General features: G+C 42.1%; 1 protein-coding gene across 3 annotated transcripts; it reads left to right on the top strand.

The window, feature by feature from the left end:
- LHFP (lipoma HMGIC fusion partner) lies at positions 42,837 to 278,125 on the top strand. Of its 3 annotated transcripts, none has more exons than XM_018056682.1 (4): positions 42,837 to 43,153; positions 44,607 to 45,182; positions 251,710 to 251,808; positions 276,998 to 278,125. In XM_018056682.1, exons 2-4 carry the CDS (start codon positions 44,798 to 44,800, stop codon positions 277,114 to 277,116), a joined length of 603 nt encoding a protein of 200 aa, XP_017912171.1. In that variant the 5' UTR covers positions 42,837 to 43,153; positions 44,607 to 44,797; the 3' UTR covers positions 277,117 to 278,125. The 3 variants fall into 3 exon arrangements, with proteins under 3 accessions (XP_017912171.1, XP_017912170.1, XP_017912172.1); XM_018056683.1 differs by having other exon boundaries at positions 42,992 to 43,102; positions 276,998 to 278,123; XM_018056681.1 differs by lacking the exon at positions 276,998 to 278,125 and having other exon boundaries at positions 251,710 to 252,259.

Genomic DNA, 284,556 nt, shown 5'->3' with positions numbered 1-284,556 from the left:
ATATGGCATTTATTAAAGCCATATCCGGTGAATCATAGAATAAAATAGAATATTCAATCCTCTACATTCTTCCCTCTATTAAAAGCAACGAGTGCATTTTCAGCCGTGTCCGACTCTCTGCAACCCTAAGGACTGTAGCCTTCCAGGTCCCTCTTTCCATGGGATTTCCCAACCAAGAATACTAGAGTGGGTTGCCATTTTCTTCTCCAGGGGATCTTCCCGACCTAGGGTTCAAACCCATGTCTGTTGTGGCTTCTGCATTGGCAGGTGGGTCCTTTACCCCTGAGCCGCCTGGAAAGTCCATTAAAAAACCCACAGTTTCTATTACTTAGCATCCAGATGTATTGAGAATCAGGCTCAGTGCTAGGTCCTTTTAATGCACTGTTCTTTGTGCCTATTCTGCAGCATCAGAATCGTTACCATGTTATCATGTCATTAGTATTTTATGATGAGTAAATGAGTAAGTAATCCAAGGCTATGGAATCCTTCCCAAGGTTATAAGGCTAACCTCACACCATGTACTTACTTACTAAGTTAGCAATAGTTTTCAAATTCTATTACTGCTTCTTTGGTTTTTGTTTTGAGTTATGTACACCTCTCACTTGGAATGTGGGCAAAAACTTTAGCAGCTAAACGTTTAAGTGTGTTCTGTGTTTGCATTGTCTGTTCTTACTACTTTTGCCCTGACACCAGGATTATTTTTCTAAAGCAAATTCGGCCCTGTCACTCTGTGGCTTTAAAAACCATAGTGGCAATTACTGAATAAAGTAACTTTTTTTAGTATGGTGTACATAAGTAAGTAAGTAAGTAAGTGAAGTCGCTCAGTCGTGTCCGACTCTTTGTGACCCCATGGACTGTAGCCTACCAGGCTTCTCCATCCATGGGATTCTCCAGGCAAGAATACTGGAGTGGGTTACCATTTCCTTCTTCAGGGGATTTTCCTGACCCAGGGATCGAACTCAGGTCTCCCGCATTGGAGGCAGACGCTTTAACCTCTGAGCCACCAGGGAAGATGGTGTATATACACCTTCATAATGAGATTTCAGAGTATCCCTCTTATTTTATTTCTAGGCACTTGCTTATGGTTACCATGCTGAAACCACCTGTATTTTCTGGGCCACAAACACATTGCAAATTTCTAAGTCTCCATACCTTGGCACATACAACTCACTCTCCAAGAAATGTCTGCTCCTGTGAAACTTGTGAGATCCTATTTGTCCTTCTGACTCCTCTCAAATATCACTTCTTCTCTGTACCTTCCATAGCTCCCCATCTGTCCTTGGGCAGAGTTAATTGATGTGTCATGCAAATTCCATAGCAGATAATATCCCGCATCTCTACAACTTCTGTCATTCAATTATTTTTAAATTTAAGTGTTTATTGTTTCTCCCCTGGACTCTTAAGTACTTGGATGGGAATCTTTGCCTTCCTAGTCTTCTTCATAGTATCTTACACAGTATATGTGCTTATTAGAGGCTTATTGAGTGAAAAGTATCGAAATGAAGTTTTATGGTTTTATAAGTGATAGAGTTCTTTTTTTTAATTGAAATCCCAGGTGGTGCTGGTGTAAAGAACCCACCTGCCAAAGCAGGAGACATAGAACCAAGCATTCAGCCCCTGGATTGGGACGATCCCCTGGAGGAGGACATGGCTACTTCAGAATTCTTACCTGGAGAATCCCATGGACAGAGGAGCCTGGAGGGCTACAGTGCATAGGGTTGCAAAGAGTCAGACATGACTGAAGAACACAGCATGTGTGCACAGAGTTGATTTACAGTGTTGTGTTAGTTTCTGCTGTACAGCAGAGTATGTGTGTGTGTGTGTGTGTGTGTGTGTGTAATATAAATTTTTCTCACATTCTTTTCTATTATAGGTTATTACAAGATATTGAATATAGTTCCTTGTGTTATACAATGGTGGTGTAATCATTAAGTCATATCCAACTCTTGCAACCCCATGAACTGTAGCCCGCCAGGCTCTCTGACCATGAGATTTACCAAGCAAGAATACTGAAGTGGGTTGCCATTTCCTTCTCTGGGGTGCTATACAGTAGGACCTAGTTGTTTATCTCTTTTGCATATAGCAGTATGCACCTGTTAGTCCCAAGATACTAATTTATTCTTCCCCCTTTCCCCTTTGATAACATGGATTTTATCATGTTTTCTATGTCTTCAAGTCTGTTTCTGTTTTATAAATAAGTTAGTTTGTATCCTTTCTTAGTCTCCATATATGAGTGATATTATATGATATTTGTCTTTCTCTGGCTGACTTGCTTCACTTAGTATAATCTTCTCTAGGTCCATCCATGTTGCTGCAAATGGCATTATTTCAGTGTCTTGAATGGCTGAGTAATAGTCCGTTGTATAAATAGATCACATCTTTCTCCATTCATCTGTTGATGGACATTTAGCTTGCTTCTATGTTTTGTCTATTGCACATAGTGCTGCTGTGAATGTTGGAATACATGCATCTTTTCAAATTAGAGTTTTCGTCTTTTCTAGATATATGCCCAGGAGTGGGATTGTTGGATCATACAAAAATAAACTCACAATGACTGAAAATATAAGACATGAAACTGTAAAACTTGTAGAAGAGAATATAGGCAAAAATGCTCTGACATAAATCATAGCAATGTTTTCTTAGTCTCCCAAGACAAAAGAAATAAAAGCAAAAATAAACAAATGAGGCTTAATCAAATTTATAAACTCTGGCACAGCAAAGGAAACCATGAACAAAATGAAAAGACAACATACAGAATGGGAGAAAATATTTGCAAATGGTGCAGTCTGCAAGGGCTTAATACCCAAAGTATACCAACAACTCATACAGCCTAAAAAAATGTAAACATGAACACCCCAAGCAGAAAATCGGCAGAAGACCTAAAGAGACGTTTTTCCAAAGAAGACATACAGATGGGCAACCGGCACTTGAACAGGTGATCAGCACTAATTATTTAAAAAATGTAAATCAAAACTACCAGGAGGTATTACCTCACACAGGTCAGAATGGCCATCTCTGAAAATTCTACAGTCATTTAATGCTGGAGAGGGTGTGGAGAAAAGCGAACCTTCAGACATTACCAGTGGGACCACACGGGTGTTACTGCTGAAGCCTGGATTGACAGGTCGCTTTACCAACTGACGCTCAACTGCAGGCTGCCTCCACAGCACAGCTGTGTCTCTGGAGACTGTTGTTTAAGCTGCTGTCACCTCCTGAAGAGTTCTCCCTGTGTATACCTTTTGCGTCACTTTCTCTTGATTCCCTGAAGTGCCAGTTTCTTTGTGTCCACAGATGGTGTTTCTACATTTACGTGTCCAGTTAATTGAACCTAAAATACATGTCCACGCTCTAGTTTCCAGCAGAGCTGAGAAATGGAGTACGAATTTTAGCTTTCATTTTTAGTTATTTCAATTTCTCTGCAAAAGTCCTTGTAATGTGCTGTCTCTCCTGTGTATTTCTCTCAAGGACTTTGAAGCATCGATCCCACATTTCTTATCTGTCTGCAATTAACAGCTCTCTATGCCTTTTCTTTGGACCTTCTGTTCTTTGCTTTACTACCTAGCACTCAGTTTTTAGGCATTGAGAGTCCTCACATGGAAATAACTCCTCTTATCTCTCTTTCCTCTGAAACCTCGTGAATTTTAAAGCTGCTTCTAATTCTTCATTTTTTTTCATTTCAGACATATTTTCTGCCATCCTTCACTTCATCCTTCATTTTCTCATCCTTCACTTTGTTCTTAAAATTCTCCAACTTTAAGGTTTCATGACTGAAACCTTAGCAATCATGAATCTTTTTAGCAGTAAAATGATTTCATATCTTCTTCAAATGAAATCTGCAGAGCAAATAACAGTGTGGCTGCTCTGACTGAAGCCTGGGTAGAAAGTGAAGTCACTCAGCTGTGTCCGACTCTACATGACCCCATGGACTGTAGCACGCCAAGCTCCTCTGTCCTTGGAATTCTCTAGGCAAGAGTACTGGAGTGGTTGCCATTCCCTTCTCTAGTTTCTTTGCTAGGTACACTTCTGTGTGTGTGTATGTCATCTGTGTTGGAGAAGGCAATGGCAACTCACTCCAGTACTCTTGCCTGGAAAATCCCATGGGCGGAGGAGCCTGGTGGGCTGCCATCTATGGGATTGCACAGAGTCAGACACGACTGAGGTGACTTAGCAGCAGCAGCAGCATGTCTTCTGTGTAGCCTCCCTTGGCAGCCTGTACCAGTAGGAATTTGGGTTTGCAAAGTAACAGATAATAATTTACTGGAAGGGTGGGAGAGAGAAAGTGAAAGTCGCTCAGTGGTGTCCAATTCTTTGCAACCCCTTGGACTATACAGTCCATGGAGTTATCCAGGCCAGAATACTGGAGTGGGTAGCCGGTCCCTTCTCCAGGGGATCTTCCCAACCCAGGGATCGGACCCAGGTCTCCCACACTGCAGGCAGATTCTTTACCAGCTGAGCTGCCAGGGAAGCCCTGAAGGGTGGGAAGGCAGCTCAGAGGACTGACGGGAAGACTGAAGACCCAGCTGGGAACCAACAGCAACTCGGGATCCCAGTAGCTGGAAACACTGGCCTGTTTGTAGGGCACTGCCACTAATCCTTTTTTCTGCCTTTGCTCAACATTCAAAGTCCTGAAGCGAGTCCACTTTGACCATATGCCCATCCATTGGTCAGGACACCATGATTTATGATTCTGATGTGTTACTGATCCAGATGTGGTCTGCTTGACCAAAGAGCAGCAAAGCCAATTTACCGACCCCAGGTTGCAGTGAAAAAAAAGTGCAGCATTTACTGCAAGGGGCCAAATGTGGGGTGAAGCACGGAAAACATGCAGTGCGTGCTCAAAAGACCTGAACTCCCCCATGGTTTTCAAGGAAGGGTTTTTAAAGACTGAGGGAGAGAGTTCCAGGACATGTGTTCAGCTTGTGCAGAATTCTCTGATTGGTTGATGGTGAGGTAACAGAGTGATGTTTCAGGAAACTTAGTCATCAACCTTCCAACTGGTCTGGGGGCTATGTGCTGGTGGTCAGCACGCAATTAACATCTTCCACCTGGCAGGGGTGTTAGTATTAATATCTGTAAAACAACTCAAGGATATGGCTCAGGATGTTATCTATAGCCCTTGAGAAAGAACTGAAGGTTCTTGACTGTTTATGGCTAGACTGTTATGATTTTGTCTTATTTAACTGTTTTCCTTGGTTTTTGCCTTTTTTTTTTTTTCACTTCTCTGATTAAATTTTCTCTTTGCAACTCTGGGAAGGCCTAGGAAGCTAAAGCTTTTTACAAAGAAGAGGCAGGGGACTTGAGGGTGTCTGTCTCTGGGAAGATCCAACAGGATCTTGCTGGGTTTCAAACCCAGGAGCACACAGTATTGGAGAGGTAATTCTGGTCAATGCAATAACTAAATTTGTGGTCTGTGGGATACATTAGGAAATAGTCTATATTAAAAAGGTGCAAATTTCAACAAGATAGTAAAAAGTTTAATTACAGCCCCAGCACATGGGGTAGAAGGGGCTGTCATGCAAATTTTAATTAGCTTTGAGCAGACAGATTAGTTGTGACTCAGTGAGGTGGGTATGAGATGTTGTACACCCAAATGAGACAATTAAAGTATATTTATGATGGGGTTATAATACAAATTCTGTCAGAAATTATAGTAAAAATAAAATGGCTAATAAATAGCCAGATGAAACTTTCTGAACAGGATTGGCACATTAACAGGCAGCTTAGGTAGAATTATTCTGGGAATTGCCACTAGGTTCCAGGTCTCTGTTTAGAATCTCTAACCACAACCTGAAATTCTTTGAGTCAAGAGATGATAAATGACTTAGCAACTGTGTGAAGATATAAAAATATAGGAAAACAATGATAAAATCAAATCCTTGGAATCATTATTTTTTGTACCAATTTGGGATGTTCAGGGCAAATCTAGGTGACCCCAACTGCAGAGAATAAATGAAAAAGAAAATAGAAAATTTGAACAGTGTATAATCATCTGAAAAATACAGGCTATCTTGTTTTTAAATCTGACATCTTAAACTTGTGATTTCAACCTGAAGATTGTGTGTGTGTGATTTTAATTTTAAAAGGTATAATAGTATTTTAAAAGTTTTAACAGCATTTACAAGTTTAAATAAATCCAAAGGGTCAGATCTTTAATATTAGGCTTTTAAGTATCATTTAAGTACTTAAGAATATTTTGTGTTTTAGATTTATACTTCTACCTGCTTGTCTATTTGAAGTACACTAGAGAAACAGATATATAAACCATTTTAAGTTGAAAAGTTTTAGATAATTAAGTCAATCACAAAACTTAATTATATTTAGGAGAATATAACTAGCATGACTTTAATACAAAATATTTGAAATAATACATGAATAAAACTTATGAGTTGTACTTAAATGCTTGGAGAAATTAAATATCCTAAATTTAAAGTTGACTATTAATTAACAACCACTAGATTTGTAAGTTCAGTTCAGTTCAGTCGCGCAGTCGTGTCTGGCTCTCTGCGACCCCATGAACTACAGCATGCCAGGTCTCCCTGTCCATCACCAACTCCCAAAGTTTACTCAAACTCATGTCCATTGAGTCGGTGATGCCATCCAACCATCTCATCCTCTGTCATCCCCTTCTTCTCCCACCTTCAGTCTTTCCCAGCATCAGGGTCTTTTCCAGTGAGTCAGTTCTTCGCATCAGCATGCCAAAGTAGTGGAGTTTCAGCTTCAACATCAATCCTTTCAATGACTATTCAGAACTGATTTCCTTTAAGATTGACTGGTTGGATCTCCTTGTGGTCCAAGGGACTCTCAAGAGTCTTCCCCAACACCACAGTTCAAAAGTATCAATTCTTCAGCTCTCAGCTTTCTTTTTAGTTCAACTCTCACATCCATACATGAATACTGGAAAAACCATAGCTTTGACTAGATGGACCTTTGTTGGCCAAGTAATGTCTCTGCTTTTTAATATGCTGTCTAGGTTGGTCATAAATTTTCTTCCAAAGAGCAAGCATCTTTTAATTTCATGGCTGCAGTCACCATCTGCAGTGATTTTGGAGCCCCAAAAAATGAAGTCTGCCACTGTTTCCACTGTTCCCCATCTATTTGCCATGAAGTGATGGGACCAGATGCCATGATCTTCGTTTTCTGAATGTTGAGCTTTAAGCCAACTTTTTCATCCTCCTCTTTCACTTTCATCAAGAGGCTCTTTAGTTCTTCTTAGCTTTCTGTCATAAGGGTGGTGTCATCTGCATATCTGAGGTTATTGATATTTCTCCCGGCAATCTTGGTTCCAGCTTGTGCTTTATCTAGCCCAGCGTTTCTCACTATGTACTCTGCATAGAAGTTAAATAAGCAGGATGACAATATACAGCCTTGACGTACTCCATTTCCTATTTGGAACCAGTCTGTTGTTCCATGTCCAGTTCTAACTGTTGCTTCCTGACCTGCATATAGGTTTCTCAAGAGGCAGGTCAGGTGGTCTGGTATTCCCATCTCTTTCAGAATTTTCCACAGTTTATTGTGATCCACACAGTCAAAGACTTTAGCATAGCAGATTTACTTAATATTTAAGTTGTATCTTATAATCAAAATTGTAATGTATACACTACTGGTGAAAATGAATGCACATGTAAGAATTCCTTTCTACACATAAAAGCCATCTATACATTTGTAAAGAACCCTCAGTTATCAAATGATAATTCTCCAAAAAGCTACTGATATGTTGAAACCACTGGTATAGTGGTTGGTGCCCTGGTTTTGAAGTCAGAAAGCCTGATTTAAATCTCAACTCTACCACCATAAGACCCTGGACAACTCACATTTTGCCTGCAGTTCTTGGCCTCCTCATCTGCAAAATGCTGTAACACTAGCTGAGTTATTGAATAATGAGGACTAGATGAAATAAGGTGGATGCAAGATGTACTAAGTAATCCATCCATAACACATATTTGTCACATTTACCCAGGCTACTTCCCACACCATCAGTGGAACTATACAGTAATCCTCCGTTCCTGCCAAGTCTCATGTAACAGTTCTACATTCTCAGATAAATAAAACATACATATTTTTTCACACATTTCCTATCCCCTTTCAGCTTCAAGTTTCATCTAGCACACACATGTATGCATACACCAACTCTTTGTGACCCCTTGGACTGTAGCCCACCATGCTCTTCTGTCCGTGGGATTCTCCAGGCAAGAATACTGGAGTGGGTTGCCATTTCCTCCTCCAGAGGATCTTCCTGACCCAGGGATGGAACCTGTGTCTCCTGCATTGGCAGGCACATGCTTTACCACTGAGCTACCTAGAAGTTCCACGTGGTTTAAATACCACGTGTAAGGTGTAAACAACTGTGTACTTTCCAGAGCTCTGGCCCTTCCCTCTTTCCTTGTATGGGTGCATATAATCTCTAGAAACAAACCTCCAGTTGTGTCTTTTTCATTCTTGAGGTCCCCATCGACAAGGTTGCCCACTGGTCTCTCTTATTTAACACATGCCACATTTACTCACCAGATAGTAATGTCTCTAATTTAAATAGCCACAGTTATTGTTTTCATTGCTCAGTTTCTACACTGCAGCTTTAACATGTGAACGATCTATTTCCACTTCTTTTTTATTTGGCCTCCAGTTGTCACTGTTCTGCATGGATCTGGCAGCTTTTGGCTCTTAATTGATTGCTATTGATTTTGTTTTCAGAATAGTTGAGACCGTGGCCTCTTAGCAGAACTAAGCAGCCCTCCTGTCACAAGGAATTTGATGCCTGTTGAATTCTCTTCCTGCTTCAGTTTCCCCCTACACTATGCTTTGCCTTGGCCATCATATTCCTCCTCCTGGAACTCAATTTTCTTTCTTCTTCCCTTCAAGCACTGTTTTTAGACTCTCAGAAGACATCTTTTCCAAAACTGTCCTGAGACAGGCCAGCTGTCCCTTCCCTGTGCTCCCAAATCACTCTCCAGGTGATTCTCTCGTGGCCCCTCTCACACCCCAAGTCATCATTGACATGTTTTTATAATTCCCGCTAACCTGCGAGCTTCCTAAACCTAGAGACCATCTCATTCAGCTCTGACTACTTGATATGTCAGCAGTTTCTGAAATGTGGTTGGAATTTTTAAGTAGTTGTTGAATAAATGGAAAAATTTTATGAATAAAGGAATAGACAGATTTATTTGAATTAACGATGACCCAAATTATAGAAAATACATTCTATTCCAAGCCAAACTAAAAACACGGCATGTCTGTTATTAGTAATGTCTTCACTGTTCATTCATTTGCCCAGAAGAGAAAGTCATGGTTACCGCTGCTTTTTCTCCTCTACTCCCCTTATTTCACCTGGTAATGAATCATGTACTGAAGTCCTGTCATTCCCACCTTCACTGAGACCCCCGTATCTACCGCTTCCATCTTCCCCTTCTTAGTCCCAACCCTTCTTCCCTTATTCAAGACATGAACTATCTCAACAATTTATTAGCCCTCCTTTCCCTTCTTTCTCTTTTACAGTTCATTATAAAATAGTCTATTATAGTCCATAAAATAGTCTCTTAGGGTACCTTGTCACCAGATTTTTTTTCTTAAATATAGCTCTTTGATATATCTTGAAGTATCGATATATAACTTCCTGGCCCCAAACCTTTGCTATATCTTTATTCCAAAATGTGAAACTTCAAAATTATTACTTCCTCACGGCTAAAACATTTTGAGAGTATGAGGAGTACAGATGTACACATATTTATAGTTATATATATAAGTTATGACTGTAATAATATTAGTGATATGAACAGGCATATGCTTCATTCTTAAATAGGCACAAAGGTAAAATGTTGAGATAAACAGAAAATTAAGTACTTTGAATAATTTTTATTAATATTAAAGAACTTTTAAAATCTACATTTTTATTATTCATAGATCATACAAGATGACCTACAAAGGCAGAAAATTTAGAGGTATTTTATCTGCTTAGTTGTTTTGTATTGAAAGGTTCTATATGTATTCATATTTATGTATACATATATTTACTTAATATTTTGGTAGCTTCCCTGGTGGCTCAGATGGTAAAGAATTCACCTGCAATACAAGAGACTTGGGTTCAGTCCCTGGATTAGGAAGATCCCCTGGAGAAGGGAATGGCAACCCACTCCAATATTCTTGCTGAGAGAATTCTATGGACAGAGGAGCCTGGCAGGCTACAGTCCATAGGGTGGAAAAGAGTTACACATGACTGAGCTACTAAGACTTTCACTTTTCATATTTTTAAAAACTGTGGTTAATACTTTATGATACAACAACCAAAGTTGCTGCTCTCTTTCTAAGTTTAGTTTGTTTTAATACCCCATTCAAGGGCTATCATGCCAAAAAACTCAAGATGTCACAAAGACACAATACTGTTATGCCATTAATGAGAAGGTTCACCATAAATAGTGCTGGACCTATATTTCAAATGTCACATCTTCAGATACTATTTATCAGGTCGCATCAGATGATCCCGGTTTTGGTTCTGTAAGGTGGCCAATGAACATCTTATACTTGGAGGATAAGGAATATCAGCTCTGCACCTTTCAACCTGTCTGTGATTGTATTATTAGTATTTTCAATCTATGAGTTCTCTGAAGGCATCTTTTTAAGCTATTTGCCATTTTGTGATGATGTTTGCTTAAAGTTAGATGATATAATCTATAAATCCACCTACCTGGGCTGCCACATTTGCAAACCTACTGGAAGGTAGCCATTTGCTAAGAAAGCCTACTTCAGCGATCAAAGCAAAGAAATAGAGGAAAACAACAGAATGGGAAAGACTAGAGATCTCTTCAAGAAAATTAGAGATACCAAGGGAACATTTCATGCAAAAATGGGCTCAATAAAGGACAGAAATGGTATGGACCTAACAGAAGCAGAAGATACTAAGAAGAGGTGGCAAGAATACATGGAAGAAATGTACAAAAAAGATCTTCATGACCCGGATAATCACGATGGTGTGATCACTCATCTAGAGCCAGACATCCTGGAATGTGAAGTCAAGTGGGCCTTAGAAAGCATCACTACGAACAAAGCTAGCGGAGGTGATGGAATTCCAGTTGAGCTATTTCAAATCCTGAAAGATGATGCTGTGAAAGTGCTGCACTCAATATTCCAGCAAATTTGGAAAACTCAGCAGTGGCCACAGGACTAGAAAAGGTCAGTTTTCATTCCAATCCCAAAGAAAGGCAATGCCAAAGAATGCTCAAACTACCGCACAATTGCACGCATCTCACATGCTAGTAAAGTAATGCTCAAAATTCTCCAAGCCAGGCTTCAGCAATACGTGAACCATGAACTTCCTGATATTCAAGCTCATTTTAGAAAAGGCAGAGGAACCAGAGATCAAATTGCCAACATCTGCTGGATCATGGAAAAGGCAAGAGAGTTCCAGAAAAACATCTGTTTCTGCTTTATTGACTATGCCAAAGCCTTTGCCTGTGTGGATCACAATCAACTGTGGAAAATTCTGGAAGAGATGGGAATACCAGACCACCTAACCTGCCTCTTGAGAAATCTGTATGCAGGTCAGGAAGCAACAGTTAGAACTGGACATGGAACAACAGACCTGGTTCCAAATAGGAAAAGGAGTACGTCAAGGCTGTATATTGTCACCCTGCTTATTTAACTTCTATGCAGAGTACATCATGAGAAACGCTAGACTGGAAGAAACACAAGCTGGAATCAAGATTGCCAGGAGAAATATCAATAACCTCAGGTATGCAGATGACACCACCATTATGGCAGAAAGTGAAGAGGAACTAAAAAGCCTCTTGATGAAAGTGAAAGAGGAGAGTGAAGGAGTTGGCTTAAAGCTCAACATTCAGAAAACTAAGATCATGGCATCTGGTCCCATTGCTTCATGGGAAATAGATGGGGAAAGAGTGGAAACAGTATCAGACTTTATTTTTTGGGGCTCCAAAATCACTGCAGATGGTGACTGCACCCATGAAATTAAAAGACGCTTACTCCTTGGAAGAAAAGTTATGACCAACCTAGATGGCATATTCAAAAGCAAAGACATCACTTTGCCGACTAAGGTCCATCTAGTCAAGGGTATGGTTTTTCCAGTAGTCATGTGGATGTGAGAGTTGGACTGTGAAGAAGGCTGAGTGCCGAAGAATTGATGGTTTTGAATTGTGGTGTTGGAGAAGACTCGAGAGTCCCTTGGACTGCAAGGAGATCCAACCAGTCCATTCTGAGGGAGATCAGTCCTGGGTGTTCTTTGGAAGGAATGATACTAAAGCTGAAACTCTAGTACTCTGGCCACCTCATGCGAAGAGTTGACTCGTTGAAAAAGACTTTGATGCTGGGAGGGATTGGGGGCAGGAGGAGAAGGGGACGACAGAGAATGAGATGGCTGGATGGCATCACTGACTCGATGGACATGAGTTTGAGTGAACTCCGGGAGTTGGTGATGGACAGGGAGGCCTGGCGTGCTGTGATTCATGGGGTCGCAAAGAGTTGAACACGACTGAGCAACTGAACTGAACTGAACTGAAACGCTGGAAAATAGCAAAGGAAACATGACGCACTCCCAATCCTGGCATTCTGGAGCATGCACCCTTCATTCAGGATGCTTCCTGGAATATACAGGACGTGAGACCTATAGCCTTGCAATACGGACAGTTAGAGAAGCAGGCTCAGTCTATAAAAAGTTCAGTTCAGTTCAGTAGCTCAGTTGTGTCCAACTCTTCGTGACCCCATAGACTGCAGCATGCCAGGCCTCCCTGTCCATGACCAACTCCTGGACTCAAACTCATGTCCATAGAGTTGGTGATGCCATCCAACCATCTCATCCTCTGTCGTCCCCTTGTCCTCCTGCGTTCAATTTTCCCAGCATCAGGGTCTTTCCAAATGAGTCAGTTCTTCCCATCAGGTGGCCAAAGTATTGGAGTTTCAGCTTCAGCATCAGTCCTTCCAATGAATATTCAGGAGTGATTTCCTTTAGGATGGACTCGTTGGATCTCCTTGTGGTCAAAGGGACTCTTAAGAGTCTTCCCCAACACCGCAGTTCAGAAGTATCAATTCTTCAGCTTTCTTTATAGTCCAGCTGTCACATCCATACATGACTACTGGAAAAACCATAGCTTTGACCAAATGGACCTTTGTTGGCCAAGTTATGTCTGCGCTTTTTAATATGCTGTCTAGATTGGTCATAACTTTTCTTCTAAGGAGTAAGTGTCTTTTAATTTCATGGCTGCAGTTATCATCTGCAGTGATTTTGGAGCCCCCCAAAATAAAATCTGTCACTGTTTCTACTGTTTCCCCATCTATTTGCCATGAAGTGATGGGACCAGATGCCATGATCTTAATTTTCTGAATATTGAGTTTTAAGCCAACTTTTTCATTCTCCTCTTTCACTTTCATCAAAAGGCTCTTTAGTTCCTCTTCACTTTCTGCCATAAGGGTGGTGTCATCTGCATATCTGAGGTTATTGATATTTCTCCTGGCAGTCTTGGTTCCAGCTTGTGCTTCATCCAGCCCTGTGTTTCTCATGATGTTCTCTGCATATAAGTTAAATAAGCAGGGTGACAATATACAGGCTTGACGTACTCCTTTTCCTATTTGGAACCAGTCTGTTGTTCCATGTCCAGTTCTAACTGTTGCTTCCTGACCTGCATATAGGTTTCTCAAGAGGCAGGTCAGGTGGTCTGGTATTCCCATCTCTTGAAGAATTTTCCACAGTTTATTGTGATCCACACAGTCAAAGGCTTTGGCATAATCATAAAGCAGAAATAGATGTTTTTCTGAAACTCTATTGCTTTTTTGATAATCCAACAGATGTTGGCAATTTGATCTCTGATTCCACTACCTTGTCTAAATCCAGCTTGAACATCTGAAGTTCATGGTTCATGTACTGTTGAAGCATGGCTTGGAGAATTTTGAGCATTACTTTTTGTGAGATGAGTGCAATTGTGCGGTAGTTTGAGCATTCTTTGGCATTGCCTTTCTTTGGAATTGGAATGAAAACTGACCTTCTCCAGTCCTGTAGCCACTGCTGAGTTTTCCAAATTTGCTGGAATATTGCGTGCAGCACTTTCACAGTATCATCTTTCAGGATTTGAAATAGCTCAACTGGAATTCCACCACCTCTACTAGCTTTGTTTGGAGTGATTCTTCCTAAGGCCCACTTGACTTCACATTCTAGGATGTCTGGCTCTAGGTGAGTGATCATACCATCGTGATTATCTGGGTTGTGAAGATCTTTTTTGTATAGTTCAATGTATTCTTGCCACCTCTTCTTAATATCTTCTACTTCTGTTAGGTCCATAACACTTCTGTACTTTACTGAGCCCATCTTTGCCTGAAAAGTTCCCTTGGTATCTCTAATTTTCTTGAAGAGATCTCTAGTCTTTCCCATTCTGTTGTTTTCCTCTATTTCTTTGCATTGATCCCTGAGGAAGGCTTTCTTATCTCTCCTTGCTATTCTTTGGAACTCTGCATTCAGATGGACCAAAGTCATCATTATATTTTATTTTCATTGCTTCCCTGTACTTTGCTGCAGTGCAAGCATTTCATCCCTTGTTTCTAAACACATCCAGTGCTTTTCATTCCCACTGTGCACATACCGTCTCTTCTGCCTTCAATGCTCCCCCAACTTTTCCTCTGTGTCCCTTCTACCTTCTAGGTTTCTAAAATACCTTCTAGAATACCTTCATGAAACCTCGTTCCATTTGGGTATTGTTCTTTTTACCTCATTGGAGCAAAGGTTCATAGAACTTAAAGATTCTCTTTGACATTTCAGTTAGAAATAATTATGTGTGTTTATTATCTCTTCTATGTGCAGGTTATAAACACCTTATGAAGAGGTGCTGAGTTTCATTAATTTTTCTATTCTTAATAATTATCTTGCAAACATTTTAGCATATAATAGACATTCATTCTAAGACAATGTGGTACCATAAAACAATGTGGGCTTTTGAGTCAAAGTGACCTGATTCCGGGAAGAAGGATTAGCATTCTGGTGAAAATTTGGTGAAAACATCTATCTATTGTTTCAAACTATCCAACAAGGAAATGGTCACACATTTACTCTCCATAGGTGGGGTGAAGCAGATGCCAGCTGAGAATCCCCCAGGAGGTGCAAAAGAGACTTCTCGGTTTGGTAGGGCATCAGATTGAAGTTCCTTTCAGTAGCATGAATCCATGGTTTGGAGCAGAAACACCAAATCTCTGAAGGCCACTTCCAAGGAGAATGCTGTTATATTTGAAAGTCATCTGCCATATCTCAATTATTTTGGCCATCTCTGGTCTTATTTATTGACTGACATGTGAATAACATATACCCTGTTAAGAACAAGAAGTGATTTCAGGTTCTGATAGGTTTCCTTCTCCTTTCACAGATTAACTAGCTCAGTAATTGATGATGTCCGAGCTTCCTCTGGAGGACTAGCTGTCCTGCTGCTACCAAGAATTATGAAATCTATTAATTCAGTGTGATATCACCCAGCCGTATTCCGTAGGCACAGATAATGAAGACAGTTGAGGTGATGGCAGCTACGTAATTGATTGCAAGGTGAGTTTTGCTGTCTTCCACACCCGCTTCTGACCATTTAGCCAGCAGAAGAAATAGTTGCCAGCGTTATTTATGATTAACAGAACTGTTAATATCCTACCAGCACAAAAGTATAAAACACACACATACACGCACACATATGCGTTCACACACACACGCGTGTGGTGCTTGGAATAGCATTAGAGTCTCTCCTGGGAGATAAAGTGGCAGTTGCACTTTTTCACTGAAATTGATGCTCCTGGGTTTGGGATGACATGTCCACACTGCTATATTTAAAATGAATAACCAACGAGAGCCTTCTGGATGGTACAGGGAACTCTGCTCAATGTTATGTGGCAGCCTGGAGGGGAGGGAAGTTTGCGGGAGAATGGGTACCCGTGTATGTACCAACAAGTCCCTTCGCTGTTCACCTGAAACTGTCACAACATTGTTAATCAGCTAGACTCTGATATAAAATAAAAAGTAAAAACAGAAAAAGAAACTGATGCTCCTGGAAGGTGCCCCATACCTATCTGTGGGGTTCTCATCATCCAGTTTGAGAAACAGTAAGGTGTGTTACTAGATTAAAGACAGCGAGGGTGAAAATGACATGGGACCTTGAGGTTGCTTAAAAATATTAATAAGAGAACATGAATGATGTAGAGCAGGTGGAGGACATTGGGAGTAACTCCAAATCGTGGCTCATGACTGCCCCTCTGTGCGCCACCCTGGAAGCCTGGGAGTGCACAGCCTACCAGCAATCAGAACCCACCGTTTAGAATATTCTAAATTCTGCCCCCTTTGGATTTCTGAGGATGCCCACTGCGTGTTTGTATGAAATAAGTTTTAGTGTCTGTCAGTGAATCAACTCAGAGTGAAAATTCTCCACTTTATGTAACTTTTTTTTTTCTCTTTTGAACTTTTTATTTTGTGTTGGAGTCTAGCCTATAAACAATGCTGGGATAGTTTCAGGTGAACCGCAAAGGGACTCAGCCGTACATATACAGGTATCCATTCTCCCCTAAACGCCCCGCCCATCCAGGCTGCCACATCACATTGAGCAGGGTTCCATGTGCTAAACAGTAGGTCCTTGTTGGTTATGCATTTTAAATACAGCAGTGTGTACATGTCCCTCCCAAACTCCCAAAGTATCCCTTCCCCCAGGGAACCATGAGTTCGTTTCCTAAGTCTGTGAGTCTCTTTCTGTTTTGCACGTCAGTTCATATGTACCATTTCTTTTTAGATTCCACATATAAGGGATGTCGTATGGTATTTCTCCTTCTCTGTCTGAATTATTTCACTCGGTATGACACTCTCTATTATACTGGGTTTACTTTCCTTGTTCACTCAGTCCTCTTCCCTATTTAATTTTCCTCAGAAGAGTAGAAAGGAAAATTAACTCACTTGGAATTCAGCAAATTACAGTGTAAGCTTTTAAAAGGAGTTGACTTTTGATCCACGGCACAGACTCAGTGGATCTCTTAGGAGGGAGGAGGAGGATGATCTATGTTAAAAAAGGAAGGAAGGGAAAGATGGGGAAGGGAAGAAAGAAAAGGAAACGTTTAAAAAGGAAGACTGGAAGAAAGAAAATGTGCTGTGTTCAACTGCTCTGTGCTTTTCAGTAAAAGCACATCCAAATATTACAAAGAGAAGCTTTATCTCTACAATAATTTTGCTCCTCTCTCTTTCTGGTTCTCACAACCCCAGGGAGGTTGTAATGAAATGGATAAAAGTGGAATTTGTATTATGATTATTATATCCATGCCTCGTTAATTTTCTAGCTTGTGGTAAAATTGTTGTTGTTTAGTTGCTAAGTCATGTCTGACTCTTTTTCAATCCCGTGGACTAAAACCCACGAGCCTCCTCTGTCCATGGGATTCTCCAGGCAAGAATACTGGAGTGGGCTGCCATTTCCTTCTCCAGGACATCTCCTCAAGCCAGCCACTGAACCCGAGGGATCTCCTGCATTGGCAAGCGGGTTTTTTACGCTGAGATACCAGGGAAGCCCTATGGTAAAATACCTTGAGGCTAATACATGTAGCCATGTATATATACATGTATATGTATGTATATAAATGTCCCTGTATACCCCACAGTAAAAATTAGTATAATGCCTTAAGGTGAAAAATGAAATAAAGTGAAGTGAAGTGAAGTGAAGTGGTGTCTGACTCTTTGCGACCCCATGGACTGTAGCCTACCAGGCTCCTCCATCCATGGGATTTTCCAGGCAAGAGTACTGGAGAGGGTTGCCATTTCCTTTTCAAGCGGCTCTTCCCAACCCAGGGATCAAACTCAGGTCTCCCGCATCGCAGGCAGAGGCTTTACCGTCTGAACCACCAGGGAAACCTGTCAATAAATATTTGTTAATGAACAAACAAACTGTCCTCTTATAAAAAGCAAGTTCTCTGGAATTTACAAACAGATCCAGTTACGATTGTTGGTCTTTAATCATTATTCTGTGGGCATATGTTTATCTAATGTTGCAGACATGACGTGTGTGCTTATAGCTAAATGGAAGTTAATTGCCACAATCAAGAAAAACCATTCAAAATAAGCATCCTACTAATTTAAGATCAACAGCATCCTTTTTTCAGACTAAAGAAGATCAGAGTCTTAGTTCAGTCCCTGGTTCTTAAAATATACTCAGTTAATTAAGATTAATGTAGATAATATTAAATATAAATATCAGGGTTATTGTGCCTTCAGATACAGATCTCGTTGAGAAATTTTACATCATTCCTGGCAACCAAATTGATGCCAGTCAGAAATTGGAAAATATTTGTTAATAACCAACCTCCTAGAGAAGGTTGTTATTTCTGAAATATGATAAATTTTAGAAGTGTTAAGAAAGACCATAAAATCAAACACAGATGGTCATGAGCAATTTCTGTCATGATTATAGACTTATGGTTCAGTTCATCAATATTTGAATTACATGCATGCAGCTCAATGATTGTTAAACCATTTCTCTACAAACTACAAATTAATATTAATGAGAAACTCAACAGCATTCAGCAGCAGCATTCTGTCACTCTGCTATAGAGTCATCACTGATTTTCATTTTAAATATTAATGCAGTGCAATTTTCTTCAGATTAAAGCAATAATCACACGGAAACAGTGAGACCCAAGTCAGGTGACATTTTATCAGAGGAGGTTCGAAAGCAGAGCTGTCAACAGTGACTGGGTGGTAAACTTGGAATTGCTCTCCATTGGCATAGAATTATGAATGAGTCCATCCATCCGAATGAATAGCTGACCCCTGGGTTATTTGGTTTGCAGTTTGGGGCCATCCATTTCAAGAGCTGCCTAGTGTCAGAGATAGAGTGGTTTATTCTGAATAAGAAATTCAGTTCAGAATAAACTGAATTAAAAAAATTCAGTAAGGCCATGGAACAGAGACACCAAAGCCAACTGGAACTTTGTAGCAGAGGAAGGAAGAGCCCAGAGAAGAGCTTGGGGAGGCGCGACAATAGGTCAGTAGCAACGTTTGTGAAGAACCAGCATCTTGGTGTGAGAGGCCTGATAGAATATGGACTATGTGTTATTGAGCCAGCCCTGCTCTTTACATCTGAAGGAGCAAAAACAGTGTGCTCTCAGAGGAAAGAAAGCAATTTTTTTTTCTTTTCCAGATTTTTCTTAAGGGGAGTCTCTTTAATCAAGATGTGATTACAAAGCCTAAATAGCAGAAACCAGACCCAATCTCTCTTTGGACCTCAGACCAAAAATCATATCAGATGAATAATGATTTACAAGGAGAAATCCTCTCTTTTTCTTGCATAACTCCAGGCTGTTCCTTGAAGTCCTGTTTCTAAAGCCTACTTTCATTAGAGTAAAGGATGGGCACTGCTATTAATTTTGTGATTAACACTAAAGAGCTTATTAATCACCTGCCTCTGACAGAAACTGACATCAAAATAAAAATTACTAATGAATATTTATATACTTTGCTAGGCTTGACACAAATATATGATCATGGATTTTTAATTGAAAAATTTTTTAAGTCATTGAATTGATGTTCTTCATTCCCATGTAACTTTATAAAGCAGTGTAAAATTTTTATAAAATAATTTTTTTGTAAAAAAAATCTTTTTTTCTTAAGGAAAAAAGTGAAAGTGCCATAACATGTCGCTGAGTTTGCTTTAATTCCACATGTTAATTAACCTTGATTTCTGAAGCAATAAATGTCCACATACAGGGTGATTTTCTTAAAAAATGGAAAGCAAACAACTATTTATTGGAATTATGGTATCCTTCAAAAGGTAAGGGATAATTTAAATTAAGTATAACAAAAGAACGTCTAGTCGACCGACTATAACTCCTTATAAGCAATAACATTAATGATTTAGTAATGAAATTTTTCCTCACCAGAGACAAGAGAATAAAATACAGATATTGGATGGAAAATTTAATGCATGTTATTGACCCTGGTTTTTCCTTTGTTTCCAGTAGGTGCAAACAAAATATCCTGGTAAAGCATTATGTTAAATGCAAAGAAAGTACCATTTGCCCAAGTACATACATTGTGATGGAAAGTAAAGCCATTCATACTCTTTCTACATTAAAAATATGGTATTTACAATAGTTATGTGTACTTCTATAACATTTTAAATGAGAAGGTTTGATTATCACACAGGTGAAAGTGCTACATTAAATGTATCTGGGGAACAAGATAGGGTAGAAACATTGAATAAAATTAATAAGTATGAGAATGTTGATATGAGCCTATTTTATACATTTGTACATAAATTTTCATTTTATATGCCAAATGAGTAAATATACAAATTATTCATTTAGAAATGGTTATTTAGGGAGAAAAATACCAGATTTGTCAAGTAGAAGAGATCATGTATGGGTGGCAGAATGCATAGAAAAAAAAAGGTGTCACTAAAAATAGACAAGAGTATACATACTTATTTGTGTAAAAGTATAAACGTGTGGGTAGAAGCATTAGACATAACGGTTCTAACTATAGCTACTGATTTCTGTAAGTCCATTTACAAACTGTCGAATAAAAATATTAGAGTTGAAAGTCTATAAAGTGTATTATGCAATGGATAAAAGCAAAAAAAGAGAAAGCAGAGATATTTATGTATCTATATTTATATAGATGTGATTGTATTTGCTTGTTTAACCAGGAGACGATATATAAGGATGCGTACTGATCTAGTTAAAAATGAATACCCCTGGAGACTAGGAGGCAGGGAAAGTTATTAGCATTTCTTTTAGGTATCTTTGTGTTATTTCACTTATGCAAGCATGCACTAGCATTCTTTCCACATTTAAAACTTTTGTTGAAGTAAGACCTAGGAAACTGCACATATCTTGGATGTTCGGCTCAATAAAACACACCGCACAGCATCTGAGTCTCCCTGAAGCCCTTTCTAGTTATTGTTTCCGGACCTCCTCTCTTTTGACCTCTATCCCCATAGACTAGTTTCATCCATTTTTCAACTCTATATAAATGGAACAATACACTGTATATTTTCTGTGTCTGGATGCAGTCATTTAACCTCAGGTTTGTAAGATTCATTCATTATTTTTTTATGGACATTAGTTCCTTCCTTTTCATTCAATTAGGGATACAACCTCATTTACTTATATACTAGTGACGGACACTTAAGTTGGTCACAGTCTTGCAGTAGTAGGAATACTATGAATGCTGCCACAAATATCCTTAAGGCACACACTATTTCTTTGGGTATAGCTCAGGGTTCTGTTTGCAGTGAGCACCCTTACGGGATGAGGCAATGTTCTGGGCAAAGATTAGGCTTGCTATTTGCTATCAAGGGCTTCCCTGGTGGCTCAAATGGTAAAGAATCTGCCAGCAATGCAGGAAACCTGGTTTGATCCCTGGGTCTGGGATAGCCCCTGGAGAAGGGAATGGCTGCCCACTCCATAAAGGAGCAGGTTCCCCTAGTTCATTGTTTCTCCCTGTATTGCAACCCACTGCACGTGCAGGTGGCATCTGGGCTTTCTGTGTCACCCCTGTGGGACGTTGGGGGAAAGGTTCAGTTCAGTTCAGTCGCTCAGTCGTGTCCAACTCTCTGTGACCCCATGGACTGCAGCACACTAGGCCTCCACGTCCATCACCAGCTCCCAGCGTTCACTCAAACTCATGTCCATTGAATCAGTGGGGGAAGGGGGACAGATGCAAATGACGGTGTTCATACTGCTTACTGTACGATAAGTAACAAAACACTTTGTCCCTGATCCAGGCCTCTTATGTCTACTGCCAGCATCCTCACAATAGTAACAGGTTAATTGATCAGCTTGTAGTATGAGGTAAAAGCAAATCGCAAGTGGGCCCCCATCACATGAAATGAAAATGAAAGTGTTGGTTGCTCAGTTGTGCCCGACTCTTTGTGACCCCATGGTCTGTCCATAAAATTCTCCAGGCAAGAATGCCAGAGTGGGTTGCCATTCCCTTTTCCAGGGAATCTTCCTGACCCAGGGATTGAACCAGGGTCTCCTGCACTGCAGGCGGATTTTTTACAATCTGAGCTATCAGGGAAGATAGTAAATATTTCCCACCAGCATAACCACAATGAAGACAGCAGAATCAGGAAAATAACTTTGAAAATCTACTGGCTGTGTAAATTTTTTGACTGTGTGTCCACCATCAGTATCACCGAGACCTTTGAGGACATCCACTGTCCCTTGGACTGCAAGGAGATCAAACCAATCAATCCTAAAGGAAATCAATCCTGAATATTCATTGGAAGGACTGATGCTGAAGCTGAAGTTCCAATACTTTGGCCACATGATGTGAAGGGCTGGCTCATTAGAGAAGACCCTGATGCTGGGAAAGATTGAAGGCAGGAAGAAAAGGGGACGATAGAGGATGAGATCATTGGATGGCATCACCGACTCAATGAATATGAGTTTGAGCAAACTCCAGGAGACGGGCTTCCCTGATAGCTCAGTTGGTAAAGAATCCACCTGCAATGGAGGAGGCCCTGGTTCAGTTCCTGGATTGGGGAGATCCCCTGGAGAAGGGAACAACTACCCACTCCAGTATTCTGGATTGGAGAATTCCAGGACCGTATAGTCCACGGGGTTGCAAAGAGTCGGACACGACTGAGCGACTGAACAACAACAGGTACAGGGAGTAGAGGTGAGAATTCTCAAGTGGGTGAGAATTTAGACTTGCTCTCGGTACTGGTGGGGACAAGTGCAACCCGGATGGGTGCCCTGCGACCACGGCATCCCCTGCACTCGAGGTCGAGACCAGGAGGCGCCAGGACCGCCGCTGGGACTCTGGCTCCAAGTTCTCAACCCTCTGGAAGACACTGGGGCCCCGCAGCTCGCGGGGGTGGTGTGGAGGGCGCCCCCTATAGCCTGACGCGCCAGCCAGGGCAACACGAGGTGCGCAATGAGCCCTCTGGACCAGGCTGCTGTCCCGGCCGCCGCAGCCGCTGCGAAGGACCTGCTGGTCCCCAGTGCCCGCCTGGGCACAGACAGGATGGAGCTCCACAGCCTGGAGCAGCGGGATGCGGGGAGGAGGCGCAGACACAGGAGGGAGGCGGGGAAGGAAGGAAGGAAGGCTCGCAGGAGCCCAGCCAGCCAGCAAGGGTGCAGTCCAGGTGACCGCAGACCCTCCCACGGACTCTTTGGGCAGACTATCATGAGCTGTCCCAGACGTTTGGTGATAACGCGTGCTCACTTGTGTGGGACTCTTTGGGACTCCACGGACAACGGCAAAGACTGTACTTTCTAACTTTCTCGATTCTTTGTTTCCAGTGCGGGGCTTCCCTCTCTTCATAAAAAGTTAAATACCCGGAGGTAAGGCTGCTCCTGCCATACTCAAGACTTCTCAGGGAAGTCCAGTTCCTTCCATCCCCAAAATGGGAATTCTTTGTGACCGTGTCCCCTTCGTCCACGTTCTCTCAGCTGAAATAGTAATGAGCTGTAGCCCACCAGGCTCCTCTGTCCGTGGGATTCTCCAGGCAAGAACACTGGAGTGGGCTGCCATGCCCTTTATCCAGGGGCCCTTCCCCACCCAGGGACTGAACCCATGTTTCCTGTGTCTCCTGCGCTGGCCTGTGGATTCTTTAGCGCTGAGGCACCTGGGCCCAGACGTTTAGTGCCTTCCTAAACTTCTTCTGGTCCTTCCCAGCACAGGCTGAAGAACAAATTATCTTTGATGGTCTTAAAAAGAATCTATAGATCCCATTCAAGTTTCACCGAAGACAGTTCAGAATCACATGAGTTCGTCACCTCTCTTTATTCTCCTTCAGTTTGGGACAGTTTCTCAACCTCTCTTCACATTTATGACTCTGACACTTTTGAAGATCACTGACCGGTCATTTTGCAGAAGGGCCCCTCTATTTCACTCTCTCTGCTTTTCCTCCTAATGAGATTCAGGGTGTGTTACAGGTAGGAACATCACGGTTCTTGATGCTGTGCTGTAATTGCATCTTAACAGCTGATACAGAATTTTAATTTGTCCAGTTACTGGTGATATTCACTTTGATTATTTAAGGTGGTTCATAATATTACAGAACTCTTCACTGTAATATTATGACTTTTCCTTTCTATTTAATAAGTGTTTCATGGGAGTAATTTGAAACACGCTCAGTCGTGTCCGTGTCTGATTCTTTGCAACCCCATGGACTGTAGCCTACCAGGCTCCTCTGCCCATGGGATTTTCCAGGCAAGAGTACTGGAGTGGGTTGCCATTTCCTTCTCCAGGGGATCTTCCTGACCCAGGGATTGAACCCAGGTCTTCCACCTTGCAGGCAGACGCTTTACCGTCTGAGCCACCAGGGAAGTTCCAAAATATCTCATTTTTTATTAAACAAGTTTAAAACTTGGTTTGTTTGTTTAGGACTCATTGTTTCCTGTTTCATTCAATGAGTCATAATCTGTGGTTATTATTATTTATCTTTCTGCTCGAATTGTCTCAGACTTGCCAGAGGGAGGCTGTTCAAACTGGCTTCTGTGCCCTTTTGATACAATTCCATCATTGAGTATTTGCTTTCTTTCTGTCATAATAATATATTCCAAGCTTATCTCATACATTCCTCTGCCTACACAGATATCTACGTATTCATCTACGTATACAGAAAACCATAATCTCACATCAATCCTTCTATTTCCAATCAACAATATAGGATTCATTTTCATTTTCTTCCTTTGATTATAGCTCCCTTCCAAACAGTAAGAAACTTGGTTTCCAAGATCCCTAATATATTTACGTTTATGTTCAGTCCCCTCTAGGTAACCTAATAGAAATTAAGCAAAATATTTAGACAGAAAATTCACAACAGACACTATTTCATTGTCAAGAAGCATAGAAAAAGGCACTCAACATCACAGACATAGAATCCTACTTAAAATGCATCCAATGACAGAGAGATGAGGTTCATTCATTAGTATTTCAGCTGAGAGAACTTGGAAGAATGTTAAATGGCCACAAAGAATGAAGAGGTGGAAGGGGCTGGACTTCACTGAGAAGCCTTGACCATGGCATGAACATCCTTACCTCAGGGTGTTTAACATTTTATGAAAAGAAAGAAGCTGCAAACGGGAAATGAAGAGCAGAGGAGGTTAGAAGGTACAGCCTCTGTCGTCCTTTTGCCCAGAGTTAGCCTTGTGAGTCAATATAACTGTAGTATCTTCCCCTGGGAATTTGTCCTCTATTCTCCCACCTCCCCTTACCTTGTTACTTCTCTGCTGGACCTTTAAGTGCTAGACTGAATCTTTAATTTCTTCTATATGGTGGACTTGAGAAATAATCAAGCCAACATTTGAGTCTTTCAAAGGACCTTTCATAATTTTCAGAGCCTCTCAAGCTAATCAAGCATTGACTTTTCTGTCTGCCACAATTTCAAATCACTCTCTTGTTCCCTACAAATCCTGAGGTCAAATGTCAGTTACCGTTTATCATCAAGTACCATTTTTATTATAGCAGAAAAATATCCATTTTTGTTGGTTTTATAAACATGGGGAAATAAAAGACAGAAAGTCAGTTGACTTTTCCTTATACTTGGGTCTACTTTACTCATTTATATTTCTTTGCTGGTCCCTGTAGACATTTGAGTTTGAGATTTTTAACTTAAAGAATTTAACATGCCCATTCTTAATGAGCCATTTGGCTAGAAAAAAATCATGTTTGAGGATTACTTTTGGAGAGCAAAAGATGTAAAAAAAGGAGAGATGGGAGAATCATTTTATATACAGCAAAAATGTGAATGTATATTTCTAATATTTATCCCAAACAAGAAAAGAAACTGTGAAAAATGCTACAGAAGTATGGAGTTTGGAGAGTTCAGATGCAGCAGGGAGCCTGGAAAAAGGACATGAAAAATATCCAATAATTCTTGAGCCAAGACTTAAAGGATGAAAGGGATTTTTCTTGGCAGAGGGAACTTTATTACTTCATGATGAAGTCTGGGAGTAAATATTGGAACTTTGACTTAGTCTTTCCCACTTCAATTTTTTTTATTATAGCAGTCATTACAATTTTCCACACACAAATCCTCCCACAGAAGGGTCAGGATAACGTGGGTACATAAAATCTAGTTCTCATGTCAATCACTGCCAATGTGATTGCGGCAGTCACTCCCAATAGAATCACTGCAATTAGAATTTAAAAGTGAGAAACTTGCAAGATACGAAACGAGTCTTGGAGGTGGAGCCACCACCTGGCTCTGCTTAATCCTTGGGTGACTTTGAGGAGGACAGAACGTCTTAGTTTCTGCTTTCCATACGCTGTCAATGGAAATAATCCCAATCCTGACTGCCTTGCAGGCTGCCACGGAAGTTTAAATGAAAGTATATGAGAACACATTTTAATCCGTGACATGTCGTTCAAATATGAAGCGTCCTCAAGAACATCCAGCACACACAACAAATACTTAATGCTTTTTCAAAGATAAACTTTTCACTTTGGAATACTCAGAAATGTACAAAAAATTTGCAAAAATAAGAGCGAGTATTCCCTTATACCCCTTCACCAGTTTCAGTTTCCTCTAAGATGTGTTCATCTTACATACTGTGGTACATTGGTCAGAACTAAGAAAGCCACACTGGCATCTTACTATTGACTAAACTCCAGATTTCATCTGGGTTTCACCAGTTGTCCTATGGGTGTCCTTTTCCTGTTTCAAAATCCCGGCCAGGAGACCACATTGCATTCTGTCCTCCTGTCTCCTTAGGGTCCTCTGATATGTGATGGTGTCTCAGCCTCTCCCCTTGCTTTTCATGACCTTGACAGTTGTGAGGAGTGTTGATCTGGTATTTTGTAGAATGTCCCCCAGCACGGTTTAGTCGAATGCGATTTAACTGGAGTAATGGGTTTTGGGCAAGAATGTCGTGGAAGTGAAATGTGCTCTGGTCATCTCATATCAGGGGTCCACACATGGCCAGGGATGTTCATCTATTAACAGGTCACCTGGTTAAGATGTGTGTCTGTCAGACTTCTCCACTGGAAAGATACTAGTTTCTCCTTTCCATGGTTTATTCTTTGCGAGTCATTGAGTCCACCTGCTCTCCAGGGAGTGGAGGAGGGGATAAGTTCCACCTTCTGGGTGGGGGTGGGTGGTGTCTACATGCATTATCTAGAATCCTTTCATAAGGAAACTTCATATTTTTTAAACCATCAAATTAATAGAAACGATACCTATTGATGTGAGTTTCCTTGTTTATGCCATGGTTACTTAACTTCTGGTAAGAGTGTTAAGATTATCCTTTCAGCCAATAGCAGAGAATGGGTGTGAGAATGACGGGTCCCTAAAAACCTGAAAATCCTCAAACCAGAGAACAGTTTCATGTTAAGAGTTTATGTTTGATTGTTTGATTTCAGGCAGTTCCGTATCGAGGAGTTATTTCCTGAAGTGCAAACCATATTCCTAGGTCACCACAAGATGGCACTAGTGAGTAACAACGCCGTTGTTCTAGCTTAAGGGTCTTTGCTTAAAAAAAAGCTCGCTGTACACTGAAGTATCCTATTTTACCCATTACTGCAATTCTGCCCTGGAAGGATATCTTTAATTAGCAACCAAAATAACATTTATTTGGTTTCCGAAAACTGATCAAGATAAAGCAGTGTCTGGGGGTTTCTACATCAGTTCTAAAGTCTGAAGTGGGTTTCAGCGGGAATAACTTTTTCTTGGGTTTATACTCAGGTATCTATCTGGTGATGGACAGGGAGGCCTGGAGCGCTGTGATTCATGGGGTCGCAAAGAGTCGGACACGACTGAGCGACTGAACTGAACTGAAAATAATCTATCTTTATTTTCACAAAGGTCAGTAAGGTGAAGCATTAGAAGATTATTGATATTATTGCAAACTAGTATGCTTTGTTTTGTCCACAAAAGCCATTAATTTTTATTAGCTAGAATTGATATAAATCAGTGAGGGCCATACCACTTAGGAGCTGATGTTATTTAATAAGGACTTTGGGACTGAATGGGGCTTCCCTCATAGCTCAGCTGGTAAAGAATCCGCCTGCAATGCAGGAGACCCCAGTTTGATTCCTGGGTTGGGAAGATCCACTGGAGAAGGGATAGGCTACCCACTCCAGTATTCTTGGGCTTCCCTTGTGGCTCAGCTGGTAAAGAATCCACCTGCAATGCGGGAGACCTGGGTTCAATCTCTGGGTTGGGAAGATCCACTGGAGAAGGGAACAGCTATCTCCTCCAGTATTCTGGCCTGGAGAATTCGATGGACTGTATAGTCCAGTTCAGTTCAGTTCAGTCGCTCAGTCATGTCCAACTCTTTGCGACCCCATGAAACTCAGCACGCCAGGCCTCCCTGTCCATCACCAACTCCCAGAATTCACCCAAACCCATGTCCATTGAGTCGGTGATACCATCCAACCATCCCATCTTCTGTCATCCCCTTCTCCTCCTGCCCTCAATCTTTCCCAGCATCACGGTCTTTTCAAATGAGTCAGCTCTTTGCAGCAGGTGGCCAAAGTATTGGAGTTTCAGCTTCAGCATCAGTCCTTCCAATGAATATTCAGAACTGATTTCCTTTAGGATGGACTGGTATAGTCCATGGGGTCGAAAAGAGTAGGACTGAGTCCATGGGGTCGAAAAGAGTAGGACTGAGTAACTTTGACTTCACTTCACTCACTGGGACTGTATTAAGGTGCCTTACCTACAGACCACAACTTTTATGTATATGCCCCTGCTAACTGGATTGTGGAGATAGATTCAGAAATGCTGTGCTTAGTTGCTCAGTCGTGTCAGACTCTTTGTGATCCCAGGGACTGTGGCCTGCTAGGCTCCTCTCTCCATGGAGATTCTTCAGGTAAGAATACTGGAGAGGGTTGCCATGACCTCCTCCAGGGAGATTCAGAGATAGGAAAGGGAAAAAAAGAAAGGATGGGTTATGGTATAGACAGAGTCAGACTTGATTAGAGAAAATAAAATAGACCCACAAAATTTAGCTTTGGGGGGCTTCACCCTTGGCTTTCTTGAGCTCAGAATAATCACAAATTTCTATTACTTCCTCAAAGTTCAGTGTTCATTAATTTGATGTATAGAAGTGTCAAAGAATATTGCCACAACTTTTCTTGGTTACCACTTTGTATAACACAGCATACTGTATATTTTGATTCTTTTATTTGTATGAAAAAATTGGTCAAAATTTGTCTTCTCTCTTAAAAAGAAATCATGGGAAACACCAGATTGTATATTGTTTTTTTTAAAGATCTCTTTAATTTTATCATCTTAAGAGAATAAGTCAGAACTTTTTATAGATTTGAATGTGTGGGATTATTTGCTGCTAAATAAATTCTACGTTAGTAGAAGAGCGATCTTCCTAAAATAATAGCTATCATTTGTTGAGCAGTTTACTATGTGCCTGGCAGTGTGATAAGTACATGTGTAGAATAATGCTATGGGAAGATACATGCTCCATTTTGCAGATGAGCAAATGGAGTTTTAGAGAGGCTACATGACTGATTTATCCATGTTGAGAAAACCAGTAAGTGGTCGAGCCCAGAATCTGCTGCTTTCAACCCAAACAAGCTTTCTTTCCATCAGAAGTATTTCTATGGCTAAATCAAATTCAGATCAGCCCTATCATGGTAGCAGCAAGGCATTATGCTTCATCTTATCCTTATATTTATCTTCATTGTACATCAACACTTACTCCAAGAAACCGGAAAATACCAAGATCAAAAGAAAAAAAAAGATGGCTTTTCTCTTCAGTATTAAATAAGAGAAGTGGGACTTCCCTGGTGTCCAGTGGTTAAGAATCTGTGCTTCCACTACCAGGGGCCCAGGTTCAATCCCTGACTGGGGAACTAAGATTCCACATGCTGCATGGTGTGGCGTGCATAATAAATAAATAAATCAAGAAAAGCATTTGAATTTAGATTCAGTATACTGTTATGACCCCTAACAGGGTCTTGGTCTTTGCATGCTCTTGGCAAACTAATTGCACCCTCAAATTCATCTTAGAAGGATAGGTCAAACTTTTACTGTAGATTTGAACATGCTGGATTTTCTTATTGTTGTAACTGAATGAATCTAAGATGGCAGAGGAAAAATTCTGCAGAACCTGGCTAGGGAAAAACAAGCAATTCAACATAGATGGTTTGGATTAATTTATTACATTGGGACGCTTGATGGCAAATTGGCCTATCACTCTCCAGCACTAATTAGTATAAGAGACTTATCATTAAGCCTGTAGGGGGTTCTTTTTGTCTAAAAAGTACAAAAATAAAACATTGGGAAAAAGTTAAGTGCATGCTCAGTCATTAAGTCGTGTCCAACTCTCTTGCGACTCCATGGGATGCAGCTCACCCAGGCTTTTCTGTCCATGGGATTTCCCAGGCAAGAATACTCGAGTGGACTGCCATTTCCTACTCCAGGAGATCTTCCACACCCAGGGATTAAACCCACATCTGCTGCATTAGGAGGCAGATTCTTTACCATTGCGGCGCCTGGGAAGCCCTGAGAAAAAGTTGTTGTTGTTATTCAGGTGCTAAGTCATGTCTGACTCTTTGCAACCCCACGAACTGCGGTGTGCCCAGCTCCTCTGTCCTTCACTATCTCCTGGAGTTTACTCAAGCTCATGTCCATTGAGTTGGTGATGCCATCCAACCATCTCATCCTCTGTCACCCCTTCTCCTCCTCCTAAAAAGTTAATCCACAGCAAAATGGTGCATCTTTCCATCCTTGTTGCTGCTGGGGTCAGGTGAACCCTCAAAAAGTTCATATCATGTAGTTTTAGCATCCACAGAACAGCAGAGAATTGCCTGATCATGGCCTGATTGGTTATTGGTAATCGTACCATCTGTCTCTTCAAAGAACCAAGCAGTTTTGGGAGGAGAGAACAATCAGAGTAGGTCTATCGCTGTTCACTGTTACTTGGCCAAGGTCAAACAACAGTTTAGCAGCTAAGCCCAGCCCAGAGCCGGGTGTCCTGACTACGTTCCTGTATTTAGATCTCCTTTTTTGTGCATCTCCCGTTTCTGTCTCTTTACAGACAATAACGAAGGTTAGGAAGCGTCCAACAAAAACTGGATGTTTATTCTTTGTCTGCCCTGTTTAACAGACTTGAAGGCTCTTTTGAAACAAGGAAACCCGGTCTTTCCTCTTTCACTACACCATAATTATTTGTTTTCTAAGCAATAGCCAAGTTCAAATAAGACTTGCAATACTTTTGGATCAAAAGCAAGTCATAAATAAAACCTTAACTTTTGAAGTAAACACATTACACATAATTTCTGACAGTATCATGACCACGGAAGAAATAATAGGCATATATGCAAAAACAAAAGTAGAAGAGGAAGAAACAGAGTGTAATTGACAGGGAGTTTATAACAAGGACAGAATGTGGGTTTCTCTTGGCTAACGACATTTTTAGTATAACTGTACTAAGTCAAGTTTTGCTCCCATGTTTACATCTTAGGAGAAGAGACCCTGGGTGCGAATCAGATATTAACAGAAAAGTCACACAGGCTTAAATTTTACATTCACCCTTATACCTTGGAAAAAAAAATTATTGAAGGTCCTTATTGCTGCGTTTCTGCCACTAGGAGGCTTCTGGTATAAAGAAACAAATATATAACATTCAAAAAAAAAAAAAAAAGAACACACTCATGTTAATCCAAGTACTACCATTAATTCAAGCTCTACCACTAACTAATATAAATAAATTAATTGATTCATTTCATCTCAGGCAAGTGGTCAGATGCAATGGTGACTAGCTTTATTAGGTAAAGCCACGACCTTATGCAAATAGGTTGTAATGGAACTGATACCTGAATCATAGTATGGTCAAGACCCTGACTCTGAATTTAAACTCAGGTCCTTGACTCCCCACATAGTGTTCTTTCGACCACTAAACCCTGTGGGTTTTGATTTTGATGTCAGAAGCTGGCTCTAACTCCTTTTGGAAAACATACATTTTTTTGACAGCAGTGTATTGGTATATTGTATTTATTCTTTCTCAAACCAGTAATAATGTGGGCTTTTTCTTTCATACTTTGGCTCAAAGGGTTTCTAAGAGGCCATGGAACTTTATATTTTTAAAGAAGTGCCTTTTGAAACATCATCTAATAATATATTTTAAATAAGTTTATTTTATCCTTTTAAATAGTAGGCTGAGGTTTGAGCCCGTGAACATCTGAAGAACGTGTCACTTCCATTCCCCTTAGCAAGAGAATCTCTTTTTTAAATTGGGTTGAGGGGAGAGGGTTGTTTAGTGCCTGTGTCTGTGGTCATCCCCAGAGGATGGGCCGCATTGGCACAAAGGGGCCGAGAGGAGAGCTCAAACAACATAGAGGACAGAGGCCTGAGCTTCCAAGGCAAGACAGGTGCTAAGCAGGTCAGAAAACTTAGAAGTGTGGGAAGGAGCAATTGAAAGACGGTACAGAAAGAGGGGCCCACCTGGCCTTGAAGATGGCTGTAGGCAGAATTCTCCAAGGAGAAGCAGCTCCTGTGAGATGCCCCGTGGCAGGGGGCTCTGGCGTTCTGTTCTAGGTGGACTGTGATACAGCTCTAACCCTCCACCCTGATCTTTCTCTAAGCCTTTTAAAAATCTGCCACCTGGTGTAGTCTTACTTGGGAGATGAAAGAGGTCTTTTACCACTTGGGGTCTGATGCGAGAATCCCAGGGTAAGGCAGGGATGAGACCCACAACTTAGAGAGAAGAGACTAGAGTTTCTCCAGGCAGTTTGCAAAAATGTAGGAGACTCACTGGAAATGAATTTGAGCTATTACAGAAGTGCTAAAGAATGTTGACTCCAGGAGAATGGAAGAGGAAAAAACTCTAGACTAGAGGTCCCCAGCCTCCGGGATCTAATGCCTGACGATCTGCGGAGGCGCTGATGTAATAATGATAGAAAGAAAGTGCACAATAAATGTAATGCTCTTGAATCATCCCCAAGCCATCCCCCCACCACCCCACCATGATCTGGGGAAAAGCTGTCTTCTACTAAGCTGGTCTCTGGTGCCAAAAGTGTTGGGGATCGCCGGTTGCTCAAGAACTTCAGACCAAACCTGGGTGGCCTTCTACAACACTCCTGACACAGGCCTGCAACTTGGGTGGACACTGATGGTGTTGGAGTTCACAGGTTTTTGAGTTTACGTTCCACTGGGGACAACTCTTATCCTTCCTTACTCTGACCTGAAATTCTCTTCTTCACTGGTAGTTCTATCCAGTGCGTTAGGCTTAGTGGTTCTGTTTCTGAAAGCTCCTTCAACTGATACACGGCTTCCACTTTTTATTAAACATTTTAATTATATAAGTAATCCAGGTTATTTGAAGAAAGATTAGGGAATACAGAAAAGCCAAAAGAAAAATATATCCCTCAATCTTCCCGCATTTTGCTTTTAATAATTGCTGAGTAACGGCTTTTTTCAATTACATGGTAAAATTTTTGCACACACCAATCAAGGAGTGGCAGATTTGGTTAAGAGAGTTCTAGATAGCTAAAGACTGCACATCCTAAATTTAAACTTTTTACTACATGAAATATTTTCAAAGCAGACAATATAATTTAATGCCTTTAAGAAACACATAGAAATGTATAATATTAAATTGCTTTTTGCAATATATATATATATTTAAAAATACAGAGCACTGAGGGAGAAACTGTTGTCGTTGCTTAGGTTTCAGAGGGGTGGTGCAGATAAAAGATTAATTTTAAAAAAATATTTATTTCTGACAATAGCCCACCAGGCTCCTCCGTCCATGGGATTCTCCAGGCAAGAATGCTAGAGTGGGTAGCCATTCCCTCCTCCAGGGAATCTTCTTGACCCAGGGATCAAACCTGGGTCTCCTGCATCGCAGGCATTTTTTTTTTTTTTTTTTTTTTTTACTGGCTGAGTCACCAGAGAAGCTCTTAAAAAAAAAAAAAGAAAGAAAAGAAATATATAATATAGACTTTTTTGATGGTACGATATCAGTTTTACCAGTTGACCTAGTGAATGTCTGTCTGACTTTCTGTGGACGTGGCCTCCTTATGACACACTCACACCCTCGTGGTAGCAACTAAGTCACAGGATCCCTCACCAGACATGGCAGGTATCCCATATCTGTGCCTCCAAGGTAAAAGACATAGCATAGCTCTTACCTTTTCTCCCTGGAAATAAAGCAAAACAGAACCAAAACCCAGAAACACAACACCTGTCTTCTCTGTTTGTGGGTCTCTGTCTCTGTGTATCTCCTTCCCCTCCTTCCTCTTTCTCTCTCCTCTCCCCAGCTCTGCCATCACCACTTCGAATGTCTCTGCCTGCTGACATGGTTGCCGTTGTCCACAGCTCCAAATTCTATTCCTGTTCTTATATCTGCTGCTTCTCATCACTTTGCCCATACTCTTGCTTTTAAGAGAGACATTGATCTTTCAGAGACATAACTAGCGGAAAACCATTTTCTTTTCATCCACCCTTTCACTTTAATTGGTGACTCAATCCAGAACAGCATTTAAGATACTTTCATTGGCCTTCTGATGCAGTGGAAACTGCTGAAAACTCATTTCTCTCATTTCTCCTCGACCTCTGTTAGTAAAAACCTGGTGTTGCTGGCATGTGTTTGTGTGTGTGCTAAGTTGCTTCAGTCGTGTCCAACTCTGTGTGACCCTATGGAGTGTAACCCGCCAGGCTCCTCTGTCCATGGGATTCTCCAGGCAAGAATACTGGAGCGAGTTGCCATGCCCTCCTCCAGGGGATCTTCCCAACCCAGAGATGGAAACCACCTCTCTTACATCTCTTGCATTGGCAGGTGAGTTTTTTAACCACTAACACCCCCTGGTGGAGAAGGCAATGGCAACCCGCTCCAGTACTCTTGCCTGGAGAATCCCATGGGTGGAGGAGCCTGGTAGGCTGCAGTCCATGGGGTTGGGAAGAGTCGGACAGGACTGAGGGACTTCACTTTCACTTTTCACTTTCATGCATTGGAGAAGGAAATGGCAACACACTCCAGTGTTCTTGCCTGGAGAATCCCAGGGACGGGGAGCCTGGTGGGCTGTCATCTATGGGGTCGCACAGAGTCAGACACGACTGAAGTGACTTAGCAGCAGCAGCAGCAGCACCCCCTGGGAAGCCCAACAAAATAGTAATATTTAACTAATATTGAAACATGCATGCATACAGTTTGTGATAATTCTTTTTTAACTTCTTTCTTTATTGGAGTCTAATTGCTTTACAATGTTGGGTTAGTTTCTGCTGTACAACAAAGTGAATCAGCTATACATACACGTGTATCCCTGCCCTCTTGAGCCTTCCTCCCACCTGCCCCCCCAACCCATCCCACCCCTCTGGGTAATCTCAGAGCTCTGAACTAAGCTCCCTGTGTTTTACATTCAGTTTGTGATGGTTTCTCATGGGATCAGGAAATAACACTTCTTCCCCAACTGCAACAACAAACTGAGGGAGCGAAAAAGAAGTAGATGGAGACCAAAATATCATGATTATTACTGGTAATGGCTAAAATGGAGGATGTGGTTTAGTGAGTGGCAAGAGGCCTGCTAACGGAGCCCAGAGCTGGCAGACTCACCCACTCTCTGCGTCTTGGCCACATGGACCAGAGAGGGCAGGCCTCCCTTATGGGAGAGTCACCCATGAGAGAGGAGCAGCCCTGACCACACCCACTGGAGGGCGGGTTCCCCTCCCAGATTCCAGTTGCCCCAAGAGCTCCAATGAGTGGAGAGAGGTAGGGTGAAATTAAATTTCTCCTGGGGAAAACCAGGAAACTGGCGAAGAGGCATTTTCATGCTCCCATTTCACATGGCTGTAATATGAAATTATTTACTTTAGAAAAATCAGTGCTTGTTAATTCCTCTTAGTATTATAATACCAAATTCAGCTTTTTGGTTTGGCTTTCCTCTGTTGTTGTTTCGTTCCTAAGTCTTGTCTGACTCTTTGCGATGTCATGGACTGTAGCCTGCCAGGCTCTTCTGTTGGCGGAAATTTTCCTGTTAAGAATACAGGAACAGGTTGCAATTTCCTTCTCCAGGGGGTCCTCCGGACCCAGGGATCAAACCTGCGTCTCCTGCAGGTTCTTTACCGCGGAGCCACCTGGGAAGCCCATTTTTCTCTTAGACCATTGTGTTAGTATAGTCAGTGTGTTGGTATGCAGTGCATCTTGTTTTGGTGAAGGAGGGTGGGATTTAAGATCTTTAAATACAATAGAACAGATCTTTGTGAATTCTCTTAGAAATTATGACTGACTGGTAGATATTATTATCTACACATATACAAAATTTCTATGAGCTTCATAGAAAGAGATAAAAAATTTTGTGTATTGATGCTTTTGAACTCTTGTGTTGGAGAAGACTCTTGAGAGTCCCTTGGACTGCAAGGAGATCCAACCAGTCCATTCTAAAGGAGATCAGCCCTGGGTGTTCTTCGGAAGGACTGATGCTAAAGCTGAAACTCCAGTACTTTGGCCACCTCATGCAAAGAGTTGACTCATTGGAAAAGACTCTGATGCTGGGAGGGATTGGGGGCAGGAGGAGAAGGGGACGACAGAGGATGAGATGGCTGGATGGCATCACCGACTTGATGGACGTGAGTTTGAGTGAACTCCGGGAGTTGATGATGGACAGGGAGGCCTAGCGTGCTGCGATTCATGGGGTCGAAAAGAGTCAGACATGACTGAGTGACTGAACTGAACTGAACTGAACTGATGAAGCTTATTATATTCCTCTTTCTACATATTCTGGGAAATTTTTTTAAAAATCAGAAAACATGGTTGTAACACTGAAAAAGCCTAAGATGATTTTTTGATACTGGAAGAAAAAAGAAGCATGATTTAAAAGTAGCAAAAGTGTAACACGGTTCAGTATTAAGCATAATTATGCACTGCTTTCAAATGCATATTGGGTCATGTAGCAAAAATATATATATAATGTATTATGGACATTTCCCATTTTGATGGTTTAATGTGAAGTGTCTGCTATGTTAAATGTGATTTAACACTTCACATTTTTTCTGCTTATGAATAAGTTATTGATTTAAAATTTGTATGCTCCTTTAATTCATAAAAGAATAATCTAGAGAAATTATATGGCACTTTATATTTCCAAAGTAATTCACAAACTTTAAATGAATAATGCAGACAGCACCCCAGGGATCAGGCCACAGACTGTATGCATCTTATTTCCATGAGAGCTCCTGGGGAATATGGTCAGACAAATCGCTATGTTTAGAAATTGTACATAATGAGACATGTGCAGTTTCTACAGGGAAGAGGAGACTTGAGTCTATCAAATGCATGAAAAAAAGTTCCTAGAAAATGAAATAGGTAACCTTACTTTAATAGGATGTCGGGCCAGCTATGGTAAATGTATGGGTACAAACAGGAGCCTAAGCATCCTACAGGCAATCCATAATCTCATCCAGAGGTGACCTGAAATGGAGACCAGGAAACCTGAAAGGTCGCCTGTCCCATGAGATTTTTTTATTCCCTATCAGTAAGATGGACAGCATAGCATAGCTGCTTAAACCTGTTTTAAGAAGGCATTTATGAAGGGTAGAGATGCAGACGAAAAGAACGGGCTGTGGACATAGGGCCAGGGCAGGTGGGGAGGGGCAGGGGAGGCTGGGGTGAACCGGGAGATTGAGGATTGACGTATATACACCTCCACGCGAAAAACAGATAGCTAGTGGGAATGTGCTGCATAGCCCAGGGAGCCCAGCTCAGCGCTCTGGGATGACCTACAGGGGAGGGATGGTCTGTGTGGGAGGGAGGGGATATGTGTATACGTATAGCTGATTCACTTCGTTGTACAGCAGTAACTAACACAACATTGTAAAATTAAAAAAATAAAATAAATCAGAGATACAGCCTCCTGAAGGAAATTTTAAAAAGCACTTTCCATTCAGGCTTGGATATGTTTTATTGGAACAAAATTTCAATAAAAGGTGGGCTTAATTTATAGGAAAAAAAAAAAAAGGATGGCATTCATGAAGGGAATGGGTAGCTTAGGAAGGAAGTGTCAAAAAGGAAGAATTTACCGTGGTCTCTACTTATTTTCGGCTTCCCAGGTGGCTCAGTGGTAAAGAACCTGTCTGCCAATGCTGGAAAAACCAGAGACATAGGCTTGATCCCTGGGTTGGGAAGATGCCCTGGAGAAAGAAATGGCAACCCACGCCAGTATTCTTGCCTAGAGAATCCCATGAACAGAGGAGCCTGGCGGGATACAGTCCATCAGGTCGCAAAGAGTTGAATGTGACTGAGCACACTTTGTCAACTACCTTCAAAGCTCTTCCCATTTCTATCTCCGAGTTTTAAGGCGGGTCTACGTCTCTAATCCATGCTATAGATGACGAATGCCTGCTGCAGCCACCAACTGCTGGAGAATGAACTCCCCCTTGACACTGTTCCGCCCTCTGTCTGCTCTGCTTAGTGGCAGGCTCTAATCCACTTTACTGTGGTTTTGGCTCTTGCATGGCAAAAGAACAGTTAGTTTGAATAGTCCAGCAGGTACGTACTTATTGCTACTCCCAGATTTAAACAGCTAAGTGTTGTTGGTCTCACCCAAGGGAAGTCTGAGGATAATGCAGGAGCCTAAAAGTGATACTATGGATCCAGACTCACTATTTTGCTCCATCATTCTTAGTGCGCGGGCTTGGTCCTCACGCTTGTCACCTCGTGGTTGAAAGACGCCTGTTGCAAAGGTGTACACATCCATTTTCTAGGGCTGAGGAAGGAGGATGTGGCTGTGATGGGCCCAGCATCCCTGCCCTTGCCTCTCCTTGGGTAGCACTGTAAAATGACCCTCAAACTTGAAGAGAGGCTGGGAGATGGAGATTTTAGCTTTCATTGCTTTGATGGGAGAGAAAGATATGGAAGAAAAGGGTTGCGAACAGAAACCATATCAGCCAAAATATAGTGACTGCCACAAATGTAAACCAAAGAAGTCCCTTTACAACCTTTCCTTGATGGTCAGCAGTGATCGATTCCATGGTGTTTCCTATATTTCACCATCACATTTCTTCCCTAATTTCACATAGCACACTTTCTCTGTTTGAAAGTAAAATACCCACTCTGTAGGCCGCACTAGGAAATGAAAATCATCACAGTAATATTGATTTGTTTATGAATTCCCTCAGTTAATGTTCAAATTACCGAGTATCTATCTTCTATTGCCAAACACTGGGATACAATGTTGACTAATTTTAATCACCGAACATACGTTTTCTCTGTACAGTGCTTTATCAATTAGAAATGCTTTCAGACACTAAAAAGCAGACAATTCAAATAACTGTAACTTAAAACGATTAATAATCTATGACTCACTTCTAAAACATTCAAAAGGAGGTGTGTGGCTCCACAACTTTAGGGTGCTAGGACTGTATCTCTGTGATTCCCCTCATGGTTACAAGAAGGCTGCCATAGCTCTAAATATCTTATTCTTGAATAATGGTAGCCAAGATGGTTGATGAACTGTTTTCTCATGCCACCTTCTTTTAGCAGAATATACAGTCTTTTCTAGGGGACACCTCAGCTGATTCACTGTCTAGAATAGGGTGAGGTGATGACCAAAAGTATTGAGTGAATAAGGGAGAAAGTAAGTGAAAGTGAAAGTCGCTTAGTCATGTCCAACTTATTGCGACCCCATGGACTATACAGTCCACGGAATTCTCCAGGCCAGAGTACTGGAGTGGGTAGCCTTTGCCTTCTTCAGGGGATCTTTCCAACCCAGGGACTGAACTCAGGTCTCCTGCATTGCAGGCAGATTCTTTACCAGCTGAGCTACCAGGGAAGCCCGAATAAGGGAAAGGGGACTGGGAATTAATATTGGGCACCCAACCAAGAGTGTTGTCACAGGTGCTTAATAAGTTTTCCACATATTTTTACATTCATGATCTCATGACTCAACGGGACTACCATCTAAACATGCTAGAAACTCAAGCCTGAAATAAGAGGTATGAGCTGCATCGGCTTTGTCAGAACTTCTGGCTGGAATGTAATTTAAAGATCCTTTGAAGGTGCAAATTTAATGAAAGGGTTTTAAAGATAATGCAGTCTGCCTATAAAGTAAGTATACAAGATCTCAAGGAGTAATTCAGATGATTTTGTAGTTTGGGACGATCATTACACGGTGGAATGAAATGAGAAATCAAGATACATGGATTCAAGGTTCAGCTTTGGGTAAGACACTGGAAAAATTCAGAGGCTCTGCTTCCTCATTTGTAAAATTATATAGTTGAACAAAATTAGATAACCCTTAAACTTTTCTCAAATATAAGATTAACTATATAATCATGATGCTAGAAGTCATGAAGCAGAATCATCTATTTCTGACCTCTTTTCACAAATAAGAGAACTTAGGCTCAGAAAGGTGACTACTTGTCCAAACAGGTGGCTCAGATGGTAAGAATCTGCCTGCAATGCAGGAGACCGGGCTTTGATCCTTTGGCTGGGAAGACCCCCTGGAGAAGGCAAAGGCAACCCACTCTAGCATTCTTGCCTGGAGAATGCCATGGACAGAGGACCCTGGTGGGTTCCAGTCCATGGGGGTCCCAAAGAGTCGGACACGACTGAGCTAGTAACACAATCATTTCTAAGATAGAAATTTTTGAGTCCTAGTATATAATACACTATGCTTTCACAAGTAATTGATGCTGTATCCTGACAGACATTTTTTTAAAGCCTCCTCCTCTATCTTTATTTTCATGTTAGGCAGAATCTCTTCAACAGCATTTACTCTGTTTAATAGTTCAGATAATGAGATTTTTCGAAGTCTGCCTTTTAGCTGTAAGGTCGCAGGCAAATTACTTAACTTCTCTGTAAAATAATGATTGCACCTCCTTCATATTTTTTTTCCTTTTTATTTTGAGGATTAGATAAAATAATCTATCAAGGAGACTTAGGGGTACTTCCTTGGTGGTCTAGTGGTTAGGACTCTATCTTCCACTGCAGGGGGCCCAGGTTTGATCCTTGGTGGGGAAACTAAGATCTCACGTGCAAGGCCAACAACAAAAAAAAGGACGGTGTAGGGACTGAGACACAGCAAGCACTTAATCTCAACAAGCCATCTCGGTGCTTCAAACACCAAATAGAGAAGAGCATCCTGGACCAACATCCACAGCGGGAATGTGGAGAGTGAGTCCAAATGTCATTCTCATTATTTTGTCTTTATGGAGTCATACCTTTTACCTGCACATTATACAGATCTAAAGGCTCTGTGTTAAAAACTAGGTTAGGATACAGAACTGAAAGTCAGAGCAATCATTATCACACAGTCACTGAGCTCATTAACCAGCAACTTGTACAAAACAAACAAAAATAACTTAAATCAGGCATTTCATCAGGGACTCCAATCATGAATGGGCTGAGGGGGGAACAGGGAACAGTCTGACATTTTATTGAAACTGGCATTCTCAACCTCAGAATGTCGATATTCTGGGATGGATAATTCTGGGAGACTGTCCTGTACCTGGTAGGGTATTTAGTTGCATCCCTGGCCTTTCCGCCCACCAGATATTAGCTGGATCGCCCTGGTCATGATGATCAAAAATATCTCCACATCTTGCAGACTATTCCCTGGGAGGGGTTATAGTCTGCCTTGCCTTCTTTTCTTGCTTGAGAACCACTGTGATAAAGCTTCATATGGAAGTGCATTTTTGTCTTTTTTTTTGGCAGGGGAGTGAGAAGGTTCTCATCAGTTTCATCATATTCTTAAAAAGGTCTATGACCTCATAAAGAGTGGGAACTAATTACACAAAGCCTCTCAAATTAATAGTGTAAGCTTGCACACCCCCATCTGTAGTAGTGAAACAAAACTGCGCACCACCGTGGCTAATTAAAATGGTGTACTTGGAAAATATACTATGAAATCTATATCTATCCAGCGATTACTCTCAACTTTTGAAAAAGCACAAAAACTGTATGTGGGGAAGTAGCTACTTCACAAACTGCTATTCCCAGATGGTAGGGTTCTTAAAATACCGCCTTCAGCAAGGACTCCCACAGTCGGCTGAATGTGGCTCTCAGCTTCCAAACGGGTTAGCGCTAAGGACAAGCAAAAAAGACCTGACGTCCAGAGGGGGAATCGAAACCAGTGTTTTCTAGGTAAAGAAATTCAATGGAGGTATTGATTGCAAGAGTGATTGGACCGAAAGGTGGAAGGGAAGAGAGGGAGGGGGGAAGAGAGAGGAGAGAGACAGAAACAGAAAGGGGAGAGAGGGGACAGACAGGGGAAAACGCTTTGAAAGAGGTTCCCAAAGAGGAAGTCTCTTGGGAGAGGTTTGCTGGAATCTTCCCCTGCTTTTTTCCCTCTGGCTTGGCTGGAAAGGCGGTTGCCAGACGGAACCCCAGAGGGGGCTCTCTGCTCTCTGCCTCCCATTCCCACGCCCACACTGGCCTTGCTCACCCCGGCCTTGCTCACCCCCTTCCAAAGTGACCACATTCCAGGAAAGCTCGGAAGGAATCACTGCACCAGTCTCTAGAACCCTGCTCTCCATCTCCATCTCCTAAAGGCGGTCGGAAGCCGGAGCTTAACCCCCAAACACCAGACTCAGGAGAGCAGCCAGGGAGCCGTGTCTCAGCTCCCAGAACCCGCCTTCCCCCCGGTCCCGCCGGGGAGCACCCCGGAGGACCAGCAACTTTCTCCCCCACTTCTCAGTCTGTCTGCCTCCATCCCACTCTCGCGTTGGAGCAGTGACGGTGCGAGGAGAGCAGGAGGGGGCTTGGGGCCCGAGGGGCCGAGGAAGCCGCCCGGGTTGAGGGGGGTGAGGTGGGAGGGGACCCCGGCTCCAAGGGGCCGCGCCCCCTCCCCGCCCCGCGCGCCGGGAGAGTCCCCGCCGGCAGCGCCCGGGCCGCGTCCGCTCCGGGTCCCGGCGGCCGCGAGGGGAGGGGACAGGCGAGAGGAGGGCCGGGCGGCGGAGGGGAGGAGGCGCTGCGTGCCTCGCCTGCCAAAGGCAGATCAGATCGGCTCCTCCGCCCGTGAGCCCCGGCTCCCCGCGCGCCGCCCCAGCGCTCCGCCCGAGCCGCCGCCGGAGAGCCGGAGCCGCGCGGGCTGCCCGGGCGCGGCGCCGCGCGTCCTCCCGGAGACCTCCGCCCCCTGCCGGCCCCTGCGCGCCCCTCCCGCGGCCGGCCCCGGAGGCTCCGCGGCTGTCGGGGACCGAGGCGAAGAAGGAAGGACGGTCCTGCGCGCCGTGGATGCTCCGCCGGGGAGAGACAGCAAGTTGTGAGTGCGCCCCGGCCCCGGGAGGGAGGGCGGCCGCCGCCCGCCAGCCATGTGAGTCCAGCGCGCGGCTGCCCCGGGCGCTTTTCTCTCTCGCCCCTCGTCCCCGGACGCCGGAGTTGGGCTGCTCCCGAGGCTCCGGACTTCCTGAGCTGGGCTCCCCGCCGGCTCGCCCGGCCCGCCGCGTCCGTCTGCCTCCGGGGCGGGGTGGGGGACCCCATCCTCACCTCCTCCCTCCGAGCAGGGCCGGCTGGAAAATGTCCCTCTTCCCCTTTGGGGAGTTAAAGGATCGTTGTGTGTCTTCGGGGTGGGGGTGGGTGCGGCCGTTTCGGGGGGCTGGCTGGCTAAGGGCTTGTCTGGTCTTACCCCTCACCCCGGGGTGCCTGGCCCCAACTCGAGGTGAGAGCCCCCTCCCCACCCACTCAGTGCCCCCTCCCCGCGTCTGCCCCAGCCTTAGGGCCCAGACAGACCAACTTCAGCGACTAATGCTGATGCTGACAGCAGTTGACAAGATTAAAAAAAAAAAAGTAGCCGGAGCTCCCCTGGAGTGAGTGACACACTGGAGTGGAAAAGGGGCGGTGGGTGGAAAGCAAAGGGCAGGGGCGAGAGTTGGAAAGGAGAGGGGGAGGATTTGAGATAGACTCTGAGAGCTGGAGTCCTGGGAATGGAACTGTGGTGTGCATGGGCTCTGGGCGTCTGTGTTCTTTATGAAAAGTAGGAAAAGTGGTTCTAAGGAACTCTGAAAGGGAGGGCAGGATGCAAGTGGAACCCCTGGAATGACTGGAAGGTATGGACTCTTTTTCAGATGAGACACAGTCATTCATTCAGTGGGAAAGATGGTTCCAATAATTTAATTAGAAGCAATTAATCAGAATTGCAGATATGAAAATGAGTCGTACACAGGCTTTCTTTTGTTGACACTAGAGAAGATAGTTGAGACTGAAGGCATTCCTAAACGCTACTGAATAAGCATGGCAAGACGCCTTAGAGTCCCATCCACTCTGTATGCCTAGACAGTCTGTAATTGTGAAAATGAGCCTAATTATTTTGTTCAGGCTCATGCAGAGAGTTAATGCACCTAAAGGAACACAGAAAAGTTGCTGCAAATTATGAGCGTGAACTTGTAAGCTAACTGAACAAACATGCTATGGTTATTTTAGTATAACATTCAGAATTCTGTTTACCGCCAGCGAGAATGCTACATTCTTTTTAACGTGAGTATGTGAAATGAATTCACTGGCTTGGCAAGTAGGAATAAGTCATGCATTTCTTTAGGTAAGTAGCTGTCCGAGTTAATTAGGGAACATGTGTAGGAGATAAAGACGTGAAAAAGCTTTGAGCCAGTCTGACAAAATTTGAATTACGAAGAAGTTGATAGAAAGGGTTCTTCTCACTTTTGAACTATGGAGGTGTCTCTGAATGGGGGTTAATTGAAAGTTGCAGACCAATGAGTTGGTCTTATCTTTTCTGTAAAGACATTTAACCTTTAATGTTATGGTTTTTCCAGGGACCAGCATCCTTACTGCAGAGAATGGGAAGTTGATGTCCAGTAAGACTGAGGATCCGTTCTGTTACTAGCCACTCTCCCATCACAGAGCTGTGGATTACCCGCGGGAAGCCGGTAGTTTGACAGCCTTTACTTCTTCCTGCAGACCCGGAACAGTTACTTTGGGTCCTCCTTGCCCTGTCAGGTGAAAGATGGCATCCAGTCTGACTTGCACCGGGGTCATCTGGGCTCTGCTCTCGTTTCTTTGTGCAGCCACCTCCTGCGTGGGGTTCTTCATGCCTTACTGGCTCTGGGGATCACAGCTGGGCAAGCCCGTGTCCTTCGGCACTTTCCGGAGGTGCTCGTATCCCGTGCACGATGAGAGTCGGCAGATGATGGTGATGGTTGAGGAGTGTGGGCGCTACGCCTCTTTCCAGGGCATTCCCAGCGCCGAATGGAGGATCTGTACCATCGTGACCGGCCTAGGCTGTGGCCTGCTCCTCCTGGTGGCGCTCACCGCCCTCATGGGCTGCTGCGTGTCGGAGCTCATCTCCAGGACGGTGGGCAGAGTGGCCGGAGGAATTCAGTTTCTGGGGGGTAAGTGACTTCGGTCAACTTCACTTGTTTACTGGAATCCCAGAGCAATATTGAAAACTGTGTTCCAGCTGTCTACTGAGATTATGGTAATTGACACTTGGAACGGTAGGGAGATGTGGATATAGAGTGGCTTTGGGGACAGATTGCCAAAGTCAGAGATTCTTTACCGGAATTGCTTTATAAACATCAAGAGCTCTTAATTTCCGTATATCCCCAAACATGTACATCATTGGTCTGCTAAGTACCACCTCTGTGAGGCAGTAACGTCTCGGTTGTTTATAATGTTGGAGAGGAGACAGTTTGGATTTTATAGCTACTGGCTCTTTACGATCAACAACCAGCAATTACAGTATCCGTGTCTTTCTCGAATCCTGAGATCTTAAGAGATGAAAACTTCACAAAAAGTAGAAAAGGTTTTTGATTCAACATTGTCACCATAAGCCTTTAATGCTCTTTGTTGGATATAAAATTGAGCCTTGCCCCATCTTAAATTATATTTCTAAATAAGTGATTACAGTTTTAAATGAGAGATCAGTTTTACATGAACAATTATGAATTTCACTATGCCACAAAGATAGGCTTAATTACTTGGTTAGGACTGCTTTTACTGTGAAGGAAAAAAAAGGAATTTTTAGCAAGTGATGTGTACTTGTTTCAAATGGACTGGCTAGTCTCACTAACACCAGAAAAGGTTTGATTTTTACTTGGGTTTCCTCCAACATGTATTGCTTCAATATTTCTGGTCATATGGTTTTAATTATACTTTATTTATTTTCCGCTGTGCCTTTCACCTCCATTTTTCAACCTGACGGGCTGAACTTGTCTGATTTAGAATCCGCCTTGGTGAAATATGACAACCTCTGAAGATAGTACAGAACATGGGGAAACAGGAAGCTAGGAAAACATATAAAATATATTTGTAACTTCATTGCAAAGTAAGAGTCTGCGACCCGGCTCTTTCTTTGGGTGCTCTCTTGCAGTCTTTTGTGAAAAATCCAGAAGAGGAAAAAACACTACAGATAGAGTCCTCAGATAGAGTCTACATATTGGAGACATCCCAACAGATGATTTCAGATTATCTAATATTAAACTTTCAAGTAACATTTTGAGTATGAAAATTCTTGTGCTGAAAATGCAAGGGGCCCAGAGTTTTGTGTTTTGGAGTAAGAGATCCAGTTGTTTGCAGTTCTTTATTTCCTTACCAGATGTAACTTTGTTCTCATCTATTTGTTCCCTGTGGTTTTGTGTCTCACTCTGCCCTAGGAGGTAATTGGGGGGCTTAACTGTCCTTCCTTTACTGTTCAGCGTTGAGCGCAAGTCTTGGTGTGATGTATAGATTCCTACAGAAGGAGAGTACCGGAAAGCCATTAGGAAACGGAATGAGGTTTTTGCAGAGAGTGGAAATACAAATCCGGAGTTAAAAACTTGTTGATACCTCAGATTTGAAAAACAGAGCTAATGCCAGGAATATTTAAAAGTGTTTTTTTTTTTCTTTAAGAATAAACTTTTGACTTGCTGTTTGTGTTTCATTTGGCTCAGGAAAAATACTTGGACAGTTTCTTTTTCTCCTGGTAAACATTACTTTTCATTTCTTCCTCTTCACTTTGGGGCAGAGGCTACTATTATTTCTGGCAGAATAGGAAAGTGCTTACGAAGAGGAATCAGTTTTTATTGATTACCTTTAAATGTCTCATGCAAGATGGCAACAGGAAGTAAATCTGAGACTCATGAGATTTATGCTTCTCTCTCTAAGCTATCTATAGATTTGGAAGAATTATAAAGAGCTTAATGTTCTACTTTACAGAAAACTCAAGGGGAAAGACCATTGTAGAAGTTATATATACTTTTAAAAGGTCTGTTTTTTCCCTCGTATATGCTCTTCATGAACTCTCACTTGTTAAGAGTTACTGACATTGAGCTGAGGATATAGATTCTTATTAGCATGTCTCAAATAGATTTCTCATATCCTGCAGAAAATAATTCTAAATATGAAACCTCAGGGATTTTCTGATTCAAACCTTTTGGGACCCGAGTAAGTAAGTATATCCCCACTATCCAAGAGAGTCGTCATTTTAGAATTAAAAAATAACTTGAGCTCCAGAAAAGATTTTGAAAAGTTTGCCATTAATCACTACCACTTTAGTGATAGACCAGTTGACCAAAAAAGTGCTTCAGAAAGAATTCCTCCTGTTCATTTCATACTTGTTCAAGTTTTTATGCATAAAAACTTGAGTGATAAATGGGTTTCATAAAGACAGCACAATACCAAATCACTGAGTTCTGTGAATGTAATCAATGTCTGTGCTTTCAAAATACAGTCAACATTACAGGGCACTCTGCTATAAGGTGGATTCTCCTTCTAAAAAATGATCCACCCAGAAAGGTTATGTTTAGCTAAACTTAGGATTGCTCCAAAAACAACAGGAAGCGGGAGAATGGCTGAGTGCAGAAGCATCCTGCTTAACTCCGCCTGCTGGGTCCAGAGTGTGCACATATGGTGTAACATCAGGCAGTAAAACCCCTGCAGTACTTTGGAACTAGTTAAAGGACACAGTGTCAACTTCATTTTGAATCGTCTTGCTATGGTTGCTTAGAGGTTAAAATGTCACCTGCAAACGAATGGAACAACACAAAGGGGGCACTGTGGTCCACGGACATTTACCACCTATAAAAGAAGTCCTCCGAGGAGTCAGTGGCTTCTGCCTTTCCCGCAGTAACTTGCTCATAAACTTTAATTGCCACCATCTCCATCTTATATTTTAAGTCATGTCTTTGTCATAATTTTTAAAAACCAGCTTGGTTTGAGTTTTATCCTCAATTGAATTTTTAACAGGAAGGTAGAAAGCCTTTGAAAAGTATCATGTCTAGTAAAAATGTTCACATGCTGAAAGTGTAGTTATGGTGTTATTAGAAGATAAAGGTTGTAACGTTTTTGTTTGTGGAATGCAAAATTATGTCCTTTCCAATACATCATTAAGTACTTTAATAGACTTTTTAAAGCTTAATACCAAACTTTTGACGTATGCGTTAGAAAAATACCTTCTTTACGGGCTCTGTAAATGAAGCATGTAAGAACACTGCAGAGATATATTAAGGCTATCTTAAGTTCAAATGAGCTGACTCATTGGAAAAGGCCCTGATGCTGGGAAAGATTGAAGGCAGGAGGAGAAGGGGACAACAGAGGATGAGATGGTTGGATGGCATCAGTGACTCGATGCACATGAGTTTGAGTTAGTGATGGACAGGGAGGCCTGGCGCACTGCAGTCTGTGGAGTTGCAAAGAGTCGGACATGACTGAGCAACTGAACTGAAGTTTGCCCACTGGTGCTTGTAATTGTCAGGGTCCGAATCTGTAGATTTCATCTTTGGAAATTGCTGGTGTTATAATGAGAGGGCACGGAAGAGTCCTAAATTGGCATTATTCCATATTTCGTTTGGATGCGAGTTGCATATGTGTTTAAAATGAGTGTAGAATGCAAATCAGTAGTAAACAACTACCTTTCCAGTTGAGACACTGTTCTGTTCAGAGAAGCCAGGCGAGACCATCTCTTCAACTAATTGATGGTTAAGTGCCACTCACGACAGTAATGACGACAGAGTGCTTCTTGCCACAAACCCATCTCTGTGCTGAAAGCATGATGGCCTCTCCGGAGCCCCTCGCTGTCGGGCTCCACCTGGACTGGTCCTTCATCCTTTGGGATGAGGGCTCGTAGCATCTCTTCCCCTTGCTCCACTTTCAACCTGATCAGACATACGATTTGTCCCGTTATGCTTTCCTTCACATCCGGGTTCTCTGTCACATGACAGCTGAGAACTAAGGCAAATAAGTGTTGGTGTGTTAATGGGCACCATAGCGTTTTAGTGACAGTGTCCTCACCGTAAGAAGTTGCTCTAATTTTTAAGAAATCCAGGCATTTCCTGGGCCAGTTGGGGCAACAGGCAGAGCTCTTCTTGCTCCTCTTTAAATTACATCTTAGAGATCACGAACTACTGTTTCCTGCTTCTTCTAACCTTACCGTGTAAAGTCCAGGTGAGTTACTTTGAGCCACTTAAAAGCCACTATACCCATAATGTCCAAATCTTCACTTCCTTCTTGTGGAGTAGAGTCTTTCTAAGAGAATCATCTGATTTTTAACTTGCTTCCCTTTGTTGCCACCGGCTAACAGTCAGAGTCTGTCTGGACTGGTGAGCTTCACTAACACAGTCGCTAAGCTGTGTCCGACTCTTTGCAAACCCATGTACTCAGCACGCCAGCCTTCCCTGCCCTTCACTATCTCTCGAGGTTTGTTCAAATTCATGTCCATTGAGTCGATGATGCCATCCAACCATCTCATCCTCCGTCGCCCCCTTCTCCTGCCTCAATCTCTCCCAGCATCAGTCTTTTCTAATGAGTCACTTTTTCGCCTCAGGTAGCCAAAGTATTGGAGCTTCAGCATCAGTCCTTCCAATGACTATTCAGGGTTGATTTCCTTTAGGATTGACTGGTTTGATCTCCTTGCTGTCCAAGAGACTGAGGAGTCTTCTCCAACACCACAGTTTGAAAATCAATTGTTTGATGTTCAGCCTTCTTTATGGTTCAGTTCTTACATCCATACATGACTACTGGAAAAAACCACATAAACTAAACTAAATCAGGTCTCACTAACACACTAACTCTCAAGATTTACATCTGCATAGATTTATGAATTGTCCCATTGCCTTGTAAAACGTGTATTTTCAGTTATAAGAAAAACCAGCTGAGGCATGTGAATTCATAATCATCTCAAAAGGAAAACTTAAAACGCACACTCAAGACAGCTTTACCTCACTCTATAACACATAGGCAGCATCTCAAGATGCATCCAATTTGTGCCTCATACAGTCATCACTGTTACATTATCGGTTCTTGACCTTTGCAGCTAACTCTAGCTTGCCAAGGGTGTCCTCTTGTGTGTATTGCTTATAATCAGAAAGCATAACAGCCTCAAGTTTAAAACTTTTATTCGTGGCTATCATTAAAATTCATATTTTTGTTTTCATAAGGCATCACATTCGTGTTTGAAGGAACACAGATTCCTGGGGGATACCAGTAGCTGTAAACAGGAAAAGCAAACCATTTGGGAAACAAGTAGATTGGAGAAACAGTTGGTTATGGAAAGTTAATAAATTTTATTACAGCACAGAATCTAGAATATTTTGATGCCTATACCAATCTCTGGCAGGGCATGAGGAAGGTGTAATATTAAGTGTTTTCCTAAGTAATTTGCAATGGGGTCCCTGAAAGGACTGTTGATCCTTAGAACATATTCAGTTCTTATTTCACCCCAGTGAGGCAGATAATTTGTTGTCTCTCTCGCTCTCTCTTTTTTTCTTAACAGCTATGAACACTGAATTTTAGAGTGACACCCGAAGTTATCCTATTAGTTATTGGCTAACTTGTGAATGCTATCACCATAATATTTCAGCAATAATTGAAATTCCATTTTGTATTATATGTAGAATTCAGAATTTCTGGCCATTAGGAATAATAAGTCTCTTAACATAGGTGAATATTTACATTTCCTTCTAGCCCTATAATATTTAGGATAGTAAATAACATCTTATATATTCAGTTAATACTTGATGTATTAGTTTTAGTTATTTATTAGCAACATTTTTATCCGTAAGTGACCTTGTTCTTTACCTCATGGGAATATCTCATAGAAGAAATAAAATATCACAAATGTGAAGATAATTAAAGCAATGACTCCTTAATTGATGTCCCTGTATAGTGTTAGTCTTTTGGAAAACATGTATGTTCTGTAGTCATATATGTTGCATGATGCTACATAATTCTACATCTCTCTCTTCAAGCACATTTTGAAAGCTCCGAATGAACTGTATTATCTGCAATAAAGAAACAAGCTGCTCTGTCTGAATATTTGTGTCCTCCCACAAAATTCATTTGTTGAAATCCTCATGCCCAGTGGGATGGTATTAGAAGGTGGGGACTTTGGGAGATGATTAGGTCATGAGGGTGAACCCCTCACAGATGAGATTAGTGCCCTTATAAAGAAGTTGAAGAGAGCACCTCACCACTTCTCCCCATGTGAAGATACAAGGAGAAGAGAGCCCCTACCCAACTGTGCTGGCCCTCTGATCTTAAACTTCTAGCTTCTAGAAAATGGGAGAAATAAATTTCTGCTGTTTCTAAGCCATGTAGTCCACAGTATTTTTTTTTTTTTTAATTGCAGCTTGAATGTATGATGAGACCAGCTAAACTTTTTTTTTCCCCCCAGGTTAACTTTAACACTGTGTTTCACAAACTTACTTGGAAATTGCAGAGTCCTACTTACCTATGATAGGCAATAGCATCTTTTTGAATTAGTGGCCAGCACAACAAACTTTAGGAAGTGCTGAGTTATAACATGTTATAAATCCAGGGCGTGAGTGTTTATGGGTGGTTGGATGGCATCACCGACTCAATGGACATGAGTTTGAGGAAACTCTGGGAGTTGGTAATCAACAGGGAAGCCTGCGTACTGCAGTCCATGGGGTCGCAAAGAGCCGGACACGACTGAGCGACTGAACTGAACTGAGCAGTATTTATTGAATGCCTACCAAATGTCAAATACCACACTAGTATATAAGTTGAGATAAGGTCACTACTGTGGAGGTGCTCATGGTTTTAGGGAGGAAACCAACATGTGAGGAATAATTACAGTCCAAAGGACTCATGACATAGATGTCCATTCCATTGCATACAGTTGTTGAGAGGCTGGTGAGGTTCATTCAGCTGCCCAGTGAGGGGCTCACCAGCCTCACATGGTGCCAGTCATTTCCTGCTTCACAGGAGACTACATTTCCCAGAAGCCTTGACTCCTGGCCTCTGGATAGATTAGGCCAATGGGAGGCACTGGGAAAAACAGGAGGCAAGGAGAAGCCAGGGTATGTCTCTCTCTCTAGCTCTCCCTTTGGCAGCATCTTTGGCAGCAATTGTCTCTCCTCTGGAAAGCCCTGACCTTCACGGTCACAGCTTCCCTCGGAAGCCACTGACAACAGTGCTTCACCAGGTACCCAGCCCGGTTCCTCTAGTCATTGGTGATGCCTTCTTCTTCCAATTTCATTCCAGTCTCATGGATGGTGGTAGTTTTTTGTTGATGCCAGGTTCCAGGTCACCTCTTTAACATCTATGTGGCTTTTTAGCTCTTCCATCATCTGTGTAACCAGTTTCCTGTATTATATTGCATTCTCTGTGTTTGAAATACTTAGGCTGGTTTCTGCTTTCCTGGATCCTGGCTAAAATACAATACTTAATTCCAGTTCCTGCCTTAGCCAAATTGCAGATTATATCATACTATGAACTTTTGGGGGTTTTGGTGAATGAGCAAAAATCACCAATGTTTAAAAATGTTCAGGGTCCACTGAAATGTGAACAAAATGCTGTAGGAGCACAGGAGAGGAAGGGACCTCATGTCTGGAGGGGTCTGCAAAGGCTTTGTAACAGAGGCACTAGATGAGCAGGGTCTGAAAGATGAGCAGAAGACTCCTTGGAGTTTCGAGCAGTGGAAATGTCAGATTCTCAAAGCCAAGGAGTTATAAAAAGATCTAATGGGTGTTCAGGGAATGGCAGTATCCTATAAAGTATGGAGTAGGGGGTGATGGAATGAGATCAGGTCTGAAAGTCTGTGTTTTTGTTTCATGGTAAGAATTCTACACTTACTAAAGTCAACTTTAGATTGAAGTCTTTGAGTGGTTATGGGAGAAACTGACTTAGGAACTGTATAATCTAGTAGCAATGAGGAATAAAGGCTGATCTGGGGAAACAATAAAACCAGGAAAGGCAGCAAGAGGCTTGTTATAGCAGGCTTGGCCAGAGATGGAGAAGACCTCAGCAAAGCTGTGGGAATCAGAAAACGATTTTGAAGCCATTTCTAAGATCGAGGCAAAAGGGTTTTATGGCTCCTATTTTTAGGCAAATAAATGATTGTGGTTTGGAGACCTGATAGATTCCTTCCATAGCTTATGTCAGTCATGTTACAGGTGTGTAATATGGTAGAGCAAGACAGAAAACTAGTTATGCCTTAATGACTTAATATTATCAATGATTATTGTCTCTATGCCATAAGTCAGTTGCATTGAAGGCCATGAACGATGAAATGTCGTTGTGTTATTCCCGTGTAAGTTATAGTTCCCATATGTTTGTCGAATCAAATTTTTGAAAATATGAAATGTGCCTTTAAGTTCTAAATTGGTATGATTCTGTGATGACATCTAATTCTCATGTGACTTAGTGCTCCTTGGTGAGAGTTGCTGCATATGAGACCTGACTTTCTTAGTGTTTATCTCCACCCTTAAGCTGACCCCAATGTTATCTTATGATGAGGTTTCCCAGATGGTCCCCTCCTGCAGTCTATGAAGGTACCTTCTGTATGGGTAGCAGATTGTACCTGATGATGTTGGGAAGGGTTTGGGCACACCTGGGAAGACCTGGATTCCCTACAGGACTGTGGCATTCCAGCACATGTGTAGCTGGAAAAGGGGACATAGGTTCATGGTCAAAGTCAATATAGCCTTTTCTCACTCCTGACCACATTTGGCTCCCTGTTAATATCCAAGCTCCCCGTACTGTTTCTCCCCCCACAACTATATGCGCATCACTGTCTTGGACACAGATGTAAGATTTTCCATGTTCTCTGCCTGTCTAGGTGGGACCTACAATAGAGTCACTATATTCTGCAATTTAGTGAGTGGTAAGACATCGTTTCTGCTGCTGTTCATGTGTTTCGTATGTTTGTTTTGTTTTCAGGGGTTTCATTGGCTAATTTAAATAGAAAATTATAATCTTGAGAATCTCTGTAGTCACCTTGCCTCATAAACCACGCCTCCTGTGGGAGTCCCACACGTCATAACCACAGTCTCCTTTTAGGAGGTACAGAGACGGGACTTTCCAGGCCACGTTGATTGTATTTCCATCCTATCTTTCGTGTCTATATTTGTCTCTTATGTTTCCCAGAGTTCAGAGCCTTGCTGTGCTGATCCCTAAGGAGCAGGCAGCAAGGCCCAAACAGTTGAAGTGCAGTTCAGTGAGACTTAATCTTATTGGGGAACTTGGAGGAGAGGGAAAATAAGAACATCAAGGCAGAACCAATTCAATTGCAAGTCAGTGATCCTGTGGCTGCACTGACATCAGTCATGTGACTCCCACACATGCAAAAGCATGTCGCAAAGGAATTTAATCAGTAGCAAAAGGTCCAGAGCTCCCGTTGTCCTGTACCGGCCCCTTTTTGGCTTTTTCTTTTTTTTTAAATGAATTTTTATTTATTTATTTATTTTTGGCGCCCTGGGTCTTCATTACTGCATGGGGAGCTTTCTCTGGTTGTGGTGCGCCGTCTTCTGTCTGCAGTGGCTTCTTTTGAGGCAGAGCATGGGCTCCAGGGCACGTGGGCTTCAGTAGTTGTGGCATACGGGCTTAGTTGTCCTGTGGCAGGTGAGATCTTCCTGGACTGAGGATGGAACCCATGTCCCCTGCACAGATTCTTAACCGCTGGATCACCGGGAAGTCCCTTTTTTGGCTTTTTCCATGGGCAGTGCTGAGGAGAAAATACTCAAGGTCTGCCGCCCAGTTTGGCTAAGGCTGGCAGAAGCTGCCCTGCTTGGCAGCCTACTCAGTTTGTGCATCTCATAGGATCTGGAGGATAATGACCAAGGAACATCTCCTGAACCCACAGTTTGTGGCTCAAGGACTTCAGGTGGAAGGTTACGGGTAGTTGGCAACATGGACGAAGAGCTCATGAGAGAGATCAGGCTTAAATATATAGATCCACAGTGTCTTTGAGAACCTCCTATGAGAAGTATAACTTGGTGCGTTTGTGCTCAGTTGCCCACTCAAGTCCGACTCTTTGTGACTCCATGGAATGTAGCCTGCCTGACTCCTCTGTCCATGGGATTCTCCAGGCAAGAATACTGGCGTGGGTTGCCATTTCCTCCTCCAAGTCATCTTCCTCACCCAGGGATTGAACCTGTGTCTCCTGTACTGGCAAACGGATTTTTTTTTTTTTTAACCACTGAGCCACCTGGGAAGCCCCAGTATTACTTCACTCACTCTCAAAAAGATGTAGGTTTTCATCCTGACACTTTCTTTTACCATTTGACTGTCCTGATTGGAAGGCAGGCTCTTGGCTGTGTCTGACTCCATCATCAGTTCTAAGCTTGCCCTTGGATAGTACTAGGCACTCGACATCTGCTATGCTGGTGGACCAGGGTTATGGAGAAGTTTGTGCTGTGTAGGAATAGATTTTATTTTTCTGGAGTAGGTTGCAGGAAAACTCAAGGTAGGAACAGAAATCACACTGCATGATGTTCACTCACGTAAATGTGCCTGGAGGAAAGGAAGAGTCTAGAAATGTGAAAAGACAGAGATGTGAAGCATGAATATTTTTACTTAAAAAACATTTTTTTTGTTTGTTTTTTTGTTTCATGCATGAAGATGGCATTCCTATTTTGATTGCCTAGTGGAAGAATGTCAGTTGGTTCATTTATCTCATCCGCCCACTGGTGGCTGTCCTGATTATAGCCTCCTGGTTGGCACCATTTAAAATTCACTTTGGCTGCCCATGACCTCGGTGCCCAGCAGGTTTCATGAAATTACACAGCAGCGAGCTCTTCTTCTCTGTGTGGCACCATTTTATGTACGTTTGACTTCAAAGTAATTTCAGACAATCACGCTTTGTGTGGTGTGGTTTTTACCATAATCCTCTTGCAGTCTACTTAGAGCAGATCTGGAAATCTGACTCTGATGAGTTTTTAAGATGGTGGAAAATATTGGAGGAGGGACATGTTTTCATTTCTGTATACTTTCCCTGTTTAGCTTGTTAAGCTTGTAAGTTGTGGCAGATTGTTTTTGTAGCATTACTTGCAGCCTGGGATTAGAATAACAACAGTTTTCCCTACGTGGGATGCTTCAGAATTTTGCATGTGGTCGGATCTCAGAAGAAACTGTTTCTGTAAGACTGTAAGTAAAATAAAACGTTAGTGCCTTTTTTCCCCCTTCTATTAGCAAAGCTTCAAGTGCTGCCTTCTGTTCTTGTGTTTACATTATTCTGTGGTTGTGCCGTGTCTTGTAAAGCAGGATCTGGGCAGACAGGGTTGAATGCTGCCCCTCAACAGCTTCGTGGCCATGGGCAAGCAACTGACTCAGCCTGAGTTCTTTCGCCTATTGTTGCTGCTGTTCAGTCACTAAGTTGTGTCTGACTCCTTGCAACTTCTTCATGGACTGCAGCACACTAGGCTTCCCTGTCCTTCCCTATCTCCTAAAGTTTGCTTGAACTCATGTTCATTGAGTCGGTGATGCCATCCAACCAATTCATCCTCTGTCTCCCCCTTCTCCTCCTGCCCTCAGTCTTTCCTAGCATCAGGGTCTTTTCTAATGAGTCACTTCTTTGCATCAGGTGGCCAAAGTATTGGAGCTTCAGTGTCAGTCCTTCAATGAATAGTCAGAGTTTATTTCCTTTAGGATTGACTAGTTTGATCTCCTTGCTGTTCCAGGGACTCTTAAGAGTCTTTCCCAGCACTATAGTTCAAAAGCATCAATTCTTTGGTGCTCTGCCTTCTTTATGGTCCAACCCTCACATCTGTTCATGACCACTGGAAAAACCATAGCTTTGACTAGCTTTGACTTTGTTGGCAGAGTGATGTCTCTGCTTTTTAGTAATACTGCTGCTGCTGCTGCTAACTCATTGGGTTTCTGCTAGGTGTACCTGTAAGTCAGGTAATATCAGGCCTGAAAAGGTAGTGTCCCTATAAATGGTGGCCATTACCAATAGTATATTTGACTCAAAGTTTTACAGTTTAACCTAAACAGTTAATTAGCTTGCTTCATTACACAGATATTTACTGAATCCTGCTGTCAGGCAGAATTCTACCTATGAGGATAACATAATGAATAGAAGCAGACTGAGAAAGAACTAAAAGAAAGAACTTTGATTCCACTTTCATCCTCTTTTCGTTTGCTATTGCACTCTGCTGTATTTCCCAAAGTAATTTTTGAACTAATAATATTCTTATTGGCAGGTGACTTATTACTCGGAACCTAGTAAATACACCTTGTTACTAGCTGTACTTGACCCCCGTAGATCATCATTTGAGGTGCAATCTGAATAGGTATTCTCAGCATCTGTATAGGTGTGTTTGTTTGTTTGAGCTCATACTTCCATGTTGTGGGTTTTCTCCATCTTGGTGGTTTTTTAAAAAATATTATCCTTAGGTTCCACGAAGTATCGTCCTTTAAATCTCTATCTTTCCTCTGATACACAACTTGATTACTACCTGTCCATGTTTTTATCCTTTTTGAATAACCACAGAAACTAACTGAAAGGAAAATAAGTTCTTTAGTGTTCCAAGTCAACTAACATTTTAGAGTTCCATTCACCTAATATTAGCTACAGTTAAAAAAATTTTTTTAAATTTTTTAAATTGGAGTATAATTGCTTTATAATGTTGTGTTAGTTTCTGCTGTACAACAGAGTGAATCACTTATGAAAAGTGAAAGTGTTAGTTGCTCAGTCGTGTCCGACTCTCTGCGATTCCATGGACTGTAGCCCACCAGGCTCCTCTGTCCATGGAATTCTCCAGGCAAGAATACTGGAGTGGGTAGCCATTCCCTTCTCCAGGGGATCTTCCTGACCCAGGATCGAACCTGGGTCTCCCACATTGCAGGCAGGTTCTTTACTGTCTTAGCCACGAGGGAAACCCTGAATCAGCTATATGTGTACTTATTTCCCTCCCTTTTGAACCTCTCTCCCCTAACAACAACAACAACAAAAAACATAGGATTTTTGTGGGGTTATTTTTGGCCATACTGCTTGGCATACAGTATCTTAGTTTCCTGACCAGGCATTGAATCCATGCCCTCTGCAGTGGAAGCTCCAGGTCTTAACTACTGGACTGCCACTGAAGTCCCTAATATTAGCTACTCTGAATACATCATTTTATAATATACAAAACACTCTGGTACAGACTTTCTCATTTAATCTTAAAATCTTGCTGCAGCCTTATACTGTGGTTGCAGTGGGAAACAAAAGAAGTAAATATAGTATAGGGTTGTGACCTCAGGGAGTTTACAAATTCAGGGCTTTGGTCACTGGACTCTCCCTCAGAAAGATGTCATTGATATTCCAACAGCAGCCAGCTTCAGTATTGTGTTCTACAGCTAGATCATTTTTTTTTTTATCTTCACAAAATGAATCTTGCAGTGATATTTGCGGTTGTATGTTGCAGTGATGTTCTCTAAGATTAAAACTCATTTCAGAGCTTGTGGGGCTTTTGTTTCTGATCCTGGGGCGGGGCGGGGGGATTGAGCAAAATATAAAGAAAATATCTTTGATGCTTGTATATAATTCTTTAAAAACTGTACCAAGTGTGTTCTTAGAGAAAGATAAAATGTGTTTTGAAATTGAGGCTAGAGATGGGGCAGAAGAACATGCTGTAAAACAGTCATCTGTTTTGGTATCAGAGGCTGAATCCTGTAGAAGGCTGAGACATCTTACTGCCTTGAATGTACTATGAGTAAGTTTACATAATATGTAACTGTACTGAGACATGTTATTGAGACATGTTACTGCGATAGCCATGATCTCTGAGTGACCATGTAAAAAGCCATTAATTGTGGAAAAGCCCTTAATTAAAAAGGCGTTAAATTACATTTCATTGCGGTGTCATGGTGCCCTGTCACACTGATTTCAAATGGCTCAGAGGACCCATACTGAGTGGCTGATGTCTGTCTTTTGCCCGGGCTACTTTCCTGCTCACCTGCCTCCCTCTTGTCCATCCTTGTGGTGCCCAAGAGTCAACTTCTTGTCTGGGATCACAGCCCCTCATGCTTCCCGTGGATAAAGGCTGTTTACAAGGTGCCTCACCTGCCCCCGGAGAAGGCAGTGGCACCCCACGCCAGTCCTCTTGCCTGGGAAATCCCATGGACGGAGGAGCCTGGCAGGCTGCAGTCCATGCGGTTGCAAAGAGTCAGATATGACTGACCGACTTCACTTTCCCTTTTCACTTTCATGCATTGGAGAAGGCAATGGCAACCCACTCCAGTGTTCTTGCCTGGAGAATCCCAGGGACGGGCGAGCCTGGTGGGCTGCTGTCTGTGGGGTTGCACAGAGTCGGACACGACTGACGGGACTGAGAAGCAGCAGCAGCACCTGCCCCATTTATCATGTCACCATCCACTGGCACCCTTATGCTGGGTTGTGCTGCGCCCAGCCTGCATGTCATAGTGCTCCCTGTATATTTTTTACCCAGCTCTCACGTCTGTGCCTTGGCTGGCCATGTTCCTCCGCCCCTTGATGCAAGCCCGAAGTCCGCTTGTTTTTGAAGGTGTGCTTTGAATGTTGACTTCCCTATAAAGCCTTCTCTGATGGCACAGTTGAAGGAACCCTGCCTTTTGTGTGCTTCCTTGGAACTTGACAAACGTTGGTTATTCCTGGGCAGGCCGTGGGAGCAACACTGTCTCCCATGGGTGACTGCCATTCCCTCTGCTGCAGTCTCTCGGCTCGCCCCTGTCCTTAGCACAACATTTACATCCACTTGACAGATGATTTGCTCAAAATCATTCAGGTGTTCACGTGAGCCCGATTCTGATTTGGGGCCCATGACGTGCTTGGACTGCATTCTGTGTTACACTATTAATTACCTCTCCTCTACTTCCCAATTTTGGCTAGGTCACTTCTTGTGTCCTGTACTGTCATACATGAGAGCAAAATTTCCTTCCTCTGGAGAAGGAAATGGCAACCCGCTCTAGTATTCTTGCCTGGAGAATTCCAAGGACAGAGGAGCCTGGTGGGCTACAGTCCATAGGGTCGCAAAGAGTCAGACATGACTAAAGTGACTATCACTCACTTCCCGATTTTGGCTAGGTCACTTCTTGTGTCCAATACTATCATCAGTTCAGTTCAGTTCAGGCGCTAAGCCATGTCCAATTCTTTGCGACCCCTAGAACCGCAGCACACCAGCCCTCCCTGTCCATCACCAACTCCCAGAGTTCACTCAAACTCATGTCCATTGTGTCAGTGATGCCATCCAGTCATCTCATCCTCTTTCATCCCCTTCTCCTCCTGCCTTCAGTCTTTCCCAGCATCAGGGTCTCTTCAAATGAGTCAGCTCTTTGCATCACATGGCCAAAGTATTGGAGTTTCAGCTTTAACATCAGTCCTTCCAATGAACATTCAGGACTGATCTTTAGGATGGACTGGTTGGATCTCCTTGCAGTCCAAGGGACTCTCAAGAGTCTTCTCCAACACCACAGTTCAAAAGCATCAGTTCTTTGGCACTCAGCTTTCTTCACAGTCCAACTCTCACATCCATACATGACCACTGGAAAAACCATAGCCTTGACTAGATGGACCTTTGTTAACAAAGTAATGTCTTTGCTTTTGAATATGCTGTCTAGGTTGGTCATAACTTTCCTTCCAAGGAGTGAGCATCTTTTAATTTCATGGCTGCAATCACCATCTGCAATGATTCCCAAAATAAAGTCAGCCACTGTTTCCACTGTTTCCCCATCTATTTCCCATGAAGTGATGGGATCAGATGCCATGATCTTAGTTTTCTGAATGTTGAGTTTTAAGCCAACTTTTTCACTCTTCTCTTTCACTTTCATCAAAAGGCTCTTTAGTTCTTCTTCGCTTTCTGCCATAAGGGTGGTGTCATCTGCATATCTGAGGTTATTGATATTTCTCCCTGCAGTCTTGATTCCAGCTTGTACTTCCTCCAGCCCAGCGTTTCTCACGATGTACTCTGTATATAAATTAAATAAGCAGGGTGACAATATATAGCCTTGACGTACTCCTTTTCCTATTTGGAACCAGTCTGTTTTTCCATGTCCAGTACTAACTGTTGCTTCCTGACCTGCATACAGGTTTCTCAAGAGGCAGGTCAGGTGGTCTGGTATGCCCAGCTCTTTCAGAATTTTCCACAGTTTGTTGTGATCCACATAGTCAAATGCTTTGGCATAGTCAATAAAGCAGAAATAGATGTTTTTCTGGAACTCTCTTGCTTTTTCGATGATTCAGCGGATGTTAGCAACTTGATCTCTGGGTTCCTCTGCCTTTTCTAAAACCAGCTTGAACATCTGGAGGTTCACAATTCACATATTGCTGAAGCCTTGCTTGGAGAATTTTGAGCATTACTTTACTAGCGTGTGAAATGAGTGCAATTGTGCAGTAGTTTGAGCATTCTTTGGCATTGCCTTTCTTTGGGATTGGAATAAAAACTGACTTTTTCCAGTCCTGTGGCCACTGCTGCATATTGAGTGCAGCACTTTCACAGCATCATCTTTCAGGATTTGAAATAGCTCAACTGGAATTCCATCACCTCCACTAGCTTTGTTCGTAGTGATGCCTCCTAAGGCCCACTTGACTTCACATTCCAGGATGTCTGGCTCTAGTTGAGTGATCATATCATCGTGATTATCTGGGTCGTGATCTTTTTTGTACAGTTCTTCTGTGTATTCTTGCCACCGCTTCTTAATATCTTCTGCTTCTGTCAGGTCTATACCATTTCTGTCCTTTATTGAGCCCATCTTTGCATGAAATGTTCCCATGGTTTCTCTAATTTTCTTGAAGAGATCTCTTGTCTTTCCCATTCTGTTGTTTTCCTCTATTTCTTTGCATTGATTGCTGAGGAAGCTTTTCTTATCTCTCCTTGCTATCATACATGATAGCCAAATACAGATATGGTGTAATTTTCGGTAAGGCTTCCCTGGTGGTTCTGTGGTAAGGAATCCACCTGCCAATGCAGGAGACGTGGGTTTGATCCCTGGGTTGGGAAGATAACCCAAAGAAGGAAATGACAACCCTCTCCGATATTCTTGCCTGGGAAATCGCATGAACAGAGGAGCCTGGCAGGCTATAGCCCATTGGATCACAAAAACATCGGACTCAACTTAGCGACTAAACAACAAGCCCTATGCTTTAAAATGGAGGTCTGTTTAAGTGCAAATATTTCTGATGAAATTCATTTCCAAAGATTATCTTCCTTTACCTGTTCTCATTTTAGTTACGTTTGAACCAGCAGACAGTTGCTGACATAGCTAAGAATCATAAATGTTACTGTGAAATAGTTCGTATTGATTTAGTCATTTTTATCAGGAGTCTTACGGTGGTTCTATTTTCAAGTTTTTAAGGAACCTCTCCATACTGTTGTCCGTAGCAGCCAGTTTACACTCCTACCAGCAGTGCCTGAGGGTTCCTTTTTCTCCATACTCTCTGGCATTTATTATTTGTAGATTTTTTTTGTTAGAGAGGGATAAGCAAAATGTCACTAAAGTTACTTTGTTTGGCATATCTAAGTTTGCAGCTGTGTAAATGTTCTACATATATACTTTATGAGGTTTGAATTCCTATCCTTCCTGGTTTTGCTTGTGACTTAAACATATATTCTAATCTTCCATTTCTGGTTAATATTAATAGTATGAAAGCTTTGCTTCTTTGATTCCTAATGAAATAGTGAGAACAAGTACTTAGTACTAGTACCTGTCACACCGCAAATTTGAACTAATGGTTAATTTACCGTCTTTGAAGTCAGCCTGCACCAATTTTCTTAGCATAAAATTTAAAGCAGTAAATGCCGCAAACCTGAGCAATCTGTTCTCTTCCTCAAGCACTAGTGTGTTACAGACTGCAGCTTGTGTTGCACCAGTAAATCACGCTGACCCAAATTTAGTCAGTATGAACTCTGGTTAAATGATCTTAAAATTAGAGCAGTGACAAATGAGCTTATTTCCTCTTTGGTTTTGGAGACATAGGAACACGTTCAAAATGGAATTGCCAAGGAGTCCCTTGTCCCAAGAAGAGGTAAGAGAAACCTTTATATTTTAACAAATCCCCGGGGGTAGGTTTAGTTTACAAGCGAAATTGAATTGTAATAAAGCAGAAGGAAGAGATACGTCCTCCAGGGCCGCTCGCTCAGTACATAAACCTGAGTGGAAAGTAAATGTTGGCCCCTTTCTGGTCTCTGCAGATATAAAAGTAAATTGGTGATTTCTAATCAGACTTGTCAGCGCAGATGAGCCTTCAGTTGCTGAAAGTAAATCTGATGATGGAGCGGAGTCGGCAGCCTCCACCCCAGCTGTCCCTAGGCTGGAGAAACCAGGCACAGGAGACCCGCAGGGAAGACCCTCACTCCCTCCAGGACCCTCCCCGCATCCTCCCTGCCCTGGGGCTTTTGAACTTTGTGAAGGTCACACTGCTACCAGCATCTTTTGCAGCTTCTTACCTGATCCTTTAGTTGATACCTTCATGGCATATCACTTATTACCAAACAGTAGACCTTTTGGAGTTAAAATGATGCAAATGATAAATCTGGCCACTTGTCCCTCTCGATCCTTGGACATAAATATTCTGTAGTGCAGAGGGAAGACATTATGACTAAAGTGAAAGGACTGTCTGTGGGTTTTCATAATCATGGTTTTAAATCTAATATCGATAGAGAATGAAATGCTAGTAGCCTGGGGGAAATGTATTTTAAAAAATCATCTCTTAACTCTGCGTTAAAGTGTGAAAATGCAAGCAAATGTATTTGCAGCTTCGGAAATGAAGCTGTGGGCATTAGCTGGACCACACACCAGAGCTTCTGTTATCTTTCTGCCTCCATATCTCTGCCCTGTGCCTATCTCTACCCTCAGAAGGGGGCCGTAACTCTGGTCACCGATATATGTGGTCTTGATGGTGTTTCCATTTGATGAAGCAGAGCACAGAGGAGGAAGTAGAATGGAAATGTGTTAGACCCACTTCTTTTGCAGGTAAAGGAAGGAACCACATCCTGCCAGTACCATTTCTCCACGCTTCCAGCCTCTTTTAAGAGTCTCAACTCGCAGGAACCTCAGCATGTCATTATCCAGCTAAATCCTGATGCCAAGGCCTGCTCGGCAGTGGAGCTGGGAGTATAAGATTAAACATACAAAAATGGATGAAAAATCTAAATAACAGGAATTGTGATCTAGTATACACTCACCATCAGGTAGACACTTTGATTTGTAATTTTTGCTGCATTTTTGTAAGGGAGGGTTGGCCACATTTCACAGATTGAGAAAGCTGAGGTTTAGAGAGGCCAAGAGCATGGAGCAAGCTAGCATGGAGCCTGGCCAGCTGGGGTTCAGACATGAGTCAGGTGAGTCCCCGCCTGTCCCTCTCTCCTCTGTAACATGGTCCTTCCCTTGCTGTGACAAAGTGACATGTAAAGCTGTACATATTCTGTCAAGGTAACAAACCTCAGTTTTCTCTGCAATGAACAGAGCAGATGCCATGGACCCATGTGTAGGTTTTGAACTAAGCTTGGAAACATCTATGATTTGGATAGTTAGGAAATAGAGGGAAAATAGATAGGTTACCTTTTTAATTTTTTTTTTTTTTTTGGTTAATCATTGATTTTTTTGATTGAAGGATAATTGATACACTAATGTTGTGTTCATTTCTGTATATAGCAAAGTCATTCAGTTATATTTATATACATTATTTTTAAGATTCTTTTCTGGTATAGGTTATTGAATTGAAGTCGCTCAGTCATGTTCGACTCTTTGCGACCCCATGGACTGCAGCCCACCAGGCTGCTCCGTCCATGGAATTTTCTAGGCAATAGTCCTGGAGTGGATTGCCATTTCCTTCTGCAGGAAGGAAAATCCCAACCCAGGGATTGAACCCGGGTCTCCCGCGTTGTAGACAGACGCTTTACCGTCTGAGCCACCAGGGAAGTCCCGCTATAGGTTATTACAAGATACTGAATATAGTTCCCCATGTCATACTATAGGGCCTTGTTGTTTATCTGTTTAACATATAGCAGCGTATATCTGTTAATTCCAAACTCCCAATTTATCTTTCCCCCATTCCCTTTCCTCTTTCCTAACCAGAAGTTTGTTTTCTGTGTCTGTGAGTCTGTTTGTTTTGTAAATAAGTTCATTTGTAACATATTTCAGATTCCACATACAAGGGCTGTCAAATGATGTTTGTGTTTGTCTGGCTTAGTATGATCACCTATAGGTGTATCCATGTTGCTGCAAATGTTGTTACTTGAGTCTTTTTTATGGGGGAGTAATATTCCATTGTGAAATGGAATCTTCTCTATCCGCTCATCTGTTGATGGACCTTTAGGCTGTTTCTGTGTCTTGGCTATTGTAAATAGAGCTGCAGTGAACACTGAAGCACATGAGTCTTTTCCAATTAGAGGTTTCGTCATTTCTGGATATATGCCCATGAGTTGGATTGCTGGATCACATGATGACTCTATATTTATCTTTTTGAGGAACCTCTTTACTGTTTTCCATAGTGGCTGCACTAATTTACATTCCCACTAACAGTGCAGAAGGGTTCCCTTTTCTCCACACCCTCTCCAGCATGTGTTATTTGTAGCTTTTTTGATGATGGCCATTCTGACTGGTGTGAGGTGATACCTCATTGTAGTTTTGACTTATGTTTCTCTAATAATTAGTGATGTTGAGCATCTTTTCATGTGCCCGTTGGCCATCTGGAAGCTTCTGTTCTTTAATGAGAGGTATTTGAATAATAGGCAATACATGTAATGTGTAGTGGTTTACTGAGCATAGGACTTGAGCCTCTAATTTAGGACTTCTTATTTCATCATTCGCAGGATATCTACATCTGACCCAGCGTTTGTGCATATTGTACCCATTTCTGGAAAAAGGTATCAGATTTTCATCTGATTCCCAGGGGGCAACATGACAGACACACACAAAGTTTATAAAACAAACAATCCACTACAATTCTGAGCCTTCGATGAGTAACTCTTAAATTGTTCTGTGTCTTAAACGTTTTATTTAAAATTTGATTGTATTAGCTTTAGGATGACTTCCAGGGATTTCTGTGAAAACTTGCTGTTTGGCTATCTGATTATTACTTATGCAGGATAGAAATACTACTTAGGAATTCTTTGTCCTGTGGTGAAATATCATTGTCCAGTTCATATGTTTTCCCTTTAATTATTACGTTTATAACCTTTTGTGTATATGGTCATGAACATTCATTTTCAGCCTGATGTATAGGATGAGACATGCATGCATTGAGCTTTCCTAGGATTGGCTAAAATCTAGACTATGTGAAATGGTTAGTTTTTTCTTGTTAATACTTTCTGTGGAATGGTTGTATGGTTGCCCTAATGGGGATTAAGGATTCATGTTTACTGAATTGGATTGGATAAGAAGATGAAGAGTGTAAACCATGGGTAAAAGAAATTATAGGCTTTTCCCTACTTTAAACATTCCTCTTCAAGGGATAGCCTCATTTATTTTAGGCTTTTGCTTTAAACACTTAAAAGAAAAGCAACACACACACATAGTTGTTACCAGATTGACGGTTGATATTACTTAAATGAAACCATCTTAAACCTACCATAGCTTTAATCATGATTAAACTGTTATTGCACACAAATGCTAATTATCTGAATATTTTCTTGCTTAGCTCTTTGATTATCATTCTATCATCGAAGGTTCCGGCTTTATCTCCTCTTTTCCTGCCATGACTTTGATGAATCCTGCTGGATCTTTTAAAATTATATAAATCTTCTCCGAGGTGAAGTTAGATCTCAATTATCTAGATTTTGTGAGTTTGTGGTTTGGAATGCAAAGAAATATGTTTCCTTTGCTTCCAGCCTCCAAAGCTTTCCAGGATCCTAGGAGGGAATGGGCGAGGCAGAGCAGAGAGAGATTTGCTTGTGTTTATGGCTGGTAGATCCCGACTGAGCTCCCTTCCCTGTGTTCCATTGCTAAAGAAGAGCTGGCAAGCACTGTACAGACAGCAGGGGATTTTGGTTTAGGAAAGCGAGGAGTCACAGTGCTGTGTGGTTTTCACCCTTATTCTATGCTGTTGAACTCTGTGAGCTTAGCTGACAGACCAGCTCTTTCTTAGACTGTTTTGGGGGATTTGGGCTTTAACTTGATATGAAGGGGAGTCAGTAAACAGTGCAATGTGTGTGTTAGGAAGACTGCCTTCTGTAGAGAGTAGGTTTATAAAGAGGTATGATCATTAGGGGGCTTCCCAGGTGGCGCTAGTGGTAGAGTCCCCCTGCCAATGTAGAAGAGGCAAGAGACTCAGGTTCGATCCCTGGGTCAAGAAGATCCCCTGGAGGAGGGCATGGCAACCCACTCCAGTATTCCTGGCTGGGAAATCCCAGGGACAGAGGAGCCCGGTGAGCTACAGTCTGTGGGGTCGCAAAGAGTCAGACACAGCTGAATGGACTTAGCATGCATGCACGCACGATCATTAGGAAATGAATGTCCCATCTTGAGAGAGTCAGTTCCTAGGCAGGTTGATAAGAAATCCTGAGGAGGGGGTTCCTGAGGAGGAGAAAGGGGTCTAGGGCTCTTGAAGTAGAGAGAGGGGTCTGGAATTCTCAAGAAGGAGGAAAGGACGAACATCTCTTTTTTTCCTCTACATTCTTTAGTCTTAGTCACATAAAATGTTTTTTTCTTTAAGCCTTTCTTTAAAAACTGATGATTACACAACAAACAACTCAGTTTAAACTCTGCACCAAGGATGTATAACAACAATGTATCCTGCTTGAGGACAGTTTTCTCCTTCCTGAAAACCTTCTGGCTAATCCTGTTATCTTCAAATGTAAATTATGGGAGTGGGTCTAGTAAGTTCTTTACAACCTTGAGACATTCTTTTGATTTATTGTAATAGCTAATTAAAAAAGTATATAACTCCCTTGCTAACACTAGCGAGGGGTCACTCTCCACCCTCCTTCTGATGTCTGTGTCAGAGGCGTTCTCTGTCCCTTTTTCACTTTATTAAAACTCTGCTACACAAAAGCTCTTGAATGATCAAGCCTGGTCCCTGGTCCCAAAGTTAAATCTTCGGAGATCACGAATCTGACATCGTTCACTGTAAGCTATCAATCTGCCTAAGAAGAGGTCAAAACTAAAACGACAGTTCAAGTGGAGAAGACTGGGATTTGAGTCTATTTAGGAAGTGAAATTATCAGGACCTGGTATTAGGAGTGGATCCTGTCACTAACTCAAAAGTGAGTTCGGAGGGTCAAGGTGTGTTGAGTGTTATGTTGTTGTTGTTGTTTAGTCGCTAAGTCGTGTCCGACTCTTTTATCATCCCATAGACTGTAGCCCACCAGGCTCCTCTGTCATGGGATTCTCCAGGCAAGAACACTGGAGTGGGTTGCCATTTCCCTTTCCAGGGGATCTTCCCGACCCAGGGATTGAACCTGTGTCTCCTGCATTGTAGGTGGATTCTTCACCACCCAGCCTCCAGGGAAGCCCATTGAGTTTATAGATGCTTTCAACTTTGAATATTGTCGACTTGGCACGGAGTGGTCTTGCAAGCAGTTGGATATGTGATGGCCACATATGAGGAGACATCCTGGCAAGGCATAAATTTTGCACTTGCCATTATACGGTGATGGTAAAGCTATGAGTCAGCGAGATAATTAAGAGAACACGTAGAAACCAGTAGACCACTAAGTGTGATATAGGCCGAACACAGTATGCCTCGTAAGAGTTACAAACATGGCATTAACAATAAGCCCAGGAAAGGTCAAGATAAAAAATGTTTTCTTGAGGGTAAATGGGATAAAGAAGAGTTTAAAGGTAGGCCTATATGATAGACCTTTAAGAGTGAGAATTTTAATAATGGAATAAAGAACTATAAAAAATAGCCTTAGTTACTTGGTTCCAAGTTTTTGTTGTTGTTGTTGTTCATTTGGCTATTGTTAAACATGATAATATGCAGAGTACATCATGAGAAGCGCTGGGCTGGAAGAAGTACAAGCTGGAATCAAGATTGCCGGGAGAAATATCAATAACCTCAGATATGCAGATGACACCACCCTTATGGCAGAAAGTGAAGAAGAACTAAAGAGCCTCTTGATGAAAGTGAAAGAGGAGAGTGAAAAAGTTGGCTTAAAGCTCAACATTCAGAAAACTAAGATCATGGCATCTGGTCCCATCACTTCATGGGAAATAGATGGGGAAAGAGTGGAAACAGTATCAGACTTTATTTTTTGGGGGCTCCAAAATCACTGCAGATGGTGACTGCAGCCATGAAATTAAAAGACGCTTACTCCTTGGAAGAAAAGTTATGACCAACCTAGATAGCATATTCAAAAGCAGAGACATTACTTTGCCAACAAAGGTCTGTCTAGTCAAGGCTATGGTTTTTCCAGTGGTCATGTATGGATGTGAGAGTTGGACTGTGAAGAAAGCTGAGCACTGAAGAATTGATGCTTTTGAACTGTGGTGTTGGAGAAGACTCTTGAGAGTCCCTTGGACTGCAAGGAGATCCAACCAGTCCATTCTAAAGGAGATCAGCCCTGGATGTTCTTTGGCAGGAATGATGCTCAAGCTGAAACTCCAGTACTTTGGCCACCTCATGCGAAGAGTTGACTCATTGGAAAAGACTCTGATGCTGGGAGGGATTGGGGGCAAGAGGAGAAGGGGACGACAGAGGATGAGATGGCTGGATGGCATCACTGACTCGATGGACATGAGTCTGAGTGAACTCTGGGAGTTGGTGATGGACAGGGAGGCCTGGTGTGCTGCGATTCATGGGGTCGCAAAGAATCGGACATGACTGAGCAACTGAACTGAACTGAAATACGATAAAAGTTGACAGATTTATTTATGAAAGCAGAGTTGGGTTAAGAAGACCTCTGGGTATCCATTTGTTTCTTTAAGTGGATGGCACGTAGTTTTATAGCTTTTGTAACAACAGAGAATGGGAAATACTGCCTCTTGGGAAATGTTGAAAGAAAACAATATGAAGCTGAAATACCCTGTCTAAAAGTTCAGAATAAGATATGCAACATAAACTTAGGCAAGAAAAACACCCCTTTTTGGTATATGAACATTGAGTGAGGTATCCTGGTACTTTAGAAAACAGTTGATCAGTTACTCAGGACAGTGACCTGCTCAGTTCTGAGAATGTTGTTTCTACCTATCAATTTCAGTTCAGCCTAGAAAAATGCACGCATGTGTGTGTGCTCAGCCACTTCAGTTATGTCCAACTCTTTGTGACCCCATGGACTGTAGCCCACCAGTCTCCTCTGTCCAAGGGGTTTTCCAAGCAAGAATACTGGAGCGGGTTTCAATTTCCTGCTCCAGGGGTTCTTCCCAACCCAAAGACTAAACCCATGTCTCTTGGGTCTCCTGCATTGGCAGGCGGATACTTCACCATTAGTGCCACTTGGTTTGTGGTAAATTGTTTCCTAAAACAATTAAAGTAGCAGCATCAATGATCACTGGTCACAGATCACCATAACAAATATAATATGCTGAAAAAGTTTGAAAGATTGCAAGAAATACCAAAATGTGACATGATGTGAGCAGATGCTGTTGGAAATGTGGAGCCAAGAGGCTTGCTTGACAGTTGCCACAAACCTTCAATTTATAAACAATGCAGTATCTGTGAAACACAATGAAGGCAAGGTATGCGTGCATTGGGAGTCATGGAGATACCATTTCTGTTTTCTGAGGGATGCTTTTGTCCGCAAAGGGATGCTTGAAGTATAGCATGGACAAAAATCAGTTGCCTTCTTATAGACCAAAGGGAAGGTACTAGAATAGCATCGGTCAAATGTTCCTTGGTTTCTCTCTCCAGCTACCTACAATTTTGACATTCTTAAAAGAGGTGGTGAGCAGTTCCCTTTGAAGACTTCCTCCTTTTTGCTTTCTTGTCTTTCCAATAGGATAAAACCATTCATTGACTCTTGAACGTGAGAGACATATTCTTGCTATAAAAGATATTTACAGTTTCTCGTATTTCCAGAGAGCCCTGTATGCATTTGTTTGAGTGTGGGTTTCAGATATATGTTGGGGCATAATAGTTTGAAATTGAGTTAAAATATAAACGAAATGGCCTTGTGGCATCTCTATTGATTGGGCTCTTTTTTATTTGCCAGTAAGCTTTCTCATCACGTTCGTTATTTTCCACAGGACTCCATGAGATCGTTTGGCGCTGGAATCCCTACAGAGAGTGGGCTGGGAGCCCCAGTTTGGGTGGCCAGGACAGTGTGTCCGTAGGACCCAGACTTGCACACTTCAGACTGATAATTCTTATGCAACGAGTAATAAGAATTTCAAAAGATAAGTTTATCAGCCCCCTACTTTTGAATTGAGTCTGCCAAGAACTTACAGTTTTACTAGATCATACAGAATGTTCTTTTATAATGATCAGTTTTCATTCAGAAATAACTTAATTAATCCAGACTCAAAAAACCCCACCACTCCCATCAAAATCCTGTTCAAACCCCCCATCACTTTCCAGCTCTGTTTCTTTGGTCATTTCATCCTCATTGTCTTCTGTTGTCTCTGCCAGCATTCCAGTTTATTTTAACAACTACATAAATATAAAAACCATGACACCAAAATTATAGTTAGAGTGTCATTTTGCACTATTTAAGAACTGCATTGTCATATGTAATTTGCAGTAAACTTGAACTCAAAATGAAATTAAAAAAAAAACCACAGCTTTCTTTTTGACTGTAGCGTTTAGAAATGAGACTCTCTGACACAAATTGGATTGGAATTACTTCCTTGAATACTTTATGGCCCTATGATGGGATGATTATAATTCGATTTGATTGCTCCCCTTTCTGTTTTTTCTCCCTAGGTTCATCTTCCCCCTAGATATGGGATGGGCTTGATGGCAAGCTTATTTCAGGACAGTTTGGATTTTACTCTAGGCAAATGGTGTCTTGAAACAGCATCTATCATTCTGGTCTTCAGAGTGTTCTTGGGACTTTGGAATGTAGAAGAATGTTTATGCCTTGAGATTGCTAGTCTCCCAATGTGGTTCCTTATCAGGAAACAATCTTTAATTGATTGCCCTTTGCTTATTATTGAGGGATGCTAGCTCTACAGTGGAGAAGGCAATGGCAATCCACTCAGTACTCTTGCCTGGAAAATTCCATGGACGGAGGAGCCTGGTGGGCTGCAGTCCATGGGGTTGCTGAGGGTCGGACACGACTGAGTGACTTCACTTTCACTTTTCACCTTCATGCATTGGAGAAGGAAATGGCAACCCACTCCAGTGTTCTTGCCTGGAGAATCCCAGGGACGGGGGAGCCTGGTGGGCTGCCGTCTATGGCGTCGCACAGAGTCGGATATGACTGAAGCGACTGAGCAGCAGCAGTTCTACAATATCAAGATATAGTAAGATATGAAGTCGGGTTTACAGAACCTTCCCCCATAGGCATTTTTCTCATTTTGTCACCTGTGAGTTAATACCATTCCAATTTCCAGATGAGAATTGTTTCCTGACAGAGTATAAAAGTGGTATTCTTAACTCTTTATGCACAAAACCTTTATATTCAAATAAGCAAAGCATCTTTCATCAGTGTTTCTGTTTCCTAGGTCCAAACTCAATTTATTTTCCCGTGGTTAGATGCCTTTGACTTGTATATTTCCCAAAGGCAACCAAAATAATGTGATATCACAGTGCAGTTTTATGGGAGTCTCATTTGGTGCCATAGTAATTCTTTTTGAAATAGGGTCCTCCTCTGGGTTAGGTGGTTGCAGGTGATGTAGTACAAGCGGGATGGAGGATCATGATTTACTGTTCTCGAGTTTTTACTCAAGAATGGGCCACTTACTGCAGTTTATAAATAGGAAGATGCAAAGATATATGTTGCTCTGACTCAGTCTGGGTGGATTAAGGACAGACAAACATACAGATAGATATTTCATGTTCACTTTTTCCTTTGCTGCCTCCATTTGGAGGGAATCCAAAGAGGTCACCTCATTTAATCCTGGCAGTAGACTTTACCATTTTTATCAAATACTCCTCATTAAGCAGTGTATATTTATAATGGTGTGCTAGGTACTATATTCAGAGTATGCTAAACAGGGTTTATCCGTGGCCTTGGCAATTCATCTGCTGAATTGGCTAAATTTGTACTGTACTTTCTTTGAAAAACAAGCTCTCTGGAGGGAAGCTAATCTGAATTTCCTGGATTTAATGACTGTCAATGGCAGGAGGCCTTCTAAGGAGTGATCATACAAGCCCATGTTTACTGATAGCTCACCGTGGCCCCGCATAGTATTATGAGTCGTACGTACTTATAACACAGTTCTGGTTGCCTCTGGGGAATACACCACACATGTTGGTTCTCTTCCTCAACATTCCCGGGGAGAGTATCTATTGACCTCATTTTACAGGGGAAGAAGCAGGGGCTCTGACGAGCAAAGGAACTGCCATTCTTGGGTCTTCATTTCGTCTCCAATCCCCTGAGTTAGCTGTTATATTTTATGATCTGCAGTCGTGACTATAATCTGTTACCCTGGTAGGAATAATAAAATACAGAGACATGACAATGGCTTAATCAAGAGCTGATGAGGAGCTACAGCCTCCAGCATCCTCAAGAAATGCTGCTCCCAGGAAAGGAGGAGTGCTGTTCCAAGTCCCGTTCCTCCACTTGTCCTGTTTGATTGTTATTAGCCAAGAAGGCATTAAAATATGCAGCCGTGCTGCTCTTCAGAATGCCTCTGGACTGCTGACTTGGACACTTTTACCCTCGATGAACACTTGTGGTCCCTTGTCTCATTAGATTAACACCTATATTGAACTGTAGGAGTCACTTAGCAACCCGCTGGTCTCATTTATCCTAGTCACTTAGGAGTGTGTCTGCTGTTCGTTTCTGCACAAAATACCTCTCTGTATTTGGTTTCTGTCAGCAGCAGATCTAGTGACTTCAGGAAAAAAATGGACTAGCACAGGATGGGTTTTCTTATTTGATCCATCCTTCTACTTTTATTTTCTTTTCGTTTTTGCTTTTTCTATGACCTTTGTGATTTAAATTGATTAGAAGTGTACCTTCTTTGTATTGTCATTTCATCCTGATTTTTATTTTTAATTTACTTTGCCTGCGTTTAGAAATGCCATTTTTATTATCACTGCTCTGTTGGATAATTCAGAGATGCTGTGTGTGTTCTAGTATTGCCCTATGACCTTTATGGCTCATTTAATGAGGATTTAAAAAAATTATTATTACTCTTACTGCATTCATTACCAGCTAGCAGTCATCAGCTTTCTGCATACAATATTTTTTCTTTGAATACCCTCTATTTCCCCTCTGTGAGGAATTTATTCTCCCCCTGGTGCGTGGGGACAAATTATGTTCATAACAGCCATTAATGGTAATGGGGAGAGTGTGTAAATCTTTGATGCATTGAAAACCAGATGGTACCCCGGTGGGTCTTTTTCTCCATCCTACCTTGCCAGAGTCTGTTTGGCTGCATGTGCCATAGGTTATTTCAGGTGCCTGACCTCGTATTTTCCTGTTTGTGGCATGTACACGGTATATACACAGTGTGCACACTCACAGGTGTGGTCTTAGAAAATTGAGATGAATGAGATAAACCAAGTTCTCAGCTGTGGTTTTCATTTTTGTAGCAAACCCGCCTCTGTGTCTGAGTCCTGGGTCCCCCTTCCTTGTCTCCACCGCACCCTGGACTCCCTACGTGGCACGTCTCATGCTGGGTGAGGGCTGCTCTCTGTTTGGGGGTGTCCCCCAGGAGAGCAGGAATGGCTTTGGCAAGACTCTATGCCTTTGATTCTGAGTACAATGCATGGCGTGTGTGCTGGGTGCTCAGGAAGATTTTACTCTGTAAAGGAGTGAATGAATGAGGGATTGGCTGAGATAGAGGAGCTGAAAGACCCTGAGCTCACTTGCTGTCATGGGCATGTCAAAAGTGCAACTATTTCTAGAACAGCCGTCAAAGAAAAAGACCAGAGGGACTTCCCTGGTGGTCCAATCATTAAGACTCCGCACTTCTAAATACAGAGGGCGCTGGCTCAGTCCCTGGTCTGGGAACCAAGATCCCGCATGCCATGTGGTGCAGCCACAGAAAACACACACTAATAAAGAAAAAGACCAGAACCTACTAGGAAGATCTTCCACAATTAAAGCTATAAGGAAGGATGAATGAGTGCATGAATGTGAAAGCGAGGGTTCTGCTAACCCTACCTGGACGATATTCTAACGCTATTGATAAAATATGCTAAGTCACTTCAGTCGTGTCCAACTCTGTGCGACCCCATAGACGGCAGCCCACCAGGCTCCCCCGTCCCTGAGATTCTCCAGGCAAGAACACTGGAGTGGGTTGCCATTTCCTTCTCCAATGCATGAAGGTGAAAAGTGAAAGTGAAGTTGCTCAGTCGTGTCCGACCCTCAGAGACCCCATGGACTGCAGCCTACCAGGGTCCTCTGTCCATGGAATTTTCCAGGCAAGAGTACTGGAGTGGGGTGCCATTGTCTTCTCCGATTGATAAGTATCTTATAAATTGGACTTCCCAGGGGCAGCAGTGGTAAAGAATCTGCCTGCCAATGCAGGAGACACAAGAGATGTGTCTTTGATCCCTGGGTCGGGAAGATGCCCCGGAGTAGAAAACGGCAACCCACTCCAGTATTTCTGCCTGAAAATTCCATGGGCAGAGGAGCCTGGTGGGCTACAGTCCATGGGTCGCAGAGTCGGACATGACTGAGCGCACATGCACACATCTTGTGAATTACTGGATAAATATTTTCCTTATTTATAATGTGTGTGTTATAGAACAGAGAAATGAAAAGAATATAGTACTAGACATTAGATGATTTGGACTTCATCTTGGTAAGCAATTGGCTATGTGTTTTAGGAAACTTAAAGTCCCTACTCCCAGTTTTCTCATCTGGAACATGAGTGCTGTGCTGTGCTTAGTTGCTCAGTCACGTTCTACTCATTGGGACCCCATGGACTGTAGCCCGCCAGGCTATGTCCATGGAATAGTTTAGGCAAGAATACTGGAGTGGGTAGCCTTGCCTTCCTCCAGGGGATCTTCCCAACCCAGGGATTGAACCCAGGTCTCCTGCATTGCGGGCAGATTCTTTACCGTCTGAGCCACCAGGGAAGCCCAAGAATACTGGAGCGGGTAGCCTATCCCTCCTCCTGATCAGGAATTGAACCGGGGGTCTCCTGCATGGCAGGCGGATTCTTTACCAGCTGACCTACCTGGGGAAGTCTGGAACACTGAATAGTTGCTATCTTAGAAGGTTGTTGTAAGAATCAAATGAGATCACAGACACACTTTGATTCAACAAATATTTACAGAATTCACTCAGTGCTAAGTTCTAAGGATAATAAAACTCCACCACTGTTGTCTTAAAATTCACCAACTGTGAGAGAGATTCTTCTCAAGGCTAAAGTGCACCCTAGTCAAGGAGCTCTTTGTTAGCAATGCTGATTCTGGTGCTATTGGTTTGGGGAGCACCCAAGATCAACCAGAGAAGTCAGTGCTGCAGGTCCATGGACCGCATCTTGATTAATTAAGGCTTTAGAGAGATGTTGGCAAACAGGTCTTAATGTAAGGTGGTAAGGACTGTAGTCCTGGCACCCCAAAGTATGGCGGGAGGATAAAGAGGGAGCAGTCACTTAGTGCTCGGGACATGGTAGGAGGCAGGCAGAACTTCCAGGGTGAGTCATCTGGATCCTGAGCGGGAAAGGCCTTTGGTCAGAGGCTGTATCAGGGATATGGATGCAGGCTGGCTCCAGTGTAGAGAGTAGGAAAGCAGAGGAAGGAGAAGGATGCGAGAGAGGAATATAGAACGCTTAACTGGGGCCAGGAGGTGAAGGGTTAGTCTTGTTTACCAGGCTAAGATCTCAGGCTCAATGTTGGAGCCAAAGTGCAGTCAAGAGGTTTAGCAGAGCTGTTTCGTGATTTGTGTAACACTGCTCTGGAAATAGTCAACTGCTGTATCATTTTGGGTAATTTGCATAACTTAAAGTAGTGCCCTGGAGTATTCCCAGGTAGTAATGAAAAGATTAAGACTGGAGATGAGAGTTGGATTTTTTAGATTCTACAGTCTTTGGAGACAGACTGCAGGAATTGAATTTTTGCCCCACTATAAGGATGTTACTTTCTGGGTAAAGTACGTTGAGAAATATTTATTTGCTTTCTGAATCTTAAGTTGCTCATCTGTAAAGATGATAAAGACTATCTCATGGAATAACTGTGATGATGACATTTATTTCATTCATCGAACCACCATTTGGGGGGCAAAATATGCAGTTTGGTGCTGATAGGAGGTATCTGCTAACTTCTAATTATTAATGATGTCAATTTTGAGCTCACATAAACTCCTGCCTGGGAAATAACCTAGCGGATTTGAACAGCAGCCCTGTCGATGGCTTGTCAAGTGCCCTTTCTCCTGTGTGGTGTTCTGATGACTTCCTAAACCATCTTAGAAGCTCAGCTGGTCTTGGAGGTGGCAAGAATCATCGGTGGTGTGATTCCACAATGCTCTGAGAGAATTTGGAGGACATGCAGTAAAAGAGTGAGAAGGATTTTTTTAAATGTTTAAAAATAAGAAAGTCAAAGAAGCCTTTCTAAGGAAGAGAAGATAGGAGACTGCTCCAGTACCGGCCCAAGGATTTAGTTCAACAAAACATATTTCAGTCTGTTTGAGAAGGTTTTCGTGCCAGAGCAGATCTCCGTTTGCCGGCTTGGCCCGTGTTCTTCAGCATGTAGTGACCATCTCCAGCATAACACCGGTCACGTTCCGCCTCCTCCACTAGACTGGGGTTTCTGGAGGTGGAGATGGTGTTCTTTCTCCTTGATCTCCCACTGCCTGGATCAGGAACGCTTTCAGTGACTGTTTTCGGCTTTCACAATACTTCTGTGGAATGTACTATGCTCTCTAGGAAGGAACGACACTGGAGGAGGTGGGGTGAAGGCTCCTTGGAGCTTAAGGAACTCTGAAGACCTGCAGTGTCTTCTTCAATTAGTTCAGTTCTGGCTTTCTGCCCTAGTATGGACATTGCTTTTGAGATCCAAGTGCCCCTCTTGAACCCTGCCTGCATCCACATCTTATTTCCTGTTCACTTAGGCCAATCACATTAGAATAAAGACCTCCTCTCCTTCAAAACTGCCCTTCCCCGAAACCCAACACTGTCCCTGAATCCCAGCCTGGGGGTGGGGCCAGCAGGCTTCCACTGTGCATGTCAGATGTCACTTTCCTAGGAGGACATCTCCCCTGCTCCTGGAGGAGAGGCCCTGAATGCGCGCATGTTCTTCAACCTCATCTCTCCCTTGCTGCTAAGTGTTGCTGAGACTTCCAGCACCTGCCTGTTACCATCTCCTTAGATGCTGTGTTTGTCCGATAAAAGTGTGTAAGTGTTAGTTGCTCAGTTGTGTCTGACTCTTCACGACACCATGGACTGTAACCCTCCAGGCGCCACTGTCCCTGGAACTCTCCATGGAGTGGGTATCCATTCCCTTCTTCAGAGGATCTTCCCGACCCAGGGATCGAACCCGGATCTACCACACTGCAGGCAAATTCTTTACTCAATGAGCCACCAGGGAAGGCTGGCCCTAGTCTCGGTACCCACAGCAGCATCTCTCCAGTGGGGGGCTCTAGTTCTGGGTTCTGGCTCTTCCTAGTCTGTTTTTTTTTCCAATTAACCTTGAGTGGACCAAGATCTAAGAACAACTGCGTTCAATAGAGACTTTATAGAAAATGAAATGTTTTATAGACTGTTCCTCATTTCCTTTAAGGATTTTTAAAAGGTCAACTTTGCTTTCATACATGCAAAAAGATATCAGAAAACATCATTTAAGAAAATAACAGGTTCTTCCCTTCCTAAAATAGGATATCCTGCCTAGTATTGGGGGGAAGGTTAGATCAGGGGTTTCTCTTCTCAGTGGTATTTCTACTAACCAAAGTTATGGTTGTTGTCGGTGGTGGTTTAGTCAATAAGTTGTGTCCGACTCCTGTGACCTCATGGACTATAGCCTGCCAGGCTCCTCTGTCCATGGGATTCTTCAGGCAAGAATACTGGAGTGGGTCACCATTTCCTTCTCCAGGAAGTTATGGTTAGATAGACCTTGACTTTATTTCACATGCTAGCTTTGTTGTTGTTTGATTACAAAGTCATGTCCAACTCTTTGACCCCATGAACTGCAGCACACCAGGCTTCCCTGTCCTTCACTGTCGCCTGGAGTTTGCTCAGATTCATGCAACTTTAGCAAAACTTGTGTCAGACTTGTTTTGATGAAAAAATTTCTAGTGGCTCTTTTTATGGGGTCATCATCCCACCATCTAATAAACAGAACTTTGAAGCAAGTATTATTGGTGAGAATAAAATATTTCAGCATCATAAAAGAATGTTGAATGGTGGGGGAAAAAAGTATTACATAGCTGAGAGGTAACTTCCAATCATGCATGTTAATGTGGTCTTAAACTTCCTTGGGGATGGTAGAGAAAGGGAAATTAACATTCACTTAGTATCTCCTGTATTCTAGGCACTGCATGGACCATATCTCGTTCAATCTTTACAATCTTCAGTGAGGCGGGAATTAACTACCTTCGCTTTTCCGTTAGACATGGAGGTTAGGTAACTTGTTTAAGGCCCATACATGCATGCGTGCATGCTCAGTCCTGTCTGAGTCTTTTGTGACCCCATGGACTGTAGCCTGCCAGGCTCCTCTGTCCATTGCATTTCCCAAGCATACTGGAGTGGGTTGCATTTCCTCCTCCAGAGGATCTTCCTGACCCAGGGATCGAACTGATGTCTCCTGAGTCTCCTGCATTGCAGGCAGATTCTTTACCACAGAGCCACTGGGGAAGTCCTCCTCCACCCCCCATAGCTCATCTACAAAGGCTGTCATTGTTCCACTCTCTGTAAGACCAGTATTTTAATATTTACAATGGTACCTTAATTAGATCATCTATGTAGGCGAGATTGTTCTTATTAACTGAAATTTCTAACTAATGGAAGGTCATGAAAATACTCTATTTTTTCACCTTTGTTAAAAATCTTTCAAAATTATATTGGTGTCTTTTGCTCTTTGTATAATAGGTATATCCTGCATAATTTAGCACAATTTTGTTACTTGTCTTGCATTTCCTCGCATTCATTATTGTGAATATCAGTTTCAAAAACTGATATTTAATAAGCTCCTTGAAGTTTAGTGTGAAGTTAGTCTCAACCACTCATGTTACATAAGAAGTGGGGACTCAGAGGAATTCAGAAACTTTTCTCAGGGTCACTGTGTTTCTTTTTAGAGGCAAAATGTGCATGTGATTATAGAACTCTTTTCTGAATATAATATATGCCAGAAATAGCCATGGCTTAAGTTCTGATATCAACTTATTTTTTTTGTCTCTTTATAGCAGAATGGGAAAAAAAAGTTTGCATAACAGAGAGCGTTGTTTTTCAAGGTTTTTCTGTATTCAGAAATTGTCCTTCACTTATCTTATTCTGCTAAGTATACCAGACAAGCAAGGGTGAGAACAGACAGGTGTGACAGCACCTCTGGGTCCTGACTCCAGTTGAATTTAACATAATTATAGTTGTCAGTTTCCTGAATGGGGTGAAGAAACTAATGCTGTATTGTGATATTTAAATGTAAAGTTTTTAAGGAGTCAAAAGCTAACTTTCTGCTGTACTTAACTTTTCATGTCTTATGTGGAGCAAAGGTGTTTATTTGACTCGCATCTGGATTTGGTTCTTGGCCAGAAAACTACGTTCTCTCTGAAGAGTTCCTCTCTCCTCTGGGACCCCAGGATCTGTAGAATATTGCATTTCACATAGTAAGCACTGTGCTGGGCCTGTGATGGATGCCATGATGCCAAAGAATGAACAACCTTCCAGCATTCAGCCAAGTATAGATTCAACTGTATGAAAAAATTACCGTAATAGAGGCTTGTGAGAGTTGCTCAGGGTAATGAATAGATTTACCCGACACCCTCATAAAGAGGTGTGAGTGGAGGGGAGGAGGTGCATGCCTATTGCAGAAGAGCAGTCATAGAGTTGTCAGGCATTGAGTCAATTGGTTGGGAGCTCAATGGATAGAGAAGAGGGGAAGAAGGTAACACGTTAAAAGCACAGAGATATGAAAAAGCGTAACCCACTTGGGTGATCATTCTAGCTTGATGTGACTGACAACATATGGAGAGGTGCTGTAGGGGATGACTGAAAGGAAAGATTGGAATCGAATGACAGAGCATCTTGAATCCCATGCTGGAGAATTTGGAACATTCTGTAGGTAACTGAGGGCCATTCAGCTGTCTGGGATGGGGAATATGTCTAGACATGCATTTTAGTAAAATGATGATTTTTTAAACAGTTAATTAACTAAATTAATCGGTTTGGCTGTGTTGGGTCTAAGTTATGGCACACGGGACCTTCTTTGCATCATGTGGGATCTTTCGTTCTAGCACACGGACTCTCCAGTTGTGGCTCAGGGGCTTAGTTACTCCATGGTATGTGGGATCTTAGTTCCCTGACCAGGGATGGACCCACATCTCCTGCATCACAAGGCAGATTCTTAACCACTGGACCACCAGGGAGGTCACCTGTAAGATAATGATTTTGATTTAGTAAGAAAATTTCTCTACTTTAGTGACTAAAGAATGTATTAAAGGAACAAAAGAGTGAGGAATAGAGAGCTTTTAGAAGACAAACGTTTCTACCTTTAGCAGATAGATATGAGACTCACTTCTGTATTGAAGTTGCTAGACTAAGGGACTAGTGGGAAATCATAGGAAAGGCAAAGGTCAAAGTGGACTGAGTAATCAGGAGTCATAGGACTAGTAGTGGTGATATTGGTAACTTTGAAAACACAAGGACAGGAAAAGAGAATGGTATAGAATGAATTCCAACTTGAAAAGGTAGGCAGTTATATCAGTCAGCTTGTACTGTGTAACTACGGTCCTTGAATTTCATGGGAAGACAACCATATATTAATTATTCTTATGAATTTAAGTGTCAGCAAGGTGATTCATCGGGCTTGGGATGGCCTAGGATAATCTCACCTGCTCTCACACATGTGTCTGCAGCTTCAGAGGGATTGGCTGGCGGCTGGTAGAGGGTGGTCTCAGCTGAGATTGCTCTCTCTGTTTCTCATCATCCAGCAGGGTAGCTCAGGCTTGCTTTCATGACAGCAGGGCAGAATTCCAAGGCAATCCTGGCCTCTTGAGATATAGTCTCAGTACCAGCACGATATCAGTTCCACTGCATCTTTTGGTCAAAGCAAGTCATGAGATCAGTCCAACTTCAGTGGATCAAACTGTGAGTTTTCATTTCAAGAAGTATAGTTACAGGGAGGGTTGAAGAATGGGACAGTTATCTTAATCAACTTTACCATGATTCATGGTTATTAAGTAATTATTGAAATAATTTAAAAATTATATTTCATTAATTATATTCATTTGCTTCTCAGTGAAGATTGTTGTTGTTCTAGTCGCCAAGTTGTGTCTGACTCTTTACGACCCCATGGACTGTAGCCCGCCAGACTCCTCTGTCCATGGCATTTTCCAGGCAAGAATGCTGGAGTGGGTTGCCATTTCTTTCTCCAGGGGATCTTCCTGACCCCGGAAATGAACTTACGTCTCATGCAAGTGTCCTGCGTTGCAGGCATATTCTTTACCACTGAGCCATCGAGGAAGTCCCAATGAAGATTAAAATGAATGATTTTCTAATGTGAGCATAAGAGTGCTGGTGTCTATTTAAATTTCTCACTTTGTTGAAGTCACAGGAATGATACTGGTTTCCCTTTACTTGGTTGTTGCTGCTTTACATTTCTGCCTTTTTAAACTCCATTCAACAGCATTAAATTTGTTTGCCTCTTTTGTTTAAAATTACCCATAGGAAAATAAAATAAAATAAAATTACCCGTAGGAAAATATTAGTTATACATACAACCAAGCTGGCAAGTGTCAAACCCATTCTCAGTCACCACCTCCCCAAAGAGCCCCCATAAATAATAAGACTTGAGTAAACAAGCGATTGTATCCTCATTGTCTCAGGGAACCCTTCATTTCACAGGCCTCAAAAACTGCATGGGTTGCTTTGTAAGATGTCACCAGTTGACAAGGTGTGCTTTGTCTCTGTAATTCTTCTGTATCCTTCTTACTAATGATGTTTTGCTAGCCCCATGCAGAGCCTTTGAATAACTTTCCCAGAAAGGACCACCCACAGGGAAAATATTAAGCCTGTCTGGTGGGCTTGAATGCATCCCTCATGAAGTGGAATCTTTATGTAAAATAGACACTCGGGGAGCAATTATTATTAATTGCAGGCCCTTTCAACACAGTTTTTGATCCTTACATGCACCAGTGCGCACCACTATTGTTCCAGTTGGTGACAGTGGTATAGCCCAAGGATGGTTTCAAAGCCACTAAGAACAAAGGGACTTTTGGCAGAATATTCAGTTTACCAATTACTGTCACAATCATAGCCTTTGAATGTGGCTGTGTGTGTTCCTCTCAGTTAATGGATTCTACTTATATTAATGCTGGCCCCTGCCTCTGGACAGTCTTCAAGGGTACATGTTTAAGCTGGCCTGGTGACACTGGGGTTAGATTACCCATGTGTACAACTTATTGTGATTAAAAAAACCTTATGAATGAGATAATCACATTAGTGTTTCAGATTCATGTAGGGAATGCTATGTGGTGCAGAAGGTACTGATTTTCAAAATTTTATGTTCTTATGAATTTTTTTCTGATGTTTGAATAATTACCCTGTCCAATAAAAAGACCAGGTATTTAGGTTATTCACATATAATTAAGGAAGTTAGTCAAGATAGTCTGAGTTATTAAGTAGAAGCTTTTAGGTGCAAAGGGCTATCATTATGTCAGTAACTGAAAATTTTAAAATATAGAAGTTTTATGTTTTATCTGTGTATCAAGCACATTCTTTACTGTGTCAAAACTTGACTTTGGCGAATGGAATGAGGGTTATGCAGGGATTAAAAAGATGCTAGAAGTAATGTTCAGTTTCCTGAGGTATTATTTACTTGCAGTTACATTCATCTTGCTTGTGTGAATTTTCTTGCTGAGTAGTATACCACTGAAGGGATGGAGCACACCATGGTATTATATATACTAGTTACAGGATATACGAGCCTCTTGATGAAAGTGAAAGAGGGGAGTGAAAAAGATGGCTTAAAACTCAACATTCAAAAAACTAAAATCATGATATCCAATCCCATCACTTCATGGCAAATACTGGGGAAGAAGTGGAAGCAGTGACAGATTATATTTTCCTGGGCTCCAAAATCACTGTGGACAGTGACTGCAGCCATGAAATCTTTTAACGCTTGCTCCTTGGAAGCAAAATTGTAACAAACCTAGACAGCATATTAAAAAGCAGAAACATTGCTTTGACAACAAAGGTCTGTCTGGTCAAAGCTATGGTTTTTCCAATAGTCATGTATGGATGTGAGAGTTGGACCATAAAGAAGACTGAGAGCCCATGAATTGATGCTTTTGAATTGTGGTGCTGGAGAAGCCTCATGAGAGTCCCTTGGACAGCAAGATCAAACCAATCAACCTTATAGGAAATCAACCCTGAAAATTCTCTGAAAGGACTGATGCTAAAGCTGAAGCTACAATACTTTGGTCACCTGATGCAGAGAGCTGACTCATTTGGGAAAGACCCTGATGCTGGGAAAGATTGAGGGCAAGAGGAGAAGGGCGCAACAGAGGATGAGATGGTTGGATGGCATTGCTAACTCAATGGACATGAGTTTGAGCAAACTCTGGGAGACAGTGAAGGACAGGGAAGCCTGGTGTGCTGCAGTCCATGGGATCACAAAGAGTCAGACATGGCTTAGTGACTGAAAAACAACAGTATGCTTTTCTTTTTTCCTTTTCAGTCTTTAGTGATTGTAAATATAGCTACCCTAAGCATTTGCCTCAAAGTTTTGTGTCAACTTTGAGTTTCCATTTCTCTTGAGTAAATGACTAGGAATCAGATTGCAGGGTTGTGTGAAGTATGTGTGCTTAACTTGACAAGCTGAGCTGTTTTCCTAAGTAGTCCACGGGGTCGCAAAGAGTCGGGCACAACTGAGAGACTTTCACTTTCACTTTTCACCAGCAGTATATGAGCATTCCAGTTGCTCTGCATCCTTGCCGACATTTGGTGTGATCTGTCTTTCTAATTCTAGCCTGTTCTTCTCTGATATGGTGGTATCTCATTGTGGCTTGCACTTTGTATCTATTAATAAGGAATATTTGCCCAACTTAAAGTCACAAAGATCACTTCTATGTTTTCTTCTAGAAGTTCAAGTGTTTTAGATTTTGTGCTTTGGTCTGTAAGGCTTGCCTTGTGGCTCAGTGGTAAAGCATCTGCCTGCCAATGCAAGAGACACAGGTTCAATCACTGGGTAGGGAAGATACCCCAAAGGAGGAAATGGCAACCCCCTCCAGTATTCTTGCTTGAGAAATCTCATAGACAAGAGTAACCTAGCAAGCTATAGTCCATGGGGTCACAAAGAGCTGGACATGACTTAACCACTGAAAAACAACAACAATGAATTTGGTCTATTGTGAAAATTAAAGGATTTTTTTTTTGGCCACGCCTTGTGCATGTGGGATTTTAGTTCCTCAACCATGGATCAAACTCCTGCTCCCTGAATTGGAAGCAGAGTCTTAACATGAGATTGTCAGGGAAGTCCGTGTTTGTTTTTCATATGGACATATAATTACTCTAATATCATTTGTTGTAAAGGCTATCTTTTCCCCCATCAAATTGCCTTTGCACTTTGGTTGAAAAATCAATTGACCATATGCAATTTCAAGTTGTATTTTCTAATAGATCAGTGAGCATTATTTCATGTGCCTGTGCATGTTAAGTCACTCCAGTTGTGTCCTACTCTTTGTGACCCCATGGACTGTAGCCCGCCAGGCTCCTCTGTCCTTTTCCCAGGCAAGAATACTGGAGTGAGTTGCCATTTCCTCCTCCAAGGGATCTTCCTGACCCAGGAATGAAACCTGCTTCTCCTGCATTGGTAGGTGGGTTCTTTACCACTGAGCCACCTATGAAGCCCTGAGTGGGGTGAGAGTGGGTATATGTAGGCTGGTGTTTTTTTTTTTCCCAAAACAAAAATGGCCTAAGTTTGCATCAAAGGTCGAAAATCGAATACTGTTCCCTATTTGGGCATTTTGATTTCACTTAACCTATTGATTCTGACAAATGAAATTAGTAATTTAAATCAGAATGACAGTTCATTCTCAACAATGTTAGAAAACAAAGGAAGGAATAAGCATTGAAAAAAAAAAGGGCTTGGAAAAGTTCAGTATGTTCTTTGATTCATTAAAAATTTATGATTTCAAAACTGGCTGAACCTTTTGTCCATAGATTTATTCCAGGTTTGGCAGCATCCAGCAGAGAAGTGTCATTTCTGACTAGCTGGTACAGGTCAAGAAGCAAGTAATCCCCAACCAGCTATACAGGGGTTTGACAATTTCAAATTCTTTGAAAGGAGGGTAATTTTATTATTTTCTATTAAAATAGGTTTTTCAACTTAGTTTTCCAGAAGGATGCAACTGTTTTATAATTATGATATTAATTGCTAACCCCCAAAACTCAAACAATGTGTTGAAAACTTATTATATTATGTAGATTACATATATCCCTAAGGGCCTTATTTCCCATCAAAAAATCCTGTGTGTTGGGTTAAGGCAGAGATAAATCTCCCCTCCTCTTGACATAAGTTTACATAAGTGTCAGGGTGCGAATTATTGTAGAAATACAACCATATTTCTAATAATGTATGTATTATATCCTGGGTGGATACAATACTTAAAAGCAGATATTTAAAAATAAGTAACACGTTTCTTCTACAAACAACTTTCTAATAAGGCTTAACAATAGTAATTTTTTTCCTGTGTCATTTCTAGTTAATTTAAATGAAGAATTTCCAAATAATGCATAGAATTAATTTGAAGACTCTAATGTATTCTTCACAAGTGTGCTACTTTACTGACCAGTTTGAACCATAAAGTATATTACCATGAAAAATGTGGTTCTATATATAGCTTTGTATTTTATTTCAACTCCTTTTATGACCTTGAAACTTGGCAGGGGTTTCACTCCTCCACCCCAACCCCACTTCTCATTTCCAAAGAATTTATAGGCTATCTTATCTTAACTCTGTGGATTTTTTTCCCCTCAAAATTTAAATCATGATTTAGATTTCTTTTTATTAACAAAGAATCTATATAACATGAGTTTTCTCTCAGTTTTTACTCATCTCTATGAAACTCTTTTAGGTACTAAGTCTATTCAAATTTCATGACATGCTATATTCCATAAAAGTTTATGACATGCAGTTTTAATGGCAGAGCACAAAACTGAATAGACTAAAGCATTCCATTAAAAGTAAACTCTTAACGGATGGTACAACTTAATTAACCCTCTAAATATTTGATCTTGACTTCTGTATGTCTAGAGTCATCTTGATGGGAATCTGAGTTTGTGGGGATCATTCTGGAAGTATCGTTCATTTATGAGCATCCAGACAGACAGACACCTCTATTCCAGTGGAATCTATAACCACTTTGTAAGAGGTGCTGACCTCACTTGTGCAGGGTTCAGGATAATGGAGTCCAGTTTTCCCAGTGGTTTATCCACTGACAGTAGTTGTCCCAGACTCATTGGGAACCTGTGTTTACTCTTTCAGACCACTGGGCACGTGTAGCCTTTGTGTATGAAAATACTGATTTGCTGAGTTGGACCAGTGTCCTGAAGACCTAAAAGAGTAAACTGGGTCCCAGTGGTGAAAGGTCCAAAGACTTTCCCACTAATTTTTAAAAGCTGGTCCCATGCTAATCAGTTCCAAAGCCAGAGGTCCCTGGTGTATTTGGGACATTAAAGTCTTCTCAGAGTTAAATTTTCTTCTGACATTGTTATTTCACTTTATTGACTACTTGCTTTTGTTTTGTTTTCAAATGAAGTTTCTGAGTCACATGCTGGAGAAAAGTCTAGCTGAGTGGGAAAACAACTTGTCGGTTATCATGGATCTCAAAATGAACAGGAACCGTATGTTGGGCTGTGTTTTATACTATAGCCAACCATCTGTTTGCAATGAGCCCAGCATCCATTATTAAATGGAGTAGATCAGAGGTCAGCAAACGATGACTCATAGACCCCTTGTTTTTGTAAATAAAGCTTTACTGAAACAACCATGCACAATCATTTATGCATTGGATAGAGGAGCCTGGCAGGCTATATAGTCCCCTGGGTCGCAAAAATTCAGATGCAACTGAACCGACTTAGCACACATGTGGCTGTTTTTGTGCCAGGACAGTAAAACTGAGTGAATGCAACAGAGTCACAATGGTCCGTGCAGCCTGGAATATTCACTGTCTTGCTTTTCACAGAAAATGTTTGCCACTCCCCAGGGTGGATGTATCCCCTTATGGTAGATGAATAAATTACATTTTATATAGAGAGATTTTCATGTAAATTACAAATATCCTCACTTTCTACATCTAATTTCTTCGGTGGATAGCTCAAAGAATAATATTTTCTATGTAGCCAGATTAAAATTATTATGTATAACAAAATGGATAGTAATTCCTTAATGTAATTCAATACCAGCTCATATACAGACTTCAGAATTGTTTCCAAAGTATGATTTACAACTGGTTTGTCCTTGCCAAGAGCCAGTCAGGACTGTGTCTTACATCTGATGTCTCTAAGGTCTCCTTACTCAAGGTATGTCCCTTATCTCATGACACTGGCTTCCTGGAAAGGCTATATCACTTGTCCCATAGAGTGGCCCACCTTCTGCCATGTTTCTGATTGCTATCGACAGGTGTCAACTTGTATGTTCCTGTCTATCCTGAGTTTACCTGAAGCTATGTCTCCACTGAATCCATGTTAAACATTGTAGTCCAGAATCATGAGAAGTGACCCTCAAATCTGCATCAAATCTGAAGAATGGTGCCACCACTGGGGACACTAACATTGACCATCAGCTTAGTCTACAAATTATTCTAAAAATCGGGAAAATGGCATGGCAGCCAAGAAGTAAAATCACAGTTCAAGAAATAGAGTTAGAAATGGAGCTCTCAACCCCCACGTTGATTTCCTCCTTTCTGTACTGTTCCAGGCTGCTGCTCAGCATGGTAACTCAGCCTTGACTCTTGTTGCTTTTTTAAGTGATTTTGGGTCTGGGAGATCCCCTGGGGAAGGAAATGGCAACCCACTCCAGTATTCTTGCCTGGAAAATCCCATGGACAGAGGAGCCTGAGGGGCTACAGTTCATGGGTCACAAGGAGTTGGACACGAATGAGCTACTTCACTTCATGTTCTAACTCAATCACGTCCTGTAATAATGGTCTAGTAGAATGGGCCCAGACCTGTTTTCCTGGTAACTGTGTCATATTTTGGTTCTGAGTTATTGAGGGTTTTGCTTTTGTTGTGTTTCTTCCCTCATCTTTATGACATGTGGGAGAAACCCAACAAATTGATTAAAAATTATAAAGATGGATAATGAGACGCGAAGAAAATCAAAAGGAGTTGTGATTCAGACTTAAGACAGAAAAACCCAAGCTCTAAGTTAATAACTGCATTTAGGTAATTACACCCATTGTAACATTTGAATGCAGTTTTATAGCAGTGAAATTTCTTCACATGGAAGTTGTAGAGGCTCCTTCTCTGGCACGAAATAAACTGAAAGTGTATCTGCCTCCAAATAAACTGAAAGGCTGGAACCTGCACACTTAGAACATGGACTTTCATGTTAGTCTTAGTTAGTCTTAGTTTTCTGTTTTGCCTTGTAACTGTGATTTCCTTGGTTCATAAGCTTGTGTTTTGCAGTCTAAGTCTAGCATTTTATGTATCTTAGCTGAAGCCACGTGGAATTGTTTAGTGTGTGTGTTTAGGACTGTGAATATAGAGCTGCCAGTGACCTCACCTGTCCCTTACTTTGAGACAGCAGTGCATTTGTGTACCTTGCAGGAGGAGGGATGGAGTGAGAGGTGGGAAGACACTGCTGATAGAGAACAGTGAATGAGCTTGAAAAATTCCCGCAAGGCTTTAAGGGCTCCCGTCAGTAGGAAGCCAGTTAATCAAAATGACAGGTGCAGAGGTACAAGCCTGTCAGAGGGGACCTGCTGCACAGCCTTGTAATGACCTCAGGGCAATGTCGGAGCTGCTTCTGGAGAGCTGATGCATTAGAATAGAGACACGGAGGGGATGGTGAAAGCTCCGGAGTTGGAAAATAAAGAATCATGCTTCATGGTTTGAGGAAGAGTGACTGCCTCCAAAGAAACCGCCCGTCACCCACCCATGAAGTCTCAAGTAGACACAAGATAAATCTGAACTGGATTTGATAGTGACTGATTAATTATGATACCACTTTAAGTAGAATTTTAACTGCATTCAACTGGTCAGACATACAGGAGATTGGAGCTGGGGGGTTTCACTAGTGAGTGATAAGAGGGCAAGGTGGAGAGGGTGACCGAACTGGGGCTGGAGAGCTGACACTTGTGAAATGAGAGAGGCAGGAAGAGGGTTAGGTGAAAAAAGCGTCAGACTTCAGTGCACTTCTGAGGGAGTCTCTGAGGACAGTAAGAGTCCGTAATTGGGCAAGAATGGCTAGACTCAGTGTTATGCTCATGCTGCTCAGTCATTGGCTGGGACAACCTTGGGGAGGCGTGGCCTCAGCATCCATGCTGAGGGACCAAAGATGCTGTGACTGGCCTCCACTCTGCTGACCCTGCTCTCCTCTGAGTGGTGCAAGCCTGTGGCTGCCACAGACAAGACTGTCCACGAAAGCCACCCCATACCTCCTTCCCCTCTTCATTCTTGGTTTCCTTGTCCTTGTAAGCAATCACTTGGTTGTATAATTCAAAGATAATGATACTTTGCAGTGCATTTTAATATTTTAGAGATTGCTTTTTTTTTTTGATAATGCGAGTTTACTACTTGCTGCTTGCGAACTTAGGTCTGTGACCTAAGTAGGTAGATCTCTTACCTAACAGGTAGGTCTCTTGTTAACTTGAGCATGGACAAAACAATGTATAAAGAGAATGGTGAGATGACCATGTCTCATTTTTTCCTTTCCTATGGATTGTCAAGTAGAAGGCTGAAGTAGGTAATCAGTTAATATCAATGAATGCTTTGTGAATGGTTAGGTTAGTTTATTCTCATCTTGATTTCCTTGAGTCATTTATTTAGAATGCTGATGGTCTCTTCTTAACCCCTTACCCCTTCTTTCTTATGACCTGAGCATAATTGTTTATTACCTGTAATAGCTAAAATCAAGTGATTATGACTCTCAAAGGAAGAGGTAAAAATCACAGCAGAAGAAAGACATTTTTTTTTCCTTAACAAATTTTTGTTTCTAACAAAGCTTTAATTTCTTATTTGCTTCAATTTAGCTATAAAATTTAGCAGCACATGTCTATGAGCGTCAGTTTCAACCAGCTAAAAACTACTAGAAAAACAGCATGAGTTCACTGCCTCTGAATTCACAGAGCAACTTCATCAAGTGCCTGAAATTCCCCTTTAGTGGTGTATAGTGACCTTGTTTTCCTATTGTGTGTTAGTTGCTCAGTTGTGTCTGACTCTTTGCGATCCCCATGGACTATAGCCGGTCAAGCTCCTCTGTCCATGGGATTCTTCAGGCAAGAATACTGGAATGGGTAGCCATTCCCTTCTCCAGGGGATCTTCCCGACCCAGGAATCAAACCTGGCTCTCCTGCATTGCAAGCAGATTCTTTACCGTCTGAACCACCAGGAAAGCCCTGTTTCCCTATTAACATAGGTAAAATACATCTGCTCTTCTGTTCTTTTGAACTTTCATTTCGATTTCTGTCACAAAGGGATGCATTTTCATTTTTACAATGCCAACCAAATCTTTAAAAGGAAGACAAGTGATGCTCAGCATCATCCAGGCACTCCACTGTATTGAATTCCCACCAGAAGGAAGCAACAGAGAAATGAGGTCTATAAAATGTAGTGAATGATCACCTGGATGACAGAGTGTTAGGAGCTGAATTGTGTCCTCCAGAAACACGTGTTGAAATCCGAACCCCAGGTACCTGTGAGTGTGATCTTGTTTGGAAAAATGGTGTCTTCACAGATGTAATCAAGTTACTGTTGTTCAGTTGCTCAGTCATGTCTGACTCTTTGGGACCCCATAGACTCTGTCTAGTCCACCAGGCTCCTCTGTCCCTGTGGGATTTCCAGGCAAGAACACTGGAGTGGGCTGCCATTTCCTTCTCCAGGGGATCTTCCCACTTCAGGGATCAAACCCAGGTCTCCTGCATTGGCAGGCAGATTCTTTACCATCTGAACCACCAGGGAAGCCTGGTGGTTAATCAAGTTAAGATGAGGTTGTACTGGACCAAAGTGAAGCCGCTCAGTCGTGTCCGACTCTTGGCGACCCCATGGACTGTAGCCTACCAGGCTCCTCTGTCCATGGGATTTTCCAGGCAATAGTACTGAAGTGGATTGCCATTTCCTTCTCCAGGGGATCTTCCCAACCCAGGTCTCCCACATTGTAGACAGACGCTTCACCGTCTGAGCCACCAGGGAAGTACCGTACTGGACCAAGGTGGACCCTAATCCAATATGACTGATGTCCTGTAAGAAGAGGGAAATTCGGACAGCAATAAACCCAGAAAATGTCATGTGGCCATGGAGACAGAGATTATAGTTATGCTGCCACAAATCAAGGAATTCCTGGGGCCACTGTAGCTGTGTGAGGCAAGGGAAAATCCTCCCCTCGAGGCTTGGCAGAGAGCATGGCCCTGCCGACACCTTGATTTCGGATTTCTAGGCTTCAGAAGTGAGAGACAAATTTTTGTGGTTTACAGCACCCAGTTTGCAGTAGTTTATGACTGCCCTAGGAAAATAACAGAGGTAGTATTTTAAATGATAAGAGAGTGAAGGTTGCACTCTCTTTTTTCAATGATAAAATATATAATTATTAATTTTATTTGAATGAGTGATGCATGGATACCACCTACAGTTATAAAGGTATAAAACCATATATAGTAAAAGCATCTCTTGTTATATTTTCCCACACCTACCTAGGTCTCCTCCAGTGGACATCCATTGTTAACACTTTCTTGGGTGTCATTTGAAAAGTATGTAATACATGTACAAACATGTATGAATACCTGCTTTCCTTTCATCTCCTCTCCACAAATGACAACATGCAATTTATGTTGTCATTATTAATGACAATATTTTGGCCTCTGAGTTTTTCATTTACAATATCTTTTTGAGATCTTTACATATTGACACTTAGATCTACTTTGTAGTAGTGAAAAGTGTTAGTTGCTCAGTTGTGCCCGACTCTTTGAGACCCCATGGACGGCAGCCCGCCAGGACTGTCCAGGCAAGGATACTGGAGTGGGTTGCCATTTCCTTCTCCAGAGGATTTTCCCAACCCAGGATCAAGACCGGGTCTCTTGCACTGCAGGCAGATTCTTTACTGACTGAGCTACCAGGGAAGCCCCACTTTGTAATAAGGGATATTTAAAATTGACATTGGGCTTCCCAGGTAGTGCAGTGGTGAATCCACCTGCCAGTGCAGGAGATGCAAGAGACGTGAGTTCGATTCCTGGGTCGGGAAGATCTTCTGGAGTAGGAAATGGCAACCCACTCGAGTATTCTTGCCTGGAAAATCCCATGGACAGAAAAGCCTGGCAGGCTACAGTCCAGGGCGTCACTCACAGTTGGACACGGCTGAGCACACACACACAATTGACATATAGAATTCTGTTTAAGAAATCCAGTTGTTGTTTCCTCTGCTGTTGCTGTGTGAGTGAACCACACAGCCGTAAATGGAATGCTTACTACCATCTTTGGAAACCTGCCTGCACTAGGCACTGTGCAGAGTGGTTCAGAGATTTCATTTAACCTATTCTTGGCTGGGAACAGAAGGGTTAATGAGAAAGCTTCAATTTCCTGGACCTAAAGAATATTTTTAAAAAATGTTTACTATTGAAATAGGATCAAGTCCCATTTGAATTATAGGCTCCTGAAAAGAATACAAAATGGAAATTTGTATAGGTAGTTCTGATTACTGCCAACTAACTGCCTCAAGATTAGTTTTATGTTGAAAACCTTATCTCTTGTCTTTTACTTGTCATTACTGAAAAACATGATTTCTTTGATGTGGTAAATGTAATTTTTTTGGCATAGAATTTATTCAAAGCAAAGCAGAGCCTGGTTTTGATTTTTCTGAATGTTCTTAACTAGAATCAAAACAAGGGGACGTATGTATTTTCTACAGAGGACAAGAGTCAATTACAGGTACCGTCTGATGTGCCACCCTGAAGCTATTGTGACTGTCACTGGTGATGTTCAAATTTGGATTCTTCATTGGAAACTTGACAGCTGGGAGTTTGAAGGATGAGGGGTGTTGTTTATGGCCACAAAGAAGTAGGCAAGTATCTGTGGCATTATTGTTCTGTTTCAGACTTGCAAGTGTAGAAGTCTTCTGATCAGCTATAGAAACAAGGTAAATAGACTGGTATTCTTTTTTTTTTTTTAGACTGGTATTTTTGAAAGCATGGTGGTGCCCCTTATCCATGGGGGATGTGTTCCAAGCCCCACAATGGATGCCTTGAGACCATGAATATTATTGAACCCTATGTATACTGTGTTTTGTCCCATATATGCATACTCTTGCCTGGAAAATCCCATGGACGGAGGAGCCTGGTGGGCTGCAGTCCATGGGGTCGCTAAGAGTCAGACGCGACTGAAGCGACTTAGCAGTAGCAGCATGATGAAGTTTAATTTATGAATTAGGCACAGTAAGAGAATGTTTAAACTGCCAGCAGCACTATTTTTGTGCTTTGGGGCCATTATTTAGTACTACACGGGTTACTTGAACACAAGCATTGTTCTACAGGACAGGCAATCTGATAACCAAGACAGCTATTAATGCCTAGTGTGTGGGATGCGCTGGACAAAGGGATGCTTCATGCCCTGGGTGGGATGGAACTGGAGGGCATGAGATTTCATCACACTATTGGGAACAGCATGAAATTTAAAATGTATGAATTGTTTATTTCTGTAATGTCACATTGAGTATTTTCTGACTGGTTGACTGCAGGCAACTGAAACAGCAGGAAGTGAAACTTCTGATAAGGAAAGACTGACGTACCCCCAGATATCTCCATTCTTGCCATGGACTTGAATGATAAGAGAGGATGCCCTTGTTTTGCTTGGTATATATTATATCTTTGCCACTGGCTCCATGGTGGCAGAAGGTGATAGCTTCCCCCACCAACTAGGGGGTTCACATCAGCTTCCTTTAAGGCAAGTAGAGCAGGTAACCGAATTCTGGTCAGTGGGATGCAGACGGAAGTGGTGTGGGGTACCCCAGGCCAGGGCCCTGGAAGGAGTGGGTGTGCTTGCCTTCCTTTTCTGTGTCCTTCCCTGCAGTTCAGATACCCATGTGCAGGCGGTGGAGCTGCTATCTTCTGCTCAAGAGGGAATTCACTCCACCCCCATGGGCATTCCTCAAAGGGAGAAATGAGCCACTGTCTCGTTTAAGCTCCTGTGTTGAGGGGGTGCTCTTTGTTTCAGCAGCTTAAATTTGTGCCCTAACCAATAACATCCATACGTCCAGATATGATTAAGAAGGAACTAGACCACCTGCTTCTTTTAATTGCCTTCTAGAATCAAATGTGAATGTACAAATTACTAGTCTCAGAGTAGCCTAAATCCCCAGGGTGGTGATTCTCTTGTTTCTTTGATTTAATTCTGTGTTTTACAAATGTTTATAGCATGAGATGAGACTGGATAGTATCAAATTGGTTATAGCAGGATTTTCCAAGCTACTTTGCAGAAATCTCCTATGAATGGGTTATCAATTCAGTACCAGTTCCAACATGAGGGAGGCTTCCCACACATCAAGAAGCGAGTTTCCAATACTGGTTGGGTATCCTGTAATTCTGCATTCAGATGCTTATATCTTTCCTTTTCTCCTTTGCTTTTCGCCTCTCTTCTTTTCACAGCTATTTGTAAGGCCTCCCCAGACAGCCATTTTGCTTTTTTGCATTTCTTTTCCATGGGGATGGTCTTGATCCCTGTCTCCTGTACAATGTCACGAACCTCATTCCATAGTTCGTCAGGCACTCTATCTATCAGATCTAGGCCCTTAAATCTATTTCTCACTTCCACTGTATAATCATAAGGGATTTGATTTGGGTCATACCTGAATGGTCCAGCGGTTTTCCCTACTTTCTTCAATTTGAGTCTGAATTTGGTAATAAGGAGTTCATGATCTGAGCCACAGTCAGCTCCTGGTCTTGTTTTTGTTGACTGTATAGAGCTTCTCCATCCTTGGCTGCAAAGAATATAATCAATCTGATTTCGGTGTTGACCATCTGGTGATGTCCATGTGTAGAGTCTTCTCTTGTGTTGTTGGAAGACGGTGTTTGTTATGACCAGTGCATTTTCTTGGCAAAACTCTATTAGTCTTTGCCCTGCTTCATTCTGCTTTCCAAGACCAAATTTGCCTGTTACTCCAGATGTTTCCTGACTTCCTACTTTTTCATTCCAGTCCCCTATAATGAAAAAGACATCTTTTTGGGGTGTTAGTTCTAAAAGGTCTTGTAGGTCTTCATAAAACCGTTCAACTTCAGCTTCTTCAGGGTTACTGGTTGGGGCATAGACTTGGATTACTGTAATATTGAATGGTTTGCCTTGGAAACAAACAGAGATCATTCTGTCGTTTTTGAGATTGCATCCAAGTACTGCATTTTGGACTCTCTTGTTGACCATGATGGCTACTCCGTTTCTTCTGAGGGATTCCTGCCCGCAGTAGTAGATATAATGGTCATCTGAGTTAAATTCTCCCATTCCAGTCCATTTTAGTTCGCTGATTCCTAGAATGTCAACGTTCACCCTTGCCATCTCTTGTTTGACCACTTCCAATTTGCCCTGATTCATGGACCTGACGTTCCAGGTTCCTATGCAATATTGCTCTTTACAGCATCGGATCTTACTTCTATCACCAGTCACATCCACAACTGGGTATTGTTTTTGCTTTGTGAAAAGAAGAGAGGCAAAAAGCAAAGGAGAAAAGGAAAGATATAAGCATCTGAATGCAGAGTTCCAAAGAATAGCAAGAAGAGATTAGAAAGCCTTCTTCAGTGATCAGTGCAAAGAAATAGAGGAAAAGAACAGAATGGGAAAGACTAGAGATCTCTTCAAGAAAATTAGAGATACCAAGGGAACATTTAATGCAAAGATGGGCTCGATAAAGGACAGAAATGGTATGGATCTAACAGAAGCAGAACATATTAAGAAGAGATGGCAAGAATACACGGAAGAGCTGTACAAAATAGATCTTCATGACCCAGATAATCATGATGATGTGATCACTAATCTAGAGCCAGACATCTTGGAATGTGAAGTCAAGTGGGCCTTAGAAAGCATCACTACGAACAAAGCTAGTAGAGGTGATGGAATTCCAGTTGAGCTGTTTCAAATCCTGAAAGATGATGCTGTGAAAGTGCTGCACTCAATATGCCAGCAAATTTGGAAAACTCAGCAGTGGCCACAGGACTGGAAAAGGTCAGTTTTCATTCCAATCCCAAAGAAAGGCAATGCCAAAGAATGCTCAAACTACCGCACAATTGCACTCATCTCACATGCTAGTAAAGTAATGCTCAAAATTCTCCAAGCCAGGCTTCAGCAATATGTGAACCGTGAACTCCCTGATGTTCAAGCTCGTTTTACAAAAGGCAGAGGAACCAGAGATCAAATTGCCAATATCTGCTGGATCATGGAAAAAGCAAGAGAGTTCCAGAAAAACATCTATTTCTGCTTTATTGACTATGCCAAAGACTTTGGCTGTGTGGATCACAATAAACTGTGGAAAATTCTGAAAGAGATGGGAATACCAGACCACCTAACCTGCCACTTGAGAAATCTGTATGCAGGTCAGGAAGCAACAGTTAGAACCGGACATGGAACAACAGACTGGTTCCAAATAGGAAAAGGAGTACGTCAAGGCTGTATATTGTCACCCTGCTTATTTAACTTCTATGCAGAGTACATCATGAGAAATGCTGGACTGGAAGAAACACAAGCTGGAATCCAGATTGCCGGGAGAAATATCAATAACCTCAGATATGCAGATGACACCACCCTTATGGCAGAAAGAGAAGAGGAACTAAAAAGCCTCTTGATGAAAGTGAAAGAGGAGAGCGAAAAAGTTGGCTTAAAGCTCAACATTCAGAAAACGTAGATCATGGCATCTGGTCCCATCACTTCATGGCAAATAGATGGGGAAACAGTGTCAGACTTTATTTTGGGGGGCTCCAAAATCACTGCAGATGGTGACTACAGCCATGAAATTAAAAGACGATTACTGCTTGGAAGAAAAGTTATGAGCAACCTAGATAGCATATTCAAAAGCAGAGACATTACTTTGCCAACTAAGGTCCGTCTAGTCAAGGCTATGGTTTTTCCTGTGGTCATGTATGGACATGAGAGTTGGACTGTGAAGAAGGCTGAGTGCCGAAGAATTGATGCTTTTGAACTGTGGTGTTGGAGAAGCCTCTTGAGAGTCCCTTGGACTGCAAGGAGATCCAACCAGTCCATTCTGAAGGAGATCAGCCCTGGGATTTCTTTGGAAGGAATGATGCTAAAGCTGAAACTCCAGTACTTTGGCCACCTCATGGGAAGAGTTGACTCATTGGAAAAGACTCTGATGCTGGGAGGAATTGGGGGCAGGAGGAGAAAGGGACAACCAAGGATGAGATGACTGGATGGCATCACGGACTTGATGGACGTGAGTCTGAGTGAACTCTGGGAGTTGGTGATGGACAGGGAGGCCTGGCGTGCTGCGATTCATGGGGTCGCAAAGAGTCGGACACGACTGACCGACTGAACTGAACTGATCCTGTAATTCAACCGGATTCTTACAGTATCTGTCCAGAGATAGCATCAGATTCCACAGGTTAAGGGCTCAGTTCCCCAAGATTGCCCTCAACTTCAGATGTAAATCACAAGCCCAGGTTGTTACCTGTGCTTCTGACCTACTGGCTGTAAGTCAGATGTTCCTGTGACCCCCAGCCTCCATTCTTGGATTTGACTAATTTGCTAGAATGGTCCACAGAACTCAAAAAACCTGCTTGCTTACTAGGTTACTAGTTTTTTTTTTTTTTTTAAACAAAGGATATTAAAAAATATGAATCAGCCAGATGAAGAGAGACAGAGTGAAGTCCTGAGCAAAAGAGGTTCTGTCCCAGTGGAATTTGGTGTCAACACGATGGCACATGGAAGCTTTTTGGCTCCCCAGGCTGGAAGCTCTCAAACCCCCTCCTTTTGATCTTTCCTAGATGCTTCGTTACGTAGGGTGATTGGTTAAATCACTGGCTGTTGGTGGCTCATTCAACCTTCAGTCCTTCTCCCCTCCCTGAAAATCAGGGGGTGGGACTGACAGTTCCATCCCTCTATTCAAGGTTGGGTTTCCCTGGCAACCAGCCGCATCCTTAGGTGCTTCCCATAAGTCACCTCATTAACATAAAGTCAGGGTCTTGTTGTGAATAATAAAACAATTTCCCCTTTATGGCTCTAAAGTGATTTCAGGGACTGAGGACAAAAAAGTATAACAGAAGATGCCCTCATGTCTCTTACAGCTCAGGACATTCCGACGGTTTGGGGAGCTGTGAGCCAGGAACTATGAAAGAAGACCAAATATGTCTTTATTATAAATCACACGAGTGTTTTTCTAAAAAAGGTATAGGGAAGGATTTGAAGACAGCAAGAGTGGAAAGCTACGGGCCAAATAACCAGTTTCTTCAGGGCTATGATGAGAAAGTACCGCCACTGGCCGGCTGGTGGGAGATAAGAGGTGTACTGTTTCCAGAGTTATTTGACCCTGCATCTTGGAATGTATTAACATTTTGTGAAACTAGTGTTTTTTTTGAAACATAGTTTGGAATTACAGCGTCACAGGCTTACAGCTGTTTGTCTTTTGCTGGTCTGTAAACAAATGTCTCTATTACAGAGGACTGTGTGTCTCATCCATCTTGGGTTGATTCACACTTTGCAGCTCATAGAAGGGAACCACATTTACCTTATGTTCCAGGTCTGGAGGAGTTCTTCACATTTGCTCCCATGAGCTATAGACACGGTACAATTAAAATGCATTAGTTTGTGTCTTCATAAAAAAGGAAATGATATAAATTTGAAATGCGTGAATATATGAAATACTTCTGTTCTAATAAGAACCCATTTTATCTGCTTTCTATCATTTGGATTGCGTGTAAGATTTTATTAGCAAAAAATGGCGATGCAACAAAAATAAGCTGAAAAACTGTTGTTGGTGTTAGTAAAGTTAGTAAACTCATACAGTTGGGGTTGTATGGTGGAAGGTGTGATTTCACACTTCCTTTGGTAGGCTTTTGGGGGCCAGTGAAGGTTTCTGAACAGGACAATAGGATTAGTGTTATTTTTAAAAGAGCAAACTGACATCAGAACAAAAAATAAGTGGTTTGGGGAGGGCAAACACTGCAGGGAAGCCAGGTTATCAGGCAGGAGGTGGCATTACTCTGCCTTGCAACCATCCAGGGCAGAGGGATGAATGGAGGAGGCTTCAGGCATCATTTTCCAGAGTTTCTATGTTTCACGCTCCTCCATGGAGTTATATTTTGTATAGAGCTGATGTGTGGGCTTTTAGAAACATAAATCAATAATAAAAGATCAAAAAGCAGAGGCACATGACTACACTGGAGAATATAAAAGCCGCATCTGTTTCCATAGTTGCCTTTTGACAGCGATTGGTAAAGAACCGTTGAATGTATTCTCACAGTCTTTGCTTATGTCATGGAACCTTTGTCCCTAACTCTCCCTTCCTGAGTATATCATGGCAGAAGGGTTGAATTATGAAACTGTGCTCTGTAAAGTATTTGTTCAGCTCGAGTTGTTTGCTCTTTAGTTGGATTTCCTGTGCTCTACATGGGACAGTTGAGCTTCTGTTAGGAGATTTTCAAACCCTCTAGACCATCCATGGAGAAGGCAATGGCACCCCACTCCACTACTCTTGCCTGGAAAATCCCATGGATGGAGGAGCCTGGTGGGCTGCAGTCCATGGGGTCGCTGAGTCAGGACACGACTGAGCAACTTCACTTTCACTTTTCACTTTCATGCATTGGAGAAGGCAATGGCAACCACTCCAGTGTTCTTGCCTGGAGAATCCCAGGGACTGGAGAGCCTGGTGGGCTGCCATCTATGGGGTCGCACAGAGTTGGACACGACTGAAGCGACTTAGCAGCAGCAGCAGACCACCCATATCTATTGCTTGGCAGTTGATGGAGCGTCGTGGTACTTGCAACGGATCTACAAGAGGTCTGGTTAGCTTTGGTTGCTTAACACTCTGGGCTCATAAATCCCTAATTTAAGTTTGGTACTTCTATGGGGTACAGGGTTATTTCTAAATTTATGTGTCTGCTCCAGCCCCACAACATGGTTTTGACTTGAGTTGTCTGGAATCTTACTAGAGCCTCAGAGTCTATTTTGTACATTTCAACTCACTTTTTCCATTTTGTTTGTTGTTGTTTATTCACTCAGTCATGTCCAGCTCTTTCAGACCCCAGGGACTGCAGCACACCAGGCTTCCCTGTCCTTCACCATCTCCCAGAGTTTGCTCAAACTCATGCCCATTGAGTCGGTGATGCCATCCAACCACCTCCTCCTCTGCCGCCCCCTTCTCCTTTTGCCGTCAGTTTTTCCCAGCATCAGGGCCTTTTACAGTGAGTTGGCTCTTCACATCAGGTGGCCAAAGTATTGGAGCTTCAGGTGGCTTTAATTTTTTCTTTGTTTTTAAAAGTTTGATGTGTCCAAAGGGGAACAAAATGTAAGCATGGCTGTCGACACAGAGACAATGAGATTGATTAATTCGCATTGGCATAAAAGCTGTTTCTACCAGCACAGCTTCTTTCTCTATTATAAACTGGAGACAGTGTATCCAGAAAACAAAGGATGTTTCCTAATAGTGTGTCACGAGGGGATGGTGACATAGACAAGGTAGTGACATGTCTAGATTGCTTTTGATGCATGTTTTTAAGTTATGCCAGTAACCTTTCCATAGACCATTGGGAAAAAAGCTGCAGCATGTTCATTAGTTGTAATACATGATCCTGGCGCGAGGTAACTTGCAAACAGTTACTGTGTGAAATCCATCTGATGATAAAAGGACCCAAATTTCAGGATGTTTCTGTGTGACTTATACAAGCTTATGAATTTTATTATTTTTTCAAATTAATGGTAAACTGTCTGAATAAGATAGATGTTGAAAAGTAATAAAGATGATATGTTCCGTTAGAAAAAATGCTGAGGCGTTACATGTATATTGTGTGTAATACTGTAGATACCACATGAATGCCACCCTTAATCCATTTTGTAATTTAACTGAATGTCTTCCTGTCTTTAGTGAGCAAGAAACAGTGGTTTCAGATGGAGTCTCTACTTGATTCTATAATTGGCACTGTGGCTTCCCTGATGGATCAGCGGGTAAAAAATCCACCGGCAGTGCAGGAAACTCAGCAGACGTGGGTTCAGTCCCTGGGTCAGGAAGATCCCCTGGAGGAGGAAATGACAACCCACTCCAGTATTCTTGCCTGGAGAATCCCATGAACAGAGGAGCCTGGTGGGGTACAGTCCATGGGGTCACAAAGACTCAGACATAGCTGGGTGACATGTGGCTTTGACAGGGAAGGTCCTTTGAGGAGCCTCTCTGATGTCATATGGTTGGAAGTTTGGACTCTGGCTGTGATTTTTAGGCTCTCTTCTGTGTGGTCCTTCTCTAGATTCAGTCACAGGCCTGCAGTGTCATTTACCTCCTTCCATATGCCCAGTTCTGGTGGGGGGCGCTATTCCTGTAAATTATTAAGTGGATGGTGCCCTTTGAATTTATGGGATATGAGAATACTGATCTTGAGTACCCACGCTGTACACATCCCGGTGGGAGATGTCCTGTCATCCCCAGGGGGATTCAGTTCAGGTTCTTAAACACAGGCAGGTACGAGGCTCCACAGCACTGGTGCTCCAGGCACCCACCTCCGACTCTCCTCTTCACCGTCTTCCAGCTCCCAGCTCTCCCCACTTGATGTTCACCTAAGGAAACCCTACTAACTCATTCAGTAATTCAACAGTTATTTCCTCACCTGCTATGCATCCTGCTTTGTGTTCAGCACCTAGGAAGTACTCAGGGATCATCTTGATTTGGATAAGTTAATCCTTGGAGAAGCCTCAGTGTATGCTTCTCTTGTTTATAACACTTTCCCTGTCTTGGCTCTTTGTGCAAAACTTAAAAATAAAGATCACTTTGTTTTCATTTACATTGTGTGGTGCCTGCTTATTGTATCTGTGTATTTTCTCCCTCTGGACCATAAGTACTTTGAACACAGGACTGCATTTTTTTTTCTTTGTTTCCCAACCAATAGCTCAGTAAATTGGAGAAAAGCAAAAATTACAGTAGAATAGATTGAATTTCAATTCCACCTCTTTCTCGCTGGGCAGATTAACTTTCCTAAATCTTAGATTCCCCCTCTGTGCTTTGGAGATAAGAACACCAAGTTAGACCAACTCAAGAAGATGTATTTGTTTTCACTGTCCTCAGACTTTAGATGAGAATGTGTTCATACGTTTCCAGGACAGAGCCCATCACCTTAGTATGATGATGCTAAGGTATCCACCCATTAGTCCTCGCCATCCTTCTTGTCTGTGACTTTGAGTATAGCAGGGATTCATGAAAGTCTATTGAATAAACAACAAAGCACCCAAGGTTTGTATCATTAAATATATTTACATAAAGATAGGGAAATTAGCATGAATAGTATATATTATTCCTTGGCCGTGGCATCTCTGCTAATCAGGTTCTGGGAAATAGTGACCTTGGCCTCCAGCTGTCTTCAACAAAAGCTAACTGGCACTGTCTTAGGCACCCTTCTCTCTTTTGGAAAATCTAGTCATATATACTTTTTTCTTCCAGAGAGTCTAAATAACACAATAAATACATGTATTACTCATTCTGTGTTAATTCTTCTTGCCAAAGGAGAGAAATGCACTTAAAGGAAATTCCTGGAAGAATATCTGGAGACCTAAAAATAAACCTCGCGGTTTTATTTTTAGCTTGTCAACACGGGTGACAAGTGCAAGAATTGTAGCCCAGACGTACGGGAAGCAGCTCGTAAATTCTCTTTCTTGCCTTGTTTTATCTTGCCTGCCACTTTCCCCTAAAATGGAAATAATTTTTAATATCAGAGAGAGAGAGATGGGAAAATTCCACTTTTGTTTGTAAAGGTGACACTGTGGTGAATGAGCAGTCACGGGGACACTTGTCTGTGTTAGTGGCTGGCTGCTGGGAAAGAGGGATGCCCTGCAGACTGGTGCTCAGGCGCTTCGAGATGCTGCTGGCTTGTCATTACTGTTCATCTCTGGGGTCTCTGTGCTCCTATTAAGGAAACTAGGAGGTGACCAAGGGGCTGATTAGAAGACCCTTTCTGGGGCTTCCCTGGTGGCTCAGTGGTAAAGAATCTGCCTGCAATACAGGAGATGTGGGTTTGATCCCTGGGTCGGGAAGATCCCCTGGAGAAGGAAATGGCCACCCACTCCAGTTTTCTTGCCTGGAGAATCCCATGGACAGAGGAGCCTTGTGGGCTACAGTCCATGGGGTTGCAAAGAGTCAGACATGACTGGTCAACTAAACAACAACAACCAATTCCTTTTCTAAGTCAGCTTGCACAGTGTTCAGAGGCCTAGTTCTTTTCATTCAGAGAGGGAGCGGAAAGCTTTGTAAGTGGAGAGGTGAGCAGTCGGTATCCCCTTCTGAGAAGCAGGTGAGAAGCAGGTTCAGCTGGGTTTCCTGGGACAAATCAGCGCAGGACTAGAGAAAGTCAATGAGTGTAGAGCCAACTGGCCTCTGAGCCCCAGGATGGGAAGTAAGCCAAGTAGTGCTTCTGTCTGAGTTCTGGCTTGACTCATAGTGTGGACCCTTGGATCCTTTTCATTTCCCTCAACCAAAGCTATGATGGTGACTTTACTTTTGTAGAGTCATCTCAGATGGAAGGAGATTCTGGATGATCTAGATATTGTATTTTAATGCATATATATATGGAATCTAGAAAGATGGTACTGATAACAACCTGTTTGCAGGGCAGCAATGGAGACGCAGTGGAGACAGCAATGGGCTTCCCTGGTGGCTCAGAGGGTAAAGCGTCTGCCAACAATGCGGGAGACTTGGGTTCGATCCTGGGTCAGGAAGATCCCCTGGAGAAGGCAGTGGCAACCCACTCCAGTACTCTTGTCTGGAAAAATCCCATGGATGGAGAAGCCTGGTAGGCTACAGTCCATGGGGTCGCTAAGAGTCGGGCACGACTGAGCAACTTCACTAATGGAGACAGACAGAGGATGGACTTGTGGGCACAGGGAGGGAAGGAGAGGGTGGACGAATTGAGAGGGTAGCTTTGAAACATCTATATTACCGGGTGTAAAATAGATAGCCAATGTGTGGCAGCTTGCTGGACGACACAGGGAGTTCAAACCAGTGCTCTTTGACAACCTAGAGGGGTGGGATGGGGTGGGAAGTGGGAGGGAGGTTCAAGAAGAAGGGGACATGTATATACCTATGGCTGATTCGTGTTGATGAATGGCAGAAACCAACACAATATTGTAAAGCAATTATCCTCCAATTAAAAGTAAATAAAAAAACAAAAACCACAGATAACTGCAAAATATTCCAGAGGGTTGAATCAAGGTCTTGTTCTTTTTTTTAAAGCGAACTACTGAGTCAGGCCATGGTTCCAGTTCCAGATGTGTTCAGTTCCTGCAAATTCTGTGATAGGAAATTGTAATGGTTTTTGAAAAGTGTCTTAATAAATGTAGTTTTTATGGGGCCACTTAGAATCTCCCTCATCCCCCTAATTTTTTTCCAAGCCCTGCCTGTGAATTGCATCTTTCTTTTAACAACTGCTCATCACACCCTAGTTATTTGGATAGAAATCCAGTCTATACAAAATCAGTATACACTGGATTTTCCTTCATGTGTGTATGAAGGAGATATTTGTTGAATATTTAATTCTTAAGGCTACAGAGAGATTCCTGTATCCTTTGACTTTCTTCCCTTTAAGTATCTGTTTCATATTTCATACCATTAGTACATTCTTTACATCGGTCAAGTATGGCCTGTTTGTATTTCAGCCGCCCTGAAATACAAGCAAGTCATCGGCCCTTGCTTTTTTATTATCCTTTATTTGTAGGCGTGCCATCTTCCCCTGTCCTTCTCTAATACGATTATTCAAACAATCCTTTCTTTTCCGTGTTAAGATAGTGCTAACTCTCCTTTGAAGTTCACCCCCTGTGTTTATTTTTCTTTATTCTTAAACCTCTGTTCCATTAAGCTTCTCTCTGTTCCTTTTCTCTCATGGATTTTAATACCAGCTTTAATTCCGAAACTTGTACTTACTTTTTCATCTTTTGTAAAATAAATGGGCCCTGTATGGATAGACCCACTTAGAGAGTGGATCTGCTGTGATAGAAAATACTAGGAAAGTAAATTCCATACCTAGGATTTCTCTGTTGGGCTTTTACAGTTTTTTACATCACTCCAGAATGTTCTGTAGAATCCAAGGCCATTGCCAAGTTCTCTGGCCATTTATCTGGATCTTCATGTCTATTAATGCAGCTTAAGCCTGTGCTAATTAACTCCATTGTAATATGTCACCTGGTTGTCTGGTTTTGAATTTCTAGAAACCTAAACCCTTCATAATAATAATGACAACAATAGTAACAAGAAACTGCATACTTTCTGTAAAATGGGCACTTTACACATATCAGTTCTAAAAGATAGTGAAGTGAAAGTCGCTCAGTCATGTTAGACTCTTTGTGACCCTATGGACTGTACAGTCCATGGAATTCTCCAGGCCAGAATACTGGAGTGGGTAGTCTTTCACTTCTCCAGGGGATCTTTCCAACCCAGGGATCGAATCTGGGTCTCCTGCATTGCAAGAGGATTCTTTACCAGCTGAGCCACCAGGGAAGCCCAAGAATACTAGCAGGGGTAGCCTATCCCTTCTCCACTGGATCTTCCTGACCCAGGAATCAAACCAGGATCTCCTACATTGCAGGCTGATTCTTTACCAGCTGGCTACCAGGGAAGCTCAAAATAAAAGATCTATTTATTTATTGACTGCTCTGGGTCTGCATTGCTCTGCTGGCTTTTCTCTAGTGTGGTTTGCGGGCTTCCCATTGTGGCTTCTCCTGTTGCAGAGCATGGGCTCTAGGGCACGGGGCCTTCGGTTGTTGCAGCACGTGGGCTCAGGAGTTGCCACTCCTGGGGTCTAGAGCCCAGGTTCGGTAGTTGTGGTGCACGAGCTTGGATGCTCAGGGGCATGTGGGATCGTCCCAGATCAGGAATCAGACCTGTGTCTCCTGCATTGGCAGGTGGCCTCTTCACCACTGAGCCACGAGGGAATCCCATAAAGTATAAGATTATATAGAGGATTAAATAAAGACTCAAGGTGAGTGTGTACATTGTCCAAGTTGGCATGGATCAAGGCAGGTTTGGTTGTTTTTCTTCTCTGCAAAAGCTCCTGAGCTTGTATTTCTCTCATCCTACGTTCTAATGTCGCCGGCTTCATTCAGGTCTTTATCCTTATTCAGATGATATTCTGATTATGTTAGTTTCAATTCTTTTCTGGAGCTGATTTTGTCTTATCATTGATTTTCTATTCCTGTTACATTTTTTTTGTATCTTCCAATGACTTGATAAATATTCCTTCTGTGTCTGCCTGGAGATTGTTCTCAGGATCAAGAACGCAGAAGGGTTGCCCACCGCCAGGAGCTTCCTGTCTCAATGTCCATTTCTAAACACATTTTGGAGAGAGTCAGGTAACAACCTGTGACTCCATTTAACCGTACTGTCATTCAGCCCCTATTTCCGTGTTCATTAGGATTTAGGGCAACTGAAATTAACAAGAGTGAGACTCTATAGGAGGTCCTGTGGAAATGACACACTAAGCAAAACAGTCTTTTTGTGGTTTAGAAGAAAAGGGAATAGACTAGCACACAGGTAATTATAAGCAAAACAGGACGATTCTCCTCTCAGAGGTAGAGAGACCAGGGAGATGTGACTTGGGTGAGCGCAAATTTTACAGATCCCCCTGTAGGTCTTTTGCTGCAGTCCATGGAGTCTCAACGAGTCGGACACGACTGAGTGACTGAATTGAACTGTACGTCTTGCAGAGAGAAGGCTACATCGAGAGTCAGATGCCAGCTGAATCCTGCAGGGGATGCAGAGGCGTGTGCGGGATGAGAGGGTATTGCCTGTACTTGTGCAGATGGACCGCGCAGGCCACGTGTGTGACACAGTTAAGCCATCTGCTTTGACTTGTGGGGCGTGGGGTGCATAGGAGGCGTACTGTGCAATTGTGTTGAAGGCTTCGGTTATGGACTTCTACCTTGCTGAAGAGCCTAGTCTTGGCCATGCCGACCACAGTGTACTGATTACGAACACGGACTCCAGAGTCAGACTTCTTGGGCCTGGATTCTGTTGTGCTCCCTACTAGCTGTGTGCATGCTCAGTCCCTACGTCGTTTGGTCTGACTCTTTGTGACACCATGGACTGTAGGCTGCCGAGCTCTCTGTCCATGGGATTTCCCAGGCACAAATACTAGAGTAGGTTGCCATTTCCTCCTCCAGCGGATCTTCCCAACCCAGGGATCGAACCCATGTCTCTTGCATCTCCTGCACCGGTGGGTGGATTCCTTACCACTGCGCCACCTGGGAAGCCCTACTAGCTGTGTAATCTTAGGTAATTTACTAAAACCTTCTGTGCCTCACTTTCCCTGTCTGCAAAATGAAGTTAAAACATCAACCTCTTTGTAAGTTTTTTTTGTGTGAGGATTAACTGAGGTAACATTTATTAAGTCCTTACCCAATGCCTGCCAAACAGTAAATGCTAAGTGCTTGTTAAAGAGGAGAGATTTTTTGTTGTTGTTTGGAGGAAGAAAACTGCGTAACAAAAGTTGGATGGTGAAATGCTTACACTGGTAGCTGTGAGAATTATGGGCTAGGTAGAGGCTGTGTATGTGTACCGGGGGCGGGGATGAGTAAAAACGAGAAAGTCAATGGGATGGGTAAGACATAATGAGGGAGGGTCTAAAAGAGAATGTCAAGGGGACCACTTCATTCAGTATTCCATTCATTTTCCCTTCCCTAATTGACCTGTCCCTGTTGGTTGGTCAGATTTAAATCTCAGTGCACGAGCTCCCTTTTTGTTCTTTTCCATCTTCCGGGAAGTCATCAGCAAAGCAAGTCTACAGTGGAGAATCTTTTAGCTGCTCTGTAGTGAGTTTCATTAGACACGTTGTCAATACTTGGATGGATGATGCCTCTTTATCATGACTACATTTCACCTCTGTAATGTGAGGAAAGCATCTACTTCATCGCTCTCGGTGTCAGTATGGTTAATAAACAACAAACATACAAAACAACCCCCAGCACATAGCATATCTTATCAGCAGTCTGGTTGCTACATAAAATCCTGCGTCTTTGCCTCTGACCAAATGATAGAAACCTGATAATCGAGCCCGACATTCTTCATGTACAGTAGAGGAAATGTGATTCTCACTTTTTAACTTCTTATCTCCTTTTCATCACTTGAAATGTACATGAAACACACATCCAGCAAGTGATAGTTAGCAGTAGAACCCGGCTATATGTAATAAGGGGTATTTTTGGACACTCTGAAGTTCAGCTTTCTAAGATTCAATTCAAGATAAAAGGATCACAAAAATAAAAAAAGATCATATAAGTATTGTAGCAAGCCCTCATGGTTATGGAGGTCGTTTAAAAATAGGGAATCTTTACTTCCCACTTGGAGGAAATATTGATTGAAGCCTGAACTGGGGTCTTTGTTTCTGCCTCTCATTTGTCGAAATGATCTTTCTAAAAGGCTGCAGATATCTTATGCTACCTGAGACCTGTGAAGCTAAGGACATTGTTAAAAGAAAGGACAAAATCAGTGTCTGTGTAGGTACAGGTTTAGGATTATATAGAATTCGATTATGGATTATGTGTTTTCAGATCCTGTCTGGGTCTCAGAAAGCTGTTGCTTTTGAGTCCAGTGCCTTTTGCCCACAGCTCGGGCTACATATGACCCAGTAGTCACCCTTTCCCAGTCCTGTGGTCATTCTCCATCCTGGCTACACAGTGAAATCACCCTGAGCACTGAAAAATAACAGTGCCCAGCCCCATGCCCAGAGTTTGATGTGATTAGATTGACCGCGGCGATTCTCATAGACATCAGGGTTGGGAATCCCCACTTTAGAGACCACTTACCCCTCAGGCAGGGGGATCTAAAGAGTTTACAGTGAACACTCTTCCACTCAGCATCACCGTGATATTTGCTGCTGTCTGGCCATGATATGGCTACTCTTTCAGAAGCTGGTTTCTCTATGAGCCTCAAAGACCCCAGTCTTCCCTTTGACCCCAGTTCTGATGACCGGAGTTCTGCTTTCTTTCCCTGTGGCTGAGTTCATGACTCGTTAACTGCCTGCTTCCTCACAGTCTTTGGAAGCCCAGAACTCTTCATTTTTTAATTTTATTTTTTTGCTCTTGGGAAATTGCCCCTAGAATCTGTTAGTGCTGACTAGCTGTTTTTACAGAGCACCACTCCTGAATGCCCCCTTTCAGTATTCTCTCTCCCAGGTCACACTCTTGCTCTTGTTGGGTGTCCCTGACATGACAGCTGGTCCCCACAACTGTGGGGTGGGGGGCACCATGGTCTCCGAGAGCCTCGTGCTGGACTGATTTGACCTGATGCACCTGAAGCTGCGTCTAGTCTTGCTTCCCACAGAGTTTGTTCTGGTTGAGAAGCTGGGTCTCATTCTCGATACCTGCCCCTTTCTGTCCTAACTGTGGGTCCCTGTATGTTACCTTGCCCTTTACTTGGTGAAAGGCACTGGTTCAGATGAACCCATTGTGAAGACCAGGCTGCTGGTGATGTGCTCCCAGATAGAGAGGGTGGGCAGAAACTCTGGGAGATACTGATGCATCCTGCTTTTCCCTGAGATCAGGGATTCACCAAGCTCGGAAGCCTGTCTAGCATGGATCGTTCCTCTAAATCTCTCCAGTGGTTGGTGCATCGCCTGGGGGCACCACACGTCAACGCAGTGGCTTGAATATCAGTGATATTTGCTTTGGGCAGGTTTCCCCTCATTTCAGTTTTTGTCTTGTTATTATCCAGGTTGCCTCATTTGTTACTTTACCTATCGTGCAGAAATGGAGGTGTGAAGGTTTGTAGATGCCCAGTCTCTTACTAACACAGGAAGGATGGGCTCTCACATACTTTTGTACACTACTGTGTGTGTACAGTGGGGTGCTTACTCCACTGTGGTCTTAGTGTGAGTAGACATAGCTTTAGGATTATGGAAAATCTGACTAATTTGGATAGTGTGAAGCAATATTACCAGAAATAAACCCCAGTCTTAAAATATTTACATATTTTTCATAGTTTCTCACATATCTGGGCTCTGATTTTCCCAGCAGCTACTCTGCTTACCACCTGGTTTATTGATTTACTTTCACACTGAAGCCAAGTAGGCTTTGGTTCTGCTGGTTTGTCGGTTCCCTGGGCGTTCCATCCGGGACTGGACATCAGTCGTCATTGCCAGTCTTCAGGGAGCATCAGTGGACACACCTGTTTGGGCCTCATCTCTGGAAATTATGTGTTATTAAGTCAGGTGGGGTTCCTGAGCATCTGTATTTTTTAAAATTTATTTTTAATTGGAGGATAATCGCTTTACAATATTGTATTAGTTTCTGCTGTACAACAACATGGATCAGCTGTATGGGTACATATATCCCCTCCCTCTTGGGCCTCCCTCCTATGACCCCTACCCCCATCCCACACCTCTAGGTCATTACAGTGAGCATGGAGCTGAGCTGAGCCATGGTACATGGTAGTGTATATACATGGTAGAGTATATATGTTAATGCCATTTCTCTCTTAATTCATCCCACCCTTTCTTTCCCCACTCCCCCCATGAGCATCTATATTTTTGCAAAGCCCCCCAGGTAATTCTGATGTATCCTAAAGCTGAGAAATACAATCGTAGAAGGATTGAAATAAATACCAGACAGACATGGCCTTTCGAGATTTTTCCAGCCCTGAGATTTCATGTAGGTTGGTTCAGTGTGAGGTGTCAGAAAGTTTTAGAGAACTTTAGGAAAACTATGAAAATGAGAAGTTAATGAATAAAAAATTACACATTGTAAGAAAATCTTTTGTCATTCAGAAGGATTTTCTTCAGGGCTGTTGCAAACAGAGAGCTTCTCCAGTACATTCAAAAGATAAGTTGGTACAAAATAGGAAAAGACTGAGACATAGCTTTTTGAAGCAGCTCCTGGGAACAGAAACCAGATTGTCCCAGATCTCCTGTCTTTTACCTGAAAAGAAGCTGTTCAGGACCTGGTTGGTTGGTTCTCCAACACTTTGGGATCTGGGAAAATGAATTCTAAGTTTTTGCATTATTATTATTAATAGAGCAACCGTATTGCTCTTGCCACATTGTTAGCTCTTGCTAACTATAATGTTAAAAAAAAAAAACAAAACACTCAAATTTCCTAGTGACTCACAAGTGCTTGTGAAATAAGACACCGGGAGCGCCGGCATCTAAAAGATACCTTATAAAGTGCTTTCATTTCTTCTCTTTTTATTTAGTGCTAAAAAGAGAGCTGAGTGAATTTGGATACTCTGCTGCCCTTTGGTCTTTAGCTCAAGGAATAGGGTTTGAGAGTTGAGAGTAAGGACTCTGCCACAGTATTCAGTGAGGAACAATGAAAAGGACCACTATATTCTAGAACATGAAAGACAAAGGATACTACTTTACCGGGCAAGGAATAAGTGAACCCCCTTTAAGAAAAACGAGTAGAGCAGTAACTTCAAATTATACTTATTTATATATATGTTAATATTACATATATAGTGCTGCTGCTACTGCTAAGTCGCTTCAGTCGTATCCGACTCTGTGCGACCCCATAGACAGCAGCCCACCAGTCTCCCCCATCCCTGGGATTCTCCAGGCAAGAACACTGGAGTGGGCTGCCATTTCCTTCTCCAATGCGTGAAAGTGAAAAGTGAAAGTGAAGTCGCTCAGTCGTGTCCGACTCTTCGCGACCCCATGGACTGCAGCCCACCAGGCTCCTCCATCCATGGGATTTTCCAGGCAAGAGTACTGAAGTGGGGTGCCATTGCCTTCTCCGTACATATACACATATGTACATATATATTTAGGCTTCCCTGGTGGCTCAGTGGTAAAGAATCCGCCTGCTAATGCAGGAGATGCAGGAGACACGGGTTCAATCCCTGGGTCAGGAAGATCCCCTGGAGGAGGAGAATGGCACGCCACTCCAGTATTGTTGCCTGGAGAAGCCCAAGGCTAGAGGAGCCTGGCGGGCTACAGTCCATGAGGTCACAAAGAGTCAGACCTGACTTAGTGACTGAACTACAACAGCAACGTAGTGATGAAAGTTGACACCTGGATTATTTACTGTTATTTCAGATTTTGAATAAAGAAAAGGGGGCTAAGATCTCTCTTTGTAAAATCAGAGCAAAGAAGCACTTTTGTCATCTGATCCTCTTGAAAATCTTGACTGCTTGGAGCAAGCAAATAGGGTTGTTGTTTTCTTTTTTTTTTTTTCAACCCTCCCATACCATGAACATTCACTGGCTTCACAAGTGGTCTCTTCATTTATCCTCTTTGAACTTCATTATCGTTTTTCCTTTCCAATCAGCAAAGTGCATGTTAAATAGTCTTGGGTACTCAGGAGCTAATTATATAATTTAGAAGTGTTAAAGTTCTCATTACCCCCTACAGTCTGCAGTCCTTTTCTTCTGAATCCATAGAGCAATTGGCAAAAGACTTTATCTTTAACACTATGGTAGGGTTTCTTTAAAGCAGTTTCTAGGAAAAGGTATTATTTTGGGATCACGTAGGGAGGTCAGAATTAAAAAAAAAACAAAACCCTCCTCTCCTTAAAATGACACAGCGGACTCTGTTTCCAGTGTGAAAGATTTAAATTGCTGTCAGTCGGGTCATGTGCTCTCCATTAAGACAACACCCACAGGCTGATTTAAGAGACTTGGTGTAACCAGTTGAACAGTTGAAGCGATACAACTCCCTTCAGTGTTGGTACTTTTGAAGTTGGTTTCCTGTTTTGACTGTTGCCTTTGGGATCGTAAAGTACTCCAGAAAGTTCATCTGAGTAAATTAAATTCCACATCTGATTTTCTTCAAGATTTTGGTTTCATTTGGTTTTACTGTTCAGCTCATTGAGGCTTAACAGAGGTCAAGTGCCTTGGCCAAGGCCATCTAGCGTGTTGATGTCTTAGCGCAGGTGAGTTTTCTTTTAAGTCCCTGTTGATGTCTGCATTCTACGTTCATCAATCTGTTCATTGACCGCCAGCGCATCCTTGTTGGATGGTCTTATGAACTGGCCGTGTTTAAGGACCTTCCACACCAGTGGGACTTGATGGGAAGCCTGCGTGTTCAAGGGCTATCTTTCATATGCAAATGAGAAACATACAGAGATCAATTAGAGTCATCGTGTGCACGCAGTTCTCTAGGGATTTGTTCCCCCACGCCGGCAAAATCAGGCTCAGGTTCACCACTTGGATGCTTGTGTGGGGCGGGATGCTAGTCATGTGCTGTCTGGTATTTGAGGCTGGTATGACGGAAGGCAGGATGGCCTGGAAATAGATGACTTCATTTCAGGGGCATGGAGCCTTTGCCAGGAGAGAAATGTTTAGCATTCATTTCCTGGAGGCTGCTGCAAGTGTGGCATAGCTGCTAGATTTTTGTGGCTGCCCCTGTAGGGTTTTTGTCTGCTCCAATCTCAAAAGTGGAGCTTGCAGAAATGCAGCTAGGAGACTATACCAAAAGCATTAGAAAAAAGGAACCCATAATTAGCCTGCACAGTCTCGAGCCTTCTAGGATATGCTAGAGTGCAAAACACTTCGGGAAAAAATGCCTAGGTTGAAATTTAGTTTAAACTGATTAAGTGAGTAGCATGAATAGAAAGCCAAGGCATACTGTAATTACATGTAACTTTTGAGGTCTGAATTCATTGAAAACTGTATTCAAGCTCCCATTTTGTCTCTCCTGTGGAATACCCAGAGTAATTTTTTTTTTTTTTAATGAAAGCAGACGTTTTTGATTATTGGTTTCCCCGCTCAGCTAATAATGCTTTTTATTTTAGCAGTTTCTTCAGTTTGGGTCTCTCCTCACTTTCCCTCACCAGCATGCACATTTCAGGGTGGTTGGGAACGCATTGTTGATGCTAATATAGGGCTAATCAGTGAGCCACTCAATCGCCGACCTTGGCACACATAGCTTTGCTGTCGGCCAGAGATAAATTAGTAAAGGAGAAAGATGATTTAAAGCAATGCCTGAAAATGATTATCACACAAAGGCCAGCATTTAGGAAGCTGTTCAGCCACAGAGAAATTCCCAGGGAGGCTGAGGCGACAGTCTTTATCTGGCAATAAGGGCAAATGGTGAAAATCAAGTGTCGGCCCAGGCACGTTTTATGTCCATTTGAGTGACTAAAGGCCAATTTGGCTCAGCACGTGTTTGGATCACGTGCTGTAAATCCTGTGACCTTGTTTCCTGTTGCTGATTGATCGCTTTTGCGTGCTTCAGGCTTTCTGGGGGAAGAAAAAAAATCCTCGACCCTTGATGGGAAAGTGGGCAAAGCCGGAAGTGGGCGCAGTTGTGTTGAGCCTCACTTCACTTCTTGAAGGCAGTGGGCGGAATCATCCCTGGCTTGGAATGCTTTGGGACTGGGGCTCATGGGCAGGGACAGTGTTTTGTCAGAGAAGCCACCAGGTGTAAAACAGAATAAGAGTCTTTGTGGGCCAAGTGGGCAGAGCCATTAGAAGTGCAGCCACTCCACTTAAAGGGTATTCGGGTCTTATCAGGATCAAATGAATGCAGTTCAACGGCAGTGGCTCAGAAGGCTCTCCAAGGAATGACTAGGACCCATTTGCTAGTTATTGATTGATCCGCTCTATTCTTGTCAATGCCCTGAAAACTCAACATGTTGCTTATATGCAGCCTTTGAGCTTGTTTCTGACATGTGGCTGGAGAAGGGAATGGCAGCCCACTCCAGTTTACTTGCCTGGAGAGTCCTGTGGACGGAGGAGCCTGGTGGGCTGCTGTCCATAGGATCGCAGAGTCGGACACGACTGAGGTGACTTAGCATGCGTGCATGCATTGGAGAAGGCAATGGCAACCCACTCCAGTGTTCTTGCCTGGAGAATCCCAGAGACAGAGGAGCCTGGTGGGCTGCCATCTATGGGGTCGCACGGAGTCAGACACAACTGAAGTGACTTAGCAGCAGCAGCAGCAGCTAAGATGTGGCATTATTAAATGGGAATTAGGAGTCTTTGACCATGTCACAATTTTTCTTTGGGTTTTTGGCTGGCTGGAGTTAAATTTTTTACATCAGTCAGTTGTGTCTTGGGTTGGCTTCTTCAGCCTTGGGGATATTAAATTCTTTCCTTTCCGTAAGTGCAGACACACATCTTACAATTTGAGTCCTGCACTTTGCTGCTGGTTTAGGGGCCCTGCTGAGTTAATAAGGCGTGTGCCTTCCATCCACCCATCCTTGGGCACTCACTTAACCCCAGCTGAATAATAATGAGCTTCACAGGTGGGTTTTGTGGTTCACATTTCTTTGGTAAATTTTATTTTCGCATGTACCATGCTTTTCCCGCTTTGATTCTTGTGGTCCCCATTTGTAACAGGATCACCTGCTTTTCAGAGCAGGTATGAACATAGTGCCAAGGGGCCAGTGTTGATGCCAAACCCTTCTTCCTCTGTGGGCTATAAACTGGGAGCAGACTTATCAGACTTCAGGAGGACTGGCTAGTCACTGCCCCTCTGAGCCACAGGTGCAGAGAGAGGTTGAGTCTCTCTGTGCTTTCGGAAGAGACCCTTGCTTGTGAGAGCTTTGTCACTTGTGGCTCCAGCCCTCCTTTTTATCCATTTTTTTTTAGTTCATTCCTAACCAGGGGAGTCAGAGCAAATTGCAGAGTGCTTGCTGGAGCTTGATGGGACATTAGAAGTCATCTTTCCAATTATTCAATTCACAGATGAAAGAAGTGAACCCAGTTACATTAATTCAACCAGTTTAAATACTCAGTGCCTGAGACTGGGCCAGAATGTGGGTCTCCTGACCTTCAGCCTAAAACATTCTTCATTCATCACTCAGCTTCCCGTCAAGATGGATGTCATGACCAGGAGTAGGGATTACAAAGATTAATCGCTGGATTTCGAGAATCGAGTTGGAAAGAGTAGGGTCAGGATGGGCTCATCAGTTTTCTTGACTGGTCCTCAGAGTTGGAAAGAGGGCAGAATTCCTTGAATACTTCTTAAGGATCTAGCTATTAGTCTCTGTAAAACTTGTTCAGTCTCACTCAGAGAAATCTGACCTCTTGCATTCATGATGAGTCAGGAGACACACAGCTATTCCTGAACAAGCCATTGATTTTTCACTGGCCTCAGCTTCCTCAGGTGTAAAATCAGAGTAATAGTCCTCATCACCACAGGTGAGAGATGATGCAAGTCATCCCCTGTGTCCTAAGTTTCTTATGAAGGAGGCTGGTCATCCTGGGGTAATCTAAACCAGTGGTTGTTACAGTGTGGGTCCCACACCAGCACCAGCATAGCTGGGAAACTGGTTAGTAAGGTAAATCCTTGGGCCCCTTCTCTGAACTACTCTGTCTCACCAATTGTAGGTTAGAGCCTGGCAATCTGTGTTTTAATGAGGCTTCCAAGTGATTCTAATGCACAACGAAGTTTGAGACCCAATGATCTAAACAATTCTTTCTGGCTTTCTTGTACCCTAGACTGCAGCCATGGAACTGAGGAAGTTTTAAAAGAAACATTTATATGAGAATAGATTGATGTTCATAGATAACGAGTATAGCTTAAACTTCAGGAGGGAGAAACAAATGTTCTGTAGCTCTGTTCTGTGCCTTTATTATTAACCGTTTTGGGGGATGGGGGAATGTGAGAGTCTGTATCTAGCTATAAACTCTGCAGGGCTGGTGCCACACCCGGCATATTCCCTGTTACTTTCCCCAGCATCTGTCACAGTCTCTGGAACACACTTGGAACTTAATATTTCTTGAAGAATGAACAGATGAATGCTGAGAATGTTTTGGATGGACCCAGAGGTTATCATATTAGGTGAAGAAAGTCAGAGAAGGACAAATGTCTTATGATATTGCTTATATATGGAATCTAAAAAAATGATACAAACAAACTTATTTTACAAAACAAAAGCAGTCTCAAAGACATTTAAAAAAAACATACTTACGGCTTCCAAAGGGGAAAGATTGGAGGGGAGGGATAAATTACGAGTTTGGGACGAACAGATTCACACTACTATATATAAAATAGATAAGCAACTATATATATATATATAGTTAATGTGTTAATGTATATATATGCGTGTATGTATATATATCTCACAGCAACTGTATTCAGTCTCTTTTTTGTTGTTGTTATTAGTTTGTTTTTAATTGGAGGAGAATCGCTTTACAGTATTGTGTTGGTTTCTGCCATACATCAACATGTTAAACGTCCCTTCTGCCTCCAGCCCCATCCCACCTCTCCAAGTAGTCCCAGGGCACTGAGCTGAGTTCCCTGAGTCATAGAGCAAATTCCCATCAGCTGTTTGTTTCCCGTATGGAAACGTGTATGTTTCAGTGCCACTCTCAGTTCGTCCCACGCTCTCCTTCCCTGTGTCCACAAGTCGGTTCTCTACGTCTGCGTCTCCATTGTTGCCCTACAAAAGTTCGTCTGTATCATCTTTCTAGATTCCATGTATATATACATTAGTGTGATATTTGTTTTTCTCTTTCTGACTTATTTCATTCATCCCACTTTAGGACTGAGAGACCATAAGGTCTTCCTAGGTGATCTCAGAGGGGAGGCTTGTGAACCCCTTGTCTGGAGAAGGAAACTTTTCAGAGAACCCACAGGCAATGGCTGGGCTGGGAGAGAATTCTTATAGGTAGGTGCTCCAAAAAGTGCTGGGGAACACAGAGGGAAAGACACGAAGTTACAAGGGGAAGTGCAGGAAGGGACCCTGCGTTGATGTTATTGCAAAGCATTTCTCAAGGACAGCTCTGCGTGTGTTTTTGTTCCATAAGGCAGATACCTGACAGCCCACAAAATCTTACTATGGAGCACCAGAAAACAGATAGCAAATAACCTTTTCAGTGTAACTTTGCTCCAGAGAAAAAAGACTTCAAATTGGTGATTGAGTCCAAGCTATTACTAAAATGCAGAAGAAAAAATGGTTTTCATTGTCCTTCCAGTTTTGCCCTTTCTTTAAATGCTGTGGATATTTCACAAAAAGAAGATAGTGTGGTGTGACGGTGTTCATTTTTCATAAAGCAAAATTTCTCTACTCATTTATAAAGTCAAGTTAATTGATCTAGAAAGTTCAGTTTTCCCCGTCTCTGTGTTAAACCCTCTGCTTTGCTCCTCCCATGCATTTGTCAGGGATGGTGATTGTATTTCCTTTCTTTTTGAACTAGTTTTAATCAATCAGTAGAGGCTGGGGGCAAACAGGGCCGTGATTGATTACTGAAGACTATGGAAAATTGCCTGTGGGAGAAGTATGTTAAATATATTTTGCAGTTTATTCTCATTTGTAAATTTTTAGTCAAGAGCAACTTGGTTATAATATTGTGTTATTTTAAGAAGCAGATAAGTTTGATGAAATGTTATGATTTGGTAAATCAAGACAACGATACAGAAATGTTCACTCTACTATGACTTTCTGTATATTTGAAATACTTCATGAGAAAATATTTTTAAAATATTAATAATAATCATGGATGCTAGTTACAGTGATTTAATTGCAGGTTTAAACTGCCTTATTTCAAGTTGCCATTTTTCTCTTTGACTGTTTTGCTTTGTTTTACTTAGCTTTCCTATTCAGGAAGCAAAGTGATCCATTTCTATAAAGAATACTTACTTGCAACTAATTTCTATTTTGATACTTTCTTTCACATTCTTTTCCCCTTCCCTTTTTTCCTTCTGGAAACTTGCATGATGGACTCTTGATTAACATAGGGTTTAGTGAAGAATTTTAGATCTAATGATTTCAGACCTATATAAAAAATACAGTTTCCCATGTACCCACCGTTACCAGATTTCAATGCTAAAAACAAAATCCTAGGGCAGCACAAGAAACAATTGTTTCCTGATTTTCTGTTTCTAGTGATCTTGCCTGGAGAATCCCAGGAATGGGGGAGCCTGGTGGGCTGCCATCTATGGGGTCACATAGAGTCGGACACGACTGAAGCGGCTTAGCAGCAGCAGCAGCAGTAACCTACTCCCTTGTGGCTCAGCTGGTAAAGAATCCACCTGCAAGGTGGGAGACCTGGGTTCAATCCCTGGCTTGGGAAGATCCTCTGGAGAAGGGAAAGGCTACCCACTTCAGTATTCTGGCCTGGAGAATTCCATGGACTGTATAGTCCATGAGGTCCCAAAGAGTTGGACCCAACTGAGCGACTTTCACTTTCACTCCTGGGAAAGACTGAAGGCGAAAAGAGGAGGAGGCCTCAGAGGATGAGATGGTTAGATATCATTACTGACTCAGTGGTCATGAACTGGGACGAACTCCAGAATATAGTGCAGGACAGAGGAGCCTGGCGTGCTGCAGTCCTTGGGGTTGCAAAGAATCAGACATGACTTAGCGACTGAACAAGACTGAACAACTCCAGGAAAGGGACAAAGCAGCCCTCTTTATAGTTACTACAGACATCTCCACCCCATTTGCCTCAGGGCAAAAGTAGCTGTTCTGGAAAACACTGTAACGGGGGAGGAAGATAAAGATAAAGGAAATTTGAGGAATGTTACTTATAAACCAACCCTGCTCAGAATTTATGACTTGATAGGCTGAACTCTGTCTTAAATGGGTGATGCTATTTTTACCTAGTTTTTCGATCTCCAATGTGATTATGGTTGAAAAGACTAACTGTACTTAGTGTTAGCAACTGAACAACAGCTACATGTCAGTAAGGATGTGGACGAGCTCAAACATTCACACTGCTGACAGCCATATGAAATGGTACAACTGCTTCAAAAAACAACTTGGCAGCTTCTTCTTTTAAACAATTTTTATTTATTTATTATTATTATTATTTTTTTAATTTTTGGCTGTGCTGGGTCTTCATTGCACTGCTGGGACTTCTCGCTATGGTGGCTCCTCTAGTTGCAGAGTATGGGCTTTGGGCATGCGTGCCCAGTAGTTGAGGTGCCCAGGCTTAGTTGCCCGCGGCATGTGGGATCTTCCTGGACCAGGGATCAGACTCATGTCCCCTGCATTGGCAGGCGGGTTCTTAACCATTTGACCAGCAGGGAGGTCCTGGCAGCTTCTTAAAGAAGTAAAATAGACGCATACCATGTTACCCAGCCATTCCACTCCTAGGAATTTACCAAAGAGAAATGAAGCATATGTTCATACAAAGACTTGTGTACGAATGTTCAGGGCATCTGCAGTTATAATCACCCCAACCTAGACATAGTCCGGATGTTCATCAGCAGGTGAATGGATGAGCAAACAGTGATCCACCCATGCACTAGAATATTATTCTGCAATAAGAAGGAATGACTGTTTGATACATGTGACAGCCTGGATGAATCTAAAAATAATTATGCTGAGTGAAAGGAGCCAGACAAAAAAAGAGAGTATAATTCCACTTATATAAAATTCTCAAAAATTTAAGCTATTCTATAGTGAAAGAAAGCAGGTTAAGGGTTATCTGGGATGGCAGAGTGGGAAATGGAGGGGGAGAGGAATTACAGAAAATCAGGAGGAAACTTGGTGGAATAATGGATACTTGTGTTGATTATGGAGAAGGCAGTGGCACCCCACTCCAGCACTCTTGCCTAGAGAATCCCATGGATGGAGGAGACTGGTGGGCTGCAGTCCATGGGGTTGTGAAGAGTCGGACACGACTGAGCGACTTCACTTTGACTTTTCACGTTCATGCATTGGAGAAGGAAATGGCAACCCACTCCAGTGTTCTTGCCTAGAGAATCCCAGGGACGGGGGAGCCTGGTGGACTGCCGTCTGTGGGGTCGCACGGAGTCGGACACGACTGAAGTGACTTAGCAGCAGCAGTGTTGATTATGGTCATGTTTTTTACTTTTGTATACACATCAGAATCTATCAAATTGTACACTTCAAGTAAGTTCAGCTTATGTCAGTTATACCTCAAGAAAGCTGTTAACAGGCTTCCCTGGCGGCTCAGGTGGTAAAGAATCCTCCTGCAAAGTGGGAAACCTGCGTTTAATCCCTGGAGAAGGGAATGGCAACCCACTCCAGTACTCTTGCCTGGAAAATCCTATGGACAGAGGAGCCTGGGGGGCTACAGGCCATGGGATCACAAAGAGTCAGATATGACTGAATGATAAACACTTTGACTTTGATAGCTGTTTAAAAGAAGGGGAAGGAAAAGAGGAGAGAAAGGAGAGGGAAGGAAGGACAAAAGGATAGAAAAGGGTGAAGGGAGGGAGGGAGAAAAGAGTCTGGAGATCTGAGCTGGGGTCTTGGAACTGTCATTTATTTGCTCTGTTTCTGTGGGTGAATTGCATTTTCTATTATTCAAATATTATAGAGATAATATTTAAATATTATATATTTGAATTGCATTCTGTGAGGTTCGGTTTTCTTTTCCATAAAATGAGGTTAATAACATTCACCTCAATGGCACCCCACTCCAGTACTCTTGCCTGGAAAATCCCATGGACAGAGGAGCCTGCTGGGCTGCAGTCCATGGGGTCGCTAAGAGTTGGACACGGCTGAGTGACTTCACTTTCCCTTTTCACTTTCATGCATTAGAGAAGGAAATGGCAACCGACTCCAGTGTTCTTGCCTGGAGAATCCCAGGGACGGGGGAGCCTGGTGGGCTGCCGTCTATGGGGTCGCACAGAGTCGGACACGACTTAGCAGCAGCAGCAGCATATGTAGATAATGTGTAACAATATTTTCCCAAATGCAAAATGTCCTTATAAGTATTAGGCGTTATTATGAATGTTACTTACAGTATTTATCAAGCAGATGCAAACTGTAGCCACTGGGGCATTTTCCTCTAACTTTGGGAGAAATGTTGGAGTCCTTTGAGGTGGAGGGTATGTTTAAGTGGGTATGTTACCAGAAGTGGGGTCTGGCTGCTCACTGCTCTAAAGCCAACAAAGAGGCCAGGTTGGTGGAAAGGAAAGTGTGCTTTATTTTGGAAGCTGGCAACCAGCAGGGCAGAGAGCTGGACTCTCGTCTAAAGGCCAGCTGCCCACCACTGACAACCAACGGACAAGAGCTTTTATCAGAGAGAAGGGGCTCCATGCAGAAACAGTACAGTCAGCTCTGACAGTCATCTTAAAATTGGTCATCCGTGCTCTAAGCGGCAGCGTCTTAGTTGTTCTAAGTATCTTCAGTTCCAGGGTCAGTTTGTTCCCATTCCTTGAGGCCAATTCTTGGAATTGTGGCAGCATATATCACAGCTACAGTCTGATCATCATGTAGTTAACTTCTTCCACTTGGTGGGGGATCTACCAGACAGCTCACAGGATGTGGCTCAGAATATTATCTATAGCCCTTGAGGAGGAAGTAAAGGTCCTTGACTTTGCTTAATGACCAAACTTGATTATCTGGTCTTGTTGAACTGCGTTCCTTTGCTTCTGCATTTTCTCACTTCTCTGATTAAACTTATTCTTTGGCTAAAGTTTTTCTGCAGACAAAAGTCAGGTGGAGGCTGTAGCGGGGGAGGGGAGGGAGGACCATGGGGTCCTGCCTCATTTCCGATATAGGGAGGAACGAAGTAGCAGTGGTGTTCATCTTTTGCTGAGATGGAAAATAAAACTTGAAACATATTGAACCGCGCACTGCATGGAAAATGTACTATAGCCGCCATCCTGTTGGCCGTCTGCAGATCCCAGCATGCAGTGCTCTAGTGTAATGCAGGCCACCGAGCTCTGCTTGTAAGGATGCATGGTTTCTGTGGGCTGTCCCCTGTAAAGAGGAATTGAAGCAGAAACGGGCAATAAATTCTTAATGCATTGCACACATTATGCATCATGCTATTTTTAAACAAAAGCCTACCATGCATTTTCGCTGTAAGTCAGAATACATTTATGCACACCAAATAGTGCCCAACTACTGCTTGGATAACATTTAAAGCTTTTATCAACCTAAAAAGGTTGATAAAAAAGACTGTGTGTTTAGAAACATGCATACGCTCTCCTCAAATATTGCAGTTTCTTTCTTTCTTTCTTTCTTTCTTCTTTTTATTAAACATTGACTCCTTGAGTGGGGAAGTAAAGATGCAAAGCTCTAAGCCATTTAAAATCGAAATCAGACTTTAATAAGGGAATGTCATGTTTCATTTAAAAGCTTCTCTTCACCTCCTTTTCTTCTGCTGTCAAGTGAAAGAAAAGCTAGTTTTATAATTATGTGGCTGCCTCAGCTTTAGATTGTATGTGAGATCTCACATTATTTTTTCACACCTTCCTCTCTCTTTCAATCCTTAGCCACCGCCTGCCTTCCGTATCTGCCCACCCCTCCCCGACCCCAGCTTTCTCCATCACCCCCCCAACCCCTGCTCCACCCCAACTTCCTTCTTCTTAAGGAGCTGACAAGATGATGGAGTTCTGTTGATTAAGCTGCTGAACGGCAGTGGTCCTGATTAATTTAGGGGTGACAAGCGAAAAAGAAAATAAAGTAAATGAGGAGCATGAAATGTTTCTCACTGTGCGTGATCGTTGCAGCCTGGCTGGGTAGAAATGAAGTGATTTTGGTTTCTACTGCTCAGCAAAGTGTGAAGTCTGTTCTGTGTTCCTTCCCTTGTTCCTGTGCCTCTGGGGTCCTTTCTCACCGTTGATCAAATTGATCACTGTATTTGCCCCTGAACGTTCAGATCCTCATTTCTTGTTGAATGCCTGGCAGATGTATTAGCAGTAGTAACAACAGGTCTGTTTTCATACATATTTTTGTTTATATTTTGTTTTTGTCCAGAATCACGATTAACTGCCCTGTTGGTCATGGAATACGAGTATTGGAAACCTTTACAATGTTCCCTAGAAAATTTTATTGTAATGAAGATGACTAAGAAGCTCATGGTGTAGAATGAAGCTCTAGTTTTGTTTGTTTTGCCACTTGAACATTAAACTGACACCCAAGACAATCAAAATCTCCCATATTCAGTATCCCACTATTTTCTGATTGCACCAAAAAATAACAACCAGCAAATGATATCATCTCTCTCCAAAAAAAAAAAAAAAAAAGGCATTTAGAGAGCAACATGGATGAACCTAGAGATTGTCATACTGAGTGATGTCAGACAGAGAAAGACAGATATCATATGATATCACTTACCTGTGGCAAGAAATTGTGGAGTAATTCCTTTCTGATAGTAAGGCAATGCAACCATGAATAGATGGTACTGTCTTTACTTATCCTGTAGACAAAATATTATTATTTAGACAGTGCATGAAGGTAGGTAGATATTGTCATTCACTGGAAACCTTTAGAGGGAATGAACATGATGGAAGAGCCTCAGATTTGGAAGGAACCGAGGAAGTTTATTCTCTGCTGCTGCTAAGTCGTTTCAGTCGTCCTGACATGAATCCCTCCAGGGCACGCATGACCCTTAGTCTTACTAGTTAGGGAGAGGGGCACTTCTTCCCTCTTTTAGCCAAAGTCAGCCTCTCAGGGTTTGAACCAATTGATCAGACTGTATTCGGGTGCCTCTGAGAATAAGTGGAATTCTTCTGCCTGAGAGCCCTCACGTCCTTTGACAGTTCTCATAGCGCCACTAAATCTTTCATCCACCAAGTTAAAAAAACCACTCACTTCTTTCCGTCGTTTCTTACTCAGTCTCTTTTAGGGTCTGGCGCAATCCTCTACCCTTAGAGGCCTTCTGGCAAGGTTTGACTTGTCAAAATGCTGACACCAGTTCTCTTCTGAACTCCACTGGCAATGGTATTCCGTTCAGATTCCACCCTGTGTAACGTGGAAATAGCCGTGATTCCTAGGACGCTTCGAGGCTGATCACATCTCTCCGTGGTTGATTTTAAACCATTCAGTTAACCTCACATTTCCTCCTGAGTTGGTTGCTTCATCCTGCCTGAGATAGATGTTCCTTTTAAACTGGCACCTAAGATTTTAGGAGAAATAGGCCTGTCTGTGTAGACCGATCTGAAATGAAATATCTAGGAAGAAAGCCGGTGTTTTGAGGAAAGCAAGTTCGTTTATTCTCCTGAGTTGATGAGACCAGCTTGAGATCTTAACTGCAGTTAAATCAATTTTAATTCATTCATTGACATTATTATCCAGTTTGTTTTGATTCATGTTAAAGAGGCTAGGTGCACTGAATGTGAAATTGTATATTTTTATCTTAGCTTTTGGCTGCATATATGGAAGCAAGTAAGAGTGTAAATTAATATGCTTATTCCTGTGTATGTGTTAAGCATTAGACTTAAGAATGCTGGTATTATGGGCTTCATTGTGTCTCCTCCAAATTCATATGTTGAAGCTCCACCTTCAATACTTCAGCATGTGACTGTGTTTGGAGATGGGTTTTTAAAAGAAATAATTAAATCGAAATGAGGTCATTAGAGTGGGTCTTAACTCAGAATGACTGTGTCCTTTAAAGAAGAGGCAATTAGGACACAGAGCCACACAGGAAAGGTGCTCTGAAGACACAGAAAGAAAACAGCTTTCTACAAGCCAACAAGGGAGTCTGCTAAAGAAAGCAAGCCTGCCAACTCCTTGACCTTGGGCTTTTAACTTCCGGAGTCACAAGAAAATAAATTTCTCTTGTTTGAGCTACGCAGTCTGTGATACTTTGTATGGTCGTCCTGGCAAACTAATGGGGCATGTTTATAGCATAAATTGTGAAACGTGAAGTCAAACTAAGATTAAAGAATATTTAAGACCCCTTAAAGTATTAATATAACTATAAATAATTGGTCATTGGTGATAATACAGGACCTACTGATCGTGTTCTCTGAAATGATTCATCTGATGTAAAACCAGTCCTTTCCTCTTAACAGTTTTGGAAGGAAGATTCACCAAAAACGATGGTTAAACTGAATATTTTAAAACCTTACTTTGCTGTAACTAAATTAATACAATTTGAGACAGGTTACTATCCTTCCGGATGATTCACGGATGCATTGCCCACTATAGTCATGTTTGCTGCTACTGCTGCTGCTAAGTTGCTTCAGTCGTGTCCGACTCTGTGCGACCCCATAGACGGCAGCCCACCAGGCTCTGCCGTCCCTGGGATTCTCCAGGCAAGAACACTGGAGTGGGTTGCCATTATAGTCATGTTTGTTATATGAATATTCATATTTGTTACAACTTTACACCTTCAAAGCTGAGTTAGCATTTTGCTGAACACATGATTATATGCCAGAACTTCTAATCTGATTATTTTATCATCTTCCTCATTTGCACATGTTCTATCACCACTTACAGTTGTTACCCTTTGTAGGGAGCTCTTTGTATGTGACTGGTTAAGCGGCACTTTGTCAGAAATTGGTCTGATGAGGCACCCAGCAAGCTGTTGGCAAAGAAGCAACAGTTTAATTATGTCAGTGTTTTTCAAACTGTTGGGTGACCAACTAATGAGTTGTAGCCAACACTTTAATAAGATGAATTAGAAGAGAATTGGAAGGACTGTATCTGAGTCCATTGATGCAGTTCGGTGTAGTATTGTTGTATGAAATCTTGGTTCAGTTATATTCATTAGCTTAACATATATTTATTAAGCACCTACTGCATACCAGGCACTGTTCTAGGTACTTGGCCTATATCAGTAGATAAAGATCTCTGATATTGTGGAGCTTATTCTTAGCAAGTAAACAGTAAGCATATCTTATTACATGGTATGTTAGAAGGTATATATACTGTGGCTTCTAGTGAAGCAGTCCTCAACCTTCTTGACACCAGGGAACCTACTTCACGGAAGATAATTTTTCCATGGACCGGGGAGGTTTTGAGATGATTCAAGTGCATTATATTTATTGTGCACTTTATTTCTATTATTATTACATCAGCTCCACTTCAGATCACCAAACATTACATCGCGGAAGTTGGGGACCCCTGCCTTAGAGTAAGTATGTAAGGTTCAGTTCAGTTTGGTTCGGTTCAGTCACTCAGTCATGTTCGACTCTTTGCGACCCCATGAATTGCAGCATGCCAGGTCACCCCACTCCAGTACTCTTGCCTGGAAAATCCCATGGATGGAGGAGCCTAGTGGGCTGCAGTCCATGGGGTCGCTAACAGTCAGACACGACTGAACGACTTCACTTTCACTTTTCACTTTCATGCATTGGAGAAGGAAATGGCAACCCACTCCAGTGTTCTTGCCTGGAGAATCCCAGGGACGGGGGAGCCTGGTGGGCTGCCATCTATGGGGTCGCACAGAGTCGGACATGACTGAAGCAACTTAGCAGCAGCAGCAGCAGCAGCAGCAGCAGCAGCAGCAGGCCTCCCTGTCCATCACCAACTCCCGGAGTTCACCCAAACCCATGTCCATCGAGTCGATGATGCCATCCAGCCGTCTCATCCTCTGTCGTCCCCTTCTCCTCCTGCCCCCAATCCCTCCCAGCATCAGAGTCTTTTCCAGTGAGTCACCTCTTTGCATGATGTGGCCCAAGTATTAGAGTTTCAGCTTTAGCATCAGTCCTCCCAATGAACACCCAGGACTGATCTCCTTTAGAATGGATTGGTTGCCATTACCATCTTTCTAATGATAACCCTGTATGCGAGACAGCAAAAGAGACACAGATGTAAAGAACAGAATTTTGGACTCTGTGGGAGAGGGAGAGGGTGGGATGACTTGGGAGAATGGCATTGAAACATGTACACTATCATGTAAGAAACGAATCTCTAGTTTAGGTTCCATACAGGATACAGGATGCTTGAGGCTGGTGCACTGGGATGACCCAGAGAGATGATATGGGGAGGGGGATGGGAGGGGGGTTCAGGGTTGGGATCTCATGTACACCTGTGGTGGATTCATGTCAATGTATGGCAAAACCAATACAGTATTGTAAAGTGAAAAAAAAAAAAATAGAATGGACTGGTTGGATCTCCTTGCAGTCCAAGGGACTCTCAAGAATCTTCTCCAACACCACAGTTCAAAAGCATCAATTCTTCGGCGCTCAGCTTTCTCCACAGTCCAACTCTCACATCCATACATGACCACAGGAAAAACCATAGCCTTGACTAGACGAACCTTCGTTGGAAAAGTAGTGTCTCTGCTTTTGAATATGCTATCTAGGTTGGTCGTAACTTTCCTTCCAAGAAGTAAGCATCTTTTAATTTCATGGCTGCAATCACCATCTGCAGTGATTTTGGAGTCCAAAAAAATAAAGTCTGATACTGTTTTCACTGTTTCCTCATCTATTTGCCATGAAGTGATGGGACCAGATGCCATGATCTTTGTTTTCTGAATGTTGAGCTTTAAGCCAACTTTTTCACTCTCCTCTTTCACTTTCATCAAGAGGCTTTTTAGTTCCTCTTCACTTTCTGCCATAAGGGTGGTGTCATCTGCATATCTGAGGTTATTGATATTTCTCTCAGCAGTCTTGATTCCAGCTTGTGCTTTTTCCAGCCCAGCATTTCTCATGATGTACTCTGCATAGAAGTTAAATAAGCAGGGTGACAATATTCAGCCTTGACGTACTCCTTTTCCTGATTTGGAACCAGTCTGTTGTTCCATGTCCAGTTCTAACTATTGCTTCCTGACCTGCATATAGGTTTCTCAAGAGGCAGGTCAGGTGGTCTGGTATTCCCATCTCTTTCAAAATTTTCCACAGTAGGTAAGGTATGTATATACTATTGTTTTTTAGTCGCTCAGTTGTGTCTGACTCTTTAGCAACCCCGTGGACTATAGCCTGCCAGACTCCTCCTCTTCCATGGGGTTTCCCGGGCAAGAATACTGGAGTGGGTTGCCGTTTCCTTCTCCAGGAGGTCTTCCTGACAAGTAGCGGTTAGTACAGGGGATTAGGAGTTACAGGAGTCGAGAATGGTTGAACGTTATATGGGATATCAGGGCAGACTTTATGGAGCTGGTGTTTGAGTGGAGGGGGAGGAGGTGAGGGAGTTGACCATGTGCATCTCTCAGGGAAGGATGTCCTAGGGAGAGACAATGGCTCGAATAGAGGTCCAGGTTGGGAACTGGATTGCTTCTGGGACGGCAAGGGGCTGTGTGTCTAGAAAGGAGTGAGTGAAAGAGCGAGGGTTTCCCAGAGGTAAGAGTGAGATCGTGGAGCCCTGGCAGGCCATTGTAAGGATTCTGGCCGTGATGCTGAGCAATATTGGAAACCATTCAAGGTTCTCGGCAGAGGACTGACATGGATATGGATTATGATAGAAGTGAGTTTATTACTATGAGTCTCTGAAGAAAAGACTGGAAGAGACTGATAAGTCATGAAATCCATAAGACTCCTGCAAAATGGAGTTTCTGTTTTCAATTTCTTGGGCATAAATAGAAAGTCCCATAGATGCAGCTGGCTTATCCAACTCGAGGAAAAATAAGAATCACTTGGAGCTTTTTAAAGATCCTATTTCTCAGCCTCACTCCAGATCTCCTGACTTAAAAAGTGTATTTTTAATAAGCAGCACAGGGGATTCTTTAATGATCAGGGACCTTTGCAAATCACAGACTTTCTGAAAGATCTGAGTTCGGTTCCTGCCACTGACTAACAGTGAGGCGTCGGTCAAGTCACAGAACTTGGAACCCCAGTGCCTACCTTGCAGAGTGGGTTTGGGGTGTTCATGGGCCACCTGCAACACACAAGAAATAGGACACGGGAATTATATGTGTCCTGTAACTGTTCTCGAGTACAGCACTCCAGGATGTGAATAACTGGTCAAGGATTCACAAAGGAGTGATTTACAAGAAAATAAAGTCTGCCTGTGGACAATTAGCCATACTGAAAGCTTACAGGACTATTTGCTAACTGTCCTCAGAGAGTCACGGGCTGATGAATTCTGTAAGCCCAGGTCCCCTTTGATCTGGCTAATTACAGTGAAGCATGAAAAAAAAAAAGTTAATTGCTTGACTCCTGGCTCCTATTTTCCTTAGCATCCTGCTTCTCTGCCCTGGCTCTCTCTGGGCCAGCCCCTTGTCAAGTTTTTGAATACATGGTGGATGCCTCTTCTAAAACTCCATGACCATGTGAAGAGGAAGCTCCTGGCCTACACACTTCATGGGGTAAATGAAAGAGAGCAGGGAACAATGGATCTTATTTTCCTCTTGTTTTTGTGAAATGTCACCAATAGTCATCTTCCATGGTGGTGATACACTTGAGAATTCCATTCAATTGAGATAGACCTATGGGAAACCTCAATATATTTTGTATGAAAATCATTACTAATTGTCAGGGGCAAGGAAGTGGGGCTATTTCCGACCAAGTGTTTTCCTGGTCTAATGCACAGACAGACTTTGGGAAAATTGAGTTTTACCTAAATTAGGCTAAAGGAGAAAAACATATTCTATCACAAAAGGAAAATATTATGGGCTGATCAAAGATAATTTCAAACCTTATAGTAAAAGAGAATAATAGAATGAGATATGAGACAGGATAATTGTATAGGCTGGCATTATAGTGAAAGATATATTCACGTAAGAGATATAGTGGCTGAATTAAAAGAATCCTGGTCAGGAAATTGGAAGACCATTGACTTCCTGTTGCTGACAGCGATAATAGCACCACTAGGAATAACAGCATTTACTGGGCACTTACTGTATGCACTAATATGGTGAGAAGCATTCCACTTTTAACACTTATCTGTGAAATAAGCACCTTTGTTTTTGCTCATGCTGCATGGGAGGAAGAGGAAAGACTCCTAATTTATCCCTTCCCTGCTTTCCTGGTGGCTCAGATGGTAAAGAATCTGCCTGCAATGCAGGAGACCTTGGTTCGATCCCTGGGCCAGGAAGATCTCCGGGAGAAGGAAATGGCACTCCACTCCAGTATTCTTGCCTGGAAAATTGCATGGACAGAGGAGCCTGGCAGGCTACAGTCCATGGGGTCACAAAGAGTCAGACACGACTGAGTGACTAATGCTTTCACTTTCCCCTTTGGTAACCACGAGTTTGTTTACTATGTCTGAGAATCTATTTCTGTCTTGTAAATATGTTCATTTATATTATTATTCAGTCGTGTCCGCCTCTTTGTGACCCCATGGACTGTAGCCTGCCAGGCTCCTCCGTCCATGGGATTTTCCAGGCAAGAGTACTGGAGTGGGTTGCCATTTCCTTCTCCAAGGGATCTTCCCAACCCAGGGATCCAACCCTGCTCTCCAGCATTGCAGACAGATGCTTTACCATCTGAGCCACCAGGGGAAGCCCTTCCACATACAAGTGATATCATATGATATTTGTCTTTCTGTCTGACTTACTTCACTGAGTATGATAATCTCTGGGTCTATCCACGTTGCTGCAATTGACATTATTTTATTATTTTTTATAGCCAAGTAATATTCCATTGTGTATATATACCACATCTTTATTCACTCATTTCAGATTGTAGAGGCAGAGGTGGGGTTTGATGGACACAATCAATTCTTGATTGGACATTGTGGAACTCCTCTCTTGGGAAAGTCACTTTCCTCTAGGTCTTCAACAGGAACCAAATCACTTACCTTTTGTGGTATGGTTTAGGGAGAATCCCCTAAAATAGAGTGAAACATTTGGAAATGACAGTGATGATTTAATGTTGAATACATCATGGGGCAATCCAGGTTTAGAGAGAAATAGAAATGTTTAGTGGTTTTTAGTCTTACAACTGATAGGGACTCTCATTGGGGTTGATTTATCGTGATTCCCTGCAGAAGCTTTGTAGCTGAGAAGAGTGATGCTCTTTAAGTGTGTACTAGCGCTAAAATCAGTGTCTTCATTAGAGTGTTAATCGTGGCAGAAGTGGGAATTAAACTTGGCAACATGACAGGGAAGCTGACATCAGAGTTATTAATTTTAAAAGATTGCTACTCAAATCAAATCAGATAAGGCCATTAACGTCATCTCTGGTATGCTTAACACTTTAAAGGAAGTGGAGAAAATAAACCCTAAGTTAAACAGCAATGCGCGTCTCCCCCCATCTTTGGGATTGCTGTCATAATACCAGAAGATTAAATACGAAATCAAAGCAGGAAGACTTATCACTGATGGACTCCTATACAAGTAGTAAAATTCATTAGTTCCAAACTGATTTTTCCTACAACTGTAAAAAAGTAAGAAAACAACTTCTTGTTGCAAAAGAGGAGTAGATTACGCTGGTAAAATTGAACCACATATTTTTAAAATGTACACTTTGCTCTTCTAGGTCCCACATGCCTCTGTCGCATGAGAGCATCTCAAGGGATGACATGAGATGTAGAGATCCTATAAATAAGAGAGTTCATCTTTCATTTCTCTCCCTCCATCATGTGACGTTAATGACATAGAGCCCGTGAATCAAGAATAAAATCAGCTCTTTGAGACTTCTTTCACTTTGACCTTCCCCTGCAGAGTTCGCAGTCAGTGCCCGTAACTAGACCCCGTGGTTTAGTGATCACCCAATTTCCTATCTTACTTTTGCTTAGCATTACCATAAAACCTGACATCATGCCCCGGTCTGCCCCTTGCGGAGACTGCAGTAAGTGGGGGTTTGGCTGAAAGCCCGTTGGTAGCTTCGGAAAGCAGTTTACTTGCCCAGGATGATGAATGAAATGATCTATCACTAAGTCCAGGTTCCCTCCTGAAGTCTAATTGCTCAGTTTTCTTTTCCTGGCTCCACAGTTTTTCTAGCCAGGAATTAGATGTGAGATGGGCTTCTGCATTTTGTTTTGAGGTGGGTTAGGATTTCGGGTAGTACAGAGGTTTCACGCAGCCACCTGCAGTCTGCACTGCAGTGACGCTGCCGGTGCTGTGGTCCTGGCCTCTGGGCATCACGTGGTACGTGGGGTTTCCTGGAAAGTAATGACTCGTGCCTCATGCCCGGCCAGACACTGGAAACACTCAGGGCAGGAGTGACCTCTGGATCTCTGAAGTGGCCAGCTGGGCAAATGTTTTCTAAAATGGGATGTCATTAGCCTTTTCACCGATGACAGATTGCTTGCCTTCCTGCGGTGACTGTACCCAGTCTGCTGCGCACTTCTTTGTAGCTCTGTGCTGCTGATGGCAACCCACTCCAGGACTCGCCTGGAGAATCCCATGGACAGAGGAGCCTGTCAGGCTACAGTCCATGGGGTTGGAAAGAGTCAGACACGACTGAAACGACTTAGCACGCAGGCTGCTGAGTTACCAGTCCTGTGTGCGGGAGGGGTATCTTTCTTTGGCACTCAAGCATTTGGTCCTTCTCTGCATTCGGGAGGTATAAACGCGACTGCATGTGTGCAGCTTTGAAGTGCTGGGCTTTGACCGAGTCTTCTTTAGGGTCTGTTGTGTCCCGTTCCGTAACACTGGGCTCATTAAGGTTATCAGGAGATGGAGCTGGCTGAGCTGTGTGTGTTTCTCTTCCTCTTCCTCTCTTCTCCCCTTTCCACAGGGTTACTTTTAATTGAATACCTGTCTTGTGCCAGACACTTTAAATTGATTATGTCATTTTCCCTATATGTTTGCTGTGAGAGATTGTTTTCATTGGCTTTAGATGAAGAAACTGAAGCTCAGAAAGGTAAAATAACTCCCAAGTTCACGTGATTGGTAAGCAGTTGAGCCAGAATTTCAGCTCCAGGTCATGTGGGTTCCTGAAGGCGGAACTCTTTTCCTTCACACTACTGGTGCCAACCTTGTCTGGACAATAGCATAAACTGGGGATTATTTAGACAACAAATCCTTGAGTTACATCCCAAGTTCTTCATCTCCCCAGCCCCAGGCTCAGGGTCTGGCACCTCATAGGCACATAATCAATATTAATTTGATGCCCAGCAGGTTTTGACAGGTAGTAAGACCCAGATGAGGAATCTGCCTGCCAATGCAGGAGAATGCGAGGATAAGGGTTTTATCTCTGGGTCAGGAGGATCCCCCAGGGAGGAAATGGCAACCCACTCCAATATTCTTGCCTGGGAAATACCATGGACAGAGGAGCCTGGCAGGCTACGCAGCCCATGGGGTCACAAAGAGTCAGACGTGACTGAGCATGCGCAAGGCGATCTGTAAGGTCTGAGTCATGGAATGACCATATACTTATAAACAAATCCCATTATGGTTGTTGGAGGGAAATGTGTTCATTCTCAATATGGGGCCACAACTCTTGTCTTTTCACTCTAAAATGGGCATCCTTTCTTTCTATGCTTGTCACTGCAATGTTGTGAGCACTCAATGAATGCTTTAAGAACAGTGATTACACTACACATGAAAGGTATTATTATCATAAAGCAAATGATGAGGAATTCCATACCTGATTGACCAGATTCACTGAATCTTATGAAATGAAATTAAGAGGTCAGAGTAGAAGAGGTGTTAAACTGGGAATTGATAGTAAAAGTCCTGGGACCCCGACAAGCTGAAATCTGAACAAATCCATTGACCCCAGATGTATTTTCCTGTTAATAAAATATATTACATGGTCCTGAGCCAATGTACAGTGAATGGACTTGGAAGCGTAACTTGTCCCTGTTTGATCTACAGTGTCTGTTTCTGAATGTCTATTTTCATTTTTGGCCCGGAAGGTGATTGAGTTCAGCTGTTTTCCATCCTTCCCTTCCCACCAACAGATATGAGTGTGGAGAGCACGGACAATTTGGGATAGGAGAATAGGGTACTGTCCTTTCATGTTCAAACTAAATGCCTGAGGATGACATATGGAATATAGTGGCCTAAAGGTACAACAGTTCAAAGCCACACAGTCACTTTCTTGCTTCCAGCTCTTGAAATCAGTGATACAATTGGTTAATAAACATGGAAAATTCCAAACTAACTCATTAGAAAAATAAGATGCAGAATCTCAGTCAGAGGAAAATGTCTTTTGGCATTGGGTACTTCTATTCTCCTGTGAGTACTACAGTCTAGTAAGTTTGGCAAATTTTATTCCAATTAAATCTTAAATGACGATGGAACCAATTTCAAATGGAGTACTCCAGAAAATGTACAATTTAGTGAGCTCTAACTATGGAAAAGGGTTTTGTTGAATTATTTTCTCTTTCAGTTTGATGCTATTGGGATAATTGTTCACATTAGCTAGAAATGTTTTGCATATTAATATAGATAAGTATAAAACCTTCATGCTAAGTATGCAAATAAGGTTCAGAGCAGAGGTTAAAAGCATGGTAAAGCTGATGGGGAAGAGAGAGGACTTGGAAGAGTCAGGCTCTGGAGCCAGACTAACTGGGATGAAAGTCCAGTTTGGAGGCTTCTTAAAATAAGAGATCCCTGAGGCCATTTCTTATTCTGTCTGTCCTTCAGTTTTCACATATATAGAATGAGAGAAATTAGCAAGCTATTTATTAATGTTTCCTCATCTGCCACTGGGCTTCCCCAATATCTCAGTTGGTAAAGAATCCACCTGCAATGCTGGAGACCCCAGTTTGATTCCTGGGTCGGAAAGATCCACTGGAGTAGAGATAGGCTACCCACTCTAGTGTTCTTGGGCTTCCCTTGTGGTTCAGCTGGTAAAGAATCCGCCTGCAATGCAGGAGACCTGGGTTCTATCCCTGGGTTGGGAAGATGCCCTGGGGAAGGGAATGGCTACCCATTCCAGTATTCTGGCCTGGAGAATTCCATGGACTGTATAGTCCATGGCATCGCAAAGAGTCGGACACGACTGAGCGACTTTCACTCATTCACTCATCTGCCAAAGGAGGAAATGAATGGTTAAAAAATAATGTGAACTGCTTAGCCTAGTGGCTCAATTGCTTTGGTCGTGTCCAATTCTTTAATTTATTTATTTTATTTATTTATTTATTTTAAATTTTAAAATCTTTAATTCTTACATGCGTTCCCAAACATGAACCCGCCTCCCACCTCCCTCCCCACAACATCTCTCTGGGTCATCCCCATGCACCAGCCCCAAGCATGCTGCACCCTGCGTCAGACATAGACTGGCGATTCAATTCTTACATGATAGTATACATGTTAGAATGCCATTCTCCCAAATCATCCCACCCTCTCCCTCTCCCTCTGAGTCCAAAAGTCCGTTATACACATCTGTGTCCTTTTTCCTGTCTTGCATACAGGGTCGTCATTGCCATCTTCCTAAATTCCATATATATGTGTTAGTATGGACTATAGCCTGCCAGGCTCCTCTGTCCATGGGATTATCCAGGCAAGAATACTGGAGTGGGTTGCCATTTTCTTCTATGGGGGCTCTTCCCAACCCAGGGATTGAACCCGTGTCTCCTGCATTGGCAGGCAGATCCTTTATACCGCTGAGCTACCTGGGAAGCCCCAGCAGCTTTCTGTAAGGCAGCCCTAACAGACAGCAATAGTCCTGCAAGTGATAACCACAGCATTTGAAGCCAGCATGCTTTAGCTGTGCTGATGTGGATGGTTATTTCAGCATGGTGGTGTCTAAACACACACCAGCTGCCTGGTGTATCTGGGGCACCATTCGCAGAATCCCCTGAGGGGGCCCCAGAACTCTGACATGGTCACATAATGATTTTCCTTTAAATGGGAAGTGGATGAAATTAACATTCAATGACTGTTGTCTCAGGTTTTAAGTAAGGTCACCACATCCATGTGCCCCTCTCCGAAGAGGGATGAAAACACTCACCCTGTTCAGACTTCCTGTTAAGTCTCTGCTTGCTTAAAAATCCTGCTCACCTGCTTTTCTGTAAAGGAATATGGAGAAACTTGTCTCACAGCGTCCTTAAGATGTGGGCCGTGATGTCTTCCCGGACATTAATGACAGCATCAGTGCACCCTGTGGTCTTGACCACAGCGCTCTGTGGACTCCTTAAGAGAAAATTGTTTCTATCATAGAACTTTTACCATGTGGAAACATTGGGAGAGGAAGCACATATAGTTGCTTTCTAGTCTCTCGGTCAAGGACAAGCATTGTTAATACAGGCACGCCTCATTTTACTGAGCTTCATAGATACTGTGGGGTTTTTTTTTGTTGTTTGTTTTTATTATAAGCTGAATGTTCATGGCAACCCTGAGTCAAGCAAGTCTACTATTGCCGTTTTTCAGCATTTGTCATTTCATGTCTCTCCATCATGTTTTGGTAATTCTCGCAATATCGTGAATTTTCATCTGTATTATGTTTGTTTTGGTGATCTGTGGTCAGTGACCTTTGCTGATACGACCACAACTCACTGAAGGCTTAGATGCCAGTTAGCACTTGTAGCAATAAAGTATTTGTTAATTAAGATATGGGGCTTCCCAGGTGGCTCTAGTGGTAAAGAACTCGCCTGCCAGTGCAGGAGAGATAAGAGACTCAGGTTTGGTTCCTGGGTTGGGGAGATCCCCTGAAGCAGGGCCCATGGCAGCCCACTCCAGTATTCTTGCCTGGAGAATCCGATGGACAGAAGAGCCTGGCAGGCTACAGTCCAGGGGGTCGCAAACAGTCAGACATGACTGAGGGACTAATGCACACACACAATTAAGATATGTACGTTATTCTCACCCCCCTTCATGGATACATTTTGGTTTAAAAACTGGTACTTACATTACCTATGTAATTTGATATTACATGGGTTTTTTGTTTGCTTTTATAGTTTCTGCCTTGCAATTTTTTTAAACAACTCTTACAAGTTTTATAGTATTCATTTTAACATAATTTATTACCTTTTATTATTTGATGTTGAAATCTTTTAGCGATCTTACATTATTTTTGTATTTATTTAGCTATTTATCGGGCTGTGTTGGGTGTTAGTTGAGGGATGCAGGATCTTTGTTGTGTCACATGGAATCTTTCCTTGTGGCTCTTGGACTCTCTAGTTGAGGCATGTGGGCTTAGTTGCTGTGGGATTTTAGTTCCCTGACCAGGGATCAAACCTGTGTCCCCTGAAATGCAGTGTAGATTCTTAACCACTGGATCACCTGAGAAGTCCCAGTCTTACACTATTATAAATAATTTTTTGATGCCCATTTTTTCTTTTCCTTAAGACATTTTCCTAGAAGTGGAGTAACAAGTCAAGGCTATGGATATTTTAAGTCTTAATATAAATTTCCAAATGGCATTCCGGAAGACTGGAAACAATGTGTGTGATCAACAGTAAAGGTAGATTGTGGCATTTTCACGTGACGGGATGTTATGTGGCTACGAAAATTATTTAGAAGAATATTGACTTAATTCATGGTGTGAAGATTTACTTTTTGTGGAGAAAAGGTTTATGTATATGTGTAAACACACATACATATACAGAAAAAGAAAACAAATATAATAATAAAAATGTGTCCCCCTAAAACCAAGTTCCTATGCCAAGTTTATGATTAACTTCTCTATCCAAAACTTTATTTCCTTTCTTGTTCTGTACCTGTTCTTCCTTAAGATTGAAGAGTATCAGATAAAAGGGGGATTGTAATGAGCAGAACTGAGTGATGTCTCCTTGGAACAGACTGCCCCATGTCCTGCACCTGCCTCTTCTTTGTAGAGAAACTAGCCTTCTAGGAGTTCCAAAGAACAGATTTAATCACAGAAGCAAGAAAATGCAGAAGCAAAAGAAAACAGTCAAGCAAGACAAAATAATAATAGTTTAGTTATCAAACCAAGTCAAGAATCTTTAGTTCCTCCTCAAAGGCTATAGATAACCTGAACTATATGCTTGAGCTATTATGCAGATATTGAAACCCACCAACTGGAAAAAAGTAATTGTATGCTGACCACCAGCATGTAGACCCCAGGCTGGTTGGAACCAGAAGGTTGATGATGTTGAATTCCAATTACCTCACAACCAGTCAATCAGAGGAATGTTCACAAGCTGATCACGCACTTCAAAACTCTCTCCCTCACCCTGTCTTAATGAGATTTATGAGATTTATTTATATTGGTTTTGTTTTAACCAGGTGCATGCATGCGTACATGCAAAGTTGCTTCAGTTGTGTTTGACTCTTTGTGACCCTATGGACTGTAGCCTGCCAGGCATCCCTATCCATGGAATTATCCAGGCAAGAATACTGGAGTGGGCTGCCGTGGACTCCTCCAGGGGATCTTCTGGAGCCGGGGATCGAACCTGTGTCTTTTATATCTCCTATATTGGTAGGCGGGTTCTTTACGACTAGTACCACTTGGAAAGCCCCAGTGGCTCAGCAGTAAAGAATCTGCCTAAAATGCATAAGACGAGGGTCAGGAAAATCCCCTGGAGGAGGAAATGGCAACCCACTCCAGTATTCTTGCCTGGAGAATCCCATGGACAGGGGAGCCTTGCAGGCTGATGTCCATGGGATTGCAAAAGAGTCAGACAGGACTTAGTGACTGAGCCTGAAAGGCATGGCTGATCAGGAATTGAACTGGTTCCCCCTTCAGTAGAAGCTCAGAGTCTTAACCACTGGACCACCAGAAAGTCCTGCCCCTCATCCTGTCTTTAAAAACCTGTCCCTGAAAGTCATCAAGGAGTTGGGGTCTTTTGAGCATGAGCTGGCCAGACTCTTGCTTGGTGCCCTGCAGTAAATGTTGCACTTTCCTTCACCACCATCCTGTGTCAATATATTAGGTTTGCTGAGAGCAGGTGAGCAAACCTATGTTCGATTTGCTGACAATGATACCTCAACAGTGAGTGCCTCTGGTTTTAGAATTGTAGATAATTTTATTTTCTCCTTTATTATGTGAATATATTCGAGTTTCTATAAGAAATACATATTGCTTTAAGAATCAGAAAGTAGCTTTCTAAAAGCATTATGCATGATGGTGTTCAGTTTCCATCATTCACATGAATTCTTTTGGCTTTGCTAAAACTGTGGAGAAAAGTAACAATACCAATTTTGCTATTAAAAAAAAACGAAATTTTCGTTCTCCAGATGTTAATTCCATATACTGTAGAATCTTGAGTTTTAGAGCAATCAAGGAATGAAGCTATAGAAATAGCCCATACTTGGTGTCCTTCCCCCATTAAGTGTTTGCCTAATGTCTTAATGCACTCAGCTCTTTGAATGGTGAACTCTGACCTGCATGCACATAGTGTGTTCACTCATGAACTCATTCATGTATTCAGTCAGAGTAGTTTATTGAGTACTTACAGTGCTCAGGTCTGTACTAAGGGCTAAGAGACAGAAAGATGAAAAGACGTCTTGCTTTCAAAAAGGTCACAGCTCAATGTATCTTAACAAGCACTTGACTCAGATCAGCATTTGGGGGAACTTACAAAAAGTGTGTAAATTTCTGCCTTCTGTTACTTAAACATTTTTAATACTATTTCTGTTTGGTTTTGATATCTTACTGTGGAGCATTTATTGCTTGAGAACTGCGCTGTTGAATATAGTAGTCACGAGATGCCTGTGGACAGTGGAAGTTGCTCAGTCGTGTCCGACCCCATAGACTATACATCCATGGAATTCTCCAGGCTAGAATACTGGAGTGGGTAGCCTTTCCCTTCTCCAGGGGATCATCCCAACCCACATACAATTTAAAATTCAGTTTCTGTCACACTGAAGCATGAAGTGTTAGTCTCTCAGTCGTGTCTTTTTGCAACACCACATACTATGGCCTGCCAGGCAAGAGTACTGGAGTGGGTTGATCTTCCTGACCCAGAGACAGAGTCCAGGCATCCTGCATTGCAGGCGGATTCTTTACCACCCGAGCCACCAGGGAAGCCCACTCACACACTGTCACACTGATCACACTGCAAGTCCTGATTGGGCATGCGTGACTGTGGCGACCACAGTGGAGAGGGCAGGTGCAGAGTGTTCCCATCATCACGGAAAGCTGTATTGGACCAACCTGCGCTGGGAGGAAGCGTCTTGCTCTTCTTTCCCATCATCTCCATGTCATGTCCTCACCAGGTTCTTAGACTGTTTATTATTGTGGTTGGGAAGGTCTCCAGGAGAAGAGAATGGCTACCCACTCCAGTATTCTTGCCTGGAGAGTCCCATGATCAGAGGAACTTGGCAAGCTACAGTCCATGGGGTTGCAAAGAGATGGACACGACTGAGCGACTAACATTTTCCTTCTCCCTCCGCCAGGTGAACACCAGAGATTTCCTTCAAAACTGACCCTGCCCATTATTATGGGACAGATAATCCTTAAAGAATCATGATCAACTGTGGCTCCCCAATTTTAAAATGTTTACGACTTACTTCTTGACTTCCAAGTAAAATCCAGACTCTTTAAACCAGCTCCAATGTAACCCATCCTCCACCTCCCTTTCTGGTTGATATCTATGACTTCAGCTGTTTGCAGCCATTCCCCATATCTCCCAAGCTCCCTCTGCTCTTCTTGTCCCTCTGAGTTACCCTTCATGTTCACCCAGCTGTCAGAAATGTCACTTTCCCTCTTTGTCCAGGCTAAGAATGACTTCAAATGCCACCTCTGCCCTAAGCCTTTCTTTGATCTCCAATCAGAAGTCACCCTTTCGCCCTCCTTGCTTAGGGCTCAAAATCCGTAGCACCTCCACGGCATTATTGCAGAGCAGACTGTATTGTATCTGTTGCTCATTCCTTTACTCTTCTTGGCTGTAAAGTTTAAGGGTAGTTTAGACGTGCACAGGAAGACTCACAAATGTTTGTCGACTACGTTTAGAAGCACACAGCAGTCACTGTCTTTATTTTAACTGCACTATTTAAGTGCATTAAATACCAGAGTGGTCCTTATTCTAGTGAAGTTGGAGTTGATTGTCTATTTTAGAGAGCTAACAATTTGCCCACATGCTTGATGTAATTGGAAATACAGGGATTGAACCCAATTTTTTTTTTTTTTTTGGTAAGACTTCCAGGAAAATCAGGGCTCATTAAATACAGTAGAGGGTCACATGAACAATAGAAAAATTTCAAGAATCAAATAAGTAGGAACAAGTATAAAAAGCTGGATCTTTAGCGGCTGTCCTCTCCAGCTTTACTTTCCAAATTAAATGAATAATTAAAGCTTCTTTGAGGCTTTGTGGTGGTATTGTTTTAATTGTTAGTGTTATCAGTTCACAGATCGTCATTGCAATTTTGTGACAGATGCTGAGCTTTCCAGCTAATTACATGGCCACAGATGTAGCTGTAATTCCGATATTAGTGACTGCTTATTTGCTGTAGTCCTTTTCTTTTCCTAAACACTCTAGCACATCAGTATTCATTGCATCTAGCATCATTTTTATTTTTTTCCAGAGTGGAGATGGAATTAACATGGAGACTGATACACCTGAGGAATACTCTACCACTGGCAAAACTAGAATAGTCTCCCTTTGGGGTATTTTATAACGCTGATTCATCCATCCAACCCTTTAGATTCTCTGATTTTGTCCACCTGGTATGTTCCCCTCTCGAGTGTGTATGGACTTATTTCCCTCTTGGTTTGTACTTGTATTGCAGCTCTATTCAGGACATAAAAATGCCTAACAGTTCCTGTGTGTTTGAGGATCAATGAATAGGAAGAAGAGAGGTAGAAAGAGAGGCCGAGTTCCCCCACAGGATCCTCTGTATTCCGTTACGTTATCCATTACGTTATCTATTATTCCTTGTTTGTTCTTTCCAACTTCTGTGTAGGAATAGTAGTTTGAATTTTATTTCAGTTGTTGGTTTGCTTTCAATTTCATGTCTGTTATCTTTTCTTTTTTATGTGAACTGTTTTTTGGATTTTTTTTTTTTTTTTTGGTGGATTCTAAACAGAAAGAGGAACTAAAAAGCCTCTTGATGAAAATGAAAGAGGAGAGTGAAAAAGTTGGCTTAAAGCTCAACATTCAGAAAACTAAGATCATGGCATCTGGTCCCATCACTTCATGGGAAGTAGATGGGGAAACAGTAGAAACAGTGTCAGACTTTATTTTGAGGGGCTCCCAAATCACTGCAGATGGTGATTGCAGCCATGAAATTAAAAGACGCTTACTCCTTGGAAGGAAAGTTATGATCAACCTAGATAGCATATTGAAAAGCAGAGACATTACTTTGCCAACAAAGGTCCATCTAGTCAAGGCTATGGTTTTTCCAGTGGTCATGTATGGCTGTGAGAGTTGGACTGTGAAGAACACTGAGGAAGAATTGATGCTTTTGAAGTGTGGTGTTGGAGAAGACTCTTGAGAGTCCCTTGGACTGCAAGGAGATCCAACCAGTCCATTCTAAAGGAAATCAGTCCTAGGTATCCATTGGAAGGACTGATGCTGAAGCTGAAACTCCAATACTTTGGCCACCTCATGCGAAGGGTTGACTCATTGGAAAAGACTCTGATGCTGGGAGGGATTGGGGGCAGGAGGAGAAGGGGACGACAGAGGATGAGATGGCTGGATGGCATCACCGACTCAATGGACGTGAGTTTGAGTAAACTCCGGGAGTTAGTGATTGACAGGGAGGCCTGGCGTGCTACGATTCATGGGATCACAAAGAGTTGGACACGACTGAGCGACTGAACTGAACTGAAACAGAAGTTTATACCTTAGCCTTCAAAGATTGCATAGAAAATCAGGATCAGTCATTAAAAAAAAAACACAGCAGTTTTCTCCATTCCTTTAGCATATCTTAAAAAACCATGTTTATGAGAAGTCATGGGATCATATTTTATATATATATATGCACACACATACACACATATTCTGAAATAATATGGAGCTGAAAGATCATCAGGTTTAACTTTTTTAAAGAAGTTTTCATTTTATATTGGAGTATAGTTGATAGCAATATTGTGTTAGTTTCAGGTGACATATACATATCACTATATATAAAATAGGTAACCAACAAGGACCTACTGTATAGCACAAGTCCAAACTGTGGTGGTAGGAATGTTGGTGGCTTAGGGAACTGAAGTCCCTTGTCCAAGGTCCTGCTTCTGCTCAGGGTTAACCCTGGGACTAGACCCAAGTCCCTGTCTTCTAGGTCAGTGGCCCATCAAGGAGACTCTTTAACGCTAGAGACAGAAGAAGCTGTGAGCTTTAGAAAGCAGTTCCTGAGGGAGCACAGCAGTGCCCTGGGCCTCCCAGTGGTTAGTGTTTAGGTTTGATGCTGTCAGGCTCAGTCACTGTCATTCAAGGACTCTTGCAAACCGGTTGCAATTGAGCACCAATCACAAACAGTTGAAGAGGTGCCACAGAACTCTCCAAGCCCCCCCCACCCCCAAAAAAACGAAAACCTAGGATTGAACAGTTTGTTGGCAGATCTGTCTTTATCAGAGGATGAGATGGTTGGATAACATCATCGATTCAATGAACATGCACTTGGGCAAACTCCAGGTGATGGTGAGGGACAGGGTAGCCTGGCGTGCTGCAGTCCATGGGGTCTCAAAGAGTCAAACGCGACTTGGCAACTGAACAACAAAAGAACAACTTAATCGGAAAGGAGAGATGGGAGTGTTTAAATGATATCAGTCATGAGAGAAGGGGGAAAGAAAAGTAACCCAAGAGAGAAAAAGAAGGCACAGGGGCCACATAAACTGAGTACATTTCCATCAAGGAAGTTGTTATTCACATCTTCCACATTCATGATGAACCATGTAGAATCTAAAGTGATACCTGTAGTCACACGTGTTGAGACCAAGTAGTGTGTCCTGATAGTGTATTTTTGAAACCTTGCATTATAATAAATATCTAGGCACGGTTTTTAAATTAATAAGCACCATTCATGGCCACAGGACACAGCAGCATTGTACCTGATTAGTGTTACTCTTTTGGGAGGCAGCAGCCCAAGGCTTAGCACCTACACTGGCAATCTAATAGGGATCATATATCGGCTTAAAGTTCATTCCGATTAACATGTGTTACATCACCTAACAAAATAATTATGACTTCATTTGATAGTTAAGATTTTCCCCATGTGGCCAGGCTGATAGAAGCAGGGTTTATCTAACCTGAGAAATCTGCTTCAGAGACTTCATCTTTGATGGGAGGGAAAGACAGGTTATGGTGGAGCATAAGAGAAGAGGTCATCGTGATTGAGTTAAGGGCAGGATTGAAAAGAGGAGTAAATTGCCGGCATAAAACGGAGCATCACCTCACAGCTATCCATTATTTCTTTTCAGAGCTTGATTTATAACTGTCAGAGTCTCATGGTTTACTTAGACAGTCATAATTCTCACTGAACTGGATCTGATGTTTTAAAATTGCTTTTCTTCCTGGTCCTCCCTGGGATAAACAGCAAAAGCAGTTAAAGAACATGTCTCTTTTTTAGTGTTATTAATTAATTTATTTTATTATTTACTGTTGACTGTGCTGGGTCTCCGCTGCTGCCAGGGCTACCCTCTCATCGCAAGGCTCAAGCATCTCATTGCGGTGGCTTCTCTTGTTGCGGAGCACGGGCTCTAGAGCGCATGGGCTTCAGGAGTTTCGGCTCTGTGGGTTCAATAGTTACAGCTCCCGGGCTCTAGAGCACAGGCTCAGTAGTCGCAGCAAATGGGCTTGGTTGTTCCTCGACATGTGGGATCTTCCCAGATCAGGGATCCAGTAGGCGTCTCCTGCATTGGAAGGCAGATTCTTTACTGCCGAGCCACCAGGGAAGCCCAAGAATGTATCTCTTTTAATGTTACCTAAAGCCTTACTTACCTACTAAGTAACTTGCAAAGCTGTTCACCACATAGAGCCTCCGATGAAATCCTGTGGACCATGTATATTACATTAACGTGGGAATTTGCTAAGTGTTAGGTGCTTTTACAGCGTAAAAGCACTTCCCAAGCCCAGTATGTTTAATTCATAGAACCCTTCAGTAAGGAATGTAGGTCCTGAGCTTTATTATTGTTGTTGTCATTATCTTTCTTATTTCACAGTTGGACAGACTAAAACGCAAGAAGGTTAAGTGCTTTTTACCCAAAGTCTCTGAGGAAGCCAGTGGTACTGGAGCAGGACAGGAAAGCTCCCGTCCAAAGCACGTCCTTTGTCTACTGAAAATGGAGAGATTGCTCTTTTGCCTACTAGAAATCAAGTCCCAAAGGCACTAAAGAGTTTTTTGAGAATTGAGGAGTGTCTATTCCATCTCCATTTGTTTCTTGAATAATGTAGGAAACGCATATAGTTCAGCCCAAATTGACCAATGGTCCATTTACCATTTTTAGCAATTTTTGGAAGAAAGACTTTTTGGAGTGTTTGGTTTTGTCTGTATGATAGTTCCCCAAAACCTCCAAGATTATATGCTTAGTTTCTCAGAAAGACTTCCAATTTCATCATTGCCCTTTGGATGAAACGGGCACATACCATCTATAGAGTTGAGTGGTGACCCCTGTGGAAGCAGTGACTGCCTCAGAAGGTGGCATTGTTTGTATTGCAGCCTTCCCTGGTATCACAGATGGCAAAGAATCTACCTGCAGTGCGACAGACCTGGGTTCGATCCCTGGGTCAAGAGGATCCCCCAGAGAAGGGAATGGCAACCCACTCCCATATTCTTGCCTGGAGAATCCCATGGTCAGAGGAGCCTGGTGGGCTACCGTCCATGGAGTTGCAAAGAGTCGGACACGACTGAGTGACTAACACTTTCGCTTTGCTGGTTAAGTACTATTGAATGAGCTAACAAGAATATTCAAACAACTTTTAGTGATTTTTTTTCTGAAGCAGAGACACAATTTCAGTCTTTTATTTAGGGCTACCCAGTTGTTTAAAATCATTGAAGCAGAGCCATCCATTGAGGAGCTCTGCTTTTTTTTTTTTTTTCCTCTTTTGAAATGAGACACTCTGATATGGCAGCATTTCTTTCTGTTCTACAAAAGGGGCTCAGAATGACCCCTGCTTTTCAGGAGATTGCACGTCCATGAATAGTGACAGGTTGCGGTGTCTCTCTTCCTGACAAATCTATCTTTAGAGTGGAGCCCCGCTGACTGCCCTCATCACACTGGCAGTGATACTTAGTTACTGCTGGGATGATGCATGCAGTCTGTCCCCTGCTTCTGCTCCTGGTGGGTGCTGGGATGGATTGGTATGTGTATTACTTGTCTATTACTGATAGCAGCACAAGGTTGTGTACATGTTTAAAATCATTATATTAGCTGATACAATCTGTACCATCGGTAGCAAAATCACTGCTCTCCCCACACAGAGCAGCTGCGTTGCTGCATCTGACTTTTCTGTAGAGACAAAAATGACACCAAATCAAATACAAATCCCCTACCAAGATGGAGCCACAGTCAGTAGTGCTTATTGAGCACTGCCCAGGTGAGAATGAATGATGCAAAGATATGGATCCTCTGGTTCTGTGTCCTATTAGGGATCCCAACCCCAACCTCCATCAGATGCTTACAGTCTCCTTGCTGTTCAGTCACTAAGTTGTGTCCAACTCTTTGCCCTTGTTAGGAAGGAGATTAAGCCCTGTAGCCAGTTACCCTGCCATGTATGGAGAGGGTCTGCGGGTCAACCATTCTCTGGTCAAGCCTGTATGCCACCACTGACCCAAGGGACTTTGATAGCCTTGAACAGGTTACTTAGCCCTAGACTTTGGCTTTCTTACCAGTAAAGTTGAAACAATAATACTTGTCTTCCAGGATTGTTGTCAGCATTAGAAACATTGTTTGAAAGGTGCCTGACATAGCCTAGAACTTTGTAGAAGATCAGTATTATTGCTAGCAACAGTAATGGCACAAGCCAGTGTGTGCCCAGAGCCAAATCTGTGACGCAGGTGTAAATGCTATAAGAAGTCAGAGCAAATTAATTGCTTTCACTTCAACTTCTAGATTTTGAAAAGTTGGAGCTATTCATCATTTTCCTTTAGTTCTATCCTCATTTCTTTTGTTCCTTGAAATGTACTGAATTTCCTTGCTGCCTTCATATCAGCTGCTACTGCTGGTGCTAAGTCGCTTCAGTCGTGTCTGACTCTGTGCGACCCCATAGATGGCAGCCCACCAGGCTCCCCGGTCCCTGGGATTCTCCAGGCAAGAACACTGGAGTGAGTTGCCATTTCCTTCTCCAATGCGTGAAAGTGAAAATTGAAAGTGAAGTTGCTCAGTCGTGTCCGACTCTTAACAACCCCATGGACTGCAGCCCACCAGGCTCCTCTGCCCATGTGATTCTCTAGGCAAGAGTACTGGAGGGGGGTGCCATTGCCTTCTCCTTCATATTAGCTAGTTCTTGATTATTCATAGTGGCAGAAGCCGAGGAATACATAAAAATAATTGAAATTCCAAGGTAGAACATGGGGAAGTCATATTTTAGTCTACCTTCTAGTCTGGACTTGAATTTATCAGCATTCCTCCAGAAATCTATTAAGTAGCAAACTGAACTGCTTTTTAGCTTTCTTTCCTTATTTCCTTCCCATCACCTCATGGCGCAATGGATAAAAGACGACTATCAGGTGACAGAAGAATAGATTTTTCTTTGAATCACTTATAAATTAGATAATTAATTGTAAAACAGTTGAAAAATAGCCAAATCCGTTTCTCTGAATCTGATAGGTAAAGAAAATTTTCAGAGTTTTCAAATGCCTATAAGGCATTGTTCATTTAGAAAGTAGTGGTGTTGATAATACAAAAGATGATATATTCCAAAACCACTCCTGTTTGTGCTTTGTATGCACTGTGATTCTTCCTGCCAATTTATCTTCCTTCATAGTTTGCTTAACCTGGTATTAAAATGTCATTGGTATTCCCTGAGCAGTAACTGACTAATGAAGGGAAAATAACCCTGAAGGATAGAAGGTATCAGGAGAAACCTTTTGGAATTGAAAATCGGCTGTGGAAAATCCACAGGCTTACAAGTGGATAATTGTGAATTGACTCTAGATGAAAACTGCCAGGTTTGGTCATTTGTTTTCATCACTGTAAATATCAGTAAGTTCTCTCTTGCGATCCAGGAAAGGGAAGAAAAAACATCCCATCAGTCATTCTGAAGGTTAGAGTGATGGTAGGCAGTCACAAATACAAATCTCTAGGGAACTTGCGTATCACATACAGATCTGCACCTCCTCATGTTGATATTCACCCCTTCTGCATATAATGAAAGATAGTCCCTAAAATAGTTTATTGCAAAGTGGGTGAGGTGAAGGCTGGTATTTAAAACATTCATAACTGGCCTCAACTTCCTTCTGTGATGCTTGGATCTTCTAGGAGAAATTCAGGTTAATTGAAAACAATCCAAAAAGGAAAATAAGTCATTTCAGTACAGGAAGGGAGGGAGGAAAAGAATAGGAAGAAGTGGAAGACAAGAGGAAGAAGGGGTCTGAATTTTCCATCAGTGGCTGATTTTCCCCAAGAGAATCCACCTGGTTTATACGTCAAGATCTTGGGTTCATTGAAGACATGATTTTTCTGACCAGCCACAGTTTTCTCTCATTAAATTTCCTTACAACTGCAGCAAACTAAAGCAAAATTTAGAAAACTACCTTTGGAGAGTAGAACTGAAAATAACCTGTGTAAGTGTACTCCATCAAGTGAATCTTTTTAAACTGAGAAAAATAATTTATTATTTGGCTAAGGAGGTAACTGATCATTTTTGTGGCTATGATCAGTGATATTCTTCTAAGTGTTAGTCGCTCAGCTGTGTCCAGTTCTTTTGCGACACCATGGACTGTAGCCTGCCAGGCTCCTCTAATCCATGGAATTCCCCAAGTGAAAATACTAGAGTGGGTAACCCTTCCCTTCTCCAAGGGATCTTCCCAATCCTGAACCCGGGTCTCCCGCATTGCAGGCAGATTCTTTCAGGCAGATTCTTTACCATCTGAGCCACCAGGGAGATTTTAAATTACCTTAAACATCATCTCACAGATGTTAAAGGCCAACTGGGCTCAGTGTCTGCAGCCCTTCTCTTCCATGGTGGGAATAGGGTGACAGGTACCTGCAAGAGATGGCTGAATATCTTCAGCTACTTCCTGTTTCTCGGTCAGTAAGCTTTCTCCCTTAGTAGTTCCGTCTTCTTCCTCGCTACATTGATTTTTGGTGCTTTTGTAAAACCCAAATGGGATCTACATGGACTCTGAAGCCAACAAAGAGAACTACATCAATATTTCATGTAAAAAAAATTAAAAGGAAATAGAATCCATACCAATAAGCTGTATATTTCATGACATCATAAAATGCTTTTGCCAGAGGCAGAATTAAATGGAAAGCAGCAGGATGTAGTTTTGTTAAAAATCTGTGACCAGACAGACAGGAATTTGGGATAATCTAGACTTATTGTTTTTGTGTTTGTGACATTTTTATGTTAGACTTGAGTTAGGGGCAAAGTTCCATTTTCTGGTTGAGTTCCAAAATCACATTATTGGTACAGCTGCGGGAGCTGTGGCCCCAAACACAACCCCTGGAAGGAAACAGACAAGATGGAGAAGTATTTTTGACAGCGGGAGAGCTGGAACGGGGCACATTATGCCACAAAAACTTGCTCTCCTTTTAATGCATGTTCCAATAAATCTCCTGTGTAACCCTACAGTTTTAAAGTTTTCGAATGTTTCCAGTGTGTTTTTAAATTTCATTCAATATTTGGTTTATTTTGATCATTTTATAATGTGTGAAATTATCAAATCACTGTTATGTACCTGACATGAATATAATATTGTATGTCAATTATATCTCAATTTAAAAATTAATCAAGTCAAACTAAAAAATCGTTTCTCAGTTTGTAAATAATGGGTGTTTCTGTTGTGAGTGTAGTATATGGTCATTATAGAAACTTTGGAAAATTCAAAAACAGTGTTATAACACTAAAGTAAAGTTCACCAATAATCTTACCCATTAGAGATAGTACCATTAAAATTGGAAAGATAAATTTGGCAGCGCCGCCCCCATCCTCCCCAGCGTTTACCAGGCTCTCTGCACGTGTCCTGTGTTGTCTGCCCCCTTGTTTGTTACGGTGATGGAGGACCTTCTGCCTGAGTCCTGTGTCTAATCCATCCTCTTTCACTTAGCCTTTATGCCACCCTTCTTAAATGAAACTCTCCATTACTTTCCATGTACTACTGCTTTGCCAGCTTCCACACAATTCAGTCTTCTATATTTGCTGCTTTACAACACTCATTAATAATTTGCACATAATTATCTGCATATGGACATACGAATATATAATACATTAGATTAAAATATTCATGCTAGGAAATATAATTTTTAATAGCTAAAGAATGTTTTGTCCCTATGGCTATGTCATAATTCATTCATTACTTGTTAGTATTCAGTTAATTCCACTTTTTCCATACTAGAATAACATTGCAACATGTACTTTTTTCAGACCTTTAGAAATGATTTCAAATTCTATGATTCCAAAATTTGTTCTTTTAGTAATATTGGTAAGAGGTAAGCTTGTATTCTTTTTGTGTTTGCATAGTCACCGCATTCTGCTTTGATTTATCACCTCCAGATCTAATCTTGCTACAGGGATTTTTGCCTAATGAAAAAGACTGGGCCCTTAAACTAAGGAGTCCGTGTGAGAGGAAAAGTCTCGAGCGGTCCACACACAGATGCTTTTGTTGTGGTAGTTTGTCTAAGACCTATTCACAAGCTACTAATTAAGACAAATCCTTTTGGGGGTCATAGTAAATGGCCTTCCTCTCAGGAGGTTCACCTTGATATCATTACTTCTTAATAGTACCACAAGGGACCCTTTATCTTGGACAACAGAGAACAAATGATAGAGCCAGTTGCAAGAAGTATAGTAAATGGATACTCTGTTTGAAACGTACTTATTTATATTAATATAAATAGATAGATATAGAAGTTTTTATGTCAGGATGCTGGGCTTTGCAGGTGGCTTAGTGGTAAAGAATTCAGCTACCAAGCAGAGATGCAGGTTCGGTCCCTGGGACAGGAAAATCCCCTGGAGGAGGAAATGGCAACCCACTCCAGTATTCTTGCCTGGAGAATCCCATGGACAGAGGAGCTTGGGAGGCTATAGTTCATGGGGTCACAAAGAGTTGTATACGACCTAGTGATTAAACCACTACCACCACCATATCAAGATGCTAGTATAAAATTTGGATGAGGTTATCATATTTTGGGTGATGAGCAAAAAAATCTTTATCCTGACGGTTAATGTTACATATCTCATAGTCCAAATCCAGCTTCAGATTTTCTCCCTCTTGTTCTTGACGAACACTCTTGACTTTCTCAAGAAAAAAAAAAAAAAAAAAACCTTATGACTGACACCTTTGGAAGAATAAGTGCCAAAATATTAATGGGAATTTCCTGTGCCTGCGGAGTTTCTTCTTATTTCTATCTGTATTTTCTAGTTTGTCGAATCAACTCATTTTCAGAGTTTGTGATAACATGGGGAAAAGATTAATTTCATAGTGCAAGTAAATCAGACCATGAAATAGGACATAAATGTGCTTGGATCCATGTTGATGGGTCTTTGGCTCTGTCCCACCCTGGCGCTTGCATCTCAAGTGTGTTCATGTCAGTCATGGGGGATTTTCAATGTCAATACGCCCTGATGACTGCTGATGATGTCTCTGTTATTTATTCCTACTTTGTCCTTCCTTTTAATTTGTCTCTGTTTTCCTATTTCAAATTGTGATCACACAGTATTGTCATCACACAGTAGCTTTGCAGTGACCCTGAGACAGCCCTGGAAACTGCAGTCCTTGCCTGGCTTCATGGCTGATTAAACTCCTCTTAGGAGGGGATCAGAGACTTCCTCTATGAATTGGGATGAAGTACTTCTGCCAAGACTTTCCCCAGTACTCGTAAGATGTTTTCTGAATTGTTATGCCCTATCTCTCAATCCAAAAAAGGCACTGGTGTCATCTTTCCCTTCCTCTGCTCATGACCACTCTAGTGGATTCATCTGAAAATCTAGATAATGGAGTTAGATTCAAAAGACCGAGTATCCCTACAAGGTACACATGGTGTGCCCTTCAGTTCAGTTCAGTTCAGTTCAGTCTCTCAGTCGTGTCCAACTCTTTGCAACCCCATGAATCGCAGCATACCAGGCCTCCCTGTCCATCACCAACTCCCGGAGTTCACTCAGACTCACGTCCATCGAGTCAGTGATGCCATCCAGCCATCTCATCCTCTGTCTTCCCCTTCTCCTCCTGCCCCCAATCCCTCCCAGCATCAGAGTCTTTTCCAATGAGTCAACACTTCACATGAGGTGGCCAAAGTACTGGAGCCTCAGCTTTAGCATCATTCCTTCCAAAGAAATCCCAGGGCTGATCTCCTTCAGAATGGACTGGTTGGATCTCCTTGCAATCCAAGGGACTCTAAAGAGTCTTCTCCAACACCAGAGCTCAAAAGCATCAATTCTTCAGTGCTCAGCCTTCTTCACAGTCCAACTCTCACATCCATACGTGACCACAGGAAAAACCATAGCCTTGACTAGACAGACCTTTGTTGGCAAAGTAATGTCTCTGCTTTTGAATATACTATCTAGGTTGGTCATAACTTTTCTTCCAAAGAGTAAGCGTCTTTTAATTTCATGGCTGCAATCACCATCTGCAGTGATTTTGGAGCCCCCAAAAATAAAGTCTGACACTGTTTCTACTGTTTCCCCATCTATTTGCCATGAAGTGATGGGACCAGATGCCATGATCTTCGTTTTCTGTGCCCTTAATATACGAGTAAGGCTTATGTGTTCATAGGTCTAGTTCCTTTCTAGTCCTGAGTTCTTTTCAGTTGTTACTTATTCATTAATAGATTTCCAGCATTTGCCATAGTGTCTGGAACCCCACAGAGACTCAGAAAAATGTTTACAGTTTTGTTCTGGTTCCCTAAAGAAAAATCCAATAAATATTCTGTGGGTATTCTATACTCCATTCAGATATCCCTTCTCAGAACTTCTTTTAATCACAGGGTGAAGTGAACCCACACCTGGGAGGGTGGGGACACTCACTCACTTCTTAGAAGCCTTCTTTCCTGTTCCCCCTTAGAATGGTACCTGGTAGACAGTAAGTGCTCAATAAACACTGACCATGCTTTAGTTTGATGGTGTAAATGGGATGACTGTCCTCATTTGAAAACATTTTCTTAGTTTCAGTTCAGTTCAGTTCAGTCAGTCGTGTCCGACTCTTTGCGACCCCATGAATCACATCACGCCAAGCCTCCCTGTCCATCACCAACTCCCAGAGTTCACTCAGACTCACGTCCATCGAGTCAGTGATGCCATCCAGCCATCTCATCCTCTGTCATCCCCTTCTCCTCGTGCCCCCAATCCCTCCCAGCATCAGAGTCTTTTCCAATGAGTCAACTCTTCGCATGAGGTGGCCAAAGTGCTGGAGTTTCAGCTTTAGCATCATTCCTTCCAAAGAAATCCTAGGGCTGATCTCCTTGAGAATGGACTGGTTGGATCTCCTTGCAGTCCAAGGGACTCTCAAGAGTCTTCTCCAACACCACAGTTCAAAAGCATCAATTCTTTGGCACTCAGCCTTCTTCACAGTCCAACTCTCACATCCATACATGACCACTGGAAAAACCATACCCTTGACGAGGCAGACCTTAGTTTAATTCCCCTCAAAACTGGACATTGGTTTCCAACTCTATGCTGTTGATTGATTGATTGGCATTGATTTGTTGTAACTTCATGCTTCGGTCCATTTCCTTTTTGAATAAGTTTATCCATGACTGACTTTTTAAGGGAAATCAGTAGACAGATGATTTGTGCTCAGTGAGACCATCATGACTTATTAACTATCTGTTGACCATGACGCCCTGCTAAGAGACTTCTCGTTGTTGTTGTTCAGTCGCTGTCACGTCTGACTCTTTGCAACCCCATGGACTGTAGCACGCCAGGCATCCTTGTCCTTCACTGTCTCCCAGGGTTTGCTCTAATTGATATCCATTGAGTCAGTGACGCCATCCAACCATCTCATCCTCTGCCACCCCCTTCTCCTGCCGTCAAACCTTCCCAGCATCAGGATCTTTCCCAGTGAGTCAGCTCTTTTCATCAGGTGGCCAAAGTATTGGAACTTCTCATAAATCATGAGAAAAGCTAGAACTAGAACCAGGAAACCCTTGGGTCTTTTGTTCCCTCCTCTTGAAAGTCACGTTTTCTTTCCACCAAACTAAAGAGTAGATGTATCAGCAAACAAGAGACAACACGTTTCATCTAGGGATTGACTCCCACATGCTACAAATGAACGTGCCCTTGGTTTGTATGCCAGAGACTCTTCTCCTTCTTGACCGCATCCTATGGGATGGAGCTGGGAGGTTCATTAACAGAAGCGTGTTCCTCCTCACAAATCCTCTGGAGACAAGGAGCTCACTTGCAGATCAAGTTTTATTGCTAAACATGGTATTCTATAGTTCCCATGGTAGAGATGCTGAAGAAAGAAAGAAAGTGAAGTCGCTCAGTCGTGTTCAACTCTTTGAGATCCCATGGACTGTAGCCTACCAGGCTCCTCCGTCTATGGGATTTTCCAGGCGAGAATACTGGAGAGGGTTGCCATTTCCTTCTCTAGGGGATCTTCCCGACCCAGGGATCGAAGCCGGGTCTCCTGCATTGTAGGCAGACGTTTTATCGTCTGAGCCACCAGGGAAATCTTAGAGATGCTAACAGAATTCTAAAAAATACTTGCGAGTAAGTTCCTTTTTGTGAAACCTACTCAGGCAGGCAGAAGCACATGAAGTGCTAACCTCAGTGAGGTGGTGCTGACTGTGGATACAGTAGCGCTTTAGGGAAAGGAGAGGGTCTGACTGAGATGGAGCAGAAAAGCTTCAGAGTCATGGAGGAGGAATCTGGGCGTAATGAGTGTCTGAAACTGAGATGCCGGCGCTGGGCCAGTGGGGACCTGGTTGGGGTGACGTCAGGGGAGGTGGGGGAGAGTTGGGTGGGCTGCCCAGGAGAAGACCAGGTCTGAAAGCATAAAGTGGATGCTTGGGAGCAAAAGGAAATGAGAGTGACTTTTTAAGTGTCAAAGCTTCTCTTTTATTACCCTTGTTTGGTTGGTGACTATTTGCAGATATGTCAGCAGCTTATCAGACATTCAGTATATGTAACCGCAAAGACCATATGGAACACCCTCCTTTGCACTGGAGCAGGGGCCTCAAATTTTATGAGGCTCAGAGATCGTGTATTTCATTAAATATGAAAGACACCACTTCTAAGCTTGGGAGTATTTGTTGGCCATCATCTTGGAGGGAAGAGGCTCCTCACAGGTTCTGGAATATAGAGTACATCCATTATTAAATATTATTGTTGGTGCCGCTGTAAATGTGGTTTGCTGATTCTTCACACTTGAAATATATTAAATATTTTTAACCGGACATTTTTCTAGTAATGCTATAGTTGATACAAATTATATTGGAAACTTGAAAAAACATAATAAGAATGCACTTTGCCCTCAGTTCGGTTTTTATTAAAATTTTTACCTACTTTTGGCAGAATCTCGTTAGGCTCAGCTTTTTTGCCAAATTCTTACTAGATCTTTAGTAAGAATTTAGAAGTTTTGCCAAGGACCAAATACCTCTTTGGAATAGGGTATTTTATTTTGGTTGCAAGCTTTTATTCAAATGGTATCTTTCTAATTGAACTTATTTTACATTTTAAACATTTTTTATCTGTCTGCGCCAGGTCTTAGGTGTTCTGCTTATAGGATCTTTAGTTGCAGCACGTGAACTCTTTGTTGCAAAATGTGGAATCTAGTTCCCTGATGAGGGATCGAACCTGGGCTTCCTGCATTAGGAGTGTGGAGTCTTAGGCACTGGATCACCAGGCTAGTCCCTGTATCTAATTGACTTTGAAATAGAGTTTATTATTGTTTTTTTGTAGTTCAGATTTTTGTTTTTCATTAATATAAGTTTAATGTTCTTCTACAGGAAGAAGCCAGGATATATTCTCCATTAGGTTAAATACATTATTGATCATGTGTTTTTGCCGTATTTCATTAATAGGAATGGTAAATAATCAGTTTATGGGAAAGGGTATTTTTTTTTTAGTTTGGATGAAATAGTTTTAAAAATCACTGGTGATATATAGTCAGGGCACAGATATAAGCACATTATGTCACCCACATGCTTTTTCATTTCCTGCCTTGTGGGATGCTTTTTTATGAGGTAGCTCTTTTATCCGAGGGTGCCGTGAACTCAGCCCTTTATTCCGGGCATCACTGTCACTTGGCATTGTCTGTGCTCTGCCTGAGTGGTGTGAGAATGGGTCCTCTGAGTTTCTTACTGGACCAGTGACTGGTGCTGCTTCATTTATTCTCTGGTCAAGATAGCCTGTTCTTGCTCTTTCATGGGCGAGGGCTCCTCTGTGATGTTAACTGGTACGTCCCAGCCACCCGTGGTCCCCTCTGGGATGCAGGGCCATCTCAGAACATGTCATGGTGCCAACCGGAAGATGCGCATGGTCCCGGAAGCCCCCTTGTGTGTGGCTGGGGATGGTATCTGCAGTAGCATGGGCCACCTGGCATCATCTGTTAGGAGATGTGCTGCCAGCCCCCCCAAATCTCATGGGCACATGAGACTGCTGTATTCTGACATTAATGTCTGTGTGAAAAACAACGGCAGAAAAGGCATTTCTCATTTTTTTCACAGCTTTAAAAAATGGATCAACTAATCAAATTGAAAAAATTGATTCTCAGCTCTGTGACTATCATTAAATTTATTGAGCACATCTGTTCTTAGTTCTCATTTTATTAACACCGAAATGGATTCTCCTCCAGCACATTCGAGATCAAGTTCAGGTAGTTCCACTCGGCAAGCAAGTCCTCCGCAATTTCTCAGTTGCTCAGTGGCCACCACCTTGCCTCACTTACAGTCTCACAGCTGGGTCCTCCCGCCCGGTCTGCCACCCCACCCACACTCCCCGCCCCCCCGCCCCCAGCTGTCTACTTCGTGGTTCTCCAAGGGTGGTCCTGGGAACCACAGGCATCAAGATTAGATGGGAAGCTTATCACAAGCCCAGATCTCTGGGTCAGAGCCGAGAGGTTTTGTGTAGGATTCTCTGGGAGAGCAGAGTTGGAGTCTTTTGTTTTTAGTATTTATGTATTTTTTTGTTTGGCTGTGTTGGGTCTTAGTTGCAACATGCAGGATCTTTCGTTGTGGTGTGCAGCCTCAGTAGTTGTGGCTCATGGATTTGGTTGCCCCACGGCATGTGGGATCTTAGTTCTCTGACCAGGGATCGAACCCGTGTCCCCTGCATTGGGAGGCAGACTTCCTGAAGCACCAAGAAAGTCCCTGAAGTCTGTTTTCAACAAGTTCAGCCTAAAATATGAGCACCATTGATCTATGAAACAAATTCCTTCTTGGAAGACTGCGTTTCACCATCATCCAACTAGGAGGACAAGACCCTTTACTTGTCAGGGTCTCTCCTGCTTGAGTTTTCTCCTCTCCACCTGCTCCAGTAGGCTTGCACTTTGTGTGATGTGCAGTGCTTGCCAGGCCCCGCCCCTGGTCTGTCCTCGTGGACTGGGGCATGTCTGACAGCTCCCTTTGTCGGGTACTTAGCACCAGCAAAGTTTAACAAGTGCTATTTATTTGTTCTCTGCCAGGTCAGGATTGGCGTGTGGTGGCATTAAATTAACCCTAAGAGTATCCTTTAAATTCACTTCACACTGACTTGTTAATTTGACTGCAGAAGAGTAAAGAAGGTGGAGAAACATTCTTCTCTTCTATGTTTGAGAGATCCCGTTTGAACAAATGAGGGGGAAAATAATAATATTTTAAATTATGAGATAAAGACCAAGTATAAATAACAAGTCATTACTAATGTGTCTTGCCCAGTTTAACATCAAAAACTGAAACACTGACTCAGACCAAGAAAAATGGAAAAAGAAAGACAAGGGAACTTTTCTCCATGAAACTGAAAAATAATTTGTATTGTTATTTCAAACAAACCATAAAACAGAAAAGCTGTATTGTTACAAGGAGACAATGTGTTCCTTTTCTTTCTAAAGTGATATTACTTAAACCTTTTTTATTACATTTTTTTCAGACCACAAGATGCAGAATGTTTAATACAGGTCATAAAGAAGGCGTACCCATAAAATATCTGTAAGCAGAGGCTTGTGGCAGAATACCTCTGATGTTGCAATTGCAGTTTTATTCAGAAATATAAACTATCCACTCTTGCTCTGGAATCAATGATGGTGAATTGAATATTTACCCTTCCTCCAGACTCTGTCTTAACATATCGAGGACATTTTGTGTAATTGGAAATCTACTTTATGGTCATCAAGTTTTGGAAAGTTGTTTTTCTCCCCATTTCTCATTTTGTTTCTACCAAAGAAATTGGATTTAACCACTCCTTAGTCATACAGAAAGGACTCCAAAGAGATTCTAAGTAGCACTGATGGTTTTATTGAGCTTTAAAGTTGATCTTTGGGACTTCTCTGGTGGGCCAGTGACTAAGACTTTGCTCTCCCAATACAGGGGCCCTGGGTTCAATCCCTGGTCAGGGAACTAGATCCCGCATGTGGAAACTAAAAATCCAGCGTGCTGCAATGAAAATCAAAGATCCCATGTGTAGCAACCGACCCATCACAGACAAATAAAGAGATATTCTTTTTTTTTATTATTTTACTTTATTTTACTTTACAGTACTGTATTGGTTTTGCCATACATCAACATGAATCTGCCACGGGTGTACATGAGTTCCCAATCCTGAACCCCACCCCCACCCCCCTCCCCATACCATCTCTCTGGGTCATCCCAGTGCACCAGCCCCAAGCATCCTATATCCTGCATTGAACCTAGACTGGCAATTCGTTTCTTACATGATATTATACATGTTTCAATGCCATTCTCCCAAATCATCCCACCCTCTCCCTCTCCCACAGAGTCCCAAAGTCTGTTCTATACATCTGTGTCTCTTTTGCTGTCTCGCATACAGGGTTATCGTTAGTCGCTCTGTGCCAGGGTGCTAAGTTGGGCTTCCCAGGTGGCGCTAGTGGTAAAGAACCCACCCGTCAGTGGAGGAGATGGGACTTTGATCCTTGCATCGGGAAGATCCCCTGGAGGAAGGCATAGCAACCCAGTCCAGTATTCTTGCCTGGAGAATCCCGTGGACAGAGAAGCTTGACAGGCTACAAAGAGTCAAACACAACTGAAGCAACTTAGTACACAAGTTGGATGTCTAATTAAAAATTTGTGAGAATATGTATCAGCAAACTGGGCAAGGAGTTGCCTGTTGATATTTACTTCCTCATGTAAATACCACTTCCATGTGGAACCACCCTATTGATTCAGTGTGAACGCTTGCACTTGGAGTTTTTAATCATTCAGTGTTTTTTTTTGGAGCCCACCAGAACTTGTGAACAGATTCCAGTTTTGATACGATGTCAATGGCGTTTACGCTGTAAATACTACATTAGTATTTGGCTCTCATAAACTCGAGGTAATATAACCGTTTTGTGTCTTACTTTCTCCTCCCATCCACCGAGAGGTCGTTTCCTACTGAATATCGGCATGTGACAGGTTCATGCAAAGTGACCCAGGAAGGACTTCTGTGCATGATATTGCAGGGGAGATTGCTGGCAATGCCTTTGAAAGAAAGAAGGCTGCAGGGAGCTCAACTCTGTAAAATCTTGTAGAATAACCTAGTAGACAAGGTGAAATTGGACACCTTTATACCGGAAGAAATTTAAAAGTTTTGAATAGCATTGTAGGGGGATCAAAAATGCCTCATCTTTCACCTGAATTCACATTGACTTTCATTCTCTCACTCTGAGTTTCTAAGGATCTCAGTTATTACCTGCAAGGTTAGTAATATACATCTCAGTATGGCATTTTGTGTTCAATGTGTGTGTGTGTGTGAGTCTGTGTATATTTGATCTTGTCCTGTCGTTATGCTAGAGTTGGGCATTTTCCCACAGACCTTTAGTTCTTAAAGCACGCCAGTTTGAAGGAGACAGGTGAGGTGGTGTCAAAACCCTTGCTGGTGTGGATACAGAGAGGACGTTGGAGAGGAGAACTCCGTGAAAACCTTTGTTGCTCACTCACATGCCACTCTCTGCCTTTGGCTGTCCCCTTCACTCTCTAATTACCGCTCGCATAATGAGAAGTTATCGCTGGAGTGCCAGCACCTTCAAGGGGCTTGAGCTGCAGTTGCCGAAAAGAGCTGCACAGGAGTGGGGACTGCAGTTAATAATGAAGAGAAGAAACCTTTCAAGTTCATTAAGAGAAGGAATAAAAGTTCCTGCTCTCACTGCTGAGCCTTGGCATATTCCCCGGGAAATAAATACAAGTGGAGCCGTGTGGTATTTATCTGACTTTAAAGCTGGAGTCCTGAAACAATGAAGATTTCAGGAGAGTGAGAAAGAGAGAAGGTGTGTTTCTGCCTGGGGGACTCTCACAGTCTTTCTTACACGCATCTGGGGTGAGCGGGGGAGGGGGAGTCCTGCATTCAGCAAAGAGAGGTGGAAGCTGTACGGATGCTGCTAACTGAAGAGGGGACAGTGTTTTAAATTAGATAAAACTAACTAGTGATTTTAGGGCTTCCCAGGGGGCCCTAGTGGTAAAGAACCCGCCTGCCAGTGCAGGAGACACAAGAGACATGAGTTTCATCCCTGGGTCAGGAAGATCCCCTGGAGAAGGGAATGGCTACCTACTCTAGTATTCTTGCCTGGAGAATTCCATGGACAGCGGAGCCTGGCGGGATACAGTTCTTAGGGTCGCAAAGAGTCAGACACGACTGAGTGACTTTGCATGCATGCAATCAACGATTTTAGTGTCTGCAGTCTGGTTCTTTTTTCCAATGACTGACTATAGTATATTTGAAAAAGGATGCACTCAGCCACAGAGAGAAGACATGTTTATAAACTACTAAAAGTCCAGGGCCAGCGAGATGAGTTGAAAGAAAAATGGATTGAAAACTAGGAGACCTGAGAGTCGGGTTTTGGTCCTGCCTTGTCACCAGTTGCTGGGTGGTTTGTGAGTACCAACTCACCTGTTTGGAATATTTATTCTCTTCCTGTGAGACCAGATGGAGAAGAATAAATGCCTTCCATGTGTCTCATCATGCCGTAAGGAGAAGGATCACTTGATGATGCAATGCTGAAAAAGTTTTTAGATTAGTCCCTTTTACTGGAAAAGCTTTGTATTTTTCTGGGATAACCATGAGTGTTAATGATAATCCTGTTTAGATTACAGTTTTGTGCTATAAGACTTTTTCTAATGCCTTAATAATGAATTATAGTGGCTTGCTGATTTCTCTCTAAGGTGGAGCATCCTGGTCCCCCTGTGATATATATAACACACATGTTACAACCCATGTATAAGTAACAACATGTAACATAAAGCCAACTAAAATCCAGCTTAACAGCAGATCAATATGTGCTCTTGATAAACTTGTTTGTGGAAGTGAGGGAGGGCAGTCAGAGCTGAGGCTGGGAGGCAAAGAGGCTTGAGAGAATTTCCAAGACACCCAAACTATCTCATGACCACTTTGTAAGAAACTCCTGGTTGTTCTGTGTGTGGATAATGGGCTACACAGCAGCGTTGTTGTCTGCCTTGGCCAAGTCACAGCCCTCTCCTTTCTGCCCAACTTAATCATGGTACCAAAAGCCTCTAGGAAACATGTGTATTAATGGCCTTCAGGAGAAAATGTTGAGGATTTGAAACAAAGCAATGACAGTCAGAATGGAGAGAAAGGAACAGATTTCAGTGATGTTTTTAAGGTGGAAAAGTGGAAATGATAGAAATTCCTGCATCCTTTGCCTGGAATAGCCTTCTCTCTCCCTTGTGGCTAACACTTCCTCATCCCCCAGTCTTTCAAAACTCAGCACAGAGATCAATACCCCCAGAAGACTGTCTTCCTCGCTCTGCTTGGACATCTGCCAGCATCCAGCCTCTACTTGCACCAAGCCTGTACTGTGGCTGTTGGTTTGTGTGCATGTATCTCCCTGGCTGGTCTCTAAGTCCTTCTCGGAGAAAGTGAAAGTGAAAGTCGCTCAGTCCTATCTGACTCTTTGTGACCCCACGGACTATACAGTCTATGGAATTCTCTAGGCCAGAATACTGGAGTGGGTAGCCATTCCCTTCTCCAGGGGATCTTCCTAACCCAGGGATCGAACTCAGGTCTCCCGCATTACAGGTGGATTCTCTACTGGCTAAGCCACAAGGGAAGCCCAAGAATACTGGAGTGGGTAGCCTATCCCTTCTCTAGGGGATCGTCCTGACCCAGTAATCAAACTGGGGTCTCCTACGTTGCAGGCAGATTCTTTAGCAGCTGAGCTACCAGGAAGGACTCCCTTCTTTCATTCATAGATCATCATCAACGCCTGGAATAGAGCTTTGCTCATTGTAGACAGATGATGGGTGAAGTAGAGAGTGAGAGAGAAGCTAAAATGATGATCAGACTCCTGTTTTGGACCCGAGCCAAAATGTTTACTGTTATTATGTGATAACATTTTATACATTGAAATGCATTATCTAAAACCTGAGTAATTATTACAGTTGTTTTCAAAACAGCCTTTTTTCGCTCAGGTGCTTTTAGAAGTTAGACTTCATGTTTGGAAAATTGTTGAACTAAGTATCAATTTTTTTGTATCATTTATCATGTCTATCTTTTCAATTATTTATTATAAAATCCATATCATGGAGACTGAATTTGTGGGTGCACCCGTTCCTCCACTTAGTGAGTAAGAAACGTGTGTAGCTGAAATGTAATCTGTTAAAAACCAAAAGAAAAGAAATTTTCATTTTGATTTATTGGCATTTCTGAAGTCTGTGTTTGTAATTAAAAGAAGTTTCCTTTTCAGCTGAGTCCTTAGCAGCCAATGTTTAATTTTCACAGAAACCAACTGACACATAATGGTGATTAAGAAGTTGACAGTGTGAGAAAATAAAATTTAAACAGAATAAATGGCAAAACATTAAATTGAATTGAAATTGACACTTGTTAGGCTCTAAATTTGACAGGAGCTTTCTTAATAAATTAAACATAGTAGATGGTTTTCCTTTGCATTTTCTCTAATGGGCCTGGCAGATAACATATTTGATATGTGATATTGAAGAGGAGTTTATCTTGCCCATTTAGTTTCATCACATTTTACAAAAGGAGTATTTCATTTTAGTGAGCCTATTTTGACTTGGATCATATATTTTAAAAGTGAATCAGGAGATGGAATGGTTAGCTTGATTCTTCAACCCAAAATGCCATTTTTACTCTGAGCCTGGGAGATAAATATTGCCTCTTGCAGTGTTTTCCTAATCTTCCCGTGACTTTTTCTGGAGGCATGATTAATTGTTGGCTCTCAGGGTGCTTTGCATGTGTTTCTGTTGTAGTAACGAGGCCATCGCCATGTGATTGTGACTCTCTGTCTGAGACCGCAGCTGGTTATAAGAACCTTGCAGAAAGAGACATTGTATGGCGTTTTCAACTTTGGTTTCCCTAGAGCCTAGCACACCCCAGATACCCAGCACATGATCTGTAGAGATAACTTTAATCATACTTTGATTCTGTTTCACTTTGGTGAGGAGGTAGATGGAGTTCCCTGGGCCCATCAGAAACCACAGATGTCTAGTTCAAGTTCACTCTGTTAACCCATGTGGTCTTACAAAGACAGGGCTTCTTAGATTCCTTTTTCTGAAGTTTATTTTTATTGGAGTATAGTTGCTTTACAGTGTTGTGTTAATTTCCTGCTCCAGAAAAATCAGTCGTCTTTTCAGCATAAATCAGTCATATCAGTCAGCAGAGTGAATCAGTCATATGTATACGTTAGATTCTTTTGACAGCTTTCTCCTGATTTATTTTTCATCCTGAGTACTTACCCACTGGCTGGCTCCCAAGGCTAACAAAGCAACAAGGACATTGTAGGGGCCCTTGGGATTACTCCCTACTGTGGACAAGCATCCTGAGAACCTCCTGTGTCCCGCATCTCATATGCATGAAGCACAGTGAAGACAGTCATCAGTGGTGTTGAAGAAGGAAGGAGCCAGAGTAGCACGCACGAGCCGGGTTATAAAGAGGAGAGAGTGATGGGCTGAGGTTTGCATCTGTTAGAGAAGTGGTTAGGCTGGGACTGTTAGGGACCCAGTGACCCTGAGAATCTGATTCCCAGGAGTATTTTGAACACTGAGTGACTTCCTGGCTGCTGGTAGCACTAGGAAGGAGGGAGTTGAGAGCCTGGTGGGGAGGAGCGGGGAGGGAGCTGTCCTAAGGCCAGGAGACAAAAGACAGCATCCAATTTGAAGTGCTTTGAGGATGACTCTCCCTGCAAGAGAGCTGAGAAATGTCTGTGGCAGCGACTAGTACCCTAGCGTTAAATCTTTATAAATACGATTTTTCTCCTAGGATAGCTACTGCTGCCCTAGGCTTTGCACGGGGATGCTAGCCCAAGGCAGACGAAAGTAGTTAAAGCGTGTCTAGCATAGCAAGCAATGCTTGGGCATTTACTTGAAGAGGATGTTGACTTTTGACCCTGTTACTGGCACATCTTGGCATTTCCCCATGGCACGAATAGTGAAAAGAAGATGTGAATCGGAACATGAATTCCCTTATGAAACCAGGATTGAGTTTTTGATGGAAGAAACCACAATTTAACACTCGGCTTCCTCTGAGAATTTTTTTTATCATGTGTAAAGAAGCCCCACATAGTGAGTAATGGGAATGTAAAAGGGTAATGTCGGATATTTTTGATCGGGAAGCTGTATTTGGATAATTTCCTGCAGACTATGAATAATCCTGATGAACTTCAGAATGCAAACCATGAATTTATATTTAGGACATAACCAAGGATGAAGAGATACACCATAGGAGAATTATGCTGGTGACAGAAATGTCAAGATATTGCATGAATCTTGGCCCATTTCAAGAAACCAGCCAGTATTTTTTTTTTTTTTCCCAAGAACCACTCGATCCTAGGTAGCCCATCTGATGACAAGAGCAAGGCCCCAGCCTCTGCTGGCCTTGCCAGCTTGCTGGAATCAGATAATTAAGGCCAGGCAGAAATGCATGACTGCTCCACAACAGCTATACAGGACACTTTTCATGTTCTGTTTGTATTACAAAAAAAGTGAAAGGATAAGTAAGAGGAATGAATCAAGGAGTAAAGAATTTTCAGAAAGGCAGGAGGAGAAAAATGAAAAAGGAATTTAAGACACACAGAGGCTCACACAGATCTGCAAATACTAAGTTTGCCGTATTGAAGGTAGTTATGATGATTTGGATTTATGTATTAGATTGGTGGGAAAGATAGCAGTTGGATGCTATTTCAAGAATTTCAAGAATAGGAGCTCTTGCTGCTTCTGCTGCTAAAAGACCTTAAGGACATCGAAAGGTTAAGGAATATGGAACCAAGGGGAAGGACTATTGTATTCACATGATAGACTAGAGGACTCTTTAGCCCTGTTGACCTGGAGACCCCCTTCAGAAAAGAAAAGTGGTGAAGGCTGAAGATAGCCGGGAGGAGATTCACTTACTCTTGAAGATTTCACTCTTCTTGGTGAAAGGTACAGGGCTGAGGAATGGAGCCCCACCCCCCCTTTTTTTTTTGATCCTCGTTTCCACAAAAGAGCACTCCCTTTTGATCAGAAGCCTGCATTTAAGAGGAAAAAACTTTTTCAAGGAGCACAGAGGGCAGTGCCCCAGGGAAGGGATGTACTTTACGCCCCCTTCACGGTCATGGTCACGGTCATGGTCACGGTCACGGGACCTTAGAGGAAGCCACCACTGAGCTCTGTGAGCCCTGTTTTCCTTCAAGATGAGAGGCCCTCTTCTCAGTGGGTCGTTACTGGCTTCTGCTGGACCATGTTTCAGTGAAAGGAACTCTCCCCATACAGGTGACTCCTTTCCTTTTCTTCTTCATATTGATTCAAATGAGGGTTATGAAGTGAGGACTTCCCTGTGGAAAACTGGTGGTTAAGACCCCCTGCTTCCACTGCAGGGGCCTCAGGATCAATCCTTGGTCAGGGAACTAAGATCCCACTTGTCCCCAAGTGTCGCCAAAATAATAATAATGATAATAAGGATTATGAAGTGACTTCCCAGTTGATCTTTTCTAGATGAGCATCGTTACACATGCCATACGCGGCTCCTATCTGTTCCTTCTGGAACTGGATGCAGGGGGTGGGGGACATGGAACTCCACATGCCTGTGGACAATGGAACTCTCATTTTCTTTAACCCAAATTGCAATAATCTCATAAAGGCCATTTGAAGTCTTTGAATGTATTGGATAAGTAGTTCCTAAATTAGGAGAGTGAGTTCTTCAGTGGTCACAGAGACAGGAAGACCCTAAAATTTTTGCATTCTCACATAATGTCCAGGAACTCCCTCACTGAACATATTGTTAATGAGAGATTGGGGATGCCACTAGCTGTCTCAGGTCACCTTAAAATTAGTATTGGTAAAGCCCCCTCATCTGGGGGCCTCCCTGGTGGCTAACACAGTCAAGAATCTGCCTGCAATGCTAAATGCTTCAAAGGGGAATTGATCTCAAAATATTATTTTATGGCCACAGTCAGTAACCTGGTGGGCATTTTCTCTTTGTAGCTTTTGATTTCTATGAATCTCATGAGAATAAGGAATCTCTCAGTTGATCAGATCTTCAACAACACTTCCTTTATTGCCATAGCAACCAAATCTGTCCTAACTACTCAAATCAGCTAATCAGTTGTGGTCCCTGGTTTATGTGGTTTGATAGCAGCCATGCCTGAAGATTACTGGCTCTTTGTTCTTCTTTAGGTAATAAGTGTCTGGAAGACAGTTGGGACTTCCCTCGTGGTCCAGAGGTTAAGACTCCATGCCTCCACTGCAGGAGGCATGGGTTTGATCCCTGATCAAGGAACTAAGATCCCACATGCCTCTTGATGTGGCCAAAAAGAAAAAGAAAAGTCTTCTCAAATATAATATGAAGGACTCATTGAGTATGTGAGTCTGAGATCTCATCTCAGGATCATTAGCTTGAATAAAATAGTTACAGCCATGTTTCCCCCTTTGCATATTATTAATTAAGGAAACAAGTTCATTATTTCCAGTTCTATGGAAATAGGTCATATACTTTATTTCCATAGTGATCAGATATTTAAAACCCAAATCAAGACATTAGATCTGACAGAAGAGTGTGTTTTCTTGATGTTTGAATTTATTACATTCAGTCTTTCAAATGTTACAGAAATAAAATCATACTTAGCTATACCTTTAGGTAACACATTTCACAGTATAGAATTAAAGAACTGCAGGTTTGGGCTTCTCTTTTTTTTGTAGCAGTTTGGTATTAAAACTTTTTTTGCATCCATTCTTTGACATGGAGTCAACTATTAACAGTTCGTCCAAAATTCAACATGAATGGTCTTTAGCAACTATTAGGGTTGAGTTTTTCTTCAATTTCATTTGACTTTCATCTTTATTTTCTTTATTGGTCTGGGTCAAGTGTGGAATGATGCCTGTCCTTTGCTGTCTAGAATCTGTCCCTCAATTCACTGATTTTTATACAGTTTACTCCTGGAAAGACTTAACTGGCCCCCAGATATCACTTTTAGTTTGCTATAACCTGCCTATTCTCAGTGGTGTTTCCATGCTGTACTGGAGATTGTTTTTAATGCCGCACTTTTTTGAGTTCTAATTCATGAACTACTTCATCACTGAGCATATCGGAAAGAAATGTAAATCACTGACCTACTTGAAAACTCCCCTTTTTTAAACATCTCCCTAGTTCATAATTCCCTTTGTGACTGGCATATTTTACCAGGGTAGAGTTCGTAATCATGATTATGAACACCGCAATTCTGGAGGTGCTTTAGTCAACTGGAGGCTACCACATCACAATGAGGGCCTCTGTGTCCAGTCAGCACCCACATATTAGGGGTATTCAGTCTGCATAGCTAGAAAACCTATTGCCCAATGAGTGGGACTAGCAGAGTGCTTGCAGTGTGATACTTATCATACCTGGGATCTGTGAATCAGGATTTGTTCATTTGCACAAGGTCATGGGTGTGCAAAAACAGAACCCCTCAGGAAACCAATGCCTGCAAGGGAATTCCCACTTCAAAGAGTAAGAGCTATGAGGTGCCACACCGTCCTGCCAATGATCCTCCTAATTTTTCTCTGATTGAAAGAAGTCATCAGATCTTTCTCATCCAGCTGTAGTCTCTATACCTACATGGCAACTCATGGACTGTCACAGGTACTCACCTAGAGATTAAAATACTATTCCTTTACCCCCACCCTAAATGAATATTTGTGAGTTTTTTTTTTTTTTTAGCATTTAAAAAAATATTTATGTATTTTTGGCTGCACTGGATCTTTGTTGCTATCCCGGTTTTCTCTAGATGGGATGTGTGGGCTCCCCATTGGGGTGGCTTCTTTTGTTGAGCAGCATGGGCTCTCCTGCTTCCATAGTTGTGGCACACAGGTTTCATTGCCCCGGGCATGTAGAATCTTAGTCCTCGGGCCTGGGACTGAATTTACATCCTCCGAATTGACAGGCATGTTCTTAACCACTGGACCACCAGGCAAGTCCCTACATCAGTATTTGTACACAATGTCTGGATGTGAGAGTTGGACCATAAGGAAAGCTGAGCACCAAAGAATTGATGCTTTTGAACTGTGGTGCTGGAGAAGACTCTTGAGAGTCCCTTGAACTGCAAGGAGATCCAGCCAGTCCATCCTAAAGGAAATCAGTCCTGAATATTCATTGGAAAGACTGATGCTGAAGCTGAAGATGCAATACTTGGACCACCTGATGTGAAGAACTAACTCATTGGAAAAGACCCTGATGCTGGGAAGCATTGAAGGCAGGAGGAGAAGGGGACGACAGAGGATGAGATGGTTGGATAGCATCACCGACTCGATGGACTTGAGTTTGAGTAAACTCCAGGAATTGGTGATGGACAGGGAGGCCTGGCATGCTGCAGTCCATGGGGTCACAAATAGTCAGACACGACTGAGCGACTGAACTGAACTGAATATGTTAATAGGAAAATGTGGGTCAATTAGATTATTTTATATCAAACACTTTCGGTTATGTTGAATAGTGTTGTAGTCAGTATAAGTAACCCGCCAAGGTGATCATTGCTGTTTCCACTAATTACATGAACACCAGTGGAGTAAACATAGTTCAGTTCAGTTCAGTCGCTCAGTCTGTGAAGTCGCACAGTCAGAGTAAACACAGTAGGATACCCTATGGATTGTGGATCTCTCTCCCCAGTTTTGACAACACGGAGAAGGAAATGGCAACCCGCTCCAGTGTTCTTGCCTGGAGAACCCCAGGGATGGGGGAGCCTGGTGGGCTGCCGTCTATGGGGTCGCACAGAGGTGGACACGACTGAAGAGACTTGGCAGCAGCAGCAGGAAGTTATCAATGAAGCAAACATTCGTTATCAATGAACAAAACATTCTGTGGCTGGGGGAAAAGTTGTATGGATGAAGGTAGGGGGGGACTGAAGTCAGATGAGATTGAAATCGTTTGGCCAAATCATACCAGATGCAAAAATGGCGGGAGGTCAGTGAGGCTTACCTGATTGATTCTGTGCTCTTGGCATAGCCTTTTCAATCCGCCACTCTTGGCAGCGTCTCTCAATCTGAGTTGCCAGTACTGTTGCCACTCATTTGCTGTCACTGCCTTGGATGGCTCTGGGGTGGGATAGAGGAAGAGTGCTTTCAGGGAGCCTGAAAAGCTGCCCCAGGGAGCCACTTTCTCTTCCTGAGCTTGCTCATGGACACTACTTGGAACTAGAGAGCATTAGCCACAAATAGCCCCCATGCCTACAGCTTGGTTTGATTTAGCTCACTTTTTCCTTAAGGATAAATAACCATGATAACATCCCCAGTCCTAACCTGAAGAATGATGTCCAACCCTTCAAAGGCGTCTCTCGCCTGGTCCTCACAAGACTTCAATTCCTGAGGCTTTCCGAGCATCACAAGAAGCAGAGGTAAGTACACCACCAGGACTCGGAATCACACAAACTCGGGTTTGATTCTTAGCTCCACAACTTACCACTGGTGAGACTCTCCTGAATGTGCTTCCTTACCTGTACAACTGGTGACAGTTGCATCCACACTCCGCTTCATAGAGGGGGACAGAAAGGAAAAGTGCATGGCCCAGTGTGTGGCATTTATTTGCTGCTTAATACAAGTTTATTCCCTTTCTCTAAAAGTCCTTGAATGATGTGCAGCTGTATGTTGATAGGACGGTAGCATTTGGAAATATTTGTAGAGGGCAATGACTTTAAATACACCGACAGTTTTGTGAATGGGAGGAAAAGATGGATATTTTCAATTTACTGAGCTTTCCCAAAGACACAATGTGTGAGACAGAGTAGAACATATGTTAAGAAAGAAAAAGAAGAGAGACAAACAAAGGCAATCAAAGCTAAGAGATTTTCAGTAGAGTCCAAAAGAAGCTCAACCCAGGGGGCAGTTTTGCTGTGACATTTTGATAGTAAATGAATCCTTAGGGGAGTGTGTCTTAGCCTTGAATCACCTCTTTTCCTTCCTCTTGGTATCACAGCTTCATCTCCAGGCTTTCTGGGTGAAAGTCGCTCAGTCGTGTCTGACTCTTTGTGACCTCATGGTCTATACAGTCCATGGAATTCTCTAGGCCAGAATACTGGAGTGGGTAGCCATTCCCTTCTCCACCGGAGCTTCCCGACCCAGGGATCGAACCAGGGTGTCCTACGTTGCAGGCGGATTCTTTAGGGTCGCAAGGAGTTGGACTCGACTGAGCGACTTCACTTTCACTTTCTTTACCAACTGAGCTATCAGGAAACCCAAAGCTCCACCTTTGCTGATCACTGACCTGAGATAGGGGACTGACTTTGCAATAATTCCCAGATAACAGACGCAACCCTAGTCTGTTTGTTACTTTCTATAAATCCTGGTCTGCCCTTCTGTCTATTGTGAGAGGTTTCTTTTTGTTTGTTTGTTTCTAACTAACTGTAAAAAAAAATCGGGGATTGAAAAAAACTAACAGTTCATAATGTGACAGACGCCTGGAGGAGTAGAAATCCCAGCTGGATGTACCATTATCTGCTAGTTTGAGACTTTTATGTTTTTGGTACACATCCTTCAACAGCAAGTCTCCAGGTCGATTTTTGTCTTGGCTTTTGCTACTATTCCTCCACCTCTGCTCTTCTCTAGTCCTTTCCCGGGGTTTAACTAGCTAAGGATCAGTTGTTTTTATCCTTCCGGGCAGAGACGAGCCTGAGCATCTCTGAGTACAGACCTCATCTGTAAGAACTTGCCCCAGGGACACTGACTTGTGTTCAAGTTCTCCAGATGGTTCTGCCTGCCCCTCCTCCCACTTGCTCTCGTACATGTAGCTGTAAACAGATGCAGTTGAGGACATTTGGATTTAAAGCGTTGGCACAATCACAAAGAGAGTCTTTTCTCCCCATTAGTATTTCCAAAGAGCAAACTGCATGTCTACTCCAAGGGAGATAACTCCTACGAAGAGCATCTGTTAGGAGTTTAAATCACTTAAGAGCACGACTCTCAAAATAACCCACACTGTTTGCATTTGTTGTGCCATCAAATACTGTTCAGAGCCCGCAAATGTTGTCCTGGCTTCTGTACCAACGAGCTCAAAAGAACCAGCTATTGCTCTTCGAGAAGTCATTGCTCAACACTGCTGAAAGATGCCGGGACTCTTGGGCTTGCTGCTGTTTGTGTTTTCTCTTCTGCAGGTTGAAACCAGCATGCATGATGCTTTGCAAGCCTACACTTTTATTTATTTAATTTTTTAAATTTAATTTTTTATTTTATTTATTTATTTTTTAAACTTTTTATTTTATATTGGAGGGTAGCCAGTTAAGAATGTTGTGATGGTTTCAGGTAGACTGCAGAGGACCTCAGCCGTACATGTACATGTATCCATTCTCCCACAGACTCCCCTCCCATTCAGACTGCCACATGACATTGAGAAGAATTCCCTGTGCCAAGAGCAGGTCCTTGTTGTTTGTCCATTTTAAATACACTAGGGTGTACCTGACGATTCCCAAACTCCCTGTCTCTTTCCCACATTCTTGCCCCCTGAACAAGCCCACACTTTTAAAATCTGTACCAGGGTGCTTGTTCAGATGTCTCCTTTTCAGGCATCATTGGAAAGCACTGGGAGAAGCTAGAGCAACTCTGAGGCAGGCAGAGATGTGATCGTTCTCCCAAAGAAAAGGATGGGAGTTGCTTATCAGTTTGTTCAGAATCAGTCCTTGGATTCTTGAGCCTTGATTTGTGTGAAGGTAGCTGTGAGCCTTGTTCCTTCCTGAGACTAGTGTGTTGTCCAGGATTGTGTCATGTGGGTGACCGAGCATCCTATTGATATTTGGGTTCAAATGCCTGCTAGTTTGCAGAACTCAGACACAGCATGAAAAGAGAAATTTCAGTAGCTTCTCAAGGGATTCATTGAATAGTATAAAATAATAATAAGAAGAAATAGGATATACAAATGTTGTTATTGTTTACTAAGTCAATGTCCGACTCTTTTGCAACCCCATGGGACTGCAGCCCACCAGTCTCCTCTGTCCATGGGTTTTCCCAGGCAAGAATATTGGAGTGGATTGCCATTTCCTTCTCCAGAGGATCTTACTGACCCAAGAATCGAAACCAAGTCTCTTGCATAAGCAAGTGATCTTTACCACTGAGTCACCTGGGGACATTAAAAAAAAAATCCTTTTATACAACATTCTTTCTGATAATTTTGGTAATCTAAAAGAGTTGAAAGGTATGCTGATGTGCCAACTACAGTTAGGATATTTCCGAACCTCCTTTGAATGATTCCTTGCACATCAAAATATTTGCTGAAATGAGACACATTTTTCTAAAACTATTAATGTTTTGGGATGTTGGAGCTTTTGTGGTTGCCACAAATGATTTCCCTTAAATTCATAGGATCGTTGTGTGCAGCCTCAGGCTGTCTTGTCAGGCTCAGTTTTTACATTCCAAATTGAATGGTGAAGACATGATATTTAGGAAATGGGGAGAGAAATAATCGCATATAATAGGAAAAATGCTATATCCCAAAAGGCTTACTGTTTCCATGGGAAAGAGAGTCTTGCTTTCATCCTTTAAAAGATTTCATATTGAAGGATAGAACAGTCAATAGGTGCTTCTTAAAAATGATGAAAGTGACCGATGAATTAGCTGTCTCCAAGCCAGTCCAAACCGTGAATAGAATGGAACCCCTCATGGCGCTCGTGTCCTAAGTAGCTGGCATAACACATGCTCTCAATATTTGCTGGAAGGGAACACAAGAAGGGAAGGAAAGAGGGAGAAAGAAAAAAGCCACCAGGCAAGGACTGAGGGAAGGGAGGATTAAAGAAAGAAGGCTTCCCTGGTGGCTCAGTGGTAAAGAACCCACCTGCCAATGCAGGAGACGCAGGTTGGGCAGATCCCTTGGCGAAGGAAGGCAAGCCATTCAGATATTCTTGTCTGGAAAATCTCAGGGACAGAGGAGCCTGGCAAGCTACAGTGCATAGGGTCACACAGAGCTGGACACGACTAAGCAACTGAACAAATGAACAAGGAAGAAGAGTCAAATCAGTGAAACTGCAAGAGAGGTTACTTTGTTAAAATACAGCCACACCGGGGACTTCTCTGGCAGTCCAGTGGTTAAGACTCCACGGTCCCAGTGAATGGGCCATGGGTTCGATCCCTGGTCAGGGAGCTAGTAAGATCCCACATGCTACATGGTATGGCCAAATTTTTTTTTTAAATAAAAATTTAAGAATAAAAAAGCTGTGTGTTAAAAAATATGTATACTCCATACACAGAAAAATTAAGGGACATGTTGGGCTTCCATTATGGCTCAGCTGATAAAGAATCTGCCTGCAATGCAGGAGATCTGGGTTCAGTCCCTGTGTTGGGAAGATCCCCTGGAGAAGGGAAAGGCTACCCACTCCAGTAGTCTGGCCTGGAGAATTCCATGGACTGTAGAGTCCATGGGGTCGCAAAGAGTTGGACACGACTGAGCGACTTACAGTCACTTCACTTCCAACTCACACAGCTGTTGAGAATCCTGGATCCAGAATACATATCTGTCTTTATACTATACCTTCCTCTTGTCCTTCTGCTTCAGAGTGGGAAATCGCCTCCTCAACACGCTGAAATCTTTGAAAAGAATTATTGAAAATAATGTGTAAATTAAAATGTCCTTGGAAGAGAAACCTTGCCTGACCTGATTTAAGTTTAAGGGAGCCAAGTAAGATTTTGAAAGGCCCTAGGAAGGTTCCATTTCATAAAAGAGGAGGGAAAAATTCTGTGAGGAGCATCTGGAAAGCAATTCTTTCAGTTATTTCCATAATATTTCTTTAACATATTTTAATTTTATAACGAAAGAGTACACTGACAGCTTCCTATCTCCCATTGCTGTCCAAAGCTGCTCTGCCTAACGCTCCTTCACTCCATGTTTCTCCTTCCTTGTGGGCGTTTCCATATTTTTCTTCTCTCTTGACTCATTCCAGGTGGTTTCCAACTCTGCTTGCTTTCATTTGCTTTGACGCGCGTTCTTCTTTTTCTCTGTCCGTTTCCTTTGACATCCTCCAGCTCTTCCTCTGCTTTTTCCCTTCCCCTCTTTCGCCTGGTGCTTTTTCCTGGGTTGTTTCCCAGCTGTTCTTTGTCCAGGCTGGCACTGAGCTCTCCTCTCCATCCCCTCCGCAGCTCACTCTTTCCTCCTCAGTTCTCCAGGGTGTGCTGCGGCAGACTGTCTTTGGACATCTGTCATGGGACTGAGCTGTCTCTCCATTATGTAATTTAATGTACCCAGAAACAGCAGTTATTTCTTGTTTTTTCCCCCCACTGAACATTTTTTTTCCCTATAAAATAAAATGCTCCTGGATCATATTCATAGTGTTGGAAAGTAGTTTGCTTGCGCTGGACTTATTTTATGATCTGGATTCTCGATCAGCTGAAAATCTTAACCTCGCTGTGTTCTCCTGTGGTAGTTTCTCCTGGGACTCAGTCAGTTTCTTTACCAAAAGGCAGTGGATAAAGAAAAACATTTATATCATTTTCAGTGTTATTTTTTAAAGTCTTTATTGAGTTTGTTACAATGTTGCTTCTGTTTTTTTTATTTTTATTTTTTTATTTTTTTTTTTGCTTCTGTTTTATGTTTTGGTTTTCTGGCCACCAGTCATGTGGGATGTTAGCTCCTCAACCAGGGATCGAATTCGCAACTCCTGCCCTGGAAGGTGAAGTCTTAACCCCTGGATGCCAGGGAGGTCCCCAGTTTATTTGTTAATGTGTTTTGTACGATCAAATCCACCCATTTTGAGGGTCATGGCTTGTTGAATTTTGGTAATGCACACAATTGTTTACCCCCACCACTGTCAAAATACAAAGCCCCTCACCCTAAAAAAGTTCCTTTATGTCCCTTTATAGTTGGCTTTCACCCTTGACTCCTGATTAAATTGGTTGCTGTGGTTTTGCCTTTGTACAGACTGAAGTTTCACTTGTCTTGGATCAGTTCCTGGGGGTGGACTTTCTGGATCACATCTTCAGTTTTATAAGATATTGCCATGCTGTTTTGCAAAGTGTCAGTACCACTTTTCATTCTCACCGGCAATGTATGTGAATTCCACCTGCTCGCTGTCCTTTCCAGCACTTCATATTATTCATCTTTTTAAATTACAGTCTAGTAGGTGGGTAATCATATCTCATTGTGGCTTCATTTACATTTCCCTAATGACTAGTGATATGAAAAATATTTTCAAGTACTTATTGCCCACTTATGTATCTTTTTTTGTGATGTGTCTACCCAAATATTTTGCTCATTTTTAGTTGGATTGGTCGTCTTCTTGAATTGTAAGATTTCCTTATATATTCTTGACAGAAGCTCTTTTCTTGAACATTTGTTTGCAAACATGTTCCCCCAGTCTGTTGCTAGTATTTTTTCTTAACTGTATCTTTCAAATAATATAGTTTCAACCTTGCTTAAGTTCATTTTTGCAATTTTTCCTTCAATTATTTGTTCATAGTAAATCTTTGTTTTAGAAATCTGTTCCTAACCCGGTGATACAATTTTTTTGGTATGTTTTTTTCTAAAATTTTGGTTCTTATAGTTAGGCCCATGTACAATTTTAACTTTTCCAAAGACTAGAGAAAACAAAGACCCTGATGATGAGAATGACTGAAGGCAAAAGGAGAAGGCTGCCTGCAGAGATTAAGACAATTAGATAGCATCACCAACTCAATCAACATGAATCTGAGCGAACTTCAGGAGATAGTGAAGGACAGGGAAGCCTGGTGTGCTGCAGTCCATAGGTTCCCAGAGAGTCAGACATGACTTAGTGACTGAAAAAAAACAATTTTGAATTAATTTTTGAGTGTTATATGAATCAAGGTTCTTCTGTTTCATTTCCAACAGATACCTAGTTGATATAGCTCCATAGTTGAAAAGTCTCTTTTCCCCCTCCAAATTATCTTTGCGAATTACATTAACTGCCTTGCATTCATGGGTCATGATATACTGTCCTAATTATGTGTTTTTAGACTAAATTTTTAAATATTTTGTTAAGAAACTTTTTGCCATTGGTTTTGAGTCTGTTGGTCTGTAATTTTCTTGTGATTTTTTTCGGCATCAGGATATGTTACTACTTCATAAGATGAGTTGGGATATATTTGTTCTTCCTCTTTCTGAGGGAGTTGGTGGGGTTGGCCTTATTTTATTTGTTTTCAAAATGCAGAGGTGAACCCAGAGAGAATGATATGTTAGATACCCCTCCCTCAGCTCTTTACATCTCTGGGCTCATTCTAGAATCTTAGGTCAAATAGTATCATGTAGGGGAATATGCTGATCCTTTGGTCTTCCCAATTTATCAAAAATCAAAATGTGTATTTTTGCCTTCCAAGTTCAATTTTTTATAGATATGGGAGTGAAGCCACATCCTTGAGTGGCAGTTTTCTAAATAGCCCTCTGAAGTTTGAAAGGGTTAATTTATCTCCAGAAGGACTCAATTTTCTGCCACTCCAAAAGTTTCCCACAGGAAAACTGGGCTCAGGCTGGATAATAAAAACTTTAAAAGAAACTGACACTTGTCTAGCTGTGAGTTCAAATCTGTTACCGATGGCTTTTGCCTGCAAGAAACTTGTGTCCTCCTCGTGTTCTCTAATAGACTGTTCTTTTTTCCTTGTTAACCATGCTGAGTAATGCAATCCGGTTTTTACCACATGCACCCTCTGGCAATCAAAGCTCTAAAAATCAACAATCGATTACAATGAATATGTTTGAGTCTTTCATAATGTCTAGAAGATGATGGTTTTTACCCTGTCACTGTTTTTTAGGGGCATGAAGGTGTGCACACATAATGCCGTGGTTCCTCATAAACACAGTCAAATGTCTATGATTATTTTGTTCTTCGTATGTGTTTTGTTCATTTAAGCAGCTACATTGGTCTTGTGATTTCAATGTGGTTAGGGGGAAAAAAAACACTTCTTTCTTTCTTCTCTCTCACATGGTAACCTTATTTGCCGCTGATGACTAGAGCAGATGAAGTAAACGCTTCGTAACATTTGATAAACGCATTACATCTACCATAAGCGGTACGAGAGACTTGAAAGCCTTGTTCCCCAGTGAAATAAAGTCGGGTTATTGTTCTCATAAACCATTTCTCTTCCTTAGGCTTCTAAGCAGGAGTCACTGCTGCTGTGACTAGCCTGTCTGCTCTGTCTGGAACTAATGAAACTCTTGAAAGTTTTAAAATAATGGTTATTATTTTTAACAAAATGGAAAGTGGGCTTTGTCATCCAAATGATTTAATTAATTCCGCAGTGAAAATATCAATGGTACGTGTCAACAAAGGGACGCTTTTTCTTCTTCGATGAGAGCAGAGGATGCATTTATATACGGTTATTTGAGAACCTGCTGTGCAAATTTCAACTGCTCCATTTCCTGTATTTTTCAATGAGTAACCCACGCAGCTGCTGACCACCAGTTTGTAGCAGTTACAGGTGGAGAATTGAGTGTCTTCTTCCCGGTGGCTCAGTGGTAAAGAGCCCGCCTGCAATGCCCGAGTAGGGGGGTTTGATCCCTGAGCTGGGAAGATCCCCTGGAGAAGGAAATCGCAACCCCCTCCAGTATTCTTGCCTGGGAAAGCCCATGGACAGAGGAGCCTGGCAGGCTACAGTCCATGGAGTCCCAAAGCGTTGGACAGGACTGAGCATGCACCCACTTCCTGCTTAGTGAGTTTTTGAAAATGATTTAGATATTTAAAAAACTGCAGACTGCTTGACTTTTACTAACAGGATTTCCAAAATGACAATGTAAAGAAGGAAAAAGTGAAGGACACTCTCCAGTGAAACAATGATAACATTTATTTTTCCAAATGAGTTAAAATGCCAGCAACTATATGCATCGTGACCTTTTGGATGCAAACATTGCCTCTCCACGCTTTAAACAGTATCACTAGGAAGCCAAAGGGATGAATATGTATAATGATGAATTCACTCTACCAACAGAAAGCAGCTCTTGAAAGCATCAGTGTTAATCAGGTGCTAAAATGGAATTACAGAAAGAAGAATTTCAGTCTTAAACTAAAGTGAACCCAACTCTTCCCTAAGAACCCTGGGATTACAGCTCTTAAGAACAGGTTATAGGGAGTAGAAATAAGAGGGTCAGCAATCTAGAAGACCAAGTGTTGTTGGATTATATTTTAAAGTAAAACTATAGGTTTCAGGAACCTGGTTTCATTTTTCTGGGTTCTTCCCTTGTCTTGCAAAGGTATAATTTACAAGAACGGCTGATTCAAAGTTTATAGTTGTTTGAGATCCGCTGTTATTCAAGTTCTCAATTTTTTTAAAAATTATTTTTGGCTGCGCTGGGTCTTCGTTGCTGTGTACAGGCTTTCTCCAGTTGAGGTTCAAGGACTTCTCATTGCAGTGGCTTCTCTTGTTACAGGACATGGGCTGTAGGGCGTGTGGGCTTCAGTAGGCGCAGCTCCTGGGCTCTAGAGCGCAGGCTCAGTAGTTGTGGCACACAGGCTTGGTTGCTCCATGGCATGCGGGATCTTCCAGACTAGGACTGAACCCGTCCCCTGCATTGGCAGGCAGACTCCTCACCACTGGACTATCTGGGAAGCCCCGTGTCAGTTTTTAATTGTCCACAGGGATGGGGGAAAACTGGGAAGGCCGTTTAAAGCAGTGGAGACTGAGATGGACCATTCCAAGCAGCAGGTGATTCCAAAGTTCCTTGCATTTGCCTGGTGGTGGTGGTTTAATCACTAAGTTGTGTCCAGCTCTTCGACCCCATGGATTATAGCCTGCCAGGATCCTCTGTCCATGAGGTTCTCCAGGCAGGAATACTGGAGTGGGTTGCCACGGGGCTGTAGTAAAAGAGCTCAGCTGGAGTCCACCTAGACCTGCGCATGTAGACTCAAAACCTCCGGGTCTGGCCTTGGCTTTGGCCGTCCCCTGATTCTCCCTGGTGGTTGATGGTCTCGTGTAGTAAGGAGAAGGTTAGATTCTTATTTCCTTTAAATATATCACACACATGTCTTGCTTGCTGAGGTCTTTCTCCAGTTATGGCGAAGATTTTCCATTAGTCCATCTGCCTTGCCTAACTATTGAATTAACTTTGTGTGTCTGTTTAAAATGTAAGCTCCTTAATACGGAAAGACTGGGTCTTTTCCTGGCGTTTGTTTAGCGGAATACACAAGGTTGTATCTTTAAAATGTGCTTGAATGTCTATATCTGACTTGATGATTGTGTCAACATGGACCATTGTTATAAAAGATTGTCTTGTCGTAGAAGCTGAGTGAAGGGTACATGGCAAGTCTCTGTAGTATTTTGCAACTGTTTATGATTCAGTGTAGTTCAAAATAGAAGTATATATTAAACTTTAAAAAAAAAAAAAAAGAATGAGTGAGTCAGCAGCCTCCTTGGAGAAAGCGAAGAACTCACTTCAGATCAAATAGGTAGTATGAGGCTGAAGGAGAAACACTCCTTGACCAATGGTGTGCCTTGATTTTCATTTAACTTCTCTGTGCATCAGGTTGTACTTGCTTCGCCTTGCCAATGCCATGTTTTCATGAAAATTAAAATCATTATCATAAAGATTTTTTTAAAATTCAGCCCTGTAAAAAACATAATAAATAAAAGTTTTTATGTGCTTTTCAAGATAAAGGGTTCTATATTTTTAAATGAAAGGCCTTGCATGAGTTTAAATGCACATCATGATATACTTCCAGGCTTACAGTAAAAATACCGCAGAAGTCTGAAATTGATGTAGCTCAATCAATCTTTCTTAATTAGCCCGATGCTACTTTTTTACTGCACTCATAGGATAGGTTGCTTAGATATTTTATTTGAAGAAACAAGCTTTGTCTTAAGCTATAACTACAGCATTAGCTCTTAAATGTAGTTCTTCAAGTAAAGCTAGTGGAAAGGTATTATATTAGGAAGAAAGAATGACTCGACTCCCAGGGTAAAGCCAAAAAAAAAAAAAAAAAGAATGGCCTTCTGTGTTCCCGTTGCTAGTGTATGTAGGTGAGTTAAGACAGCAGGCTTCTCTTTTTCTGAAGAGCACATCTCGAAAAAAAAGCCCTTGAAAGGTCAGGATTCCAGGGAGACTCTTTGTTGCTGGCCTCTTTGCTTTCCCCAGGTGCCTTTGGCATGTGTACTTATTGCCCGTCTGCAGAAGAGCAGTAAGGTTCCTTTCTGTGGGCGAAGGAAACTGGCACAGATGGACAGAGCCAGAGGGTGGATTGGAGCGACAGAGGAGAGGGCCAGCTAGACAGCGGTGGGCGTTGCATAAAGTGAAAAAGACTAGGAGGTCCTCTATTTTAATTGAATTGCTTTCCGGTTAGTAAAATCAATGGATATCTCTGTTTTGTTGTTGTTGTTTACCTTATCCTATAACTATTGTTGTTGTTCAGTTGCCAAGTCATGTCCGACTCTTTGCGATCGCATGGACTGCAGCACACTAGGCTTCTCTGCTCCTCACCATCTCCCAGAGTTTGCACAAGTTCATGGCCACTGCATCGGGGATGCCGTCCAACCATCTCATCCTCTGTCTCCCTCTTCTCCTTCTGCCTTCAATCTTTCCCGGCATCGTTATTCCTGCTGCTCTTCCATTCGCTGAATTACAGTCTTCAGCATCTTAACTCCATATTTGAAAGGAAGAGTTCAAGAGACTGCAGAGGATGGTCGTGTATGGGTAGCATCCTAGTGGACCATTTCAAACCTCTGTGCAAAGTCCTCCTGTTGCCCTGTGCTCCAACAGATGAGAGAAACAACTCTAGTGTTTATAAAGAAAAGGAGGAGCATCTGCCTGATGCTTGGTTTTTGATTAGTTTTAAGATTTTTGTTTTTTGCTTTGGATGTGAACCATTTTTTAAGTCTTTATTGAGTTTGTTACAACAATATTGCTTCTGTCTTATGTTGTGGTTTTTGGACCCCCCGGCATGTTCTTAGCTTCCTAACCAGGGATCAAACCCACACCTCCTGCTTTGGAAGGTGAAGTCTTAACCACTGGATTGCCAGAGAAGTCCTTCGGCTTTAGATTTGAAGACATTATTCTTCTGTTTGCAGTTGCAATGGCAACCCACTCCAGTATTCTTGCCTGGAGAATCCCATGGACAGAGGAGCCTGGCGAGCTACAGTCCATGGAGTCAAAAAGAGTTGAATACCAGTTAACACACACTATAGCCCCCTTGCTCTTCTCTAATCGGAAGCTTCTGTTTCTGAATTTGACACTGCATATCAAAACCTGGGCTCACTGGCTTTGTATGTAAGAGTTTTTCTTGGAAGGACAAACATTTAAACTATCATTTTGATGAGTACTCAATGATCTGCGTGACTGAAGGTTGTTTTTCAGTGCAGCTCACTGTGTTGATTTTTTTCTGTGAAGCTCTGTCTGGATTAAACCTCAGGGATTCCTTGGATTGCTTCACTTCCTCCTGCAGCCTGGTGGGCAGTGGGACACACTGGTATAATTCATTGACCTCTTTTACACTCTGTTTTATAATCCTTTTTTTTTTCACTTGATGTAGCCATACATAATGCATTTTCTATAGGAAGCTTTTGTTCCTTTATGATGCAGGGGTCCTCTTGGGGCTATATGGAGTCTACGTTCATTCAGTTCATGGCCCTGATCCAAAAGTATTTCTTAAGCCCATGTATTCTCAAGAGAGCAAAACACACACACACATTTCCTGTAGTGTTGCACTTCCGCTATCTGTAGTTTTACTGCTGTGCTTGTGTAAGATTTTTTTTTCCCCCCAAAATGTAACAGGAATGTTTGAACATGCTTGAATCTTTGGAAGTGTTAGTGAAGGGTGTCACTTGATAAAGCTAAAAACAAACAGGGAAATTAAACCTGTTTCGGTTAACTCTATCTTATAAGACTTATCAGAAAGAGAATTTTAGCAGTAGAGACATGTGCTATTAATAATAGAACATGTAAAGAATCAAGCCACCATTATAGTAATATGCTTGATTGTAAAGAACTTTATGTACTTGTAAAATGTACTACTTTAATCTTCTGAATAATACACATTTAAGTACAGAACAATCTCATTTAATCCTCTACAAATAGTACCAGTGTTGGGTATAGTACCTTCTTTTCTTTCTCTGACTACATTATATAGTAGGTTGAATGCAGGTTGTTTCTCAGAAAAGATTATCACTTGCTATAAATCGTGATCTTCGTAAATCAAAAAACATCCACTCAGCTTGCTGTGCTGTACTCAGTTACTTCTGACTCTTTGAGACCCCACGTACTGCAGCCCACCGTATGCCTCTGTCCATGGGATGTTTCCAGGCCAGAATGTTGGAGTGGATTGCTGTTTCCTACTCCTGGGGATCTTCCCAACCCAGGGATCGAACCCACGTTTCTTGAGTTTTCAGCATTGTTAAGCAGATTCTTTACCACTGTGCCGCCTGGGAAACCCATCTACCCAGCTTGGAAAGGTGTTTATTCATAATAAAATCAGAAGGCCATTTGATGTTTTTCTTTGTTCCATTGTTGGTCACCCAATATGTTAGTTGCTATAGTTTTCTTAGTTTTCTCTTTTTTCCAGAAATAATAATTTCTTACATTGGCTCTGCAAACTATTTGTAACTACTCCTTCGACCCTTGGTGAATAATAAACAAATAAACAAAATGAAACTCATGACTGGGAGAAAAACCTTGCATTTTCCACTTCAGCCTTGGTGCAGATTTCCTGGGTGATCATAAGGCAACAACCGGTTATGTTCTGGGTGATAGAAATAAAATACTATCAAATATTAAATTAAACTCTTCATGGTGAAACTGTGGTAACTGAGGGTTCTAATATCTTGTCTTTCAATATTAACTTTCTTTTTTCATCATCATGATTTCCATTAGACTATTAACCATATTTTCCATTACAGGGGTCCCACTATCCAGTTACGGTGTTGATTGTTTAGTTGCTAAGCCTGAAAGTCCGACTCTTTAATCGTGTCTGTCTTTTGCTACCCCATGGACTGAAGCCCTCCAGGCTCCTCTGTCCATGGGATTTCCCAGGCAAGAATACTGGAATGGTTTGCCACTTCCTTTTCTAGGGGATGGATCTCCCTGACTCAGGGATCGAACCCCCCTCTCCTGTGTTGCACATGGAGTCTTTACTGCTAAGCCACCAGGGACTGTGTGCTTATAATCTAATTTTATAATTGTCCTAAGTAAGCTATACCATGGAGAAGGTAAACACATCACAAAGTGGTCCATAGTGCCTTGAAATGTATGCTGTTAGCTACGGCCACGTGAAATTGCCAATGTTCGACTACTTTTCACCTACCAAAAGGGCATTGACTTAAACCAGACTTACCAAAAGCCCACTGTTCAGTAGTTCAAATCAAGAAAAAATCCACTTAGTGATTCTGGGGAGAAGACAACGGTCCTAATCCCCTGCACTGGCAAGTGGATTGTTAGCCTCTGGCCACCAGGCAGATCCCAGTATGAACTTTTCTGAATGAACCATACATAAGAACGATCATAATAATTCTGCTGTTCGTATGATACAGTGATGCCAGCAGGACCTGTTGAGTTCCATTAGGTCTTGCTGTTGTCTCCTCAGAATATTGTGCTTTTTGTCAATTTCATAGATTGTCTATAATTCTCTACTAGTCTGGCCATTATTTCTCTGTGTTCTCATAAAACTCACAGCAAGTCATAACCCCACTTACTTATGACTTCTAAGGTTCTTTGGACTTAGAAAACAAGTCACCAAGATTGTCATATTTTTAGGTCAGGTGTAAGAGCAAATAATCTGTAACGTTGATGGGGTAAGAGTCTTTCTTCTGACACACAGTTGAGAGTTTTATTGCCTGAATTTTGTGGTTTGATTAATTGGTTTTCAGTTATGTTCCAAATATGTGAGATTGCCAGCTAAATATCTGTGAATAAGAGAGATACCATAGTAAGGAAACAGGGATGATAAATCTGATGGTAAATTATTCCCTTTTAATTTGAAATTTCTCTTGTTTCTTTCACCCCATTATCATTGGACTGTTACCATTTGTCTTGGGTGGACTTGGCAATTAAATCACAGATACAGTTACCATCACTTTGTTGACATAATCCCATTTAGAGTTCAGTGTCATTTCTGATGGGCTCTACAGGAATGAAAGCTTAGCTGCTTGGATACTTGGATCATTATTTATATATTTATATTCTCTTCTGAAAATAGTTTCCACCGTGTAAATGAAAGGTAGGACAATGTGCGTTCCTTTAGCCTCCTTTTAATTCTGAACCTTGGTTGAGTGAGTGACAATAGCTCAGTAGTGTCTGACTCTCTTTGACCCCGTGGACTTTGAGTAGCCTGCCAGGGTCCTCTGTCAAGTGCATATTAACTTGTTCACACTCATGATAGTTTTTAAGTGGCAAAACTGTAAATTAACTTTGTAAATAATGTTGTAGGAAAATCATAGTGCTTCTGACCTTGAAAAGATGCTTTTCCTAGCAGCATTAATTTTCCATAATTCCTGATGCCATTTCCATTCATAGCCTTGACTGTGATAGATGGGGAAATATTGATTATAGCTCTAGCCCTTTACATAGTAAAAAATTGTTAACTTGTCTCATTTAGAATTAGGTGTTAGTTTCTTGGGTTTGCCATTAAAGTACATTTTAAACATATATAGGGTAATGCATACTTAAATGTAACTATCATGAAATATACTCAGGAATATCAGTGGTCATTCGGTCCAATTTCCAGCTGGGCTGGACTTCTGTTTCTGTGAGGAGCAGAGGTATCAAATGCCATTGAAAAGCTTCTCCCTCTGACTGTGAGATAAGTGGCACCTCTCTTGGCTCTGTGATAGCCACAAACTTAGAACTAAGATTGCATTTTCGCATCCACATGGTTGAGACATTTTGGGGTAAAACAGCTTTGGGATCAGTGTCTCCCAGATCAGATGGTTCCTAACGCATCTGCTCATGTCGTTTTGCCAACTTCAGCTGGCCATGTTCCCCTCAAGCTCCTTTCATTGCAAATCTAATCCTATTAGTTCTTTTCCCTTAAAAAGTAGCAGAGTATTACTCTTCTTTTTTGTCCTGAAATAAACTCATCAAGGAACTTATGATAGCCTTCCAATAAAGGACTTCTCTTCCAGGCAGTTTAAATATTTTCAGATGATCTTGTCGGATTAACACTAGGAAATGAGAATCCATCACCTTTCTGAATGTGGAGTTCTCTCATGAGTGATGGTTTGAAACAACAAAAATTCCATTAAAAAGAATTACATCCATGTGATTTCTCTTAGTAGGGCTTCTTCATATCTGAATCTAGAGCAGCCACCAGACATTATGATACTTTTATTTTTTAACAGAAAGTTGTACATCGTTTACAGAAAATAAAAGTAGAGATGCTGGAACAAATGATGAATTTCTAGTGTCTGTAATGCCTGGTGTTCCTTTTCATAAGTACAGACCTTATCCCATGTGCCAGATTCTTTAGCTAACATTGTTCCTGCCTCTTCCGCTTCTCTGCATGTGTGCTAAGTTGCTTCAGCTATATCCTATTCTTTGCGACCCCATGGACTGTAGCCCGCCAGGCTCCTCTGTCCATGGGATTTTCCACGCAAGAATACTGGAGTGGGGTGCCATTTCCTCCTCCAGGGGATCTTCCCGACCCAGGGATCCAACCCTCGTCTCTCACATTCCTGCATTGGCAGGTGGGTTCATTAACACTGGGGCCACTGGGAAGCCCAAACACTTCTCTGATTTACACCCGTCCTCATTTATCTATGCAATGACTAAATGTGCACTCACAATGCAATACAGGCAAAGCTCCTACATGGAAGCATTGGAACTCAGAATATTCTATTATGATGTTTATGATCTAAAGCCAGCCCCTGAAAGCCTATTTAACTCAAAATATGCACGGAATAACAGTTTTATCAAACTTAGTCTTCTTGGAGAACATTGTTTCTATGAAAAGACAGACTTCTAAATTAAAGGCAGCCAACAAGTCTGTTCTCACTGAAATTCTGTAGCTTTGAGATCTGTGCCTTCCTACCACTCCTGAGATGTGGGAAAGACAGCCAGATGTCTGGATGTGTGATTGCTGGGGCCCGGGACGTGGCTACAGTGGAGGAGATTAGGAGCTGGGAAGAAGGTGGTATGAGGAATTGCAGTGAAGATAAAGGGAAGGTGTCAAGGGGAGGGAGGAGGAATGAAAGAGCAGTCCAGATGAGTTCCCTTCTCCTGGTTTCTTCCATCACCTTATCCTTTCTGTTCCTCCCTTTCCAGCCCTTTCAAAATTATCAAGAGTTCACGGGGCTTCCCTGGTGGCTCAGCGGTAAGGTATCTGCCTGCCATTGCAGGAGACACAGGTTCGATCCCTAATCTGGGAAGATACCGCACGCCGAGGAGCAGGTCTGCCCGTGTGCCACAGCTCCTGAGCCTGTACTCGGAAGCCCGAGAGCTGCAACTGCTGAGCCCAGGTATCACAACTACTAAAGCTCATGCACCCTACAGCCTGTGCTCCACAACAAGAGAAGTCACTGCGACGAGAAGCCCGTGCACCGCATCCATCAAGCAGTGCCTGCTCGTGGCAGCTAGAGAAAAGCCCCTGCGGCAGAGAAGACCCAGCACAGCCAAAAAGAAATAAGCGAAAAATAGACGTTGAAAAAAATGAATAAAAGAGTTTACAGGAGGAGGAGAGGGCAGTGGCCCCCATACTGTATCAGGTAGAGGTCACGGATACAAACTTCTTGTTTCCTTCTCTTTCCTTCTCCTGCTTTGCAGTAACCTAGCCCTTATTTGGTTCAAGTGAGAAGTGCTGGAGGCACCGAGCCTCGTGTGCACGGGCTCTGTGTGCTGGTGAAGAGGCCTGAAGCCCAGAAGCCTCAGGTTGGGGAAGGGAAGGCCTTCTCAGGCTACCTGCGTTGCCAGATCTTAGCAATTGTGTGCTAAGTGTGGTGCTGTTGCTTTTCATTTAGGACACACTGTCTTCCTTGGGCGGAGAAGGCAACGGCACCCCACTCCAGTACTCTTGCCTGGAGAATCCCATGGACGGCAGGGCCTGGGGGGCTGCAGTCCATGAAGTCGCTAAGAGTCAGATACGACTGAGCGACTTCCCTTTCACTTTTCACTTTCATGCATTGGAGAAGGAAATGGCACCCCACTCCAGTATTCTTGCCTGGAGAATCCCAGGGACGGGGGAGCCTGGTGGGCTGCTGTCTATGGGGTCGCACAGAGTCGGACACAACTGAAGCCACTTAGCAGCAGCAGCAGTCTTCCTTGGGATACTCCCAACTCAAGAATTTAAGGTCTGATTTTGCCTCTGGGTCAGAGTAAGGGATTAATGAATTTGATGAAAAAACTGATTTTTAAAAAACTAGTTGTTAGGTGTATCATCTTCAAAACAATACAACTGCAACAACGACAAAAAGATGTAGCAGAGCATGGGCATTATTATTATAAGAGAACGTTAAAAATAAGGTTATAATTTCCATTATAGTTTCATGTGCTTGGGGCCACTCAGAAGGCCTGTAGTGTGCTCAGTGAGGGGACACACAAAATCAGTGCATATTAACTCTGTATGCCTGGAAGGGTCAGCTCAGATTTGTGGTTTGAGAGGATTTGGGCCCTAATTTGTTCACTGAATAGCCTGTGGCTAATTAACTGAATTGGTTAGAAGTCAGCCCTCGAGAGCTTAGGGTCAAGGGTTTCGTTTCCCTGTGGACCAGTTTCTCTTCTCTGTTTCATGGTCATTGATTATACTCTTAATCCCTATTCAGGTGACTTGCGAAGTCAAGCTATTGATTACAGAGGATTGGGTATGAATGAATCAAAGCCAAGCCATTACCAGAGCAAAATTACTAAATAGAGTTGGCAGGTCAAAATGGTCCATGATCGATGTTTTGTGGCAGCCTGGATGGGAGAAGAGTTTGGAGAAGAACAGATATATGCATGTATGTATGGCTGAGTCCCTTCACTGTTCACCTGCAACTATCACAACATTGTTTGTTAATCTGCTATACCCCGATACAAAATAAAAAGTTAAAAAATAAATGGTGCACGAGTTATGATAATGAAGTTGCTGTTGGACAAGGCCCAGATGAAAATCCCGGCTTTGCCACTTTACTAGAGGACTTCAGGCAACATGTTCTCTCCCTTTAGTTTCTTTGTTTGTAAAATGAAAATGAAGTCAGCTTCACAGGAAAGTTATGAGGATTATCAAGGTGCTACCTGTTACATATGGGATGGGATATGATCTACGTTTACACTGGTCTTGCTCCCCAGAGGTACCCTTTCTTCCATATTCAGTGTCCCAGAGTCTCTTCCCACTCCTGCATGCTCTGCTATTGAAGATGATGATGTCTATTCAGCCTCCATGCCCCACACTAGTCCATGCCACTTGCTGTCTGGAGCTACAGACCCAGGAGAGCTTGCTTGGGAGGGCAGTTTGCCCAATGATTGCATTTATTTAATAGTACCTTTAAACGAAGTGCTTCTGAGTGATGGGACTTATTCGGCACAGAGAGGACGGGAGTCTCCTAGAAATATACACAAAGATAAATAGGCTGTTCTGTTGTAGGAAATCACGTTGATGGGCTTAGCGTTGTATCTGAATCTTCATATTTCTTCCACTTTATCAGGGCCTTCCAGTTAGTTCTCGTTTCTCAAGTCATTTCAGAGTTTGTGTCCTGAGTAACTACCTGCTCATTTCCTGGTTTGCACATTTGCTCATCTCCTAGGAGAGGGTTGGAAATAATAGGGACCATAAAGAGGACTCGGCATACAAATTACAAGTAAGATCAATAAAACTATGATGGAATGATGCTTTTTCATTCTCCTTCTAAGATTATTAGCTCTTTTTTTTTGTGGAGAGAAAAATGCAAATGTGATGCTAATTATGAAGATCCATCTGTTATACTTACAGGACCAGAGAGTAAAGCCTAAATTTAAAGCTGTTCCGCAGTACTTTGCCATCTTTGAAGACCCATTTTGGAGAAGCTGTTTCCATCTCAAATGAGCTTTGATGTCCTCCAAAGTAGCAGGTCTTCTTGAAGGACTCTGAGCTGCCATTTGAAGAGGCCAGGTTGTTCTAACTGCACCACTTTTTGTTTGTTTTATTCTGCAGCAAATATGTGGATTGTACCAAATATGTGCTTACGGGGACAATTGAATAACTCTTTGGAAAGTTATGTAAGTTATGAAAAGCAAGTGTTAGGTAACTGCCAACCCCTGAGTACTTACTCAGATTATTTGTCTCTTTTTATATCCCACCTGGAAGTGATTCCAAAGAGTACTTTAATGAAAGTTTGTTGAGATCAGTTCTGTACTAGGACTGGGCACTGTCCTGGTCATTTTGATATCTGGGTGGGTAATTAATCTGACTTCTTTCATCATCTGTTTTTCTAATTTTTGAAATTGGAAACGTTACTTTCAGTATATAATGTTATTTTACAAAGCCCTGAGTTACAGAACACCTCTGCTGCTGCTGCTGCTAAGTTGCTTCAGTCGTGTCCAACTCTGTGTGACCCCAGAGATGGCAGCCCACCAGGCTCCCCCGTCCCTGGGATTCTCCAGGCAAGAACACTGGAGTGGGTTGCCATTTCCTTCTCCGATGCATGAAAGTGAAAAGTGAAAGTGAAGTAAGTCGCTCAGTCATGTCCGACTCTTAGCGACCCCATGGACTGCAGCCCACCAGGCTCCTCCATCCATGGGATTTTCCAGGCAAGAGTACTGGAGTGGGTTGCACAGAACACTTCTAAGTATTGTTAAATACTCAAATCCATTTTTCCAATTCATTTTCATTGCACAATGTGGCATCATTAGGCCTGGAGATGGAGACTTGTCAGTTACTGAAGGAGAGGTACTGGTGGAAGACAGTGGAAGTGCTCAGCTATTCAGACAAGGAGAGAAAGAGAGACAGTTCTGGGAACTGAACCCTAAAGGTCATAACTGAGGACAGAAGTCCCTGGAATGATACCCCAAGTTGTCTTCCCAATAAAAGTCAAGGAAGGACTTTTCTGAAAGAGATTGTTGTCGGTCTTAGCAGTGATGCAGCAAAGTCTAGGAGGGTGATGAGGCAAAAATTCAGAATGCAAGGAAAGAAATTACAAATAGAATTTCAGAACTTGAAGAAACCTCTGAGATGCTTAGCCTAACCTTACACTCGCACAGATGGTAACGAATCTACCTGCAATGCAGAAGATCCAGGTTCAGTCCCTGGGTCAGGAAGATCCCCTGCAGAAGGGAATGGCTACCCACTCCAGTATTCTTGCCTGGAGAATTCCATGGACAGAGGAGCCTGGCTACAGTCCATGGGGTTGCAAAGAGTCAGACGCGACTAAGAGACTAACACTCTTCTTCCCGATGTTACACTTGCGCCAAGAAGCTGAGATCAGGAAAGATAAAGGCACTGGGCAAAGACACCCAACTCGTCAGTAGTGGATCCCAGATCAATTCTGTCTCCTGAGTCCCAGGCCAGGGCTTTTTCTAATTTATTGCCTTTGTAGCCAGTCAATGCCCACACAGACCTTGTAGCATTTCCAAGGTTTTCATTAAAGTGGTATATTATAGTCATGACTGACTCATGGTGTTGTGTGGCAAACACCAGCCCAACCTTATAAAGCAATTATCCTCCAATTGAAAATTTAAAAAAAAAAATCCCATCAAACTTAAACAGCTGTCATACTTAAAAGGAATGCCTATATACATTAATTGTACCTTTATAGGTATCTCCCAAAGTTTGCTTTTATTCCCAATGCATTAAAATATACCAAAAGATTTTTAAAAAGTAGTATTTTAAAACCATAAATATGAACCTTTCCAGAAAGTTTCTCTCCACCTGGAGACTTTATGGGTTGTTTTTTTTTTTTTTCCTCGTAGAATTATCCCAGGAGCTTAATATACTGTAGATAGAACTTATCATTTCTTAATATCCAGAGATGTGTTTTCTGATAAGAAATAGAGAATTTGTGATATAAAATTTTAAACAATTTAACTGTATGCTTTTTGAAATATTTGAACTTTTCTATTATTGCTATTATTTTTTTCAGACTCAGTTTTCTCCCATAACCATAGAAGACTTTGAACTTTTCTGGAAAAAGTCTTTATTTTTTTTCAGGAATCCTGAATTTGATAAATGAGAAAATTTAAGCAATGTAGTAAGAAGAGGATAATTTTTTCTACTATGTTAAAGACTTCAACTGGGAAAAAAATGCATAAAACAAAGTATCCTTGGTCTCCAAATTGCTATTTTATACATATTTTATATCCTTATGGCTGTGGTGGTCTCAGGTCATTTTTTTAGGCTCTTTTAACCTCCTGATTAAGTGACAGCCTGATAACCAATGAATTTAATTAGGCAGCTATCAAGCACCAAGAAGGAGTATAACTGAAGATTGTAAATAAAATGAAAGAGAGGGTCTGGGTATTTGCCCTCTCTTTTTGAAACCAAGAGTATATAATGTGCTTGGCAAAGCTCTGGTTTCAGTCAACTTGAGCGAAAACTATGAAGTTGGCAAAATTTGCATTCAGGCCTGTCCCCCTTCCCTACCCATTACATCCACCTCTTCTTTATGAGATACGATACATCATTGCATAATCGGTCCAGATTGCTCTTTCTTAAATACTTCTTGACCATCTCAGCTACAGATTATATGGTCTCTGTCCCTTTTAAGCCATCCTGCGACTTCAGTCTTACAGGCTCTGTGTTTTAACTGATTCAGTGTACATCTGTTTAAAGAGGTTGGACTAGAAAAGAAGGTCACTGTTACCCATTACAATGATGTCTAAGGAAAGCATGGTAGTTAAATATAATAAAAACACAACAGCTAGCATTTTATGAGCACTTACCAGCTACCAGAATTTGTCAGACTTTTTATATTCTAATAGGAATGTCTCTGTGGCTCAGATGGTAAAGAATCTGCCTGCCATGCAGGAGACCCAGGTTGGATCCCTGGATCAAGAAGATCCCCTGGAGAAAGAAATGGCAACCCACTCCAGTATTCTTGCCTGGAGAATTCCATGGACAGAGGAGCCTGGCGGGCTGTAGTCCATGGGGTTGCAAAGAGTCGGACATGGCTGAGTGAATAACATACACACCACATATTATGATAACTCTGTAAATCTCCTCACTTTTGGGTGAAGAAACTGAAATTTAGAGAGGTTATAAAACACATGGAGGGATTCAGGACTGTGGGTTTCCTCCCAGTTCTGATGGATTCCAGTGGCTGAACCACAGAGCCGTCAAGTGACCAAGTGTACCCAAAGCTTAGGTCGCTTTTCTCACGCCCTCCACCTTTGTTTGGACTGCAGCTCTGTTTCAAGGCTCTTGTTAGGTGTGCAGTGGGATGCTAAAGAGAGAGTGAATGACAGGGTGGCACGTTCAATATCATTTGACGTGCAACCTGCGACAGGTATGATTACATAGAGCATAGCGTCATCACTGGGCTTTATAACATTTATTTATTTCAAAATTTTAAGCCCAATACATGTTAATATAAATAACTATATTTCCCAAATAAAATATAGTTAAGCATGGCATTGGTTTACATTTTTGTAAATTTCTTAAACATGTGGTTTAAAAGAAGACAAGTAAATTTCATATCTGTGCAGTCAATCTGTTGGCAATATTTTGATTTGAATAAGTTTATGAAGAAAATCTATGCTCACACAGATGTGTTGTAAAAGGAAATTGTATTTTCAGATAATTATGGATATTCTCCTTTGAAGATACATCAAAACTTGACAAAGTTGGCTGAACTGTGGAATCCATCAACAACACTGTCAACCAACTTGACCTAATTGACATTTTCAGAACACTCAACCTGACAGCAGCAGAATACACAATTTTTTCAAGTGTAAAAGGAATGCTGTCAAGATAGATCATCTTCCAAACTATAAAATGAGTGTCAATAAATTTGTAAAAGTTCAAATCATACGATATATGTTGTTTGACCAGAATGGAATTAACTTAGAAATACATAACATAAACATATCTGAAAGTTAGCAATAATTTAGAAAATAAAAAAGATGTTTCTAAATAACCCATGATTTGAGGAGAAATAAAGAGAGAAATTAGGAAGTATTTCAAGCTGAATGAAAATAAAGACAAATATATAATTTGTAGAATGCTGCTAGCACATATTTAGAGGGAAACTTACTAGAATAGAGTATTATTTTGTTAGAGTATAAATGTCTCAAATCGATGACCCGTACTTCCACTTTAAAAGTAAAAAAAAAAAAAGTAAATGAAATCAAAAGTAAAGAGAGGAGATAATAAATACAGAGTGGAAATCAATGAAATATAAAAGAGACAAAACAATGACAAAATTGCAGAAATCTGAAGCTGTTTCTTTGAGGAGATCAATAAAATTAATAAAGCTCTAGTCAGACTGATTAGAGGGAAAAAAGGAGAGAGGACACTAATTACAAATATTAGGAATGAGAGAGGTGATCTCTCTAAAGATTCTATAGGTATTAAAAGAATAATAAGGGAATATTATGAATTATTGCATGCCAATAAATTTGACAACTTAAGATAAAATGGAAAATTCCTTCAAAAAACACAAACCAAAGAAGAAACAATAAAGATGCTAGCCCTATATCTATTTATTTAAATGAATTTGTAAACAAATACCTTCTCTGTAAGAAAACTCCAGGCCTAGTTGACATCTCTGGTATATTCTACCGACCATTTAGAAATAATGTTAATTCTACAAATCTCTTTCAGAAAATTGAATAGGAGACAATACTTCCCAGGAAGGAGTCTTACTATTAATAAAAGCTGGACTCCACTTAGCATGCATATTTGAAATATTTGGAATTTATTGTACATCATTTATACTTACTAAATCTATCTAAAACAATTTAAGGGTACAAATTAAAACCATAAAAATGCATGTAAGAATTAAAGATTTTAAAATTTAAAAAATTAAAAAAAAAAAAAATAAAATAAAATTTAAAAATTAAAATAAATAAATAAATAAAATTTCTAAGAAAAAAAAAATAAATAAAACTCAGGAAAAAAAAAAAAACAAAACCATAGAATTAGTAGTCAAAAAATGCTAAGATAGACTGCCCTATTACTATTAAGAGTTCTGGGAAATATTATAAACATGTTTGGTGCCCTCTCTCTAAACTTCATACTAATTTGTTGCAGACAAAAATGAGAGATGATAGCCACAAAGATTCCAGATCTCTGGAATTTTACATTTCATATAGGATGTTTTCATGATTTTGAAAATTTATAATAATATTCTTTTAACTTTGTAAAAAAAAGAATGGGGAGGGAGGTGGGAGGGGGGTTCATGTTTGGGAACGCATGTAGGAATTAAAGATTTTAAAATTAAAAAAAAAAATAAACCCTACCAAAATTAAAAAAAAAAACTATAAAATTTTAAATTTATTTTTTTTAAGGTTTATTTATTTATTGGCTCTGGTGTTTCTTCATTACCACACATGGGGTTTCTCTATTTGCAGCAAGCAGGGCCGATTTTTCATTGACACGCACGGGTTTCTCATTGCAGTGGCTTTTCTTGTTGTGGAGCATGGATTCTAGGTGCGCAGAGTTCCGTAAATGCAGCACGTGAGCTCGGTAGTTGCGGCTGGAGGTCTCTAGAGCACTGGCTCTGTAGTTGCGGTGCATGGACTTAGCTGCTCTGTTATCATGTGGGATCTTCCCAGATCAGGGGCTGACCCGTGTCCCTTGCATTGCAAGGTGGATTCTTAGCCATTGGAGCACCAGGGAACACCTCCTCCCATAATTTTAAATTGGATTTCATCTCACTGCCTGGCACATAAATTAATTTTTCTGGAGCTCCACCTTGCAGTTTCCCTGACTCATGTGCCTTGCACTTCTCATGCCCGCAATGTGAATGTTTCCGACACAGCCCACATTATTATCGTCAGAGTGAGGAGGCTGAGCTCATGGGCAGTTGTGGACAGCTTTAGTTGGCAGTCTCTCTTTAACTACTTGGAGTTTCTCATTTTCACAACTTTCATTTATTTAAAACTTTATTTCTCCAAATTGTGGGATTGAGTCTCTAAGACGGAAATCTGTTTCTAATTTTTACTGAATTTCCAAATCTAAGGTCCAACTGTTTTTAAAAACCCTTTCATTTTATTATCTAATTTCACATAATTTTCATATATATTTTCATTTTAATGCTAGAGCCCTTTTAGGAATAACCATGATTTTATCTAGCTATTTTGTATATGTTCTTTAAAATACATGTGTGTGTGCATGTGTGTGTGTTTGTGCGTGTGTGTATAATATGTATTGGGTTGACCGCAAAGTTCCTCAACATCTTACGGAAAAACACAAAGGAGCTTTATATATATATATATATGTATTTATACTGGCTTATGAGAACATAAAGGAGAGTCAACATAAAGGAGATTCCACTTAATCCCTCCATTGCCTTTACTACAGCCCATGCCGCTGTCATCTTTGGATTTCTGCCATAATGTCCTGGTTGGTTTTGCCTGGTCCAGTTTCTCCCACTCCTAATTCAGTTCTAGTCAGAATGAGCATTCTGAAGTATAATCATGTCACAATACTGCAGAGACTCCTACAGCTCTCCATTGCTTTGGAAACAGTGCCAGCTAATCAACGTGATACCCAGAAGGTCCACTGTGCTCTGTTCCCACTTTATCTTGTCTTTCTCTGGTCCCTTTCTCTTGCTTGACTCTTTCTGCATTGAAATTCTTTCAGGTCCTTTTTCACAGATACTCTTTCCTGTTTCTGGAATCACTCTTTCCCACCTCCTAATTCTCACTTATCTTTCATGTCTCAGCTTATACATTTCTTTTCCCCAGAAACTTTCCTTTCCCCAGCTGAGTCTAACGCTTCTGCTTTGTGTATCTGGAAGCACCCTGCATTTCTCCTGTCAGAACCTTTGTTGGAGCCTTTCGAATGCTCTGTTAACTGTTTTTCCCACTACACCATAAGGTATGTGAGGATGGGGACTATTGTCTGTCTTGATCGCCATTTTATCCTCCAGGTCTGCCTAACATAGTATCTGGTTTATGATAGGAGATGAATGACAAGTGAGTTTCTTGAAAAAGGAAAAGCATACAAAGTAAGCTAAATGGATTTGTAATCATTTTAGAGCAAACAGTGAGGATTTTTTTTTCTATTCAGAATTAAAGATGCTCAAGCCAAAAACAAAAAACAAAAGAGGGTGACACATACATAAATAACAAGCAACTTAATTAGCTTGATGTTTCTTTCTTTCTTCTTTTTTGGCCATACCACTCAGCTTGCGGGATCTAGTTCCCCAACCAGGGATCAAACCCACACCCTCAGCAGTGAAAACCAGTCACTGGACCACCAGGGAAATCCCATGCTTGTTCATTTCTTGAGATAAGTAAATACTATTCTACTTGAGCCTTTTAAAATTAAGCCAACCTAATTTCACTTATTGGAGAAGGAAATGGCAACCCACTCCAGTGTTCTTGCCTGGTGAATCCCAGGGACGGGGGAGGCTGGTGGGCTGCTGTCTATGGGGTCGCACAGAGTGGGACACGACTGACGCGACTTAGCAGCAGCAGCAGCAATTTCACTTATATGAGATATCTAGATTAGTCGAATCCACAGGGCCAGAAAGCAGAATACTGGTTAACACGGGTGAGGAGACTGAGAGAATAGGGAGTTATTTCTTAATGGGGATTTCAGTTCGGGATGAAGAAAACGTCCTAGAGATGAATTCTGGCAATGATTGCACGATAATGTAGAAATCCTTAATGCTGTACAGTCCGTATAACTTTGACTGTCTCATTGCACTTGTTCATTGCACTATGCGTCACGTATTCCTGAAGCAAGACTTAAAGTCGTTTGGCATATCGAAGCATTGTTACTATTCCAGCCAGGTACATTCGTGTGTAATGCCTGAGATAATCTGGGTACTGTAAGAGACCGGTGGAGAATTACACACATAAAGCATCCTTTTGCTAGTTCCTGGCTCCAGTAAAAGCCACACAAATGAGACTCCGGACCTATAATAAACTATGGAGGGAAAGGAACTGGAATGAGAGCTTTGGGCTTAAATAGTTTGCCTTTATAGGGAACTTGAGGCTGTCACCCACTGTATTTTCTTGAAATGAAATATACCAGCATCATTTTTAAAAAATTAATAATACCTAATATTAACACATACCACATAGTCTGCTGATGTTTTTATGTAGATCATGATAACAGTATAACCTTTTATAACTTGCCTTTTCTTAGTACTTGCTCAGAAGTTACTGACTCTGACTCATCTCTGACGTAATCTGCTAAATGGAACATGAGACAAGGTTATCTCCTGAAGATTTCAGCAAAAGTAAATAAACCACAAAACATCCAAACCAACTGTCTATGTTTACTTCTTTCTTTCTATTACTTGCAGGTCAAGTTTTAAGATAGCCAGTCTGCTTGCTTGTCGTTCATGAATAATCATATTCCTCAGTTTGGTTTTTGTAAGTGTGTATTTTGCCAGGGAGGGGAACAGAATCCAAATATGTTATATAAATAGCCTTGTTCATGTAGCTTGCCTTCAATTTCTAGCATTCTGAAGTCACTTTTCAGCTCTTCTTCATCCTCCCAGCTCCAAGGTCTGTGTATTGCACTGCTTTACATAAGCAGAAACAGATGATAGCTGTGAGTTTCCAAAATGGCCCCATTAATATCCCCATTGTTTCACAGTGGGAACAAACTTTGAACTTTGAACTTGTCAGTCCATTAACATGGGATGCTGCCAAGTGTATGTTCATTTGGAAATGATGATAATTATTGGTGTGAAACATCTGATTTCATACCTTGTAAAACAAAACTTGGAACAGTGGACGGTCATTCACCCAATGAAATCATCTAAATGACACTGAGAATGGTTTTTAAATTCTTTCAATATGTAGGATCAGTCTTAAAGCTGAAATCTGTTTCATCACGGTATGTGTGTGATTAGTAGGTTATGAACCTAAGGCTTAAAGGTTTATGAATTCAACATTCAGCAGAATCTATAAAGAGTAATTTTAAATTATTAGCTGTATTTTGCAGAATCCTTCAAAAGCATCTTTTTAATTGAATTTTAAATCAATAGCAAATATGATATCCAAGCATCACTTGGGGGCATTTTGAAGTTTTACTTTCAGTCTTTCACCTTTTCTCCATGATTGACAGCCTGGTGGTTGGGGACATAATAGGAAAGCATCACTCGACTTTCTCCGCTTTCTGTGCTATGGGCATCTACACTTGTAATTTAGAATTTCTTCATGATCTGATAGACAGATATTAGATATTGCTACCACCAGCAGGAAGAATGTCCTCCTGGCAAAACAGAAATGATCGAGCACAACTGCTTTTCAATTCTACATCCAAACTGTTTCTTAGTTTTGAGAATTTAAAGACAAGGTATTGCTGTTTATAAGAACAGCACTGTAGGAAAGGAGGAAAGTTTTTTCCAGGACAAAGTCAAGGCTGCAGGGCAAAAACAAACTAGAATTCATGGGAGTTTTTCTCTTACCTCTAGTTGTTATTTGCAGCCACATGCCAGGAAGAGCCTTCTTTTCCACCTCTCACCATATTTATGCCCCTCTTTTTATTGAAGTATAGTTGAATTACAATGCTGGGTTAATTTCAGGTGTACAGCAAAGTGGTTAAATATATACATGTACATATATATATACCTTTTCAGATTCTTTTCCATTATAGATTACTACATGTTATTGAGTATAGTTCTCTGAGCTATATACTAAGTACATCCCCTCAGTATCTCTTACAATGAAAGTAAAGATACAGTTCTTTCAAGACTTTCAAATGACCTTTTGAAAGTTTTCTAACTTTAGACAAAATCCCCTTCCCCTACCTTTTGCTAAGAGTCCTAAGGGATTTTCTTCCCTCTCCAGATATCACAAAGCTGGCATCTCCTGATTTTTGTAAGCCAGCTCTTGGAGGGGTCTTGAGTTATGAAAGTGAAAGTGTTAGTTCCTCGGTCATGTCCAACTCTTTGTGACCCCATGCACTGTAGCCCGCCAGGCTCCATGGACTTCTCCAAGCAAGAATACTGGGGTGGGTTGCCATTTCCTCCTCCAGGGGATCTTCCTGACCCAGGGATTGAACCCAAGTCTCCCGCATTCCAGCAGATTCTTTACCATCTGAGCCACCACCTAAGTATAAAAAAATTCCTGTAATTTTGATGTGTTAAGAAAACTGATGGGCTGGGTCCCAGTTTCTGAATGGGAACATTTTCCTCTGTGCTTCCTTTAGAGCAGTTCTTTTAAATGGCAAAGTCTTACTTTTCCCCTAATAATGCTAACAACATTAATTACTACCAATAGAAATAAGACACAACGGGTGAATGGTCCATTCATCAAATCCACCTAGTGGGGTTCAAGTTGAGGTACAGATTACACTTTGATGGACTCAGGCATACTCTGTATGTTGACTGCATAATGACCCAGACCATAGTCTTCAGGCACTGCTGCTGCTGCTGCTAAGTGGCTTCAGTCGTGTCCGACTCTGTGCGACCCCATAGACGGCAGCCCACCAGGCTCCCTGGTCCCTGGGATTCTCCAGGCAAGAACACTGGAGTGGGTTGCCATTTCCTTCTCCAATGCATGAAAGTGGAAAGTGAAAGTGAAGTCGCCCAGTCGTGTCCGACCCTTCGCGACCCTGTGGACTGCAGCCTACGAGGCTCCTCCATCCATGGGATTCCCCAGGCAAGAGCACTGGAGCGGGGTGCCATCGCCTTCTCCTACAGTCTTTGGGAAATAAGCCTTATTTCCAAGGGTGTGGTTTACATGAGTGAGGAAGGGAGCTGCAGGGAAACAATGGGTACAGATTCTAGAGAGTCCAGTTTGAAGGAGGCTTGCCTGATAATATAAAGAAAGGTCAGGGCAGCTGAGCAGGTGCAAACGCAGCTGGTGATCCAGATTTTCTAGAAACACATAGGCTATTAAGCTGTGTGTTTTGTCTATAAAACCTCTTTGTGCCTTTGGTCACTTTGCTGAGAATCATTGCTCCATTTTTGCTTCTGTGAAAGAAATATTAACAGCTATTAACAGTTAGAAAATGCACTTGGGTTTTAAATATATCTTTTTTTTTCCTTTTTCTTTTTTTCTTTCCATGTGTCCAGGGCATGAACCAGGCATAGGCACAGAGCAAAAGCCAAGCTGGGATAAACAAGGAGTTGTTTTGTCCTTCATTGATATGAGACAGGTGCCACCAACCAGGTGCCACTCTACCCAGGTCAGGGACATTAAATATATCTTTAGAAAACCTTTTCGTTAATCCTAATCTGTTTTGACAAGCCTCAAATTGGGAAAAAAAATCCCCAAGAAACAAAGAAAAATCATTTCTAAATTCCTTGTTGGCAGGGGAATGTATTTTTTTTTAATTTGAGGCTGGTAGTGCAGAACTCATAATGATTAAAAATTTCAATAAAAATTGGGATTTAGGAGGAATTATCAACTTAAACCAGTTTGCCCAAGTGATTAAGAATACAGTAGCTTTAGTGGAAGTTAAAACATTTTAATTAATATGAGAATATGAACTCAACTCTTACTTCACACACAGTGAATGCAGAATTTATTGGCTGTAAAGTTTTTTACTGAGAATTTTTTAGTGCATTTCGTTAAATAAGAATTATAATACTTTTCTTCACTTCTGTTTTTAGAGAATAGGGTAGGAATACCAAATTGGTTTTGAAAGCATTTCATCTAAAGCTGCCTGAAAATGCTCCTCTCTTTCTTTGTTCAGTGATATAAAAGACTTTGACCTCAGATCACTGTGGTCCTAGCCAATGACATCAGTCTCAACTCACTGAAGAGAGGCAATGAAATTATGCTTGTGCTTTGCAAGAAGCAAGATGTCCCAGAGTAGAGAAACAAGCCCTTATTCTGTATAATTTATTCCACATTTAAAAATGTTTGTTCTCTTTTGTAAGCAAGATTGAAGTCAGTATACACAGGAGAATACAAATTGTCCTGGGTTTTATGGGACTGACTTTTTTTTTGGATATGGACCACTTTTAAAGTCTTTATTGAATTTGTTACAATATTCCTTCTGTCTTAACGTTTTGGTCTTTTTTTTTGCCACAAGGCACCTGGGATCTTAGCTCCCTGAGCTGGGACTGAACCTGCACTGCGTGCCTTGGGAGGTGAAGTCTTAACCACTAGACCACCAGGGAAGTCCCCCATGGGACTGTTTCGATAAACTAAGTGGATAGATTAGCACACTCAAGACTTAAAATCTATACCTGTTGACAAACTGGACTTAATCCATCTCTTATTTCTAGGGGGGAAAAAAAAGAGGGAGCAGAGTAGCACTGCTGAAACCTTTCAGAAATAGCAGATTTGGAATTCTTGGTTGGTCATTGGCAGCATCTTATATATCATTAATTATTGGAATCCCTTTTCCACCTTTACGCTCCCAGGCATCTTACGATGAACATGACTGTTCACATGCCATACAGTCTTCAGGGCTAGTTGACCACAGTGGATAGTTAATGCCAGAGATAACTGAGAGTGTAAATAGGAAAGGCAAAGCTGTTTAAGTTCCCAATGATGAGACAATTATTGTGAGATTTCTGTGACTAAATCAGATATTTTATTTGGATAACTGAAGAAAATGCATAGCTGCTATCTGGAGCTTTGAGGCATTCTGCCTTAATGAGGGTCTTGAGACATCTATCGTTTAAAATGTAGGATAAGCATCAGCTTATTCAAAGTGATATTAGCGCCTACCGTTTTTAATATTCAGCCATGTATATTATAAGGAGATTGCTGGATAAAATGTAAATGCATTTTATTAAAATTTATTTAATAAATTTATTTAAAATCAGGGGGTAATAAAAAAATAAGACACAGCCAGTGCCTTTTAACTCCAGTATTAGTTCTGTTGCATCCTTTAAAAAAAGCTTTAATCTTTTCCTTAAAACTTTTAGGAATCAGAGTATGTCTAGCCAATCGATTATTTAGCTTTGAATCTATTACACTCCATGTGGATAAATGAGAACTCTTAAATTAATTCATTCTCTAAGTTCACTGTTTAAATATCCCTGCAGCAGTTTTCCCCAAATCTCATAAAAAGCATTAGCAGCTAATTCATCTTTTGCCCCTACATTATCCAAAAGGAAACAAACTCATAGACAGAACCAGCTATAGTTGAAAAGGACTTGTGCATTTCATCCATCCATTCATTACCCATTCATTTATTTTGCCATGAGAGGGTAGAAGTGGGCTGCTGGGGTGGGAAGACTAGTCGCGGGTTTGGTTTTGTTTTAATTTGAGCTTATTTGGGAAGCTGCTGTATAAAGTCACTGGCCTGCTTTTGAAGCAGATCTGCCGGTGGATTGAGTGCTGCCAGGACTCAAGAATAAATCCTCTTTTTCTCACCCCCATAATGCTCTAAATCTTGCCACAATACTGACTCTATAACTCCAAATCCCATGCCTGCTTCCTTTCTGTCCCTTTCTAAACAGGTTCGGGCTATGACTCGTATGCAGACACAGGGCCCATTTGACGACTGGGCTGGGCTCCTTGTCACCACCTCACTGAATTGGAATGCAGCCCACGGATTCGCCCCTGCCCTGGCCCCCGAGCTCCCCCCAGGCTGGGCGAGAGTTCATTGATGTGCTGAATATCACAAAGACTTAATTCTGCACTGAAAGGTTAAAAAGAAAGGAAGGGGGAGGGGAAAGGAGAGAGGAATAGAGATGAGGTCTGCAGAGAATGGTTTATTCAGCTAATGAACTTTTGCAGAATGGCTAACAAGGAAGAATTTTTGCTGAAAGAAACTTCGTCATTGATACGACTCCTTTCTTCCTTCTGTTTGCCCTTTCTAGGGAGAGGAAAGTTAAGAGATGCTAGGGATTAAATGATAGACAGGTACAGAAAGATGTGTTTTATAAAAGCAAAGCAAGATATCTCACTTTGGCTTCAGTTTATGCTTGTAGGAAGGGAAGCCTCTCGCGGATTCCCCCTTGCAGGGCTTGTCTCATCTAATATTATGCAGCGAGCAGCTCGAACCCAATTTAGCCTTGTCAATCCACACACAAGTCAAAGTCAAGGGATTCCCACAGATTCTCTCGCAACAGACACTGCCTTTGGGGAGAATGACTGAGTAGTCAGTCTTTATGGTAAAACACAGTCTCATTCTCCAAAGGGTATGAATAAGCCAGAGTGATTTCACAGCAAAGAAAAGAAACAGATAAGAAGCATAATGGAAAACAACATTGTCTATTCCAGCTTTGTTTCTTCCTGAAGTTGAGAGGAGTTTCCATACACCCTTGGGCTTTTCTAAATTTGTAATAACCTGAGTTCTAGGCAAGGTGAGAAGAAATCTGTAAATGACACTTTAAAACAAAAATGTCTTCACCTTTATGAAAATAACCCATGTGCTTGTGCAAAACATATTCATCGTTTCAATGCCTGCCTGTGACAAATGTTTATATACCTATTATAGGCAATGAGATTTTTTTAAAAAAAATGGTGCTGGGACTAGCAGTACTGAGGTTTTAACAACTTGAGGAAGCAAATTTGATTTGCATGCCATTTACAAATGATTTCTAACACCCCTGACACCAGAGTTATAAAAGTTTAAAAATTGCACGATGGCTTTACAACTTTCCTGTATTTGATTTATGTTCGCACACACTGTAAAAGAGAGAAAGCTGGCACTTTCTCTTCCTTCTTATAACTAAATAATGCATCACACATTAAATAGGTGAATCTGGTTCTGCTGTTCTTCAGACTTCTGACTTTATCACCCAAGTATTGAGGTTGTAGGGAAAAGGAGAAAAGGTTGTAGATGGGAGAAGAGAGAAAACCTTTTATTCTCCATCCTTTTATCCTTTAAACTGTACAGTCACAGGTATCATTATGTAGCACCCCAGTTGGACAGTGTTGATGACCTCTGCCTTCAGTTGAGAAGATGTAGAGTAAGTGAACCGGCCAACTAATGTGATGAACACAATATTCTTTAAGGCTATCTCCCCCAATTTTTTTCATTTTAGCGTTTTAAGGTTTATTTGTCCATTCAGCAAATAAGTGCCGAGCATCTATAATGTGTCAGGCATTGTCCTAGACCTTTGGGTAGATGAATAGAAAAAACAGATAAAGATACCAGCCCCTCGGGGTTGCTATTCAAACATAGAATCTTTGTCTGAGTCATAGAGCCTGATTCTGGTTGTTTAGATTTTCCCCCAGATCTTTTCAATAGTCATAATCCTAGCAAAGACTTTAGCTAATACTGATTTTTATTTACCGTCCCCACTGTGGTTTATGTTTACTCAATGCTCTGCTTTCAGAGGTTGGCACACGTATGTAAATGAAAGTGAAAGCGTTAGTCGCTCAGTCGTGTCCATCTCTTTGCAACCCCATGGACCCTAGGCTCCCCTGTCCATGGAATTCTCCAAGTGAGAATACTGGAGTGGGTAGCCATTCCCTTCAGGGAGTCTTCCCGACCCAGGGATCAAACCTGGGTCTCCTGCATTGTAGGCAGATTCTTTACTGTCTGAGCCAGCATGTATGCAAGCATATATGCATAATTTCATCCACTGAACATTTCTTCAACCTACATCCATTCCTTTCCCATTAAACACTTCCCATGGGCAGTGGAATAGAGAAGTGAAATCTGAAAGGTGTTTCTAGTCCTTATTCTGTTAACTACCTAATATCAAATAGGGCTTCCCATGTGGCTCAGCTGGTAAAGAATCCGCCTGCAATGCGGGAGACCTGGGTTCAATCCCTGGGTTGGGAAGATCCCCTGGAGAAGGGAAAGCCTACCCACTCCAGTATTCTGGCCTGTAGAATTCCATGTACTATACAGTCCATGGGGTTGCGAAGAGTCGGATGCGACTGAGGGGCTTTCACTTCAAAATCAAATATCCACTCAAGCTAGGTAATACTGTTTTCTTTTCTCCCCTATTTCTTTAGTGTTTTTACTAAAGGTCAGGGAGATAAATTGACTGCCAATGGGAAATGGTTGACAAGAGTCAAATTCAGCCCTTAGACTGTGGAGCTTGGCTGCTTGTTTTATTTATTGTCCCATTCATTTATAAATTCATTTAGTCTTCACCCAATAGATTTTTGGATATTGCAAACTATATACCAGACCCTGACCATTCGCTATGGAGAGCAAGGATAAACCAGACAGCCGTGGCCTCTGGAATTCAGTCTGGTGGGGAACCAAGATGCTTCTTTGCAAACACAGTTCAGGACTTCAGTGTTCTTTCAGCTGATCTTTGTATTCTTTCGAGACTTTTATGGCAAGTTGTCCCTGCCATCAGAGGAATCCACCAGGAACATATTGATTACAGATTTGAGTTGTCTGGCACGTATGTACACACACTGCCTGCACACACATACACACTTACACACACGCACCAAGATTTCTTTTCCCCCAACTTTACTGAGCTACTTTTCCTTTTTCTGTCTGGTGAGACAATACAGTGATATGCAAGCCTTTCAGAAATCGGGCAAGATTCCTGGCCAACTGAATTATTTCATTCTACACTCTGTGTCAGTTCCTGGAAATTAACAATAGACCGTTTCACATTGGTCTTTGATCCCACCAGCTCAGTCATGGTATTTTTCCAGATGTTTCCGCCTTGGATTGCTATTACAAAAAGCACAGGCCAAGTTGGCCTGTAGCAGGGCTGAGGTATTTGCTTTTTTTGCAAAATGACCTGATCATGTGCTACTCAGGGGTTAGCGGAGGGAGACACCCAGACTTTAACATCTGAATGGTGCCTTGAATTATAAGTGTTTTTTAAGAAAAATACCATGCCCAGTATAGAGACAAAAACATTGATTTGGCCTGATTCTAGCAACTTGGGTATGCTTTGAAAAAAGTTAACATGCTGTTTTCTCTCAGTTTACTGTACCCCAAATGGTCTAACATTCCCAAGAATCTAAATGCCAATAAGCATGGAGAAAACCCTCAACTGCCAAGAGATTATGCCCTTTAGGTGTTTGGGCAGAGAAGAGACAAATAATTGGCATTATTATGCCCTTTGTTATGGTTTCATAAACAATTATTTCATAGCACGATATAGCACAAATGACAAGAAATGAGCCCACAGCAAAAGGGGCTTGAAGCCTTAAGTGTGAAATTTGCTTCATTGTACCAGAACAAGTGACGCAAGTGTCCCGAGAGAGAGCCCAAGACAGCAAGAGCAGGGGACCCTGTGCTCGCTGCACTCTAGTCAAAACTGACCTTGAAGACTTTTTTTTTTTTTTTTGCCCCCTTGTGCAGCATATGGGATTTTAGTTTCCCCACCAGGGACCGAACATAGTCCCCTGCATTGGATGCACAGAGTTTTAACCAATGGACCACCAGGAATCCCTAGGACATTTTTAGATGTACTGAAGCACGTGCCCTAAAGTTTAGTATGAAAGAGTAAAAGCAATTCCTCGAAAGATGACAAGAACCAGCCCCTCGAGAAGTTCCCACTGAACAGTGGCCTAAATTTGACTCTAGAAAGAGTAATGAGGATGCATATGTTGTATGAATGTTGACACTTCCATTCTCACAACTGATGCTTATTTTATTAAGGCTTTCTGCTGTGACTCGGGCTAATACTCACAGAAAACATTGTTTACTGAACTTAATTTCTAGGTAGGAAGTACCTTTTTAGATGCCTATATACCCTGTGAAGAAAGCTGAGCACTGAAGAATTGATGCTTTTGAACTGTGGTGTTGGAGAAGACTCTTGAGAGTCCCTTGGACTGCAAGGAGATCCAACCAGTCCATTCTGAAGGAGATCAGCCCTGGGATTTCTTTGGAAGGAATGATGCTAAAGCTGAAACTCCAGTACTTTGGCCACTTCATGTGAAGAGTTGACTCATTGGAAAAGACTCTGATGCTGGGAGGGATTGGGGGCAGGAGGAAAAGGGGACGACAGAGGATGAGATGGCTGGATGGCATCACCGACTCGATGGACATGAGACTGAGTGAACTCCAAGAGTTGGTGATGGACAGGGAGGCCTGGCGTGCTGCGATTCATGGGGTCACAAAGAGTTGGACACGACTGAGTGACTGAACTGAACTGACTGATACCCTATGATCTATCATTCCAGTCCTAGATATATTTCAGACAGCAATATGTAGTTATGTGCATGAAAAGACATGTACGAGAATGTTCATAGAAGCATCTTTTGTACCAAAGAAAAAATGGAAACTATCAAAAGACCTATCAACAGTAAAGTGGATAACTTGTAGTATATTCCCAATGGCATGCCATGCAGCAATTACAATAAACAAATTACTGTGATGGTCAACCATATGGATGACATAAACATCTTACAAACAATGTTGAAGGAAAGAAACCATAACAAAAGAGCCCAAAATTTATGATTCCATTCATATCAGTACAAAGTCAGGCAACCCAATCTATTCTGTTTAAAGTTAGGATAATGGTTACCCTGGGATAGGGTGGTGATTAAAGAGGAGCAGAAGAATGCTTTTGAGGTGCCAGTCATATTTTGTTTTTTAATCTGAGTAAAGATTGTTGTTTTGTCGCTAAGTCAAGGCCAACTCTTTTGCAATCCCATGGAGTATAACCTGTGCCAGGCCCTCTGTCCATGGGATTCTCCAGGCAAGCATACTGCAATGGGTTGCCATTTCCTACTCCAAGGGATCTTCCCAACCCCGGATTGAAGCCCCCTCTCCTTCATTGGCAGGCAGATTCTTTACCGCTGAGCCACCTGGGAAGCCCAAGTAAAGGTTATGAGGTGATATTGACTTTATGAAAATTCTTTGATCCCTGCCCTTGTGTGTGTACTTTTTGATAGGCATGTTAGATTCAATATACTTGTAAAAATGCAAACTTTTTCACCTAGTAAAGAAAGTAGCAACAGAAAGACTCAGTTCGGACATATGGGTTGGCTAAAAAGTTTCTTGGGGTTTTAACATAGCATCTTATGGGAAAATCCAAGCAAACTTTTTGGCCAAACCAATACTTTAAAAAAGACATAAATTAGCTCAGGATATGAAGATAAGATGGTTGGATGGCCTCACCAATTCAATGGACGTGAGTTTGAGCAAGTTCCGGGAGTTAGTGATGGACAGGGAAGCCTGGCGTGCTGCAGTCCATGGGGTCACAAAGAGTCTGACACGACTGAGCGACTGAACTGAACTGATGAAGTTTAAATAAAAACTAATTTTGTGACTATTCAAGTCTCATTTTCTTACTTTAAATGGTAGAAGATTCTCCTGAGTACACATTAGTGTGGATATATTTTTTAGTTATTACTTGGCTAGCAGCTCTTTGAAGAGTTGGCATTAAACACTGTGGAAAATTTTGTGGATAAAATGAAAAGCAAAAGCCATTTTTCCTCCCTAAAATATTCCAGATCTCTTTGATTAGATATTCTCTCTCCCTTCTTTGAAACTCCGCAATATTTTGTATTCCTCTTAGTGATACGTGGACTACCTTGGATGCTTAGTCACTCAGTCGGGCCTGACTCTTTATGATCCCTATGAACTGTAGCCCTCCAGGCTCCTCTGTCCATGGGATTTTCCAGGCAAGATTAGTGGAGTGGGTTGCCATTTCCTTGTATAACGCTTAATTTTATAAACTCAAATGTCATTCATCTTTGAATCTCCTGTGATATTCTGGAGACAGGCAGTGTGCACCAATGCCCAACTGCATGGGTTCAAGACCCCTCTCTGTCCCTTATCAATGGTGTAAGTTTGGGTCAACACGGTCTCTCTGTGCTTCTCTCCTTACTTATAAAGTGGTGGGGGATATTGTAGCAGCTGTTTCCTAGGGTTGGTATAAACATTTAAAGAATTTAGTGCATAAAATTCTGAGAACAGTTCCAGACGCACAGTTCAGTCATTCTTAGCTGCTATTTCTGTCAGGGTATCATGATTCCTGTCATGATTCCTAAATGAGAAAAAGGAAAGAACAAAATTCAGAAGATCTAGGAGTAGACCAAACTTCTGTCTGCTAATTCCCAAACACAACTTTCTTTCTCAGCTATTCTGCAAATACAGCGTGTTGATCACTTGTAGCTCAATGTATGCAAACTGTTCTCATTTAGTCTGGTCATGTACAATTATTAGGTTCTTTTGGGAAATATTGACAGTCTCCTGATTCAGTTACATAGGCTTTTGTTGTTTAGTCGCTAAGTTGTGTCCATTTCTTTTCAACCCCATAAACTGCAGCACGCCAGGCTTCCCTGTCCTTCGCTATCTCCCTGAGTTTGCTCAAACTCATGTCCATGGTGTCAGTGATGATCCAACCATTTCGTCCTCTGTCGTCCCCTTCTCCTCTTGCCCTGAATCTTTCCCAGCATCAGGGTCTTTTCCAGTGAGTCAGCTCTTCGCATCAAGTGGCCAAAGTGTTGGAGCTTCAGCCTCAGTCCTTCCAATACATATTCAGGGTTGATTTCCTTTAGGTTTGACTAGTTTGATCATTTTGCTGTCTAAGGGACTCTCAAGAGTCTTCTCAAACACCACAGTTCAAAAGCATCAATTCTTTGGCGCTCAGCCTTCTTTATGGTCTAACTCTCACATCTGTACATGACTACTGGAAAAACCGTAGCTTTGACTATACAGACCTATGTTGGCAAAGTGATATCTCTGCTTTTTAATACAGTGTCTGGGTTTGTCATGGCTTTTCTGAATAATTATTAGGTTCTTTTATAGAAATATTGACCATGTCTCCTGATTCAGTTACGTAGGCTAAACTGTATTAACAGTCCCAAGAATGTGTAATGGACGAAACGCAATAAAAAATTTATTCCTAGCTCCCATTATGGTCCAAGTAAATGTTACTTGATAGCTTCCCTAGGATGACTCAAGGACCCAGGCTCCTTTTATATGGGTACCATTCCCTGAGCCTCAGCTACCCCTATATCCACTTGACACAAGGAGGAAAAGAGCCCAGAGGTGCTGCACTGATCTTTTAAAGGCCATGATATGCCTTTAATGGCCCACATTATTACTCTCATATTCCTCGGACTAGACTTCAGCTGATGCCCACATCCAACTGAAGGTGGGCTGGCAAATGTTATTGAAGTGTGTGGCCCAGAAGGGGAAACTGAATTTTGCAAACAACTAGCTATGTTTGCTAGGATTTAGAGGTAGGTAAGGGTTTTAGCTCTCCACCTGATGGCCCCACTACAGATATAGCAGCAAATTAGCACAGTGTTTTATACTAGCACGTATATTTACTAGCCATCAGGCCCTTAAATGATAGTGTCTTTTCTGTAGTTCATCAGAATCCCAGCTCTCCATCCTTATAGGTGTTTCCATCATGGCTGATATGAAGCAATGAGTCCCCTTGAAATAAACACAACATTATTCTAGGGCCAAGACTTCAGTTAACCTGAGAGATGAATTCAGGCACCTGAAGTGCTATGAATCCTGCCTGGATATAGCACTCTTTTGGAACCAAGTCACAGGAGCCAATTCAGAGAGTGTACCCACCATAGATAAGTAGATTCTTCTACCATGCACACCTAAGAATGAAGACTATCTCTCTCTTCTAGCCAATCTGAATACCTTGAAGCACCAGTCATTTCACTAACAGAACCCCCACCTCTTACATCCACTTTGTCAATTATAAAACATCCTAAGGTTAGTAGACCGTAAAAAAGGCTGAGCACCGAAGAACTGATGCTTTTGAATTGTGGTACTGGAGAGGACTCTTGACAGTCCCTTGGACAGCAAGGAGATCAAACCAGTCAGTCCTAAAGAAAATCAGCCCTGAATACTGATTGGAAGGACTGCAGCTGAAGCTCCAAAACTGATGCAAAGAGCCAACTCATTGTGAAAGATACTGATGCTGGGGAAGGTAGAAGGCAGGAGGAGAAGGGGGTGACAGAGGTTGAGATGATTGGATGGCATCATGGACTCAATGGAGATCAGTGTAAGCAAACTCAGAGAAATAGTGAAGGACAGGGAAGCCAGGCGTGCTGCAGTTTATGGGGTGGCAACGAGTCAGAAACGACCGAGCAACTAAATAGCAACAACAGCTAAGCTTAGCGTAGAGGGAAAAGGAGTGACAACAAGCCTGTAGCAGCCACCCTGGAAGGTGGCCTTTTGAGCAAACACAAGCTAACTACAGTTGAAGTGTATATTCTTAGTTAAAGCAACCAGTTGCCCTAGGGTGTAGAGTACACAGATTACTCACCCTTAAACATGTCGTACAGCCCATGCAAAAATGTTTATTATAGGCAACAAAACATTTTGAAAAATAAATTTAGCCTTTTATTCAAATATCTCTAAGACAGTCACCTGCAAAGTTTTCCCTATAATATGCCACTTCTTTGTAATTCTTTGATTTAATGTGGAATAGGTGAAATACTGCATGCTGATTGGAAGCCAAGGAGCTTGCTATACTGTGGGAAAGTTATTGTCAGTTCCTGCCATTGTTTGTTTGTTTTTCTTCAGAGTTTGGTAAGTGCATCTCACTTCTCTCAAGGCTTCCCTGGTTAGTCAGACGGTAAAGAATCTGCCTGCAAAGCAAGAGACCTGGCTTTGATCCCTGGGTCCAGAAGACCTCCTGGAGAAGGGAATGGCAACCCACTCCAGTATTCTTGCCTGGAGAATTCCATGGACAAAAGAGCCTGGGTGGCTACAGTCCATGAGATCACAGAGTCGGACACAACTTAGCGACTAACACTTTGACTTTTCACTCTTCACTCTCTAAAGCTGTTAACCATTTCTTCCCAGAAGAGAAATTCGAGGCGTTAAGGCAAAATTATTGGGTTCAAGATCCGTTTGCTTTTCAAAACCCAGAATCAGTAACTGTGTTAAACTTGGTGCCCAAAGAAGAGAATGAATGATCGTAGCTCAGTTCTTCATATACACTGAAGCATGATTATGAAACATTAAGTTTATCAGCATTGTGAATTAAGATAGAGGAAGACTTTCATTTGCTAAGTCAAAAGAGTGTCCTGCTATTATTAGCATTCACAGCAACTAGTTTGTGTGAACTAGGGTTTTCAGTCTTAACCCAGTTAAAAACCAAGGAGAGGAATGGATTGAATGGTGCAGCAGATATGCAGGCAGCAGTATCCTCCTGTGTTCCAGACTGGAACGGACTTAGACACAGGCAGGCACGCTCACCATGGTAAATCCCACCTGGTTTTTGTTCTTGCCTTTTGTATTTTGTGATGGGCTTCCCAGTTGGCTCAGCGGTAAAGAATCCAGCTGCCAAATCAGGAGCTGCAGGAGATGCAGGTTCGATTCCTGGGTCAGGAAGATCCTCTAGAGGAGGAAACGGCCACCCATTCCACCGTTCTTGCTTGGGAAATCTCACTGAGAGAGGAGCCTGGTGTGCCACAGTCCATGGGGTCGCAAAGAGTTGGACACAGCTGAGAGACTGAGCATGCACATTTTGTGATACTCTTCTGTGTTAAGTTTATGTTTTTATTTTTGTTATAGTTACATACTAATAGAATCATAATGTCGTTTAAAAATAGATTCATGGGGGGGACAATGATTTCCTGATTCAATAACCTTCAGAAAAGAAGGAACTAAAGAAAACGTTAACATTCTTCTGAGACTTTGCCCTCGGAAAACCTCCCGAAGCCACTATGTGCTGATTGATCATCCCAGTGGGGGTGTCCTCTGAGTGGTTTTGTACAAAATACTTGAGTTTAGGTTATGCTACATGGAGCCACACCTCCTTGAGATGTGGGAAGTGTCTGTTTGTGAATGTTATTCATCCTTTTTTTTTTTCCAGATACAGGAAAATTCTTATCTTTCAGGATGATTTTTTGTTAGTTTTGTGTTCTTGTCGCTGATGAGAGGTGGGGAAGTTCAGTGTCCCTGAAATGATATTTGAAGTGATGTTTTCTAGCTCCTTAACAGAGGGTTCATTTCTAAGTTGCAATGTTTGTTTTTAAGTGCCGTGGTGGGGTTCCCAGGGAATACTGGAGACCACCCTACTTGTGCTGGGGGCAGTTATCTTCATAGTCTGTGGTTTTCACCATGGCGATGGGAATAGAATTTTTAGCTCTTGGAGCTCTTCTGCATTCTTAAGTAAGCTTGCATAATACTGCTGGGGACAAAGCAATTGCCTGCTTGAAAGCCACGTGAATGAATAAATTTGGTCTCGGGATTTTTGAACTGTTGTGAAAGACTTTTTGTTTCTTGACTTCTTTCTTTTTCAAAATCACAGAAAATGTTTTCTTCAGATGATGTCCTTATTAACCAAAATGTGATGTGTAATTCAGCTAGGTAGACAATTTTAGCACATAAACCTATAGATGAAATTCTTGGGTATCTGAACAATGATTTCCAGTCTGTAAAAATCTTTTAAGAATTTTAATCTTAAGTAGAAGTTCCCATTCTAGACATTTTCTTGACACTTCATACTGAGTAAGCTTCAGGACAGGATTCTTCTGTCGGGAACAAAAACGATAAACTGTCTAGAACCTGGCTTAGGGATTCTGCCGTACTATTAAATAGCATTGAGGAATGTTGAGTTATTCTTTTTCTAGAAGATGACTAATGCCAAAAAGAAGCCTGTTGTTATAGAACAAATTATTTTGGATTGTCTTTTTTCTTTTTGGTCACATTATTTCTTTTCTAACCAAGTACCAGTTTTAAAGACCATTAGCCAAAGATCCTTCTGGTGTTTTATCCAAATGACTTAATGGTTACTTTAGGAAATGTATAGAGCTATTGTATATGTTGAACCTGTCATGTTGTAAACAGAAGTGGGGTCTGGCTGCCCAATACACAGGCCAGGTTGGTGGAAAGGAAAATTTGCTTTATTTTGGATGCTGGCAACCAGGGGATGGGGGAACTGGGTGGACATCTGTCCAAAGCCCGACTTTCCCCAAATCCTGACAATCAGGGAACAAGAACTTTTATAGACAGAGGGAGGGGCTCACAGGTAGAAGCAACACAGTCAGCTCTGGCAGTCATCTGGAAATTCATCTTCAGTGGTCTGACCAGCATCATCTTGATTGTTCTAAATACAGTTAATCTTCAGTTCCAGGGTTGGTTTGTTCCCATTTCCTTGAGGCCAGTTCTCAGAATTGTGGTAGCTCAGGGCTACAGTCTGGTCAATATGTAGTTAATTTCTTCCACCTGGTGAGGGTTCAGTATAAGGCAGCTCACAGGATGAGGCTCAGAATATTATCTATAGCTCTTGAGAAGGAACTAAAGGTCCTTGGCTTTGCTCAGTGAGTACAGTATTACTATTTGGTCGCCTTTGACTGTTTTCCTTTGTTTCTGTATTTTCTCACTTCTCTGATTAAACTTCAGAGAAGGCAATGGCACCCGACTCCAGCACTCTTGCCTGGCAAATCCCATGAACAGAGGAGCCTGGAAGGCTGCAGTCCATGGGGTCTCTAAGAGTCAGACAGGACTGAGTGACTTCCCTTTCACTTTTCACTTTCATGCATTGGAAAAGGAAATGGCAACCCACTCCAGTGTTCTTGCCTGGAGAATCCCAGGGATGGGGGAGCATGGTGGGCTGCCATCTATGGGGTCACACAGAGTTGGACACGACTGAAGTGACTTAGGAGCAGCAACTGATTAAACTTATTCTTTGGCTAAATTGTTTCCATAGACAGAAGGCAGGCTTGAGGACATGGAGTACAAGGACCATAAGACCCTGCTCCATTTCAGTGTTAAATTGTGTATGGTGGAAGGTACTTAGTAAGGACCACTTGGTCCAAAAACATAAATGAGTCTCCAAAGTGCATCAGGGCTTAGAAGAGTATGATAAAAAATGCCCATTGATGCCAGTCGTGTATAATATCTCAGTCATTCTCAGTTTGGAATATAAAGTATTTAGATATCAGATCAAATAAACTCGGAAGATATGTCTTGCAGAGAAAACCTACTTCGAATTATAAATCGAAAACCATTGTGGCTTATAGATCTAAGTGATGTTGTAAAAGTCACCTGCTTCAGACTACAAATTCCTCATATTTTAGGGTGCATTAGGTCACTTTCCAACTATGGAACACCCTAACTTACATTGCTGTGATGGGCTTTTTATAAAACAATAAGGCTATTTGAGGCGAAATAAGACAAATGAGAAGTCCTTGTTTTCTTAAAGTCAACCAAGGTAGCCAATTCAAAGAAATCATGACACAAACTCCTCCTCCTTCCCATTACTATTAAAAATAATTTCTACACTTTGTTTCTGGTCATTTCCCTGGAAGCGCCAAACGAACTGACTTGCTGTTTTGAAGTTGACAGGCAGTGTCTTTGTGACAAGGCATCAACTTGTTGTCGGTCATGGTCTACTTGTATTTGAACTTGATTTTTATTTTTCAATGAGTATTACTTTTCAACTTTTTATAAGAGATCAATCTGCACCTCAGTTTAAAGGCAAAGAACAAATTTTTTTTAATGTGTTTCAGAGCATTATTGTTAGAGCGTTTCAGTTTCCTATTATGAGAACTGAAAATTCGCTGGGTACTTATAATTGGCTATAGGCAAGCACTAATTCTGAAAGATCTGTAAAAGTGACCAAATAAATTATGCTTAATTAAAATGGTTATACCAGGAACTCTGTAGCATTGTTTTTAATTTGAGTATGAAAAGATATCTACATTACTGCAGCATAATTCCCTTGCCATAGGGTCTGCTAGTCTGGGCTGAGATTTCTGCCTGTATCGGGTAGTTTATCTTAGTCTACTGATTAGGCCATCAAGATGTAGTTATAAATAAAAAGCAATTTCAATTTCTATAACTGACTTGTAAATAAGTTTAACCTAAAACTCAGCTATTTCTCAGCATAACTGAATAGTTTATTCAGTAGTTTTTTGACATACTTAAGATTGCATGTATATTATGTTTGCTGTCTTAATTTCCAATTGTATTTCAAGAGGGTTTTGAGATAGCTAAATACAAACATCCTGATTTATCCTGTGGCAAGTACAAAGATAAATAAGTCGCCTCTGCCATCCACTTCCACACTTGGTTATTATGCAGAAGGAAAGAACAATACCAGACACTGTGTCCCAGATGGGAATCTGCCACCTTCCATGAGTTCTCAGAAAGGAAATGCCTCTGTTTCTTTCTAAAAGCATCCAGTACTGTTTGCTGCTACTGCTAAGTCGCTTCAGTCGTGTCCGACTCTGTGAGACCCCATAGACGGCAGCCCACCAGGCTCCTCTGTCTCTGGGATTCTCCAGGCAAAAATACTGGAGTGGGTTGCCATTTCCTTCTCCAATGCATGAAAGTGAAAAGCGAAAGTGAAGTCGCTCAGTCATGCCCGACTCTTAGCGACCCCATGGACTGCAGCCTACCAGGCTCCTCTGTCCATGGGATTTTCCAGGCAAGAGTACTGGAGTGGGGTGCCATTGCCTTCTCCCCAATACTGTTTATCTGACTCTAATAATTGGGTTGTTACATAGTCATTGATGGCTAATTAAACTATAACTTTTGTGAAGCGGTTCTTGAAATTTAAAAAAAAATGGATGGGTCAAAAATTAGTTGTTATTAATATTAATCGCATGCAAAGGTGTATGTTCTGTGTATTTCTGTAAATAGATGGGTCAGCGAATATGAAGGTGAAACCCCTTTTCAAACAAGTATTCATTATGTAGAAAAGCATCACCTTTGTACCTCATGTTTACTTGTATTTGCTGCTCAACTCTTTTTTTTTTCCTCCAGTGACAAGCTGGTATTTTCTAAAGCTTTTCTGGGTCGTTTTCCTTAGCAGATACTACGTTTTGATGACAGGCTTAATTCTTCCAGCTTTCAGTTTCCGAGTTGTTTCACTTATGCCCCACTTGGCACTTACCTGAGAAGGATCAAAAGTTAGTGAAGATGTTTTGTAGGTGAAGATCTGGAAAGTGGAAACTTTGCATGCTGTACAGAAATGCCTTAGCCTGAATCAAGGTAAACTTCGTGATGAACTCTAGGACATGGAGTACTCAGGGGCTTGGTCGGGAAGAACTAGATTCTATCCTAGAAATTCTAGGCAGAAGATCTACAACCATATTGGAGAGACTAGGAAAGTCATTAATTCCTTGATTGGTTGTTGTTGGTGTTCAATCCACAAGCTGTGTCTGCCTCTTTGTGACCCCATGGACTGCAACACGCCTGGCCTCCCTGTCCCTCACCATTTCCCAAAGTTTCCCCAAGTTCATGTCCATTGAATATAAAGAGGCAAAAATATATGACAGTGAAAGGTGAGTCCCCAGGTTGGCAGGTGTCCTCTATCCTTACAGGATTTTTAAAGAAAAGAGATACGTGGAATCCAGTGAAAGAAACAAAATATCTATGGAACCCAAATAAATACATTTGAAACAGCAAAGAATATAAACTCTAAGCTTAACGTAGACAGCAGAATTCTGTTATGAGAAGAAAATAAAAAAAATAGATGATTTTAGTCTAGAGATCTGGGCTATAAGACTGACTATTTGGAGAGCATGGTTTTGAGATCCGTGTCGCCTGTTGACTGTCAAAACAGAATTTCCTCCAAATGTTGATGATGATAAAGAGAAAAACGACCCTGGTCTGCTACAGTCCCAGAGTTTGTGTCTAGGCTGGAATCTGAGGTTGATATTCAGTCACTCCCAGTGGAGAAATATAATCTCAACCATCCCATGTCAGCATGACCACAAAATTGTTTGAGGTGATTTGGTTGTTTTCATTAGAAGACTTAAAATTAAATGTGCAATGTTTTTTAAAATGTTATGTTTTACTCCAGAATAGTAAATGTTTTTGTATTAAGAAATCTGAATGTATATGCAGCCAGTGTTTATCATCACTGAGCCCTGTGATTAAATTAAAATGGGTAATTGACTATTCAGACTGGTGGTTGTTTTTTTTTTTTTTTTAATTTTTATTTTTACTTTATTTTACTTTACAATACTGTATTGGTTTTGCCATACATTGACATGAATCCGCTACGGGTGTACATGCGTTCCCAAACATGAACCCCTCTCCCACCTCCCTCCCCATAACATCTCTCTGGATCATCCCCGTGCACCAGCCCCAAGCATGCTGTATCCTGCATCGGACATAGACTGGCGATTCAATTCTTACATGATAGTATACATGTTTCAATGCCATTCTCCCAAATCATCCCACCCTCTCCCTCTCCCTCAGAGTCCAAAAAGTCCGCTCTACACATCTGTGTCTCTTTTGTTGTCTCGCATATAGGGTCATCATTGCCATCTTTCTAAATTCCATATATATGTGTCAGTATACTGTATTGGTGTTTTTCTTTCTGGCTTACTTCAGTCTGTATAATCGGCTCCAGTTTCATCCATCTCATTAGAACTGATTCAAATGTATTCTTTTTAATGGCTGAGTAATACTCCATTGTGTATATGTACCACAGCTTTCTTATCCATTCATCTGCTGATGGACATCTAGGTTGTTTCCATGTTCTGGCTATTATAAACAGTGCTGTGATGAACATTGGGGTACACGTGTCTCTTTCTATTCTGGTTTCCTCGGTGTGTATGCCCAGCAGTGGGATTGCTGGGTCATAAGGCAGTTGAAATATTAATAAGTTCATAAATAATATTGAACCACTTGAGAGAACTTAAGATCCACCATGTTTAAGGTTTAATTTGTTATATTTGTAAGAACTGGTGATGTCTGTGGTAGAATTTGAACTTTAATAATTGAGGCAGTGAAGGAAATCAAAGGTAGTAAGCTTGTAAATGTAGTTTAAAATGTTTACAGAGTTTAAGTTAATCAGCAGGGCTGAGTGTTGATCAGAGATCACTTAAAAGACATTATCATTTGCTAAATTTCAAGAGAATAAAGATATTTTACAAAACGAATTTAGAAATTTCAGGAATATTTATTTTTAAGAAAATAACTGCTAGGGACTGTTAAGACTTCGCCTTCCAATGCAAGGGTGCAGCTTTGTTCTCTGATCGGGGAGGCAAGATCACACATACGTCGTGGCCAAAAAACCAAAGCATAAAACAGAAACAATATTTTAACCAATGCAATAAAGACTTTAAAAATGGTCCACACAGAAAAAAATTCTTTAAAAAAAAGAAAAGAATTTCTAGATAATCTTAACTGAGCAAAAACTAACCTTGGAGATATTAAAAGTCACACCCTGATATATACTGATGGGATTCTTCCTCAAATGTTATATTGTTTACTGAAAAGAAAAGGCACTGAACTGGATAATATTTTACACAATCTCAAGCCCCGATTGAAAAAAATGTATATATTGCCTCTTCAGACACAAGACCAAGCTGGACCACAGAGGGAAATTGAGCTGAACGCTCTATCATCATTTCCCATTCATCCCGAACTCCAGGGAGCTCACTTACAATACAGAATAATAAATTAATGTCAGTCACACCCATGAGGCCTCTTTAATGTTACCCATTGCAAAAATAGTTTGGACAGATTCCATTCTTTGCTTTAATAGGATGAGTCTTGCCATTAACTCAGATTTAGCTATGGAGAAGGCAATGGCACCCCACTCCAGTACTCTTGCCTGGAAAATCCCATGGACAGAGGAGCCTGGTAGGCTGCAGTCCATGCAGTCGCTGAGAGTTGGACACGACTGAGTCAGTTCACTTTCACTTTTCACTTTCATGCATTGGAGAAGGAAATGGCAACCCACTCTAGTGTTCTTGCCTGGAGAATCCCAGGGACGGGGGAGACTGGTGGGCTGCCGTCTATGGGGTCGCACAGAGTTGGACACGACTGAAGCGACTTAGCAGCAGCAGCAGCAGCAGCTTAGGGAAAAAAGGGCTGGAGCTGCCCCCAAGCAGCTTGGACTAATCTTGCATGTCCTTTAATACTTTACCACATGCCTTCCTTCACCCCGGAGCTCCCTAAAGTGTATTCATCCTCACTCTCCACTGTGGCCTATGAACATTGCCTTAATCTGTGGCACCAGTTTAGGTTATGAGGCAGAAGGGCCCACAAGCTTCTTTTAGTCTGTGTATGTGTTGGTTTCTTGAAATTAGCAAGAACATTTATGCCTCTCTCCCCATAATCTGAGATCTTACTTAGAAGTTATCAAGACTTTCCTGGTGTCCAGTAGTTAAGAATCCACCTTGCAATGCAGGGGACACAGGTTCGATCCCTGGCTGGGGAACTGAGATCCCATATGCTGCAGAACAGCTAAGCCCACAACTGCAACTACTGAACCTACTTGTCACAACTAGAGAGACCATTCACTGCAACAGAAGACTCCACATGATGCAATGAAAATCCCAAGTGCTGCAGCTGAGACCCAACACAGGCAAATGAATACATAATAAATATTTTTTTTTTTTAAAGAAGTTACTCATCCATGCCAGACGTAGGAATTGTGGTTTGTAGAGACAGCCTAGAAAATGTTTACATCGTCAAGAATTTGAGTGGAAGATATTAATAGAATGTGAGGAGAATAAATATTTTAGAGGAGAAAGAATATTTTGAAGAGCACAAACAAATCTGTTTTTTCTAGCACAGCCCTGTGAGTCATCAGGCTAATCATTTAAATATTATCCCAATGTTTAATCAAAATTAGATAAAAATGACCATCAGTTTTCAAGATGTGATTTTTATTTATGGTTTTTTTTTTTTTTTTGCATTTTGTGGGTGAATCTAGTTTTCTGATTCAGATAAACGAAAGGCAACTGAATTAGGCAAATGCTGCTTGAAGATGGGAAGGACTTGCTGAGGGGTATAATTCAAAACTGTGAGAGACAGGTGTAGATTAGAAATGACAGGAGACCGTCTGCACTATATGATTTGTAATTTGACTGTCTATGCCCAAGTTCATTCACCTAAGTCTAGGAGGACAATGCCCATAAATACATGCTACTCATCACCTCACATGGGCTTCCCAGGTGGCTCAGTGGTAAAGAATTCACCTGCCAATGCCGGAGTCTCCGGTTTGATCCCTGACTCGGGAATATGCCCTGGAGAAGGAAATGGCAACCCACTCCAGTATTCTTGCCTGGAAAATCCCATGGACAGAGGAGCCTAGCAGGCTACAGTCCATCGGGTCTCAAAAAGTTGGGACACGACTGAGCAACTGAGCATGCACACGCATCTCCTTGTGCTCACTATCTCTTTAATTTCTTGCTTTTTATATCTTCAGCTTTATCTAGTTCTCTCATGATCACATATGCACTAATCTCGCCTACAAATAGCTTACAAATGCCCTCCTGTCATTCCAGTGTACTAGGTTGCTCAGTCGTGTCCGACTCTCTGTGACCCCGTGGACTGTAGCCCGCCAGGCTCCTCTGTCCATGGGGATTCACCAGGCAAGAATACTGGAGTGGGTTGCCACGCTCTCTTCCAGAGGATCTTCCCAACCCAGGGATCGAACCCAGGTCTCTCTCATTGCAGATGGATTCTTCACCGTCTGAGCCACCAGGGAAGGTCTCTGTCATTCCAAAGTACCTGTTAAATAACTGATCACACAGTTAGCACTCAAATATTTGCTTAGTTGGCTAGTTTTAACTGGGGGAGAAAGTATCAGTGAAATGATAAATATTGAATTCCCTGACATACATTTTGCACACATATATCCTGAGCACCTTCTATGTAGCAGGTACTGTACAAAAACAGAGATGAGAAAAACAACCAATACTTGGCCCTCATAGAGCATACAGTCTAGGAAGCAGGTGGTGTCAAAACAGAAATGGCCCAGCCATATGGACTAATCAGAGTCCATGCATGGCATGGCTATGTTGACTATACAGAAATGGACTAATTACAAAATGAGAAAATGTACAGAGAGCTCTGAGACAGAGAAAACTAAATTACAGAGGAACCTAAATTAGGTGGGGGAGAGATTAGCAATGTTTTTACTGAAAAAAAAATTTTTGAAGTCAGTAGTTCCCAAATGGCTAACCAACAGAATCAGCCAGAGAATAGTGGCTGCAGACAAGTGCTGTTTGATTCCACTTACACGAGGTACCTAGAGTAGTCAGATTCATAGAGGTAGAAAGTACATTGGTGGATGCCAGGGGCCCAGGTGTTGGAGCGGAAGCGGATTGCAGAGTTCGTGTTTCAGTTTAGGGAAACAGTTTCAGTTTAGGAAGGTGAAAAATTCAGATCGATAATGGTGAAATTTACACAAAAATGTGAATGTCCTCAGTGCCACTGAACTGTACAGTAAAATATGGTTAAAATATTGCTTTATATTATGTGACTTTTACCACAATAAAAAACATTAAAAATATTGATGCCTGGCCCTCAGCTTCACATGTCCTGATTTGATCTGTATGGGATCTGACCTGGGCTATGGAATTTTTTAGAAACTAATTCTGATGTGTAAGCCAAGTGTGAGAACCAGAGATTTATGTGGAGACCTGAATGCTCCAACTACCACACAATTGCACTCATCTCACACACTAGTAAAGTAATGCTTAAAATTCTCCAAGCCAGGCTTCAGCAATATGTGAACCGTGAACTTCCTGATGTTCAAGCTGGTTTTAGAAAAGGCAGAGGAACCAGAGATCAAATTGCCAACATCCGCTGGATCATCAAACAAGCAAGAGAGTTCCAGAAAAACATCTATTTCTGCTTTATTGACTATGCCAAAGCCTTTGACTCTGTGGATCACAATAAACTGTGAAAAATTCTGAAGTAGGTGGGAATACCAAACTAACTGACCGGCCTCTTGAGAAACCTGTATGCAGGTCAGGAAGCAACAATTAGAACTGGACATGGAATAACAGACTGGTTTCAAATAGGAAAAAGAGTACGTCAAGGCTGTATATTGTCACCCTGCTTATTTAACTTCTATGCAGAGTACATCATGAGAAAGGCTGGACTGGAAGAAACACAAGCTGGAATCAAGATTGCCGGGGGAAACATCAGTCACCTCAGATATGCAGATGACACCACCCTTATGGCAGAAAGTGAAGAAGAACTAAAGAGCCTCTTGATGAAAGTGAAAGAGGAGAGTGAAAAAGTTGGCTTAAAGTTCAACATTCAGAAAACGAAGATCATGGCATTCGGTCCCATCACTTCATGGGAAATAGATGGGGAAACAGTGGAAAAAACAGTGGCTGACTTTATTTTTCTGGGCTGCAAAATCACTGCAGATGGTGATTGTAGCCATGAAATTAAAAGATGCTTACTCCTTGGAAGGGAAGTTATGACCAACCTAGACAGCATATTAAAAAGCAGAGACATTACTTTTCCAACAAAGGTCCGTCTAGTCAAGGCTATGGTTTTTCCAGTGATCATGTATGGATGTGAGAGTTGGACTATAAAGAAGGCTGAGCACCGAAGAATTGATGCTTTTGAACAGTGGTGTTGGAGAAGACTCTTGAGAGTCTGTTGGAATGCAAGGAGATCCAATCAGTCCATCCTTAAGGAGATCAGTCCTGAGTGTTCATTGGAGGGACTGATGTTGAAGCTGAAACTCCAATACTTTTTGACCACCTCATGCCAAGAGTTGGCTCATTGGAAAAGACCCTGATGCTGGGAAAGATTGAGGGCAGGAGGAGAAGGGGACGACAGAGGATGAGATGGTTGGATGCAATCAGCAACTCTATGGACATGGGTTTGGGTGGACTCTGGGAGTTGGTGATGGACAGGGAGGCCTGGCCTGCTGTGGTTCATGGGGTCACAAAGAGTTGGACATGACTGAGCGACTGAACTGACCTGAACTAAGGGGTGAATCCGAATGAACCAGGTAAAGAATTCAGAGGGGGCTTCTTAGCCCCTGGAGGTAGAAAGACTTGTACACTCGGGCTGAAAGAAGCCTCGTTTGTTGAGTCAGGGTGAAAAATGGGCTGCTGACTGCTGACCAAGCCATCTGGGCCATGCACATCTCTGAGGTTCATTTTGTTAGATAATAGTAAGCAACTTGGTGAGAGAAAGCTACTCCCTTATGATCTGGCTTCTAGGTTACAATGGGGTTGCAAAGAGTTGGACACCACTAAGGGACTGAAGCAAACTAAACCAGGTTACAAACATGTAAATTACAAACAAAATTCTGTGGCCCATGTACTTAGTACACAGCCTTTAGGAAAGCAGACACAGGACAGATCACACACTTTGTCCTTTAAGCTGCATAAAGTCTTGTGCAGTCTTTTGCAGTCTTTTGCTGCAAACAGCTTTCTCTGTTTCTAGGTGCACTGACCTTCCCTTGTATGAAAGGTTTACCTGGGACAAAAACAACAACAGTAACACAGCAGGATTCCAGGCCTTCTACTTGACATCGTGAATCAGAAATCCTTTTAACCCTATGGCTGGGCACAGATCCAAGGGATCAAGCCTCAGGCACCACCCCTCCAAGAGGTGTGAGATTCTAATGGGATGCTGGCCAGGCTAGATTCTTATAACCTCACATAACAGAGAGGATATGCCTAACTTACTTTCTGCTCATGCACATATTTCAAAAATCCAACGTGTCATCTAATGAGATCCTGTTATTATACCCATCATGCTAATTAACAAAACAGTATTTTCACCAGGAAAAACCTATTGCTCAAATTTATTTGCAGTTGGCATGGTTGGTTTCTGCTCTTGATTGATTTGCAGATAATAGCAAGGCTTGTCTTAGCTGCCTCTAGACTGTGGAAGCTTTCTCATCCAATGTCACTTGCCACCGTGGCTTGGGCATTTCTTCATAACATGTTAGCTGATGACTCCTGGACACGAAAGTCTAAACCAATTGGTATATGCACAATATCACACTTATTTTATATTTGCTAATGAAATAACAAAGAAAATTATAAACTTGTGACAGGGGAATAATGGTCACCTCTAAACCTGGAAAGATTGGAGAGGAGGCTAGGAAAAAATTCTTTTTAAATGAGAACGCTAACGCTGATGAACTTCCTTTCCTGACTATTTATAGAACACAAGAGTTTAGAGAGTGCAGAGGCGTAAACTTGGAAATAAAGGAGAGCTGCTTAGATGTTCCCTTGTCTAGACTGGCAAAGCTTTCATTGTCCAGTTCTGTGAATGACTTGAATTGCCCCCTGATCAAAGCATGGATTCTCCCAGGTCTCCTACCCTAGTGATCCCTATTTTGGCTTGTTTCTCAGTATCTAGGGATTTAGAGATTATTAAGGAAACTCTGGGATGTAATTATCAAATTATCTTGCTGTCTCCCCGGGTCATTGTGTACCCTCCTGGGGGAATTCTTCCCAGGAGCCTTTGGCTCTGTTTCGATAATGAGGTGCCATCTTTGATCAAGAGAAAATCAAAGTGAAGATTTGAGTTGCTTGGGAGTCACAGCCCCAGCCTCTCAGACTGCGAGAGCCGCTTTCCCACAGTCAGTTCAAAAGACCAGGCGGGGATTCTGAAGTCTCTGTTGGATTTCTTTCTAATACTACTAGATTGTAGTAGCTTGGGCTGCTGGCAAAGCCTTCATGTGGCTCTCAATAGTGGAGGTGTTTATGATGGCGTCTTCAGTTCCAGCATGTCTTCTGCTCTTGTTGCTGGAGGATTCTTTTGCTTTCATTGCAGATAACTTTTAGAAATTGCTTTCATGAGCCAGCATTTTCTAAGCTCTTTTGTATTACAAATGGAGCCTGTGATTACCGGCCGTGTCTGTGTCATGCATGCTTAGTTGCTTCAGTCGTGTCCAACTCTTTGCCACCCCGTGGACTGTAGCCCTCCAGGCTCCTCTGTCCATGGAATTCTTCAGGCAAGAACACTGGAGTGGGCTGCCATGTCCTCCTCCAGAGGATCTTCCCAACCCAGGGATTGAACCTGTGTCTCTAACGTCTCCTGCATTGGCAAGGAGGTTCTTTACCACTAGCGGCACCTGGGAAGCCCAAATCTATATCACCAACAGAATATAATGTGACTGCGTAGGTCATTTAATGTTTTCAGAGAGCTCTATATTAAAAAGCAAAGAGAAACATGAAATTAGCTTTAATAATATATTTTAAGTAACCCGATATATCAAAATACTATTTCAACATGTAATCAATATAAAATGTACTGATGAGGTATTTCCCTCTTCTTTTTTCATACTAAGGCTTTGAAATTGGTGTGTCTTTTCACACTTCCAGCATATTTCAGTTTGGGCCAGCCACATCTCAAGGGCTGGTGGCTGGCTACCGTGTTGGATAGCAGAAGCCTCCATAGTATTACTAAGAAATCTATTATCTGAATAATCTATTTTCCACTCAGCTTCTCATTTGGGTTGATTTTTTTGAAAGCATATGTCCAGATCCTTCTGTATTTTCCAAGTGGCTCTCCTGATTGATGGCCCCTAATTTTGAGATGGTAGGGTTAAGGGTATTGTTGGAAGAGAGCTAATTGGCCTTGTGGAATTCAAACTTGTCTTTTAGTTCCACGCCCTAAACGAGCCATGTTGGTTAATTGTTCATAGCAATGTAGAAGTGACAGAAGCCAGACTGATGGCTTATGGGGGCAGAGTATTGGCAAATCAGGAAAGGATGAAAATGATTAAACAGTAGAGTATGTGCTTCTTTTGTGAAACCTGAGTTTTAAACAATCAGAAGGAAAAGGCTTAGTGGTTTCTCTGAAAAGCTCAGAGAGGTTCAAACTGCTCGTCTTTCTGCTTTAGCACCAGTGTGACAGTGATGCCTGGAAGGAATAGGCACAGATGGAGAGCACCCCCGTCTCCAAACCTCACTCAGCCTGACAGCATGGGATGGTGAGGTCATTTCCCCCGCTGACTGCACGTGTCCCTAATCTGTATCTTCACAAGGCCGATGAATTTCTCCTCTTCAGTGAAAACAGCGATGTTCTCATTTTAAAGGCGAGAAACAGAGAAAGAGAAACAAACCGTACTTTGTTTTCTTCGTTTCTAGTTTCCGCTTTCACTGTGATTTTTATGTAAGAGGGTTCATGCAAGTGACTTTGGCACTTGTGGGCACTTTTCTCAAAGTCCAAATAAATGTAAAATTACCCACATTTGAAAGACTTGGGGAGAGGCTCTATAATCGTTGGACTTAGAATGCTCAGTTTGTCTGCTTTGAATACTTTCAGTTATACTCAACGTAGTTGTGAGACCAGAATTTAATACTATGTATTAATAGCTCTATAAAGGAATAATACAAATTTGTTTTCTGTATATTAACTATAGGATGACTTGATTTATGTTTAAATGATTTTTTTCTATAATATTTCTCATTGGTTTCATTGGTGGTTAAGCTTGAAAATAGGTGAAACTGAGACATACTCATAAGAAATCAAGAAAGTGGAGAGTAGATACAATGATTGATGCTGACTGGCATTTTGGTGCTGGAAAGATAACAGAATGATCATACTAATGTCAGCCATCCTAATAATAGTCTGAAAGGTCTAAAAAGTATTTCCTCTAATGCAGCATTGTCCAACAGAAATGTCTGCAAATGATGCAAATGTTTTATATCTATGATGCCCAATGCAGTAGTCACTGGCCTGGCTACTGAAGATGTGAAATGTAGCTAGTATTAAAGAGAAACTCTATTTACTTCACATTTTGATTAAACTCAGGTCAGTTTTTTTTTTTTTTACAAGTGAACATTAACAGAAAATATCAAGTGAAGCAAAAGCAGTCACGCTAAAGTATGCATTATCGCCATCCGTCTTTTTAAATGTACAATTATTAATTTCTACTTCACACTGGATTTGCTTTCCTGGATCATATTTTATGTGTTTTTAACCCTGATAGTCAGAGTCCTCTGATCTCCAGAGCCTTTCCAACCCCTTATGGATGCTGATAACAATGGAATTCATCTCACCCAAGATACAAGAGTCAGCATTAGGTATATACCATGGCATTTTGACCTCTGGATGAATTTCGTTCTTTTGTGCAGTTTGATCTTTATAGAACACTATCCTTTTCAGGCACCATGCTTCTCCTGCTTCCACAAACAAAAGTTAACAATTCCTACTTTGCTTTCTCAACTTTGCTATCGTAAACTTGCAATTAAGATATACCTACGTAGGGACTTCCCTGGGGGTCGGTGGTTGTATCTTCACTTTCCAGTTCAGGGGGCGAAGGTTTGCTTCCCGATCAGGGAGGTAAAATCCCACATGGCTTGGCGGCCAGAACGTCAAAACCTAAAGCAGAAGCAATATTATAACAAATTTAATAAAGACTTTAAAAATGGTCCGCATTAACAAAAAAAAAATTCTTAAAAAAAGTTATACCTACATAAATGTTTTTATTATAGTTTAAAAATAACTTCTGCTTCCCCTCTTCCAGTTGTCTTCTTCCCAGCATCACTTTCCTCTTTTAATAAATGCTAATTAGTATGTTTTTCGTGCGGGGCTTCCCTGGTAGCTCAGCTGATGAAGAATCTGCCTGCAATGTGGGAGACCTGGGTTTGATCCCTGGGTCAGGAAGATCCCCTGGAGAAGGGCATGGCAACCCACTCCAGTATTCTTGCCTGGAGAATCCCATGGACAGAGGAGCCTGGCAGGACAGTCTATGGGGTTCCATAGAGTCAGACACAACTGAATGACCGAGCACAGCACAGCACGTGCTTTTCGTGCTGCCTTAGAAACTTCTGTATTAATGCCCTTCTGCTCAAAGAGGCTGCTCTTAGTTTTCGTCTGAATCCTTCAGATTATTTTGAGCAGAAATGAGTATTTCAAGACCACTTTAGACTGTGATCCTGTACTGTTTCTCAACAAGATGGCGGCAAGTACTATAAAAGTGTGGTTCATTACAGATTTTAATATAAGCAGCAGATTAAACCAGATTGAGTGTTAAGCTCTTTTGGCTTGCAAACACTTTTGCTGCAAGTTTGAAAGCCCTGGGTTGGAATTTTTATAGTATCTGACAAACCATAGGCTTTTAAAAACTTGAATTCTTGTACTAATTATTGGTTTGAGGAAAGATTTCGAGTTGTAGGTTGGCTGCGTACATGTCAAATGATAGTAAAAAGTGCTCTGCTGTATTAGAGGCTGGGGGTGCTTGGCTGAATCCTATCAATCCACAATATCCAAGAAGGCAAACTGGTACCAGCAAAAACTCCAGGCTGGTTAAATGCAGCCCTTCATTGAGTCATCTCAGATACGGAGAAGTAAAGATTGAAATGGCATATGGCTCACTGGTGTTCTACCCTATGTGGAAGAACCTTAACCCTTAGCACTTAACCTTAACCATCAAGGAATGTGGATATTAATGTTTCTCACAATGGCAAATTAAAGGCAGAATCTCACAGGTCAGGTCCAGCGAACCCAATGTGTTTTTAATGTTTATTTATGTCTATTAATTTGACTGTTGTTGGCCTGTGGGATCCAGTTTTCCACCCAGGGATCAAACCCGTGACCCCTGTGTTGGGAGCATGGAGCCCCCGTCACTGGACCACAAGGGAAGTCCCAAGAGAACCCGATGCTTCATGGCACTTTTTTTTTTTTCCTTTTTAGTAGTTTCTTTTTCCAAAGAGCTCAAAGAAATTTACAAATATATCTGTGATCTTTGCTTAACATCCAAGAAAATTCTCAGGAGATGCACTGCTTAATCAGAAGATCAATAGGAAAACGGGCAAAGAAAAAGCAGCCCTGTGTAGAATAGGGTCTGAGACTAAAATCCTTCCTTCTTTAATTCTCTTGATTATTTCTCCTCCACATTTCCCAGCCATGGCAACTCTGGGAAGAGTTCCAGTGGAGCTCAATCTGAAAACAGACCAAAAGAGTTATGAAAGATGTGTGTAATGATGAGGTGTCTGCTGAGATACTGCCCCCACCCCTAAAATACTTTTTATGGTATCTTAATGCCACTTGGCAAGGCTATTGCGTCTCTCTCTCTCTGTCTCCCTGCATGTACATGCACATGTTTGTGAACACTTAGTCTCCCAGACCTCAAGATAGTTCAGGAGTTAAAGCTTTAAATAAATGGTAATTTCTAAGTTGATGGGACCTTTCAAAGCAACCCCCCAGAAGAGGGGGAGCACTAATTTTCTCTAACCAGGAGCTCCTAGAAATAGAGTTACATGGAAATAGGAGAATCAGCTTCAAAATAAATATCTGCATTTGGGAGAAGGGAAGCTCAGCTGTCCTGAAAACAAGAATAAAGAGGAGGGAAAGTGGCCAAACCTTGAGATGCCAGAGGAACGGGGAATATACGACCTTCCTTTACCTTCTTCATGGATGGCTTGCAAAGATTAATTAAGTAAAAGTCTGTAAATTTCTTTAAGCCCTTTGTTGAAAGAAGCTATTTAAATATAAATTATGACCACGCAGCTTGCATCTCACATGTCAGGCACGCATGGTTAACTGTGTCCCATCTGTAAGTTATGCTTCCTCCACGTTATAAAGATGAGGATCCCTGATCGACCTTCGTTCCCTGACCTGGTGGTAAGGCAGAGATTTATGGTGTTACCTGTGGCATCTGAGTGCAGGCTGCCTCTTGAACTCCGAGTTATGCTTGAAGAAATCAGATCATGTGTCTGTCTCTTCTTGGATGAATTTTCTTAAGAGACATAAGGGATGTGGGTGGCATGAGGAGCAGGAGTTGGTTGATAAACTAAGACAATAATGTTTTACTGTTTCCTTTTAATACACTATCCTTTATCCAAGTATTGCCTAAGAGGGTAAAAAATTAAGGTGAGAGAAGAGAATGTTTTTGACCAGGCAGCCGTGGAGCCCCGGACCTTCCTGCTCTCCACCCCACCCCGCAGGTCTCATTGCCACTTCCCACTGGGTACATGCTCTTTAGACACCATGGAGAGCCCCCCAGGGTTTCGAGGGGCACAGATGGAAATCTGTGCAACCAGGGATGCACTGGGTTCCTTTCTCAAGTCAAACCCCATTCCTTGATAGCAGACAGCTTAAACCCCATTCCTTGATAGCAGACAGCTTAAACCCCATTCCTTGATAGCAGACAGCTTAAACCCCATTCCTTGATAGCAGACAGCGTTAAGAAGCATACATTCTGGGAAGGGCCTATGATTGAAAGCAATTGCATTTTCTGTTTGTTGGTTTTGGGCTTCCCTGGTGGCTCAGATGGTAAAGAATCTGCCTGCAGTGCACAAGACCTGGGTTCAATCCCTGGGTTGGAAAGATCCCCTGGAGAAGGGAATGAATGGCTGCCCACTCCAGAACTGTTGGTTTTAATAGAAATGCAGTGGGATCTAGACTAATAGCAAACGTCCTCCCGTGTCCCCTTAAGGCTTGTCACCAGCAGCTCTTCAAACAGAGTTGAGTAAAAAGCTTAATAGAGGTGAGGAGTTGATTTTCTTTCCCTCTAAATTTGAACATCCATGTAATGCCATATCTTCCCTGGTGGCTCTGCCAGTGAAGAGTCCACCTGCAATGCAGGAGACCTGGGTTCAATCCTTGAGTTGGGAAGATCCCCTGGAGAAGAAAATGGCAACCCACTCCAGTACTTTTGCCTGGGAAATCCCATGGACAGAGGAGCCTAGCGGGCTACAGTCCATGGGGTCACAAAGAGTCAGACACAATTGAGCGACTAACACTTTCACTTCATTTTTCACAATATCACAGTATTCAGTTCACCCTCTGGAATCGAACTCTCTCCTTTCTGTCAGTCTTCTGGAGGCTGGGATCCCCTAACAAGGAGAAAGAATTGTATATTTGAGAAGGCTCAATGCTGCTGGGGGAACAGGCTCTGGGAGAGAATACACAGAACAGCCCGAGGGGAAACTCCTTGAACATTAACTCCATAAAAGGAGGTTTTCAGTGGTCTCAGCTGATCCATATTTTTAGAAAATTGTTTTGACTCAGCCTGCCTGACTGTAATGCTATTGCCAGAACCAGTGATGAGAGGGAGATAAACATGATGTTACGATCTTTTCTTTTGGTGCTTCCCATGAAGCCCTGGGTGGTGCAAATCTTGCTTGACAGACTTTGATGAACAGCTGCTCAGTTCCGCTTGGGAAGGGAGGCATTTATCAGAGGCTTCCTTTGTAAATAAGCTAGGAATTTCGATGTTGGGAGTAGTTCCCATGGAGGAAGACTGGTCTAAGCCTTCTCTTTCACATCAGCGGAGATGGTTCTGTTTGCAGCCCTGGGGAGCGGTGGCTGGCATGGTGGGGCATGAAGAAGTCCATGGGACCAACTGGGGAAGCCTCCGTCTCACTCACTGGGTAGCACTAAGTGACCTCTGAACCTTTTTTAATGCCCTGTGCCCTTCAGCCTAGCTACTTCCTTTTCTGTGTGACAATGTGATGTTGCAGGAAAAGCTTTGGACCAAGGGTCAAGAGATACGATTTCATTTCTGGTTCCTTTACTAACTGTGATTTTAATAATTTCATTTCTGATTCCTTTATTAACTGTCACTCCATCTTTTTGAGCTGCAGCCTGTATTCATAGGTTCATTCTTCAAAAACTGAGCTCTGCCTACTATACTCTAAAAAGGAAAGGAGTCCCTGAGGTTGACATGGACACTTGCTATATTTAAAATAGGTAGTCAATAAGGACCTGCTGTACAGCACAGAGAATTCTGCTCAGTATTCTTTACCAGTCTAAATGGAAAAAGAATAGATACATGTGTATGAATAGCTGAATCACTTTGCTGTTTACCTGAAACTAACACAATGTTAAAGTAGCCACTCGCCAATAAAAACATTAAAAAAAAAAGAGTGGTTTGCTATACATAGGTAAAGACATGGGATGAACCCCAAATATTCCATGGGAGCAGCCATTTGACTCCAACTCCATTTTGGAGTCAAAAAAATGGGCTCCATTTATATATATATTTTTAAAAAAATAAGTCTATCTGTGGAGTAGAATGGAAAATCCCACATCATTTCTCAACTCAAATAAAGACGGCCTATTTGAGAGGAGGACTGATTCAGGTAGGACCTCTGACTCTGCAAGGTCTGAAATTCACTCCTCTTAGTTTTTAGGAACATTTCAATGGCAGATTTTGAGAAGCACCTAGATGAAATCTTTTTGAGGGTCCTTTTCAGCCCTACATTTGAAAACCCAGATCACAAACATGAAGGTCCCTTTGCTTGCTGAATAAAGACTGACTTCTTTGGCCCAGAATTACCAACCTCCTCAAGGGTCATTGACCCCATCTCAACTGCTTGGCTCCTCCTCTATTTCTTTGCTTCCCAGCTCAGTCTAGTTGCATTTTCCTCAAACCTGCCCTTGCACCTGTCCATCTCCAGGCCCCCTTTCTGCACCTGGCATCTATTAACTTATCAAGCCCCATCATGTTATCAAACACCACCTTTTCTTGCTCCTACCAGAAATTTCTATGGTGACTGTCGGTTTTGCTGCTAGCATCACACAAGTACAAGCGTGAAATATGATTTCTGTGTTACTTTCTCTCAGATGTTAGGATGAGTGGACCTTCTTCAGTTTTTTAATTTTTCCACTGTGTAAGCACCAGGCTTTGCACGGACCCAAATGCCCACCAGCTCAATTAATGAAGCATAGATCAATTAGTATTGTTTTCTTTACCAACTAAATAGAAATATATTTCTAAATATATCTCATTGGACCTTGGGGATATATCTGGTGTTCAATTGTAAGGCTTGTGCAAAATTCATTTTCAGGTAGTTAGATCAACAGGGTGAGAATGAGAATTCCTGACTCTGTCTTCTGCTAGCTCTGATAGCAGAAGCAACATTTACCCATTTGGAGGTGTGTTTTTTTTTTTCCCTTTATTTTAATAAGTTTCTTAGGATAACCTACTTGAAAAGATCCCAGTGATTTCTTTGTGATTGCTTATGATAGTATTTTAATTACTTATTTCTCATGAGTATTCTTTTCTCATTGTGAAAGTCTTTGTGATCGCATTTCAAAGTACATTTTTAAATATTTTATATTTTTAAATATCAGTGACAAAATACGGTACTTTAAAAATTGAATTAAAAATTTAAAGCCAGCATTAGACTGATTGGAAACAAATTTTCGAGTGCTTTCAAAATTTGTTTGGGACTGATTACTAAATCACAGATGGAAAAGTAAAAAGTTTTGGTTATCCTTGACATTTCAAGAGGGAAAGAAAACAGAAAAGGAAAATCATTATAGCTGTCTCGGAAGAAATTGCTTCCAAATTGTTGTCTCTCAGCTATCCCAGATGGCTTTACTGTTTTTTAGTGGAATTGATGGTATTTTAAAAAGACCTGAAGAAAATAGATGAGGTGTTTCTTTCCTGATGTCCCAGAAGGTGGATGAAGGAAAAGAATATCTTTCAAGAATTGTCTGTTTTAAGTATATTGGCCTCTTGTACCACCTCATTGACAGCATCCGTGACATGGTATCTTCATACTCTAATTTTTCAGTGGTGAGAAACATGCTTCATGAGTATATTAGTGGAAATAGTATATATCCTAGGCAAGAAAGTTAGTTGAAACATGTTACAAATGTCTTATGTTCTAGTCAAAAATACATATATATGCATATATAATTTGTGTACATTATATTCAAATAATAATAAAGCTATACCTATAATTACATATAGGATTTGTGTATACGGTGCATATACATATGCATACATGTATACGTGTGTGTGTGTGTTTAAAATAGTCCTTAGAGCAGCTCTATGAAATGAATTTTATTCCTATTTTACTGATGAGGAAACACGTCCAAGAGAAAGGCAAGATACTCAGGATCCCGAAGTCAGAAGAGAACATGATCAAACTTCGAGGCTGTGCTCTGAATCACCCCACAACCTTGTAGCATGTTTGCGAAACATGCCGTATTCGATTTTCACCGTGGCTTCGACATCAGTTGTATAGCCTTAGATTTAAGCCAAAACTGCAGGCAAACTCAGGCTTTTTTGTGGTGGTGGTTCGCAAACTGGGTGTACGGAATATCTGCTATCAGAAGAGCTAGAACTTATAGAAAAAAGTGGCCTCTCAAGGCATGATAGGCTTGTCTTTGTTACAACATAGGATTTTCATTTGACAGCCTCCTTATCACATTTTCATAAGAATTTTGAAAACGATTTCGATTTGTCGAGGCTTCAAATGGGTCACAGCAGTGGACTGCATGTAGGCCTCCTCTGTGTCAACCTGTAGAAAGCCTTTCACTCTCATTCTTTTCATCACATGTAGCTGTGCTGTGCTGTGCTTTGTCTCTCAGTGGAGTCTGACTCTTTGTGGCCCCGTGGACTGCAGCCCGCCAGCTCCTCTGTCCATGGGATTCTCCAGGCTGGAATACTGGAGTGGGTTGCCATGCCCTCCTTCAGGGGCTTTTCCCAACCCGGGGACCGAACCCACATCTCTAATGTCTCTGCATTGGTAGGTGGGTTCTTGACCACTAACGCCACCTGAGAAGCCCAATGCTTTTTGCAGCCTTAATAAAGATTCATTCTCTGATCCCCTTCTCCCCAGCCCACAGTCATGCCCCTTAATTCTTCCGAGGAAATTTTGTTAATGACACTCTAGTTCCTGACTCAGCTAGCCACTTCCCTGAGCCCCAGACTCATAGCTTCATTGTATATTAATGCAGTAAACAGCATAGTTCCTCATATCCTCCACACACAGCTGGGGCAGATGGTTTCACTGTTGTCTCATTCAAACAGGACACAACCCCCAAATTTTGCGGGTTCTTGCCAGAGATGGTGTACTGCAGGAGCCTCTTTTCCAGCCAACACTGTCTATGGGTGAGGGGAAGGACACTGGGAATCAGTGCTTCAGCGGGAATCAAAGCAGAGATCTATAGGTGTGTCCAGGGAAGGCTTGGAGGTGGCTGGGGACGGCATTCTGGCTTAGAATGCCATATGGTATGATGTGTTCCCGTGAGACCAGACACGTTGTATCATCTGCTCTCCACTCCCAACAGAAGTTCTGCAAACCTGTGGCATTAGCAGAGCATCATGGTGCTGGTGTATACTTTGTTCTCATAAGCCACTCTTGGACAAATAAAATTTTAAGAAGTGTTTATTGCTTTTCCCTTCTCTTTCCTCATTATCTCACAAGAGCAAAACTACTTCTACATGCTCTGCACTCTGCTGGGACATTTTCTCTAATCCCCTCAGCACCTCTGTGAAGAGAACCTGCTGTGGCTCTTTTCTGGATGAAACTCTTAGGGCTCAAATTCAGGAGACTTGTTCCATCAATATCTAGTAAGTAGCAGACCCAGTATTCAAACACAGGACTCTTGGACTCCAAAGCCTTTGTTCCTAACAGTTCCCCTCTAGAATATCTGGCTGAGTGAGCATAACCACAGTTAGTCAACAGCAACCTGCATGACATTGCAGGTTCCAGGGCAGGGGTGGGATGTGCTGATGGTTGCAGGCTACATTTATTTACACGTGGGTGTTTTAGTTTGTTTGGTTTTTGTTTTCATGATTAGGTCAGACTTTTCTAACAGAATCTTGTTGGAGCCTTGTTCCCGGAAAGCTTTCATGTTGCAGGATGATGATTCTGTTCACTTTTTTTTTTTCCTTATTTAAAGACTATTGGGAGTGATTCATTTTGGTGGTGCTAGTGATAAAGAATTCACCTGCCAATGCAGGAGACGTGGGTTTGGTCCCTGAGTCAGGAAGATCCCCTGGAGGAGAAAATGACAACCCACTTAAGTATTCTTGCCAGGAGAATCCTGTGGACAAAGGAGCTTGCTGGGCTACAGCCCATGGGGTTGCAAAGAGTCAGACACAACTGTGTCTGAGCAGCAGCATTTTGTACAAAACAGCAGTCATCCTTGAAAGAAAACATGTCTGCACAGAAATTTGAGCTGCGTGGCTGGACTGGGCTGGAGATCTGTAGGTTGTCTTTCTGGGTTTGGTGAAATGGCTTAAAAAATTCTTATTGGTATTTCTGGGTCAGACAACAGAAGCATGCCAATCCTATTTTAGGTCATAGAGTGCCTGTTTGAGAAATGTGGAAAGCTTAGAGGTATTTCTTGCTCTTGACTTGTATATAAGTTACTTCCAAATTGATGGGTCCTTAGTATCGTCATCCCTTAGGGATGCACTGTTGTCTCAGTTGTGGCATTGGGTCTAACTTTGTATTTACCTTGTAGTCTGTTCAGACCACTGGGCCAAGGGAAAAAAGAGGGCGGAGCACAAATAATTGAAAAAAAATTCATTCATATGTCCTGATGCTGGAAATCTGTGACAAACATCTCCCTCATCCCCTCCTTCCCCCCTAGAAAAGATGGCTTGGTGGATCAACAGAGGAATGGAAAAGATAGGTGATAGAGCACATTTTAAAAACCTGTTAATCATAAAACCACTGAGTGACTGAACTGAACTGAATCCTAAAGCCTAGACAGTGGTTATCCGGGTGTTCACCATACAGTTCTTCCAACTTTGCTGTAAGTTTGCAATTTTTCATAACAGAATATTGGAGGGAACAAAGAGGAAATGTGATAATTCTTCACTGTAGAGCTGTGATCTTAGTTTCAGAAAATATATCGATTCAGAAGATGTAAATAAGCAATAAGGCTTTCCTTAAGCAGTTTCTAATTTTTGGTTTGTTTAAACTGGCAGTTACCTGGAGCTGCTACTGAAGAATCCAAAATCGGCAGGTATAGTAGGGTGAAATATTTGCAAGTCCCATGATACAATATTAGTATTAATACTGATGACCAAGCCCTTGTCTCATGCCAAGCCCCAACTAGGCATCTTTATTAAGTCTTTTATTTATTTCTAATAACAGTACTAAAGATGTGGGTACCATTGCATCTGTTTTATAGATGAAAATCTGGGCTTAGGGAAGTCAAAAGCATGCTTGCTGTTCAAGGTCACACGTCGGTGAGGTGGTGTCAGGATTCAGACCTGACGAGGTCAACCTCAAGGCCGGCACTATTCCCCCTGGATCCTCGCTGCTCAAAGTGTGATACACTCAGCAGCCCCTCATCTCACCGGGAACCCCTTCAAAATGCAGGCGATTCAGCCCTGCCCCCAACCTGCAGAGCTAGAATCTGCATTTGAACAAGCCCTCCAGCTGTTTTGTATGCGTGTCAGGCTGAGCTTTGTCCCCAGCCACCCTCTGGAAATGTGGGACTGTGTCTTTATTTTCCCTCTGCTGTTAACACAGGACACCTTTGAAAAATATGAAAGTGTTCATTGCTCAGTCATGTCCGACTCTTTGCGACCCCATGAACTGTAACCCACCAGGATCCTCTGTCCATGGGATTCTCCAGGCAAGAATACTGGAGTGAGTAGCCATTCCCTTCTCCAGGGGATCTTCCTGACCCAGGGATCAAACCGCAGTCTCCTGCATTGCAGGCAGATTCTTCACCATCTGAGCCACGGGAGAAGCCCACAGGACACCTTAGGGTCAGTGAAAATTAGAATTTCTTTTGCTTCAGAACTGACGCTGCAGCACTGAGCCTGGCCAGCTCTGTTCTTAGAAGCCTCAGAGAGAAGGCAGTGAACCAAAGCATAGAATAGGCATCTAGAACCCCGAGTTTATCCCAGCTCTGCCCCTCATTATCCCCTGGGTGACCCTCAGATCTCCACTCTTGTCTGTGATTCCATCCCGACCAAAGGGGGACATCAGTTCTGGATATGCCTGCCTAGCAGAAAGGTCACAGTGCCTTTAGAAGTAAAAAGAAATAGAACCAGAACAGATGAAAGTGTTTTTATCCTTATAGTCGTGTGTGGGTCCTTTGACTGAGGGCCATCAGCCTTGTGGCTGTTTCATTCTTGCTAACTGAGGTTTGCATGGCTGATATGACTGTTGGGTCAAGTGTTCACGAGTTACGGTTCCAGGAATATCCTTACTGGAACCCTCTCTGTGTTCCATCTAAGAAGAGGACCTTCTCTGAGACAAGTAAAAACACACACTGGCTCGAACAGAGTCCACCACCCTCCCCTACATCAGTGCAAAGTTCAAAGCTTAGCAGTAGAGACCAGTCACTGATCACTTACTGGGAGTATCGTACCCATCTCTTTACATACACTATTTCACCCTGAGAAGGAGGCATCCCCATTTTACAGATTGGCCTGAAAGTGAGTCCCTGGTTGTTTGTTGTTGCTCAGTTACTAAGTCGTGTCTGACTTTTTTGCGACCCCATGGTCTGTAACCCTCGGGGCTCCTCTGTCCATGAAATTCTCCAGGCAAGAATACTGGCGTGGGTTGCCATTTGCTTTTCCAGGGGATCTTCCCAACCCAGAGATCAAACCCTCATCTCCTGCATTGCAGGCATATTCTTTACCTCTGAGCCATCAGGGAAGCCAACTCTTAAATAGGAGGGTTAGAAAAATGTTGCTTTCAATCAGATGTAATTTACCAGAAAACAATCACATAGAAATTACAAAATCTCAAAGTTGCACTGTTTGAAACAACTTTAATTTTTCTACCAGTGATTGCCTAGGACTCTAGAAAAAGCAAAGATGACAGGTCACTAGTGGCTGAAAGTAGCTTCTGATTTTTCACCCTGAGCTAAAGAGCAGGTACTCTGGTGCCCCTCACTGTGTATGTCTTTGGTGTTTTCTGCCCCATGAGCTGGAAAAGAAGATGAAATGAGAATCAAGGAGCCATTTTGGAAAATACTTTAAGAGAATCTAAAGTATGTTCTCTTCTGCAGGGTGTTTTCAGTGAAAAAAAATAGTCTTATTGTGATTTGTATCTTTGTGAAAGTATTGTATTGTGAAAGTATCTTTGATAGCACAGAAGTGGTCTTGTTTCTATATTATGCTTTAGTCTTAGGAGGAGATGTGCTTTTCTTGGCTAAACCTCTGATGATGAAGAATCCATTTCTTATCTCTATGTTTCGATGTCCTCTTTATGGATGGAGTTCTTGGTGTGCTGGAACTCACATCCTGGTTCTCGCTCATTGGCACTCAGGGAAGTGGGGGGGATCCATCTGTAGGGTTCCCAGGAGCCCATTCCTTCTCTTTGGTAACAGGCAACAGCAGAGTTGTTCCCTGTAGAGAATCAATCAGAGAGAAATGGTGACTTGAAATCTCTCTTCCGCCCCATCCCTGAAGTGAAGTGAAGTGAAGTGAAGTCGCTCAGTCGTGTCTGACTCTTTGCGAGCCCATGGGCTGTAGCCTACCAGGCTCCTCTGTCCATGGGATTTTCCAGGCAATAGTCCTGGAGTGGATTGCCATTTCCTTCTCCGGGGGATCTTCCCAATCCAGGGAGCGAACCCGGGTCTCCCACACTGTAGACAGACGCTTTACAGTCTGAGCCACTGCACCCCTACTTCTCCATTTATACACAGGGTTCCTCAATACGCATGTGAGTATGGGAGGTCAGGTCAACTAATCCTCAATACACATGTGAGTATGGGAGGTGAGGTCAGAGTTGGGACCATGAACACTTCGGGATTTGGGCATCAATAGAAGGCAGAGGTCAGGAGAACTGGCTCAGATTGGCCTGAAAGTAAGTCCCCGAATCTACCAGGAAATACACCTACCAACATTTACTGGTAGATGAGAAGAAACCTACTTCTCCAAGTTTCAATTTCCTCTTCTGCTAACTAAAGGCTATTATCTATTAGACAACTATTACATGGGCTTCCCTGGCTTAGCAGTAAGAATCTGCCTGCAACGCAGAAGACACAGGTTTGATCCTTGGGTCAGAAAGATCCCCTGAAGAAGAACCCACTCCAGTATTCTTGCCTAGGAAATCCCATGGACAGAGGAGCCTGGCAGGCTACAGTCCACGGAGACACGAAAGAGTCGGACATAACTTAGCAACTGAACAGCAATAACAACAAAATGGCTTGCAAAAACCTAACTGAGTCTATTTCTTCTAGAATACTTCAGTAGTTTTCTCCTCATTGTGCATTCAGAGTCCAAAGAGTTATAATACTGACCTTTGCCCTCATTCTCTCCCCACTACTGGATTTATTTTGTTGTTACATTGTGTAAAGGGCTGGTTATCAAGGACAGAAAATGGACGAATATGGTGGACATAAAAAGCACATGAAGACTTAGAGATGGAAAGTGCCAACCCTTTCCAAAGAAAAGTCTAGATAACAGGCTACAAGACTGTGCAGCTTTCATGAGAAAAGTAGAGAAAACAATTTCCCTCGGTGCTTGCCACAGAAAGGAAGAAAAAGGACCTGGAGGACGAATAAACGTATCTAAAAAACATAAAAGATGAATTGATGGGAAGGACTTGGGTGACCACTGCAGGGGCAATAGGTGGAAAAAGTCAGGCTGTTTAAAAACAAAATAATAAACCATGAAAAAGAATGGAGCAAATAGTCATGGAAAAAAAGTGAGATCACAGAAAAACTTTCAAGAGTGGCCTGGAAAAAAAATAAGACTTTATGCGTTGAACACGAAGACTCTATTCGTACCACCTGTGGAGAGTAATTGGCATTGGCTGACTGGAGGGGTTTGTTTTGCCTTCTTGGCAGGAGCTGAATTGTTATGTTAATATTCCGTTGGCTAAGTGTGAAGTATTGACTTTGAATAGAAAAGGGTTTGCAGAAGGGAAAATTCCCAGCCTGGGGTTTTCACTTTCACCGAAGAACTCTTCAGGAGCTTCAGACTCCCTACTCAGATTCTAAAAAATAATTAGTATCATGACAGGCATCTCCAGCATGGTGTGAAAATGAATACCGTTTCCGCTAGGACCTTCTCCCCAAGGTGGTTTACAGGCAGAGTGTATCCTAAGATTTAGACCGAGGAACCCATCTGGGGCCAAGGGCAGACCCCTTGGATCGTACAGCATCACAGCACAGCTCCCAGCATCCACCTTTCTGCATTTTCCTGGACTCTCCCTTCTCCATTAATACTGGCCTCTCCTTAGAGGTCTCTGTGCTGACTTGGGTCTTCATATATTTTAATTATCTTGAACAGAGTGAGGCCAGAACCCTAGGGTTGTTGTTCAGTTACTAAGTCATGTCCAACCCTTTGTGACCCCATGAATTGCATGCAGCCTGCCAGGCTTCCTTGTCCTTCACTATGTCTTGGAGTTTGCTCAAATTCATGTCCATTGAGACAGTGATGCTATCTAACCATCTCATCCTCTGTTGCCCCCTCTCCTCCTGCCTTCCGTCTTTCCCAGCGTCAGGGTCTTTTCCAATGAGTCGGCTCTTCCCATCAGGTTGCCAAAGTATTGGAGCTTCAGCTTCAGCATCAGTCCTTCCAATGAATAATCAGGGTTAATTTCCTTTAGGATTGACTGGTTTGATATCCTTGTTGTCCAAGGGACTCTCAAGAGTCTTCTCCAACACCACAGTTTGAAAGCATCAATTCTTTGGAGCTCAGCCTTCTTTATGGGTACTCGAGTTAAAATGGCCTAATAGTTAATGCATGATTCAAATGTGTCTGTGTGTTTTTTTAATTTAAGAACTATTGAGTCATTTGTTTGGATTTTTTTTTTCCTTTTTAGGAAGCAGTGTCTCTCTGAATTCCCAGGACCACCTACAGAATGAATTTTGTCAAGGTCTATGCTGTCCTGATGTCTAATTCCAGCTAGGTGCTGGTGAAATCTAAAAGTTTGAACTAACTTACACTAATTTGTGATTGACTCATGACCCCTTAAAAGTTGCAGTCTTTAGGACTGCAAAAATAGATTTCTTCTTTAATTGCAAATGAGCCTATAGCGGCAAATGACCTCACACCTCTTCCACCCACCCGCCTCTGTTACCACCTTCCTCAGGTTGATGCCTCAGTTCACAGCATCTTTCCTCACTTCCACTCCTCCTTACACAGGTTTTTCAAAAAGTGTGACTTTTTTTCTTTCATGGCAGTGAAACAAGAATTCGGTTGAAATACCACATAATTAAACCCCATGAGTTAACCACAAGGTTTATAAATCTAATAAAGAAAATCCATGTAAATAATATAAAAGTTTGTGAGCCAGAGATTTTAATTGAACCATTTACTCCCCAGGAGCAAATTAGTCAGCCAGAGCTATAAAAACTCATTAGATCACTAAAATTTCATTCGGGCAACCACTTTACATTCCAGAATTTTTTCTGGGCCTCATTTCAGCATACAGTATCATATCTAAGTAGTATCTAGTTCAAGAATTTTCAAACTATGTTTCTAGCAAATGTTGATATCCACAACATGGTCTAAGATTTAACATTGCTAAAAACTGAACAATGACAGATTTCTTCCATAAAAAAGATGTTCTTTTATGTAATTGTTTCCAACTTTACCACGTCAATACTTCAGTATAGATGATAAATTCTAGTTGACTCCAATGTAAGGGCCCTTAGTTAACATTTAAAGTGTCCTCTTCGGGAATCCACACTCAAGAAGTTCATTAGCAGAAGTTCCCTAAGAGAGACCACACCACAGAGGTAATTAATACAAAGCCTTTTAATATCACTGTACTTACCTCAAGGAAATGACAACCCACTCAAGTATTCTTGCCTGGGAAATTCCATAAACAGAGGAGCCTGGCAGGCTATAGTCCATGGGGTTGCAAGTAGTTGGACACAACTGAGTGTGCACACACCATACTTACCCCAAGTGTTAATAATTAGCATAGGTTGTATCAGAGATCATGCTTAATTGAGAAAAAGGATGATGTTTAAGTAATGGACAGATAGAAAGTACATATGAGCCCCTCTGCACTCCCACAAGTAGAAAGTGAAAAGTGAAAGTGAAGTCGTTCAGTCGTGTCTGACTCTTTGCAACCCTATGGACGGTAGCCTACCGTGCTCCTCCGTCCATGGGATTTTCCAGGCAAGAGTACTGGAGTGGGTTGCCATTCCTTCTCCAGAGGATCTTCCTGACCCAGGGATTGAACCTGGATATCCCATATTGTAGTCAGGTGCATTACTGTCTGAGCCACCAGGGAAGTCCCCACAGTAGTTCAGTTCAGTTCAGTTCAGTCACTCAGTCGTGTCCAACTCTTTGCGATTCCATGAATGGCAGCACACCAGGCCTCCCTGTCCATCACCAACTCCCGGAGTTCACTCAGACTTGCGTCCATCGAGTCAGTGATGCCATCCAGCCATCTCATCCTTGGTCGTCCCCTTCTCCTCCTGCCCTCAATCCCTCCCAGCATCAGAGTCTTTTCCAGTGAGTCAACTCTTCACATGAAGTGGCCAAAGTACTGGAGTTTCAGCTTTCGCATCATTCCTTCCAAAGAAATCCCAGGACTGATCTCCTTCCGAATAGACTGGTTGGATCTCCTTGCAGTCCAAGGGACTCTCAAGAGTCTTCTCCAACACCACACTTCAAAAGCATCAATTCTTCAGTGCTCAGCCTTCTTCACAGTCCAACTCTCACATCCATACATGACCACTGGAAAAACCATAGCCTTGACTAGACAGACCTTAGTCGGCAAAGTAATGTCTCTGCTTTTGAATATGCTATCTAGGTTGCTCATAACTTTTCTTCCAAGGAGTAAGCGTCTTTTAATTTCATGGCTGCAGTCACCATCTGCAGTGATTTTGGAGCTCAAAGAAATAAAGTCTGACACTGTTTCCACTGTTTCCTCATCTATTTCCCATGAAGTGATGGGACCGGATGCCATGATCTTCGTTTTCTGAATGTTGAGCTTTAAGCCAACTTTTCCGCTCTCCTCTTTCACTTTCATCAAGAGGCTTTTTAGTTCCTCTTCACTTTCTTCCATAAGGGTGGTGTCATCTGCATATCTGAGGTTATTGATATTTCTCCCGGCAATCTTGATTCCAGCTTGTGTTTCTTCCAGTCCAGCATTTCTCATGATGTACTCTGCATAGAAGTTAAATAAGCAGGGTGACAATATACAGCCTTGACATACTCCTTTTCCTATTTGGAACCAGTCTGTTGTTCCATATCCAGTTCTAACTGTTGCTTCCTGACCTGCATACAGATTTCTCAAGAGGCAGGTTAGGTGGTCTGGTATTCCCCTCTCACTCAGAATTTTCCACCATTTATTGTGATCAGTCAAAGGCTTTGGCATAGCCAATAAAGCAGAAATAGATGTTTTTTTGGAACTCTCTTGCTTTTTCCATGATCCAGCGGATGTTGGCAATTTGATCTCTGGTTCCTCTGCGTTTTCTAAAACCAGCTTGAACATCAGGGAGTTCACGGTTCACGTATTGCTGAAGCCTGGCTTGGAGAATTTTGAGCATTACTTTACTAGCATGTGAGATGAGTGCAATTGTGTGGTAGTTTGAGCATTCTTTGGGATTGGAATGAAAACTCCGCAAGTAGGGTATGTATCAATACCAGCCGGGGAATGGCCAGTGAAAGAAACCACTCTAGGTGTTTCAGGCAGGAGTGGATGTAACCCAGGGATTTGAAGTTTCACAGACCTGTTAGATCTGGGGAAATGAAGGTCAGAGAAGCTCCTTTGTAGAATTCAGGAGTTGAGGAAGTGCATGGATCAAACATCAGGGCAGCTTATGATCTGCCATTAGTGAGTGAGGTTGAGAGGAATGCCAGGAAGCCAGTCCCCATATCTCACATATAGACAGCAGAAAGGCATGTTCCTGGCTGCAGCTGCCAATGGGAAACGTGGTTTATCTCTCCCTTTTACCTTCTCACTGACTATAAGCCAGAGCTTCTGCTAGCAGGACAGTTTTTTGATTTGTTTGGTTGGTTGGTTCATTGGTTGGTTGCGCTGGGTCTTCTTTGCTGTGTGGACTTTCTCTACTGCAGTGAGCAGGGGCTATTCTTTGTTGCGGTGCATGACCACCTCATTGCGGCGACTTTTCTTGTTGCAGAGCACAGGCCCTAGAGCTCAGGCTTAGTAGTTGTGCCATCCAGGCTTAGTTGCTCCATGCTCTGTGGAATCTTCCTGGATCAAAAATTGATCCTGTGTCTCCTGCATTGACAAGTGGATTCTTTACCACTAGATCACCAGGGAAGTCTGCAGGTGAGTTTTTGAAATGTAGTTTCCTGGCTTCTAGCCCCACCTAAAAAAGGAGAATCTTAAAAAGTAAAGATGATTTTGCTTATTCACAAGCATTATCAGGCACAGAGTGTAAGAATCTGGCCAGCCCAGTGATGGAGAGGAAGGAATTTTCCTTTACCCTTCTAGATACTTTTGGCTGGTCTAAGAATTAAATTGGCTTGACATGAGACAGATTAAGAGAAGAAAAACAAACGTTTAACAACATGTATACATGAGAGGGACTCGGGAAAAAATGAGTAATTCCCTGAAATGGCAAAAGCATCACTCATTTTAAATATCATTCTCAGCTAAGACAAAGAGAACACTGGGGGTTAGTCATTTGGGTCTTCAGAGGGGAGGAAGGCGATTGACATGGAGATGGAAAAGCAAAGGTTTGGTAAATGTTTACTGGGCCAGGCAGAAACAGTGGGACATAGAGCAGACACTGATCTTTAGGCCCTGTCTAGAGTTTCCCCACCACACCTGCCTATATTACTAGCAGGTATCGCTGGTGATATCTCTGCTCCTAAAAAGGCCCTCTGTCTGTATCTGTTTAGGCACTTATTGTTTTCAGCTCAAAATAAATCTGTGATTATGAAAATGGTCTGTATTTTACACTGTCCAATATGGAAGCCACTCGCACCAAGTGACTAGGGCAATTGAAGAATTTTATTTTTATTTAATTTAATTTTTTTTATTTTAAAATTTATTTATTTACTTTGGCTGTGCTGGATATTTCTTGCTGCGTGGGCTTTTGTCTAGCTAACGAGTGGGGGCTACTCTCTAGTCGTGTTGAATGGGCTTCTCACTGCAACGGCTTCTCTTGTTTCAGAGCACGGCTTTAGGACATGCAGGCTTCAGTGGTTTCGGCACGTGGACTCAGTAGCTGCGGGCTTAGTTGCCCGCCGCCCCCTGGCGTGTGGAATCTTCCTGGACCAGGGATGGAAGCTGTGTCCCCTGTACTGGCAGGCAGATCCTTACCCACTGGACCATCAGGGAAGTCCAACTTTTATTTAATTTTAATTAACTTAAATTTAAACTTAACTAGCTACAAGTAGCTCATGGCTACAGGATGGGGCAGTACAGGTCTAGCACTCTTGACCCCAGTGCCCTCTCCCATTCCATTTAGTGGAAGATACTGTCTGATTTGACGAAAGATGTCCCTGATCCTGCTATCTGAATATTTGTTGTATTTACTATGTGTTGAAGGTACTTGTTAGAGTGATTCTCTGATGGAATTGGAGGGAGGGTTTCACTGCATTTAGAGAATTGGTCATCTGATTGTTCTTTGTCCCAGCCTGCTAATAAACAACCGTTGTAGAGTTCGCTGAATTTGGTCTGAGACTTGCTTCTGCCTTAATGGACAATGGTAGCGAGGTGTCTGGAGGCCAGATATCCCCCTACAGAACCTAGTCATTGCAACGACTGCTTAGCCTAGTGAGTTTGCAGCTTGCACTTTTTTCCCCAGAAATGTTTCCCAAATCTTCAGACTCTGCAGTATCTTTTCTGTCAGCACACATTAGCAGATAACAAAACAAAGACTCCATAAATATTAAGAGTAAAATCCAGATAAGCTAGTTACCCTCCACAGAATCATTTTTTAATGTGAGCATATGCTCATGGTATTTTATTTTTAAAAAATTCTTACACCTAACAGATTTCTTATGTACAAAATTGTTTCTAATTTGTATGGTTGAATCTACATTTTGTAGTTTTACAAAGACAGCCCAATATTCTACAAAAGAATTCTGACTGCCATGTGTTGTCCTATTTGGGGAATGATAGTCCTTCCATACATAGGCACTAAGAAAGCTTCCCTCGATTTAGTCTCCCAAATTAAGGGATCGTTATATTGTATGGAAACGGCTTGTTTCATGAACACCTGACCGATATTTTTCTGCCATACTGAAAGAACATTAGCAAATGAGACTGTTTATTTGTTTGCCTATCAGATTAAGGGAATACTCATCATTTAAATGTTATTGTTCTTTGCTTTTCTTACTCTTGAACATTTTCTATCCAACTGCATTTTTGCGTATGTCATCATTTAAAAATTACTCACCCAGATTTCAGAAAGTGACAGTACTTATTAAGAACTGACTCTCATGGAAATGATGCCACATTATTTATTCAACACTCAGGGAATTCAGTGTACACAAACTTTGGCCTCCTCATTAATTCTCTGTTTACCTGATGGCAGATAACGCTAGCTTAGAGTTGTCTACAGAATACAGTAAAATTTATCCTAAGGCAAAAAGCCTAAGGAAACCGGCCACTGAGGCATTTGCTGAGTCAGTAAACCTTGTATTATTGCTTGCTGAATTATTCTTCGGCCTCAGCATCATTCATATCTATACCGTTGCATACAGGTCCTGGAGTGTGTGATTTGCAGCTACAGTGATTCTTTGCAGGCATTTGCTAGGATCACGGCCCTTCTATTAGATGCTCGTCTGACTGTGGTCCAAGGGCCAGGCCAGAAGGAGGGCCAGCAAGGTGGGAAATGTGTATACGTTTCTGGGGGGTATCTCTCCAGAGAGTTTGGCATGGAGTTTGGGGGAGGTGGGTAGAAAGTAGCTCCTCCTTAGATGTCTGTGAGGAAACAGATGGTTTGCCTGGTTACAACTACGCAAGTCACCTACCAAGGGTAGAGGAGAAGCAGAAGGGGGACAGGAAGAGACTCAATCCACAAATACTGAAGGTTCCTTGAGATGCCCTGGGGGACCCCGGCATTCTGGCTATGCATTAGCACATTAACTGTTTTCTTATTTAGGAGCTTCCCTCATTTAGTGTCTTTTTACCCACAGTCCTGCAGACAGTCAGACTGTGTGTACAGATGATGTTTATTTATTTGGCCGCATTAGGTCTTAGTTGTAGTATGGGGGGATGTTCATTGTGGCACACAGACTCTCTAGTTGCAGTGCACAAGCTTCATTTCTCCATGTCCTATGAGATTTTAGTTCCCCAACCAGGGATCAAACCCGCCTCCCCTGCGTTACAAGGCAGATTCTTAACCACTGGACCACCAAGGAAGTCCCACGAGTGATGTTTATACCTGTTGACTGACATAACAAAATGATACTTTCAGATCAGCCCTCTGTTTCAATTGGTCAGTGCTTCCCTGGTAGCTCAGACTGTAACGCGTCTGCCTACAATGCGGGAGACCTGGTTTCAATCCCTGGGTCGGGAAGGTCTCCTGGAGAAGGAAATGGCAACCCACTCCAGTATTCTTGCCTGGAAAATCCCATGGACTGGGGAGCCTGGTAGGCCACAGTCCATAGTTGCAAAGACTCAGACACGACTGAGCAACTTCACTTTCACTTTCTTTCACTCAGTCTCATTCATTTTCTTGTAAGACCGTATTAGGCTTTGATGCAACACCAAAGACTCACTAATCAGTGACTCTGAATGAGTCGCTAAAGACTGGCTCAGAGTAAGCTGCCATGATAACCTGACTTATATGAAAATAAATCCATCACTTGCCTCAGTTGAATTAGCAAACCTGCTGCAAGAAGCACTGAGATCCCAATCAGCGGCCGTCTTCTTAAGTATTTCCAGGACACGTGAACACTTGATGATTCTCACCTTCTCAAAAGAACACGAGAGCCGTGGCCCAGTTCACGAGTTCAATCAATGTGCCTAAGTGGTGCGTGAAAATCTTTATATCCTCTCTGCCCTGGGTAAAAATTGATGATGCTGAAACATTCTGTTTTGATTCTTAAATTGGAAGAAAAGATCTGATGAATGATGAAGCATAACCGATGAGGTCTTTTGCTGGCACTCGAATTACTTGTTTACATGGATTGATGGTGGAATTGGTCTGGCTTTTTACAAGAGTGGTTAAAAAGCGCTTCTGGATTGTAGTTCCTAAACAGGATTTGCGAGGCTTTTAATGCTTTAAAAGGCAGAGTTGGAAGCAGACTGAGCTGTCTATCAGGGTTGTTCTTTTTCTTCCCTCTCCTTTTAAGCAGACTTGAAGTTGTTCTTGGGGTTAAATTGACCTTAGATTGCTAAAGGGAGCTTGGTTGGTGCTTTCACAAAAGCAGACCCTATGTTCCTTTGTCATATTGCTGATATTGATCTTTTGTCCCTGGTACCTTTATCTTGGGCTCCAGAAGGACATTGCTAAAGCCTTCTCATTTTTTGTCTTTGCAGGCTTGTTGATCGGTGCTGGCTGCGCCCTCTACCCTCTGGGCTGGGATAGCGAGGAAGTCCGGCAGACTTGTGGCTACATTTCTGGCCAGTTCGATCTGGGTAAGTTCTCTTCATGGGTAGTACTCCTCTTAGAAGAGAATGTCTCTGATCTTCCACAGAAACAAAAGATGGAAAAGGGACGGGAAAGAAAAACACATCCCAGGATTGGAGCCAGCAAACATGTGTATAACGCAATACACATACGTTCATTCCTCCAGGTGAAGAGCTGTTTATCATGTGGGCTTCCCTGGTGGCTTAGACGGTAAAGAATCTGGCTGCAATGCAGGAGACCCAGGTGTGATTTCTGAGTCAGAAAGACCCCCTGAAGAAGGGAATGGCAACCCACTCCAGTATTCTTGCCTGGAGAATCCCATGGACAGAGCAGCCTGGAAGGCTACAGTCCATGGGGTCGCAAAGAGTTAGACATGACTGAGCGACTCACAGTTACTTATAATGTACCATGGGAAGGTCTGCACTATGTGAAGACCTGTAGATACAAAGAAAAGGAATGGTCCATGCTCTGCTGAGTTTGTATTCATTGATTAATTTATTCAAAATCACATATTTATGAGTCATTGCATGCACTAAAAATAACTCTGCCTGTGGAATTCACTGTCTGAGAAGACAAAACAAACACTGTTATCAAGAAAATGACAGTCAGGGCTGAGGAATCAAATAAAGCAATTTCACTCCAGGGTAAATATAATGTGAAAGAGATGGGAAGGGAGCTGAGTCTTGAACAAAGTGATGCCTGTGGATTATCTGGTGGTGGACAGAAGCATGATGCAGGCAAGGAGTCAAGTTAAGCACAGCACAGGGAGGGGGAGGGGGAGGGGGTAAGGAAAGCCCACCCAGGGACCATAGAGAGCCAAGGAGCAGGGAGAGGTCTGGTTAAGTAGGTCCCCATTCACACCTCGCTGAAGGACTCATGAACTTTTCTGTGTGCTGATCAGAACATTTCAGGTACGTCTCATTGTAGAGACATTCTACTTAATTCAGTTCAGTTCAGTTCAGTCGCTCAGTCGTGTCCAACTCTTTGCGACCCCATGAATCGCATCATGCCAGGCCTCCTTGTCCATCACCAACTCCCAGAGTTCACTCAAACTCATGTCCATCAAGTCGGTGATGCCATCCAGCCATCTCATCCTCTGTCTTCCCCTTCTCCTCCTGCCCCGAATCCCTCCTAGCATCAGGGTCTTTTCCAATGAGTCAGATCTTCGCATGAGGTGGCCAAAGTATTGGAGTTTCAGCTTCAGCATCAGTCCTACCAATGAACACCCAGGACTGATCTCCTTTAGAATGGACTGATTGGATCTCCTTGCAGTCCAAAGGACTCTCAAGAGTCTTCTCCAACGCCACAGTTCAAAAGCATCAATTCTTCGGCGCTCAGCTTTCTTTATAGTCCAACTCTCACATCCACACGTGACCACTGGAAAAACCATAGCCTTGACTAGAGGGACCTTTGTTGGCAAAGTAACATCTCTGCTTTTTAATATGCTATGTAGGTTGGTTATAGCAACTTATAAAAATGTTGTCCATAATACAACATGATTTGCACCATTGTAACTTGTGATGGTTAGCAAATACTTGATTGAGAAACCTACAGTTACTTAACCACTTGTTGACTTCTTTCTAGGTGGATATTTTGTCTGTTTCAGTTTCTGTTAGTTTGAAACATCTTGGAAGAAGTAGTTTAATGAAGAAAAGTCTTCTCTTGACTGAATTATTTTCTTAGGATGTTTTTCTAGAATTGGTGATAACTAGATTGACAATTATGAGTCCATAAAACACTTATTGCCAAATGATAGCCAACTTATTTTTCCCTAATATATGGATTGACAGATTTTTTTGGACAATGAGCACATAGTGAGTCACTAACTCAAACAACCTCTGCTTTTCACATTAATTTTTTCTAAGAAGAAAAATCTCAATGGAATTGGTCTTACAGCAGTATTACTACAATCCAAGTGATTGAAAACTTTTTATGTTAGAACTTTTTTTTTCCCTTAAAAAAAAAAAAAGGTGACTTCTCTGGCAGTCCAGCAGTTAAGACTCCATGCTCCCACTGCAAGGTCTGGGAGTTCAATCCCTGGTCAGGGAACTAATATCCTGCATGCTGCTTGGTACAAGAATTTATAGGACAAAAATTCTGTTGAATACTAAGAAAAATGGGCAGATGTGATATCATGTAACATGTCTGTGAATTTGAAAATGAAGCAGTTTTTGTTTGATTCAATGGATGACAAACACCTGCTTCCCTCTGGGGAATACTACTGGCTCTTTGGGTGGAGGAGATGGTGCTTGAAATACCACCCAATTTGCATGGGTAAAAAATAAGAGATTTCTGCTTGCCCATCCTTCCCTCATTGGAGGCGACATTGTCCTGAGTCTAGAGGAGTTAGTGATGGCCATGAATGCAGAGAAGGGAAAAATGCAGGCACAAAGTTAACTGCTAGCCTTTCCTTTTTTCTTTTCCCCAAACGCAAACCGTATCCAAGGGAGATATTTCAGTACAGTGTTTAGCATCTTTCTTTCTCTAGTATTTGAGGAATTCTTCGCTGTTTCACCTGGGCCTCAACTTGGTGAGAACCCTGTTCTTGCTGGTGTCTAGCTGGTGTGTATTGTGTTATTAATTAGCAGATTGTAATGAAATACAGATCCCATTTTGTAATTTTTGCTACCATGCCCCAGGATCTTACATCTTTACAACACTGAGGATTAAAATTCTGAATCTTAAACTTAAAGTGAAAAACAAAACACTTGACTCTTTACTAGTAATAATAATTTCTTATGTTATAAACTTCTTTGGAAGGAATGATGCTAAAGTTGAAACTCCAGTACTTTGGCCACCTCATACGAAGAGTTGACTCATTGGAAAAGACTCTGATGCTGGGAGGGATTGGGGGCAGGAGGAGAAGAGGACAGAGGATGAGATGGCTGGATGGCATCACTGACTTGATGGACGTGAGTCTGAGTGAACTCCTGGAGTTGGTGATGGACAGGGAGGCCTGGTGTGCTGCGATTCATGGGGTCGCAAAGAGTCAGATACGACTGAGCGACTGAACTGAACTGAACTGAAAGCCATTTTAGCAATCTCAAAATTACAGAATGTGTATGACTTAGGGAACTCAAACCGGGACTCTGTAACAACCTAGAGGGATGGGAAAGAGTGGGAGATGGGAAGGAGGTTTAAGAGGGAAGGGACATATGTACACCTATGGCTGATTCATGTTGATTATGGCAAAGATGAAACCAATATCATAAAGCAATTATCCTTCAATTAAATATAAATTAAATCTTAAAAATTACAGCATGGTTTTAACTTCGGTCCTTTTATTTTTAAATTTCTTTTAGATTGGATGATGAGAAAAAAACAAAAACAAAACCTGGCATTAGCTACAGAGAAAATGAGTTCTGGGTCCCTGAAAGAAGTATTTCGGGTTTATCGAGTTTCATTTCTCCAGGTTACTATTATTTTTGCAGACTCTGTGATCTTTTCTTCCAAAAGGAAACCTGAAGACATACTATGGCATAGAGATGCCATCATACTTATTCCACCTAACTCACTCCGTTTTCTGCCTTTATGAAAGTATTCCTGTTTCCCGGAACACTGATGAGGGCTAAACTTCAGTGAGTGAGTGAAATCACAGATTCTGGAGCACCCGGGGAGGGACCCGAGAGCTGGGTTAGGAGCCACCCCTGGCATGCGGAGCGTGAACATAATCTGTCAGGATGGCTCTGATGCCCACTTTTAGTGGCTTACATACTGCTTGCCAGGGCCACACCCTGTCTCTACTGCTTCTGCGAATCAGAGCTTGTTCCTGCTCCTGTCCATAGACAGCATGTGGAAGCGTCTTTCCTCCCAAGGGTTGGGAAGTGTGGATGTTTTTAAGGTTCACAGCCTCCTTATTGTGGAATATAGGTCAGTTTCTTGGCATGCCATGACTGAACTGTGATTACTCTCTTTCGAGCATGTCCCGAAAGAAATCAGCACTTTTGTTCCCACTTTGGCAGATTGTTTAAGGAGTGCATTCACTCAGTTATTCAACCAAAGAATATTTATCGGATGCTTCCAGTGTGCTAGGCCCTGGGCTGGGTGCTGGGCACATGGCATCAAAAAGGAATTTAAAAAGACAGTATTTACTCCCCTCGTGGATTTCCCCAGTGACTCAGCAGTGATGAGTCAGCCTGCAATGCAGGAAACATGGGTTCAGTCCCTGGGCTGAGAAGAATCCCTGGAGAAGGAAATGGCAACCCACTCCAGTATTCTTGCCTGGAAAATCCCATAGACAGAGGAGCCTGGCAGATAACAGTTCATTGGGTCACAGAGTCAGACACGACTGAGCACAATGGCATTTGTAAGTGGAAGATGAGGCTAAGAAGAGAAAAGGCATCTCAGCCTCTGGCTTTTGTCAGATTTTGGTGCCCTATGCTCCTTCCATCATGGAGTCTATGGTTATGGCTGTGCATGCGTGCTCAGTTGCTAAGCCATATCCATCTCTTTGTGACCCCATGGACTGTAGCCTGCCAGTCTCCTCTGTCCATGGGATTTCCCAGATAAGAATACTGGAGTGGGTTGCCATTTCCTCCTCTCGGGAATGTTCTCAACCCACGAATTGAACCTGCATCCCCTGCATTGGCAGGCAGATTCTTTACCACTGAACCACATGAGAAGCCCATGGGCAGAGGGTCAGTAATGGTTTATATCTCTTGCACTGTTTCATTTCTCTTGAAAATTGATAAAGACAATCATCATGGTTGCCACTTGTACAGCACAAACCTTTTACGACCTTCTGTCCACAACCATGGGCTCAGCAATGGTTAAAGCTATGCAATTGATGACCATGATGAGTCTCTTTATTAATTTTTAAAAGAAACAAAACATTACAAGTGATAATAATACATCGTGTTGCACAGCATCTTCATGTAATAAAAGCCCAGTAGTTGTTAGCTATTATTATTCACATTTTTTGTACCATTTTTAATGAATACTTGCTGATGATCTCTATTCTTCCTTTATATTCCATAACAGCAAGTTGGGATTTACACACTAAGCATAAGGGCTTTAACATCAGGTTGTCCAATTGATTTAATTCATGCCTCAGAGATATTTTCATCCACCAAAGACTTTTTCTAATTATATCCTTATGATCAAAAGGAGTGTTTCAATTAATTTATCTTGCTAATTTGCCAAGTAAATTTGAGTAATTATTGCTTTCATTTTGCTATTTAATTTGATTAAGAAGCCATCATGTTTCCTGTTCTTGAAATTATGCTCTCAGCTTCTCAAGAGTAGTACCATCAACTCAGAAAACTTGGAGCCTCACGATTTCAGAAAAGATGGCAGTGTTTTCCAAATTTTCACTCCAGTGAAGAGATCTCTTCTGCAGTCTGAGCAATGACCATCCCACATCTCTTTGAGCTCTTTGACTCCTGACTGGTGTTTTCTCTCCTCTCAGATCGAACTGCACTTAAAAAAAAAAAAAAAGATTGGCATGTGTGGGGAGGTCAGCAGGCCAAAATGGGAACGAAAATAGAAAATTTCTTTTTTGAGCTGTCTCAAGCTCAGTGTTAGTGGGTACTTGTGAAGCTGAGTGACCCAGTTTTTCTGATGTGCACATAGAAGCCTCTACTTTTGCACTCAATAACAGGAGAAGCTGCTGTCGGCTTCTGTGGCACTGAATAAAACAAACATCCCTTTGGCCAGAAGTGAGACGACTCCTTTGATTTATGTGGACTTTTGAGGCTGCAGACAAGGCTGAGCCTCTGCCCAGGGACTGCAGGCATCTGAGGTGTGTGTGAGCCATGCTGGCCTGCTGGGTCATCCCAGAGAGTGGCAGGCAGCATCTGTCGCTCTGTTCAGGAAGAGACCCCTAACACTTGATGTGTTTATGTTCATTCAGTTCAGTCCAGTTCAGTTCAGTCACTCAGTCATGTCCCACTCTTTGGAACCCCATGGGCTGCAGCACGCCATGCTTCCCTGTCCATCATCAACTCCCGGAGCTTGCTCAAACTCATGTCTATTGAGTCAGTGATGCCTTCCAACCATCTCATCCTCTGTCGTCCCCTTCCCCTCCTGCCTTCAATTTTTCCCAGCATCAGGGTCTTTTCCAGTGAGTCAGTTCTTCACATCAGGTGGCCAGAGTATTGGAGCTTCAGCATCAGTCCTTCCAATGAATATTCAGGACTGATTTCCTTTAGGATTGACTGGTTTGATATCCTTGTGGTCCAAGGGACTCTCAAGAGTTTTGAACACCACAGTTCAAAAGCATCAATTCTTTAGTGCTCAGCTTTCTTAATGGTCCGATTCTCACATCCATACTTGCTTACTGGAAAAATGATGGCTTTGACTAGAAGGGCGTTTATCGGCAAAATAATGTCTCTGCTTTTTAATATGCTGTCTAGGTTTGTCATAGCCAAGGAGCAAGCGTCTTTTAATTTCATGGCTGCAATCACCATCTGCAATGATTTTGGAGCCCAGGAAAATAAAGTCTGTGACTCTTTCCATTGTTTCCCCATCTATTTGCCATGAAGTAATGGGACTGGACGCTATGATCTTCATTTTTTGAATGTTGAGTTTTAAGCCAGCTTTTTCACTCTTCTCTTTTGCTTCATCAAGAGGCCGTTTAGTTCCTCTTCACTTTTCGCCATAAGAGTGGTGTTGTCTGCATATCTGAGGTTATTTATATTTTCCCCTGCTTGGTCATTGCTTAAAGGTAATCAATGCTCTCATTATGAGACTGCTCTTTGGGGGACTGGTTAGTGGTAAGGTGTTGCATGTGTATTGATATTTAGCCAGAGTTCAAGTCTTTAAAGCAGCAATAATTTCCACCTCCTCCAAGGCTATTATCTGGAACTCCTCCAAACTCTTGACACTCAAGTCCTAATCACTGGCAGTCACTTAGAACAGGGGTCTCCAACTTCCAGGATCTCATGCCTGATGATTTTAGGTGAAAGTGATGTAATAATAATAAGATGCACAATAAATGTAGTGCTCTTGAAACATCCTGAACCCATCCCCCTCCAACCTAGTCCCTGGAAAACTTGTATTTCATGAAACCAACCCCTGATGTCAAAAACACTGGGGACCACTGACTTAGAAGGTCCAGCATGAGCCTATATTCCTTCACTCAGGTCTAGTGCCAGAGGGTGGCAGAGAGAAGCCATTCATCTTCTGTGAGTTAAGCTGAGACCCAAACTGAGTAGGCCCAGAGGGACCCATGGGAACATTCTGGAAGGTGATGCTGCAAAGGATAGCTGGAAACTTCCACAGACAGAAGAAGTCCAACTTGGCTGGTGCTAAAGTGATGGAGCAAAATGTCCTGGCACCTCCGAGGGAAGAACAATCAGCTTTGCAGTAGCCTCTGCCTTCTTAGGGGCCCTTTTTCCAGAGATGAAGGATTTTTCACTTTCATCTCAGAAAATGGGGAGAATCTATTCATTTCAGGGGCATGCATTCAACCCGTCCATTTCTGGGCCCTAGCAACAACATTAGCGCATAAACATTTCCACTTTGGGCTTCCCTGGTGGCTCAGATGGTAAATAATCTGCCTGCAATGCGAGAGACCCAGGTTTGATCCCTGGGTCGGGGAGATCACCTGGAGAAGGGAAAGGCTACTCACTCCAGTATTCTTGCATGGAGAATTCCATGGACAGAGGAGTCTGGTGGGCTACAGTCCATGGGATCACAAAGAGTCAGAGACAACTGAGCGACTAACACATACACATACACATACACATCTCCACTTTTAAGTATAGCTTTAGTAAATGCCTCTAGACTTGCTTTAGGGAAAAGTGCCCCCATTCTGTATAATCCTAGATCCAATTCTATCTGCTTTCCTAAACCATCTTTGTACGTTCCTCTGGGACAGGATTTTTGCAACATTGCTACCTATGTCAGTTTGACAGTTCATAGCAGTATTCAATAGATGTATTTATTCAACGAGTATGTATTAAGCACATTCTAGGTACCCAAAGTTGTGCCATATACTTAGAATAAAATTATGAATTAGGTAGATAGGATTCTTACCTGCTTGTCACGTATCTACTGTCTACTAAATGGTTCAAAAAAGAGAGGAAGGCTGAGAGAGAAGGAAGGAAGAGAGAAGATAGAAAAGAAGAAACCTTATAGCTCATTTTTGACTAACAAGGCAGTTGCCATCATGTTTCTCTACACACTCAGCTGCTGATATCCTGGAGAGAATCATGACCATACTTTCTGAGGGACTAATGGCTTAACCATCTCCTAGAAAGTAATCAAGTGGAGTGTCATAGTTTAAAGAACCAAATACCCTTGGTAGATGAAAAAGGAAATTGCTCTAAATCCTTCCTTCCTGAAGTCTTTTTTGGTTTCATTGTTTTAGAGCAGGATCTTTCCTGTTGTTGTATCAGTGCCTTTTAATAACCTAATTCAGTGACTTGCTGCTATTTGTAGCAGTGGAATTCAGTGCTAATGGAAAAAAGAAAATGTGCTTAGAAAACCTTTGGGAAATGAGAAATATCCTTCCCAATAGTTTAGTGGCCACAAGATATTAAGAACTAATAAACCAAACTATTGGAAAGAGTATCTTAGTCTCTCTTTTAAGGATCTTTCTTCATTTTTTTCAATGGTTACCTTTTATAACAACAAGAGTAGATATACCTGAACTGTGTGCCTTTAAGACAAATAGGCTATATGAACATCATCTGGAATAAATATGTAGATTTATTAAAATTTTCCCATAGTTAAGAATTTGGTGATAGTCTATTAATTAAGAAGATTCTACCCCCCCAACCCCCACTATCCCAAGCAGATAATTCCTTCTGATAATGTAATACACATTTTTAAATATAAATTTATTTATTTTAATTGGAGGCTAATTATTTTACAATATTGTATTGGATTTGCCATGCATCAACGTGAATCTGCCACGATTGTACATGTGTTCCCCATCCTGAACCCCCCTCCCACCTCCCTCCCCATACCATCCCTCTGGGTCATCCCAGTGCACAAGCCCCGAGCATCCTGTATCATGCATCAAACCTGGACTGATGATTCGTTTCACATATGATATTATACATGTTTCAATGCCATTCTCCCAAATCATCCCACCCTCACCCTCTCCTACAGAGCCCAAAAGACTGTTCTATACATCTGTGTCTCTTTTGCTGTCTTGCATACAGGCTTATTGTTACCATCTTTCTAAATTCCATATATATGCATTAGTATACTGTATTGGTGTTTTTCTTTCTGGCTTACCTCACTCTGTATAATAGGCTCCAGTTTCATCCACCTCATTAGAACTGATTCAAATGTATTCTTTTTAATGGCTGAGTAATACTCCATTGTGTATATGTACCACAGCTTTCTTATCCATTCGTCTGCTGATGGACATCTAGGTTGCTTCCATATCCTGGCTATTATAAACAGTGCTGCGATGAACATTGCGGTACACATGTCTCTTTCTATTCTGGTTTCCTTGGTGTGTATGCCCAGAAGTGGGATTGCTGGGTCGTATGGCAGTTCTCTTTCCAGTTTTTTAAGGAATCTCCATACTGTTCTCCATAGTGGCTGTACTAGTTTGCATTCCCACCAACAGTGTAAGAGGGTTCCCTTTTCTCTACATCCTCTCCAGCATTTGTTGCTTGTAGACTTTTGGATAGCAGCCATTCTGACTGGCGTGAAATGGTACTTCATTGTGGTTTTGATTTGCATTTCTCTGATAATGAGTGATGTTTAGCATCTTTTCATGTGTTTGTTAGCCATCTGTATGTCTTCTTTGGAGAAATGTCTGTTTAGTTCTTTGGCCCATTTTTTGATTGGGTCATTTATGTTTCTGGAATTGAGCTGCAGGAGTTGCTTGTATATTTTTGAGATTAATTCTTTGTCAGTTGCTTCATTTGCTATTATTTTCTCCCATTCTGAAGGCTGTCTTTTCACCTTGTTTATAGTTTCCTTTGTTGTGCAGAAGCTTTTAATTATAATTAGGTCCCATTTGTTTATTTTTGCTTTTATTTCCAGAATTCTGGGAGGTGGGTCATAGAGGATTCTGCTGTGATTTATGTCCTCTAGGAGTTGTATAGTTTCTGGTCTTACATTTAGATCTTTAATCCATTTTGAGTTTATTTTTGTGTTTGATGTTAGAAAGTGTTCTAGTTTCATTCTTTTACAAGTGGTTGACCAGTTTTCCCAGCATCACTTGTTAAAGAGTTTGTCTTTTCTCCACTGTATATTCTGGCTTCCTTTGTCAAAGATAAGGTGTCCATATGTGTGTGGATTTATCTCTGGGCTTTCTATTTTGTTCCATTGATTTATATTTCTGTCTTTGTGCCAGTACCATACTGTCTTGATGACTGTGGCTTTGTAGTAGAGCCTGAAGTCAGGCAGGTTGATTCCTCCAGTTCCATTCTTCTTTCTCAAGATTGCTTTGGCTATTTGAGTTTTTTTGTATTTCCATACAAATATTGAAATTATTTGTTCTAGCTCTGTGAAAAATACTGTTGGCAGCTTGATAGGGATTGCATTGAATCTATAGATTGCTTTGGGTAGTATACTCATTTTCGCTATATTGATTCTTCCCATCCATGAACATGGTATATTTCTCCATCTATTAGTGTCCTCTTTGATTTCTTTCAACAGTGTTTTATAGTTTTCTATATATAGGTCTTTTGTTTCTTTAGGTAGATATATTCCTAAGTATTTTATTCTTTTCGTTGCAATGGTGAATGGAATTGTTTCCTTAATTTCTCTTTCTATTTTCTCATTATTAATGTATAGGAATGCAAGGGATTTCTGTGTGTTGATTCTATATCTTGCAACTTTACTATATTCATTGATTAGCTCTAGTAATTTTCTGGTGAAGTCTTTAGGGTTTTCTATGTAGAGGATCATATCATCTGCAAACAGTGAGAGTTTTACTTCTTCTCCAATTTGGATTCCTTTTATTTCTTTTTCTGCTCTGATTGCTGTGGCCAAAACTTCCAGAACTATGTTGAATAGTAGTGGTGAAAGTGGGCACCCTTGTCTTATTCCTGACTTTAGGGGAAATGCTTTCAATTTTTCACCATTGAGGATAATGTTTGCTGTGGATTTGTCATATATAGCTTTTATTATGTTAAGGTATGTTCCTTCTGTTCCTGCTTTCTGGAGAGTTTTTAACATAAACAGATGTTGAATTTTGTCAAAGGCTTTCTCTGCATCTATTGAGATAATCATATGGCTTTTATTTTTCAATTTGTTAATGTGGTGTATGTAATACACATTTGAAGACAGTTCTTTCAAATCTTTATATTATGGCTCTTAATCTCAGGAGAAATATTTCTGCCCCAGAATTGAGAATTCACAAACTTAGGTGTTAGTGACCTTCCTGTGCATTTTTACCTTTGTTCCATAATAAGAAATAAAATAGAAATAGAAGATAAATGGCTTAACATGTCTCCTGTTAAGAAGGGGCCATTGGTGAGCATTTTTAATAAACTCTTCAAAAATCTTTTTAGGATAAAACCCAAAATATAACAAAGTAAACAAAGGGCTTATCTTTTCTGACTCTTCATCTGATTTTTAGCCTGGTAGAATGTTGACAAGAACTAATTAACATAGAGAATTTGTGGGGTGAAACTCATTTATTGGATCTTTTCAGAAAATTCCATATGAATAAATTACTCCAGATAAATGAATTTTCCCCTTAAAGGGAAAAACTTGGACTGGATTTGAATCTCGGTTTCACTTCTCAAGAGTTGTTTGATTCTGGGCGAGTTCTGGGAGAGTTCTAAGCTCTCAGAACTTCAGTTCTTGGTCTCTAAAAGAAGATACTACTACTTCACCTGCCTGTTAAAATAACTGAAGGGGATAGTGAAAGATGCTTCATACATCAAGATGCACAAATAAATATCAGTTCTTCCTTTTTGCTTTAAACACAAACGTATTTCTTGTTTTAATCATGTTGAAAAAGTTTGAGGATGTATAGTATGCTTTTCCATCAGTTTAATATATAAAAGATATAAAAAACATAAATAAGATTTAAAAAATCATTAACCACTTTCTGTCATATGGAATTATCCCCAAGACATCCCCAACAGAGCATGTGTAGAGTGGTTTACCTTTTCACCAAATAACCAAGACTGAAAAAAAACTGAGTTCTCTGTGTTTTTTTGTAGTTGTTTTGCAACCGTTTTATGTCACCCTGTCAATGATAATTCATTACAGTTATTAATTACCCCTTTCTCTCCTTATTCCCTCACTTCTAATTTGTGTCCTTTTCTGTTGAGTCATCATAAATCATCTTAGAACCATGATTTAAAAAAAAAAAAACAGTTCAGCGCTGTTTCTGTGCACTGTGTGTCTTTGAATTACTGATTTTTGCCTATTCGGACAGCTTTTTTTTGGACCCCTTGATTTGGGGTCATGTTTTGGATAGCTGAGGATGTCAGCTCCACAATATCTGGAGACATACGGTACTTGGGTTAGCAACCGGATGTCTTGATGATATTGGTAACTGAGTTCAGTGTTATATTAACCCTTGTTCTAAGGGTGAGTTTTAACTTGAGGTCTCCAGATCATTCAAGATGGCCACAGTCCATCAATAGACTTCGGGGAATTTGTGACGTCACTGAAATTGTGTGCACATGTCATAGGCTTGTGCATATGTGCATTCTCCTGGAGAGAGTATTCATAACTTTTATTCATAATTCAAGTGGATTCCTGACACAAGAGGACTCCAAACCACTGGTAAGCAGCATTTGGAAGCCTGACATTGGAAAGCCTAGAAACCTGAATTCTAGATCTAGTTTCCCAACAATCTTCCCATCCCCCTAGGAAGCTGGGAAGCTATTTGACTGGGGTTCCTTTGACTTGATTTCATTCTCTACAAAAGTGTTTGCCAGAGAGAGGGTATAAGGTGAAACATCTCTACTTGCAATGGGACATGTGTGTGCTCAGTTGTACCCAACTCTTTGCAACTGCATGGGTGATAGCCCACCAGGCTCCTCTGTCTATAGGATTTTCCAGGCAAGATTACTGGAGTAGGTTGCCATTTCCTTTTCCAACTCACAGTAGACATTATTGCAAATAAGTACTCCCATACTTCAATTCTAATTTGAAATTGTATCTGTGAAAATGAGCATTCCACCTTCCTAAGGAATGGAATACGCTTCCACTTGGAGTCCTCACTGGATTCTTTAGTGCTGGTCTTGGGAAGCAATCTTCCATCATATCTGGGGAACATGTTGTTCTGACCTGTTCTCAAAGATGTCTGTAGTGAGCAGTTTTGGAAGATAATGACTCTTGCTGGCGCAAAAGACAGGTTTTGTTTATTGTTCCCTTTAAGAATCTCTGCCTCCAGGGCAAAGTTTGGGTGGATTTACTTGCAGTCTATTATAAAAAATTGGGGATCCCTAAGCTTGGGGTTCCTCAATGGTGACACAGAAGTGCTGAGTGTACCATGTCAGTCCCTGTGGAATGTAGAAGGCCAAAAGATGGACTCAGATGTGAAGCTCGTGCTGGTTGCCGTGTTGAGTAATAACAGAGGCCTCCATCTCTGATCCAGGAGTCGCCTAGCTTTTGCCAGCATCCGTGAAAGTGTGGCAGGCTAACTCGTTAGCTTATGAGTAAAATCTCAAGATTCGTCAAAGTTCTTAACACCACTATTATAATGCCTGTCCTTCATTTTAAAATACTTCAGGAATGAGATGTGTGTGTGAGTCACAGGAAGTCATAGCTCAGGTGCAGGCTCCAGAGTGGAAACTCAGGGATATTAGTACACGTGTTGCTATTGTTGTTGTTTTAATTTAAATGTCTTATTTTAAGTGAAAATGTTAGTTGCTCAGTCGTGTCCAACTCTTTGTGACACCATGGACTGTAGCCCACCAGGTTCCTCTGTCCATAGAATTCTCCAGGCAAGAATACTGGAGTGGGTGGCCATGCCCTCCTCCAGGGGATCTTCCCAATCCAGGGATCAAACCTGGGTCTCCTGCACTGCAGGCAGATTCTTTACAGTCTGAGCCACTGGAGTGTACAGTCTGAGCCCTGGAGTATACTGGAGTATAACCAGCTGACTAACAACGTAAGGGTTTCAGGTGCACAACAAAGCAAACCCAGACATACATACACATGTATCCATTCTCTCCCAAACTCCTTTCCCATCCAGGCTGCCACACAACATTGAACAGAGTTCTCTGTGCTCTACAGTAGGTCCTTGTTGGTTATCCATTTAAAATACAGCAGTGTAGTACACGTCTTGTTATCCATATCTTGACCAACACAAGAAGCCTCACCCATGGTCAGAAATGGATTTTTAAAGGTGAAATAGGTGTCTTATTAATGAGCATGATAAATGTTAAAAATGGACTCTCGTTGGTGAAATTAAAGGTATTCAAGATTGTGGACTGGCTAAAAGATACTCTCTGTCTTCACATAAAAGGATTTAAACAGCCATCTAGGCACATAGCCCTTTTTGTAAGTATGAAAGATATCTAAAATATTTAACAACCAAAATGGCCCTGACTAATCCTAACTAAAATAAATGCTGGAGTAGGCTCCCAAGGGGCCTTGACCGGCCAAGCACCAGCCTTTTCATTCCTGGGAATGAGGCTAGGATTCCCTAGGGTTCTCAGGGGAGGAAGGGGACCATGGGGCACTTGGAGAACTTGGGGACAGTGGCTGTTTATGCACTAGTACCCGGATACATATTTTAGTATTTTTAACAATGAAAACAGAGCTTCCCTGGTGGTCTGGTGGTTAAGAACCCACCTGCCAATGCAGGGGACCCAGGTTCAGTTTCTGATCCAGGAAGATCCCACCTGCCTCAGAACAACTAAGCCCGTGAGCCACAACTACTGTGCCCACATGCCTGGCGCCCATACTCCACATCAAGAGAAACCACCGCAGTGAGAAACCCACACACCACAGAGAAGACCCAACACAGCCAAAAATAAATAAAAGTTTAAAAAATAAAACAGTGAGAACAGCTTTACTAAAACACTCTGCCACATCCACTCTGCCATAAGAAAGTCAGCCAAAGTCTGATCACCCATAAGGACTCTGTTTCTTGTCCCTGGTTCAGAGGATTTTTGGTTACTTGTTGCCAGAAGGAACAGAATCCCTTGAACCTTGCATTTGCTTCCAGTGGTTCTTTGGTGCAAGATGGTAGCCCATCTTAAAACGATAGGGAGCTAGGATTTAACTAGCTCTTGGAACAGTTGGTGAGCTGATTTGTGCCTGCTTTTTGATAACTGTTTAATAAGCTTCTGTATGTGTCGCAGAATGCGGTCTGAGACTTGCTTTCATTATAACTTGGAAATGAAGTCGTCAGACGGTAGCTATGCCTCACCGTCCCTCTCTCATTTTCAGCGGGGGTGGGTTGTAATTTACCAGGGTCTCAAGGTTGTGCTTGACCAAATTGGATTAAGCTCGTTCCCAAGGGCTACCTTATAAGCAAGGAGCGATCATCAAGGAAACCTTTTGGACCGAGGGCAGCTCCCCAAGATCAAAGGAGCCCTGGTTGCCACACATTTCCATTTCAGTGGATATGGAGACTATATGCAGAGGCTGCTCAGTGGCCGATGAAAGCGTGACAGGTGCGAACAGGGGGAGGGTAGATAAAAATGCTGTCAGGATGGAAACCAGCACCTTTTCTCATGGGACTGTTGGAAAATTGGCCGCAGCCACAGGCCAAGCTGGGAAGGAGCAATTAGGGAGAGCCTGGGTCCTTTCACACTCTCTTTGGGGCTGGCCATGAGACAGAGGGGCTGAATTTCAGGTAGTTTCCAGCCTTTATAAATAGCAGCTACAGACAGAAACCAAAGGATCATCTTTATCGCCTACACTGAATAAGGCCCCGCTGGATATCTCCACCACCCCCACGTGGAGATGGGATTCTGTGTCAGTTCACAGCGTGAACACAAAGACCAGCAGGTATACACACTCTGTGTATGGAGCCAGTGTGTGTGCCTTATCATCTATACAGTGGCATTATCTCTAGTGGAACTTTTTAGGATGGATTTGGGGCTAAGGGGCAAGAATTAATAACAACCGTGCCAGCAGAGACTCTGCTAGCCAGACTGGACAACACGTCCACCATTTTTATGGGTAAATTATGCAACTATATAGCAACAAAACTCTCCGCCGGGCGGGCCATGGAACAGAGGTCCATCTGATGGGTGTGATCTTAAGGATTCAGATGCTGCCTCACTCTCCCTACTTTTCTGCCATATAAAGTGAAGTTTAATCACATTTCTGAAGGCACCAGGGTATTTTTATTTCTCTTGCTCTGCCTCTGTATTGCAGGGATGCTGTGAAGGCAAGGTGTCTCTGCCTCTGCTTTCGTGGTTATGTGATTCTGGCAGGGATTTCAGGATAAGATGATGCAAGGCCCTGATTTAGCGCAGAGTTTAGGAGGAAGGACCCTGGGTGGATCTGATGAGCATATCTGGTGTGGTACACAAGGGAAACTTCCTGAAACTCAGGTGTGAGTGGAAGTGAAGAAACACTGGTTCCCAGGCAGCCACACCCAGTACAGTCACCCGGGTGTCTCGTTCTCAGATCTTCCAGTTTCTCTGATGGACCCATAATGTAGTATTTAAAATCTCCACAGCTTCCCTGGTGGTCCAGTGGTTAAGAATCTGCCTGTCAACATAGGGGACACAAGTTCAGTCCCTTATCTCTGGCAGGATCCCACACACCATGGAGCAGCTAAGCCCGTGAGCTGCAACTGCTGAAGCACAAGAGCTCTAGAGCACAGAAGTCACCGCAATGAGAAGCCTGTGAACTGCAGCCTAGAATAGGCCCTGCCCCCACAACTAGAGAAAGCCTGCATGCAGCCACGAAGACCCAGTAGACAAATAAATAAAGTTTTTAAAAAGTAAAGTGAAAAATAAAATCTCCAGATGCTCAAAACATTTTTTTAAAAAGCTTACAGTCCAAATACACACTCTGATATTATAACTTACTAAGATTCTAGGTGGTATTAACAATGAAAATAATAGTAATAATCAGTTCAGTTCAGTCGTTCAGTTGTGTCTGACTCTTTGTGACCCCATGAACCACAGCATGCCAGGCCTTCTTGTCCATCACCAACCCCTGGAGTCCACCTAAACCCATGTCCATCAAGTCGGTGTTGCCATCCAGCCATCTCATCCTCTGTCGTCCCCTTCTCCTCCTGCCCTCAATCTTTCCCAGCATCATGGTCTTTTCAAATGAGTCAGCTTTTCTCATCAGGTGGACAAAGTATTGGACCTTCAGCTTCAACATCAGTCCTTCCAATGAACACCCAGGACTGATCTTTAGGATGGACTGGTTGGATCTCCTTGCGGTCCAAGGGACTCTCAAGAGTCTTCTCCAACACCACAGTTCAAAAGCATCAATTCTTCTGCACTCAGCTTTCTTTATAGTCCAACTCTCACATCCATACATGACCACTGGAAAAATAACCTTAACTAGACGGACCTTTGTTGGCAAAGTAACGTCTCTGCTTTTTAATATGCTGTCTAGGTTGGTCATAACTTTCCTTCCAAGGAGTAAGTGTCTTTTAATTTCATGGCTGCAGTCACCATGTGCAGTGATTTGGGAGCCCAGAAAAATAAAATCAGCCACTGTTTCCACTGTTTCCCCATCTATTTGCCATGAAGTGATGGGGCCAGATGCCATGATCTTCGTTTTCTGAATGTTGAGCTTTAAGCCAGTTTTTTCACTCTCCTCTTTCACTTTCATCAAGAGGCTCTTTAGTTCTTCACTTTCTGCCATAAGGGTTAGTAATAATAATAGCTAGTAATAGCTAGCTTTTCTCCCTGGGTGTGTAGTTTGGGCTCAGTACAGCTGCTGTTCTGGGTGTGCTGCCTTTTCATGAGTTTGAGCATCTGTGAAAGTGTGGGACCTCCAAAAGGTACTTTCTGGTAAATCCCTAAGTTGATGATGACTAGCATTGTTTCCTTGGAGGAGGGCATGGAAACCCACTCCAGTATTCTTGCCTGGAGAATCCCCATGGACAGAGGAACCTGGTGGGCTACAGTCCATGAGGTTGCAAAGAGTCAGACATGACTGAGCTGCTAAGCACAGCATAGCACTGTTTCTATAGAAGGCAGTAAATAGTACCTGCGAGAACTTTTTTTCTTTGTTCCCCAGCTCCTCACCCTGAAGGTGAAGCTAAAAACATTTCTTTGGGAACAAGAGAGATACAACAGAGCAAATTAAAATTATGGCTCTTTAATGAAATCTTTGTGGGAATCCAGAAGAGAAATGCATGCCATTGGATAGAATAGAATCAGTGTGTAACTCAGGAAGGATTTCCCCCCTAAAATCTGAGACTCATAAAACATGAACTCATGTTTAAGTAGAGAGCTTACACAGCAGTCAATTACCCATCATATACTCGTCTAGACAGCCCTTGCCTCACTCCCACTCTGGCTACAGAATGAATGAAGATGTGCTATAATTTACAAGGCTGGTATTTTCCTATCACAATTGACTGTAACATATCTCCTTAGACATGGTGCAATTTTGAGCGCTTTGCAGATACATATCTTATCTTTTCCAGAAAGTAAATCCCTGCTCCCTTGGACATGCAGGTTACGAAGAATACTTCAATGCATAGCTTGAGTGTATCAGCTCTTACCAGTGGACACATATACATCACATTCTCTCTACGTTCCTGTTTGCCTCCTTGGAGAAGACAGGGCAAACAGAGAAGGTGTGGAGTCTTTTAAGGGTTTCTTGCCTCCTCTAATACGTTGAAGTGGCTCTAGTGTTCCACACTAGACCCTTGTACACTCAGGTATCCGTGTGTTTGGGCAGAAAGGGTATCTATCATTCAACTCTCCGGAGAGTTCCAATCCAACGGTCCAGTCTCCTAAACCTAGAAATTAAGGGGCAGGAGAGATAGAAAGATATAGTCAGCCTGGTTCATTAAGGTCCAGAGCAGCAGTTCTTGAGGAGAGAGACTGGGTCAGTTCACTGAGCTGCGGTTCTGGAGACCGAAGGCGTGAAGGTGGGTGCCACTGCCTGGGACGCTCTGTGTGCAGACTCGGTGCCCAATCTTTGGACTTGGCTGGATTCTACCATTGCACGTGCCTCCACACTATCTACTCTGGGGATTTACCCATGGGGAACCCCATTCCTGAGATCTGCTTGTGGACAGCGCCCCCTGGAGCACATCTCAGGAAGTACAGTATCAGTGGGGCTCTGAAGTTGCGCCCAGGGTGGGCTGTATCCTCAGTATGGGTTATTGCCTCTGGTTACAAACAGAAACAAGCCAAGAGCCTTCAGAAGAACCCCACCTCACAAACTTTCTTCCCTCAGCCTTTTTACTTTTACATTTTTTGCCCAGCAGTCAAGTTTGAGTTCTGCTTGTCTCTTTTCAGACACACATGTTATTTTAACTACTTGCTCCATTAAAAGTTTGAATCAAAGCTTTTTTATGTTTTAGGTCAAATGTTTAAACTCTGTTTATTTGGGGGGGGGCAACACTTTTGTTGGAAAAGGCAATGGCACCCCACTCCAGTACTCTTGCCTGAAAAATCCTACGGACAGAGCAGCCTGGAAGGCTGCAGTCCATGGGGTCGCTGAGGGTCGGACACGACTGAGTGGCTTCCCTTTCACTTTTCACTTTCATGCATTGGGGAAGGAAATGGCACCCCACTCCAGTGTTCTTGCCTGGAGAATCCCAGGGATGGAGGAGCCTGGTGGGCTGCCATCTATGGGGTCACACAGAGTCGGACACGACTGAAGTGACTTAGCAGCAGCAACGCTTTTGTTTGGTAACTTCACAAAAGAACACATGGAATCAGTACCGTGACAGGTTCTTTTTGTTCTTGGTTTTCATGCATAGGTAGACTAGATGGTCTGAATAGGAAGAGGTAGGAAAGAATTTATTCAAGAGGAAAAAGACCTCTCAAATTTCTGCCCATGGTATTTAAGAACACAAAAGCTTTTTTCTCTGTCTACTGACCCTCCCGCCTTCCTACCTTCGTTATTTGTACAGCAAACGAGTTGAAATCTAATATGCCTGCTCCTTCTCTACACAAACTTTGCACTGACACCTTAACTTGCTGAAAAGTTTAAAATATCACAGGTTGAAAGATGTCCTGCCTTGATAAAGGAAGGCAGTTAGCTTATATACAAGGCTGGGAACTCTGCAGTGATCTGGTGAGGAGAGAAATAAGCTGGAAACCAGCAAGGCTCAAGTTCAAATGCAGAGCAGAGGCAGGGTGAGTACACAAGGGATTTAGTCAGCCTGCAGGACTAGCTGAAGGATCCTGGTTTATGTTCAAATGAGCAGTACTGCGCACAGTAGGAGGTGCTGTGGCAAAGTTTCTGGGTATTGAATGAGGATGGCCCAGTGGGCTCCCGCCAGACTGCTAGCAGTTTGCAAGCAGAGAGGAGCTGAAATATGACCCATACCTGGAGCCCTTACTCAGCTACCCTCAGGCCAGGGCAGGTCAGAAACATCCACTTTGGAAGCATGTTTATGGTAAGTGATTGCTCAGGAAAAATCAATTATCTGAATTGATCAAGTAAATGTATTGGATTATCACTCCCCCTCATTCTCTAGGGGGATGAGGTCGCCAAGAGAGTTCAGATTGGTTCCGCTGGCTCCAAAATTGAGAATGCCAGATCTGTAACATGCAAGTCTTTAATAACTAAAATAGTGCCAGGTAGACATAGGCATATGGAGTCTTCTAAGAATACTGGTAAATTCAAAGATGCGCCATATAGCTTATTTCTGCACAACATGTAAGTTCTGGCAAAGACAAGTATTATCTGACAACTGGGGAAAATTTTAATATGGATCTTCTTAAAACATATCTGAGCACAGGAGAAAGTTTTGGAGTTCAAGTTCAAGCTCCATCACTGATTTGAGATACTGGGCCATTGACTTATCTTGCATGCAGCGCAGGGTCCTCATCTTCAAAATGGGAATGACAGATTTGTTTCTCCAATTTCCTGAAGGCATCATAGGCAAAAATGGTCACCTGAGATGCTGCTTCTAGACTATTTAGCACCTGCTTCACAGGCTGTCCACAACCGCTATTATATAATTGTTAATTTCAGATCTCTATTCTCAGCACTAGTATTGTGTCTGATAACCACAAATGTGTATTGATTGTCTGCTGTGCTCCAGACATCATCATATTGAGCACTTGGATATAGGGGCAGACAGGCCGTCACATGGTAGACACTAAAACAGTAATCAAACAATTGAATGAATAAATACAGTTCCTCAAAAGGTGAACTGATCATTGAAATTTCATTTTTATTTGTAGTAAGCAGGGTTATTTTTTTTACATTTATATATTTATTTCTGTGTCCTGTGCTCAGTCACTTAGTTCTGTCTGATTCTTTGTGACCCTATGGACAGACTGTAGCCTACCAGGCTCTTCAGTCCATGGAATTTTCCAGGCAAGAATACTGAAGTGGGTTGCCATTTTCTTCTCCGGGGGATTTTGCCGACCCAGGGATTAAACCCTTGTCTCCGGAGTCTCCTGCATTGCAGAAGGATTCTTTCCCACTGAGTCACCGGGAAAGCCTCCTTATTTATATATATTTGGCTGCAGTAGATCTTTGTTGTTGCATGCAGGATCTTTTTTTTTTTTTTTTTTGACATATGGGATCTAGTTCCCTGACCAGGAATTGAATCTAGACTCCCTACATTGGGAGCATGGAGTCTTAGTCACTGAACCACCAGGGAAGTTCCAAGGCTGGGCTCTTTGTACCTTTTCTTCTGTCTATTACTAACAGAAGATGCACTAAAAACTAATTTGAAAGTGAAAAGTCCCTCAGTCGTGTCCAACTCTTTGCGACCCCACAGACTATAGAGTCCATGGAATTTTCTAGGCCAGAATACTGGAGTGGGTAGCCTTTCCCTTCTCAGGGGGTCTTCCCAAACCAGGGATTGAACCCAGGTCTCCCACATTGCGGGTGGATTCTTTACTAGCTGAGCCACAGGGAAACCCAAGAATACTGGAGTGGGTAGCCTATCCATTTTCCAGCACATCTCAACCCCGGAATCGTCTCCTGCATTGCAGGTAGATTCTTTACCAACTGAGCTGCCAATTTGACACCCTAGAAAAAATCAGCCATACCTCTCCCACCCACCTTTTCCCTGGGGCTGCCCTGGAACACAGCCAGGACACCTTTTTCCATTGAATGTGCAGGTGGCTGCGGTTTGCTGCTTTCTGTCCCATTAACCTCTATTTTATCTGTCGAGAATAGCATCCCCCATTGCTGAAAGCAGTGGTTGGCCAACCCGGTGGGCTTGGAGTCCTGTTTGATGGAGCATTACAGAGAGCAAAAGGGAAAGTTTAAAGGGATTTGCTCCTCTAATTTCCTGAAAGGATCACAGACAAAGCTTGCCCTCTAGTAAAATACTTTGTGTTTGCACTATAATAATAAGAATTTATTGCCACCACAGGGGAAAGGAGAGGCCAAGGAAAAATAGTCCCCTATTTCCTGGTTTTCCTTTGTTTCCATTACTACTCACGGACTACCGTGCTGTTTAAAGCATATAAACTTAAACAGCTGCTCTTTTCTAATAGCCTAATGTACTCAGAAAGACTTTTTCTATTACTGTAAAACACAGCGCTAATTTCTTATTATTGAGCATGTGGGTTTTACTATGGAAGGACTCATGCTCAAGAAGAAGAAAAATCTTTCTTCTTTGGAGAAGTTCAAGATACATTTACATTGATAGTTTCATGAAAAAAATTCCTTTCTATATCTAGTTAATTTTGTTAACTGAATTTCAGCAGACATATGTGTAGAATATACAAGGAATGGGTTCAAGAGAGTGCAATTGATGTGAGCGATACTTAAGAATCGGTCTTGCTAGAATATAAGCCTTTGAAACCAAAGATCCCATCTATTTTGTTCCCCCGGGGTCTCCTGTAACATTGTAACACACAGAGGGGTTGCTCAAGATTTACCTATGGATGTTGACTATCTCAACAACTGGTATGTTGCAGTCCATGGGGTCACAACGAGTCCGACATGACTGAGCAACTAACTGATTGTTGAATATCTCACATCTCTACATGCCAGCCTAGATGAACATTTGAAGAGGAAGTCTTCAGGCTTCTAGCTCTCAAACTCTGGAGGTGCTCACACCCAACCCCATCTCTTGCTTACCCGAACAGTGGCGTCCCCATCTCTTACTTGATCAACACTTTGAGAAGTGTTGCTCAGTCGTGTCTGACTCTTTGCAACCTCATGGACTGTAGCCCACCAGGCTCCTCTGTCCATGATATTCTCCAGGCAAGAATACTGGAGTGGGTTGCCATTTCCTTCTCCAGGCGATCTTCCCAACCCAGGGATTGAACCCGTGTATCCTGCATTGGCAGGTGGATTCTTTACCATTGAGTCACCTGGGAAGCCCAAACAATACTTTAACAAGACCCAAATTTGCCTACGTTTCTCCATTACATTCCCATCCCCATGGTGCAAATACAGTGTTCCCTGGCCTCTCACATTCATCTTTGGCTAACCCCTGCTCATCTGCCAGGTCTCAGCTTAAATTTCATTTCTACTTGGAATGCTGTCTTAGCATCCTGGATGTTTTTCTTCAAAGCACTTATCACAGTTATCATATAAATATCTGAGTGCATGTGTGCTAAGTCGTTTCAGTCGTGTCCAACTCTTTGCGACCCCATGGACTGTAGCCTACCAGGCTCCTCTGTCCATGGGATTTTCCAGGCAGTAGTCCTGGAGTGGGTTGCCATTTCCTTCTCCAGGGGATCTTCCCATCCCAGGGATCAAACCTGGGTCTCCCACATTGTAGACAGACGCTTTACCGTCTGAGCCAATTTGTCTAAATTTTCTTGACACATCTAGACCTTAGCATACTGATCTTGACCATTGTTTTGCTTCTCAAAAGATGAGTGTGTGTGTGTGTGTGTGTGTGTGTGTGTGGTGTATGTAGTTATATGTATTTTAAGTTAGATTAAGGGTTGGCCATATTTCTACATAATCTGGAAAAACCAGAATAAATCCATATTGATTTAATAATGATTTACCTTACGAATTACCTAGCAAATGAAAGTCTGTATATCTGAAATAGAGGAATAATTTTCTTTTAAATCACACTGAATGTTAGTTGCTCATTTTGGATCTTAGCCAGTTACTAAATTAAAACCACAAAATGTGTAAATCATGCACGTAAACTAGGATCTCCGTGTGGTTAAGGGCAGTACTGTGTAACACCCAAAAACACTTTCAACAGTGGCGCACTTCTTACGTACCTTCTTTTTTGGCCTCACCCCACAGCATGTGGGATCTTAGTTCCTTGAGCAGGCGCGACCTGCAGTGGAACTGAGTCTTCACCGCTGGACTGCCAGGGAAGTCCCTTCTTAGTACCGTTATCTGCTGCCCTACTTTTCCATTTTCATCTGATAGGCAGTTGGTCTGATGAGTTGACTATACGTTTTATAACAGAAATAAGGAATGTTGCTTATGTTGCTCCATAAACATAGCAATTATGAGGAATGACACACACACCCTTATCAAGACAAGGAGTTAATTGGCCTCAGGAAGATGGTGGCTCAAGGAGGATGTGCTGAAGGCTCCATCTTGGTTCTTGAGTCTTTCAGGGAAGGGCAGGATGTGGGTGAGTAGGTAGATAGAGGTGGGTGAGTTAAGCCTCCGACAGCCAAAGAAACTTCGCAGAACCTTATCATGATAAGAAAAATAAGAAGGACTGTGTTCCTTTGCTCTTGCCTGAAATCAGTGGCATATCTACTTTTCTATCCTACAGCATTGCTGTTATCACCTGTTAGTTACAGGAGGTTTTTTTGGTAGAGTCTTTCCCTCTAGCATTATCTTTCTAATGGATCACCTCCTTAGAGTGGCCCCTTTGCAAAAGCTGTGTCTATATTTAGGACTGTATCTCTATTTTGAAGTTTTTTCCTAAGGTACCTTATTATGCATACAAGTTTGGGTGATTTAAATCAGAACTAACAACCTTCATCTCTGCTATCTGATGGCTGCTATTCTTCCTTTTCTTCAGCCGTGGGTGTGAGCATCGCAGCTGGGGAGAATTGGTTTCTGTCCCTTAGCTAGCAGGAGACATAGGCCTTGAGGTCCTTCTGAAATGCAGACAATCACACTTGCTTTCTTCCACCTTGAGATAACTTTCAACCCTTATTATCATTTGAGTGAGACTGTATTTCTAAGGAGGATTTCAGTTTCACTTTGGCACACCAGGAGCCCACACCTGGGGAGAAATAACAGAGCCTCCTGTAAAATCAGCCTGACCTGTGCCTGCTTTCTCTCCTTCTCTTGTGTCCCTAGGTAAGTGTGAAATCGGCTGGGCCTACTACTGCACAGGAGGAGGGGCTGCCGCTGCCATGCTGCTCTGCACGTGGCTGGCTTGCTTCTCAGGCAAGAAACAGAAACAGTACCCCTACTGAGATGGAGCCGCCAAGCGAAGACAGAGGAGAAGATGGACCACAGGGACTCAGAGGGATCGAAGCATCCAGCTACTCTCAAAAGGCGGAAGAGTGCTTCTAAACCATACGATGCAAATGAAATGAAACCCAATGGAATCAGAAACATCTTACCACATGGAAGGGTTGTGCAAGATTTGCAAAAGAAATGTAGAGCATGGAATGATACAGAACAATGGACCAAATGCTAAAAATATTGCAGGGTGTCGAGTGTTTCTATTCCACGGAGTATTGTTGATGTAGAACACATACACACACAAAACAAATCTGTATATGCAAACAAGGTTTTTGTTTTGTTTTGTTTTTTAGGATGATGACTCAGAGAATCAAAAGGGCTAGTAGAAACAGTATTATGTTAGGAAGCAGGGCAACCCAAAAAGGTTCCCTGTAAGTCATGGCACTTTTGAAAGCACATGAGCATATACAAACATACCCATGCAATCCACATGCCCAAACACAGACATTTCAGTGGTTGCAAAGACTGTACGAGATGGTTAGTGGTGCATTACTCCTCTGTTTTCTTTTTAATACACATTTAAAATACAGTATTATCACTTTATAAAGCATACAGTAAACCTAATCAATGGACCAATAAGCCACTTATCAGTATTTTGTATACCCTGCATAAACTCTTTACGCCCTCAACACGTCTTCAGTGTTTATGCAGACCTTTAGAATTAAGCCTTTGTATTTCAATATTATTAAAAAAAATATGCAATATTTCTCTGAGTAGTTTCTGCTGTGATATTCTTACGAAGTAAAGGGGTGACTTTCTGTCTACCATAGGAGAGAATTCAGTTGAAGACGAGAGAGTAAGGAGAGACATTTTCCAGTCATTAGATCTTGTTTTCTTTCATCCATTATTGTACTGTGCTGTACCACATTTATTCCAATATTCATTTTGTAAAAAGTAAAAGAGTGCTATTTTGTTTGTATTTGAAAAGCTCTGTGAATAAATTTTCTCTTTGATCGGTAGCTCAGTGTGTCATAGAGTGTTATAATTCAGTTATGGGGTTTGCTTGTTAATTTCCTAAAGGTAGCCTTTCAACTCCAACAGTTTTGTACATTTTTCATTTTATTTTGAGGCCTTCTATTCATTCACTCACTAGTCATCCAACCAGGCATTCTTCTTGGCACACAAGGTACTAAAGGTAAAGTAAAAGTTGCTCAGTCACGTCCGACTCTCTGTGGACATAGACTGTTGCCTGCCGGGCTCCTCTGTCCATGAAATTCTCCAGGCAGTTCTACTGGAGGAGGTAGCCATTCCTTTCTCCAGGGGATCTTCCCAACCCAGGGGTTGAACTCAGGTCTCCTGCATTGCAGGTGGATTTTCTACTAGTTGAGCTATCATTAAAGGTGAGTATGACATAATTCCTGCTTTCAACCTAAATTCTTTGCCACCAGAATTCTAACTGCCTATACACTGCACTTCAATCATGATCAAATCCTTATGAGAGAAGAATTTCAAGTCTGTTTTAGATGAAGTTTGAGAATCTGGGCAATATTTAGAAGTGGTTGAAGGCAACAAAAACCAAGTCACACATGGTTCATTCTCCGTGGCTGACGACAGAGTGGTCTCAAGCTGGCCGTGACGTGCAGCCCCTCCACTTTTATAAGGGGCTACCTTTCTTTGGTGTTTCTGTGCCAGGAGCAATGTCTTTCAAGCGTCTTGGCAATTCAGATCCTGTTACCCTCCTATTCCCAGCCTAAATCCTTGACTAGAGTAAAAGATCTGCACCCTTTGACCTCCCCTTAAGAGAACCAATTCTTTGAAAAGCAAAGATTGGATGATAGTTATTCTTCTATTAGGCAACGCTGAGTAAGCGTGAAATCTTTAAAACTTCTGGTTCAATTGGTTTCCAAATTATATATCGTTCATATTTGGAAATTGAACATTCTGTTTACACATGTAAGTATATTTTTATTCCTTCAATGCATATTAAGCAATTTAACTTGAATATCCGAATATCACCCTTGCTTCTGGCGCTTTTAATCATCCAAGGTGAGGACTGATGCTACCCGGGAAGAACAATACAAGATTTTGGCCAGTAACATTCTGGACTTTCTGAGGCTTTGTTGCTATGGAAAAAGTCACTCTGCTTTCAGATGCTTATTTCATCCTGTGCTGAATGCCGTTTGATTGTGTCTTATTATCCACTGAACAGGGGCTTCTCCACTCTGGCTTCCTGCTGGAAGAAGACAATTGCTCTTTGCTTCCTCAATTAGCCCATCATTTCCACGTATTGCTAGTGCCTTTCAAATTTCTTTAACTGCACCTTCTTGTCAGAATAGTATTACGACTTCCTAAACTCGCCTCATCAAATTGGGAGTTCTCAATGGAATTCATTAAGGTCTAATTTCTTGGGCAGATTTAATGATAACATTGTCATTTTTATGTAATCTGCAGGGTTTTAGACATTAGCGAGCCTCACTAGAATAAAAAGCTGATCACTCTGACATGATGAAGTCAGTTGGCACAGGCTTATATCTCCAGTTCTGACTAGTTGTAATTTTTTTTTTTTGGTTCAAGATATCCCAGGGCTTAATGAGCAGCATCTGATGTATTAGGAATTGTATAAAAAATCTAAAGAATTTTTATATTTTGATACTTATTTTCAAATGAAAATCAGCTTTAATGAAATAATAATATTAATAATAGCAATAATGATAAAATCTCTGAGAATTATCTACTACGGACTTCTTGCTGATGTGCATGTAAGGGGCTGGCGTTCAGAATCTCACAGCTTGCAGGTAACTGGCGGGGGGAGGGTTTCCTTGTTTTTAAGGAAGAGAAAACAATGCTTAAAGAAGTTAATTGATGGAACTGAATTGACCCTTCCAATTTTCAGCATTTTCATTTGTGTAACTATTAGGTTTTGAGCTCCTGCTGCTTGCTAGGCATTCTGCAGGCATGCTGAGTCTCTTGTCTCCCTATGGAGAGTAGCCTACCAGGCTCCTCTGTCCATGGGATTCTCCAGGAAAGCATACTGGAGTGGGTTGCCATGCCCTCCTCCAGGGGATCTTCCTGACCCAGGAATGGAACCCCTGCCTTTTAATGTCTCCTGCATTGGCAGGCAGGTTCTTTACCCCTACCGCCACCTAGGAAGCCTGCTAGGCATTCTGCTACTATGTATAAAGCACTCCCTAAATTAGTGCAACCCTTGCTCTAAGGGGGAAAACGAACAAGAATATCAGCGGTTACATGACCCGGGATGTCCACTGACTCTCAAACACAGGGAGGAAGTTCCTCCCAGGTAAAGAATTGTTTACCCTAACTTATTTATTAAAGATACTGTTATGCACCGAGCCCGTATCTCCAAACCAACCGAGAGAGTGAACAAGTCCACCGTGGTAATGCAAAGGCAAGAAGGGAATTTTTATTTCTAGCGCGCTAGGGCTCAAGCCTCATCCGACGCAGCGGAATCAGACGAGAGCCTCGAACAAAGCAGGATGGCGGTTTATATACAGTCAGCTCTTTGTCTCAGTTACAGGGTACTTGGCGACACCTGATTGAACAGGCAGAATGAGCTCATGCAACGCCTTCCTTATGCTATCGCATATAGAAAATTTTCCTTAGTTGGTTAAGGAATGTTCTTCAAGGAAACAGGAAACATGACTCAGGTCCCCGGCGCTGTTATGCACCTCATTGAGCCGACCACCCTGCCTAACAGATACGTTTAAAAGATATAAGGAAAAGAAAGATGATAAGTGATGATTTTGTGCTCTTCAGAGACATCATTAAGAAAACGGAAAGGTAAGCCGAAGACTGCAAGAGTCACCTATCTGGCAAAGAACTTACATTCAGAATATATGAGGAATGATAAAAAGACAACTCAATCTTTTGAATGGTCGAAATAAATGGAATAGTTCACAAAAGAAAATATACACAAATGCCAGTAATCATGTTGAAAAGGTGTTCACCATCTGAAGAGTATATACATGTATAACTGAATCCCTGTGCTGTACACCTGAAACTAACCCAATATTGTAAATCAATTATACTTCAACAAAAAAATAATTAAAAAAAGAAAACCTTTTTGCAGTCCTTTGTGATGGAATGAGTTTGTCAGAATGTTACTGAAAAAAGTTTGTGGGTCTAGCTGCTCACCGCTCAAAAGCCAGTAACAGGCCAGGTTGGTGGAAAGGAAAGTTAAGTTTGCCTTGTTTCAGTTGGGGACAGGGCTGGGGGGTGGGGTGGTGGGAATGGGGGTCAGGGGGGAGGGTGGCAGGCATCTCTCCAAAGGCCGACTCCTGCCCTGATGAGGGGTGAGAGCATTTACAGAGTTGGGGGGAAAGGACCACTTGCAGAAATAGCATAGTCGTCTCTGACAGCTTGAAATTGGTCGTCAGTGGTGTGACCAGCATCATCCTGGATGTTTTAGGTACAGTCAGCCTTTAGTTCCACAGTCCATTTGTTCCCATTTCTTTGCAGTCTGTTCTCAGACCTGGGGCAGCTTATGTCGTGGGTGCGGCCTGGTCATCATGAAGTTAATGTCTCCACCTGGGGTTTTGGTCTCTATCAGACAGCCCACAGGATGCGGCTCAGAATATTATCTATGTCCTTGAGAAAGAACGAACGGTCCTCGACTATGCTTGATGACTACATTATTATTATTTAAACTCTTCTGACTATTTTCCATTGTCTCCGCACTTCTCTGATTAAACTTATTCTTTGACTAAAGTTTTCCACAGGCGAAAGGCAGGCAGAGAACATGGTGAGGTGGTGGGGACGAGGACCGTAGGGCCCTGCTCCATTTCAAGAAGACCAAATGTGCAGGCACCCCTCTTGGAATCAGGGTTTCCCTCATGTGGAGCACGTCTAGAGAGCCTTCTTAGAAATGCTACCAATAGATCGTGATGACAGCTTTCAGCAAGCCTACAGGACTGATAAGAAACTGCCTGCCATCTGAAGAGTAATTTTTGAGGGGACAAAATTGTACTAATTCCTCAGAGGAGAGCAAGAGGTTGCCATGATCTGGCTCACTGCCCTAACACCTACCAACGGGGTCAACGAGAAAATAATTGATTTTTTTCCCTGGAAGAGTTCACCTGGTGTGGAAGAAGGACAATATTCTCATGATTCAGATCATCTTTACTTTGGTATCCTGAGTGCCTGTATCAATTTTTGTACACACAAGTGATCATTAAAGAAAGCATTTGGATCTGAAAATAAATGGCAGTGATGAAAAATGAGAAGGTTTTTAATGTGAATAAGAACCGGGAAAAAACATCATTCTATCAGGCCATCTGTGGTCACGCTGAAGCTAAATTACTTCCATGAGCAATTGGATCTGGAAACTTCCTCTTTAATTTTGTTTTTCTTAACAATTTCCACAATTCCACTTTTCTAGGATATGGGGAGGAACTGTTGCTTGTCCTGTTTTTGAAAATTATGCTGTGTCTTCTACACAGGATTGTCTGATGCTTAGTTTGGCTCAGCCACAGTGTTTTCTTAGGGCCTCTGATATCCTGGTCATTTTCTTTTAATTATTCATTTAAAAAGTGTTTACTGATCACTTAGTATGTATCATATGCTCTAATAGCTTCACTGTTAACATATTTTATATTTTACCATGGCCCTTAAGTTTCTCTGGGCTTCCTCAGTGTCTCAGATGGTAAAGAATTTGCCTGCAATGTGGGAGACCTGGGTTTGATCTCTTGGTTGGGAAGAACCCCTGGAGAAGAGAATGGCAACTCAGTCCAGTATTCTTGCCTAGGAAATCCCATGGACAGGAGAAGCCTAGTGAGCCACAGTTCATGGGATCTTAAAAGAGTGGGACATGAGTGTGCAAGGAACTCTTTCACTTTAAGTTCCTCTGTGCATTTAAATTCTTAAAATGAGTACTCTTTGTCACAATCCTGTTAGCATATATTAGCCTATAATACCAATCATAGTATTTTTTGTAATGAGTGTTTAACTTGTAACTCACATAGAAATAAGCTGCAATAGGAGACATTTTTTATATGGGCTGTCTGTTTTAATGCACTCATCTAGGATGAATTATTATTTGCCTGAGGGGAATTTTTAGTCATTAGTTTTCAAGCCACTTTACTGACAAACTCCAGGTCTTTAAGGAAGCCTTGGGGTTTAAGCTAATAGAGATGGGTGGATTAAGGCTAGTTATAACACAGGATTTACGTGCCCTTGTTTGGCTAAAGCTTCACACGTATGCCAGTGATTAAGACCTTCTAGCTCAGAGTGCCCAAGAGTTTGAATGTTGATGCTTCCCTGGTGGCTCAGAGATTAAAGTGTCTGCCTGCAATGTGGGAGACCCGGGTTCGATCCCTGGGTCGGGAAGATCCTCTGGAGAAGGAAATGGCAGCCCACTCCAGTATTCTTGCCTGGAGAATCCTATGGATGGAGGAGCCTGGTGGGCTATAGTCCACGGGGTTGCGAAGAGTCAGATGCGACTGAGCGACTTCACTTTCCACCATGTATCTGTTGTGTGACCTTGATCAAGTTTCCTTACCCTAGTTTCCTCATTTATGGAATCTGAATAATAGTCTTACCCTCTTAATGGAGTACTATGAAGATAACACAAGATAATCCATGGAAGAACTGTTGGTCCCTGTTTTCCACTGGAAGCTCACAGGGAGGGTTTTGCCAGTTTAGTTTGTCTTCTCTGTGGTCCACTTACTTTGTCCTGTAAGGTCAGATAAGCTCAAGAATGCCTTCTTCCAAAACTCAGCTCTCTAGTCTTAAGTCTTCATTAGTTTATTTCTCTACATCGTTTTGCTTTCCTCCAGCTATCCTGAAACATGTTGGCTTTGATATTGCTGATCCAGTTCTCTGAGAGTCTAGGCTGAGCTTTCTGAACCTTTATCTGTGTTCTCTATGACACCTGCCTCCTCAGGGCTTTGCCCTTTGTCATGATGAGCAAGGGACTTTAAAGTCTTTGGGCAAGAGGAATTAAGTAAATTGCACAAAAATGACATATGGACAAATTTCAATTTGTGCAAAATGACGTACAGAAAAGGTTTTTCACTGAGGCATTTTCAGAAAGAGCAGAAGTCTTGAAACAAATTAGATGCACATTGTTAGGGAACTCAAATGAATGATGGTACATCTGTAGGTGGAAAGCTATACAGCTATTTAAAAGCAGCATTTCTGTACTGATACAGAAACAGCTTCAAGATCTAAGAGAACAGAGCAAGATGCAGAAACTTTATGCAGTATGCTAAAATTTCTGCAAACATTTTTAAAGGATATGTGTGTATTTGCTTTATATCAATGGAATATTTCTAGAGAGATAAATAGAAGCTGATGATAATATCCATCTCTGGATAAGAGACGTGGGTGGGAGGAAGACTTCCTTTAAGTGCCCTTCATATTGTTAAACTTATGGCTATATTGTCTATTGAAAAATAGCTCTATTACTTATTTTATTTTTTAAAGATAAAATG

This window comes from Capra hircus, chromosome 12 (assembly GCF_001704415.2).
Source record: "Capra hircus breed San Clemente chromosome 12, ASM170441v1, whole genome shotgun sequence".
Taxonomy (NCBI): domain Eukaryota; kingdom Metazoa; phylum Chordata; class Mammalia; order Artiodactyla; family Bovidae; genus Capra; species Capra hircus.
Note: the sequence above shows the minus strand (reverse complement) of the source record. Positions and strands in the feature narration are given on the sequence as shown.

Bases quoted from the DNA above. Each gene is read 5' to 3' on its own strand.
- LHFP (XM_018056681.1), top strand. From the start codon at position 44,798: ATGGCATCCAGTCTGACTTGCACCGGGGTCATCTGGGCTCTGCTCTCG. The intron at 45,183-251,709 runs GTAAGTGACTTC...TTGTCTTTGCAG, and splicing joins AGGAATTCAGTTTCTGGGGG to GCTTGTTGATCGGTGCTGGC.